A 286940-nucleotide genomic window follows, 5' to 3' on the forward strand; every position below is an offset into this window, starting at 1 on the left:
GGAGAACCCTTTGCCGCAGATCTCGCACTTGTTCGGTTGTTCACCGGTGTGGCATCGCATGTGGACGGCGAGCCTATTTGGCCGGATAAACTCTTTACCACAAATGTCACATACAAGAGGCTTTCTATCGGAGTGCACTTTTTCGTGCCGATTCAGATTATACAAATGGCAGAATGTTTTACCACAGACTCCACACTTATACGGATGGTCTTTATCGTGGGTGGAACTGTGCCTCGTAAGGAGGTTTTGACTGCGGAATGCTTTGCTACAGACAGAACACTTGAAGGGTTTCTTGCTGTCAGGGAGTGATAGTTCATGGCCGTTTGATTTAGAGTCTGTCTGCGGCATAACATCCAACTTATCCCTGCAATAAAAGAGCGTCTATCAGTTTGCGTTGTCAGTGACATAAAAAGGAAGCAGGAACCTCTGCTCGTGTTTGATTTCGATGCTATGCTGAACTAGATCTGAATGAGGAACTTCGACATCGTGGTTGGTTGATTTGATCGAATCATTGGGGTAGTCAGAATTTACTACGAGATTTTCTTCCGGCCAAAATTCCATCTTAACCGTGATCTTATATTGTTGATCTATCATTTCGTCATCAATCGATTCGGTGACTTCCTGGTTTACCAGAAACTTGAATTCTTTATATTCTGTAGGCATGTTCGTTAGATTTTTCTTAGCCAGACAATGGCTGGTGTCTGAATTAGAAATTTATTTCTCGGTTATTTGGAATCCTGACTGCATAATACAACCAACCTACCTGTATTTACATCAATCGGGCTTTCGCTGCGTTTTCAGCACTGTTCACGGTTTCTCGTCTTTGAGCTGAGCTCCGCGCTGTTCACTTGAGCAGACATCACGGAAGTAACTAGGCCTTTATCCTAATGTTTTGATTCGAGTTTTGTAAAACCATAGAATAAAACTAGCAAATCAGTACGTAAACTCGTAAAATCTGAACAAACTTTGACAGAATATCGAAGACTTGTTCATCAGATTGCTTTGATTGCCCACAACACAAAAGATGTACTCATTCAGGTGGGAGCAGTCGCTAGTGATGTCTTTTTTTACTCGATTAACGCAAATAATCGATTAATTTCTAAAATAATCGAAAAATAAATAATCGATTACAAGCTTTCGGTATAATCGAGCAAATCGAGTAGCTGATATCGATTAATCGAGAGCATAATTAATGAAGGGTGGCATTGAAAACGAAAGTCGCAGAGCAAAAAAATATGACCAGACTTCTCCAAATTTTTCAAAATGTGCCGAGCGACCTTTTTTTTTTGGTTGACAAACTAGGATTTACTAAGCAATCGATTATTGATTTTAATCGATTATTTTTGTCGATTAATCGAATGAATTAATCAATCTCAAATATTATTCGATTAACGGATAATCGTTTATTTGCAAAAATCAGACATCACTAGCAGTCGCTTTTGTCGGGTGCAGAGTTGCCATATATAGACTTATCCTGCTGGGTTGGTATTGTGGTACGTTTAAATTGGGAGGAAAACTAAACTTTTACACGGCGAATTGGGAGGCAAAAAACCGCTTGTGCGCTAGAGGTGTGCGCCGCGCTGCCGATTTCAGGTAAAAATCGGCGGCGCTGGCATTACACCGATGTGCTTACTATTTTTACATGCAATCGTTGGCGCGGCGCGGCGGCGTTGCGCACACCTCTATTCTGGGCCTGAGGGGAGCGCGGTAGTATAAAAGTGCGAGATTTCAGTGTGCATATTTTAAACGTTAGATATGATACTGCAAATTTATTTGTATTGTACAGATTTTTAAGCGTACGCTGAAAAAAATCCGAACGTAAATTCTATTTGCTTCAAGCCACTTAAAATCAGCCCCCTGAAAACTGTTTGTTGCCTGAAGCTGCCACCAAATGCCACTAGCGCTAGCTACGTCTCAAATGTTCAAGGTCCACTCACAAGAACTGTACAACACCGTTTAAAAGTTGGATTCAATACAAGTAATAAGCAATGACTGTCCCCTCGTCATTCACCGAACGTACAACCCACCCATCGTTTTGCCACTGGGTGATCTGTCAAACGTATGCATCCTGAAGGTGCAAAGAAGAGAATACCGTTACTGTTTCATTGTCGCTCGAATGTGCAAGAAGCACAAATAAATCGTTCTCGTTTTTTGTCAAACCGCGTGTTAATACTTTTCCAGCATTTCCGAAACTACCAGTTTTTCCCACTGTAATAGCGCACTCTCCCACAGGTTACGGGCCCAGATTGCGTTTCGGAAAGTGTAAAGTATTTGAGAACGTTTGTTTTTTCGGATAGTTTCGATTGGCGTCGCGAGTGATTCGGTCAAGGTTGGTTCGGGTCGTAAGAGTGAGCGAACAAAATGGCGGACTTCAAGGCTCTGGCGCTCGATAAATTGAACAATTGAAATTGGAGCACGTGGAAGTTTCGGAGCGAAATGTTGCTCACGCGGGAAGGCCTTTGGCATGTAATAGCCGAGCCGAAGCCGGAGCCAGTGAACGATCCGTGGAAAAAGGCTGATCAGAAGGCTAGAGCTACACTAGGGCTGTGTATAGAAGAAAGCCAATACAGTCGTGTGAAAAATGCTGATTCAGCGAAAAATTTCTGCGCGTGTCATGAAAAATCTACTGTTACGACGCAAGTGGCACTACTGAATAAGTTGTGGAGTATGAATCTTCCTGAAGGTGGTGACGTTGAAAACCACATACGGGAGCTGGAAGAAATTTACGACAGACTCGCTGTCGCTAAACAAGTTTTGTCCGAATGGTTCAAGATTGTTTTACTGTTCAGAAGTTTACCAGAGTCATATGGCGACCTTGTTGCAGAGCCAGCTGGATGCAGGTACGACTCTGGAAGTAGTGAAAGTAAAGATGCCCGGGGAATATGAGCGAAGAAGTGAGCGATCCGGAAGAACGATTAATAAGGCAAATGGTAAAGCTACTGCCATGAAAAGTGCAACGAAAAAGGGTAGTGCGGGGAAAGTGTGCTACCATTGTGGTAAACCGGGACATTTCCGAAGAGATTGTCATGCGTGGAAGAATTCGAAGAAGGGAGATGCTGAAAAGAAGAAACCCGAGATGAAACTAATAGCGAAGAAGGCTACCGATGATATTAGTGATGTATGCTGCATGGCTGGAAACGAAAAATGCAACTCGTGGTATGTAGATAGTGGTGCCAGCTGTCATATGACAAATGATGAACATTTGTTCGCACACCTCACTGAGAAAAGTGGCCCAAGTGTTGTTTTGGCTGCCGGAAAGGTGGTTAAAGCGACGGATTACGGTAACGGAACTCTTTGTGCAGTGAACGGTAATGGAAGCATTGTAAACGTAAATCTAACTAAAGTCTTACTCGTAAATTAACCAACAAAGGGTTCACGGCTGTTTTTAATACCACTGGTTGTGAAATTCGCGATAATACCGGTAAGGTGGTAGTTTCTGGTGAGCGATCAGGCTGTTTATATCGACTGCAGCTAAGTGAAGTGTCGAAGAAGATAGAAGAAAAAACGCACAATCCTCTATGCCAGCACCAGTGGCACCGACGTTTTGGCCATAGGCATCTAGAGTAACCATTTGCGCACCTCCCAACAACCTGGACCTCGCACTTTTAAAGTACGAGTGATCAAACTGCTACTCTGTGGTGGATGTTTATGAATCGAAAGGATGAATGCTGGAGGGGAATGTGAGCGGTACTTCCCTGATGAGGTTCCCATGGTCCTGTGCCGACGGGTATGGATTAGACATAGCCAGAACCTTGTTGCCATTGTATTTTGTGTTGTTTGTTGGCATCTCCTATCGGTGTAAAGCTAGTCCGGTATCACATAGGGTACCCGGGGAACAAAGCTTTGTGATGTTTCGGTGCCCGAGATATTCAAAGGTCCAACTAATGAAGGACGATTCTCATGTGCCCTAGCACCCACATCTAAGCTGAGTTTGCATTTACTTGCCCTATCCATCCGAATTTGCCGACAGCCATAAACGAGTTTAGACTCGAAATTACATGAACCCCGAGCTCTTAATCCAGTCTCGTGATCTGACAGAATGACCAACTCCGTACTCCCAACTAGATCACTTCTAAACAGAAACATTCTGGTCAGTTTTTCAAGCGAAGGTTGAGGCGTGCTCAACCTTCGCTTGAAAGACTGGCGGCGTAGAACCTACAATAAGGACCACGACTTCCTACTAGGGACAGAGGTCTATTAGGGTCACGACGGTCGTACCTTGGGGCTCCATACTCGGCCCAACGCTCTGTACAACGGAGTATTAACACTGGAACTGCTCAGGGGAGTCGAGGTCGTCGACTTTGCAGATGACGTTGTCCTGACCGGTGAGACCCTTGAGAAGGAGGTGGAGATGTTGACGGCAGAGACAACCTAGATGGCCAACGCCATGCTCCAGCTGTCTCACCACAAGACAGTGTCTCTTGCACGTTCACGCACTCCGGGCAAAGCCCAAACTGATAGAGACACTTCCGAAAGTATCCATGCCTGGACAAAAACTGCGTCAAACGCCAAGCTTCTTACGCATCCACAGCGAGACAATTTTTGATGAGCCGATGGGTCCACCTTCCTTTCTCCGCGTTGTCCCACTCTTGCTGCCACTTAGCCAACGAGCCCGCTCTTATCAGTCCTCTTGAATTTCGTGTATTCCTCCGTTGGTAGCACTCCACATCCTCAACCAGAGTGATGCTGATGGGAATCATTCCGGCAATGACATATATCGCCTCCGCCACGATATCGTTCTGTACGCGCTCACGACACGAACAGCCATTGGGCACAGGTCGGAACGCCATACCAAAGTATTAAGGATGAGACAGGAGAGGTCTTGTGCTGCATCTTGCTCCTCCAATATCCAACATACATAATCGACATGGCTGTTGTATTTAACCGTTCGTCGACCATCACATCCAGGTGCTTCAGCGTATGCATCGATGGGATTAAGTGTCCCCGACGCTGATCACGACGCGCTGAATATTTTTACGATTGCTGACCAGCAGCTCCTCCGTCTTATGATGAGCCAATTGCAACTTGACATCAGCCATCCAGGTTTCCATGATGCTTATTATCTCTGCTGTCAACATCACCACATCCTCGAGGGTCTCGCCGGTTATCGTCATCTGCAAAGCTCAACTCCCCTGAGCAGTTTCAGTGTTAAAACTCCGTTGTACATTATGTTCCAGAGCGTTGGGTCAAGTAGGGAGCCCTGAGGTACTCCCAATCGACCTCTGCCCCATGGTTGTTTGGAAGACCAGTACTCGATTCTGAAAGTAACTTTTCAGAACCTTGTACAGTCAGTCCGATACCCGCATTCTGTGCAGCGCTACCGCGATCGCCGCCCAGCTGATACTGTTGAACGCGTTCTTCACCTCGATCGTTACCACGACGCAGTAGTGATTCTCCTGTGCTTTCGATAACTGTACGGATAGCGTCCACCGTCGAGATCCTTTTCCGGAATTCGAACTGCTTTTGCCCGTACTTACTTTCTGCGTAGTTCGTCAGCTTGTTAAGGATGAACCTTTCCAGAAGATTACCAAGAGTTTCCAGTAGGCATAAAGGCCGATACGAAGCTGGATATCCTGGTGGCTTCGCTGGTTTTGGCACCAACACCAGCTTCTGAATCTTCCATCTGTCCGGGAAGAAGCCTTCGTCCAGGCATTACTATAGAACATGTCCGGAAACGCGGTCTTCAGTGTCACGTTGGGGATACCGTCCGGACCGAAAGCTTTCTTCGTTTTCAGTCGTCGTCGATGAAGACTTCCGTTTGTCAGAGCACATTTCGAGCACACCCTTGATCGTGGCCATAACGATGCGGTAAGCCTTGCCCTAGGGGTTAGCGTCTACTTTTCTGCACAGCTCCTTGTAGCAGGTGGACTTATTAAACACTATATCGCGTTTAAAAGCGTCGCTCGCCAACTGTCAACTTTCACTCTTCTCTGACATCCTCAGAGCTAGCGTCCTATTGCTTTCAGTCTGGCAGCACGGAAGATGCTGAGCCGTTCGTTCCACCAGTACGCCGGCAATTCATCGGTTACAATTTCCTCGTCACAGATCATCGGTATTCTAAATTGGAGCAAGGCTGTCAGCGCGAAGCGCTTCCAAAAAAGGTCGTTGTCGAAGTCCTTGCCGCTGGCCAGTCCTCACTCTCCGCGTTATAATGCAGAATGTTGAATGTTACGTCGATGATGGATTCCCGGCCGTCTTTACGGGATGTGCTAGAGGAACCTTCGTTGCACAGCCTTACATTCAGCTTCGCCAGATCTTCCAACATGTTGTAACCTCTTGCGTTGGTCTGCCTGCTACTCCACTCCACAGTCCAAACGTTGAAATATCCTCCTACTATCGACTAACGAGTCGATTAGTGCGTCCAGCATCCGATTGTACTGCTCAGGTGTCCACCGTGAGCGAGCTTAACAGCTACATACAAATATGCCGTTGATCCTGACGATCACGAAGCCTTCGTGTGTGCTACCCACAACCTCCTGGGCAGGAAAACCACCCATCATTTGGATTGCCTTCACTATCCACCACTCAGTTACCGATATCGGGAGGAACACGATACGGCTCTGCAATAATTTCAACGTCACAGTTCGTTTCTGTTGTTGACTGACACAACAGTTACTGTGCAATGTCGCAATGATTAAGATTGAGCTGCGTAATCTCCATCATCCAGCCTTCGCCTTAAGAAGCCGGCATAAGAAGTCATGTCGTCTATTCCGCCCTCATTTGTGCAGAGCAAGCCCTTCGATTGCTTTGTGCAGTCTCTAGCAATGTGTCCCTTCTCCCCACATTTTCTGCACAGATTTGATCTGTCCATGTCTCTACAGTTTCTGGCCTGAAGGGCAAAACCCAACCAAGCACTAAAACATCTCCGCTTGTTTTTTTTTATCTAGGGATCAGTCGTAACGAGCACACCGACCATCCGTCTTTGATCTTACCGGTCGACATAAGCTTGTTGGCTGCGGTTGGTGTTAAGCGTATCCCTACTGTCTATATGCCACTGTACCCCTTGCTCAACCTGATTGACATCTGTTCTTTCTCCAGGTAACATTGCTCTAATAGCGTGCTCCTCACTTCGTCTTCCGTTGTGATCTCGTCCAGATTCTTGTAATGAACCACTGCTTCCTGAACTAAAGCTCTCACATTCGCTTCTCCTTCCATCGCTTCTGCCACGAGTTCCCGATAGGCCAAGCTCTTGATCAATGAATGTTTCTTCAGCTCGAACAACATCTCGCCTTTCTGCGTGCGCCTGATTTTACGCTACGTTCTTCCCCAGCTCCTTCAGCTTGGGATCCTCTCTCACCCTTTTGAGAATCGCAACGCACTTCACGCCATCGTTTGCTTTGACGACTAGAGCGGCGCGGCCGAAAGTCTTTTTTCTTCGTTTCATACTTTTCTTTCTGTATTTTGCTCCTCTCTTCTACGGTTTCTACAGTTCGCCATTCACCCTGCATTTGTCGGCTGTTTCCCTGTCTTTAATCGACCTTCTTGAGCTTCTTCAGTTCCTCCTCCTCTTCTGGTGTTTCCCTTACTCTTGTCAATGAACGAGAACACCGGTCACCCTTCAGCGTCTCATGGGCTTGTGGTTTCGCTATATCGGTGGTCTTCAGCGTCTTTTCAACGTTTTCAGCTCTCTCTCTCTAGTAACGCCATCCGTTCGCATTCGGCTGCTGCTACGGCGGATTTGATGCTAATCACTAGATCCTTGATCTATCCATCTCCCTTGCTTTTCATGAATTCGTGGAGTTCTTCGCTTTTTTGACTCAGCTACGTCGCTTTAGGCAACACAGACCGCTAGTTTTCTTGGGTAATGCTTGGTTTCGACGTGCGAGGGTTGACGCGATCCTTCATGGGGTACTGCGTTCGGCTCTAGTCATGAGCCTTCAACTGAGCCTACCTCCAACGGCTAAGGTGCCGGGTTTCGAATGTACTTGGAGACATACCATAGATCTGATAACTGAAATGTATAGCCTGCGCGCCAAATTTGGTTTAAAACCCATTTGTTCTCTTGATATGCAGATTCCATAGTGGTGTACTATCTATTATTAGTCCAAGAAGTGTTACTTCCCTAGCAAATTCGATAGTTTTTCCATTAGGAATAGGTGGTTTGATTTTGACTTTCTTTTATCTTGTAAATGAAATCGCGGTGATGTTTTGGGGATGTCGCGTTCACAGTAGCTTGAGTACGGTCCAAGCTCGTAGATTCATCCTTGCCCCTAACAGTCATGACGTGTCCCATTACTTCAAATCTTAGACCTTCAGTCAGAGGTCCGTCTACTACCAAGGACCAAAGAAGGGGTGACAGCACTCCTCCTTGAGGACAGCCTCTACTGGTTCTCATAGTTAGTTATAGTCTCGCGTCTCTACGACGCTATCACAGTCCGGTAGCACAACATTTCAGTGATTCATTCGACAGTGAACTGGTCTATCCCCTTTGATTCAGCAGTACGCTGAATCGCACCGAGGGCAGGGTTGTCGAAGACACCCCGAACGTCATTTTAAACCGTTTGGACAAGATTGTGCAGTGCCGTGAAAGTTGATTTCCCTGGTTGATAGGCTGCTGCTGAAAATTTTATATTTTATGAGATGGTCGCAAACCGTTAAATCCTGAACCTTATCGCTGCTCAAGCCGTCATACCTGAACTTCGGGGTGTCCCCATCATTCAGAATATCTTGAAGGGGTACTCATCCGTGTCGGTTTCTCGAAGCTAGGAATCGGCAGCCAAACGTGTTCGTTTTGTCCAAGAACTTCTGGTAGCCAGAACACGTGCTCACTGCGTCCCTTCATCGGTAACGTTCTGCTTCGTCGGAAGTCAACGACACTCAGCAGCTTCCGTCGACTCTAAAATTTAACTGACGAGAAACGCAACGAAAGGGCTATATCGCCGGTGGTCCGATCTCAGCCAGCATAACACGTCTTTGGAATCTGTTCAGAAGTACCACTTGCTAACCGTGATGGACAAAATGTTGTGGTTGTTGGCGTTCTGTAACTGTAATCTCCTTGCTTACACAGATCCTACCTTCCGAAAAACGGCCTGCCACGTCAACCATTTCTCGAACTGCGTGTCTTCTATAGGAGAATTACAGCTCACTGATGTTCTCCATATTTCTTGCAAGTTGATGTTTTTGAAGAACCATCAAAAACATCAACAGGCGCATAATCAAACCCAATGGATCGTACATCATCATCAATGTGCGGGGAACTTCGCATTTGGTCGGCCGCGAGCGCCGGAGAGCAGATTTTCATCGCAACGGGAGCAAATTTCGAAAGTGAATCGATAATTGCATCGGTCACCTCTTTATGGTCCCACTCGATTCGTCTTGCGTTCATGTTCTGGACGTAACTCACGGAAGACTGGGCTTAAAGAAACACCATAGACGGTGGCAACTGCGTCCCACACTAGGTGAAACTTGCCCGGTTTATTTGCGCTCACTACAACGAATATAGGTAGGCACCAAATACGCGCACGCTTTTCTTGAAGTTCTTCCAAAGCCAGCTTCCACACGTCACCCTTCTTGACATGTTCTTGGATCTTCTGGTCAAGAACCTCGGTTAGTACTGAATCAATCCGGAAGTCGAACGTGATCGTGTTTTCAAAGCAGGCCAGATATGAAATGGTTAAGCAATGGACGCTACAGGGATTCTAACAATGACTTAACCCGTTGATTGTCCTGAGAGAGAAGCGAGTTGTTTGGTTTGATGACTCCCATGCTATCCAGCGTGAAGAAACATTTCATCGCTTTGTGAAGCTCATTATCATTTTCAAAGCCTTACATCTTCCCACACGGTGAAAGGTTACGCATTCGCCGGCGTCTCCGTTACCTTTACAATTGCACAATATATACTTATATACAATATACTTTTCCTGCTAATTGGCGGTCGTATCTGCAACGAAGAGACAATACCTGTAAGGACTTCTAGTATCCGTTTTATTCATCGATGGTATTAATTCAATAAGCTACGATATGCACGACCTTAACACATTTTAGTTCTATGCTATATTCCACCCTAAGAAGAAAAATTGGGTAAACACCAAAATTTCTCACCAGGACGAAATTTTTTTTTGGAAAACCAGTCTTTGCACTTGAAGGACACAAATCCTTACTTATTACTCGGGTGCGTTTCGACTTCGTCTCATCAGAAACCGATACTAACTTTTTGTCGGAATAGATTAGTGCCGGCTTGACGGAAATCCCTAAACTTAAAACACTTTGTGTTTGAATCCAACGTCTGGTCAAACGTGATGTTCCGTCCGAAGAGAAGCTCTGTTTATGCCAATAAGACAAAGCGAAACTGAAACTTGTGACTAAGCCTATCTTCGCTGTCTCCCTCTTGAAAGGCACGAAGGCCTCTTCCACTGCTCTACGATCAATTCCAATTACATCAATATCGTCCGCAAAACTAAGGATCATATGCGACTTTGTGATGATAGTTCCATTCCTTTGCACGCCGGCTCTCCTGATAGCTCCTTCAAGAGCAATATTGAACAGCAAATTTGGTTAAGTCCATCTAAGGTCACAAATGAGGTTGAGATATCATCTGCAATCCGAATACTTGATTTTGAACCATCCAACGTTGCACGTATCAATCTAATCAGTTTTGCCGGAAAGCCATGTTCTGACATAATCTGCTACAGCTCATTTCTTTTCACTAAGTGTCTTTTTTTAAGTGTCCAGGCAATGTCCAACTCAAAGCAGTCTCTCTTCCCCAGGTCGGTGAAGTGGTAGTTTCTGGGGTAAAATTCTCGTCGTCAAATTTTCCAGGGAAAAGGTTTTCTGCTGCATGTCTTGTAAACCTAAGTCGGTTTAAATGTGCGAACGAACTTTGCACAAACTCGTCAGGATGTAATATTCAAATACGGACCAACATTCGAAGTAGACAGCCGTGTATGCATCCAAACCCAAATCTGGAGCTTTTATTTCCCATTTATATAATGATTATCATAAAAGATTAAAATAGAGTGTACTTACCTAATCGGCCCGTAATGCATACACACACCCAGAAAAAAATCTACGTCGGTTTGAAAATTTTTGCAGCAACCGTCTCCGCCCACTGCTCCGGGTGGGCCGTCTTCTTGTGAGTGTACATGTTCGAACTAGAATTACACATTCGCGGACAGTATGGGCACCTGTACAGCACCACCCCGGTGTGATTAGCTTCATGTTCCTACAAAACAAAGGTTAAAATTATTAATTCGACCTACACCAACCGACGAAACAAAAAAACACCCAACCTTGCAACGAATCTGCTTCTTAAACTCCTTTCCGCAGTAACTACACGCATACTTCGGTTTGTTGGAATGATGCAACCGATTGTGAGTTCTCAGCGCAGCCTCATTAACCGAAACCAGCCCACAAATCTCGCACTTAACCGGTCCACTGGTATCGTAGCAGAACCGCTTATGGCGCTGATAGTTCCGAATGTTCGATAACCATCTGCCACACTTCTCACACTGTTTCCGCAGTTTAGCAATACCCTCCTCGCTATGCGTCAAACGATGTCGCTCAAGAAGCACCCGGTGGCTGAAACCTTTCGCACACACGTCGCAAACCCAATCGCTCAACGCTCCGTGCTGTCTTTGCATGTGCTTCTTTAGCTGCAACCCCGTTGTGTAAATACGACCGCACTGATCACAAGTATGCGTCTGACGTTCCTTCTCTATATGCCGCTCGACGTGCTGCTTCAGCTGGTAATCCTTAACGAACGCATCCCCGCAAATGTCACACTTGTAGGGCCGTTCCGAAGCCGGCGTATGAATCCACCAGTTGTGATGTTGCAAACCCTGACTGTCTTTGAAAACCTTACCGCACAGTTCACACTTGAAGTGATCCGGATTCAGATGACGCAAACAGTGCTCGTACAGACGCAGTCGACAGTCGAAACGACGTTCGCAGCAGTGAATCGCTCCGCCAGTCTCCTTGTGAAACTTTCGATTGTGATAGGCTAGCTTAGTGTAGGAATCACTAACAAACTCACATCGAGTACAGTTCAGCGAAACGATTTGACGAATTAGCGCTTCCTGTTCGGCGATTTGTTCCGGAGTGCTTCGTTCACGTTTCGGTAGGAAATCGGAACCTTTTTTGTTACTCTTTTTAGCTTCCTCGATCGGTTTCTCCGATGATTCCGGCTCGCTTTCGTCCTTATCGTCTGCTTCACCCGCCAGCGGCTTACTTCCGTGATGACTTTGGTTATGATTATGCAAATTTCCTATGTTCAGGAAGTATCGATTGCACAACGCACAATGATGGTTCCGTTGCTCGACCTCATCGTGCCATTTGATGTGACTGTTGAGTTGATCCTCCCCCGTGAAAGCTTTCGGGCAGCGATCGCACTTGAACCGCTTTTCCTCCTCGGGTGTATGAACCAGAGCCATGTGATCGGCAAAAGAACCCTCATCCTTGAACCATCGGCAACACTCGATGCACCTCCGTTTGTTACTTTTGGTTCTCGGATTTCCACTGTGAAAGCTGATGTGCATCTTATAGCTTCGCGACGATGTCCACTGTTTGTCGCAGCAGAACAAGTAGCAGGGCGAATCGTGCATTTGTTGGAAATGTTGTTTCAACTTATAGAAAGTGGAAAATGTTTCTCCCTTGTCCGTACCGGCAACGATGCACTTGTGACAGGTGAAATTGTCGTTGCCTTCCGTTGGCTTCTTTTGTCGGGGTCGTTTCGTTGCACCACCACGCGCCGCCCGTACATCACGCTCCGGTTCCGATTCCGACTGTTCGACTTTAACCTTTTTCTTCTTGGTCGGTGGCTTGTAATCTGCATCAAGGTCGGAATCGTCTTCTTCTTCCTCGCCGCTGTCGTCGTCGTCGTCTTCATTGTCGCCGTCTTTATTCTTGGCGTCTTTGCCTTTGTCATCGCCGCCGCCGAGTTTGGTGGATTTTTTGACTTTCGTTTCGTCCCTTGGTTCGTGTTTTTCCTCTGATTTCAGTGGCGATTTTGTGTCTTCCGGTTGGTAGACTGCTTCCACAAACATTTGACTGCAAATGGAATTTGATAGTAGAAAATTTATTAGAATGATGCAAAGGGAAAAATGTTATCAACATTGGTAATAGAGATCTTGAATTTTTTTTATCCCTTATGGAGCAGCTAGAGTCGAGGGTGGTGGCTTGAAAAGATGGACGGTTGACAGACGAATACGTGTAATTATTACGTGTGACTTTGTATGTACAAGTTGTGAATTGTACTCTTCAAGCCTTGACTCCAAATCTGTCTGAGTTGGCGTGACTATTCCATAATTGCATAATAGTGTGATCGCGAAGGACTCGAGCGTTTGTATGTTAACGTGTTTGTCGCTAGCGCTAACGTGTATGTGTATGCGCAAGGATGCAAAATGCCTACAGAAAAGCTGCGGCTGTATTTTTTCTGCCTACATTCTCATTTCTCTTTTGACGCTGCCGTCGTTTGCTATTGCAGGACGCCCAGCGCTGTACGGCAGTCTGTAAGCAAAGCAGTAACATGACAAAGAAATACTGCCCCCAGTACAGCCACCAGATGCGAGCGGTACAGCGTCTCTTTCCTTATTTTACACTTTTTAATATTTTTAATCTATTCAATATTTTCAATCACAAACTACGGCAATAAATGCGATTCGTTTACGCCACGACCTGCATCATCGCTTTCGTGTGCGGGCCTCTCCCTTTGACTACGCAGAGAAAGTGTACAAAGCGAGAGAACAAACTTTACTACGCCACACTCTCACCGAGCAGTCGGAGTATAGCAGCAAAACAAAAATGTATTCTACTGCTCTACGTGAAAATGTACTCGGTTTGGCTACCGTTCTGGCAAGAGCTGTAGTGATGCGTCGCTGTAGCGGGCTGTACGGCTTGTGCAAATTTAAATATACCTAAAAAAAATGTAGTTTACCAGTACCTTTAGCATCCCTGTGTACGCGTGTATTGAATGATCATGCACGAATCGGGAATCTGATACTTAATTTTTAGGGCATGGTACAGATGTTAGAAGAGAGTCCCCATATCACTAGAGTTTCCGGTCATGTCCCCATGGAAGGTGTTGTCTAGTGAATATAAGCGTCATTTTTTATTGGTCTAACTGAAGGCTAGGATCGAGGGTAGAGACTTCCGAACGTGATTGATTGATGATCGCGCGAGCGATGGGTTAATGCTTGAAACTGTGTTTGTGAATTTACAAGCGCTAAAACGTTTACTTAAGTGCTATTGCATGTTCGCGTTTGTGTTATCGCGAGGGTCAAGAGCATTTGTACGTTTGAAATTGGACATATTATAAGGTTATATGAGAGAATATGAACTCATTGTGTTAGTGAGTCTTAATATGACTAGTAATAAGAGGAATCATAACATGCCGAGTAAAGAAAACAAGTATAAATTGACTGATATTTGTTTATCTTTTGTATCAACACCAACAAACCCCTTGGTCCCAATGGTGGTTCTTAGCTTAGTTGCATTAAAGGATAGACAAACATTCATTTTTAATCGTATTCCTAGTCCAGGGGAAGTCGATTCCTGTGGTAACTCTATCGAAAACTTGCTGATGTCCGGGAACAGCGCTGTTAAACCCATGTTTGGTTCTCCTAAAAGGTAGACGCAGAAGAGAGTACGCAGTGTTCGAATGCGGGCTTGAAATCTCAAGCGTTCTAGAATTGTAAAGAAATCCTCTGTGGCAGAGTAACTCCGAAACGAATAGGGCTTGAGAGCAGTCCCTCCGGATGCTGAGTGTACCAAGGTGTATTATTTGGCAACGGTTTTCGTAGGCCGGTAACTGGAATCTGTTTCGCCAAGGAAGATGTCGAAGGGCAAAGTGTTGGACAGCCTCGACTCTGTCAATCCCGTTCTGGTAGTACGGATTCTGAACAGCAGAACAATATTCGAATCCATGGTGACTCCGAGATCCTTAATGTGAGTGTCTTAGAATGCTCGAGTCGAAAAAAGGTAGTTAAACTGAGTCAGATGACGTTTCCGCGTAAACGTAACGATTTAGCAGTTACACGGGTCTAAAACCATTTTGTTTAGAACACACCACGCTCTCCAGTTCACTCTGAAGCTCAGCATTAGTTTCATCCCGTATTTATCGAACAATCTTCATATCATCGGCGATGGAAAGGTGGAATCCATTAGTTTGATATTGACGTCCTTAAAGTAGAGGGGGAATATGAATGGGTCGAGGTGGCTTCCTTGCGGGATGCCGGATGTAGCAAGGAAAGCTGCAGTTAGACAGTCCTTAATGCTAATTTGGCGTTGCCTTTCATCAAGGTAAGAACGGAACCAGCCCAGAAGTTATCCATGAAGACCGAGTTTGCGTAACTTCACTATTGCCATATCATGGTTGATTTTGTCGAAGGACCCGGATAGATCCATGTAAAAGCTTCGGTTTGCTGCCCGTTGGCAAATCCGTTAAATACATACTTTGTGAATGAGAGCAAGTGTGTCGTCGTCGATCGTTTAGGCATAAATCCATGCAGGTCGCCTGCGATGTAGTAGTGCTTGCAGTGAAAGAACACAGGGTCTAAAACAACCAGCTCGGCACCTAAACACGAGATTCTCCGATAATTATCAATGTTCGATTTGTTTCCCTTTTTGTGAACTGGATACAGGGTGTTCCAGTAGCAAGAGGTAGTTTGAAGACTCGTTGAAGTCCGTGCAGCAATATGGAGCGTCATCCCGAGCGCTCCAAAGCAGCGATCCAATGTACGTCCATTCTAGTTGATGACATTATTGATTTGTCGAAGAGTGGCGCCACTGTAGCTGGCTACTATACAACTGGCGTTGTGATAACCGCAGATTGTTCGGTACCAAGTCTTAGAAATCCATTGCTTGCTGGACACCACAGCTGAAGTCGCCCAAAATAATGATATCTTCCTTCTGAGTGGTAATTGAGGTCACGAAAGAAACGGAGGAAGTTTTCTAATAGCCACACTGCTCGGAGCTCGCCCACCGATCATCGTTGATCACTTTTGTTTTCATACCACTGCGAACAGCGATAAGCACACCACCACCCGACGTCTTATGACTGTTGAGGGCGTTGCGGTCGCAGCGGTAGACATCGAATGTTGAACCAAACACATGGCGTGACAGAGTACGGTTGTCGAGCGACGTCTCGGTCAAGGTGATGACGTTATAACAGCAGCCCTTGGCCGTGAGCAAATAGCTGTCCGTTGATGTATTTAAGCCCCAACATTCTGGTAGTAAATCTCGATTTTGTTTCGAGGACAAATCAGGTTAAGCAGAGAGCGAAACCATGTTACCGTTTTGAGCGCGGAGATTGCAGGCATCCCGAATCAACTGCGTCGCACCCCAGATTACAACGATCGTCGTCAGCGAGAGAAATGGTTGAAATCTGGCCACAAGATGTCGGAGCAAAACACAAATTACTGGAAGCGAAACGCGTGAAACGGTTCAGCTGTTTTATCGTGAAAATTTATATAATACTTGCCGAGAATGGCTACTTGGGGGATTCCTTCTCCACCCATACACACACAGGCCCGGGACGACTGCTGAACACTGGCGACAAGGGCTCGACTATGGCGAGGGGATCGAGGACTTCCATAATACCAAATCCAAATGACGGTGTAGCTTAGTATAATGGCATTGCCAATCCTCGACAGGGTCTTTTTTCCTATAGGTTTATTTGACACAGCTCAATGCGTTAGCACAACTGAGCCGAAGATCTTTTAAGTTTTTACAATCAGTGAAACTAAAAAATACCAGGAATTTCTGTCAGCCAGATCTTGTTGAAGCAGTTTGCTGCTGCGTGTTGAGATCCTTTTCCTTGGTGGTTAATATCCGTCGCAGCTTGGGGGCCATTCAGTCTGCCCTCTTTCGCGTTATCGTTCAAATTCATGTCCTCATCGGTACTGCTTTTTTGCTGTTCACGGTCAGAAGTTCTCATTTGTATCTTATTCCAACGGGTCGCTGTAAATCCGTCTTTACCGATATTTGCTTGTTTATTGGCGATGCTAGTTGTTGGTTTAGGAGCGGTTGTCGTCGTCGTTGTCCCTTAATTATGGGTTAATTGGGTCGTTATGGTTTATCTGTAAGCACCAGTGGCTGTTTATTAGAATTCGCTGTAGTAGATGAGTTTGACTAGTTGCTTCGCGCATGTTTTTTCCGTAGTGGACTGTCTGGTTAGAGAATTGGCATGTAGGGGTCTGTCCGGGATATGTGATCAGCGTCGTTTGCTTATAGGTTACGCCATCCTTGGGTGATTCGCATTCGATAGTCACGTAAGAAGGTATTGGTTTAGTCACTCGCATCCTTACAATACGAACGCAGCAAGGAATACCGGTGTAAAAAAATCTCCAGGTGTCATATGTAATAGTTTCCACTACTCTGTATTGCGACATCGACCATGTGATTTTCCATATACATGGGGATCTTGATTTTGGTGTTAATAAATTCGACCTTGAGTTGCATGTTGTTCTCTGCAATGAAGTTTTCTGTCTGTGTTAAACTTCCAAACGGAATCGAAACACAGATTTTGACGTAGCTGCATATTCATAACATCCGCGAGATTTAACCTCAACTAGTAGTTCTACCTCCTGAAATGTGGGTCTAACACGAGATTTCTTAAAGTATTCTTATTCTGTAGCACGGACAGATTTGTTCCCTTTGGCAAACTGATTCCACTGCGCGGGCGGGGCAACGATACAATACTATTTGTGCACTGAATATAGAACAAAGCGCTGGCTTGTTCCGCTGGTGCCTATAGCGTAACGATTTTTTGCTTCCGCGTTGTGCGAGATCAGAAGTATACCTTGCGCCCATGTGTCGGTTAAGAGCTGCATCACGATTCTTTGGGTGAACTCCAACTTTGAAGGATATGAAGTTCAAAGTACTGACGTCTATGTCTTTTTTAACAAGCGGAATAACCTTTATCTCCTCGTTGCAATTTAGTACTTCTTTAGACATTTTTTCGACAGTCTCCTTGCTAACGCTGGGATGCAAAGGGGAAAGATACAACCAGAGGAACTCCGTGGAAGGTGGGTCCGTTACAATGTTGCTATTATCCACTAGCTTTCGACCGCCAACAAGAATATTGTTTGTATCAGGGCCATCTTCGCGACGATGCTTCTGAGGTGTTCGAGAGGTTCCTAGATTTGGCCGAGCCGTTGAACCTATAGGGCGAGACGCGAAATTTGCTGGTTATTTTGGGATAACTCGGCCTTTAGTTCAGCACAGACGTCGTGCATCCGACGTCGCAAAAACGATCAAATCGAGGAGAATGTTTCTTCTAGCCAACCGTTCCAGAAGCCATCACGCACATCCATCTAGGGAAGATGTACATGCCAATCGCGCTTCGACAGCCAGGATCCGCACAGTCGACATTCGCATCACTGCACTGGGGCGTAGGTTTCTTGGTAGTCGTAGCCCAGATCCTCAATAAAAATTTCATTCTTCCGTTTAATTTTCGTATTGCTCCAAAGGATATCTATTGGCTGCGAAACCTTGCTTTTAGCATCCCATTTAGTTCGCTTCTTTTTCGGGGCACTCTGCTTCCGAAATATCGCAGCCTACACGCAAATTTTGTGTCCAAATCAATCACATTTCGCAGAGCGTTTCGTTGTTTTTTGTTGTTTAAGCGGACGTCAAATTCCTGTTGATCAGGCGAACCGCAGCCAGCACACTGCTTTTCGCCTTCAGCATATATATCGCGGTAAAGTGTGTCTAATCGTTGATAAACGCTACCACCATCTTTTGATCACGAGCCTAGTGTAAAGCGTCCACAAACATCTGTGTGATCAAAAGATGGTGGTAGCGTTTATCAACGATTAGACACACTTTACCGCGATATATATGCTGAAGGCGAAAAGCAGTGTGCTGGCTGCGGTTCGCCTGATCAACAGGAATTTGACGTCCGCTTAAACAACAAAAAACAACGAAACGCTCTGCGAAATGTGATTGATTTGGACACAAAATTTGCTTGTGAAGATCGAGGCAAATTGGTGTATTCAAACGGCAATCTGATCTGGTCTGTCCGCTAAACACGACATGGGTCCACCTAGATACCCTCGACCTTGCCACTTCGGATTTGTTTCATCAAATTTCTATTTTCGATGTGTCCAAATCGTCAATGCCATGACACGGTAGTCCCAACTAAAAATATAACTAAAATTACTATTTTAAACTAGCGAAGAACAGTTTTCGGACTGCAAAAAGTTCCTTAAGGGAACGTAAGGTACTTAAGGTGAAAAAAGTCGAATCTAATACGAATTTGAACCATATTTTCCTAAATTTTCATCACTGAACCGAAGATTCACTGTCACTCGTTCAATTTACAATAGTTTGCAATGAAAATTAAAGATATTGATGTTCAATGGTGCATTATTATATAGAAATTTAATGAATATAACACACTCTGTATCGCCAAACCCGTGTCGTGCCTTTTATTCGCTAATAAGAAGTACTGATGCTTTGTGTAATTATGATAGTTTTTTAGCGGGCTGATAGGACTGCAGCTTAGAGCTTAGGGAATCTCGGTCCGTCCCGCAAGACAAAATTTGCAAAATCGGACGAAATGGCAACTGTCTTTCAAGTAAATTTTGCACCTGTTTGTCTTGAAGTGTGTAACGTCAAGTACTCTATTTTGTCTAGTCCAATGTATCCTGCTCCTAACAACGTGTGCTAAGTCGTACGATTAAAATTAACCCCGCTCCACTAGTACGTCTCAAAGCTTTAGTTTTTCTCTCGGTTCATGGCTCTTCCCCAACTGTCAATACGCGACATCATTGGTAATATCTTTAAGGCAGACAATCCCATCACGGTCAAGCTCACCTTTTCGCCGTATAAATCTTGGACATTGTCATTTTGATTCATCGTCACTTGTAGGAACATTTCACGTACATCCCCGGTGATGACGATCCTGAATTCGCAGAAGCCGTGAAACACGGGTAAAAGAGAAGTGAGCAAATGCGTCACGGTAAGTAAAAACTACTTAACTCCGCTAGCGAATGACGGATCTCAATAGTAGCATGTCTGTAATAACCTACGTACTTGGAACTATTGAGAACCAGAGCTACAGGTCCAAAGCCCCGGTAAAGGAGGATAGTTGTGATGATCTGGGCCGCGGTCACCACGTAAAGCAAAATAGGTCATAACCCCAAGTCCAAGGCGTGAAGCGACCCGTGCCGAGGGATGAGTGATCGAGGGGGTGAAAAACATGCTCGATCGTACACGGAGCCTGTGGGATACCTGGGAAGCATCCCTTATCACGTTACTGCGGAGCTCTGGCGTGGCGGACCTTTCTTTCTTGCGCGACTCGTGGGATCAATGGGCGACGTGAAAAATAACAAAAACCAAAAAACGGAGGTGCTAAAGGTGGTTTGACGAGGTCTCCCCCCGTGGGGAGAGTAGTGGAGCGACGAGTGCTGCATCTGATAGCACCGGTGACCCCCCAGTAGTGGTAGGAAATAGCCCTACCAACGCACTGGACGGGCCACTATCCGCGATGCGCAAAGTGGTGGAGCAGCTCAATTCAATAATCGAGTTCACTAGCGCAAAGCAAAACATAAGCAAGGAGTTAAAGCAGAGTCTCCTGGAGCTCCTGAAAACTATTCGTGTCGCAAGACAGAAACAGCAGGCTTATGCCAAGAGGGTGAAATGTCGGGAGAAGTCCGACAAAGAAACCCAGACAGTGGCCTCCAAGAGGGAGGGAAGAGGGAAGGTCGATACAGGCACACAGACAGTGGCCTTCACCTTCTATGGAGCAGCCACGTCGCTCGAAGCGGCGGCCGAGTTCCCCTCGAAGGGAAAAGGCAAGGGCAATCGTAAGACGGCGTTGAATGCGAAGCGCCCTAGGAAGTCGCCAGGCGAGGGTGCAAAAACCGACACCACACGGCGTGCAACCGTTAAGGCCAAACGCCGTCTGGCTGAGGTAAGCGAGGGCGAGAGTGACCTCGCTGAGCAGAGCGTTGGTACCAGCAACCCGGCGCGACCAGGGCAGGGGGCGTTAACCCCTGGACGCTGGTCACCAGGAAGAAGCCGGCACCGACACCGGAGGTACCGCGGCCCGCAAAGAAGGCCAAGGACAGAGGCGAGGCCTTGTGGTTAAAAACCGACAAGGACAAATACGCCGATGTCCTAAAGTCGATGAAGGCGGCCGAAAGCCTTTCGGCCCTTGGGCGAGATGTGCGTAGCGTGAGACGCACCAACACGGGAGAAATGCTTCTGGTGCTGAAGCGAGGCGCACAATCTAGTGCGGTGTACAAGGCCTTGGCCCAAGAGGTCCTTGGTGAAGGCGCCCAAGTCAGGTCGCTAGGGGCGGAAATGACTCTCCAGTGCAAGCATCTGGACGAGTTCACGACCGCAGAAGATGTCGTCGCAGCCGTTAAGGAACAATGTGACGTAGCAATTGAGCTACCTCAGGCTACTGAAAGCAGATGCAAAAAGGTTACCGTGATAGGTAAACTGAAGATCGGCTGGTCAGTATGCTCAGTTAGCCTAACCCAGCCGCCTTCAGTGGATAGGTAAAGGTACAGACAGGAGCAAACTATGTCGTCGCTGCGGCGAGGAGGCGCATAAATGCCTTATCTGCACCGCTAAGAAGCAAGTCCGTAATCATGCTATGGGCGGACCTTCGTGTCCCTTCGGTGAGGCAAATAGGAAGAAGCCGTGAACGTCACACAGCTAAATCTTAACCATTGTGCAGCAGTCCAACAGCTGTTGTGGCAGTCGGTCTCGGAGTCGAGGACAGATGTCGCCCTCCTATCAGACCCGTACCGCATCCCTGCCGGCAACGGCAATTGGGTGTCGGACGGGTCTGGAATGGTGGCAATCAGTACAACGGGACGGTTCCCGGTTCAGGAGGTAATACACTCCTCCGCCGAGGGTGTTGCGATTGCCAAGATCAATGGTATGTTCTATTGTAGCTGCTACGCCCCACCAAGGTGGCCAATAGAACAGTTCAACCAGATGATCGACAGGCTCTCGTCGGACCTAGTGGGCCGGAAACCGGTAGTCATAGCGGGAGACTTTAACGCTTGGGCAGTGGAGTGGGGCAGCCGCTGTACAAATAGCAGGGGTCAAGCTTGCGAAACTCGATCCTGTGCTAGCTAACAATGGCTTCGCTAGCACATTCCGTAGAAACGGGGTGGAGGCATGGATTGACGTAACATTTGCCAGCCCGAGTCTGGTTCCAGGCATGGAATGGAGGGTAGACGAGGGCTACACCCATAGCGATCATTTAGCAATCCGCTTTAGGATCAACTATGGTGTGCAGCATCCGAGGGCGGGAGATCCCTGTCAGGTACGCGGGTGGAAGTCCAATCACTTCGACAGCGAAGCTTTCACCGCGGCCCTGGGACTGGAAGCTAATACCGACAGTCTAAGCGGAGATGCGCTGGTAGCTGTTCTACCACGCGCGTGCGACGCCACTATGCCGAGAAAAACCCTACCAAGAAAAGGCAGATGCCCGGTATACTGGTGGAGTGCCGAGATTGCAGCTCTACGATCAGTCTGCCTCAGAGCTAGACGTAGGATGCAAAGAGCCCGCACCGAGGATGCAAGAGAGAACCGCCGTGTAGTGTTTCGAGCTGCGAAATTGGCCCTTAACAAGTTCATTCAAAGCAGCAAGAGAGCGTGTTTCGACAACCTGTGTGAGATTGCCAACGCGAATCCGTGGGGTGACGCCTACAGAATCATGATGGCCAAGACCAAAGGGGGCTCTTCACCAACAGAACGGTCTCCGGACCGGTTTTCGACGATTATCGAAGTACTCTTCCCGTCTCGAGCAACAAGCCCCTGGACACCTGCACTACGAGACAGTGCGGGCACGGCCGAAATGGTGGCTCCAGTGACGAATGAAGAACTACTCGCAGTGGCTAAATCCCTAACAATGAACAAAGCTCCAGGGCCGGATGGAGTTCCAAACAGCGCTCTCAAGGCAGCGATCATAGCAAACCCGAACCTGTTCAGGCTAGCTATGCAGAGATGCCTTGACGAGTGCCGTTTTCCCGATAGATGGAAAAGGCAAAAATTGGTGTTGTTGCCGAAGCCCGGGAACGCCTGGACGGCCTGTCAAGCAACCAGCTTGGCTTTCGGAAGGGTAAGTCCACAGTGGACGCTAGCAACTCAGTGATAAAGACTGCCGAGATAGCGATCCAACGAAAAAGGCGAGGCATTCGATACTGTGCCTTAGTGACACTTGACGTGAAAAAACACATTCAGCAGCGCAAGCTGGGATGCTATTGCGCTCTCGTTACACCGGCTTGGCCTACGAGCCGATGCCGGTCAGAAAAGAGTTCCGATTACCGCCGGAGTTCCGCAGGGCTCGATCCTAGGCCCGGTGCTATGGAACCTCATGTATGACGGGGTTCTGAGATTCCTGGGATCAAGATCGTCGGCTTTGCCGACGACGTAACCTTGGAGGTCTACGGGGAGTCAATCCCTGAGGTAGAACTATCTGCAGAACACGGTGGAGGAATGGATGAGCGCGACGTGCCTGGAGCTCGCGCAGCATAAGACGGAGGTAGTTATCGTCAACAACCGCAAGTCGGCACAACATGCAGTTATCCATGTGGGAGAAGTCGTGATCACCTCACAGCGCAGTCTGAAGTCTCTCGGAGTCATTATAGATGACAAGCTGACCTTCGGCAGCCACGTCGACTATACATGCAAGAGAGCGTCGACTGCTGTTGCGGCACTATCGAGGATGATGTCCAACTGCTCAAAGGTGTGCGCCAGTAGACGTAGGTTACTGGCAGGCGTTGCCGTATCTATCCTCCGGTACGGCGGCCCGTCATGGTCAAGAGCACCGAGGGTAACCAGTTACCTGCAGAAACTGGAGCGCACCTACCGCGTGATGTGCCTCAGAGTGATATCTGCCTACCGCACGGTATCACACGATGCATCCTGCGTGATAGCGAGCATAATGCCAGTCGGGCTGGTCATTCGGGAAGATGAGGAGTGCTTCGAGCTACGTGGAAATAGAGGAGCCCGCGAGCGCACCAGGGTGACCTCGGTCGCCAGATGGCAGTGTAAGTGGGATAACTCTTCGAAAGGTAGGTGGATCCACCGGCTGATACCTAGCATATCGAGCTGGGTGGGAAGACCCCATGGGGAAGTTCACTACCATCTGATACAATTCCTGTCAGGCCATGTCTGCTTCCGACAGTACCTCCACAGGTTCGGGCACGCGTGTCCTCGTTTCGACGTCAAAAGAAGAGCAATGCTTGCCGTCTGTGGCTAAAACGAAAATGCTATTAGTTTGCAATGCAGTGTTCGATCGATGGTGATACCAAGGGTTTTTAGATGCCTTTGTGTCGTATCCTTATGGCTTGCGTACGCTTACTGCTCGTGACTTCACCACTTCTCAGCCTTCATCGTTGACTACAATTATTGATAGAGTGTGTTCGATAGCTCTATAGGGTACCCGGATCTGGTCAGCAGATTTCCGATCCGATGTTTATCCGTTAGTTATGTACACTGTTCCAGGCAGAGTTAAAAATATTCAAATTCATTGAATGAAAATTGATCATATTCAGCCGCATTCATTTTCAATATTCAGTGACGCAGCTGAAAACGTCAAACGACCAAACCGCCCATTCATCCATGCAGATTTTTATTCGACACCGATTATTACACGAAGCGCGACCGTGCAGCAACGAATCAAACGCATCAAAGTAGGCCCTGGCACAATGTAAGCGATGATGATTGTTGTTTCATATGCTTTATCGGCATTTGAAAACATTTTCCTAGATAATTAGTGTAATGAATATATTGTACGATATTCAACTGAATGAATAAGATGGATAGTTGAATGAATATTTTTTCTATTCAACGCGAGTCGCAACAGGTTCATTTTCGGCCGCCAAAAAAGAGGCTAGGCTTCGATTATTTTTAACTCTGGTTCTAGGTGCGCTGGAAGCGGGTGTAATTTCGGCCAAGTCCAAATAATACCTCACTTGCACTTAAACGACACTTCAATAACTGACTGATTATTAATTAGACAATCTAAACTAAATACAACTAATTACAAGCTTTTCCGCAATTCACGCGGCTTGATTTGTTCGATGCCGAGTTTGTTCTGCTGCTGGCAAAGCTGTGTTGTGAAGCCAATTTTTGGCCGCGCTTCCGAGCCACCGCTGGGTAGCAATCCAATTTACACTACTTAACACAAGGGGATGACAATGCCAGTATGGTCGGTCAATGTTTGTTCTTTCTTAATTTATTCTATGTGACACATTTTAAGTCAATGTTCATAAAAAATGCAGTTAACAACAGCTTCTTTTTTCGCAAGTCTATTTTCAATCGAGACGGACGTTTTATCTTGTCGCTGCTAGTTTCGTACGTTGAGTACCGGTAGTGGAGAGTTTCAGATTTACGTTTACATACCGTGAAAGTGAAGTGAATGCGCGGAAAAAAGCCGGCTAGTGGAGAAAAATAGAAAATTAAAAAGTGAAAAATTCACCGACGAAAGAGACGCCATATTGATTTTCGCAAAAAAGAAAGTAATAACAAAGAAGAATTCCAAAAAGAAGACGAAGAGAAGAATAGGGAGATGATGGGGATGAAAGATCCCCCGGACCCGCCCTGGGAAGATGAAATACAGATTATACGGTCGGATAATGATTCAGAAGAATTACAAGAAGGCGCAAGTGGAATGCAGCAGAAAACTGACGAAACGAAAAACAAGAACGGTACAAACGCAGGAGCTACAATACGTAAAAATTTCGCTTACACATACAAAGACAATGCGCCGTACAGGGTTTACATAGAGATAAAAAACAAGGACAGCAAGATTAATAAATACACCGTGGGTTTGTTGCTTCGAAACCATGCAGAATTTAGGAAGTATGTTACAGACATGAAATACACTGGAGCCCGTCGAATCATGGTTTACCTAAGCAGTTACAAGAAGGCTAATGAAATGGTTGAAGCGTTTAACGAGAAAAATTCAACTTATCGGGCCTACGTGCCAAGACATCTTATCGCAATCACTGGCGTAATTTCCGGAATCCCTGAAAACATCACCGAAAAAGAAATATTGGAAGGCATAGATTGCGATGTCCCAATTTTAGGAGTTCGGCGGTTAACTAGAACATCAGAGAAATTACCAACGACATGGATCAGTGTGTCATTTAGAGCCAACCAGCTTCCAGACTACGTACGACTCTTTTGCTGCAAAAGCACTGTACGTCCCTTCTACCAAAACGTGATAATATGCAAAAATTGTTTGAGATTTAACCACCGAGAAAACAACTGCAAAGGTCGTCGACGGTGTGAAAAATGTACGGAACAACACGAAACAATATTGGTGGTCGGCGGAAGTTGATCTAGCGTGGAGAGACAAAACTCAAGCTCAACGGCTGTTCAACCGCATATCAAGCCAGGAAAACCTCATAACGTATAAAAAGAAGGCAGCAGCATTTCAAAGGCTCAAACGGCAAGAAATACGCAAGAAATTCGAGGCGTTACCAGGTGAGATCAGTCCCTTCTCCACGTCCAAGGAGCTTTGGCAAAAAGTGGGAATGATAACAGGCCACAAAAAAAGAAGAAAGGAAAATAACATATTGCATGACGATAGAGAAGCGGTTGAGCGGTTCTTAGATACACACTTCGAGAGACATAATGCTGTACAGAATACAAGCTACGGAAAGATAGTCGACTATCCCTTACTCACTAGTGAAAAATGGAGAAACATTGGGGCAACCAAAAAGAAAAAATCAGCTCCAGGTGTAGATCTTATCTCCTACGATACCTTGGCTCATTTAAGCCCGGCTGTTACAGATACAATCATTGAGGATCTGAACAAAATGTGGTTCAGAGGATCGATAATCGACGAGTTAAAGGTAATTAAAGTAGTACCAATACCAAAACCTGGACGAGATCAATCAACACCGGAGGGAAAACGGCCAATATCTCTTGTACCGACTATTACAAAAGTGGCAAACACAGCGGTTTTAAACATGCTTAAACTTTTTCTAGAGGAAAACAATATTCTTCCGGCGACATCATTCGGGTTCAGGCACCACATGTCCACGACCACGTGCGTGTCGTACCTGATCAACGAGATTAAGAAGGCGAAGAGAGAAGGAAAGGTCGTTGCCCTCGTGTCAATTGATCTGTCAAACGCATTCAATGCAGTAAAAACGGACAAGCTAGGCAAGATAATGTCTAAACTGAAGGTTCCAAACGAAATTCAAATTTGGGTCGACTCTTTCCTGAAAAACCGAACATTGCAATTGAGTATGAGAAGTGAAACCATCGAAAGAATTGTAAGTGATGGATTACCTCAGAGTGACGTCATGTCGCCAACCTTATTCAACGTTCACACACTCGGATTGCATAGCATTGCAATCGAGGACGTGGTGCTAGTCCAGTTTGCCGATGATTTCGTTCTTGTGAAAGCCAAGAATCTCACAGAGGTCAATAACAAGGCGCAAGTATACCTAGACCGTTTTCAGACCAGTGCTGATGATCTGAACTTCAAAATAAATACGCAAAAGACGAAGGCCATCTTGTTTCAAGCCAATAACAAACAACTAACACTCAAAATCAACGGGATTGACGTCGAAACGGTTAAAAAACTAAAGCTACTGGGAGTCCATATCGATCAAACGTTAAATTTTGGAGCCCATCTTAGACAAATGGGTGAAAAACTGAGGGACAGGCAGAACATGTTAAAAGTACTCTCGGGAATCAAGCACGGAAGCCACCCATAGGTGTCGTTAAGACTTTATGAAGCATTGATTCGGAGCGTAGCGGAATACGGCTGCACAGCACATAGCAACGCCAGCAAATCAAACCTGAGAAAACTTGAAATCGTAAACAATCAATGCTTGAGGAAAGCGACCGGACTTTCAAAATCTACCCCCATAAATGTGCTACACGCTATCAGCGGGCAAGATCCAATCAAACTAAGATTAGAATATGTCGCAGCCAGAGAAATAAGTCGAACTATGGCAAGCAAAACAATTAAAGGCAATAAAGGTACAAGATCGAGATGAAATAAGCGACGACAAATTTTCATTCATGGAGTTAATGTATCTAGAACATCAAGAAATTTTTGATTCGATATCACCGATAATCAAGTTTACAGCCTACCGAGCGGTGGGAGTCAGGCACACCTTGGATGGAATAACGGTTGCCAAGAAAGAATTGAACGATAGAGTGCTGAAACAAGCGGCACTCTGTGCCATGAATGGGAGATACCAAAATCGTGGTAAGATCTTTACGGACGCATCAAAAGAAGGAAATGAATGTCTACGTCGAGGATACCGGACAGCGATTCAGTATAAAACTAACATTGGAAACCAGTATTACATCGGCGGAGCTGCTGGCCATATTAGAAGCTACACGGATCATTGAAAGTCAACAGCTGGCGAACTATGTTATTTATACGGATTCTAAATCATCATTAATTATGATGAGCAACGTCATGTCAGAAGGCAAAGGAGAAAGCGTCATCGTGCGAATATTAGAAACGGCGCAGAACTGGAACACCGATTTTCAATGGATCCCTTCACACACAAACATACACGGAAACGAAATTGCAGATAAATTAGCCAAAAATGGGTTAACCAGACCGTTCACAGTAGCCAAGAATCCGCAGCTACTAAAAGATGCATTATACTATTTAAAAAAACGGAAATCCGAAGTGACAAACAAACGGTACCAAGAGTACTCAAGAGAAAAGGGACGAAAATTCTTTGAAATATTTCAAAAATTCGGCTACTCGCCATGGTTCACAGGACTGGATATGTGCGCTAAACAAGTCAGACTCCTAAACAGGCTTATCAGTGGCCATGATTATTCCAATTATTGGTTGCACAAAATGAAGATTGTCGAAGATCCAAACTGTGATTTATGTGATAAAGACGAAAGTGCAGAGCACTTAATACTACACTGCCCTAAATATGGAACACTGCGAAGTGAATATGAATTCGACGGATGCTATAGAAACATGACGGAGATGTTTAAACATGTGATGAGTAAGAAAAATACCAAAGCTCTGGAAGAAATAGTAGATTTTTGTAAAAGAGCCATGCTCAATTTGTAATGCTAAAAGCAAAAGTACTGCAGGGCATATAGTCGACGCAACTGGCCCTTACGAGCTATAGGACAGCTCAATCAAAAAGAAGAAGAAGAAGAATAGCTTGTCTACCAGTTCGATGGGTTTGAAAGATGTGCGCATTGATTGGTTGTTTCCAAATGGTCACTATTCCTAAGTCAGCGAGAGATTCCAACTTCTTTCTTTTGGCGGTACTTTAGTCAGTGGCGTGCTTATCAACAGTTCAGGCCGCTCGAACGAACCCTTTACGCACCTTTGTAGTACAATGCGATTTTCGGTAGGCAAGAACTGTTGTGATAGTTACTAATAAACATCGCTAAGTCCACAGATTTGCTGGAGAAGGGTTGAAGGCTAGTTGATTGCGAGGGTGACCTTTGTTGTATGTTTAGAACGTCAGCTAGCTGGACGGTCCAAGCTGTTGGACTAGAGATAGAAGAGGTTCATCTTTGCTAAGGTATACCGTCTGGATTTTTATCAGCATCGATTTCATCGGTCTTACCGTACGTGGTTTGCAATAGTTTACCAGCGGCTCGTGATGGATTCGGGGTACCTGTATGCAACGGTATATAAGCCGGCAGCTACAGCAGTGGTTGCCGAAGCCGTGGTTAAGGTCGTGGTAGTCCAAGCAACAGTGGTTTCGGTAGAGATGGATTACCATTCGACAACGGTTGTTTCACAGACGATAAGTTTGGTGTCATCAGCTCTGGAATCGGTGGCATTGATGTTGATCTCTGCTTCTCCGCTGATTCGCTGTGCCAGGTTGGATGCAATCAGTCAGAGCGGCTGCTTGTTGTTTTTTCGACCAGAAGGCTTCTGCCGTCCTTTTCGTGTACATTCTTGCAGAATATTATATATCTGCCAGATATGGGGGAGGTCCGGTAGTGATTCAAGTTCCAGGGTCCTCAGTTCCACATCCTGTATCTCTTCCAGTTTGACTAGTTGTAAGGATATAAATCGTCTTGGTTTTGCAATAGCAGTGGTTGTTTTGGATGTCACACTGGTAGCTGCTAGTAACTACGGCATGGCCAGAGGTGGTTTTCGATTGACCCTGTTAATCGATGGTTATTGTTAATTATGTCTAAAAATTGGGATCGCATAAGTACATTTAGCTTATCGTGATGTTAAAGTAATCTGCAGCGTAGTCGATCTTGATTGGAAATAAAATAGGTTCGTTCAAAACCTCCCAACCGTCAAATCTTTATCTACCTACTCTGTCTTACGCAGCCCCCTGCTAGGCAGCCATTTTGTCCTAGCCAACATCTGCCTTTGTTCAAATCAAAACAACCCAATGCTATTGCACAGGCGACATGGGCCTAGATGCGGCTAGGCCCACATATGTTGACTACTATCAAAGTCTGTATCTCCATAGAGGATGACAGGAGTGACACCCTCCTGGTCTTACGTCGATCCAATCTGCCAATTCGCTCTGATCGGAGCAATGTACCAAGTGACAACAATGGTTATAGAAACCGTCATTCTAAATGTGTGTATTCCACGCTTCCGTCGTCTCTTTATGTCCTAGCCAACCTCTTGGTATCATGGTACTCCACGTGTCCTCTCATGCAAGACCATTTTTTAATGAGCTCAATTGCCAAGACCGCGTTGTTTCCAGATGCTCGCACCACTGACTGATCCAAAAACTTCTGTACTGAATCCATTTCCCTTCGCTTTTTTTCTGCTGTTGCTAGAATGCAGGATACTCAACAAAAATCTTGAATTGCTCACTCGTATATTGAAATTGAAATTACTTCACACATCTTACGGCTAGGTACTTTTTTCGGTTTATAAATGATCGATGATAAAACAACGTTGGTAGGGTGAAAAGTAAAATAATAATGGAAAAATATTTCGTTTCTAGGATGCAGCTATATCGCGGGTTACTAGATCAAGACATCGAAAGCCACATTTACACGAAGCACTTTCACTGATATGTAAGGCGAGTAATGACAAAATTCCCTTATAATTCCAGTAACGTCATTACTAGGTAATGACACTTTTATTGCGCGTGTAAGAACCCCTAAAAGGTTTGTTTCAGTATACACTTCTTACTTCCAGTTGATTCTGAGCAACAAGAAACAAAAACAACTGACTTCTGTGTACTTTGATGTGCTACTATAGAAGAATACAGAAACAAGCTTTTGGAGCAGTTCAAATGTCTTCTAGTACTGGAATAAACCTAGTCTTGTGAGGCCAAAACCAGGAGGGCATTGGATTCAATCGTACTTCCTACCAGTGAAGTCGCAGCTTTGCATTTAATTTAGAACATCCGGAATATAAAGCGGTAAATTATGAAATGAAGACCGATGTCTATTTTAATAACGATCTGTTGCTCCAACCAACCAGGATACAGACATTTCAAAGAACGAACAAATTACTTTATTGAATATATTATCGTCATTCAGTACTTATATCCATAAATCTAAATTATAGCACACAGCTATCGCTATTCTATCTCCAACTTCATCGCACCATCCTCATAGCACTCGTCAAATCCACCCCAATCAGCCACGGCGGGTTCAACCCCCTGTGGTACCGACTCGTCACAGGAACTCAACCCTCCATCCTCCACCCGGTCCTCTTCCAACCTTCGCAACACTTTGGCCATCTTGCGCCGTCGCTTTCGCGTATGGGCAACCCGCTGTTCCAGTTTCCCAAACGCGTACCGCTTTACCTCGGTGTTCTTCTGTCGCAGAAAATCGCTAAAAGCTTTCTCGTTGTCCTCTTCGGTGTAATCGAAATCAGCCGCACTGACCACCCGCCGTACGAATCGTACAAAGTTTGGAAATGACAGCCGGAAGCTCATATTCCTAGCGGCGCCGGTTTCGGCACCCTTCTCGGTGCGACTGCCACCCTTCCATGAGTACGGCAGCAACGCAACCGGTGCAATCAGTTTCCGAATCACGGTTTTAAAGAACGGGTAACCTTCCCGTTTACCGTTCAAGATATACACTGTTTGGAAGTACCGTAGAAATTTTGCTTCGTAGGCAAGATCCTGCAGATTGTTTTCCAGTTCCGTCAGTTGTTCGCCCGTTTCAATTTTAGCCATTCGGTCAAACTCGGAAAAGTCTTCGTTTTCTATCAGTCGCTGTTTGGAATCGTTTCGACTGGGCACGGTTAGATTCGATGTGGATGCGACCGTAGATCGCGGCGGCGCGAATCTGTTAGGGTCCTCCATAAAAGATGCTATCTTTCCTAGTATGCTGGTGTGAGCGTCCATTTTTGCTTCGATGGCATCCAGTCGGGTGTGAAGTTTTCCCAATTCGATGCGATCCATGGAGACGGTACTGTTTGCTGCGTCGGCGATACACTGTGTCTCCCGATCAGTGCCCTATGAACAGTCAATCGGTTTGATTGTATTTAGAGAATGATGATTTCAGCTGAATTTACCTTGTGAGTAGTAGCGCCGGACAAATTTCCATTTTGTAATTGCTCTGCCAGTCCGGACGAACTCGACGAATCGTGTTGAACAGGTGCAGCAGAACACATTGCAAGTCCGGATGTTTCAGTTGCGTTTCTGCAACGTCTTTGAAACAAGGCAGGACTTTAGTTTGGAGCAACTCGCTGTTTGCGGTTTAACCCTATCTCTGACTAGCGGACCATTCGGAGCTTCGTATTTTATCGCGTAAACTTTAAGCTAAATTTGTCAATTAATTGTTCAATTTTAAATAATCAAATGAAGGTTGATGCAAGTCTTGGCAACTAATCCCACGCTCTCAAATCTACTATGAGCATGTTTTTAGTATTATTTTTTCGCTTTTTGAAAGCGTAAAAAAATAATGTCACCATGGAATGCGCAGTTTTCCGGTCAACGACCTTGCAATAAATTGTTTGCTATTTATATAGGTAAGTTTATACCAAAGTTACCTATAGATTTAAAATAATAACAAATTTCAGAATACAAGAGGTAGTCTGGTTACAAGGAAAAGCTCACTCCAAAATTAATTTGTAATAGTTAATTGTAGCGATCTAAACAAATACAATTATTGTACCTATTTTATTAGCCCATAATACCCCATTTCCTACATTTGTACACCTTATCATGTCGAGAAAAAAAAATCAACATACCTGCCACCAACATCGATTTCCTCCAGGGCAGCCTTCAGCCCTGACGTTTTCGTGTCGTCCTGTGCTATACAGTCAACTTCCGACAGAAACATCGCACTATCCGTTGGTGTTTCGTCGCTCGTTTCCATCTTCACCTCCAGTATCATATCCGGTGCATGGAATCGTTCAACTTCGCAGTAGAATTTGTGAAATTCGTCAATCTTTTCCCAGCAGCTAGTGCAAACTATACGATTCAGAAACTCGTCGCGCTGTAGACAGAACAAAAAAAAACAAACTTTTTAGTACAGTGCGCAGCAGGAGGAAAAAAATAACACGAAGCACCCATAAAATGTCACTTACGGTAAACCAAAAATGCTTGGCGAAAATTTCCTCCACGTTTTCTCCGCTGGCGGTGTCATTCTTGGTGATGTTGAGAAAATTTTCCGTTCTCCGGAAGCAGGTGAAGCAGCTCTTCAAACCTTGCGTGGTCATTATACGCGAGAAACCGGGGAAATTACACAAAATTGCGATTTTTCCAGCTTCTCGAAAAACAAACTATAACGGAACACCCTCCTATCGTTTCGACGGTACTTTTTCAGCTTGGCATATTTGGCTCAGAGATGCCAGGTACTTTTTTCAAATGTCTGCAATAATAATTTTAAAAGTCTGGGAAGAACAAAAAATGTCAGGAAAGCTAGTGTAACCAAAAGCCTTTATATTCAAAAATCTGCAAATATCTGCAACAAAACTAAAAAATCTGCAAATATCTGCAACCAAACTAGAAAATCTGCAAATATCTGCGTCATCGAAAAAATCTGCTGCTTAAATTAAAAGTCTGCGAATTTGCAGACTTGTCTGCAAATCTGGCATCCCTGATTTGGCTTGCTGTTTTCGTATTGGTCATGGTGCGGAGCAAAATACAGTAGAGTCCCAATATTTAGTGATGGTTGCTGGGTACGCTACCCGAATAGAAATGTACAGAAGAATTTCAGCATGTTGTTTTGAATAAATTGCAATATTTTTTAATTAGAAATGCTGAAGAATTTACAATGAAAATATAATGGATTCTGTTTTTGTAATTTCCCAATTTTATTGAGCACGATAACTTGTGAGTATAGCTCGGATAGAATTTTACAGTAGCATATACCCTACAATCAATATTATAGTTATTACAGTTTTAACACCCAACAAACAAACAAAGCTGAACAAGCCTTTATTAAGAGGGAATAAGCTGAACGATAGCTGTTATAGCCATTATCCAGCTAAATTGTTTGTTGGGCATTGTTCGACGCACTCTGCGTAATTCTTATCGCACTACACGCCACCGAAAAACTACCTAAAATTCTGTACGTTTGACTCAATCTCTAGTTTGACCTAGTCCCTGGTCAAGCCACGGTGACCGTTTGGGGTGGACTCATACGGTCTCTTCTCTGGCTAGCTCGATCATGAAAGCACGAAGGCTTTCAGGGTCGGCTACGGGATCTACTTTGGGATAGTAATTATTGAAAGGCTCTTCCTCATTTATAATCTTATGTATTACAGTCGTAATCGCTCGTTGGGCCACAGTCTCTGTCCAACTAATGAATTTCATTCCATAATTGAACAGACTGACAAAAGTTAAAAGCTCTCCAAAGAAGACGTTAGTAGTGTAAAGGATTGATAGATAGATTGTCAAAGTAAATTTGACATGAGATTTCGGCGTTCAGATGCTTTTTTTTAAGTTGGACAATGGTCGAACTAGCGGAGGTCCAACTAAAAAGCGGACCAGTTAAAGTAACCAACCAGTGAAAATTTTATGGTAAGGTTAAAAAAAGCTTCAAAAGCCTGGCCTGTAGTGTATTGGCACTGTGTGGGACTCACGACTCACGTTCGTGCCTAACCATTAAAAACATATTTTACTATTTACGCCCTTCTTCCCCACGGAACTACGTCATCGTATTACTTCGTATTACGCGCTTTCGTCGCACTTCTTTCTGCTGCTCTATCTCGGACTCTCGCTTGGTTCATTAGGTGGCACGACCTATGAGCATTGATTTAACTCTTGACTCTTCTCTTGCTTCTTGTCTCCATCTATTACGTCGCCGTTTAGTACTCGTCCCCGTGGTGAGCCGTTTAGGTGCTGATTCCCTGAGCCATTCAGCTCATGTTTCCGTGAGTCGGTCTTATCACGATCTGCTTGGATAGTGCTCAACGGTGAACTCATCCTATTCCGACCGATAGTTCCACGACGGAGGAATTTCCCCCGACACCGATACCCGCTTTCTTGAACCATTTAGCTACCAGCTTTACCGCTTATCCTACTCCGATTGAGAGTTCCCCGACAACGGAATTTCTTTCGTCACCGGTGTTTACTTCGTGAGCCAATTAGCTCCCCTTTTTGTCCCGATTCTTTGGGTTAATCCACGGCGGAGAATCTACCCTATCGTGAATTCCCCGGCGGTAGATTGCTCCCGATACCGATGTACGTTTCTGTGAGCCATTCAGCTCCCCGCTTCGTCTACTCGGTTTAGTCCCCGGCGGTGGACCTAGCCTACTCAACAGCCAGCCAGTAGGTGCTGAGGTCCATCCAGCGATTCCAGGTGGAGCGTAGCTTCCGGTTCACTGACGCCCCAACGATCCACTTCTGGCTATTCGACGCGGTCTAATCCTCGGCGGTGGATCTAGTCTACTCACGAGCTACTCGGTAGTGTCGAGGTCGGTCCGACGATTCGGGTGAAGCCTGACGTCCAGTTTGCTGGCGCCCCGACGACCCGAGCCTATATCGCGTACTACTCAACTGGTCCCTGGCGGTGGACCCAGTCTACACCGTCGGTTTCCCGGCGGCGGAATTTCTCCCGAAACCCTATTTGTGGTTCCACTACGGCGTTCTAACCAATGTCGTTACTTTGTTGGTCCCTTCGCCATTTCCTTTGCAGCTCGGAGAGTATACTCGTAACCACTCTGTTGACAGCGTCCCAGATATGCTCGTCGCGGCACATCTCTTCGACGGTATTGTCCACTGTTATATCAGGCATACCGCTTCGGACTTCTTCGAATCTGGGGCATTCGTGTGTGTGTCGTGGTCGGCCTACCTGCTGCTGCTGCTGGTGGATATTGGCGGAATAGGGTAATCATTCCTCAACTTTCGCAGCAGATGTATACACATATCCGCAAACGAACGTACGAATGTGGGCTATGCGGAAAATCCTTTCCCCGACAGCTTTATTAGGATCATCACCAACGCACTCATACCAGTGAACGTCCCTACGAATGCAGTGCTTGTGGAAAAACCTTCATTCAGTTAGCCCATCTTTACCGTCACATGCGAGTTCATGCCGGCAAGAAACCTCATTGCTGCGAAATGTGTTTCAATGTATTCACCACTCGTGTCAAGTTGGACAAACATTGGCTGCACGGCTGCGAAAGCGCGGGAAGACATTCTCTCGATCCCGTAACCTCAGCCGTCACCAGCCGGAATTGATGCACTTCGATACTAGATCGCACGAGTGTGCGGTTTGTGGGACAAGCTGGTTACGTACATGATCGCTCATACCGGACGCAGTTTACATAAGTGTGAATTTTGCGACAGAAAATTCGCCCGCAAATCGGTGCTGGTGAATGACCGTACGTGTGCGAAGTTTGCGGCGAGGCATTTGTTCAAGTTGGCCATCTGACACGGCACAAGCGGTTGCATATTGGGCCATCGACGGGAGTTCGGAGTGTGGAGATGTTAGCTGGAAATTAGAATGGAAAATAATAAAGATTTCTGTTGGTATCACGTGATTATATCGAAGGTAATTTGTAATTCGTTTCCTATTGTAATTCCTAGTTTGAAAGTTTTGAGAATCAATTTCAACATATGTATTTGGACTCGTTAAAAAAGAAAATTTAATGCCTGTCTTAACGACATTGGTATCAACTCGAGCAGGAAGCAGTAGTGTTGTGGAAAACGTAAGTTCGGCTATTGATAATTGAAAGCACAAAAATTATTTCCTCAATTTTCTTTTACTCTTCGACTTCACCATGGTATCCTGACATGTGATTCACCACATGTCGCTTGGTTTTGTACGCCCTATGTATACTATCCTAGCTGATAACTATAATACAACAAATAAAAGATAAAAAAGATGTACTGCTTTCTAAAACTACAAAATCCATTGCCTACTTTGATCAGGGAGCGTTGCCAGTTTTAATAACTCTTATCTGTCAAGGCAAAACGGGAGAATTGGGTGGCGTAATTTGTTTATTTCGAGAGCCAAAAAGTGATGAGCCTTTTGAACGGGATCTTGACGTATTTAATTTCTATTTGATACAAGTAATATCACCTGAATCATTCGAAGAATCGTCCATCGCTGGTTTTAATCTGCTAAACAGTTGCTCCAAATTAGTACCGGTGCTGGAGCTTGGATGCTGCTCATCAGCAAATTTCACCATTGGCTGTTGATAAATTAGAAACATCATTTTAAAATGTGGCCCGGTTTTCGACTAAATATTGCTTGTGGCAACAAAAACTGGATTTGACCCGCACTGCGCAATTATCAATTTCTTTCATAGACCGGTTAGCTCGGCTGGCCTGTCTAGGAGGTGACCATCTTTATAACTTGCTACGCATAGCAAAATCAAAACAAATGAAAAATTTATTGAAATTGGCTAATGTTTTTTTCCGCTTGCACACCTGTCGTTCCATCAATACAGGGATATTATGCAGTCGGCGTTGTACAGGTAACGTTTTTTTTCAATTTGTTTCACTAAAATTTCGTTGCAACCATCTCTGAATTACAGATTGGCGTTGTAAATACATTGATTTGTAAACAATGAACGGAGACGAAACCCAGACGGAACATAGTGATTACAGTATAGAGGCATTGGATGATGTCGATATTTCATCATTTTCTGGAAATGATCATGAAAACGGAGATATTGAGCCACAGTCGAAAATTCAACGAATGGATGTGATAGACATTCAGCCACTAGAAAACGAATCCGAGCGGGAATACAACTTATCTCTAAATGGAGTTGTCTTCAAAAGACCATTTGTGGGCGAAACGTCCGGAAGCCAAGTTACTGCTCGTATTATGTATGGGAATACGGTGAATTATATTCTTCACTATATTTGGGATGTAGCAATCATCTCTCGCGAAGTGATTATACGCGAAGAACAAGGGTCACAACAGGCAGCCTGGGCTAAGGCAGAGTCTAGTTTTGAAGACCTTTCAAAGTTTGTCGTGCTGCAAGACCCCCAACAGAAAAGGCGAGTGAATGTCGACAAGCTGGACAGCAAAGCATTAATTAACTGGCGTCACAAGAAGATTAGGATACACGTACACATGTATTCTACTTCAGTTGCATGTAAGTCACTGTGGGATGCTGTGGATAAGCAACTAGTGCGCCACCAGAATGCGGATCGAGCAGGAGCCCCAAGTAACCAAGCACTCACAACACATGCTGAAGAGCTACGGAACAAGCATGGTAGCTGTCTCACTGGCCACTCCAGTGCTTGGAAACTGTGGGCTAACTATATTCACACAGGACTCGCTCATGAAAGAGATCAAAGACTATCATCACTGCCACCAACCTATCTACTAAAATTTTTCCGTTCGGTTCCTGTATCAGAGGCTGTTCGGATGAATAGTATATGCAGCGGTCTCAACGTGGCCAACACGATAAACGATAGCTTTGCGGCGGAATTGGATGAATTGGATTCAGAAGTAGAACAGCTAATATCGCTGGGGAAACGTCTCAAATCACGTATCCGATGAGCGATGAGATTACGTTGTGCTACCAACTTAAGCCTCGTATCATCTATGCAGGAATCAATAAGGCCAGAAGAGGATGAATTAAGCAGAAGCTTGGTCAGTAAAATTTCGAATATTCCAGATGTAGACCACTTGTAGTTTAATAAAAGAGATGTTTTATTTTCATTGCAAGTTTTATATCTGAACTGTTAATAATAAACTATCCATGAGATGTACCGTTCCACTAGAGTGAAACAAATACCAACAATTAGCCATAAGCTGTATCCAAATCAAATCCTAGTTCTGTCATGTCTTGCGATAGACCAATTGAAGGATCGAAAATACCCCCAGGAAGATATCCACAATGTTTATAAAGCTTTGAGCAATTCAATAGTAATTCTTCAAAAGGGCGAATGAGACTTTTGTAAACAAACTTATTTCGCTCATTATTCCGCCACCGAGTTGAATTTCATGAAAAATACACATGAATCAACATCTTTACCCTTGGTAGAATCATTTTCAAATGTTTTCTGTGTTGAAATGATAACAAATTAGGAGAAATCAGCAAAACAAAAGTTTGTTTACAAATCTTATTAGCCCTATTCAAATGTTGATATGGAATTATATCTGGAATAGGCAAAAAATGTTGCTATTGCAGTATGTGACAAATTCTCATTGGAATTTTCTTCATAACGCTTTTTCATGTTTCTTTTTGTTATTCCTAAAATTATCTCAATTGGATTGTAAAAAGGGCAATATGGAGGTAGAAACACAGGTAAAACTCCAATTGATCTCAGATACATAACTATGTGTTGGTCACAATGGATTCGTGCTCCATCCATAATCCATTTTGAATTAAATCCAGGATATCGACGGACTTCTTCGTGATTCAAAGCAAAGGATTGGCAACATTCGAAGAATTTTTTTCTTGTGAAAGTACCTTCTGTTTCAAAGCTATCTAGCATACCCTCCATCCCAAGAAAACAAAGGAAAGATACCCGAGGCCGCCTTACAAATTCTCCTCGAAATATAAGTTTTTCCCCTTGATTCCATATCCACGGTTTCTAAGCATATCTCTGCAATCTAGAGAAACTTCATCTAAAAATACAGGATAGTAAATATCCCAATCGATAGCATTCATCTCTGCGCAGAAACGAAATATCTCTTCTTCCTTCACTTGAATGGCTCGGCATTCCAGAGTTTTCCAAGATAATCCTTCAGCATGCAGAATCCGGCATATACTTGATTCACTTATGGTACGATAAAAGTAGCTATAAAACAGATCTCGACATTCGCTCAAAAAAAGAACAGGGTTTTCCATGTACTGTTCCACGATCCAGTGCCTATGCTCAGATTTAAATTTGCGGAATACCTGCTCGCGTTGCTTGCGAGAAAGTATGCCTTCCGTCTCGTAATTTTGAATCCAGGTGCTTATCGTAGTTTTGGATTTCTTATAAATAATGGATAGCCTGGCCCTAGAGATTCCCAAGAAGTAATATCCATATCTGATGTTAATTTTAACTGATGTAAACAAAACCAACTGTGAAGTAATAAATAATGCATGTGTTTGACAGCTCGCAGTTTTCAGTAGCAGTTTGATGACTCGCACTTTGAAAGTGCGGAGTCCAGGTTGGTGGCAAGTGCGCAGTTTAAAGTTTGTATTTTTGTTGTGTACGGATACGAAAAATTACCTCATATTGAGTTCTTTTGACTCAATCTGGGGGTATCGTGGAATAAGGTAAAATTAGGTAAATCGTGTTGGTTTCCCTTCAACCAAGGCAAATCATAACATGTTGATAGGATTTCTATACTAACCTTGAGGTTAATATACTTAAATTTAAGTTGAATTTACCTCATTTTGAACATTCATCCAACAACTCAAAAGTACCTTATTTTACGGAAAACCTCGAATCTCTCGTTTTGTTTTTGACAACACTAATAAGTGCGAAAGCGACCCACAACTCAAAGCTACCTAAATTTAAGTTAAAAGAACTTATTCTTTGGGTGAATTACCATCAACTTAAAGCCCATAATAAACAAATTATAACCTATTCTTTGGGCACAGAGAACAGACATATAAGCTGAAACAAACTTTCCTGAAAAACATTTAAATGAAAATATGTTGAAAATCACCATCGCATATTTGTATGTCGAGTTCTCAGTGCTTTGGGTTATTTTATTTTTCCGTGTGCATTTCTATTCGGGCTCCCCCAACAGGCGAGCTTATTCACTTTTGCCGCTTACGACCTTTCGAAAACTCTGTCGAGATTTAATCTCACGCCTGTCACTTTCCAATAAGAAACGTCAGCCCCGTAAGAAGTTTGGTCCCGTCCCGGTAGTGCTGCTAAACGAAAACATTACCGTTGCATATTGTGGTGATAGATTCCGTTCGGACTCGTGAAATAAATCAAAATCCTAGTTTACACAGTAGTTTCTTAGATTTGAGACTGTTTACTATAGTACTAGTAGCTGGTTAACATGTTTAAGAAGTAAGTTTTTTAGACTTGATGGAGAGGACGAAAACATTCTCAATATTTTCTTTTGCTCCTTCAGATTCGACGAAAAGGAAAGTATTTCCGGTGTGCAGCAGCTCAAGTCCTCTGTGCAGAAAGGTATCCGAAATAAACTAATCGAACAGTTTCCACACATTGAAACGCACATCGATCAGATACTGCCGAAGAAGGATCAGTTCCGTATCGTTAAATGGTGCATGAAAATTTTTACGAATTGTTTGCCAAAATTGTTCTAAACCTTCCCCTTTCCTTTCAGTCACGACCACATCGAAATCCTAGTGAGCAGCTCCGGTGAACAGTTGTTTTTCCGGCACCGGGAGGGTTCGTGGATGCCAACGTTGCGGTTGTTTCACAAGTTTCCCTTCTTCCTACCGATGCAGCAGGTCGACAAGGGTGCTATCCGGTTCGTGCTAAGTGGAGCGAACATTATGTGTCCCGGTTTGACGTCGCCGGGGGCTTGTATGACCGAGGTTGATAAGGGGATTGTGGTAGCGATTATGGCTGAAGGCAAATCGCACGCGTTGGCGATCGGTCAGACTACGTTGTCCACCGAGGATATGTAAGTGGTTTTTGATTCGGGTTTCGGGTATTTTTTACTTTATTATTTATGTTCTGATTTGCAGTGCTAAGGTCAACAAAGGAGTGGGAGTGGAGAATTGTCACTACCTCAACGACGGTCTATGGCAGATGAAACCGGTCAAGTAAATGCCATAAACCCACTGGAGCTGTGTTCTCTTATAAATATATAAAGAATAAATTACTGTCTGAAAAGTGAGACTATTAACAATGATGTCTATTTTTAGCTGTATCGGTGTAGGAATATTGTAAGCTGGTCTTCTCTGGCGTTATCTTTGATTACTCAGAGTCGACAAATTTAGGGTAGGGTTCAAATCTTAATAAACCTTGCCTTATTCTTTGTAGGCTGATTCTAGAGTATCATTAAAATCAGCCAATGCGATTGCACTTTGTTAGTTCCCTATCTAAGGAGAAAATTGGCGAGTAAAGACGCTATAAACTAGGCTTATTAGCCAGGGTAAGGTGTAAATACCTCTGTCCCATCCCATCAAAGAACCAAAGGAGGTACATTAGCCTTCTTAGCCAATCACTCCCAACGATTTATTATATCCCCTTTAAACTGAAACGGTTTGTATGGTTGTCCTCATTTTTTCCTTATTTAAGATTCAAAACAATTCATTTATTAAATGAATTATTTAATTGCCGTAAAATTTTGAAACATCTTCAAACCCGAGTCTGTCCAGTAGTCATTTATTTTACGGCATATTGTCCGCATCCCGTTTCCCCGTGATTCTGATGCTGTAAGAGAATGGGCAGGTGAGGTGAGTAGTACACCGTCAAAACGGTCGAAGTTCTAAGTTTTAAGAAGAGTTTGAATATTGCCATAAAACCTCAATTGTTACTAGGGAAGTCGATTGATTTAATTTGGTCGAGTAGCAGGAAGTATCATCGCAATCAAAAAAGAGTAAAGACGAATACCGATTAAGATGTATATTCCTAATTGTATAACAAGGTTGAACCGAAATGGCTACGATTTCATCAAATATCTAGAAATAGTTGAAATATTCACGTATCTTTGAATATCGCCTTCCAGGATATGTAAAAAAAACCTTTCACGCCATATTTCTATATTTGAATATACAACCAATCGCACTATTTAGAAAATAACTGACGAACAATTTTGCTTTTCAACTCTTCATAAAACTTTTGCGAGAAATTTCACAACACGGAATTTATTAGCCATTAGCCTTTCCATTTTAGACTTGCATGAAGCTCATTAACAACCGACTTTTTTTAAGCTTTCACCACCCTTATAAACCACCGTTGCTTGGTTTGATGATTACTCACAAACACACCTACACGAAAATGAACGGAATGGCGCTGGTTGCAATTCAAAATGGCGGCCAACTGGCCGCAGATATTTTTGACTTCCTCTGATCTTCTAGATTTCACCTTTTTATATAAGCTTTTTTTCTTATTAGATATATTCCGCACTAGATAATATATCGACTTTTTCCTTTATTCACAAACCCCCTTTACTTCGTTTGGGGATAGTGCACAATCACACACTCGCGGATTAACGGAATTGTGCTGGTTGCGATTACGTAAAGAAAAATACCACACAATAGCCACAGGTACTTTTCACCTTCGTTGATTCCCTATATTTCCCACCTTTTCTTTGATCTTTCTCAATTTCAAATATATTCCGCACTCAACAATGATCGGCTTTTCGATTTTCGAAATCTCAATTGCTTCGGATTTGAGGATATTTCGCAGATACACACACACGAGTGAACGGAATGACGCTGATTGCGATCACGCCACTCAAAATGCTTCAAAATGGTGCTGAACAAATTGAAGATTTTTTTCACTTTCTCTTTTTTCCTATGTTCAACTCATATACTTTAGCTTTTTCTATTTTGGATACACTCCGTTCTCAATAACAAGCGATTTTTTTCACTATCTAAACCACCGTCGCTTCGCTTGATAATTATTTACAAATACACGCATCCGAATAAAATAACGCCGACTACGATCACACGATTCGAAACGCGACAAAACGGCGGCGCTTGTTGTAAATGTTTCACTTTCTCTAATGGCTCCGCAGTTTAATTCACCACACGATCCTCTTCCTGGATGGATTTCCAGATTGGATCACTTTTTTCTTCGATTTCAGAACACAATTTCAATGAAAATAGAAAAATCTTCCATTTCCATTCAATTCCGAACAAGCGCACTCGCGAAACTGTTACCGAAAGTCTAAAAGCAACGCAACCCGTGACTAGTGATGTCTTTTTTTACTCGATTAACGCAAATAATCGATTAATTTCCAAAATAATCGAAAAATAAATAATCGATTACAAGCTTTCGGTATAATCGAGCAAATCGAGTAGCTGATATCGATTAATCGAGAGCATAATTAATGAAGGGTGGCATTGAAAACGAAAGTCGCAGAGCAAAAAAATATGACCAGACTTCTCCAAATTTTTCAAAATGTGTCGAGCGACCTTTTTTTTGTTGACAAGCTAGGATTTACTAATGCCGTTTTCGCTTGAAGCAGAAACTAACTCAGTTTCGGACCTAACTGCTGTCAAACCGTTTGTTTGAAGCCAGTTTCCAACCTAGGTTATGCGCCACTGAACTGAAAACCGGGTTGGGTTCCAACCTGAAATATATTTCGGGTTCGCTCACACCATTGCTGTTTGGCGAGAACCCAACTCAGTTTCATTAAAAACGTTCGTTTGAAGCAACTAACCTGGGTTAGTTTGTAGGTTCTCAATCGAAAACGACATAAGTAATCGATTATTGATTTTAATCGATTATTTTTGTCGATTAATCGAATGAATTAATCAATCTCTCAAATATTATTCGATTAACGGATAATCGATTATTTGCAAAAATCAGACATCACTATGACGGAAACAAAAAACTACCTAAAATTGAGTTCCTTTGACTCAATCTCGTGGTATCGTGGGGGAACTTAAAATTAGGTAAACCGTGTTGAAGGTAGTTTCCATTTAACCACGGCAAAAATTACAACTCATTGATAGGTTTTTTATACTCAAATTTAAGTTGAATTTACCTAATTTTGAGTTCACCCCAAACAACTCAAAAGTACCTTCCTCCACGGAAGACCTCGACTGAGTCGAACCTCTCGTTTTGTTTTTGACAACACTAATAAGTGCGAAAGCGACGCACAACTCAAAAGTAAGTTAAAAGAACTTTTCTGCAGGTTGTTTTATTTAACCGTGTACCCGTGACAGACCGATGCCAAGTGAACGAGAGATCGTGTCGATTTGTAACGGTGCGAATGAATGCGAAATGAGTGCAGTACGCAGTTTTTCGCTCCCGTCAACTTCTTGCTAAAATATAGTGATTTTGTGAAAAAGGTTGGTTTTTCGGAAAAGGATTCAATCGTATTTGCTTTCGTCCGAGAAGAAATGGATTTTAGTCGTAGTTCCAAACCAACAGGTATACCCTTCGATCGCTTGTGTGAGGCCGGAGCCACCCGACAGTACTCTTTTTGCAGTCGTTTCGTAGTCTACACCTGTGTGAAAAATGAAATCCGCCAACGATGGTTCTACATGCAGCCCTTAGCTATAAGTATCACATCTTTTCTTTTGGTATTTTTCGTTATTTTTTGTTGCATTATTCACCTTTCTCGACAGAAAGGTATTACAGCTGCTCTGAAAATAGACTATTTAATTGTGACCCGCCGAGTCTCATAAACCACTCGATTCAGTTCGTAGAGAACGGCATATGCAAGTTGAGATCTATGGGCATACACCTCCCGTAGTTGTATCTTACCATTGCGTAAGCTGGTCCCAACATTTCGAAAGCATGAACAGCGTCTGCTTGTTTGAAACCTGAAGTAATAGATAGTGTCAAAATCCACAAAAAAAATCGACGAAGAGATTTCTCAAGAGACCGACCGTCTGCCAAATATATTGTCAAATTCGTGATCCAACGAGGCAACTGTCAATCTGAAACAAACGTTTACAGGATGATTACGAAGCTAGTTCAAACTCGGACGTTGAAGAACCTAGAAAGAGTGCTCTAGCTGTATTAAGTAAATTGATTACACTTCGTGCATAAGGTAGAAAGCTGAGATTCCTAACAAATATATGTATTAAATTCAATTGGTTTAAATTGTATGACACACTAAATACGCGTCAATTTCTTGAACACACATTCGTGGCAAAGAATCGAAAGTTAAATTATAATACTGGTATGGTGCACGTATTATAACAGAGCGGGGCTTGCCGTCGGGAAAATGGCATCGGAATGTATGTACCGCTAGGTCTCTCTCATTCTGAAATAGGTCATTGGAAAATCGGTAGAGCTAACACCTACTATATCCCGAGATTAAGTTCTTTGCATGGGGTGATTGAATCATATGCAGAAAACTTTCTCGTAATACCGCTGCCGGTCAGTGGGATTTAGAAGGTTAAAAAACACACATGTCTGTATTTTACAGACTTTTGATAGTCTCCTACAGAGGCAGCTCTACAGGCTTTTAAAAAAGTAATAATGTTGAGCAAATTTGCACTAGAATAATTGTATTTGAATACGAGTGACTCCTTCACAATATAATTCTATTTTCAATCCACTTTAAAAATAATGTTCTAGCGTACATTTATGCATCGACAACATATTTTTCTATCTGCCTCTCGTTTCTTCTGCTGCAATTTTTATGCATTGGACATATTCGGTCTATCCACTCATTGAATGCCTACTAGAAGTTTATGCATGAAAATGCATAAAAATAACAGCAGAAGAAAAGAGGATAGACGGGATTAGAAAGTATGCTATTTATGCATATTTTTGTTAAAAATAGTTTTTCTTTTAGCGTCATGGTGGAATGCTGAAAAAAAAAATAGAAATAAAAGAAGAGATGCTTTTCCTTTTGATTCCACCAGGTATTTATTAAATTGAACATACACGTATTTCGTCGACGTCTTGCCGACTTCTTCTGTACAAGCACTGAAGAAGTCTGCAAGACGTCGACGAAATACGTGTAAGTTCAATTTAATAAATACCTGGTGAAATCAAAAGGAAAAGCATCTCTTCTTTCATTTTTATATTTTTGTTTCTCAGTAGGATCTATGATTTACACAACCATGTACAGACTTTTACAGACATTTTAATTGGGTCATTAAATGAGAAAAAAAATCTTGTTTTATTACATACATCCATAAAGCTGATTTTCGTGATTGCAACAATGTTTTATTCCAACTCAGGAAACGTGAAAATAAAATTTAAATTTAAAATAAAGAAATATGTTGACAGTCTGGATTTGACACTACCAGAAGCATTTGACATATCGAATTTCACGACAAATGATGCCCTGTCAGAAAAAATTAATACATGTTTTCCCGGTTTTCCCGCAGGGTTATTTCAATTTGACATGAACATCATCCAATGCATATATTTTTTTTTACATTATGGGTGTTGTCTTGATAGGCCAGATGTAAACAACCGCAGTTTTCTTATGTATGGTTGCAAGGTTACATAAGATTTATTTTAAAAAACAAAAAATCGTTTTTACGTATCACAACGAATTTTTTTTTAAAATAATGTTATATTATGTATATTGGACATAAAATTTATCGAATGGAACGGAAAACTATGTATAGCTTAATGACCCAATTCGAATCCAACAATTTGACAGATTATTTTTGCTGCAAAAATTGGACAATTCAATCGTCATAATCATAATACAACTACAGAATTTTCAGCAATCTAATTCAGTTTTCTGAAAATATGATAATTGCGCTATCAGTTTGACAATTCAATTGTCCTTACGAGTACATTCATATTATTTTTAAACCTTAAGTATTCTTTTCTGAATTTTAAATTTAAAATATCTAAATTAAATTCAGCGAACAAACTGACAGCTGTCCTACTAAATGACGTATCTACAAATATCTCGTTCGCCTTATTGTTAACCGGGACAGCGCCCCACACATGATCAGGTACTTTTGCAATCCGCTAGCAGCCTGTCATCCCAAATTTCATCTGCAAACTATGGTAGATCTGATGAGGTAACCTATAGAGTCGTACAAGTCGCATGGGTTTGGATGTGTTATTGTCCTAAAAGGAAATTAACTAAAAAGTGTTTTTTTTCAATAATTTTGGGCTTAAAAATAGAAAAAAGATTGAGATATAAACTCACAGCACTAATCTGCACCAGAAAACGCCGTAACCCGCACACCCCTAAAGATCCCTATGCGTTTACAGTGTTTACAATTTACCATTCTTGATTTTCTATTCTATTCTAACCCTTACACAGCCAGTATTGAAAAGCATCCTGGAAAATTCTGCAGTTATTCTTTGGTGTTTTTTTTGTCATCATGAATATTTGAAGCATATTATAATATGTCGCAAATCTTAAAGCGGCCAAGCCTACTGTGCAGAGTTGGGTTTGAAGATGTTTCAATATTATTCGACAATTGAATTATTCATTTAATGAACAATTCAACCACCGAATCGTTTTGAAACTTGAATGAGGAAGAAATGAGGACAACCGTACCGACCGTTTCAGTTTATAGAGGGTATGGAAAAAAAACATTGGGAGTGACTGTGCTAAGACGGTTAATGTCATTCCTTTAGTTATTTGGAATGGAACAGAGGAATTTACACCTTGCCCTCGCTCATTAGACCTAGGTTAAAGCGCCTTTACTCGCTCTTTGCATTTCACCATTCTTGATTAGGTAAAAACTATATTCAGCATTCTGGCATTTTTAATGTTGATATAAATCATAAAAAATCCAAGAAATGTGTCAAAAATTCGTACATCAGCAAAAATGTTCTTAGAAATGCAAGCTCTTTCGATTAAAATTAAATAAAATAGGTCTATTAAAAACAAAGTTTGGAGTTTTTCGTTTATGGACGAAATTTTCGTTTTAGTACTTATATTACGGGTTTTCCATGATTGTATATTCCCAAGGTTCAGTTACTTCACACTTTTAATGAACTGCTCCTCGGTTACCGTAATCAAATTTAGAATGCCTTTTCCTCCTTCTGAAATAGAATAAATAAAAGAGTGCAAGATGTTGCACCTAAGGGGTGATAAATTGAATAAACATCAAATTACCCTTCAATATTTCCTGTGAATCGCTGGGAAATTTTAAATCTTTCCACAGCTCTTCCTTCAACTTGTCTGTTGTCGCCATATTGTTTAGTTTTTGTATATCTGAACATCACGTAACTATTGCGTAGCTTTCTCGTAGCGTGTATACGAATGAATGCGCGGTGGTAAAGAATTAAAATAAATATAGTTCTTGAGCTTTTTTTTTCAAAAAGTCATATCTACAATGAGTGACTCTCTTTGTTTACTTTCTCTTTCGATTTTTATGGCGTCGCTATAGCACATTTCACTTATTTTACAGTACAGATCGAAAGACGGTGGTTTTGATTAGCATATTATGCAGAGAATAAGGATAAATGTTAAGGCGACCGAATTATTGACAGAAGAGAAATTAAACAAATAGCCACTTATTGTAGATATGTCGTTTTGAATAAAAGCTCTAGAATTCTCATCAGATGCAAAAAAAAACAGTAAATGAAATGGCGAATAGGCGGGTTGAAATAGGTGCTGGCAAGTGGCAGGCTATTGAAATATTGTGCTAGACTACCCACCGTAACTTGCCGCTCACTGGAACAACAGTGTGGGAAGTGTTACAAAAGCACTAAATCATTCTCACCGCATAAATTCCAACGGGCATGAAAAAAAAACGTTTTAAACAGAAACAATTTTGCACTCTCCGTTTTCGCTGATCACCTTCATCTTACCGATGCCCTTCGATGGGATGCTCCGACCATTAGCCAGGCAGACAATTTCATTTGACTCCGACTGGACATTCAAATTCTCCACGTTTCCGGTCATGTGGTTGGTGCAGCCGGAATCTAGCAACCACCTCTTATCCCTCTACTACTCTTTACATACAGCTGTAAGTAGGGGGGTTAACCACTACTCGGGTTCTTATTCGCCTGGCCGACCCTATTTGTCAGGGCGGCCTAGGCGCCTCCTACAAGAATTTCGGGTTTTCATATGTAAACAAAGAAGAAAACAAGAAATTTTACCGTGTTAATTTCCCTCCAATTCTCTCCACTGTTGCTGTTGTTGGTCTGCTACTGTTGGGCGGAAAGGTCCTCCGTAGATTATTGTTTGCTGCACCAGAAATTAGCTAGAGAAGTGAGCTTGGCTCGTTTGTTGGAACCTCCCTGGCGACGAATCAGCGTATTCGTTTGCTCCCCGCAAAGAATCTCGAACGACATCTTCCTAGGCGGATCCGTTGTCCTACCTGCTTCGCCCTCCTTGACTAGTTCGGTTTATCCTTCCCAGCTAGGGCGGATCGGTGCTACTAGTAGCCGGGTAAGCGAAAGATTCTTTGCGCTTAGCTTCCCAGAAACGGCGGTCTAGCTCCACAGCAGAGCTCTCGAACCACTGGTAGACACTTTCGCGGATATTCCCGCTCGCAATAGACACACACTGCCGAGAATTTGCCAAAAATATTTCTTAATCGAGTAACAAAATGACCTGCAAATAAATGTGGTTCGAAGCTAACTGCTTTTCCCGTCCGATTAACGACGTTGAATACCTCTGGATAAAGACTCGCCATCTCCATCATTTGTTTACCTTTTATCTGTCAGTGTCATTCCAATCGAGCTGGAGACCTGTCAATGGCCCTAGTTCCAGAAGTATTCAGAGCGTTTTTCTTCGGATTGAGTGCTTTTGGCAGTTCTCATGCTCGATAGGAATGACACTGACATAAATGGTAAACAAACGATAAGACGAATTTTTTTCTACACGCCACCGAAAAACTACCTAAAATTAAGTACTTTTGACTCAATCTCGTGGTATAGTGCAGGAAGGTAAAATTGGGTAAACCGTGTGGAAGGTAGTTTCCATTTAACTACGGCAAAAATAATAACTTGCGTTTAATTTACTTAAATTTAAGTTAAATTTACCTAATTTTGAGTATATCCAAAACAACTCAAAAGTACCTTACTGCACGGAAGACCTCGATTGAGTCGAATCTCTCGTTTTGTTTTTGACAACACTAATAAGTGTGAAAGCGACGCACAGCTCAAAAGTACCTAAATTTAAGTTAAAAGAACTTATTCTGTAGGTTATTTTATGGTTGCGTATAGAGGAATTCAGCCTCTTAACGCTCGATTGAACAGCGGTTAGTTGAAGAAAATAAATACACTCTACCGAGAGATACCTAAAAAAAGGAACATTTCGGCTCAGTGCTAAATTGTTACGCTGACGAGATACACAGTGAAACAGTTATCGTAAAACGTGATTTTTTTTAGTGAGAGACGCATTCATAATAGCAAATTCTAGAAAGAGAACTGCGGAGACTCCATTTTGGATCGATTGGATTCGCGTTTAGCTGTCAAAAAACGAATCCAATCGAACATTGCCTATCCTTATAACATTGGACGTGTTGCCATACAATGCCGGGGCATACGTTGCCAAAAATGCTGTTTTTCTCTCCGCAGTTCTCTGACTAGAGTTTTTCCAATTCATAATAGCACTTCGATGTTCGCCATATTTCAATCGTGGACGCCGCATTTATGACGTTCATTCGTTTCTACCGCTAGACCCTAGGGGCAGATCACTTGCGATGCATTTTTAAAAATCAGCGAAATTAAATGCATTTATTTCCATCAAAATAGAAATTCATAATGTATTTTGCGTTGCGTGCAATGTTGTTTGCGTTGCGTGTAAGACGTCAAAACCCTACAGAAAAACTAGCTCTACATTTAACAAAACGTCGAACAAAGTGGATCAGCGTAGGACGTTTGTTAAACAAACTTTTCTGCGAGGCAGTGCAAAGCTGATGCAAAAATGGAAATTAAATTTGTTATACATTCTTAGAGTGATCTGCCCCTAGGCCAGACCAGTAATTGCACAAGCCTTACCGGTTTCGGCTGTATCACAGTATCATGAATCCTCTATTTAACCAACAGCAGTTGTAAGTAGCGGTTTACTCACTACTCGGGTTCTTGTTAGCGGCGGCTTAGGTGCTTCTACTAAGAGTTTTGGATTTTAGTAATAACCCAACAAATAACAAAAGTAAACAAACAAATAAACTAAATTTTACCGCGTTTCTTTTCCTATGTTTCACTCTCCTCCGCTGTCCGTAGAACTGCTACTGCCACTGGCGGGTTCCCTCCGGCCGGGAAAACAACGACCGCGTATTCTATTTTGGTTCCGTTGGCTGCTCCGGCAGCGGTCCTTGTGTTTAGCTAGGGAGGTGAGCTTTGCTCCTCTGTTGGAACCTCCCTAGCGACGGTGGTGACGAATCACCGGATTCTTTACTTCCCGCAAAGAATCCCAAAAGACACCGCGATGTTCTTTCCAGGCAAGGCCGTTGCCCTACCTGCTTTCCTCTCCTTGGCTTTTAGCTGTAGACCAGAGCAAAGCTCATTCGGCTTGTCTTCTACAGCGAGGATCCTTTGCTTTTAGCCGAGAAAGCGAAAACTCCTTTGCAACTACCTTCCCCCGACGGCGATCCTGCACCACTAAAACTTTTGATTGAATCACGGGCCGGCACTTACGACGGGAATCTCTTCCGTCACACACGCGCAATCCACTCATAAGCTATTGTGGCGGTAAGGGTTTACGAAATAAACAACTTCTGTCTTCAACCGTGGTTCGTCACTTTGATTTTATGCGATGGCCGCCTGCTGCACGACCAAAACCAAAAAAGAACAACAAACCGCCTCCGCATAGCTGTCATCGAAGAGCAGCACAACCAGCACATACGTATTTTTGCAAGAGGAGAGTGGTATCCTAACTAAACCGTATGTTAATTATGCACAAATGTCAAACAAAAATTACTACACCTAACTGCACAAACAAAACCGTTCACAAACGCGAAAATTTTGCAACTAAATGTGAACGATACATAACAGCGGTGAGCATAATATTGCCAAAACAAATATACTCTACGGAGTGTATAGTCAAAAACAGGTATATTTCCACCCATTGCTAAATTGTTATCTTGACGGGTTACACAGTTCGAGCCTGAACTTCCAGATTGCCCAGTCAAAATCTGTTGATCCTTTCCATGACGATTCATGTTTCCGCCATTTTGTTGTCGAGAAAAAGTCACACTTTTGGGCCCATAACCTGTGGAACGGGGTGAACCAAACAGGAACTGGTGACCGGGAGGGAAATAAGGGGTTTATTTTATATGATCGTAGCTCTCAATAGTTTGATTGGATGTGAAAAAGACGCGTTGTACTCGCGGTCGGTATGCTTGGTATGCTGTCACTAATCATCATAAACAAGGGGCGCACTGATTATTACAACACTGGTTTGATGCCGAGAAAGCGAAAATTAATTCTTGTTTTCTTAGGTTGGAAACCTGGCACTATTTAAAAGTTACGTAATAGCATAGCACCTAACTTAGATAACGTTACATTTGGTGGTTTGGATTGAAGAACCGTCCCGAGAACACTGTTAGATTCCAGGATCACAATGTTAAAATTCGCATCAAAATGCCTCGTTTGGCAGGCAATCTGTACCTGTGGAAAGTGAAATGAATTTTCCGTCACAGAAACCACAATTAATGGTAAAGTTTACCAAACTGAATGCCAGTATCAAAATAGTAAAAAAAAACTCACAGTAACCTTCGACTGTCATCAAACTAGCTTTTGTGCGCTAATCGCACCACTATAGTAAAACACAAGGCAACGCAACGGATTTATTTTAAAATATCTTTACTCTTCAATCCGAATGGTTTAATTAATCTCTCCGCACAATTGATTGCTTCACTCGGTTTCTCTTCGTTTTATTTCAAACAACACTTATGTCACATAGTTTTTGTATCGTTTTTTTCTCCAACTTTATCTGCTTCGCTCTGTTCAGCATGTTTACATTTAACTTATCTATAAATGTTCTCTTTTATTCGCAATCATAAAATGTACTCTCTTTAATCTCTATCTCTCTCGCGACGATCTCTCCAGGCATCATATTTAGCAATATTAGAATTTAATTGGAATTAACTTCATTCTCTTTGTGATTAGTTTCATTATTGGTTTCCTTTCTCTGTAATCGGTACGAATTTTACGATCCTTATTTATTATCCTCTTGTATCAGTTTTATTTCATGGCTAATGTAGAGGAGGATCCGGTTTGCGCCTTTCCGAAGACGACCATCAGTGAAGACATGTTGGAATTTTTCGAGCGGCATCTTGAGAATAGAAGCTAAGTTCAAAATGGTCTAGTTACTCTACATAGTACCTGCATGACACTGAGGTTAAACCTCACTTTGCTATCAGTTCAGGATTCAGGGTTTTGGCTTCGAATATAGGGACAGATCACTCTACGAATGAATAACAGACTTCCATGCAATTAAAAAAATGCATTTGATTGCCATGTTTTTGCATCAACTTTTAACTCTCTCGCAAAAAAGTTCGTCCAACAAATGCCTTTCGTTTTTTTTCTTCTTTTTGTTGGAATAGAGCAAGTTTCTTGTAGAACAACTCATAGAAAGGAAACTTCGGAGAATTCATTTTCGATCTTCAATGTTTCGTGTTCCACTCGTCAGTAACTGATACTAACTTGCTGCCAGTTAGATATTGCGTCAGTTTCAGCTTCAAACAAAAGCGACATTAATTTCACATTTGGCGAAAAAGAGTAGGCGTTGCCGTAGCTAATATTGAAAGTGTTGATGTTTTCGATATTTTGGTTCGACCTTGAAAAATAGAAGGGACCTTTCACATTATTCTTCCTATCCATCCTGTTTGTTTCCTATCTACAACTACCAACAATGTCTATTTCATTCTTTTTTTTCTCCTGACTTCCAAAATTTTCTTTAATCGTTATTGATTCCTGCTTACGACTAAAACAGTGTTACATAAAAACAACTGCACCTCCGATTCCAACCACTTCCCCGCATCACACATTCACAGACAAAAAAAAACATCATTCCATTGCACCGACGCCTAAGCACTATATATCGTTTTGTTACGTTTGTTGTTCTCTGCTAAATATAACTTTAAACATCAAGAGTTATTTGATTTCTCTATTTTGTAACAATGAAACTACACTTCTGTGACTGTTTTTTACTGACTGATTGAACTCTGACTGATTTTTCTTTTGCGGCATCATTAACTCCTGTCTATACATACTAAATTACAAGAGAGGATTTGCCGGAAGGCTTCTGATTCTATTCTCTTCGAATTTGTTACCGCCTACTAGTTTACACAGCTGAACATTTACACATTTTATCCGATTGCTTTGCTACAGTCAATGGTAAATCGATTGTAATTTTTTTTTTGTTTTTCATAGACTCAGACTCAGAAAAAATAATAAACGTTTCTTTTTTTTCTGCTGTTTGTTATTTATTTTTGTTTGTTACAACTAGACATGTAAATATAATTTATTTTCTATCGAACTTGTACAACGGAGAACGCAGGAACTAAGCTGAGAAAATATGGAGTTTGGTTTCGCTATAACCTATAGATCTAAAAACGGGTTTTGCTCTCAGCTTTCCGAAAGGCGTAGTAATAGCTTAATCCTTTTTGTTTTTCTTTAATTTTTAATTATTGATTTCTTGAGTACCTAGAGAGGATGCAGTAAAAAGGACACAGCACAGCTTCGGTGCACACCCCTGTGTTCGGGTGCACTCCAGCAGCTCTCGAACCAGTTCACACATCCAGTGGGATGATGGCGGTGTAGCACAACAAATCACCCGGCAGGCAGGAGCTGGGCTACGCTGAGCTTGTAGTGATGGTGGTGGTGGTGATGATTGTGATGGAGAGGTGGTCATCGGGGGCACACCTTCGGGGCTAATATTAAACGGCCGTCTCGTGGTCCGTTTCGTCGATTCGGCCTAGACGCCACGCGTTCGGATCCGCTGCTGCTGGTGGGAAGGGAGAAAGGTGTGAATGGTTTACAGTGTTTGTTCGGCTAAGTTTTTGTTTTTGGAGTGCGATTGTGGTTCTATTGTGCTTCTATATGAGATTTAGTGAGGATGCTGGGTGAAACGATAACACTCATGCAGACACAACAGGGTAGTAAGAGAACGCAATACACAGCACACTATGTAGGAAAGGGAACAGTTATGTACACGCATAACAAAAGTTAATGCATAAATATCACAGAAAAACTAGAACACTCCGTTTCTTAATCGTTTAAATCAAAACCCATTTAGTTAGTTTGTGGGATTCTCACGCATAAGGGTAATGTTTGGTTTTTTTCTATGTTAGAATTACTCGATAAGTTAGTAGGGGATTAGATTAGCAGCAGAGATATCATGTTCATAATATACTAAATATGGAAAGAAAATTTTCCTCAGTTTTTCAGGTTTCTCAGGGAAATTGAAAGACACTTGATGAATGTATCTTGATTGACGAACGCCGATTTCAAATAAGTCCCGGGGTTCAAATTTGATAATAATCCTGCTCACAGCAAAGTTACTGGCATAGTAAATTTGTTTTCACGAACAAGTTCGTCAAAGCGTCTAGCGACCAGCAACTCAGACCTTGATGACACCACGATTACTTCTCCCGGTAGATTTCCCCCGAAGCTACGCTCGATGCAGCTCCCCCTCAAAGAAATCTCCGCCTCCAGCTAACCGATGGACCATACAGCTCCAGTTCCGCTACCACCCCTCGTTTAGCGATTAACAGCTCAAACCCTGATGACATCATAACTGTGACGGCTGCCCGACCGTCCGATGGAATATACTACCCGAATGTGAGAGGACTGCGCACGAAGATCGACGAGCTGTTTGTGGCTACATCTGATGTGGATCAGGATATTATTGTGCTGACATAAACATGGCTGAAAGACGATATAAACTTGCTACAGTTATTCGGTCTTAGGTACACAGTATATTGAAACGATCGTGATAAAATTGCTTCCGGCAAAACAAAGGGTGGTGGCGTTCTGATCGCTGTTTCAAATCAGCTATAGTCTAAACGTCTACGACAGCACCGGTAGAAACCAGCCTTCGTGATATCCGCTGTGACGTTATAAACCTAGGTATTTTTCGTTTCTCTGATGAAGACATTATTGCTGCCATCGAAAAGTTGAAGTTCTCGACATCAGCTGGTCCAGATGTGATCCCTGCTATCATCTTGAAAAGGTGTGCCTTATGCGCTCCTCTAAAACTAATCTTCACCCAATCGTTATTGCAAGCGACGCTTCCTGTGTTAAAAAAAGTCGGTTATGTTTACCGTCTTTAAGAAAGGAGAAACGTAAGACAGCAAATTATCGAGGGATAACTTCCCTTTGTGCTGGGTCCAAACTGTTCGAAATTCTTGTAAGCGATGTGCTATTTCGCGAAGTCAAAACATATATAGCCGCTGCTCAACATGGGGTTAACCCAGGTAGATCAGCAGCCACGAATTTAGCACAATTCTCTTCGCATTGCATTAAAAGTATAGAAACTGGAGCCCAAGGGGATACAATCTATACCGATCTTAAAGCAGCGTTCGATAGTGTCGATCACTCCCTTCTACTGGCAAAGATAGAGCGGCTTGGTGCCTCGCACAGCTTTCCTGAGCGGCTCAAATCATATCTTGTTGGCCTATCTGTTAAACTAGCAAATATCGAATCACACAACTTCATAAATTTATCAGGTGTGCCCCAAGGTGGCAATCTCGGACCCTTACTGTTCTCCTTGTTTTTCAATGACGTTTGTAATGTTCTTCTGCCTCCATGCAAACTTATCTATACAGATAAACTTAAACTGTTTCTCATTGTGCGATCTGAATTGGACTGCATTAAACTACAGCGTCAACTTGATGAATGTTGTAACTGGTGTGCTCGAAATCGGTTGGCTCTCAGTGTATTAATGCTAAGTTATAGCTTTCACACGCAGAAAAAACCCAATTTTCTGGTGCTATACTATCTCGGGGAAATCACTCGAAAGACTGTCAGTTGTCAGGGACCTTCGTGTACAGCTGGATTGCAAATTGTCGTTTGGAGATCATTATTCCCACATGATGATGAGAATTTTTAAGACTTGACTATCAAAGTACTGAACATGGACAGAACGAACCCACTAGGGCGATGTGTAGTGTTTTTAATAGCGTGTACGAATTTTTTGACTTCTTTGTATCCTGTGATGGTTTTAGAAATAGGCTTAAATAATTAACTTATTGCATAAGATGTGATACAGATAATTGTTTTGATTTGTTAGATGTATAATTAAGTTCAACCCAATGTAATGTGAAATATTGTCTAATATATATATGCGAAAAGATAATAAGGTTTTTGCACGCATTTGGAGAGTGTTTTGACACGAACTTTAAATGAGCTTTTCCTCATTCTGTTTCACGTTGTCAATGTCGGCCAGATTAAAAATATGATAAATAAATAAATAAAAACGTATGATTTGGCAAGCGATCTGTTCCTGAGGTAAGAAGAGTAGTGCTTTTGTTCTAGATAAGCCTATGAATTCAGAAGTATACAGAAGGGTCTCAACCAACGGAATTTAGTTTTGAAGCGGAAACTAAAAATGAAGAGAGCAGTCACCAGCGACATTGGAAGGACGAAGAATTATTAAATAAATATTTTAATTTTTTTTGCAGTAGAATGTGCAAATGAGGCATAAGACACGTGTATATACTCTGCCCGATTGGTCCGTTATATGTTATATGATTGTTTTACTATTTCTCCGTTGTAAATAAATAAATAAAGGACGCACGGCTCCGTTAAGCTAATGCTTCGAGTCATGTCAAACAAAAGAATCTAAAAATAATGTTCAACGGTTCCTCGAAGAAACTTTGAAATTCTGTTTCCAGTGATTTGCATTTTTTAAATTCGTTTACTCAACACGAGCGTACATGTAAGCTTAATGGAGCCATAGATCTATTACTTTTACAGTGAATAAATAAAGCAAAACTGTACCTACCCGAGCAAATGAAAAGCCCATAATACCCCCATGTACATGGGGTTTGACATGGGTTGAACCCATGAAAAAACCATCACCATGGTCCGGTAGATCCCATATAAAATACCATATGTTGGTGTATTTATGGGTTATTGAAACCATTTTATGGTGCCTAGATGGTTGTGAATGTTGGCACGGACCATGTTCAAGGTCTTATCAAGGGGCTATGTGGTGTTTGAATCCATGAGTATTTGCTCGGGATGGCGGTACTTTCCTTCTAATCTGTTGTTCAGCATAGCACTCGAAAGTGCGATACGAAAATTGGGTATGCAAAAGAACGGAACTATAATCAAGAGATCTCAACATCATTGGAGTTGAGCGCAGAGCTGTGGAAGAGACGTGTGAGTCATTTAAAACAAAGGCAAATGACTATCAATTAGTAAAAGACAAAATACACGGACCTTGGTAAAAAAGTATTGGTTCTGATGTGGAGATGAAGTACGGTACGTAGTTATTTCATGTATCTTGAAACACTAGTGACGATAACGATATTAACCACGAGGTGAAAAGGCGTGATTAGAATAGAAAATTTTATAGTTTGCGTAGCCATCTAAAGTGATTTGACGCATTTTTTTAGTCGTGTAATTCTAGAACCTTCATGTTGTAGGTGTGTGCGTCGTGCACGCGCAAATAAACCAAACAAAAGGCCAAAAACACGATCTTGAATGCTGTACATGACGATGCTGATGAAGTTGGATTCCTTGCTAATGGACGACGAAACCTATGTCAAGGCAAATTGGAAACAGCTTCCTCGGAAGAAGTTGAATATTGCTATCGGAAAGGTCAGATATTTTCAAGAAAATGAAATTGCCAAAAAGAGTTCAAAAATCTCTGGTTTAGCAGGCTATCTGTACCTATGGCTTGAAAAGCGACATTTTCATCGCAACAATCAGGAAAATTCTGGTATAGAGTACCTGGTAAAACGAATGACTGCCTTTCCTGGAAAAAAAACACGATTTGGATTTGGCATCCTGCCATGACGGCAAAAAAGGTCAGAAGACTCACAGGTGCGTTGAGGACCATGTCCTTGGGTATGAAAGTAACCCCAATGGCTTCGTACCACTCCACGACAACATTTGAATAGTGGCACGAAGCTAGAAACGGCCAGAAGATCGTAGGGCCCTCATGGTGCTTCAGCAGAGGAAGCAGACGCTTCTGTAGATACTCCTTGAGGTAGATCTCCACGTTTACAGTCAACCATCTTTCTTTCGATATCAGCAAAATATTGAACGTAATCTTAAGTCGCACCCGAAACGTTTCTGGGAGAACGTGAACGAGCAGCAGCAAGGAATCTGGACTGCCGTCGTCTATGACTTTCATTGAGTATACAGCCACCACATCTCGAGACATATGTGCACTTTTTCGGAAAAATTCGTGAATGTATTCACAGATGAGGCACTAACTATTGAGCCAATCGAACTCGCTGCTACCAGAGCTCCACTTGTAGGTCAAGCTTTGGGTGCTAAAGATATCGAGGCACCGCTGATTACCAGAGCTTCCTCGCGGCTTAAGTCATCTTTCAATCCGGGACCCGGCGGGTTCCCCTCCGTTATTCTAAAAAGGCATATCGAAGCTTTGATTACTCCGCTTCTTTATATCGTTCGAGCATCTATTGCTAGAAGCGTTTTTCCATCTTGCTGTAAATTCGCGAACATGTTCCCAGTCCACAAAAAGGGTAATAAGCGTGACGTCAATAATTACCGTGGAATAACTTTGATGTATTAAACAAATACCGTCCCGGTAGTCACGAACGGCGCACTCCGTTTCGTCATATAAGCAGATCACTTGCCAAATCAAGTATTTTTTGGCAAACTTTGAAAGTTTCTGCTTCTTTACTTCCTCCGGAACATCAAACTTGTGCTGGGAGGTGAAAACCAGTAACCCCGGAAGCTCCTGGAAGTACGCCTTGACGTCTCATCATCCATAATAAAACAATGAGGCTTCGTCAGCATCTGGGTGAACAGTTTCCGGGCCCGTGACTTTCCCACCGTATTTTGCTGTCGTCACGGTTTGAAACCTTCTTCACTTTGTACGTATGCTGTCCCTCCCGGTCCTTCGCTCTCTGAACGGAAAACTTGGACAAATTCAACTTTTTGGTCACATCCCTGACCGAAGCATTTGGATTCCGCTTAATCGCTTTCGCTACACGCTTGTGAGCTTGATCACTAGTAGAACATCCATTATGACCACATTTCTTCTTCCGTTCGATGCTCAGAGTTTGGCACTTACGTTTAATCACACGACTTACGGTTGACTGCAAAATTCCGAGTTGTTTTTCCGATGTCCCGATGAGAGTTGAGGATTTTTCAGGTGCTAGCGCAAAATGGAATTGGAACTTTGCTTTTCGGGTGACGAAAAACTGATAAAAATACAGTGTAAACTACTTCTAACCATATTTGCAAGAGAAAATAACCAATGGGTTATTTTCTACAGCGTTTTTTCCGTGATGCAACTTGATGTGCGACACCCTGTAAATTGACGGTACTTGTTTTAAAAATGTTCTGCTACTTTTGATTTGAATCAGTGTGGTGTTCCTTTTGACAAATTTTTTTTCGATATTTGTTGTGTTCAATCTGATTCCTTTGTGTTTGTCTGATATATTTTGGCATGTTATTTTATAGATTCCTGATTTGTTTAATTCTTCGATCGAGCCTTTCGTGAATCCTGATCTGACAGAGAGCAGACATCCAAGTTGAATATTGAAGATGGACGTCTGTTCTCTGTGCTAATCTTGTTATGAGTTGGTTATTTCTACTGCTGAAGGCGAGGTCTACACCAAATTTTTCTTTTTTTCGGGCGATGTGTTCTTGTTATAATCCTGTCATATTCTATTGATATCCTCCTTAGTTCTTCCTTGATGGGACTCAATGTGGTCAGGGATTTTTTACGTTGGATTTTGGCCTTCTTGTCGATGATTCTTTGGATGCAGTTCTCGTTGTAAGCATTTAGTCTCGCCGTTTCGAAGATATATCCTAACTCTTTCGGCTTTCTTTGATCACTAAGCCGGAAAAAATTCATTCTGTGAATCATGTGATGAAATGCTGCGATTTTGTGACGGTGAGAATGATTTGAAGTCCTGAGTATATCTGAGATATCTTGACTTTCTGTAGATTTCAAATTCTAAATTGTTTCGCTTATAACGATAACGTCACTAACCGGGAGATTTCCTGGTTGTTCCTGTTCACATGTTAAACGAATACGAAAATGGATGTGATTGTTGTGGATAAATTCTAATAGTTCCGGTAGTTTTTCACATTTGATGATGCAGAGTACATCGTAAACGTATCTCCACCAGCGTTCTGGCAGCAAATGTTTTTCGTCCTTTTTTCGATGTTTTGCATAGAGTTTGCCTAAAAATGACGACAGTGGGTTCCCATCGGTGCTCCATTAGCTTGTTTATAGAAGTTGTTTCTAAACTTGAAGCAGTTCTCCTTCATGCACAGTATCATGTTTAGGTAACACCGTGCGTTGTTCTTCCATCCGTTGTTGTTACTTTGTTGAAGCAACCATTCTTCCAGAAGATTCCTGGATTCTCTTACTGAAAAGCTTGGAAATAATGCTGACATCGAAGAAAACCATGATTTCGTCGTCTTTAATGTGGTTTGAAGACTGATGCTTATCTAATGCTGATTTCGGGTGTAGATTAGTCGCTCTAAGTTCGTTCTAATATTTACGAAATCCATACAAATGTGACAGCTCGGAACGAACCTAGAGCGACTCGATTCTTCGAAATCAGTTCATATAAGAAATCCTGCGGGTTTTTTATTGTTCGACTCGGGAATATTGTTGGTATGGTTTGGAATTTATCTACTACGTCCATTTGGCTAGTTTCTCATCTGGTGCTCCGGCGGCTGAAACATTATCTCATTTCCTGGTTAAGGTACTTTCGGAAGTGCTTTCATTATGAGGAGTGTAGGATTTGGTACTCGATGATTACTGATTTATACTATTACGACTGGTTCACATTCCTTATTGGTTTCATCTACTCATTTCACAATAACTGGGAGCGGGTTCGTTCGTTGTGGTTTGTAAGATCCGTTGCTAATATTTTGCAATATTTGTGCGTCGTAGTCTTCATTGTATAATACAGTCGTGATTCGCTGGTTGGACATTTTTTAACTGGACCGTTTTTAGTTGGACCATTGTCCAACTAAAAAGCATCTGTACGTCACAATCTCGTGTCAAATTAACTATAACAATCAATCTGACAATATTTAGAGATGTGAATAGATGCATTTACACTGCCAACATCTCCTTTGGCGAGTTTTTGACACTACTACTACTACTACTCATTTCACCATTTCTGGCAGCGGGTTCGTACTCTGTGGTTTGTAAGGTCTGTTACTTAGTTTTTGCAGAATTTGTGCGTTGTAGTCTTCTTTGTCTAATAGCACTGTTTTATTTCCTTTGTTCGCCTTCACAAAATAAGCGGGGTTTTCATTCAATTACCTGAGCTTCTTGATGCACGCGTCGTTTATTTTCAGGAAACTTTTCTTAATAGTTTCTGCCGTCATCGATCGAGCCTACTTGATTTGTGCTGGTGTCATGTCTACGTCGATGATGATCTGTGTGATGCCTGACTGCCCGAGCAAACGATAAGCCCTTAATACCCCCTTGCTCATGGTCCAAATTCACCCCATTATATGGTATTTTGATAGTACTTGTAATGGGATCAACCCATGAAAACACCATCGCCATGGTTCGGTAGATCCCATGTAAAAACAATGTTTTGGTGTATCTATTAGTTATTGAGACCATTTTATGGTGTATTGATGGTTGTAAAATTTATAACTGACCATATTCACGTGATTTTTAAGGGGTTGTATGATGGCTGAGTCCACGAGAATTTGCTCGGGTGGGGTGTAATGACGTAATTCAGGCTGTTGTTGAGTAACCTCAGCTGCTGCTCCGAAAATTGTTGGGAGGACCGGTTGACCGCTAAATTCTTCAATAGATGCACCATGAGTTTCGATGGACTTTGTTTGATTTGTAGTGAGTGGAGATGGTTAAACTTCTTTTCCTTTCCGCTTCGCAGTGTTCATTAATTGTTACTTTAGTTAAGTAAATCCTTTGCTAACTTTAGATGTAACGAGTAGCATTCTAACGTTTTTTTGATTTGCCTTTCCGTAGAGGGACCGGATGCTACTTTTGATACATTCTCCTTCCATGAGGTTGATGATTTCAATTGGTGTTGCCGATCTGGTTTTAGTTTTGCGGCTTTCGGTAGTTGCTTTTTTCTGCACTTCTTTACGCTTCAACTTTCCTCCGAAGGATTGAACTCTTTTTACGTTTGATAGTCTCCAAAGCCGTCTCTGAGATTCCACGACTACATTGCAGCCCCTTCGATCGTCGAAAAATAGTTGATATATCGTGAATTGAATGTAGAAAAGAATGTACACCCATAGCAAATGATCCAATATCGTCAGATTAAACTTCTCAGTTTTTGGTTTTTGTTGCCATCCTGTACAATACTCTGGAGTTGCGCTGCATCTAGAATAAAACAAAGTTTTTACCTAGTGTACCATTAAATTTGATTTAAGTAATGTACTTGTAAGCATTGAGTACCTGAGACTTACAATAGAAGTTGCTGACGAGCTATTTCTAACTCCACTTGTGGATTTTGAATTTGCAGTTTGTACCGCTTCTCCGTGTTTTCTTTCTTTGTTCTATTGCATTTTTTTCTATGCCACTTCGAAACACTTCTTTGATCGGTGATCAGGATTGTAGAAGTCAGCTTCCTGCACATCGCCTAGATTTCGATTTTTTGAGTTCTGGTTCGACGAACCCACGTTTTGGTGTCGATTATCGTCCTTAGTAGACCCTCTCGCCGTGTTATAGGCCTTTATTTTCGAACTCCGCTTTCCGCACCTCCCAAACTTGAACTGTTTTTATATCCTTCACATGCACGTAATTTTCGGTACTAGTTGTCTCGACCCCTCAAAAGTTAGCTTGCTGGTAAACTAGATAGATTCTGGACTCGCTGCGAGATTGCTTGATGATTTCTGTCTCCGTTAGACATTTTTATTTTTACTTATTTTAGAACACAAAATCTGCGATCATAACCTATTGGAATAAACAATAAAAATGGCAGTAATAAAATGGGAAGTGACATATTTTATAATCATGTTTTTGTGTTGCTATGTTACTTCTAAGACTAGACCGCCTACTTTTCTTTCAACACAAAGAGTGGTCTATTTGGACCTAGGGGCAGATCACTTGTGATGCATTTTTAAAAATCGCCTAAATTAAATGCATTTCTTTCCATCAAAATAGAAATTAATAATGTTTTTTGCCTTGCGTGCAATGTATTTTGTGTTGCGTGTAAGACGTCAAAACCCTACAAAAAACTAGCCATACATTCAACAAAACGTCAAACAAAGTGAATCAACGTAGGACGTTTGTTAAACAAACTTTTCTGCGAGGGACTGCAAAGTTGATGCAAAAATGGAAATTAAATGCATTTTTTCTAATTTGATGCAAATTTGTTATACATTTCTAGAGTGATCTGCCCCTAGATTTGGTCTGATAATTCTCAACAGATGGCGTTGCGATGTGTTGAGGTGACCAATTTCGGGAGACAAAATGTGGGCCTTATACATTCCGAAAATTATAAAACAAGCCACACCACACGTTATATTGCGACTCTTTGATTGAATAGAGAGCATCCGGACGTCAACCGGTGATAGACAAATCTGTCAACTGGGAGCCCAGCGGTTGATTCTATTAGATTAGCCAACAAATGGTTTCCTGTACTTTCATTCCAGAAGGTGCATTGTGTGCAAACAATAAACGTTAAATTAGGTGCTCCTAGTGTTCAAGCTTTTTCCGTATAGGGATTTACGAATATCTTTGGTAAACATTTGAGTGTAGATATATGGTGGGTTAAAAACACGAGCACAAATGAGTGATGAGAAAATTTTGAGCAGGCATCGACTCGGGTGAAACACTGTCGTCATGAAAAAATGAAAGGTGCAGCGAAGTCCGTTTCGTTTCGGTGAACGACGGATTCCACAGAAACTTACCACAATAGTAGTATTTGGATATCCTAGGCAGAGCTAGGGTTGTTCAGTTCGTAACAAGGTTCGAATGGGAAATGGTTCGATTCGATGAGTTCGACGTGTGGATCAGGGAACGAAATGTTTTTTCGTTGTTCGTAAAGAAAATAAACGAGAGAAGACAAAGATGTTTGAATTAGGATTGGTAGATATTAGTTTCAATCGTTTAGTATGTTGTATCTGAGAAAGCATACATTCGGGCGCATTGCTATCGAAGGAGCTAATTTAGTTTACGGCAAAATCACACAAAAACTAACTTACAAACCCAAAGCAAAAAGGATCAAAACGAAAATAAAAACTTACCAAAAGAACTGATGTTTAAAACAGGTTACAAAAATAAAACAAAGAACTATGTTACAAAATAGTCGTTGCACGTTGCACGTTGCACTGGGATCCATCGTTGGTTCGTTGTTCGATGAGGTCTATCCAACTCCGTTCGCTTCTATCTCGCACACTCAAAATATATTAATTAAACTCGTACAGAAGAAAACATCCATTCCATGAAAACGTGTGAAAAACTCAAACTGAACTAGCAAATTTGAGGGACTAGACAAATACGATTTGGGTGTGTTGTTTCTTCCGGTTGTTGTTTTTGTTATTGCTGATGTGCTCTGTCTCTCTTCGCTGTCATACGTCGTAGATCTTTTTGATGAACTTGTTTTCGACGGAGTGCAGCAGACGCATATGTAGCGACATCAGTGGCGTTGGGTTGGCACTGTTCAGCAGCAGCGGAAGGCTCTCTTCTACGTGATAGCGCGGCGGTCGGGTACGGAGCCACATATTCGGGGTCGTCGATTGATATGTGGGATGTTCGATGAAAATGAATGAAATTAAAAGAAAAGAAAAGCGTGTGGCGACGCAAAACGGGAAATAAAATTAGAGTGGTTTGGTGGCGGGGCAAAAAAAAATATATTTTATATAAATCAAATAAAAAGGGACAATTTAAAAATCGTCGAGTTTTTTTTTTAAAGCGCTCTGTTGATTTGGGGCAACGTTTTCCTTCTTTAACAAATTATTTCTGATGCACCAGTAAGTGTCTTTAGCATAAAATTTTTTAAAGCAGAAAGCTAATTAAATTTAAAGTATACAGACAATCAATTTATTATTTAACCACTGTATTTATTGTAATATTGATAAGGGTTTCATTAATTCTAAACATATAAGTAACAAAACATTAACTGAAACATTCAATTGAACTGTCTAGTACTATAATTTAACGGTTTTATACCAATGGCAACTGTCGACGTAAATACTATCATCGAAATGCAAATGCCATAAAAAATAAAAACAGCTATCGACACGCGCTTTGCGTTTGAATCACCTTCTCGAATTAAAAAAAAAAGAAAGAACGAAGCTAAGCAATAGGGCGCAAAAGGAGATTCCTAACCTTTCCTAAAAATGCTTCAACTTACCCTGCAGCTGCCGATTAATGAGGGCTGTGATACCATGTCCTCCTCCGCCACCACCAATACCGGCTCCACCGATACCATTGCTGTCTCCGGATTTACCCTTCATCATCAGCATCGGTTTGTCCTCGGCGTCATCACCGTAACCGGACGAAATGTACCCGTTGCTCTGGGCCATCGTTTCGCTGACCTTTTTTTACCGGGAGATAGGAAAACGGGTTGTTATTTATTGAACCTAATAACATTTTGATTCGTATCTTGAAACATCGGATTCTCGTTCGATTTCGAAAGGGTGACCCCTAGTTTTAGTACAATCATTAAATTGCGTAGCATTGTTAGTGTTTAATATTTCCCTGTCCCACCTGCGTGACCTGCATCAGCTTTTTCACTACATCCCGACCCAGGATGTGATCGAACACGGCCTGCAGGAAGGGTTCCGCCATAATTGACAGTTTCAGTTTGTCCCGATGCCAGATCAGGACCCGGGACTCCTCCATCGCCATAATTGAGACCTAGAAAAAAATACAATTTAAATCAAAAATATCAACCCTCTCGTAAATAAATGCCAGCTACCCACCTGGAAGTAATCATCCGTGGACACACCAAACCACTCCGGCGAATCCAGGAACTGATGGGGGAAGACTATGTGCAGGGCTTTCTGATTCTGGGACACTACCAGTCTGAAATGATAAAAAAGTACGAAAGAAACTGGTTAGGATGCAGTTTTCAGCGGTTATCATCAATCAATTTGTAGCCTTGAAGCAGTGTCATGGTCTGGCGAGAGAGGTTAGTGACTTTATAAAAGCGAGGAGAAACGGATCGTTGTGAAACGGCTCGTGCGCCGTTGGGTAAATGAACTTTGACTTTAGAAGCGCGCTGAAGAACACTAACAACTCGATTTGAGTGGGATAACCGTAATTAATTGTTTCTAATGCTGGAAATAAATAGCTGCTAATTAGCATCCCACGATGATATTTAAAGATATAAGGTATGGGATCCGCATTCCTGCTAATGATAAAGTTTTGCTCTTTTTGGGGAAGGCATCGCAGTAGTCTGCTCAAATGGTAGGTGTCAAATGGAAAATTAGCTTGAAATGAGTACCATACGCTTGACTAGTAGTTTACTCATGAAGACAAATTGTGTCTCTGCTTTTGGAGCTAGCGTCAATCCGGCGCTAGCTTAGTCCTGTCACTAAGTTAGTGTCAGATTCTGATGAGACGAAGTCGAAACGCAAATTCCATAACTAATTTAACTAAAATGGATTTTTTTTTTGGAAAATGAATGACAATTAACATCGAATTTATTATCGATCTTAATACTCCAAATTAAATGTACCAGAAAATTGTTCGACAACCACATCAATCACTGCTTCGCACGTTTTCTAATGGTCTGTCAAAAAAATATCACACACATGGGAGGTGTGTCACAAACCGCGTAATGAGCGCTAAATGATTCATGCTCTGCAGACATAGATAATCCGGTAGAGCTTCAAAATACCGAGAAAAGACATCGACGTCATCAACTTGTTTTTTTTTTCTTGTTTCGTTTTCACAGCACATGCCGTCAATGGTTGCTTTGATTTCAAAAATAAATTCTATGCGTGACAACAGCTGATAGTGCGACATACGGCACATGGGCGGTAAAGTGTGATGCAACAATCATGCGAGTTGCATCATAAGGGAATGCGTAAGAGGGGTGGAAAAAGTTTTAGTTTAGTATTTTATTTGTATTTTGGGAGTCAGTAGGGTTTTTCCTGTTTTTTCGTTATGTTCTTTAACGAAAACCAATTAATATAGGAACCCACCATCAGTGCATGGAATACCATTGTGGCGGCAGTTGCTTTTGACAGTGAAGATAAAATTATATTATCCAGTGACATTCACAATAGCGCTGTATGAAGGGCCAAAATGGAACGGATCCATAAATAGAGTCATTTATGCGCAAACCGAAGAAACTCGCGCAATCTCCTTCCAATGATAAGATTCAGTCATTTTACTCAAATGTCAATTTCCATTACTTTTATAGACACTGCCTGATGGTTTGTGTCGGCTCGTTGTGGAAGCTAGCTCAACCGCCGAGGACTGTAACGAGTAGATCGTGGCGAAGCGAGGAGCTGGGAGCTTATTGGTTCACGAAACGGATATCGGTACCGAGAGAAATTTCGCCACATTCTGTAGTCCTGGACTGACGGCGCGAACATGGACTGAAGAGTGTGCGAGAAGTATCCCAAAGGGACCACCAGGCGATTCGCTACCGCATCGTCCAATGGAACCCTGCTGCAGCACGGAGAAGGACGGGCGGTAAGCTAAAGTGGAAGGCGAAAACCTTTAACGAAAACCTCTTTGTAGAGTTACTTCAGCGAACAACGGAATCAAGTACATTGATGCGGATGATCTAACAAGAAGGATTGTGACGGCTAGTGACGTTACAATGTAACGAAAACTAGGGCCATGTAGTAGACGGCGTGCAGTTTACTGGTTAAATGAGTAGCTCAGTACGCTACACGCTGCTTGTCTTAGAGCCAGAAGGCGGTCTGAGAGCGCAAGATCGGAGAGTGAGAGAGGAGCGCAAGCGACGTTTCGAGAAAGTAGAGACTCTTTAAAACGGGAGATCAAGCTTAGCAAGCCAATTGCCATAAGTAGCTGTGCTGAGAAATAAACGCCAATCCCTGGGGGACGCGTACAGAGTCGTCATGACGAAGACGAGGGTCCGTCGACACCAGCTGAAATATGCCTAGGTAAGCTAAATTATAATCGTTGAGGGTCTCTTCCCGAATCACGATTCAACTAACTGGTCACCGACACCGTACGGTGAAAAGAAGGAGGTAACACAGCCGAGTGGCAAGCGACTAACGACGAGCTCAAAGAAGCTTCGATATGACTAAAATCAAAGAAAACCCACGGTCCGCATGGAATACCAACCGTGGCGCTGAAAGCTGCGATCCTGGCATATCCGGACATGTTCAGGATGCTACTGCTGAAGTCTTTAGACGATGGTAATCCTCGAAATGAGGAAGGTGCAGAAACTGATGTTGCTGCCAAAGTCAGGGAAGTCACCGGGCCATCCAGCCTCGTATAGACCAATGCCGAAGCGTGGCATAAAAGAATGAGCCAGATCCTGAAGAGCTACTTTCAGAGTAGAGCACTGCTGTATCAGACGAACAAAGGGCAGAAGGCAATGCGAGTCGCAGCCGGTGTTCCTCAGGGCTCTATTCTCTAACCAACTCTTTGGAATGGGATGTACGGTGGGGTATCAACACTGCGGCTGCACAGGAAAAATTGTGGGTTTCGTGGACGGCGTGTTACTAACGGTGATGAGTGAGACACTTGAAGAAATGGAGGTGTCGGTGATGGAGACAATAGATACGATCACGAGCTGGATGAACGGGTGAAGCTGCAAATAGCTCACCACAAGACGGATTTGTTGTTGGCCAGCAACTGCAAAGCGGTTCAGCGTCAGAAACGTGAGGAAGATGATGAGAATCGATTCGATGATGACGTGGCAGCAGAAATGGGACAATACGGAGAAAGGAAAGCGGACCTACCGGCTCATCCAAACCTGCCGACGTGGATCAATAGAAAGCACGGAGAGATGACCTTCCACCTGTAACAGCTCCTACCGAGCCACGGCTGCTTAAGGAGTATCTTCTTCGGTGTGGCAACGTCAACACTGTGCCCGGAGTGTGAGAACGTCGAGGGGACGCCGGAGTGTCTTTGAATGTCCGAGGTTTGAAGTGAAGTGCAGGGAGCTATATAAGGAGGACCGGATATCAACCCGGATAATGTAGCCTACTGAACGACAAGCGACGTAAAGATGTGGAACGCAGTGAACAGTTTCGGGAGAGCAATCACCGCCAGGGAACTCTCCGCAGGAATAAGCTAGATCCACCGCCAAGGACTGCAACAGAGCACCGAGTATGAGTCGTCGAAACGCCAGCGAACAGGACATCACGCTCCATGCGGATTCGCCAGACCGACTACGGCACCTCACCGGTTGTTCCTGTAGAAAAATAGCGAAAACCAAGGAAGAATCGATATTGGGAAAACGTCAAGGAACTCTCCGTCAGCGTAAGCTAGATTCACCGCTGGTGACTAGACTGAGTAGACAGCGACGAGACACCACTAGCCGCGGGTCATCGGCGCACCAGTGCACCGGACACCCTGCTTCACCAGAATCGCCGAACTAACCTCGGCACCGATCTCCGCCGGGGAATCCTCTGTCGGAGTAGGTCAGGTCCATCGTCGGGGACTAGACCGAGTTGTTCGTGAACAAGTCGAGGAGCTGAATGGATCATCAAGGAAGTAGTGCTGAATGGCCCAAGAAGGGAACTAAAGGGCTTAAAGGAGTTGCGGTGCTAAATGGCACCGGTAACGGAGCCAAAGGGCCCAAGAAGTTGTGGTACTGAAACCAAATAAGAATCGGTATCGGGAGAACTTCTTTCGTCTGGGACCTCTCCGTCAGTGTACAGTCCGATTCACCGCCGGGAACTGGACTTCGTAGACCGCGACGACACACCACCAGTCGCGCTGGGGCTCCAGCAAACCGGACACTCTACTCTATCGGAATCGCCTAACTGACCTCAGCACCTGGCTGGTTGACTCGCTTTCGAACTTCTCTCGCCGGGGAACTTTTCGTCGGAGTAGGCTAGATCTATCGTCGGGGACTAGACCGAGTAGTTCGCGAACCAGTCGGAAGCTCAACGAGGAAGTGGTACTGAATGGCACAAGGGAACTGAAGGGCTCAGTAAATTAGACAGTCTGAAGTTTGCCGCCCAGATTGTCCTCGTACGGGAAGAGCATTAATTCTAGACCCACTGCTAGCTTTCCTACCTTGACTACTCAAACCCGTTCCCTGAGTTGTTGGTTTTTGAACATTTTTTTCCTGCTCAGAATGTTTTTGAACATTTTTTCATATATATACAAAAAAGCTTCATATCCCCCCCCCCCCCGAAAATTTTTTTACTACGCCGCTGTAGTGAGAATATTTTTATCTTGTGGATAGAAGTTGGCGACCCACGATATCTGCTCCAAGTTTATCCTACTCGGTGTGAAAAAAGGCCTCAATCATTTTATTTAGGTATATCCGAAAACTTTCATTAATTTTCCTATTCCTATTTTTTACGACATTGGATTTTTTATATCACTATTTAATTTTTTGATAACATAATTTTGCTTTAATTTCTTCTATGGGTTCTACTGTTTCCTTATTTTTCCCTTGTACTGTGTCTTTCTTATTTTTCTTTCGTTATTATTACCAATCACTTTCACCAACCCAAATCTGCTATTATTATTGTTAGCAAATGTTCTTATGTTTTTCCCAAGGATTTTTCCTACGAATTTAATGTTATTCTCTACTTATTTCCTTTTTTGTACATTTAGTACGTTAGGTTAGGTTTGGTTTCAACTTAGTCTCATCAGTATATGGAAAAAGACTTGGCCATCAAATAGATATTACGTATAAAAAAGAGCACTTTCTTAATTTTAATTAATGTGACCTTCAAAACTATTTCATTCGTAACGTTTTCAATGTTCACAAGCAAACTACTGTCCACAAGCGATGTTTTATAAGTGTAGAAGTTCACACTCAATTCAGACAATTTGGAAACTGACTTCTCTTTTTTTTACTGATTTTTGACGAAACACCTCCAGTTACCAAATACCAGCTTTACGGAGATATCAGCAAAAAATAATGTTCGCTGAAATCTCAGTTGTTGGGATTTCGGCAAAAAATATAAAAAAGCAGAGACTTTTTTCTGATTTGATCCTACTTGTGCTAGCTCGGATATGCTGATGGAATACGCATTGTTGTATCTGAGTGGATTTAAAAAGGACAAGTTGTAACTCAATAGTATGAACAAACAGAAACCATTACCTTTTTCAGTAACAACGAACAGAACTAGGATTCTGTAGGAGTAAGGGCGGTAGAGTTGGGTTGAGTGGGGTAAAATGGCACTTCCCGGGAAAACTAGCAAAGTACAGTTGTCATGTGTTACTGGGATCTGTTAGTTACCATCGTAAGCGAATCATTAATGTGCAAAAATGTTTTTGTGCTCTCTGACGATTGTCAAAATATTCAAGTGATTTCACAATTTACTTCTTGCACAAGTCTTCACATCGATTTTTTACTGTTCTTGGAAAAAAACCGATCGTAAGACTCAAAGAATTCGTTATGGTCTTAATTTTAATAATGCATACGAATTTCGTGTCATCTATACATTGCAAAAAATTACGCTCACATTTTTGCAAAATGTGGTAATTGGGGTAAAGTGGGAAATGTCTAAACTCGCTAATGAGGTGTCATTTTGCAACAAAATGTAGTTAATTAAGTTGTTCATGTCATTTCTGCTCACTTACTAGGTACCGCCACTATCGACGGGTTCAGAAGCCTCGCGAAAGTATCCGTGTTCCGAATTAATGCCACTTCATTTTTTCGTAGATGATTTAACCGATTTGACCAAACCTAGTCTCAAATGAAAGGTGTTACATCCCCGCTGCTATTCAATTTTACCTCGATCCGACTTTCGGTTCCGGAGTTACGCAAACTTAACCCCACGGCTTTGAATTTTGTACAAGATCATTCCGGAGCTTGGTAACTCTTAGGAAAATCAATATTTTCGGTTAGTTTCTGTGAAAAAAGATGACTTCTTTGATTTTCTTCACTATAGGAAGTTTAAACACGAAAAATTAATTGGTTATGTTCACTTAAAGGAGCTCCAAAAAAAGTTTCCCACTTTACTTGAAGACCACCCCTGACTTCTACTACGTAATCGATCTGGATCAGCTGAAGTTGCACAGGGACTCAGTAGATAATTATGCTTGGAGTGGCGAAACAAACTCCTGGTAATCGTAGTGTTTATTGATCAATACCGACACCGGCCAGGCCCGAACGTAGATCGCGGAAGGAAAGGGAAGCAATGTTAGTCCGATACTTGCTTTTGCTAGAGGCCGTATATACTACTGCGCACTCCACAAGTATAACAGGAGGAGGACATTTGTTAGTAAGTGTATAGAAGTTGGATTCTACTTTTTCATGACCGACGCCAGAGAGATAACTTCACTATCTGGACTAGCTATCGATCCATCAACTCATGGACCGGGAACCTCTTTTCCGAAGCAAGACGTGACCACAGACGTGATTGAACCCAGACCCACCCAGCGGTGCCGTCATATAAACGCGGTTTCAAGCTCGAACATATAAACGCTCGTTCCCTCGCGATCATGAAACTTCCACGTACCCACATCTGACTAAATCGTACACTCAATATCACAATCAGCTTCACGGCCCGCTACATTGGCCTTAAACAGTTTTAGTAGGTGACATTACCCTATGACTATATACGATACTTTAGCCTCCGGTGAATTAGGTTCACGTTTTTGGCGTTTCCGACCACTGTGCAGGGGTGGGGTCATGTAAGAGTTGCAGAGTAGTTTAAAAATTACAAATATCAGAAAAGTTCAAACGAATTCTGGTAAATTCTACTAAATTGAAAGCATGCATTCGAAAAAAACAGTTAAGAAATTTGCCACTAATTCGTACTAGATTTGACGAGTGGTGAGTGTTCGTTTTGTAACAAACCACAAATCGCCTGCCAGATCAGATATTATTTCATGGATTTTTTTCTCCAAAACCAGACATATTCTCATCAGGAATAAACTCAGAAATAAGGGACTTAAAGCGGCAACGAAATATCCCGCCACGGTTTCCACACACGAGTTTTGGCATGTTTTTGGTTCCATCGAGTTTCGAACCCTGGAACTGCGACTGCTCAAATCGACAATTTCGACTTCTGATCATGTCCATCAATGGTTCCATCCCTTAGTTTGATATTTTAGTCGCTGTTGTTAGAGAATAAATGAATTGTTTTGCACGTGCCCCAGAAGCTCGGTACAGTTTCATCATAAATTCTAACTGATTCTCATTACTTAAACAGCAATAATATTTGTTTATCAAATTTGCACCTCGTGACGCACAGTCGTAATAGAAATTTTACCAAGTAATAAATTGTATTGTTGACGGTTCCATATAGCCGCTGCAGAACTAGACAATTGATGATCCTATATAGCACGCGGGTTCATCCTACGGTGACGCATTCGGCTGTTTTTGCTATCGTCGCCAACAACCTTTGAGTTCCAACATGTCTCTGAACGTGGGTTAGATTACAGCACCAATAAGCAAATTTGATCGTTTCGTCAGCCATTTTTTTTTCGGGTTTATCGCCAGCCAGCAGGATGACTCGCGAGCTTCGCCAGGTTCATAAATCATTCGATTAAAAAGCTGATTGTGCCAATAGAAGTTTATGACCGCTCACTCTCTCTCTCATGACTGGGCTAGACTGACTGTAGAAGGTACCTTTTGACCTTCGGTCCCGCGTTGTCAGCAGCGACCGACAAAATTTATCAGCCCCTGATAGAACGAATCGTTGCTGGCTGGCTTATCTCGAAAACGAAAGACCCCGGAGAGGATTCACTACCATAATAGGTGATTTTTTGTTGTTGTTTTCGGTACTCTTTCTGACACACATACACCTCGATAGCAGCGGGCACAACTAAACGGAACCGGTTCGTCGTCGCCGTGATTGTCCACCGTCTGTCCGTACCGGGGGGTGGTGGTGATGAAACTCTGTGCGAAGGCAATCACTGATAGTATTATTTATTTACTTTTACTGCTGCTGGTTGGGGTAGGTTAGTGTCTTTTTATTGCGGTTTACTGATTTGTGGTTTTCGACTTCGTGCCGTGAGTGTGTGTGTCTGTCTGGTGACTTGTGTGCGCGACCGCCCGACCGTCTTGTTCGCTTGCTGCGATGGTGGCGGCGGGTTTGTTTATTACATTTGCAACTTGCTAAATGATCTAGTGGCGGATAGCTGTGGCCAAACGGTATCGAGTTAGTGGAGGAGGGGAGTGGTTGTTTGATGAAGACGGTAGAGATTTGTTTAAAGTAAGATAAACGCTCGATCACCGTGTGTCTCCGTTAGATGTTGTGTCAGGTTTTGTGTTACTGCGCACACGCACCTTAACCTCTCCTGATTCCAAGAGCAAAATATGTCGCCCTAATTATACCGCACTGAAAGTGCGTGCAAAATATTAAGCTGGCATACCACAAATTGACCCAACAGATAAACAGTTATCGTTTTCGGTATCAATACGCATTTACTATCAATTTTTCATATGAAGCTGATAAAATCGGGGGCCGATAAAACCGGGTGCTGATAAAATCGGGTCTTCACTGTATTGCTATATTTTGGGCTTTCCAATAGTCATCTGCTATAAGCATGTAACCTAGTCTGATCAAAGCTACACGCATTGTGTTCTCAGTATACCGTTCTTAATGTACAGTTCAGCAGTAGAAGCTCCGTCGCGATCAAACAACTAGCAGCGAATGGTGTATAAAAACCGACGTTTTAGGTCACTGCACGATATGCCGATAAAATTACTGATCTCGTAAGCCACACCCATGCTCAATTCGTTGCTAAAAAGGGAATTCATAATTTGATTTTTCTTGGCAACTCTGGTGCTATCGATACATGAATATTTCAAATGCTCTAAGAAAATCGAATTGCAGACGTCTTATTGGCAACGAGTCGAATATAGGTGTAGATTACGTGACCAATTAATTTAATCGGCAAATAAAAATAACATTTTCTAATAATGAAATTTTGAAACGGAGACCTTCTATTGAATCCTAAGAACAATTATACTTATGAGCATTCTTGAATTATGGGGAATCCATACTGAAATATGCCGAACACAAGCAGAACAGACTTGTGCTGCTAGTTTTAGTAGCTTGCTACAAAGCAACAAAATATTTTAAATATTAAGCTAACTTATGGGCCAAGGCTTTCGCACTAGCCTGTATTCTATACCGTACATTACAGATTGAGTTGTACCACCTATATTTATAGATTCGAACAATTTTAGCGTTTTGCTACGAAAGCAACTTTAAACGAAATACGGGAGAGTATCTAGTCGCCGGCATTGAGGATCGTTACGCCTCGATACCACTCGAGTTTTAGGCCCTTCCTGATATATGAGACCCTTCAACCAATCTGAAGACATTTGCTTCATCCACCTAGATCATCTCAATCACGCAGTGGACTGCTTCGTACAGCCAGTCACTCCTGACTTTTAAACTCTTGTACGAACGGTCAACAGATTGCAGTCCCGGTCGTTCATCATGACCGTTGTTGGGGTGCTTTTATTCCTCATGTTTCATACGCCGATGGAGATTTTTTTTCTCAGTTGTCCTCAGCTTGCGTTAGCGTTCCCTGTTTTGACGTTTAGCCGCTGCAAGCATTAAGCTTCTAGCGTGGTTTCTCTTGTTTGTTGCCCTCTGGCACCAGCCATTGAACCAGCCGTTTCGTTGGTTTCCCCGTTTGGTACCCAACAATTCTGTGGCTATTGTACTGATCGCCTCGTGGATATTTGTTGCCAGACTGAGTTCAGGTTATCACTTGTTGGCCAATCTTCGATTCGTTCGTCGAGCTTTCGGACATAACCCTCGACAAGGATCTCAGGCGACAGTCGCTGTATGTTCAACTGCATCGTTCTTTCATGCTTGGAACTGGAAATGCCGGACAGTCGTGCGCGAGTTGTATGGTACATACCATCACAAAAGGGTCAGGCGTTTGGTCCTCGGTAGGTTCTGACATCAATGAAATAAGAGAAATGTCGGCCATTCATAAAAAAAGGTCGATTTGCAAGCAAGTGTCGCTATTCGGGTGTCTTCAGGTGTGCTACAAAGAATTTCTGATTTTTTCAACACGACTTGTACATGTATTCAATTTTTTCCGTAACTAGAAAAGTAAATCTTTTATAAATTAATAATACTATAGAGTAACATGTCGGTGCTTCTAAGAAATTTTTAATTATTTTTTGGAAAATATTGATTCTTTCAGAAATTGTAGCTGACATCTCTTAAATATTATTGGTGTGTAATGTAACTTTGAAGAACTAAAAATTTGTTGAAGGCAATGTCTCTGGATGATCGCATAATCGAGTCTTTTTTGGCGGATAATCGAACCTGGCCTGTAGTCGTTTACGCCATCCTTTGCTAGACCTACTTCTATGATCTTTTCTATAGTCCTTCTGTAATACTTTCATGATATTTCGATGGTACTTCAATGGTGTTTAAAAGGGGTTTATATGGTGTTTTGATGATATTTGTAGGGTCACCATCATTACGACATTTCACATGCTTCATGGCTTCGCGAGCGACATCGACATCAATCAAGTCGCGGAGCAGTAAAAGAGGAATGTTGCGAGAATCGGCGACTGAGATCTTTCAACGGTGCACGTACACAGCTAAAGTCACGTAGGTTTCGGAAGCGCACAAAACTTGCTTCATACAAATCGCTGATACTCCCTGTTGCTATCAACGGTCAAGAGTCGTACAAATTGACAGACAATAGAAAATGCAGAGTAGCGCAAACGCGTGATCCACGAGCTGTATTAAATATTCAAACAGGCTGATATCTGAAGATTGATAAAGCACGGCAGAGTACAGTGGGCTAGGCATGTAGCGCGAGTACCGGAAAAGCCCGAAAATCGAAAAGTTTATCAAAAAATTAAATCAATTCAAAATCAATTCAAAACCTGTTATCAAAATCAGTGCCGTAGTAGCGTAGTTCGGGAAGGCACCAATACAATTGGTAAAATCTATAAAGCGGTATCGGGACAAAAATGAAAAAAAAACTAAATTGAAACAGAAATGGAAATTTGTGAAAACAAAAATTTCCACTCCACTGGCTGGGATTTGAACTTAGAAGCGACACCGACACACTCTGAATACAGAACTGTAACTACACATAAGTAGTGTGGCAATCTCCGTCATCCACCTGCTCGAAGGCCGTCGATCTATTTGCCACACTGGTACTGGTGACTTAAAAAATACGATAAATTCAATAAATAGAATACAAAAATCATCTATACAGTGAGTAAAAGATTTTAAAAATATAATAGAAAAAAATAAATGAAGGTATGAAGATATAAGGAATAAATATAAAAAATAAATATCAAATAACTTAAAAATAAAATACATACATAAAATAAGTAAAATAAGGAAAAAAATTAACATATATGAATATGAATACAGCGTAGTCCCGGTTGTGTCAGCCTCACATGAAAAGAACCAAGTTAAATTCGAGTAGCTGCTTTAAAATTTTGAGTAAAAACTATTATTTTCTCCACTAAGCAGAAAATTGTTTAAAATCACATTTGTACATTTTCTTGCGGGACACTAGACACTTGACTAGGGGTTTGTTCAGGAACACAATTAGTCTCTCCGTTTTTTTGGAGCAAGCGTCAATCCGGCGTTAGCTTAGTCCTGTCACTAAGTTAGTGTCGAATTCTGATGAGACGAATTCGAAACGCAAATTCCACAAGTAATATTTTTCTTATCCTAAAGATATAAAAATATGGACAAAAAAACTTTTTTTTTTAATTTTGCGCTGAAACATTCCTTTAAAATTATACTAAATAATCAGAAAGCTTCATGAGACTAAATAAGAATAATTCAACAGATTAGGTTTATTAAATCGAAAGAAAAAATATGTCACATTTTGTCAGCTTAAAATACACCAAGGCACTACCAAAATTCCAAAATCGTTCCATCTATAAATAACGTCTAAATCGTTAAATTTGGGGTAATGCCGTCTTCGGAGAAATTTGTTATGATTTTAATGATTAATCTCCTTAAAAGTGAGATATATTCATCCACTTTCATGCAGGTATATATATTGAGATTGTCTTCAGAAAAGTTATGGAGCAATCTTTTGCCAACAATTTTGCTGAAGACACAAGACAAGATCTTCAATAAGTTCATCATTATTGCTTGCTGTTTGTAGATGATCCCCTAAAAGCCAAAGCCCTCATATGACGTTTTTAATATCATCCTAACAAGTTGAGTATGTTCCGAAAAAAGATTTAAATTATCAAAATGGACAACCCTCTATATTACAACATTGCGTGATCTCGTGTATATTCGAGGTAATTCAGCAATTTTTGAAAAATATACTGTTTCAAATAGTGATTGGTTGTTTATGTTGAGAAGACTGAGTTAACGTCAGTAGTGTTCTCGGGATACTTATCAAAAATAGTATGCTATGACTTTAGTAATTAATCCTCCTAAAGGGAGATTTTTCAATTTAATTTTTTTATGTAGTAAAAATGATCTGAGACGTCTATGAAAAAGTTGTTGACATTGCTTTTACAAATACCTTTGCTGGACATATTATGTATTTTCATTAAAAGCTTTAGAAGTTATAGCTCGTTACATTTGGATGACTCCGAAAAATTGTGTTTTTTTTTAAATATCCTTTCATTTATCATTCCAACGAATTTTATACATGCTATATTTTTCTGGTCGTCAAATACACACACCACTGTGCAAGAAGCTTATAAAAATAGGTCTTTACTGAAAATGAATTAAAATAATAAAACAAAAAGGATAGAAGAAATACATTAAATAACTTAAAAATAGAATGAATGAAAGGAGAATTGATGTATAAAAAATTAGGATATAGAATTAAAAAGACAATATTAATCAATAAATTCAAATAAATAAAAAAAATAAATATGTAGAAGAAATGAGAAACAAATGAAATAAAATTATCGATAAACAAGAGTAAGAACAACAAATCGAACGATGTGAATAATATGAGTGAAACTGAAAGAAGGAAAAAAAGAGTAGAGTGAAATGCATCAAATAAAAGAATAAAAACAACCAAATGATTTGAACAAATGATATAAAGCCAAGGAATAAAGGGCATTAAAGAATATAAAAATGTTCTAAATTGCATAAAAAATACAAAAAATATGAAAAACAGGTACAAAAAGTAGCTAAAATATTAGCAAAACTAATAGCAGAAATTAGCCTTTAAACTAAATACTATTTCTGACAATATTTCTAGAACTATTTTTAAAAACAGTAGTCACATTGATATATTATTGTAAGCACCAATATAGAATTAACAATAATAGGAGAACTAGAATAAACACACGCATAACAAATTGTTGAAAATAGTGGGAAATATCAATCAGAAAATAAAGAGAAAAAAATTGCTGGAAAAAACCAAGAAAAATGTTTAGAAAATTTGATTGGAAAAGAATGCAAATATAGTTTAAAAAAGCAAAAAAATAGGAACGGAAAGTCATACAAAAATAGCTAAACTAGAATAGTAGACAAGAAGTACAAAAAATGAAATGAACAATCGTAAGTAAATTAATAGAAAACATAATGATAAATGCAATAAAAAAATCAGTTTAAAAAACAGTAAGGGCAAAAAAGAAATGATGATAGAAAAATAAACGCGGAATAAAGCATTTAAAATTGGTAATCGTTAATAAAAATTGTAAGAAAATAGTAGGACAAAAATGTAGGACGAATAATAACTAACATAGTAGAAAAAATACAAATAGTACAAAAGTAAGAAATTTTGTGGGGACAATATAAGAAAAGAATATAGCAAAATAATAAGAAAATTGGAAAAAAATTGGAAAATTGGAAGCAAACCGAAAAATTTATATTAAAATAGTTAAATTAATTGTAAAACTCAGCAAAAATCGGAAAAAATAGTATAAAAAGTGGAACCGAAACAATAGCAAACAAATTAAATAATAGAAATAATGATAAATAAGAAAAGAAAAAATAATCACAGTAAAGGCAATCAAAATGGTAACAAACATGGAGAAAAAAGCAAAAGTAGCTAGTAGAAAAAATCAAAACCGTCAGACCTGGTAAAATAAAACGACTTAAACTAATGCATGTACGAAGAGTAGGGCATTGCAAAAAATATTTTTTTTTGAATTCTCAAAGGCCCCCCTCTCATATTGTGACAAATGTCAAAGTAAGCTCAGATGCCAAATTTCACATCATTTGGACAATTTTAGACCCCCGCCCACTTCGCTTGAAATTTTTTGAAATTGGTACTATGGGAAAATATGGAGGAAAAATACATTAAATGCTATAACTTTTGAAGTAGCAATCAGAAAATTAAAATTTATACCTCTTTTGGAAGAAAATAATCTGAGTATTTGAATGGAGATATATTTGTTTCTAGAAAAATACGGGAAAGTGGGGTACTGGGTCATTTTGGCCCCAAAATCCCCTATTTTTAATGATTTTTCTGCTCCGTGATGCAATGCACATATTTTGTAGTTTTTCTAATGTAAAAAAATCTCAGAAATCGAACGGAACCCTTTTGAACTTTGTCCGAATACGAGAAGTTGGGGTTAAATGGCCTTTTGACATTCATATTAGACTTCATCATTTTCTCGTGAATATATCTCTATTATTCTTCACTCAATTTTCATAAACTATACCTTGTTGAACGTGGAAAATCCTTAGGATTATAACAAAAATAGATTCGTTACCGGTAAAATTCAGGAACATCAAATTATCTGACATATAGTGTCGATTTCACATTTTTATCATGAAATCGCACATATTAACTCCATTTAACAACAAAATTCTTATTTTATTTACTACTTTTAGTGTAAAATATGCTTAGGGATCACATGAGAAAAGTTTCATTCTTGGAAAAATAGGGGAAGTTGAGGTATTAGGACAAATAATGAAAAAAATGAGATTTGTAGAGTAAATATCAAAAAGATGTTTCTGAATTTTACATTTAACGTTTTTATTTTTGTTTTATTCCTCAGAATTTTACACGTTCAATAAGTTACATTTTATGAAAATTGATTGAAGAATAATGGTGATATATGCATGAGAAAATGATAAAATTTAATATGACTGACAAAAAGCCCTATAACCCCAACTTCTCGTATTCGAGCTAAGGTCAAAAGGATTCCGTTCGATTTCTGAGATTTTTTCACATTAGAAAAACTACAAAATATGTATGATTTGCCCCACGGAGCAGAAAAATCATTAAAAATAGGGGATTTTGGGGCCAAAATGACCCAGTACCCCACTTTCCCGTATTTTTCAAGAAACAAGTATATCTTCATTCAAATACTTAGATTATTTTCTTTCAAAAGAGGTATAAATTGTAATTTTCTGATTGCTACTTCAAAAGTTATAGCATTTAATGTATTTTTCCTCCATATTTTCCCATAGTACCAATTTCAAAAAAATTCAAGCGAAGTGGGCGGGGGTCTAAAATTGTCCAAATGATGTGAAATTTGGCATCTGAGCTTACTTTGACATTTGTCACAATATGAGAGGGGGGCCTTTGAGAATTCAAAAATTATTTTTTTTTGCGATGCCCTAACGAAGAGTGTCTGTTTGCCATTAAAAAAAATCAACTCTACTCACTTCCCCGACAGCACCAGCGACAGGCTGTCCACCTTGGTGACCTTCTCCTGGGCGTAGATCTCCTGGTACTTGAGCGACCGGACCAGTTTCATGCAGTTCAGAACCTTCTTGAACTGATGCCGGGACACCCGCAGTGGTTTGAACAGTGCCCCATATACCTGCAAAGGTTTGAGAGAGAGAAAAAAAAATCGTTTTAGTTGTTTATTCAGTGTTATTGCTTGGAGATGAAAAGATTACAAGACGAAGACAGGAATATCATTTGTCTGAAGGTATGAGAACCGTGCCGAAGGAATCGGCGAAAACATGTTTTGATAACATTTTGAGGACTGTTTCTATGTGCATATGAAGACTCACTTCTGTGCGGTATCCGATGCCGCAACTATAGGGTAAACGTGCTGTTTATTGACATTGTCAATTATTTCAAATACGTTATGACATTAATGAATTTGAGTAATGTATTTTTTAACCTAAAAACATGCTACAAAGAAGTCCGTGTTTACTTCTGTTAATTGTAAAAACTACCTATGTGGAATGGTATTTTAGAAGTTTCTTGTTTGATTTTCATTCGCCTCTTTGTCGGATTAGAGAAGTCTCTTTAAAAAAAAATGTCTAACCCTATGAGCAGGGTTGCGAATCGAATCCAGGTGAGCTGCGTACAAGACAATCGATTTACCAACTACGCTATGTCTGCCGTTCGCAGAACAAAGCCTACTTCAATGCTTTATTTCTTTGCAACATTTGATAGCGTCGCGTTAGGTGTGATCCTAACAACAAACATGTATGGCAAAAAACAACAACAAAACATCGAATCCGGAGCAGTTTGCTTCTTACCACAACGCTCCCTCAACATTTAACGACTTGATGTTTATTGTTCCGCATTTTTTTTTAAATTTTATTTACTTTTCTCGGTCAGCGCATGTGGTTCACATGACCGACGGTGTCGCTATCGACATCATCAGACTCTAGCCACAGCTGATTCATCTACTTTTCCTACTCAATATTGTAGTGCAAAACACCGACTAGTTTCATCACTCATCTTGGTACTTAAATTTTAAAACCGACTCGTGCTGGTATGACGATATAAGACTCACAGCCTAGCAGTTTCATGTCGGTCGGTCCGAAGGACACCCACCGGTTGGGGATTCGAGGACGAAACCGGGATCCCGGACTGGAGTTCGAGAGAAAGGAGAATATAAAATTGTTTTTATTTTTCATCCCTACCCCATAGATGGACCCCTTCCCCCGTGAACGGACCATGGAAACGAGTGTCCCGCTGTGCCGGGATGATAAAGAGTATGTCCGAATCGTTGGCTAAGTAGTTTATGAGGAGTGGAAAGTTTTTTTTGTTGCTGCGGGAGACTCTTCTCTCAGCTTGGTTGTTGTTTTTTCACGTAATGGAGCAGAAGCTTATTAATTATGCTAATGAAAAATGGATAAAATATGTATATCGAGTAGAATATGGCACGTCTGTTCCGGCTGTGCTCTGGTTTTAGCTTAAATCATGAGCAGAAGAATGCATAAATATTTAAAAAGTAACATCGAATAAATAATCTGCTAGGATTTGATACGACACGTGCCATAGCAGAATAACAATGGTATCGCTACTGATTATTATTTAAGCCAGATGTGATAAAATCTCCCTCATTCGTTTCGTCGATTTCCATTGTTGCGTCCTGCAGACAACGAACTGTCTTTTGAAACATGCACGGAAAGGCGTTACATTAGAAAATTTACAAAATCAATTTATGTTAACTTCCGTAGAAAAATCAAAATCTAACTCAATTTTAAAATAATTTTGGGATTTTCGTTTACAACAGATTTATTTTAGTTTTTATTCAAAATATTCAATATTTTGAAAATATCATTTTAACTGCACTTTTTTGGGGAACTTAGTCATTGCTTTAGATGAAATTTCAGAACAAAAGGACGAAATAGTTTTACTGTTTCCAGTTTCAGTATTAGGAATGATTATTTAGAAGAATTATTAATTTAATAAAATGGTTCAATGTTATAATTTTCATCTGATTTGAACTTGGCAAGAACTGCAAAAATATTTGACTTTTTTTTATTCATGCCTAGGTTAGGAGTTTTTATTAGTTGTTTAGTTGTTAAAAAATGTTCGTCCAAATCAGAGTTTAAAAAAATAACCAAGTTTTAAGACAAACTATTGATGAATACTTTTTCCGTGTCTTCATTGCGTACCTATTATGCGTACATATCTACAGAGTTCAACTCGGAAAAAATCCCAAGAGCTTCACCCCTATCTTATCGGATATGGACGGGAATCAACACCTGCTGCTGGTGTGACCGACATTCCTTTGTCGTTGCGCATTATAGTCGATAGGGGACCAAAAGAAAAGAATAAAATTGCTATTAGCAAACTTCAAAAAGTCGGAAGTGGTTATACGAGTCAATTCGCTTAGTAATTGGGATTATCTGCACGAAAGAAAAAATGGTTTCGATTTGACTGGATTTTCTCATTTTCGAGCTTAAAAACTTTCAAGGCATACTCTTCCATGTTCTGTTTAGCAAACTGTGCCAATTAATTAGATTCTTAGTCGATACATACCAATTTTTTTAAGACAAGAAACCCAGCCGACCAAACAAATTTCAAATCTATAAGTAAAAATCACTCTGGACAATCGAATAAAAAACCACCAATTCGAACCAATTACCGGAAACCATTAACAAATATTACGAGTTTTACACAATTTGAAACTCATCGTAGTACTGTCGGGATAAATATTATGTTTGATTAATATTGTCTCAATTTGGATAGGAGTTCCTTCTCCTATGTTGAGGGGTTTAACGGTATTGCAAACATCATCAAGCATATTGCGTACATCAATGCTAAAGAACCTCTGAGAGACAACTGATTTAAAATGGTTATTACATTACGGCTCGATAGTGGTGCATCGAAGAAACCGAAAGGGCTTATGGGCCTTGGATCGACGTGTATTGACTTTTGCTGTGGGCCGTGTTTGCAGACATTGTTCCACAGTTTAATGGCAGTGTTTGTGGGTACGGTTCGCAGTGAGCGTCATTGTGTGTCGATTGATCGGTCGACTTCGTCATCGTGCACAGGTTAATTCATTAAAGAAATGTAAAAGTAAAACCATATTAGTGTTTCTGATAATTGTAGTTTTTAGTACTAGCGTACAATTGTTTATGAGCTAGTCGTATGTCTATCTGTGTATGTGTTCGTCTGAGTATTTGTGGCTGGCTGAGTTAGGAAATTAATGCCGAACTGGCGTATATGATAGAATAGTGGGTAATCCTTCCTAGAAGTCGTTGATCACTTTTTTCCGGTACTCAATTTGTACATTCGATTCGATTCATTCGGGAAGATCGGATTGGATAAATTAAGGTACGATCGATTTACCGACGCACGGGAATCATCCATTCCCGGTCAGCATAGCATGAAAAGATTCTAACATAATGCAATTTCAGACAAGACAAGTAGTTTGATGGCATGGTACATGTGTTATTTTTTTCTACTATACATATTAACCTGCTTACTTCCAGTAGTTTGCTTTTCCACTACCCATGTACAGGGTTACCACATTCACAGATTTTTCTGTAATGTCACAGATTTGTTTCATAATTTTTCATCACAGATTCTTTTTTACAGATGACAGATTTTTGACATTTTGATAAAAAAAAATCACAGATTTTTGGAAATATTGGGATTTTTCACAGATTTTTTTTCGAAATTTGTCACAGATATTTTGCTTGTTTTAGTCATCACAGATGGTAAAAAGATTTTTTTGACCGAAACACAGATTTCAATGTGGCATCCCTGCCCATGTATACTAGAGTGGGACATGGTTATATGAAAAAAATAAAATTTCGCTCCGAGTAACTTTTTGGGTCCCATTTAGCTCCCAGAACAACTCTGCAAATTTTTAGTTCGATCGGTGAAACTATATTTTTGCGCCCACGGTTTAAAGTTTACATGGGATTTCGTATGGGGAAAACGTCTTTTGCAAATTAATTCTTCCAAGAGTCACCCGTTACCTCCTAAAAATAAATGGATATCTGATTTTTATAGGAAATTTATCATGGAAATAAAGTCTAGAAGACTGCAAAACAATCTGATGCTTGTGGAAAAAGTTATTAAGCAAAAACCGATTGATGCCCTGAAGAATGATGAAAATTTTACTTTTCATAGCATCACTGCTGCTGAAGGTCGAATTATATACAAAATTTTTAATTTTCTCTTTTTATATACAAAAGAAGACTCAATTTATCCATCAAAACTCTTGCGAAGTGGCCAAACAGTATGGGAAAATGATTTAGACATATTAAGAGAATATTAAAACACAATTGCATACAATTGGACAGCCAACTACAGTGGTGCTAGAAAAAATGAATATTTTATCAATCGTCAGAGCATCAATTGGTTTCAGCTTAATAACTTTTTTCTTAAGCGTCAGATCGTTTCGTAGTTTTCGAGGCTTTGTTTCTGTGTGAAATTTCCTACAAAAGCCACATAATGGTTTATTTTTAGGAAGCAATGGGCGACTCCTGGAGGAATTATTTTGTGAAAGTTAATTTTCCCATATAAAATCCCATGTAAACTTTGAACAGTGGGCGCAAAAATATAGTTTCAGGGATCAAGCTAAGAATTTGCACAGCTGCTCTGCGACCCAAATGGCACCTAAAAATTTGCTCGGAGCTAGAATCTAATTTTTGTCCCACCCTAATGTATACGCTTCTACTTAGCTTTGTTTTGACGTAGGACTACGTCTTTGTTTTCGATATGGGGGTGCACGTTGCAAATTCGACAAAAATGGTATGTAACGAAAAGTGGTTCAATTTTAAACGCTTATAATTCAGCCATCTTACGGTAAATTTTCAATTTTTTTTTTGCGCGTATCGCTCAGAAACACTTCTAAGAATAGATTCCAATAGATAAACCCAAAGATTTTTGAAATCATGGCATTAAAATTTTAAATAATGTTCAACATAGTTAAAATACCACGCATTTGCACACAGAAGGCTGCGCTTCCCTAGTCTGGCACGACAGATTTATGTACCTATGTACCTAACGCGCAACGCTTCTATGAATGACGTCATCATCGACTATTTAAAGAGCAGATTTGGTCGGGCAAGCTCAGTTGCCTCTTGGATAGCAGGCAGAGCAGAGCACTGCGCTGCATGCTCCCACAGCCAGTGTAGCAGACTCATTTTGCTTGCTGCGTATCTTCCATTCGTGTAAGGACACGATGTACTGGCACAGCTTTTTGATTCAAGCACGATACACCGTTCGCTTGGGTTTATTGTTTGAGGCGAATGTGTAGGTATATCCAAGTTTTGCGTGTATGATAGAAATCTGTGCTTTCGGTTTTTCTTTGCGTTGTCGTCTCCATGACAGGCTAAGGAGACGAAAACTTTCTTAGCAACAAATTCACGCGAATGGATAGAAGAAAGTGCAACGAAGGTTTATTATTTACGTTTCATCAATTTGTTGATTTCACGAGATTCATTTCCACTCAACCTACCCCACTTTGATTCTACCAATACATAGGTACTACAAAGCCTATTTATGAATGGATGCACTGTTACTCAAAAAATCGCTGCAAAAAATGCATCTAAGTCCATAAAACTATTTTCGATTCTTGTATATGTTTTGCTTCGATATATGATTAAGACCACTGCATTCGCTACATTTATGTGTACTTTAGGAAAATTACAATAACGGCAAAATAAAACTATAAAGCTTGTCCTATACAAGAACTGACTGTATTGTCTAAAACATGATTTTTAAGCATCGGTCTGGTTGTTTACCGCACACAATAGAAAACTTTTTAAAATTTTAAAGCAGTTCCAGATATTAGTTCGGTTTTCCATCGCAGTTTTCTGTCTGCTTTCTTTAATCGGATTCGATCGCCCATTATAAATAAAATGACCTGATGAGCAAGACTGTTTGATTCATGAAGTGAACTGTAGAAAGAAATGTTTGATTAATTATTAATCCAAATGTAATAAGAAATTAAATATTTCACGTATTGCAGTCCTACGTCTGCAATTCGTACAACCCCATAGGGCTGTCCCTTGTAGTTTTTTATTCGGCATGCTACTTTTTATTTCATTACATAATATCCCCCATCACAAGCGTAAAAACGCTCGTGGCCTTCGCGATAACACAGACCTAGTCAAAAAAGCGAACATGCAATTGAAACATGAAATAGAATACAATCAAAACACTCGGTAAGCAAAACGAACGTTTTAGCACTTATAAATTCACAAACGAAATCTCAAACATTAATCCACCGCTCGCGCGATCATGAATAGGTCACATCCTGAAGTCTCTACCCTCGATCCTAGCAGCCTAGACTCATGCCTTCAGTTGGGCCAATCAAAAAATGACGCTCATATTCACTAGACAACACGTTCCATGGCGAGAAATGTCACCCACTAAAACACTGCTTGGCGACATGACCGATAACTCTAGTGGAATGAAAGAATTCACTCTCTTTTAGCATTTGAACCATGCACTAAAAATTAAGTAGCAGATTCACGCACGATCATTCAAGAACCTGCGAATGGCCACACGGTTATAGAAAATAATTTATAGAAACGAAGTTACATACACGCTAGCACACACGACAAAAACGTGAACATACAAACGCTCGAGCCCTTCGCGATCATCCACGCACACCTCATAAATTGGTTACGTCCAAACAAAAAAAATGACGCTCATATCAATTAAACAACACGTTCCATGGCACCATGACCTGGAACTTTGATGAAATGGACTTTCTTCTAGGGTCTGTATCGTACACCGAAAATTAAGTATCAGATTCACGGTCTGCGCACGATCATCCAAGAGCACACGCGAATATGAGAAAAGCACACGGTTATAAACTAGAATATGTACACGCGAAGCTATATACACGCAAGCATACGCGACGTACAAACGCTAGGGCATTGCAAAATTTTTTTTTTGAATTCTCAAAGGTCCCCCCCCTCTCATATTGTGACAAATATCAAAGTAAGCTCAGATGCCAAATTTCACATCATTTGGACAATTTTAGACCCCCGCCCACCTCGCTTGAAATTTTTTGAAATTGGTGGTATGGGAAAATATGGAGGAAAAATACATTGAATGCTATAACTTTTGAAGTAGCAATCAGAAAATTACAATTTATACCTCTTTTGAAAGGAAATAATCTTAGTATTTGAATGGAAGTATTTGTGTTTCTGGAAAAATAAGGGAAAGTGGAGTGCTGGGTCATTTTGGCCCCGAAATCCCATATTTTTAATGATTTTTTTGCTCCGTGATGCAAATCATACATATTTTGTAGTTTTTCTAATGTGAAAAAGCCTCGGAAATCGATCGGAGCCTTTTTGACCTTTGTCCAAATACGAGAAGTTGGGGTTAAATGGCCTTTTGTCATTGATATTAAACTTCATCATTTTCTCGTGCATATATCTCTATTATTCGTTACTCAATTTTCATGAACTATACCTTGTTGAACGTGGAAAATCCTTAGGATTATAACAAAAAGAGATTCGTTACCGGTAAAATTCAGGAACATAAAAATATCTGACATATAGTGTCGATTTCACATTTTTATCATAAAATAGCACATATTAACTCCATTTAACAACAAAATTCTCATTTGATTTACTACTTTTAGTGTAAAATATGCTGAGAAAAGTTTCATTCCTGGAAAAATAGGGGAAGTTGAGGCATTAGGACAAATAATGAAAAAATGAGATTTGTAGAGTAAATATCAAAAAGTTTGATGTTTTTGAATTTTAACTCTACCGTTTTTATTTTTGTTTTGTTCCTCAGAATTTTACACGTTCAACAAGTTACATTTTATGAGAATTGATTGAAGAATAATAGAGATATATGAGAAAATGATAAAATTTAATATGAATGACAAAAAGCCCTATAACCCCAACTTCTCGTATTCGGACTAAGGTCAAAAGAGTTCCATTCGATTTCCGAGATTTTTTCACATTGGAAAAACTACAAAATATATATGATTTGCATCACGGAGCAGAAAAATCATTGAAAATATTGGATTTTGGGGCCAAAATGACCCAGTACCCTACTTTCCCGTATTTTCCCAGAAACAAAAATATCTCCATTCAAATAGTAAAAATTATTTCCTTTCAAAAGAGCTATAAATTGTAATTTTCTGATTGCTACTTCAAAAGTTATAGCATTTAATGTATTTTTCCTCCATATTTTCCCATACCACCAATTTCAAAAAATTTCAAGCGAAGTGGGCGGGGCTCTAAAATTGTCTAAAAATCTGAGCTTACTTTGACATTTGTCACAATATGAGAGGGGGCGTTTGAAAATTCAAAAAAAAAATTTTTTTGCAATGCCCTAACAAACGCACACGCGATCAAACACGTTCACGTACAAACGCTTGAGCCCTTCGCGATAGTACACGCGATCAAGAAGTCCCTACGATCGCACATATCTGAACCGTACAATACACATTCAGAATCACGGTCCTGCAGCGACAGTGGCCTTAAGCAGTGTTTTACTGGGTGACATTTCTCGTCTCGTCTGCAATTGTAGTGAGTGATTCTTTCGAGAACCTAGCTCTACAGCTCCAGTAGGACCAATCTCAAAAAAAAATTAAATAGGAGTTCCTTCTCCTCTCACACATGATCACATCGAACATTTTAGCAATCGGAGGAATGTTAAAAATCAACTTCTCCGTTGGTAGTTGAATAGAAACCAAATTGTACCCAGAATTAATTGTTGTTTATTTTTCAGGGCATAAAAGCAATTGATAATTTTGGCTAAAATATCTGACCCCAGTTACAGCTGTGTGCGTCATTGTTAATTCACTGGAAATAAAATGGTAAAATTAGTGTAGCTTACAAACGACCAAATCAACGATGACAGATTAAGTTCAAACTGAATTTATTCCCCGAGCTCGAAAAGGTCGTCCTCATTGCGGCGTCTAAATTCAGGCATAACCAAATGTTTCCGTGATTCGGAAAAAAACGCCCTGTGACTTTCGCAGCCTGGAAACCCCGCTGCACCGGTTCCATCTGTAATCGAAGAAAAAAGGAGATGATTCCTCTCTGCGCAATGCTGGAAAACACAAACGCCGCAGGAATCACCTGAAGTTTCCAAATATGTACGTCGTTCGTGAACCACTCCATAATGCGTTCAATCGAGGATCAAGCTCACTGCCTTTCGCGAATGGTTATGTGATGTGTTCGGCAGTAGAAGTAGTTTGCATAATGCGTCAACTCCTCCGAAATGTGTGTCCATGAGTAAGATGAAAGGACGTGCTACCAGTCAGATGCATTCGCCACCTTTACCGAATTCAGGTGAACGAACTCATTTCTGCGACCTCATCTAGCCATTGTTTTGTTGTTGTTTGCATTTCACTCTCACTTCCAGGCTAGGAGTAGTGTAGAGTAAAATCCACATCAGAGGCCCAAACTACGATTTTTTACTGGTTTAATATTTTTTCTCTATCGAGTATGATTGTACATTTTTGTATTCAAAATTAATCAAAAATTGCTTTGATTCGTAGTAATTTGGTAGTACCACAAGGAAGTCACCTAGGCCATTTTATTAACACCTTATTCATCACGGATCTATTTTCCTTGAATCTAGTATAAAAGGCTACTGAAACACTCAAGCTAATTGGTTTATTTAAAGATTTTAAAATGCAAAAAAACACAAAAGGCATTGCGTGCCAAATATCCAACGACTTTTAATTTTTTTTAGAATTTTGTTTTTTTTATTTCATATCCAAAAAGAAATACCATGAAATTACTAACCAAAACACATTTTACACATCTCCACTCCACCAAATAGGTAAAGATGAATCCCGTTGAATTCGCTGACATGACGCAATGATAATTTTGGCAGAGCATGTTCGTGGATTTATCTGGTCGCTTCAGTACGCAAATATGTGAATAACCACCAATTTGGGAAATCCCCCGGTTGTGGAGCTGGCCGATTATCATTGGCTCACGCATCTCAACCCCTCCAGCAAAGGAATAAAAGGTTAACCCGATTTTTCAAGTACATAGCACGAGTAGGAATCAAAGGTTATGTTTTGTATTTTCACTTGATTCATCATGACTAAACGTAAAAGCTGACTATCGCGTATCTGTAGCAGCACCTGTAGCCGTACCGCACCGCAACCGGGCCAAAGGCTTAAATTGAGATTAAATGGACTTAATGGTTTGCAGCTTGCGCTGATAGATAGGGAGTAGAACCGTTTTCGAAGTATATTGGCAACTTAAATCTAGTTGACACGGGTGACTTCCTGATTGGCTGCTTTCAACTTTGGTGGCCTATGATCTATGAGATATGTTTTATACCTTTTCGTGGTGTGACTTAAACGCTTATCGGAACCGAAGACAGTCAAAATGTTTCCGACTGAAATTGGGTGATATTTTTGCATGTACTAAACTACCCATGGTCGCATATTTGTATTTGTAGCTTTGTCTTGTCACTAAGTTAGTGCCGGATACTGATGAGACGAAGTCGAAACGCAACATCCGTTTTTTGTGCTCTCAATGCTCAAAGATGGTTTTAAGCAATTTTCTACTTATTCTATTCTAACCCTTACACAGCCAGTATTGAAAAGCATCCTGGAAAACACTGCAGTTATACTGAAATGTTTTTCTTGTCAAGATTAATATTTGAAGCAGATTTTCATAAGTCGCAAATATTAAAACGGCCAGGCCTACTGTGCAGAGTTGGGTTTGAAGATGTTTCAAAATTAAACGGCAATTAAATTATGCATTTAATAGATAATTTAATTAACGAATTATTTTACGTCGTGAAGTAGGAAGAAACGAGGACAACCGTACCGACAATTGAAAGGGGATATAATAAATCGTTGGGAGTGACTTTGCTAAGAAGGTTAATGTCACTCCTTTGGTCCTTTGGGATGGGACAGAGGTATTTACACCTTGCCCTGGCTAATAAGCCTGGATTAAAGCGCCTTTACTCGCTCTAGGTTTTAAACAATTTTCTGCTTAACTGAAAAAATAGTCTTTACCAAAATTGTTCTCCATTAAGGAGAAATATAGCATAGGGCGAGGGATTTGTTTTTAATCCATTGTTGGTTTAAATATACTTAAAAGGGCTTATATCCATTAGAAGGTTTATATTGTTATTACCTTGCTCCGGACAAACCCAGCCTAGAGGTCATGTGGCATCTGGCGACAGAAGTATAGTCCAAGTTTGTTTTCAACTCCTAATTTTTTTTTTTGAAATATTTTCCTTTTTTTCTCTGTTATTCCAGTGCACTCCAGTTTATAGTATTCCGGATCAGTAATAGGGACAAGAAGATCAGATAAAATAACCTGACATCTGTCCAGTCATCTTATCATACAATTAGTACCTTTTGTTGTTTGATACCGGATCAGATGAGAAGATGACGTGCGGATGGTTCTATTTTTGGCCACTCGCTAAAAGACGATTGTAATAAAGAGTTCAGTTATCATTTAATTTGACTCCTTATCATCGCGTGTGGATGCTGGAATTTTTTTGGGTTAAAGTGAGTGTCGATAAAATATGTAAATCCGCGCAGGAATGGGAGACCTTAAAATTCTCACAAAAATGCTTTCATCAAAGTTAATCCGAGAATATGTTCAAGGATTCACGACCAGTTTATTTCAATTTACTCGCTAAGATTATTGACTAGAGACATTTTTTTATAGTTGTCCTACTGGAGCTGTAGGGCAGGGGTTCTCAGAAGGGCCCCCTGTCAGAATCACTTACCACAATTGCAGACGAGACAGGAAATGTTACCCACTAAAGCACTGCTTAAGACCAATTGATACTGATTGCGATATTGAGTGTACGGTTCAGATGTGCGGGCGTAGGAACATCACGATCGCGTGGGAATGAATCTTTTTTCGTTCGTGCTTCTGGCCGCGGTAATCAGATTGTAGGTGCTATAGGCGTTCACTAAATCATCGGGGCGAAAACTTGAGCGTAGATGTGCGTGCGTGATCACGATTTGATGTTCGACTTTGTGTATCATCGCGATAGGCTCGAGCGTTTGTATGTTAACGAGTTCGATCACGTGGGCGACTTCCGGACGTAATCGATTCATGAACGCGTGCTCAAGGGCGTTCATAAGTTCACATTTGGGACCATATTTGTACATTTATAAGTGCTAAAACGTTCACTTAATTACCGGGGTGTTTTCATACTTGCGAGGAACCGTTGATGATCGCGAAACGGAAACGTGTTTGTCGCGTGTGCTAGCGTGTATGTAACTTCGGGACTTATAAATTCGATTTTACAACCATGTGTCCATTCGCATATTCGCGTGTGTTCTAGGATGATCGCACAGCTCGTTAATCTGATGGTCAATTTGGGTGTACGGTTCAGATACTAGAAGAGAGTATTTTTCAATGGACCGTAATTCCGGTGCGTTTGGAGGGTTCATGCCTTTGGGTACGAAAGTGACCCCGTTGGATTCGTATCACTCCAGGACAACATTTGAATAGTGGCACGAAACTAGATCGGGCCAGAAGATTGTAGGGCACTCTGTTTGCCACATGAGCAGATCGCTTGCTAAATCAAGTATTCATTGGTATACTTTGAAGGTTTCTGCTTCCTCACTACCTCCGGAACATCAAACTTGTGCTGGGCGGTGAAGAACAGTAGCCCCGTATAAAAATACAGTGTAAACAATACACTCTAAACTACTTCTACCTAATAGGTTATTTTCTGCAGTGTTTTTCCGTGATACAATTTGATGTGGGACACCCTTTAAGCGATTTTTTTTACGAATGGTCCTATTGAAAGCATGAAGCAAGGCTGCATGCACCGGCGCTAGCGGCTTCCGAAGGTGACGGATTGGCGATTGCGTGGGAAGCTACGTTTGCCCAATCGTATATGAGTGTTGATTTGCGTTTGTGACCAATGTTGTATTATCGAGCAGAGCTCAAGCGTTTGTATGTTAACCCTGTGCTGGCATATTCGCGTGTGATTTTGAATGTTCGCGAAATCCACGATTTTGAGTGTATGGTTTAAATCTAGAAGAGAGTGAGTTTCCATAACTCATTACAGTATCCTGTCATGGTGCCCTGAGGCATCTAGTGTATATGAGTTATTTTTTTTATTTTGAGACGGGACTCAAGGCTTCCCGAACGTGAACGATTAATGATCACGTGGCAACGGGCGTTGATATAATCGCACTTGAGACCATGTTAATGAATTCGTGATTGCTAATATATTGACTTCAACAGCGAGGCGTTTTATGTATAGGATATCGAGGGTTTAGATGTGTGCGAATGATACGCGATAATGTTGGCATGCGTGACCAGATTTGTATTATCGCGAAAGGCACAAGCGATTCTAGGTTAACGTGTTTGATTGCGTGGAAATCTTTATGCCGAAGATGCTAGAATGTGAATAACTTATCGTGTTCAATTTCGTTTATATAACCGTGAAGTTGTTTGCATATTCTCGTGGGTTTTTAAATGGTTCGTACCGGCCGTCGTTCTGAGAAGGTGAGCTACCCATTCTCACTGGAGTCCCCAGTTATTACGCTCTGAAACTTGCTATATAGTGGACGAGCACGATTCAAGAAATCGTGAAAGCGAGCTTTTGTATGTTAGCGCTTGAGACTGCGTTTATAGCTTCGTAAGCGCTAGGGGACTATTCACAAATTACTTAACGCAAAAATAGCCCAAAATTGACTCCTTCCTCCCCCTTGTAACAAATTGTCACAAATTTCTTTACCCCTTCCTCCCCTATTACGCAACATTCACTAAAAAACATTTCTTCGCAATATATCAAATTTTGTTGTACGCCCTCCCCCCTAAAAGCGTTACATAATTTATGAATGGTCCCTTATACGTTGACTTAATCATCGGAAGGGATTTATGATTGCGAGATTATGTGCGTGGATATGCGTGATTGTTCACTAGAGTGACAGGAAAAAATGACCCCTATTAGCCCATCCAATGACTCCAATCGATTCATAGTCCCACCAGGAGTACTTGGACCAAATTTGAAGAGAATCGGACAAGTCTACCTACCGGACCAACGTGCCTGAAGTTTGCAGGAACAATTTACATAGAGAAAACGCACTAGCTCGCATTTTTGCCGTTAGGTTGTACAGCATGCATCGTATTATCACTCTAAGTGAAAATAAGAAAGATAATTTAATTGTCTACAACTTTGCCAAAGACTGCTAGTGAATTCGGCTTTGTTAAAAGAAGTTATCATACTTTAAGTGCAGTGATATAACCGTTAGATTTAGCTCTATAGCATGTTCAGAAGAATTGAAATAAATAGTACGAGTCATGTTATGGTTTGAACATTTTAGTTCCACATTTTACCGCATAGAGGGCGCCAACACTAACTTTTCAACGGAAAGAGATAGGAATTAAGTGTCTTCCACAAAGTTGTAGAACAAGTGTTTTGGAATAATTCTTCCGAACATCTCGATATTCTATCTCTCTTCTATGAAAAGTTAGTGTTGGCACCCTCTATGCGGTCACAGTTGGAACTAAAATTTACCAACCAAAACATAACTCGTAGTATGTGCTATAATTCTTCTGAATATGCTTTTTTTATTTCAATTATAGAGGTTTTAACCATAAGGTCATTCGCCTCTTCGGGTTAGAAAAATCTCTTGTGAAAAATTTCTAACCCTATGTGCGGGGTCGGGACTCGAACCCAGGTGCGCTGCGTACAAGGCAATCGATTTACCAACTACGCTACGCCCACCACTGAATATGCTATTGAGCTAAATCGAACGATTGTTTCACGAAAATGTATAGTTCGTGGGAATCGAGTACTGATACACAACAATGCACTGCTAGGCCCCATGCAAAACTGACTGAGACATCACTTCGCTAAAAGTTTAATAAATTCTTTCAACAAAGCCGGATTGGCTAGCAGTCTTCGACAAAGTTGTGGACAATTAAATTATCTTTCTTACAGTGAAAATACGATGCATACAGTGACACCTAGCGGCAAAATGTGAGCTAGTAGGTTTTCTCCATGTAAATTGTCGAAAAATTCCATACAAACTTCAGGCACGTTGGTCCGGTAGCTAGACTTGTCCGATTTGCTTCAAACTTGGTGCAAGTACTCCTGGTGGGACCAGGAATCGAATTAGGGGTGGGCCGATTGAGTTTTCAAAAATTCTTAATTTTTCTGGGCAGTCTATTGTTCACATTTACGTTCGGATTTGTACTATCTCGAAGAACTCGAGCGTCTGTATGTTATAGTGCGAGCGTTTTTATCACGAAGATGTTTACATGTCGCGTATGCTAGCACATTTCCGATTTTGCGTAAGCTATTGAGTGTTGCCAAGAAAGAAACAACAAAGGAATAATCAACACAATAATTAGACATACGTGAAATAAAGGTTAGATAGCGGTACCACTCGTGTACTACAATTTTATTAGAGCGAAGATATTAGATTTTATGACAACCAAGAGCAGAAGGGCAAAAAATAATTTAAATGAAAAATGAGAAAGGCAAAAACAGACAGCTCATGGAGAAAAGAATGTTAGTATTCCGAATACCATAGAGATAGCACGGTGTTACGGTGATTTTGTACTTTTCAAGTAACCTAGTGTGGGTTGTAAATCTCATCAAATGCAATACAAAATAATGTTTGAAAAATGCTGTATACCCTCAAAATCTTGTTTTATAGCAAAATACGATTTTTCGGAATTTTCGGCTATAAAAAAAATGCGGGGTCATTTTTCAACCGTTCTTCAATTTTTTAAGTGTTGTGGCAAGAAGAAGAAATAGAAGAACCTTTCCAACGGTATGCTTTGTTATGTTCTTTTTCTAAAATTACTACGCGGTTTTGGGTAAATAAAATGAAAGTAATTCTTTTTTTGCGATTTGTTCGTTTTAAATATGAAAGTTGTTCAAAATTTAGAGAGAACATTTAATTCTGCATCCGACGACCTATTTATGATCAAAATCGGTTGAAAGATGGCAGAGTTATGTATTGTTTTCCAAATTAGAAACTTGCTCGCATGAGCTCTTAAGGGGTTAGTGAAGTATTGTCTCGCACTATAGGATTCTTATAATTATATCTTCCGTTATTTTTTCCAATTCCAAGTTCAAAGTTCATACACATACTTTTGAATGTGTACATAATTCAGCAAAAAATCTATTTTTTCGCAAATTTTGTATGGGACCGTCCCCTTAATAGTTCATGTGAGCAAGTTTCTAATTTGGAAAAAAAAATAAATAACTCAGCCATTTTTCAACGGATGTGGACCACCATAAATAGGTCGTTGGTTACGGAATTAAATTTTAATAAAAAATTAAGATAGAATTTTTTTATTAAAATGAAGATGCTTTCTAATGAAAATGTTGAACTGTTTTTCATATTTTGAATGAAAAAATCGCAAAATTATGAGTACTTTCATATTATTGACCCAAAACCGCATAGGAATTATAACAAAAGAACATAACATAGCTACCGTTGGAAAGGTCATTTCTTCTTCTTTCTACAACACTCAAAAATTTAAGCTGGGTTGAAAGATGACGGCGTAAAAAAATTTAGAGCCGACTGTTCCGAAAAATCTCTTTTTCCTATGAATCAAGATTTTGAAGGTATACCAAATTTTGAAATTGTGGTTTTGTGTTGTATTTGACCGGATCTACAACCTTTAACAAATCACTTTAAAAGTACATTAAATTTATGTTTTATTTTGTGGCACCGGGTAGTTTAAACTAATGACAGAACTTTAATTGTGGCTCCAATAAGCTTCCCGGCCACCTCGATGCACCACTAACGAGGCGTATTGCAATCCACATCTTCAAGCAACTTTCTGATAGACGGCAATATGAAAGGCTAATGGTAATTTTCTTAGTTGACACCTTAAATTTCTAAATCTCAGAAATAACCTAGTAGAAATTATTGGTATTTGCTGCACTAAGTTTATTTAAACTGATATAAGTAAAATCCTTGAATATGTTTGCAATACCGTCAATCCTATCCACCTAAAAATTCACGTAATACGGAATTATTAAACATTTAATATATTTATTTTTCGGTTACCATTTTCCAACGAATTTTTGGGCAAAAGTTGGTGTCGATAAAAAATATATCCCCGCAGGTATCTCGGAAATCTCAAAATTCCTACAAAAATGTTTTCATTAAAATCAATGTGAGAATGTTCCAGGATTCACGACCAGTTTATTTGAAATTATTGGCTAGAAACATATTGTGTCATAACGACTTTCTAAAGACAATTAATGCGTCAAGTCAAGGAATTTTTGTTTCGACTTCAACTCATCAGTATCGTGGCAGACCTACTTGGTCGTGAGATAGATTGCAAATCCAAAAATGAAAAGAACTACTTTGGCAGTACGGTACAGAAAGTACAGAAGTTCTGTCAGCCATCTGAAAATCAGGTTTTAATTTAAAAGGATATTTTTTAGTTTTCCAAAAAAAAATCCGATCTGGCAGGCGATTTGATGATGTAGTGAAATTAGCGCTCCTGACATCACATTTGCGGGAAAAGGCATCTTCAGAAATGACTCTTGCTATTTTGATAGGAATTTCATGACCCGGAACAGTGTAAAGGTTAACAGCCCCCGAATGCTCCAAGCTATAGCAGAATGTCCCGGGCAAAAGATTCGCCATTGTTATGAATGGGATACACTGTAGCAAAAAAACGCTTATTACCTCGACCGACTGTACAACACGTGCCCAGCACTGATAACGCCTGCGATGCCGATTGTGCAGTGGAAAAGCACTACCTACCTAGCCTGTTATCACCATTATTATGAGCCCATTACCCACTACCGACGTTCGATGTCCGATGAATTGGCAGGTGGGCGCCGCGTGGACACACAAACACATACGGGCCATCCGTTGCCATCTACCGACCGAACGGACGCCACCACAGGAACGACAAGCGACGGTCGATAAATCAAATTCGAGTGGTTGCGAAAGCGGGTACTTTGACCACGTAGCTATACTTGCCAAAAGAGGTACATCACTGAGCGAGGTGATGAAATGGAATGCAATATTTGTTGTGGATTAAAAATTTCGCCGATCGTGACTCAACCACGGAACTTTTGTGGCTTGGATCGGTTGTCGATTGCATTGAAATCAATGCGGGTCGATGATGGTAGATCTCATTTGGATAGTATTACAACGATTCGGGAGAAAACAGCTGGATATGAACAAATTCGAAAATAACTTGAATTGAAAAAGAACATGTCTTATATGCCCTTTTCTTCCTCGACCAAAACATATAGGAGTTCTTCATTACAAAAAAAACTGAAGCGACGATTCCTAACCTAAAAATTGAACAGAAAGAAGTGATTTATTTTTTGTCCAACGTTTCGGTGCAGTTTGGCAACATCTTTAGGGTGAGAGATGTAAATTCTATCAAATAACAAGAAAACGTGAATAGAAAAATTTGATTATTGTGCTAAATAGCTCATAAAAGTTGGTATGAACACATTCCACCGCATAGAGGGCGCCAGCACGAACTTTTCAAATAAGAGAGTTAAAAATGTCTGTTCTACGACTTTGAAGAATACACCTAATTTTAATCTATATTTATAGAAAAAAATTCGCTGTCAAGCCACAGCTCCACGGTAGGCTTAGTGTACCTGTCTTGATGTACAACCCCAGAACAGAAACTCCATATTGATGGCACTACCCGAAATATTAGATATTGACACGTGCGAGATGTTACATTACCGCATACACATCACAATCTTGCCGCAGAGTTTAAAATTTTACAACCTTACGGGCTCTGTCACAACTCGCTAACACCGAGTCTCGTGTGACATAGAAATAAGCGTATGCACGATTCAACGAACCTACACCTGTCGAACCGAAGTCGCATGTCCACGTGCGTCAAACGACCGACGGCTGATGGTTTCCTGGTTTGTTTTAGCATTTGCTTATCGGCTCATTCCCTATTCTACCCTGCGTTATATGGCGCCCCCTGTTACAGTTATTGGAGCTGTTCGACGCGCTGCGTCGAATACCCAACGCGGCTATTCTCTTTCTACAGAAAAAAAGTGTATCAATTCGCCACTAACCCGAAGCCACCGATAAAATTGCGAAGCGAACCGAAAAAGAAGCGTGACGACTCTATACGTAATTGAATGATGAGAAAATTGGACACTCGGCCGACGGAAACATGATAAGTGGATCTGAACGGTTGCCGTCTATGGTTGCTTGGATAGTGGTGGCTTCGTTCGTCCTATTCCTGTCAACCATCTAGACTTCAATTTCTGTCATATGTGATCGTCGATCGGGATTGTTTTTTCTTTCTTTCGGTGACACCCTCGAACTGCCTACCGACCAACCGACCGTCCAACCACTACCTTCGACAGCCGGGCCGAGAATGCACAGAAGTGCACTATTGGCAAAGGAGCGTGCAAAACTGTCTACTTGAGACCGGTCACGTAGACACTTTTTCGCGCTACATTAAGCTACTACGGTACGGTAAATGCAGTATTCAAATGCCAACGATATGTATAGTAAGCGATTTCCCGGGTGCTAAATCTGCGCGATACCGCCGGCTACTGGGACCCGAGTCCGCCACATAAAAACGGCACACTTTGGCAGAGGAATTATGTCTGCTAATGCACGAGGGAGCATTGGACATTGCCGCAGAGTGTGACTGAATCCGATTGACTCCTGGGGGACGGGGTACAGGTAACAGAGGATCCTTGCGACGAAGATGAAAACAATAACTGGCCGGTCGCCAACAATAAGAACAGCTGAGCTGGGCTCAATTTAGCCTCCAGCCGTCGTCGTCGTCGTCGTCAAGCGATTTATTTATTGCATGCCGCATTAGATTGCCGATGCAACACAATGGATGGATGCTATTTTTGTTTGCGGTTTCTTTTGTGTTTTTTGCAGGTTTTCCACGTGAAGCTCGCGGCGAGTATAAGAGTGATAAAGAATTGAAGTGAGTTTTTCTCCACTTTGACTGGAACTCGTCGTCGTAGGAATAGCATCAGAAGGGATGCATTTGTGACTTTTTTAATTTCGGATATCGTGAAAGTATTTTCAAATGATACTTCTGGGTAGGAATAGGATTCTGTTTTAGGATTCACTGACGCCGATTAGAATGTATATACATTTTAACAAACTCCATGTAAAATTCTTAGAGTTCACTTATATATCTGGTAACAAATGTCAACTAAAATGTCATAGCTTCAGGGAACTGAATCGCAACCAGAGCTTCAAAGAGTTATAATAAAGTATAAACTCCATCTGTGGCATTCCGTCTGTCGGAAATACGTAGCTGATCGGCGGTTCTTTTTAGGACGACAGAGTATACTAAAAAGAGTAGCCTACTTTGATTTTCTTAAATTAATTTCCTATTGTAGGTTCTTAGTAATTATAGTAAGCAAAGATCTTTTTTTTCTTTTGAACCTTTTATTCTTTTTCTTAGCGGACTCATAATATTTTTGTGAATTTTAATGCAGCGTACGATTCAGTGAAACGAGACGAGTGGTGGCAGATATTTGAAAATGACAAAACCAATTACGACACGGGGTAGACCAAAATCAAGCGTCAAAATAGCTGGAGAGACATTATTTCCCTAGTTGTTTAACATATCGCTCGACGAAGCGATACGGAGATCTGATGTGCAACGAAACGGAACCATCATTACGAGATGTTTGTTGGCTGCGCGGACGACATCGACATCATTAGCGTTGATCGCAGAGCAATCGAGGTGGCATTGGAACACTACTACTGATTACTGGAATTTTAGGTATAAAATAATCACATTAATTACTATAATGTTAACCGCGAGATGAAAAGGCCTGTGAGTAGAACTTTCTACGGATTGCATAGTCAGCTAAAGTCATGCAGCATACACATTCCCACAAAACTTGCTCCAATCGCTGACACTCCCTGTTGCTCTTGGCTGATACAGCACGTCAGCCTACAGTGACTACGGAACGCTCGTATTGTTCGCTTTCGCCTTTTTTCATTTCATCACCGATTTAATTGATTTGATTTTATTTTAATGTTGTCCCATTTTATCTCTTTTCTAATTTTAATTTTAAAATTTTCATTTCTGGTCTAGCGCTGCAAAGGCTAAGGCACTGCACAGTGGCACGACTTAGAACAAAAGGTAGACTAAAGTCCAAACATTTCCGTATCGGTTCATATAGGACGTTTTTATGTAATTTTGGTACGCTGAATTCGTTTTCGATATTAAAACATTTCAAAAATAAACATTTACTATTCATTAGGATGTCTCAAAAATATTTTTTTTCTAAATCGTTCTTAAAATTTGTGTATATTAATTTTCGTGTGCTAAATTGTTTTTGATATTAACATTTGCAAAAAAAAAATCATACATTAGGGTGGCTCAAAAATAATTATTTTGTTTTAAAGGTTCAAGATTTTTTTAAAGACATTTTTGCGCGGTGAATTCCTATGTCGGTTATAGAAAATAGAAATTAATTTTACTGCTTGTTAGAGTGGCTCAAAAGTATATATTTTGTCTTTTATAAAGATTTCTTTCAATTGTAATTTTGAAATTTATTTTCCGTATTGAAACGAATTGATTGACATCTCATTATGGGGCTTTAGAAACGACTATATTATTTTTTAGAATCAAATAAGATGTGATTGTCTAATTTTGGAACGTTTAATTCATTAGTGGGTTACTTGGTATGAAAACTACATTTTTTTTCATTTTCAAAACAAACATTTTGAGCGTCTTAGTGGAATATTGATTTACATTCACTAATCAACAAGATGGTTAACGATTTTGCTTTCGCAGGTGTGTTTTAAGTTGCTTAGATTGCTTATTTCATACCTTAAATTAAAATAAATCCAAAATCCTTTTTTCGCGTATATGGTTCATTTAAAAATTGTCTTATTTTATTTGGATAATATCGCATACCCTTAAGCTATATCAGTGCTATGCAAACTCGGAAAAAATAGTCTCACCAAATTACTAGAACTCAACTGTGTTTACACAATTTGACAGTCATTGCGTAATTTAGCAAAAATAGTTCATGAAACATTTTGTGACACATTTCAGATGGTTGAAAATATGTACTGAATATTTTAAACATTCATAATTCCTTTACCACTTAAAAACCATACTTCCCACTCGGCTCCTTACTCATGATCATTAGTGAAACCCTTGTAGATCATGCTCTAATTGCTATTTGAAAGTTGTGCATAAATTAGTGTCATTATTCTAGTCATAAAGTGAATATTCAAATTAAATATCAGTAATAACCATGCGTCTCCATTCACAGTTTTTTCAAATTTTGACTGCTTATCGCAAGTTTTCGCAAAACTAGCATAGGCTAATTTTAAAGAGAAAATGAAAAGCTTTCGAATGAGTATAGTGTCATCGCGGGCATTCACGGGCGTCGTTGTTGTTATCGCTTTAGAAGTTCGAATTCAATAAAAATTCATGACAAACAGTTATCTAAACACTAACTAAACCAACTAGTGACTTATTTTTGGCGATAACACGATGTAATTTTATCACACGGATAATTTTGGTGAAGTAATGCAATTCATAAAATCAACCGTTTCTTTGAAAAACGAGAATAACCGTATGTAGTTCCTCTAGTCAAATAATGCAAAAAACACTTGAGTTATGCCCATCAAAAAGCTGTCAAAAATTCATTTTGCATTCAAATCACCGAAAATCTCGCGAAAATGTCTCTGATAGCTCAGCTGATACGAGAAAAATACTAGTGAGAATATCGCATAACCTTCATATATGGACTTAAGTCCGGTCTCGTCCCACTGTGCACTGGTCTCATAACCTACTCGTCGCTTTTTTTTTAAATTCGATTATAAATGTTTTAACCTTAAGGTCATTAGTCTGTTTTTGCGGACTGCAAAAAATTCTATGTGCGGGGATCGGGAATCGAACTCAGGTACGTTGTGTACAAGGCAACCGGTTTACCAACTATGCTAATCCCGCTCCCCTCGAGCTCGCATGTTCGAGCTCCAGCCAGAAAAAAATCCTGGTGATCAGTAGGATTACCATCCTGCCTATTGATACGGTCCTGGCCATTGTACACCAAGACACGGTTGCGACGTCAGTCGAAATAAAAGGTTTAGTTTCGCAACAGATCCTGGAACCAAGGCTTCGCTTTTTTATTTCATAGCGTCTATTGTTATTTTCCCCAATTTTAACAAAAAAAAAAATTATTTTAATTTTTTATGGTGTCTTTATTTCATTTGTTTACGTTAATGGCTTTTCAATTTTAAACATCTTTCATTTTTTCCTTTACCTTTGGTTATTATATCCTTATTTAAAAGTTTTCAATTCTGTAATTTTGTTATATTCTATTTTATTTTTGATTTAATTTCCATATTTTTTAATCATTTTTATTTTTTTACATATTTTTCATTCAAGTCCCTTTGTTTTTAATTTTTTATGCTTTTTTATTTTAACACTGCTTCTATTGTTTTATTTTTCCATACTTACCTTTATTTTTTCATATTTTACATATTTTTTCAATTTTTTGACATTTTTTAAATTTGCTTAGCTTTTTTCAGTTTCTATTTTTACATTCTATCATTTATACATTTTGCTTTATTGTTTTATCCTTTTGGTTGCATTTCCATTATTTCTTTTATGTACTTTCATTTACTACTCTAATATGTTTCTTTCATGTACTTATTCTTTTATAATTTTTCTTCAATTGTTTCATTTCCTTTTTTGTTTTTCTATATTTTCCCACATAACCCGTCAATCCTTTTCAATGTTTCCTATTTTTTATCTTTTTCCTATTGTTACTTATTTGTTTTCAAACATTATAGAAACATGTGAGCCAATACTTAAACATATAGGATAATAGTTTGGTAATAACTCATTCTTGGTTTGTTTTTTGCATGTTTATTCTCTTTTACATTTGCGCAGTTAATCTTAACATTTTCATCGATATCATCTTTTTTTAAATGTTGTTGTTTTTAAACAAATTTAACATTTTTCTATCATCCATCGTCAGTTTCCTTATTATTTTTCTTTTTTCAATATTTTTTCTGTCTCTATACTTTTGTTTCGAAATTTTTTGGAATTATTTGTATTTTTTGTCATTCGTCTTTCACATTTAATTTAAATTGTTAATTATTATTAAGTTCATTAAGTTAATTTCTTTGCAAATTAGAAAAGTTCGTCGTTTTCTGGTTTTTCTTGTGATTCGTCTTTTCTTTTCGCATTTATTTCCTGTCTTCTTTCTCTTTTTACATAAAATCGACTAAAACTTTTTCGATTTTTTTATTTGTCCACTAATGTATTTTTGTTTTAACTTTAAATCCTCTTTTATATATAGTCTTCAAATCTTTTTCTATATTTACGTGTTTGTCATTTCTTTGAAGTTTTCATTATTTTAACCTTTCAGACTAGTTTGTTTTTTTTTTAATTTTAGCTTTTCCGCAATGTTCTCATTATCTCTTTTTTTAATTCAACATATATTTCTGATATGATTTGTTTTTGTCTTTACTTATCTCAATTTATAATACTTCTCTTTCATTATTTTTTTATTCAAATGTTGTACCTTTTCCCATTGATTTTCATCATTTTCCAATTATACCAGTATTAATTGTTGTAGTTACACATATGTTTTCTATTTTTTCATTGGCTATTTTTTTGCTATTTGATTTGTTTTTCCAATTACACAGTTTCTTATTATGTTTTGTCCCATTTCCAATATTTATCAAAATATGTTTAACTATTTTAATTCTTCCATCATTTGACAAATTAAATCTTTTTCTGTTTTTAAGATTTACCCTGTTTTTGGCGGGTGTACCCCATTAGGCATAAATACATTTTTCGGCGGTGATGGCGTCGGGTGCTTTCGTGTTTTTGCTTGCTTTTTTAAGTCAAAGCAACAGGCTGGGTAGGGTCACAATAGAAGCATTACTAAATAAAGGCTTAACATCCTCGTTTCAAATCAATTTCATTTGTATTTAGGTATTATTAACAAACATGCATGTTGAAATTGTTCAAAAAGAAAATATTTTTCTTAAAAGAACAGCTCATGAAATAAAGAATGGAAAATTTTCTAATTTTTCATTCAACGAATATGTAAATATTGTTGCTTCTAGAATGACTTCTTCCCATATTATTCAGTACAATGATTATATATTTGATGTCTTCAAAGTTAAAACTTCTCAAAGTTTGCCGAGGGAATGGCATAGCAGAGCATAGATTTTTCTTGCCAAAAAATACAGGCTTAAGTTTAAAATCTCTTTTTTTTTTAAATTAAGCCTATCGTCTATTATGTCTAACGTACATTATGCCAATCATCATCAACAGTACAGGTATTTACGCCTACTTTCATTAGTTTATTTAAAAAAAGGAACACTTGGGGTTTTTAATGTCCCTGGAAGAGTGGGATACTACTTTTTTTTGGTTTCAAATTACAAAGTCCAGGAGCAACTAGCTTCGGCTTAAAGGAAGCATGTCCCACGTCGTCGTCACACTCGTAAAGGAGGAAATATTTTTCATCTTCCGGGACGAGATCGCAAAAACTCTACATGTTCCCTCTTGTGGGCCGTCAGAATACGGCTCGTTTGTTTGCAGTTGAGTGAGAGATTTTTTTAACAACAAACTAATGGCCTTTGTGCGTTCCTCACAGGAGCGCTTGAGTTTCTTCCCGCGCAGGTTGTACGCAGCATATGATGTTCTTTCATGAGTGTATGTCCCAGCTGTTTGCAGTTAAGGCAATTCAGGCCATTTCAATTTCCGTAGAGAGTAGGGCAAGGAAAGCCTTTGCGGAAGCCAAATTGTGTATCTGCTATTTTCTTTGACCTAATTGTCGCGTCGAAATAGGATTTTTTTTCTGAAACAGCTTCTGGATACAGATCGGACGGTGGTTTTCCTTCTCGATCCTCGCAATCGACGCCTATTTCGGCAACTACGCCATCTATTACCACGTAGCATGCTGGGACATAGATATGGAACCAGTGCGCAATGGTCACTAATCGCAAACTTTCATTCTGCCTGCTGTGTCAACACTCTACCAGTAGTTATAATATTTTCATGATTTGTAGTAAATCATGTATTTACGGTCTATCGTGAGTGCTTGTAATAATTATAAGATAATCATTTTCACTTTCATGCAATTCTGAAGCTGCTACAAATTTCACCTAAGCTATTTCACTAATTTAGAATATTATTAACGCAATCAGTTTTGTTCCATGAACTGTTTCGTTAAATATAACATAGTTGTGTCCAGCTGCTGAGCGACCCAGGTATAAGAAAAGTATTAGGACCTGGAACATTGTTATTCATTTAATAAAGTTCAGTGTGATTTCCGGAAAGCCAAAAACTGCACCAAAAATACATTATGGAGCCACAAATCGTATTCGTTATATAACTTACAAAATAGGATCCCGCGAATCAGTCACAATTTTATGATCCAGTTCATATTGTTACGTTACTCTGAGTAAAAAATCCGATGGTAACCAAAAGATAACATATTACGATAAGGTGGAGAGAAATTAGGAATGAGTAAGTAAGCTCATGACTAAAATTCCACGATAACGTGCATGAGTTACGAAAATTGTGATTGAGATCCTGAAACCATGAACATAAATTACATTACTCGTGACTAAAATTTCACGAAAACGTGAATAAACTTAGGAAAATCGTGAATAAAATTCAGAAATCTTGAACATAATTCCAGCTAATCAGCTTCAGATCCGATAATAAACTCACAAATAAAATATCTCGGTAACGTGATGAGAAATTACGAAACCACGACTAAGGACCTAAAATCGCGAACATCTTTTAACTGTCGGCTCTTTTAGTTAACATTGTTTATACAAAGAAATGTTGGCGCGAATTAGTTTTTTTAAACACAAATAGTTTTATAAATACGCAATTTATTAGTCATAATTACATGAACTTGCTCACAATTTCCGCAAATCGTTCAGTTCATGAAATAGTGTTTTATTTTTCCGGCATTTATGAACCGGTTTTTTTCGTGCAGTCTGTGTTATCATAATAATGTTGTTTGTCGCAATGTTTAATACTGTTTCAACCTGAATTGCGTCTGCAAGTCTACGGTTTAGCAGTTCGTAACAACTAACCTTCGGGCGTATTCCTATTCTAATGCTTTATAAAAACTTTCCAGCGATCTCTGAGCTCAAGTGTATGTTTATGCTTGGCATATTTTGAATAACAAACTAGGCAAGCGCAACAATAATAACAACCAATTCTTCAATATTCGTCGTTATCTGATGTTTTCTATTTACTAATAACTGAATAAACCGAGATTTGTACATTGACTTACTTGATTGCATTTCAAGATAACCTGGACGAATTTGCGAGTTTGTACAAGTACAGCAAACGATACTCACCTGTGGAATAGAAACAAAGGAAAAATCCTTTTAGTTTTATTTGAATAAATAGCAATGTAACTAACAAACAAATAAATTTTCATTTAAATCTAAGCTCCAATATCAAAAGATACAACCCTGTCCTCCCCCCAAAATTCTCCATTTATCACCCTGAACATTTTTCCCTTTTTTGTTTTATGGGTTCTACATTGAGAATGCATGAAAAATGTGTTTGCAACCCTTTTGGACACGTTTTGATAATTTTTATTTCGGCCAATTTACTTTCGGTACATGCCTTCGCTCGGACAAAGAAATGACCGCTGGCTGGTGATGAATTCATGCAGCAGTGTATAAATAAGTTGGATTTGAATGTTTCCTGTTCCACTCGTCAGTAACTGACACCAACTTGCTGTCAGTTAGACGATATATCTAAATTAACAGCAAATTAGCGTCAGTTAAGAGAGCTCGTTAATTCACTGCTGTTTTCGTGATATTCACTTGAAAACTTGAAATTTGTTCGAGAGCAAGGATCTTAAAAATGGAACAAGATACTGTTTTAGATTCAAAGCATACACTCATTCTCGGTGATTACAATCGTTTATCGCGATAACTGTTTTTAAAATGTAAGTTAAAAAAAACAGAAGAGCCTGTCGAAAAACATCAGGATCACGTTCCATTATTCGTTTCGTGTACAGGAACAACAACAACAACCGGATACGGTACGGCTTCGATGCTCTGAAGAAACTTAAACTGGGACGTTTGTCGTTTTGCTTTTGGAAGGAAACTAGTCAAATAATGGATTGAAAAACACCAAGAGACATGGTAATCAATACTGGATTGACAGATCTCTGTCACAATTCGACTAGGCTCTACAGAGAATCCCCGAAACGTTTAATCTCCACTGGAAACATGGCCATATAGCTCCTGGAAGAACCTAACAATTTTGGAACCATTTCCGTAGGTTCAAAATCATCCTTCTGCGACCACCACCATCGACATTGAAAAATCGACTAGAAAACAAAGAGACAAACAACTGCTAGCAATTTTCCGCACCGTCATGCTGGGATGGCAATAAATATGCACTTTTATCTAGCGCTACTCCAAGGACGGCAGCTCTGTCGGATTAACGGTGGACTGAAAAAAAATCATGTACTAGCAAACCTACAAAATAAGTGAATCCCCGAAACGTTTAATCCTTCCGTGATTTAATGGTTTTTGTAACCAAATGTATTAGCCACATCAGATGATCGATTTCAACCTGCCAACGAGTGAAGAAAAAGAAACTCGCTCCACGGTGCGATCGTCCGTGCAATCCCCATGCAGCAGCGCAGCAGCAGCATCCATGCATTCAGTCTCGAAGTCCTTTACGCAACAGGTTAATTGAAAGGAAAAAGCTCGTTCTCGCAGCGTGTCGCGCGGCAGGCGGGCTTATCTCTTATGCAGTCAGAGATGAAATACACACACACAGCAGACCAGTTCGGAGTCCTTGAGTGTGACCTCTGGTAATCAGGGATACGTGCCGGTCGACAGAGGACCAATGGCTGCCGGAAGAACCCAGTGAGTCCGAAAACTGGCTAAACTAGCCCACGAAAACCATAAATAAATAAGGCAAAACAGAGCACATTGGATGATCTCTTAATTTGTGAAATTCCGAAATTCCAGTTTGAAGCAGATTTTCCCTCTCTGTTTTTTTCTGGTGGTGGGGAAACAAAAAAAGAAGCAATCGTGTGTCTGCCATCTTCGAAAACGAGTCCCACGAATTCCACCTAAAATCGGTTGGTTGGTTAATCCAGATCGGGTGTCGGCATCATGGCATTACAAATCGATTACCCGTCCTACTTTGGTGTAAATCATTCGAAACAATGGGCTTAGCTCTTAATCGGGGGAAAGAACCGAGACAGCACGAATTGGATTTCACACGCGTACCTACAGCAAAAAAAAAAACGATTGCGATGGGATCTCCACTCCGACAAGGGTCTTAGCTGGTTGCAGCGAATATCTAAGTCACGTCCGTCTTAAACGAGATAAAAACCGATGCGGAAAAGTGCAGGAACCGGCGAGCGTAAGTTTTAATCCTAATTGGAGGGATTGGAAAGTACCTCAATCGCAGTCATGCCGACACGTGCCGTCAATGAAGGAGAACTGGGATAAAGATTCCTTTTGAGAATAAATCCCGCGAAGAAGGCGTTTACAATGTTTTCGAAATAATCTTGACAATTATGATCTATTGTTTAAAAAATAAAAAAAACTAATCCATTCATTTAAAAAAATCCCAAATTTACTGTCGTGTCGAAATCTTGTTTAAAATATTTTTCAGGTTTATGCCAAATTCGGTCTAAAAATTTCTAATTCTCCTCGTCAGTAACTAACACCAACTTAATGCTAGTTAGATAAATCCAAACCAGCACGAAATTAGTGCTAACTAAACACTAAAATCCAAAACCTATATCGAGTGATGACTCGATAGTAAGCACATAGGTTCTGTGTGCTTACCATCGAGACATCACTCGGTATAAGCCAGTTGTTTAGTGTTTACGCAAGATGTAGGACTTTTTGGATTTTAGTGTATAACTAGCGCCAATTTGGTGCTGATTTGGACTTCTATCTAGCATTAAGTTGGTGTTAGTTACTGACGAGGATAATCCAACACACTAAAAAAACATACTCTTAAAGTTGTTACTCGAATTTATCCCTCAGGTTCTCACTCTTGCATATCAAATTTTGTAAAAATTTGATAAAACTTTTCACGAATTTGCGCGAAATGTGTATCAAATTTGTCTTGTCTACATTAGATTGCCTTGAATTTGCCCCAAATTTATTTCGAACATGTCAATTCGTATTTGAAACTTCCCTCAAACATTTACTCTGCATTTTTCATTTATTTATCCAATAATTTGTTTTGAATTCACCACAAATTGGAGTTTAATCCCAAAATTTGAATTAAATTTATCTAACGCTCTTTCAAATTTGTCTAACTTTTCCCTCAAAATAGTTTAAAATGTAACTCACAAATATGTCTCAACTTTTAAAAATGTCTAACATTTATTTCTACTAACTATCGAAATTGCTAGCCGAGACCGGGCTTCGATTTCGTTATGTTTTTCATCCAGCAATGAAAATTTCACTAGTGACCAGATTTTTTTCTTTTTGAAACACAAGTTTCTATGTTTGAACTTAGCGGCTATCTGGTAACCAAGCCGACGTGAATGATACTGATGAGACCATTTTTTTTGTTGAGAGTTGTCCAGCTGCAGCTCTAGAGTTTGATTCTCGGAAGGGCTCCCTGTCAGAACCACTCACTACAATTGCAGACGGGACAGAAAAAGTCACCAACTAAAATACGGCTTAAGACCAATTGCATTGAGTGTACGGTTCAAATGTACGGGCGTAAAAACTTCATGACCGCGTTTGAGACCACGTTTACGTGGTAAAACGTTCAACCACGTTTAAAAATCTTTTTGGCGTGTAAACATTCATATAATAACAGAAGCGTTTTCATGATTATGAGATCGCGACCGAATGTTCACATTTGTGACTAGGGTTGTTCTATCGCGCAGAGCTCGAGCGTCTGTATGTTAACAGGTTGGATCTCGTGGGCGTATGTGTGTCACGTGTAAGCAGCCTCACGTTTATAAATTCATTTGTCTAACCGTGTAACCACGTGCACAATTAAGTGTGCTTTTGGATACATTTATGTGCGAGACACAATATTTTTCAGAAAAAACGCCCAAAAACTGAAAAATGGAAAATAGAAGGACATAGTATAAGGAAACGTGGTAAAATATTAAAAATATAAAGTTGAAAGCTAAACATAGAAGATCGGATATTGTAAATAAGAATTAGGGAACAGTGTGAAGAAAAAACGATATTCGAAATGGGAAATTGAAAAAATAAAAGGGAATAAGGGAGAAAAAAGAAAAGGGAAACATTATAAAAGGAAGCTTAGCGTGGGTAGACCGCCCGTGGTTGCACTTAGTGATTGACTTAATGCGTGAAAATGAAGAAAAATGCTTGCGGAGGATTCTCAATGGGTATGTTTTACTGACCCAATATTTTCATAACATTGTCAATAACGACGCCGGCCACGTCCAATGCTGTTCTACCGGAGAAGGAAAGGAATGTTGGTTCGGCAGTCGGGGAAGGAAAGAGAAAAGATCAGGATCATGTCTTGGAAGACACTACGATCTTAGCTATATGCACGAAAGTCCTTCGGGATCACTCTCCCAAAAAAAATTTTCGAGTAGCTTGAATTTCGAACAGCTGGCCATCGGGGGTGTTGCTTCTCATTTCTTGTTCAATGATCATTTCATGATCATTTCCAGATTTCTAGGTTTTCCAAATATTTTTACAGAAGGAAAACTAGTAAAGGAAAGGAATGAAATGGTCTCGAAAACTTAATCGGTAGTAAACAAACCGCTGCTACAACGGAAAACTTGATTTTATTTGTGAAGAGAATATGAAATAATTTTGAGCGGCCCAAAATGAGCATTATCTGTACCTTTAGCTTCACTAATGCAGCTCCTGCTCGAAGCGAAACTGAGTCTGCCTCCAACCCGAACCGCTGCCAAAATGTATGAGGAAACAGCGGTTGAAGGCATAAGGTGGCTCGTACTCCGGTTAGCACTTCGGGGAGGTAAGGGATAGTTGCGTATCAGAGCTGAATAGCGACATAGCTTGGCCTAGTATTGCACAATAAAACAGCTTTACCAACTATGGAATACGTTACAAAAGGAAGAATAAACATCTAGAATAAAAAACGAAAATAGGAGTAAACAGGCAAAAAATGAAATTAAAAGAGCAAAGGTAAAATAAAGTCAAAAATAGAATAAGGAAACAAGATACAAAAACAAGTAAAATGGAAAAAAACTGCGAATAATGTAAAAAGGGAAAATGATTAAAGCAAAAAGAAATAATAAAAAGAAGGAAAATAGCGAAAAGAAAAATTGAAAATGAATGGGTAAGATTGAAAAATAAAATGTGGAGAACAGGTAAAATAAAAAAGAAAGAAAAAAGTGATACGAAAAATAGGAAGCAGGAAACCAAAAAAAGAAACAAATAAAAAAACATAAAATGGAAAATAGAAAAGAAAAAGATAATTGGAAATAAGAAATAGGAAGTAAGAAATAGGAAATCAAAAACAGGTAATAAGAAATTGGAGATAACAAATAGGAACTAAGAAGAACGAGAAAGGAAATAGATGATAGGAAAATGAAACAACAAGACAAGAATAGTAAATAGTAGACAAGTAATAGGAAATAAGAAGACCGAGCAATTGGAAGAAGAAAATAGAATGCAGAAATAGCATAAGGGACATAAGAAAGCTGAAATGTTAAACTGGGAATTAGAAAATATATAAAGAATGAAGTAATATAAAAAAGTGAAAGGCCAAAAATATAAAAAGAGATGTGGAAAAAACGGTTAAAAGAGAAGGGGAATGGAAAAAGTTGAAAGAAGAGGAAAGGGAACAGAATAAGGAAAATGATAAAAAAATAAAATGGAAATGTTGTATTGAGCAAAATAGAAAAAAGCACAAAATGCAAAAGAATTGAAAACTACAACAAAAAATAGCAGTGATAAAAGAAATAAAGCACGAGAACAAAAATTATACGAAGAGAAATAAAGGAATAAACGAGAAAAAGAGACAAAGAATAATAGTTTCATTCGAAAGAAGAAATATTAGAGAAGAATGCCAAAAAGAAAGAGAAAAAATAAAGATGCAAAACATACAAAATAAAGTACGAGAAGAATGGAAATAAAGTAAAATGGACAAGAAAGAGATTAAAACAAAAAGTAAGAAATAGGAAAACAAAGAAGCGAGAAAAAGGCAAATGGATATCGGTAAAATGGAATAAAAGTACAAAAAACAGTTGTAAAATATAAAATTGAGAACGGTGAAACAAAACTGGTTTAAGTAAAAAGAAAATTAAAAGTTAAAATTAAAAAAGCTAATAGAAATTGAAAACTAGAAGAAAGCAAAATAAGGCAGGTAAAAAGAAAAAGAAAGAAGGAAACAGCAATAAGAAAAATGAAGATGAAGGAAAACAGGAAGTGGGCTAAAACAAGAAGTAGAAAGAAAATACAGGTAGTAGGAAATCAGCAAAAGGAATTAGAAAATAGGTCATCCGAAATATGATATTAGAAAAAATGATAAATCAAGACAAAGAAGTGGAAAGTAGATTTAAAAAAGTAAAAAGGCGAAGAAAAATTGAAAATAAATGGTGAAAAGAAAAAAAGTTAACAGTAAAACGGTAAAAGGGGTACAGGAAAAGGAGACAACTGAAAGAAAAAAAAGGAGAGAGGCGGAAAAGAGAAACAGCAGACAACGAGGGAGTATGGAGAACTAAAATTGAAAATAAGTACATAATAAGGACGCTAGCAAAAACAACAAAAAACAAGAAAAAGAAAAATACGAAAAAAATCTAAACAGAAATAAAAAATTAGAATTAAAAACAGAAAAAATGAGAAAGAAAAAATGTTGACGAAGAAAAGTAAAAAGAAGAAGGGGAAAACTACAAAAAATGGGAAAGAACTGACGATAGCTATAGCTTGAAAAAAATTAAGAAAGTTTAAATTCAACACAAATAAAAGTTGAAAAAAGTGAAAGTATTGAATTAAAACAAAAAGAAGGTAAGCCAAAATAGAAAAAATGGAAAATAAGACAAATTGAAACAAAATTACAATAAAAGAATGGATAGGAAATAATTTACAAAAGGTGAACAGTATAAAAAATGGGAGAAAATATTGATAATAATTTAAGCAAACGGAAAAATGCTAATTATATAAAAGATGTAAAAATATGGCAAAAGAAATCAACTCATTTTATGAAAAATCTCATAAAAAACAACTAATAGAAAAATAAAAAATTAAACCGTTTAAAAAGAAATAGATTAAAAAAACAAAAATAAAAAATAGGAATTGAAAAAATTAACACAAGGGAAAAATAGAAAATGTAATATAAAAATAAAATGGAATAATCCTAAATTATATAAAAAGAGAAAATTCAAATAGGGTAAAAAATAATAAAAATAAATTAAAAAATAACAATGCTGGAAGAGAAAAAAGTGAAGAAGTAAAAATAAAACCACATTGTTTTGAAACGCATTGAAAAATTAAAAAAAGGAAAAATATGATCAAAAAAATTATGAAAATGAGAAAAACTGCTCTAAGGAAGAAATAAACACATTTGGAAAACAAACATGGAGAAAAAGATAGATAAGATTAACTAAATGGAACAAAGTGAGCATAAAAAACTAATTGAATTGTGAAACAAGTGAAAAAAAAATAAAAGAATTGAAAAAATGAGTGAAATGTGCAAATACAGAAATAATGTAAAAACGAAAAAAAAAATCAATTAAATTAATGCAAAAATTAAAAATTAATACAGTTGCATAAACCTTTTCCAGTTTGATGTTATAAATTGCTTCGAGTGTTTAAAATTTGACGAAAATAGTTACAAATCAATCTCGAAAATCTCAAAATGTATATAACTATTAAACTATATAAAATAATAAAATCATATCAGATATATATCAGATCTCCTAGATTATCAAGTTTGATTTTGGCGTTTCGCATTATTTTCATCAGTAACAAGCAATAACTTGGAGCCATTTAGACGCTAAATCCAAAAAGTCAGAAACGACTTGCCTGAACGCCTAAAAAACAGACTGGTTCCGAGTGATGTCCATGCACAGAAGTTCAGATTTGCGGTATTCGAACCACTTTGAGAAACAAACGCATCGTACGAAGCAAACAATTTTTTTTCGATTTTCGAATTCTGCTCATCAGTAACAAGCGTTAACACGAGACTAGTTGGATGATAAATTTAAACTAGCATCAAAATTACACTAGTTAGTTGGATGCAGTTTTTTTTTTAATTTTTAAGAATTAAAAAAATCTAGATTTTAAATTCTTTTAAATTATATAGAATTCCTGTTTTTCAATATTATAGATTGAATAAATTTTCTAGACATTTTCTAATTTTTTCTCCATCAGAAAATGCATATACCATAAATCAACTATGACATTTTGATGCACAAAATATTATTTAATTGAATTTGGGAAACAAATCTGGGATAATTACGAAACTGTTATGAGGCTTTTGCGATTATTTTTTATTAGTTTTAGATATTTTTGAGACACTTCGGAGGCAATGTTACTAATTCGAATCAAGTTTTTTTAATATGCAAACATTAAAAGAAATATTTTTGCTGTCTTTATTTTTGTGTTTTCCTTATTTTCCAATTTTATTCATTTTATTTTTTATAATTTTTATTTTTTGTTTTCAATTTTACCAGGTTTTCTAATTTTTGTTTCCATTCTTTTTATTTGTTTGACTACTTTATTTTTTTCATCATATTTAAAGAAGGAAAAATCAGTTAAAAATGTATTCACCCGAAATATAACCTTATGGGTCATTCACCCGATAAACTACATTTTCGTCTGTTGTGCCAAATGACCTTCAGTGAGATCAAAATTATGCCAAATGTCTGTTATGGCAAATGACCTTCAGTGTGATCAATTCTCGAAATTATGCCAAATGACCATTACGCCAAATAATCGTTATGCCAAATGTCCGTTATGCTAAATGACCTTACGCCAAATAAATTTATGTCAATTGACCCAGACCCGAATCCCTGCATGCTGATTAATATCGCCTCATATAGATACTTTTGGGGAGAGAAAAAATGTTAGTCCGACACATTTTGCCGCTAGAGACTGAGGAATCCTGCCCATCTTCACGTGTTTCACGGGATGAATAAATTCGTATAGTAAGACAGCCACTTACGAAAAAAAATAAGAAAAGAACTTGCTTTGTATATATTAGAATATTTAAAATATTATATTTTGTCGGTACTCAAGGGTAAAGATGGACAAGTCTGTCTTTGCCAAGGGACTTGCTGGTGAACTCGAGTGATTCGTAGTTATGCTGCCTAAGCTCGACCCTCATCAGCAGAAGACAAAAGTTAAGCCCGTAAGATATTAAGCCTGTTCTAATGACCCTACCACTTCTAGTTTTCCGATCTGTATACTTCATATCCTCTAAATTTTCATAACTTTCCCTACCCAGTAATCTCTAGCTAATTGAAGGTTGTTAAAATATAATTAAAGATTAGAATTTCTAAAATCGAATATAAAATTCAAGCGTTGAGATTGAACTGGGGCTCTTGAATGTATAAAACGTTTAAAAGAACCTTCAGTATAAAAACCGGAAAAGAATATATCCGATTCTTAGGAAGTAGTTATCTTTAAACGATTTTACGAATTTTCCTGCGTACGAATTATATATTTTGATACCGGTTTTTGTACTAAATCTTGCCGACTTTTTCGTGGGGAATTCGTTTTATCATGTGTTGTGAATGCTCTGGGCAGCCGGCTGCCGGGACAATTTTGATTTAAAATTGGTTTTATTAATTCGAAAAGCCTCGTTTTGCAAAATATGGAGCTTGAAATACGGACCATTACGGAAGGCCAAGGACTCCAAGACATGAACTTAAAATATGAGTCAAATACTGTTCTTTCAAGACAAGATTTGATGAGTGAGCTGACGATGCCTGACAAATACTGAATAAAACTATATTTATTTGTATGGTCTCCATACGGTACTGACCATGGTTTTCAAGAATCAGCTGAAGAAAATGCTCCTCCTCGATCAACAAAATTCGAATGTTTCATCATTAACCACTATTTGATAGGAAACCTAAAACTATTTCGCAATCTCTTTTTCACATCATCATTCGCAGTCTGTGCCTCTTCCTCTCACACTACGCATACACCTGCTGTCATAATTTCGGTAAATCCGCCTCAACAGGTCAAAATCCCAAACCAGTGCAAATACTCCATGCTCAATTCATCGACGAACGTCACGCCCCGATCAAGGTCAGTAAGTCAATTGAAAAAAACCAAACTGAATAATTCTACTCTACCCGTACAACGCCATTGATCGACTTTCGCAGATCCCGTGCTACATCATAAAGCACCGTTCCATTAGGTAAACACATTTGCGTAGCACATCTGATCGTTGTCTGTTTTTCAACTGTTCCCTCGACCCGACCCGATCCGACCGGACCCGCACTTCCATCAATCCAAATATGAACCATCTTCGACCGAGCCAGTGAGAAAGAGAAAGAGAGAGCAAACGGAACTCCGATCGCATCCATTCACAAAACACCGAATGACGATCGCGATCGTGACGCCGTCGTTCACTCGTGATCGAGTTCGGTTACGTCGCAAAGCTGCTACCGCCACCGATTGGGCGATACTCTTTGACGACGTCACCCTCCCTCCAGCCAGAGAGCCCAGCAGCAGCAGTTCCGAGCAGTTATTCGTCGATTTTCACCAAAAGAAGAAAAAAAATCGATGACGAAATCGGTACTTTGACAAAACGCCGCCGCACTACCCGTGGGAATCGTGTTCCGCCCTGACTGCCACACCTCCGTCAGTCAGTCACACACGCGGCGTTTCTTTCACCATCAGCTGAGAGACGTCGGTCGGTGAGAAATGAATGATGACGGAGAGAGCGAACGAGCGTGGGCTTATCTGGTCCCCGTTCGCACATCGATACGTGTGGTTTGCTTTGAATGTGGTGGTAGAAACACGATGTTATATATACGATGGTCCCAGTAGGTGAGGGCTCAGAACCAAATTGTGCAGCCAAGTGGAAAGTAGCGCGAGAGCAGAAGCGAAGCGAACGAACGAAAGTGTATTCGCGAGAAAAAAAAAGGAAGGAACCTCGCTGTGTGCAATTAAATTATTGGTGAATAAAATAGAACAAGTGCCCGTAAGGAACTAATATGTGTCTACAAGAGATGGAGAATCGTCGAGTAGATGGCTTGAGTGAACAGCTGTTGAGCGAGCGCATTATGGGTGAATTTAGTGTGCCAAGTGAAGAAATGAGCAAGTTGAAGGACACACGTAGTGCTGCTCCGGTGGAGGAGGAACTTTACCGTGACATGCTTGCCGGAGGCACCGAAGCCACCCGGAAGTTGTTCGAGGACATCAAACGCTTGGGGGACATGCTTTGTCACAGTACCCCGTACAAGTAAGTTCACAGTTTGCAATCCACACAATCATCTCGTTGTCATGCATTGATCCCGCGTGCGCTCTTCTTCATAATCATCGTTATCACCTTGGAACAAAAGCTTGGCTGCGGAAGGGGGCGACGTGTGGAAAAAGCCACGAGCGCCGTGCGAAAATCACGTACGCCATTCGGCGAGAGTTCGAGGACAGTACAGTAGTGCTATCCCGTTCGCGCACCCCATTCCGTTCGCTCATCGGTCAAGCTTTTCTTTCGACCCCTTTCGGAGGTCCGCGTGTCGATGACCTGAAGCGCAGAAAGGGCTTTTGTTGAATCCTAAAAAATACATGTTCTAATATATTTTTTTTATTCTCTTCTCCCTTTCAGAATCCTCACTCGAACCACGCAACCATCGCATGCCATCTCGATGCTGTTCGTGTCCTTTATGCTGCTGGTGCTGTGGCCGAACATAGTAGGCCAACAGTCGGCATCCGGTAGCGATTGTGTCCGACCGCAAACCCGTGCCAACGTGTTGGTTTCGCTGGCCTACTTCGGTTCTTTTGCGATGCACTTCGGGGCGCAGATGTGGATGACTTTTGTGTCGGGTCTAGCGCTATACTTTAACCTGCCACGTCACACGTTCGGTCGAATCCAGGAGATCCTGTTTCCGAAGTATTTTTCCATGGGAACGGGACTCAGTGTGGTAACGCTGCTGGCGTTCATTAAGTTGCAGCAAACGGCTCATCCGGAACTGATTACGGCGTCACTTAACAGCTGGGAACCGATGCTACTGGTTCAGCTGGCTTCGCTGGCTCTGTGTGCCGTGCTGGAGTTGATCGTGTGGCTCTATCTGGCACCTCCGATGCTACGTTTGATGCATCTCAAGTATAACTTTGAAGAACGGGAAACCGTCGGTCAGGAGGTGGGACAATTCAGCGGAACAGAAAATGCTCAGCTCCGTCGGTCAAGTCCGTATCAGAATGTGCACAAACGCTTCCGACAGATCCATATGGCGACGGCTTCGGTCAATATGGGATCACTGCTGTGCACCTTTATCCATCTGCACTATCTGGCGTCGCGGGTCGAACTGCACTGAAAAATGTAAGCCGTTTTTTTGCCCCGTTTCGTTGCGGCCGCCATTTTGTAGACTGAGACGTGAGGTTTATTAGCCAAAGTATTAGCGATGGAAAAATTCCAGCTGTATAAGCAGTATTAATTTCAGAAGGGAGTTGCAAAAAGGTTAGAATCAAAATTTCTCCCAGAATCTAGTCGATTTGAGTTTAGGAACAAAAAGAGCGTAGCTCATAACCGGAGAAGGAAAAAAAAACTGAGACTGAGTTGGACACGCGTTTAAGGTCTAGTTGGAAGCACTATTTTCTACTTCAGATCCGCCATCAGGTTAGAGGTTTCTGTTCACTGTGAGCACTGAATTTAGGTGACTATTGCAAGATGAGATTAAATAGTTCCGATAGTTTAAAACTATTACTAGTAGCCGTAAGTTCGATTTAGTAGCCTATTTATTGCAATATTCGAACATTTCTGTGTGTTAGGAGAGAAAACCAAATAATGAAAAAGCGAGAATAAAGATCTGAAGTAGTGTTCTTAGTTTGTAGACTATAGGAAACAACAAGTAATCAGTAGTCTTAAGTAGCTAAAATTATCGATCGTTTAGTGCTTTTAATTGTCGTGTAGCGACAGCTAAATATTTATTGTTCCACACCCTACTAGAAGCTTATATGAACTGAAGCTAATATTTAATGGTTAGAATATGAAAATTTAGTTACACGAATTTAAATCAATTCCTAAAGAAGGAAAAAATAATAAAGAAAATGATATATCCATAAAAGGTATGATACTTTCAGCGAGAACGTGTCAAAGAAATTTCCTCCACTCTTGGTCGAAGTCCACTGTATGAACTAAGCCTTCTCTCTCGCTCTCTCTCTCACTCACCACCAAATTGCGTACGAACCTCCTAATCACACTTTATGATATGATTGTACCCCACTGACGAGTGTTTTTGCTGCTGCTACTCCTGTTATCGTCGTCAATGCTCTGGTTGAATTACCGCAAAAAAAAAACAACTCGTGATAGATAGACGTCATGCGTTACCTATCACCTCGAACAATCTCCCTGTGCCACACAGCCTGTCGCCCACTCGCATTCCGGTCGTTACCGATTTCGTCCGACAGATCGATCGTACCTTTGACTTGACTGACTGACTGACTTCAAAGAAAAGAAGGCGTGTGTGCGTAAAACGGACTTGTCGGTTGTCGCGCGTGTTGCGGTATTTCGTGGATGCGAAATCGAGATTTGTTTATTGGCGACCACAGCCTCCCAAGTTGGCATATTTGTGTTGCGGTGGAAAGCAGTTGTTATTAGAAATTTGTTACCTCATCACAAATACGAGTTCTTTCTATATTACTTACAAAGGAGCGTTTAATTGAGTGACCAAATTAGCTGCCAGATACTGATGAAACGAAAATCACACAATTTTTCATTCTTTATTTCATGAGCTGTTCTTTGCGGCTAAAATGTCCTACTTTCTACTAAATCGTATCCAATAAAAATGTGCTCTCCATAATTTCCAAATACAATTGGTATCGAATTCAAATCACAAGACTGTTGAACCTGCTTTCTATTGTTTAAATCCATTTTGTCCTTTGGGATAAATAGCTTAGCTTAGCTGACCGCCCGTGAGTTTTCCGTGATTGATCAAAGCCTGTTAAAATCGCATATTGAACCAATTGTATGATACTTGGGAGTATCACAGCATACTCAACGTGGAACCTTAAGAGACTAAGATTATAGTATGATCAATAACGTAGATAGCCGTAGTCCATGCAGGTCAATTTTGGGATGGGAAGGAATGTTAGTGCAACACTTGTGACTATTATGACCGAGAAATTTTCTGCATCATTCACAAGTGTCACAGGAGAGGATTGGTGTTAGTAGGTAGGGAAACGAATCAGGATATATCTTGGTAGATACTGTGATTTAGCTAAGTACTCACGCCGCTTTGTCTTCTCATTTTAGATCAATGTTTTCAGGTGTGCGACCTCCAGTAGAAATATGAATGCCGTTCGAATAGGCATTTTAATCATCATTCTTCCGTGGGGCGTTACATAAAAGGAGAAAGTGGAATATAATATAGGTCTATTCATCTATAGACAATACGATCCTAGCAATATGTACGAAGTCGGTCGCGATCAATTTCCGAGAATTCAAAACGAACCATTTAAACTCCGAATAGCCGGCCATCGGGATTGCTTCTTATTAACACTTTAATAATCATTTCCAAAGTTTGCAGCACAAAGAAAGCGTACAAAAAATATAAAAGATATCCCAAATTAATGTGAAGAAATTCACTGTGAAATGTTAATAACAAGATGGCATCTCCACTCTCCCTATCAGACACGTTTCCATAATTGGGTTAAATGCCAAATTGCAAACGACATGCTTATTATGCGTTATAGTTATTACGCATAATAAGCATGTCGTTTGCAATTTGGCATTTAACCCAATTATAACTATAATAAACACAACGACTGCTCGACATCGCTGCAGTTAGATTGCAGGTGGAAGGTGATCCCTGATCCCCACGGTAGCGATCATTTGCCTATCTTGATTTCAATTGCTAACGGTTCAGAACCCTCAGAAACAATCAATGTCTCGTATGACCTCACACGGAACATTGATTGGAAGAGTTACGCGACCGCGATATCCGTTAAAATCGAATCCACTCAATCCACTTCCTCCGGAGGAAGAGTACAGGTTTTTGGCTGGCTTGATTCTCGACAGCGCGAATCAAGCTCCGACTAAACCAGTATACCCAAGGACGGTCTCCCACACTGTGGTGGGACAAAGACAGTGCTCAGAGCTGTACGCGGAAAAGTCCACTACCTATAAGGCCTTCCGGGAAAGACGGGTTACCCGCTAGCTATCAACAGTACGCGTCTTTAGAAAGGCGAATGAAGAGTCTAATGAAAGCCAAAAAACGCAGTTATTGGCGCCGGTTCGTCGACGGGTTAACGAGAGAAACAGTTTCTCGTTTTTTTGACAAGAATATTACAGTGTCTGTTGCTGTTGCTGCATTGGAATAGGTAGAACAAAATCCATAGTGAAAATTTTTGTGGCGTGCGTCTTGTCGCCTCGTGTGCGTACAGCTTTATTGTGATTTGTGTTGTCATTACTGATCTACTAACCAAAAAATTAAACTTAACTATTGATGATACGCATTATGATCACTAAGTCAGTGTGATGTAATTATTAGTTACAAGTATGAAACTCCTTTCATTCGTTCAATGTGCTTTCATTGGAAAACCATCTCTTCAAATCTGCCCACGTCTGTCTGTCTGTCTGAATGCAACAGTTAGCTTGCCGTTCACCAGAGTAACTTACTGATACAAATAGTCACAAAAAATACCAGCGCCGTCGAATAGTCGTATCACCCTCGCGGTAATATATCAGCCATTAATCATAAATATTATACGAACCGTTAAAAGTAGACGCTAAGGCAATCGTTTAATATAGCTGATAAAGAGAATTGGGTGCTCATCGTGTTGGTGCAGGCGGTATAAAAAAAAACGTTTTCAAAAATCGTAACAAAGCTCCTGAAATCATGAATAATGAACCTCGTATCCGTGAAACTATTTATGTTTCCACAAAACTAATGAATGCTATATGTTTTGTTGGGATAATGGCTCTGAATGAGAAATCCATTTTTTCTACCATTCCAATTGTATATATCCCCTTAATGATACCGCTTCTGTGTGTCTCGCATGACCAACCAGCTAATTCAATGGGTAGGCAAAGTAAGATGCAAACATGAAAATAGGGGTCAAATGCTGAGTAGAAACCATTACAGTTAGATAAACAGCAAACGGGTGCGCACGTGATTGGTTTCGCGGCGCGTATCGAACACCCATTTATCCAGTTACTTCTCCTGTGCCATTCAGTGCTAATATCATTCAATATGTAAGCTCATGCAGAGAGTTTCATTTAACACGACATCCTAAAATACTTGAGTGAAATTAAGACTTCCATGTACATAGAAGATGACAAAATAGAAGTACGTCTACACGATCTGGCATTCCCCCATTCATGGAAAATTCCATGTTGCAGTACGGACAACTGGACACCTGATACTTGGAGAAACTCCTCACTCAGGTAGTCCTAACGGCGTTTTTGTGGTAAGGATGCCAGTCGAAATATCTATTCAATCATACATAGCAATTACATTACAATTCAAAACACAAGAAACCAAAATAACACGAGTCACGCTATGTACCCATCAAGTGCAGATTGCTACGCGACAGAATTAAAATCGGGTAGCACACCATGAAAAAACTTTTACGGAAGATGCTGAGAAGAATGCGTTTCGACAAGTCCAAAACGCTAACGGTTGCCGAAATTATCGCTACTGCTCAGACCGTGCGGAGAACTGTAAAAGTAGCGTTCAGCACCTCCAAATCAACAGCCTGCGACCGCAAAGGAAAGTTGGTCACAAACAACGAGCTTTAACTTCAAATATACTGAAAAGAAAGTAAGTGAATCTGATACTCAATTTGGCCCAACTGAAATCATGGACCTAGACTGCTATGACCGAAGGTCGAGATTTTCGACCGTGACCGATGCATTATCGCGCGAACATGAGCGTTTGTAGGTTCCCGCTTGAAACCGCGTTTATAAGTTTATTAGTGCTAAAACATTCACTTAATCATCGGGTTATTCTCATGTTTGCGAGACAACGGGTTTTGCTGTACGTGGATGATCACGAAAATCTTAAGCGTTTTTATGTAAACGTGCTGAGTGGGGGGTTCCCGGTTATGTCGCCATGGGACGCGTTATTTAGAGGATATGAGCGTTATTTTTTGGTTCGTTCAACTGAAGTCATGGAGTTTCTCCAAATGCCATTTGTAATCAATTCGACTTCTCCTTCAAGGAGATCCGAGTTGGTGTACGGTGCAAAATCGAGTAGACGTACCTCAATTTCATCGTTCATATATACGGGAATCTTTGCTCAAACGTTGTTGTATTCGATGTTGTGTTGCATACCTTTCTTCACAATTGTGCTTCCTGTCTCGGCTAAACTTCTAAACGTTGTCAGTACCACATTACGCACATGATGTAGCCATTTCCGTGAGGGTAAGCTCCGTTTTCACCTCTATCAACTGTTCTACATAGAGCACAGTTGATCTAATACGAGTTTTTTTTAAAGTGACTTGTTATGGTGATTCTCGTAGTATAGGCACTTTTCACCGTGCAGGTGGGGGAACGGTTTGTGTAGTGAATAAGCAACAAAGTAATAGAAATTGATTGCTTGTTTTAACAGAGCAATTTTTTGCTTCGGCTAAGGGCGAGATCAGACGGTAAACTGAAACAGGTGAAAACTTACAAATAAAAGCACATTTTTGAACGTTTTCTTTCAATACGAAAGGTTTTTCAGTTTTTTTGACCAGTACTACCGGCACTGAAGGCTTTAGTGCCACAGACTCGGTTCTCGCAAAAAGGGTCGGTACTACCCTACCACTACCCACTATTTAAATTAATAGAAAAATCTTGAACAATGTATTTTTTTCGCGAGAATGAGAGTATATCTTATATTGTCCATCGTAAAATTAATTTAAATTGATTATCAAGTGGCAATTGAAGAAAAATGAAATTTTCAACATTACTTTCTCAGTTTGCATTTTAACCAGCATGAATTTTAGATGATTTTCAGAGTTTTCGAAGACGCACATTTTTTTCTAACACTTCCAAACTCTAGATTTTATAGTTGAAAAGCACTTTCAATTTCAAAAATCAAAAATTAGTTTTTGTATTTAAAAAAATATCGCTTTCGCAATTTTTTTCCTCAATTATAGCTCGAAGTATGACCTCATATGCAGTTGAAACAGAATTATCTTTGGTTTGCTGGTCGATGATCTTATTAGTAATCAGCACTTCTGCGCTTGTGGGACATCAGTCTACATCCAGGTTCCGTTTTTGATTATAACGTCTATCTGAGTGACCAAGTCGTACTGCCAGATACTTATGAGACTCATACGAGATGTTATAGAAATTCTCCTATTCAAACCTTCTTTTGTAATCTTGCCAGATTTGCTTTCACACAAATCAAACTTGACTATCAATGTGATTTAATTATTAGTTACAAGTATGAAATTCCTTTAGAAGCGGCTCTAAAGGTAAGCATAAGAAGTTAGGCGCTTTTGGCTATGAAAACACTCGTAAAACCGTTAGTGCTTGAGAAGATTGCCAAGATTATCAAAATCCTATTTGTCTTAGGGACCATTCATAAATTACGTAACGCTTTTAGGGAGGAGGGGATACAACAAGTTGTGACATAGAGGGAGGGGGAGTTAGCTAGATCGTTACGTAACATGTTTTCACCGAAGAAAAAAAAAATTCTAGGAATTGGTTACGTAATAGGGGAGGGGGAGGGGATGGATAAATTTGCGACAATTTGTTACATGGGGGAGGGGGGAGTCAATTTTAGTAAATTTTTGCGTTACGTAATTTATGAATGGTCTCTTATGCAACCAGTCGCAACATTTTAGTGACCCCCCCCACTGTGATTGCCTATTAATGGCTCTTCGTTTGAGAGCAACTAAAATGTTGCTGCTGGTTGCAAGATTAAGCTCAACTAACTGTTAGCTTAACCTAAGACCGGAATTTGGAAGCAAACATCAGGGGATACTTATATGATTAATTGACAAATAGTGATGAACCGTAATAGGCAACCGATTGCAAGGATACGTCCTATCTCTATTGTATACGATACTTCATATCAGCAAAGTTAAAAATACAGAAGGTGTATATTAAACTCGTGGTTAACTGATCCAGCGTCTCAGTGAAGCTACTGTTTCACCATTGCCTTCTCGAAAGCCATATCTGATAACAAACCGTTCGCCTTAACCCCATTACGATTGTAGGATTATTTTCTCTATCAATTTTCAGATACAGGATAGCATTGATAGCGGCCGATACGAATTGTGGTTGGAGACTGGTTTTTTTGGTTTATGGTTAGCAATTACTCTCACTTACCTCCGATCGAGTGGAACAATTTTCGGCACAGAAAACCTCTTGAATTAAATTCAACACACGTTTCTTCACATGATCAGAAAGCTTCTTGAATAAGTTGTATTTTATTCTGCATGGCCCAGGAACATTAATTTTGCATTTCAGAAGTACAACTGAGAATTGCAACTTCAAACACGGACTGGGCATACCTTTCTTGCAAAGTCAAAACCAAATATTCCACGTTTTTAATTCGTGATACTTGAAATGTGCATTTTTTTAGTAATATTTCAAAGAGAGAGCGCCGATGTTTATCTCGACAAATCGTCGACAAACTGGCACCAAAAGCCGTTTTTTTTGCGCAGAGCAACTTGCTTTTCAAAAGCGTGCACCACTAGAAAACTTCAGTGTTCCATTGCCACGCTTTCGAAATTCTTTATCTCCTGAGTACTTTTTCACGTGAGCATTCTACATTCTGAGGAACTCCTGTACCGCGACTATAATATCTGTGAACTCACTCTCACATATGGCAGGTCATACGAAACATTGATCGAATCTAAGCGACTCGTACCATTATTAATTGACACACAAACAATAGAGACACTTTCCAGCTTCGAATGTGCAACCATTTTCCTCGTGAAACTATCGTCACCACGCTTTTTAGTCACAGTAGGTGGCCGTATGACCAAACTTTTTGCATTTGCTCGTACAAAAAGGTAAACTGGCCGACTAACCTTGTCAATGTCATTGCTCGCATTCAAGTATATTGGCTGGCTGAATTAAAGAATCCGCAAATTTTCGACAGTCAAACTCGATCTGGTGAGCACACCGTCAATCTCTACATCTCTGGAAGGGTCATATACGAGGTACTCTAACGTAAAGAGCTGATCGCAAGCAGTTAGGTCTGCTTGCTTCAGACCAGACAAAATTACACGAATCTTGTTTGGTATAACCTTTGCAATTCCGGTTACGGTAGATTTTTTCTGTTTTGTCAGATCTTTCGTGATTTGTATTACATCAGGTAGTTTAATTTTTAGGGCGGAATAAGATCAACCAATTGCTATCTGATCCTTTCCGGTGAGCCTTGACACGGCACTGGATGGAGAGCAGGGAAATTGGTGATTTAAGTTAACGCGCTTTCCCTGTTGGGAAATTCAGATACAAAAATTCAACGTCATTCAAACCCCTAGAAATTTGATGTAGCTGAGAACTTGGTAATGTCCAAACAATCTCCTTCGATTTTACTCAACCGATATCAAAATATTGGATCTTTATGACTTTGTAAAATATTCATCATCATCATTATTGTTGCCGAGCAATTCGGGTGCTCCGTACTCATGACCAAATGTCTTTCAAATTTCCAAATTATTTGAGCTTGGGCCGGCATTCTCCAGTCTACTTGACATCTTCCTCAAAACACACAACCAGCGAATCCGAACTCGGTCGCGAAGACAACAACCTCTTCTAGGTACATTAGGATACATGTCTAACTCTCTGAAGTCGGCTGTATTTTATCAAACTTTCGTTGTCAGCATGTTTGGATACTTGGGTACAGCTTGTGGTTCATGCGTCTGCACCCACTGCATTTTCCACCGAACCACTGAGTGTTGCACGTAGATTTTTTCTCTCTAACACACTGAGTACTCGATAATCTGCTTCCTTCAACGCCCATGCCTCGTACAGAGGAACCAGGAGTATCAGCGATTTGTTAAGAGCAAGTTCTGTGTGTGTCTGTAGACTACGCAGTCCTTGGAAAGTTCTATTCGGTGCGGTAACACACCTTTGAACCACGTCACTAGTGTTCCATAGTATATGAAGTGGGCGAGAACCTTGATCAATTTCCACATCAAAACCAACTTCGTTCTAACTGTCGTGTTCACTAACAGCTATCCCGTATTTTACCTTATCAGAGTTTATAGCCAGTGCGACTGTCAAAACCTTCCTTTCAAAAGGCACAAATGCCTCTTCCGCTACTCTACGATCGTTTTGAAAAGGTCTAAGTCGCACGACGCGAAGTTAAGAAGCATGCGATATCCTGTAATGCGTTTCTTTGCACACCAGATCTTCGTATCGCACCTTCGAGTTTGAAAATAGATTAGAGAATAAATAGCCCTACTTCAATCCATCGAACGTCATAAAAGCGTCGGATGTCTCTCCGGTAGGCTTGACGCTTGATTTTAAAACCCATTCAGCGTCATACGAATTAACTCAATTAGTTTTGTACGAGTGCTATGTTTTGACATTACCTTCCATAGTTGGTCTCGTTTCACTGAATCGCACGGTGTCTTAAAATCCACGAAAAGAGTATTCTCAGGATTTATCCAGGATTAAATGTAGGACAAACATGTGATCCACCCTTGGTCGTTCTAGAAATTTAAATCTTGAAAACAGCATTTAGAATCAGCCAGTCCTAAATCATGTCTCGATATTGCTCGCAAGTGATGTTAACATTAGTATTGTAAAACAATTGAACAGTTGATAGGTCAACACAGTCATAAGATTAAAATATTATAATTGCTCTTTTCCATAAAAAATGTAATATATTAGCTGTTAGTGGGAAGAAACGATCAAACAGAACATATCGGAATTTCCACAGTATCGAAATAACTTTTGCTGTCTGTCGACCCACCCACATATCGGATCTTTTTTCGGGCTGCCAATACAGTAAATAAAATGATTTTTATGATATCTTACCGACGCCGTTTTACAATTCAAGCTCGCTAAAAATCTCTGTCAATTTGTTCTCTTCAACAAAAATTAAACGTATATAATCTGTGCGAATAAAATAAGGGAAAATACAAGAAGAAGCATTAAACGAAAAAAAGGGATTTACGAGAATGTCATTTTTGAAAGAATTAAAAATATAAAAAGAAAATTTTCGAAAAAAAAATATCTAAAAAATTTTAACAGTTCCTGTTTAGCCGAAAGAATCTCTAACTGGAAACATGTGCAAAGTTTCATCAAAATCAAAGAGGCTCGAATATAGTCCAGTTGTTAACAGATTTGGTATCGGTTTTTATTACGGGCCAAGCTAGTTAAAATTTACGAATGCTCATTAAATCCGATCCGGACCCAAAAGCGTCATTTTCCTTCCATCTTATGATAACGAAACGTGGAGTCAGCACACTCGATACAGTTCTCTTTCGGTGTCACATTTCTCGTGCCGAAATTCGCACAGCTGACTCCGGTTTGGAACGAGGATTGGGGAAAAGTGGTCTGAAATGCACCTCAACGAAAAGAAGGATCCTATGCTATATTTCTCCTTAGTGAAGAAAAATTTAGGGAAAAATTACTTTTTTCTTCATTTACGAGAAAATTTTGTTTAAAACCTTCTTTTCGCGTGAAGAGCACAAAACCTATAACTAACTTAGATATGGAATTTGCGTTTCGACTTAGTCTCATCAGAATCCGACACTAACTTAGTGGCTCCTTTTCTTGCGGGACATCATGTAGGACTAGGAGTTGGTTCGGAAACACAAATAGTGTTTTCGTTTTTTTCTGGAGCTAGCGTCAATCCGGCACTAGCTTAGTCCTGTCACTAAGTTAGTGTCGGATTCTGATGAGACGAAGTCGAAACGCAAACTCCGTAACTAATTTAGAAAAGAAGGAAGGAGAGGCATACACGTGATGTTTTACTTAATCTTGGTTCAAAGTGGCTGGTTTATGTATAAGGGAATGTTTGTCTACGGAGATAGTACCTACTAAGTTATGGTTGATTTTAACCTTTTTTCCAACTTGAACGATTAAAAAAATTTCTAGCCCAAAAAGAGACTTATGACCTCTATAACATTTCCTATAAATTAAAAACATCATTTTGTTTAATAAAAATGAAAAGGTTCCTTTTACCCCATCTCGCCGAAGTGTGTACGTGACCGAGCCTGCGCTGGTCGATTACCTTCGGAGCATCTCTTCCTTTCCTTTTTTTGAAGCGTCATTTTGGATGGTTTGCTGTACCGAACGGCAGGACTGGGATTTTATTCCCCCTTATATACTGGACCGAACTGGCCAGATGATATGATGGTTTGACTGTAGGTTGGCAGGTACTGCTCGCAGTCATAAAAACGTCACTCTTGTGGCTTGGTAGCGTTGACCAATACTCCACAAGTGTGCGACGACTTCTGTCGTTCTTATAAAAAATTTCAGGCTAATCAAGAGCAAGATTTTCCTCGTCGACATCGCTGACCGGTTCTATCGGTGACGCCATCCTCAATCGACGATGTTGGAAACGTGAGGGAGATGCTCCCTCGGGAAACTGACCGGAAAGGGGCATACCTAAGCTGACTAACTCTGACGAAAAAATCCGTACACTGTGCAGACTATTTGCCTGAGCGTGGTGAACGATTTCGTTTCGTTGCGGTAGGTGCACGGATTTTTTCGTTAGAGTTGGTCAGCTTAGGCTGGGTTTGTTTTTGACAGTTGACAGAATTGACAGATTTGACAGAGTTCACTTTCGCACATCACTTTATTCTCACTTGGCACAATCACTGTAAATTGATAATTTTTCATCAGGCCTTCAAGCGGCACAATACTTTTGATGTCCCGTTAGAAAACATTTATTCTAATTTGAGTCGATCACTTCAAAGTGATGGTCATAAATCTTTTTACTAGGACGGACGGAGGTGTGGTTAATGAAAAACAAATCGATTAGTTTATTTGCGGAAATAATCAACCGCGGAAGTTAATCAAACGAATCGTTGCGAAATGTACGTGAAATCCCCCAAAGATATGCAGATATATTCAACCTATATTTAGTGGTACATGAGAACCACGTGAAACCACACGCTGAAGCCGATTCTATTTCCAAACTCACTACCACACACACATCCACCGAACGAAGTTGACAACACAATTGTCGCCAGTTTGAGTGCGTGCTTCGCTGGTGCTGGTGAAGAACCACGTTACCAATTGAACTAATTTTGCACAGCAGCACCAGGAGGCGTGGGATTTGCGTCCCTCTAGTTGACGCTTGTTTGTTTTGGAGCAAGAAGAATAACAAGGGGTTACTATGCTTTGCATGGCAACAACCATTTCGGCGGACTCACGAACAAAAAAAACGGGTACCGCCGCTTGGCTTTTGTACTTCATTGATAACTCGGGAGAAGCAGAAGTTTCGGTTTTCGGTAGAATTATGTAAATGTGTGTATAGGGGGGAAAGAACTGGAGCCTGGTAGGTAGAATGGGTGACACGTGTTTGGCCCAACCATTGTGACCATTGATCGCTGACCGGTTTCGTTCGTATAGGTTGAGAATAGAGTTCCTATATATAGAGTTAGGCGGACACAAAAGCCGGAAAACTGGCAGCTCTTATTCCAGGAAGAAAACACTGGCAACCCATGCCAATGTTCAAGCTCTAGCTTAATGATTTCATTGTCGTCGTGAGTAAGAACTTCACATGTACGAATGGAAAACCAATTCGTAGCTCTGATGATATGATTTCATACTTGTGCGAATATCTCTTTGTGTTACAAAAAAAAATCTTGTTCTTTTCGTTTCTCTGCACTCGATTACACAAGAAAAGAGTAAAATAATTATGACCATAATCACAATACCTTTTCCATATACATCCAAAGAGAACATATTATGTGACGTCATGCTCGATTGGCTCCGCCATTTGACATGTTCAATTGGCTCCGCTCAGTGTCTCCGCCTAACTATGAATATAGTAACTATAGTTGAGAATCGTTGACCGTGCCGGCGGAGCCGAATCCCTTTTAATTAATGCTTGGAGCCACGCATCGAATGGGGAATTGTGATTAATGGCCCTGTTATTAAACGACTCGCACCGCAGGCGTGAGATCGCAATAAAAGTACTTGCTGTGCAGTGTACTTCGCGTACATCCACGGTCGTAACAGCCGCTTGAAAGTGGGATTCTTGCGGCAACTATTTTATTGTAGAAAAAAAAGTGTTGGGAACCAATATGAAATCAAGTGAGCCATGACATTCCTGTCGTAAATAAGTTTTCAAGCGTCACGGAAATAGGTCCTCTATTTCAAGGTCATTTGTATCATTTTTCTGGATAATTTTTTTTTCAAATTTTGTATACTATCCGTATGAAGAATTTTTTTCTGTCAAATTTCAGGCAATTTTCCAAAAGCTATTTTGAAATTTTGTCGCACTTCTGTAGATCTAGCTATTCATCAGCTACATTTATTTACAAAAATCATCCTGGAAAAATTAAACGTTTTTCATCTGACAGTCTGTGACTGTAACTGCAACCGAGAGCGACAAGAAAATTAGCTCTCCTCATCCCCCAAATAGTAGGCGACGTCAACAAACTTTACGAGACTCCATTCCTTCCTCTAGTTTACAATTTGTTTCGTTTAAAATTACAATTTCCAGCGGACAATCGTCGCGTAGCGACATTCGAACATCAATCACTGCGCATTTTTCACCGTCGCACGCGTCAACCAGTTCTGTGTTATGTTAGCTAGGAAAAACCGGATTTCCTTATCATAAATACTGTGTCGATTTCTGTAGGTAAGATAAACTGGAGCACGTCGTCATTTGTTAGCCGGTGCCGCCAATCTACATACCCATACTGTGCCCCACGAGAGAGAGAGAATGGGGAACGTTTTATTTTGGGTTTTTGGTTTAGTTGCGAATCTTCGTTCAGTCGCCGCCTGCTGTGCTGTGACCGCGGTGAAACGTGCCGCCGTCATAATTTGCGTATAGAGCTTGGCGCTGCGATGTGCTTGCTTTTTCTGGAATGCATACACTTAGGCGTTTACCTTCATGTGGTTTTGCTTTGGAGTAGAATAGGGAGGGAGAAAATGTTGCATTTTGATGTCATAATTGGATGAGGTTAGGATGTTTTAAATTAAACGTGAATAGACGAACACTATATCGATGTTCATAATTTAAAATAATAAATGAAGATGGCAAAATCAAATGAGATTGTTTTCAACCAAGAAACTATATTTGTGTGTCCGATTGGCATGAGCCCAATTGTCGTTCGCATTTAATTGAAATTGTTGTCGGTTCCGGCCGTTGGACAGTTTCTTATTTCAAAAACGAAATCGGAAAAAGTTTCAAAAAAATTGAACAACGATAGACAGACGTAGGTGCTCGGAGCACTGGATCCCATCTCTTTCCTGCTTATTGTTAGGGTATATATTCGCTCCTTGACAAACTTTCCACAAGTGCCTGAACGTCGAACCGGGTTCGACATTTCAAATTGTTTGCGCCCCGTCAACTCTAGAACATTCAAAAAGTACAATATAAACAAAAAGAAAAGAGGACTATCACTTTTTCTTTTTTCTCTGCCTTCCAACTTTTCAAATTGTATCAAATTGAAGGATAGCCTACACAGACTGTGGAACAAAAAAGCGGCTGAATGTCTTTTACTATTTGCAATCGTGCCAAACGGAACAAGTCACGAAGTTTGCCGATGTGAAAATTGCTCGAACGTGAGTCGCATATTGCCACCTCGTGCCTGTTGTCTGACTGACAGGTATGTCATTGTTTGATTATATTCCCTCACTCTCCCTCTTGTTCAGTTTTTCTTGGTAGAGTCGGACGGTAAAAAATTGAAATAAATATTGCGCGCTTCCCACTAACCTGGACTCCGCACTTTCCAAGCGCGAGTGATCAAACTGCTACTTGAAACTGCGAGCTGTCAAAACACATGTATTTTAGGTGGTATAGATGGTATTCTCATAGACACGGCAAATCGAACTAACCAGTCGATGAGAAGAATTTATTATAAAAATGTTCGAGTCCAGTTTTTAGTGCAACATGCAATAGGATAAAACGATAGTTTTACCCATGGGACTATCATCCAATTATTCCAAATTTTTGTTCGTTCGCTTCGACCACGAAAAATAAGGTAACGAAGTGCAGGAAGGTAGTGAAACAACGCCAACATAAGGATGTTATTGCAACCGTAGATTGACAGCGCTGCCGTTCTATTTTATGACAAACGCGATTTTGAGGTAAACCGAGATATACCACGTATCTTGTATGGAATCATATGTAATTGTGGCAAAAGTCCCTGACATGTGACTTTTGATCATGACATAGACATGTGCGCTATTCTGCAAAATGTTTGTTAAGGTTTCATCTACAAAATAAAAATTTTCAGGTGTAAGGCGTCAAAAATAGCAGCCTTCTCGGAACAAGATTTTTCGAATATGCAGGCATTCTCATTTTTTAACCATTCAACCAATCCACCTCGGGTTTCGCCCGCCTAAAAGAAGATAACATTCTCGGGCGCTGTAACCTACAAAACCGCAATATTTTGATCATTAACGATTTTTTACAGCAGGCCAAAATGGAAAAATTATGCGAAAAACGATACTTTATTTTCAACTGGCCGCCATTTTGTTGCTATATCGAATTTTTTCATGTTTTTTTAGGTTGGGCGCCTCTACGGAATGTAACCTTCAAGATCGTTTTGGTTTGCTGCTTGAAGACGACGAATTACGACCTGTATCGTGCCCGCAGATGAGGACGGTTTTCAAAAAACCTTTCGCTGAAGACGCCATTTTGGACTCCATTTTTGACACCACACGCTCGAAAAATTTTATTTTATAGATGAAACCTTAATAAACATTTTGCAGAATAGCGCACATGTCTAAGTTATTTTACTTGTTCAAAAAAAATTATCAAGCATTAGGTACTTTTTGCACAATTATATAAAAGGACCCCATTAACATTGCTGTATATCGGAATTGGTTCAAATTCTATTGAAGTTTTAGATTCTTGGAGTGAAAAAGTTTGAGGAACAACATGGTATAGAAACTTTCAAAATTAAAATTTCTTTATAACATAGATTAGCATAGCAAAAACGACCGTGTGGCTGATACAGCGAAATCCTTTTATACAAAAGTATAGTTCACAGCACACCTGGCCATTTCCTTACGAAGGAAATGTTACTTAAAAAGATGACGGGAACCCACGCAATGTCCATAGGTATTACGGATGTTAGATTTGGTTAGTAGGGACGAAAAATGGGATACCGCAGAACCAAGTTAGAAAAATTCGTAATTCTCCAACGAACTCCGACGCTAAATCTGAATCAAATCTGTTGGAGCATGTTTTAGCACAAATAATTAAAACTTTGCATTGAGTTTACTTTGAGAAAATAATACATTTTCATTACATTCATAAATATGCCGCCTGGTGCCTCTGAAAAATATATTGTATGCTACACTCTATAGATTCAGTCAAGTAGAACAACTTCTCTAAAGACAGTTCATTGCTATGACAACTGGTTCGTTAGTTATTGCAAAATTAAACTTTCGTTGCCCTGAAAATTATGAAAATAGTGCAGTTTCTGACTACCTGGCGAGCTGAACCTTTCAATTCAAATGAACCATGACATATTTGTTGTGGTCACTGTTGGTGTAAAGCGGAAATATAGTCCAGATGATATCATCCGAAACGTGATCTAAAGGACTTGCGATAGAATTGAACAGAATTATTTATATGTATTTTTTGTGTACAATAATATACATTGAGCAAATTAAAATTGAAACGAGACTGAAGTGGGAAAGATTCCCGTTATTTTGAAGTTCACCACCATCCCTGTGGAGCTGGAACTGGAACTGCTATAGAGTGCCCCGTAGACTGAAGATAGGTTAATTGAGTAAGGAGGGCACTATCTGTCACTATCTCACCAGCAGGAGTGTCTCCGGCTATGAAGCACGATTTGCTTTTAACCAAAACTTTTGAACGAATCATCCAGGGATTAAGATAACACGTCAGAAATAACGGTTATGAACTCCCTTATTACTTTATTTGAAACTAACAATTCTACATAATAACGCCCCGCTTTACAGGCAGCAAAAAAGTTAAAATGTAAAAAATTAAGAACCGAACTCATGTCCTTCAGATTGTCTGTTTATGACGACCGCATCTTAACTATAAAACCGTCTATGTTGATAGCTGGCCAATTTGGTTTATGGCTAGCATATCACGATTAACTTGATTGAAGTATCAGCCAGAGTATCCAGATAAATTCAACTTTCAACAACGATGTAGACACTTGCATTGTATAAAGAATAACTTTTGAACCAGAAGTCGTAGCCTATTACACTCTTCGGGGAAGTTGTACACGGTACTCGTATCTACCGAAATAAGTATAGCATATATTTTTAGAATACATAGAAACGTGTCCACGAAATATTAAATTATGTAGATCGTTTATCCATATTAAATCACATACAACCTTTAAACCATTTATGCCAAAATATAGTGCAACCTATCAAATCAAAATTTTGCATGGTTGAATGAGGTCGTATAGCGAACAGTTTTAGCTCGGTTCTACTGAATTCCAAAATTTGTGCCACCCTAATGTGGATCTGTAGTCATTTATATAATGCTCAACTAAATGGATAATAAAATAAATTACAAATTAGATTGATCTCACCAAATTTACCTGGCTGGTCTGTAACAGGTGAAGGCTTCAAGCACCATCGTTATACCACTTTTCCCGAGCATTCAGCTTAGGGGCCGTTCAAATAACACGTGAACAAAAAACATTCGGTTTTGACCCTCTCTGTGAGCAATCCCTACAACCCTACTCACCTCCCTACGATGTCCACGAGGACTTTCTGTATTTTATTTAGGTAGTTTCATAAAAATGAGCTTTGCTGTATGACTTAATGAAAATAATTCAATCGTCAACCACAGAATGTCATGCACTTCTTTAGTCTTTAGTGAAATTTCCATGCACATATCTCATTTCTGAATGACATTATGATAGTTTATATTTACGTTTTAAACATTCATCATAACACAAAGTTGAAGTTGTTACCTATTAATTGTTGAATTGGCTCGTAATTTTAACCGCACACTTTAAATTCCAGTAGTGGGAGGCCCGTGCGCAAGGGGAGGGTTTTGGGGTTTAAATCCCTCCCATGAGGGTTTTGAATTACTTTTGAAAAATTAATTAACTTCCTGTTCAGGAAAAAATATACTATGAGACGTTTTGACACATGAAATGTTATTTGAATTTGATCACACGTCGTTGTAGAAACCAATGAAGAAACCTTGCGAGGGTGGCTGGAAAGGGATGTAAGTCGAGTTGGTCGGCTTCTTTGGATCGGTTCACGTTTCGAATTGTTTCGATATTAGCTACGGTTGTGAAGTCGGAGAAAATCGAGATAGCGTAGTCTGGAGAAATTTCACCACCGATGATCTCTTCGTCAGAGTGGCTCACAGCTAAATGACTCGCGAGAATAGGCTACAGTATCGGGAGAAATACCGTCGCCGAGGAACTCTCAGCGCCAGCTAGCAGACAAATATAAACGAGTAGCGCCAAGAAGAATAAGATACCCTGCGAAGGTGGTTGTAAAGAGATGTAAATCATTATGGTCGACACCGCCGGATCAGTTTGACTATAAGCAAGAAAAAACAGCAATAGGAAAATATGAACGATTTCTAGTCTAGTCTACACAGCCAATACATGTAGGGATCCTAGAAAATTGCAGACGTTCGTCCACAATTTTTCTTGTCATTATTAATGTTTGTGGCACATATTGAATATGACACAAGCATTAAAGCGGCCAGGCCAACTGTGCAGCGTACAAAATAAAGATGATTCAAAATTATACGGCAATCAAACTATTCATTCAATGAATAATTTAATCAACGGTTCATTTTGAACCTTGAATAAGGAAGAAACGTCGACAACCGTACACAACCGTTTCAATTTGATGGGGGTTTGATAAATTGTTGGGAATGATTTTGCTAAGCGAGTTAATGCCACTCCTTTGGTCCTGAGTTCCTGGGATGGGACAGAATTATTTAGCCCTGCCCTGGCTAATGAGCCAGGATTATAGCGCCCTTACTCGCTCTGCAATGGGAAAACATGAACGACTGACAAAAAATAAAAAAGCTATAGAACAATCTCTACTGAAGTAGTACCTAACATTGCCCCCCCCCGGTAAGCTTAACTACTAGAAACCAATCCGACACTACCACGAGCAAGCAGGCAGCGGTGTCTGCGGAAGATTCTTTTTCGATAACAGATATTTACTCAATTTGTTGAGCTGAGTCGATCGGTACTCAAGATTTGGCCCTCTAGGCCTCGGAAAAATCTCAAGTTTTAAGGTTTCTATATCTTTTATAAGAAAGGTAAAAAATCAAAATCCTCCCCTTGAGAATTTTCTGCGCACGGGCCTTTGTGATTTGACCAAGTTACAGAAGATCGAATCAGGTGATTCAGACAGAATTTTTTTTCAGACAGAAGATGTTTTAAAAGTGGACGGCAATCAAATAATTCATTTAATGAATAATTTAATGAACGAATTGTTTTGAATCTTAAAGGAGGAAGAAACGAGAACAACCATACCAACCGTTTCAGGGGTATAATCAATCGTTTAGAGTGATTTGGCTAAGGAGGTTAATGTCAGTCCTATAATCCTTTGGGATGAGACAGAGGTATTTACATGTTGCCCTGGCTAATAAGCCTAGATTAAAGCGGCTTTACTCGCTCTCAAACTGTGAAATACCAGAACAAATGTTGGTAAGTGAGATGTTAATTCTTTTAACTCTTATGCCATTTTCATTTTTGACAGTGCTTTACACCGGTGTAGTCTGAACTACATTCATTCAAACTTGGGTGTAATCAGTCTATCGCTTATTTTCCCAGGTAAAAACGGAAATGCCATTATTAGAAGCAGCCGGGCGGTGAGCTAATATCCAGTCCACCAAACAATTGTCATTTACAATGTACGAAAATGCCTCTTTGCAACCAACGACTAGAAAAACAACCCGTGCATCGCTGTGCGCGAAATTGTATCCGAGAAGACTGGAAATGTTATCCAGAAACGAAACAACCCTGACAAAACACAAAGGAACGGCAATTAAACCCTTGCGAAAGCCGATTTCAAACAATTTAATCCCGAAAATTCTACAAGGCTTCGTAGCTGAAGATGTGCGCCGGTTGACGAGCGGCATCGACGGAAAGAGCCACGACCTCTTCGAAATAGCGATGAATAATTTGCTCTCAAGAACCAAAATGTTATTACCTTTGTTTCATCCTTAAAAAGTTTTCTCATTTTCTAAAAACTGACGGCCATCGGATTGCTTACACAGTTAACATGTGTTAGTCATTGCCAATTCATGTCTCGTGTTGGTTGGAAGCTTATCCCATTGGCGGACTTACATAATTCCGGCCTCCATAGTCTGATGCCACAGATGGAAATCGCTTCAGATTTCATTAATGCATCCTCCCTTTAGAGCGGGTCCAGGAGCGAATAAGCAGCAGGATCGAAACTTTTGTTTGTTTGATACAAACATCCCCACTCTGACCTAATTTTAATTACTAAACCATATGAACCCATGTAGAAAATCTGTCTCAAAATGGAGATTGCAACCGATGAAAACTTGGCACATTAATCCACTCACAAAGAGCAATAGAAAACTACAAAAAAAAAACTAATTTGGAATTGAAAAAATATGCGAACTACCATGTTCCAGCCTACTATTTAACAAAACAAAAATCTTTCTCTTTTCAAATCTCAAAATTACATTAATAATTTTTTTAAGTCAACGAAACACAATTTGAAACTGTTTTGTAGAACCCGGCCATACTTGTTGATCTCTATTCGACTTCGTTTTGACGATATGTAAGTCATGCTTAAATAATTTAAGTGCTGGACTTGCCTAACCAAATTATCAAAACTCGAGATGCAGTAATGAGCTAGTAATTTAGCCCTTTTAGGGAGGGTCCCGCGCTATTTCGTTGATTACACCGAAGCTCGATTAATATCACTATCTTTTCTTCGTTTCTAAGAACCAGCTTAATGACACAAATTGACTCAAAATAGTAAAATATTCGTGTGTGAGTTAAACGAAAACTCGAATTGAGCGCTCAATGTGACGAACACAGATTACGGATGCTGCTCTTACTCACAGCTTCAAATGCGTAAGTTAATTACCCTGTTACTTTTAAAATTTATGAACAACCAAGAAAATAAAATAAAAAAATACTGCAGAACGATAAAATAATATAATCTACGGGGTGGGCGTGGCGTAGTTGGTAAATCGATTGCCTTGTACGCAGCGCACCTGGGTTCGAGTCCCGACCCTGCACATAGGGTTAGCAATTTTTCATAAGAGATTTTTCTAACCCGAAGAGGCGAATGACCTTAAGGTTGAAGCCTCTATAATCGAAATAAAAAAAATAAAATAATCTACTCCGATTTTAGGGAAAACCATAACAAGAAATTAAAAGTTTTCATTTCTGTAAACCAATACAATAAATGTTCGCAACAATTAAATATTAAATGTTGTTTTATTTGTTCGAGAATAATTCTGATAAAAAATATTGAGCTCAGACACACCGTGTAATTCTCGCTAAAACCGGTTTCATTTATTGCCTAAATGTAGGCAAACCGCTCAGAGGTAATTACCCAAAAGGCAGACAATTTTGACACTCGTATTTCCAACCCCCAAAGGAATGGATGCATTATTTACATCCTTCCACACCCCCCTCAGTACCAAACAGCGCACTGAATTGCACCAGCGGGAAAAATACGATTTTGATGGACGCAGACATCCCGCTGACTTGATGAACAGAAACCATATCGCTTCGGGTAGGCGAAGAAAAAAAACAAGTTCCAGCTGATGCGATGAACAAACCAATAAAAATTGTATTAATTTTGCTGCAGAGCTTTCAACGCGATCGGCTCCACCACCGGCACAGCTCGGTGGTGGGCGATTTGAAAAGTGAACCATTGTACCGGGCGCGGGCGGCGGTAACTGGTTGCATTGCATGTCGCTATTTAGTTACGCGATAAAAATGAACTTCACAATTGGGCGGCGCGATCAATTGCCGTGCTGTTCTCACTAGTAGGTAGGTGAGCCAACAAACAGGTGCAGCAGGCGCTGCCAAATAGAATTTGATTTGGAGAAGGTGCTGTTTGTTGTTGTTGGCTTGAATAGAGGGGGTGGCGAGCGCTGTGACGGAATTCACGTGTTTGATTCGTGCTGGGGAATACCGGGCTGGCATCGACTCTTGTGCGGTAGGAGAAACTGTAATTGGCAACCTGCATGCTGACGGTAATCGATTTTTCACGTCAATTTAATTAGACTTGAATGATTGCCGGGATGATTGGTGTTTCATCGCTTCAATAGACGGTCATTGGCTATCAAACGAACTCGTTGGATTCGAAGAATCCGAAACCATTTAAGGTCTGAATGATTTCAAATGATATTTGAGGGTAATAAAAAAGTGAATGACTCCCTTTAACAACGTCAAGTTTTTCCGTATTAACCACGAATGACTGGAACTGTAGAGTACTACTACCACCTTTGAACTACAGACACTGAGTAGCGCCGACTTTGCACGTCAAAGAATTTTATCCTCGCTCCTCTTACACGCAGAAAAATAATTTTTAATATCAAATAATATGAGGGTTGAAATAATAAATTTACCAAGTTGTTCTGTGTTCAATAAAAAATACATGTTTATATAAATAAAACAATTGTTGAAATAATTCTGAAGAATTTATTGGATCAAACATGGAAAATAGTTGGACCAACAAAATTTTTTATTGATTTTATCATAGCAACAATCGAAACAACAAACAACTTTGTTGAATCAATGAGCTCATTTTGTTGAATAAAACTAATAAAATATTTGGATCAATGCGTGTCAAATGTTCAATACAAAAAACAATTTTGTTAAATCAAATAATATCTTTTATTGTTTTAAACATAACAAATATTTGAATCAATGCATAGCAAATATTGAATCAAAACCAATTTTATTGTATATAAAATATGCCTATTCTTTAATAGGAACCAAAGGCCAACTGTCATGGTGACAAATTTAGAACAAACCATTACTCGCTGACAACAGATAACATCAGTACAAATGAACCTCACAAAGTTAATACTTGCCATTGACTTATTGGCCTTTCTCTAAAAACAGGCTACAAACGCATTAATTTTACGCAGTCAAATCATTCTGGAACCGCTTCGGAATCCTGAATGGATGCAGTATGGCCCAGTCAAACCCATTCCGGGATCGGTTAGGAATCCTGAATGGATTCATTATGAGCTTAAAGGCAACAACCGATTCCGACTCAATCGTTTGTTGCATTTGAGCGAGAATCCATAAGGGATTCCAAACCTGTTCCGGAGTAGGTTTGCTTGGAACGAAATGAAATTTTATTACATGCAGCGCATACGATTCCAATCACCGTCCCTTTATGTAGTACCTTTGGCCGTGCGCGTGGTTTATTCCAGATATGCGCTATAATGTAGTGCTTCAGAGTGTCTCGGCTTTTCCAAAAAGATTGCAGAAGGCGCACGAATACGCTGTCTTCCTGTTGGACCAGAGATGGTGAAGTACAGGAAACTGCTCTCTCAAACGGGTATTATTTATCTCTGGTGCGGTGATGTGTTTTCAGTTCTGCGATTGTCGTTTTTAAGCCACATAGGGTGTTTTGTTTGAGTCCTGGAATAGAGGAAGGCACCATAAAACGCACCATGTGCATTCGACTTAATTTATTCACTAACCTTTGTGCGACATCATGATTATTTTCAAGCTGCACTTGCGCCCTTTGAGTCCGGAAAATCTGAGCACTATGAGAATTTACCGAAATCTGAATTCCCTAATTTAAAAATAGCGAATTTCTCCAGCATTGACGCACGTGGAAAAAATTTTCTTCTTCGTAGCAACTTTTATTTTTTATTTGTTTCAATTCAACAAGGACTGTTGATGTAATGCATTCAGTCCTTTTGAATCAATTAGCTGCATGCTTTTGTTAGAATCACTGATTTGTTTGGAACAAACAATAATTTTGTCGATCTTCGAAAAGCACAGATAACAAAACTTGTAAGATTGATTCAAAAGATATTTTGGTTGATCTAACCAAAAAAATAAGTTTGGTTTAATAAATTCCTTGGTTCACAATAAAGAATTTTTATCGATTAAAAATGAAGAAATAATTTATAGAATCAAACATGCACAATTCTTTTGCGTGTACTCACAAAGAGCATCATCATTCGCGTACGTACACTTCTGCCTCCGTCAAGTGTGTACCGTCTTCAGCGGCTCTACTAATGATAGCCATGGGAGGTGGTATAACGAACGACCGGATGGTCTTATCTTGGTAAAGCAATGTGTACTCACACGGACTTAGCTATGTAATGAGAAGAAAATTTCTCTCTCGAAGCGCATCTTGTGGATGAGTCATTCACTTACCTGGAAATAGAAGAAAGAATAAGGGTTATTAGTGGGTGGAATGATTAGATAAGCTGATTATTATGACGAGTTAATGAAAAGGAATTCAATATGTTGGTCCTACATTCCGGTGCGGAGCATGACCTGCTTTTAGGGTAGACTTTACAGGCGATTCTTATAATGGAAATGAAAGTTCTAGTGTAACGTTTCGACCGACGTTAAGAGTGCTTCCTATGCATCAGAGCACACCACAGTACTAAGATAAAGTTTTTCGCCAGATCGTCTATGCTCGCTTCCTGGGACATCATTTAGTTTACATTTACTGTCCAACTGGTGCCAATTTTAGTGCCAGTTACTGACGAGACGAATTCGAAACACTCTAACTTAATATATGAGGCCATCGACACATACTTCCCCAACAAACAATTTAGCTAGACAATGACTTCTACGGTTCTTGTTCAGCTTATTCTCTCGTATCAAAACCTTGTTCAGCTTTCGATGTTTGTTGGATCGGTTCTATGAGATGAGGGCAATACACATTTAATTACAAACTTGAACTCTTTAGTGCTTGGATACTTCGATTCTAGAACTCTACTTTAACATTCCTAAACTCGTGTACACTTGCAACTTTTGGACTATTGAACTCATGGGCCCTTAGTCGCTTGGACTTCTGGACTTTTGCAGTCTTGGACTCAACGACATATGGACGCGAGTATTTTTAAAATTTCAGATTTTTGGTGTCTTCAACTCGAGACTCAGTGTGAAAGGTACAACTTTCCATCGGCTGATATTGAATTTTTTAGTGATTGGACTTCCGGTTCCGGAGTTATGACACCAACTGTAGGACTCTTGGAAGCTTTGACACGCGGATTCGTGTTATTACACTCTGAGTTTCATGGATACGTGGGATTCAAGACTTTTAATCTTCGGTTATTTGAACTCGGGTCTTCTGAACTATTGGATTCTTGGGTTCTGACGCCCGTGTGTACTTAGATTCTTGGACTCTGGGATGTATGGACTCTAGCAAACTTGAGATGATAGACTCTTGAAATCTTCTCTTCTTAGATATTTGAACTTTGATTCATTGGATTCTAGGGCTCCTGGACTATAGGGTTCTTAAACTCCTCTATTCTTAGACACATCCATTTTTGGACTCTGGACACTATGGAATCTTGAAATATTGAGATTGCAGATTCTTGAAGCATTGAACTTGTGGAAACCCTGGCGACTTCAGAAATCATACCCATTTGAAATCTTGTACTATTCGATTCTTCAAACCTTGAACACATCGATTCAAGGACCTTAAGAGGTATAGCCTATTATATTATTGAAGTTGTGGACAGACGCGATTTCTGAACTCTTGGGTTCATGAAATCTCCGAGGCTTACTTCTCTGGACCGTTGAACTCTTGTACTATAGGACTCTTGAATTTTCTAAATCTTAGGCTCTCGGTATCTGTAATATCAAGGCCTCGTGAATTATTCCAACTGCAGTACTTTTGGATTCTTCATTTTTTGAACTCTGAGAATCTTTTGGATACTCGGGCTTTCGGTTCCAGGATACTTGGACTGGAACTATACCCTTGGACTGTTGGATTCTTGTTTACTAGGATTCCTGGACATCTGGGCAAGTGGGTTTTTGACCTATTCGATTCTTGGAAACTTCGATGCTTGGACTCTTGAACCAAGTATTCTTAGATTTTTGAAACCGTAGAAATTTGGATTCGTAAACTTGGGAACTCGTGAGCTTAGGACTCCTGGAATCCTGAAATCTGGATCCATGGGTTCTTGGACTCTTGTTCTTTGAGCTCGTGTACTTCTAAAGTCTTCGACGCTAGATACTTCATATCTAGGACGTTACGGTTTGTGACTTCTTAGATTTTTGGACTGGTTTCTTGAAGTTCATGGACTCATGGATGTGCCACGACGAGCTTATCTTGGATGCTGCAAACAGAATGGTTACGAGTATACTCTCCGAGCTGCAAAGAAATTGGCGAAGCAACCACAAATCGGGTTTCGGAAGAAATTCCGCCACCGGGGAACTCTCCGTTGATGTAAACTAGGTCCACCGCCGTGGACGAAGTGAGTAGTACGCGACGTAGCACCTGGTTCGATTCGTCGGTACATCAGTGAACCGGACGTCAGGCTTTATCGGAATCGCCGGACCGACCTACCGGGTAGCTCGTAGGTAGACCGCTTCGAATAGCTAGCAGTGGGTCGTTGGGGCGCCAGTGCACCGGAAGCTACACTCCACCCGGAATCGCTGGACAGATCTCAGCACCTCTACTGGCTGACCCGTTGAGTAGGCTAGGCCCACCGCCGGGACTAGATGGAGTAGATCGGGACGAAGTGGTGAGCTGGATGGTTCACTGAAACGAGCATCGGTAACGGATAGATCCACCACCGTGAATTAGCCGACTATATCGTGACAAAAATGGGAGCTTACGAAACGGACATCCCAACCGAGAGAAATTTTGCTGCATGGGAACTCTCAGTCGGAGTAGGGTAGTTCATCGCCAGATAATGCCCGAGTAAATTTCGATAAAGCTGGGAGCTAAATGGCTCAAGGAAGTGGGCATCGGTGTCGGGAGAAATTCCTCCGTTGGGGAACTCTCAGCCGGAGTAGAGAGCTGGGACGAGAGCTAAATGGCGACGCAAGAGATATAGACAAGAAGGAGCAGAAGAGTCGAGAGTTAAGTCAAAGCTCAAAGTTCGAGCCATTTAATGGACAAAGTGAGGCTTCTAAATAGAGCACAACGGTCCGTGGGGAAGAAGAGTGAAAAAAGAGTACGGAGTGTTTTTAGTGGTTAAGCGCGAAAGTGAGTTGTGAGACCCACACAGGTCAAACTTTTGAAGCCTTTTAAACCTTACCATAAACAAAAAAATGCTCATAGACTCAGGATGTCTTGCGACTTTAGGATTCCCAAAATCTTTGGTTTTTTGGCTCTCGAAGTTCTTAACTTTCGAACTCTGGGATTCTTGAGATCGTGAACTTATTATCGTGTTAAGTCTTGAGCATTTAGTATTCAGGTTTTTCAAATTCTTGGGCACTTAGAATCAAGGAGTCAGAACATTTTGGCTCTTTCTCGGATTCTGGAAATTTTGGTTTTTATTTACTTTTAACTCTTGGATTTTTGGAACCATAGGTTTTTGAATTATTAGAATCTTTGACTCTTGAGCTCGGGGACTCTTGGGCTCTGAGACTGTTGGGTTCTATGACCTTTGAATTCTTAGGCTCTTGGATTCTTGGGATCTTATGCTCTTGGATTCTTACAGTCTTGGCGTCTTCAGCAAAATGAGCTCTTGAAATTTTCAACTCGTGAATTTTGACTCTTGGATTCTGGGACTTTTGGATTTTGAGGCTCCTGGACTCTGAGACTTTTGGACTTCTGGATACTTGAACTTTCGCGACTGCTGGACTCTTAAACTCTTTGGTTCTTTAGTTTTTATAGTTTTGGAGTCTTCAGTTCTTGAATTCTTGGCCCTCTGGAGCTTTGACTGTTGGACTCTTTAACCCTGGAACTCTTGGATTATGGAAATCTTGGACTCTGGGGCTCCTGGACTCTGGGGCTTTTGGACTCTGGAGCTCCTAGACTCTGGGGCTCCTGGACTCTGACGCTCCTGGACTCTGGGGCTCCTGGACTCTGGGGCTCCTAGACTCTAGGGCTCCTAGATTCTGGGCCTCCTAGACTCTGGGCCTCCTGGACTCTGGGCCTCCTGGACTCTGGGGCTCCTGGACTCTGGGCCTCCTGGACTCTGGGCCTCCTGAACTCTGGGCCTCCTGGACTCTGGGCCTCCTGGACTCTGGGCCTCCTGGACTCTGGGCCTCCTGGACTCTGGGCCTCCTGGACTCTGGGCCTCCTGGACTCTGGGCCTCCTGGACTCTGGGCCTCCTGGACTCTGGGCCTCCTGGACTCTGGGCCTCCTGGACTCTGGACCTCCTGGACTCAGGGCCTCCTGGACTCTGGGCCTCCTGGACTCTGGGGCTCCTGGACTCTGGGGCTCCTGGACTCTGGTGCTCCTGGACTCTGGTGCTCCTGGACTCTGGGCCTCCTGGACTCTGGGCCTCCTGGACTCTGGGCCTCCTGGACTCTGGGCCTCCTGGACTCTGGGCCTCCTGGACTCTGGGCCTCCTGGACTCTGGGCCTCCTGGACTCTGGGCCTCCTGGACTCTGGGCCTCCTGGACTCTGGGCCTCCTGGACTCTGGGCCTCCTGGACTCTGGGCCTCCTGGACTCTGGGCCTCCTGGACTCTGGGCCTCCTGGACTCTGGGCCTCCTGGACTCTGGGCCTCCTGGACTCTGGGCCTCCTGGACTCTGGGCCTCCTGGACTCTGGGCCTCCTGGACTCTGGACCTCCTGGACTCAGGGCCTCCTGGACTCTGGGCCTCCTGGACTCTGGGGCTCCTGGACTCTGGTGCTCCTGGGCCCTGGGGCTCCTGGACTCTGGGGCTCCTGGACTCTGGGGCTCTTGGACCCTGGGGCTCCTGGACTCTGGGGTTCCTGGACTCTGAGGCTCCTGGACTCTGGGCCTCCTGGACTCTGGGCCTCCTGGACTCTGGGCCTCCTGGACTCTGGACCTCCTGGACTCTGGGGCTCCTGGACTCTGGGGCTCCTGGGCCCTGGGGCTCCTGGACTCTGGGGCTCCTGGACTCTGGGGCTCTTGGACCCTGGGGCTCTTGGACTCTGGGGCTCCTGGACTCTGGGGTTCCTGGACTCTGAGGCTCCTGGACTCAGGGGCTCTTGGACTCTGGGGTTCCTTGACTCTGGGGCTCCTGGACTCTGGGGCTCTTGGACTCTGGGGCTCTTCGACTCTAGGGCACTTGGACTCATGGACTCTGGGGCTCTTGGACCCTGGCTTTTTGGACTGCGTGATTTTCGGACTTCTGAACACTGGGACTCTTGGATTCTGGGAATTTTAGAATTTGGATTCTTCGGTCTTTTTATTCTTGAACTCTCTGTTTTTTTGATTCTATGACTTAGAACATTCACGAGAATCTATGGAAGTCCAGGAATCCACGAGTTCAACAATTCAAGAGTCCAAGCCGTTAGTCCCTTAATTTATGGAATCATGTAAAATTTGAATTTTAGACCCCGAATTTTATAACAGTTCGGCTTTTGAACTCTTGGTAAGGGACATGTGGACTCTTGAATACTTTGGTTGGTCAATTCGTGAGTTCTTACGACTTCTAGATTCCTAGCCTAACTTAGGCATCCCAGACTTCATGAGTGTCGAACTCTTGAAATTCTGGGCTATTGGGATTTATCATTTGTGACTAGTGGACCCTGGGACCCTCCCGAAATTTTCGCATTCAAAACCTTTTTGAACACTAATTAACAACAGTTTTGCATAGAGGATGCTAGTATACTGAAAGAAGCACCTGAAATGCAAATGATATACTATTTTAGAGCATATCCCAAGGCTTAAAAGTAACCTTGGTAAGAGCGAATAGAAACATTAATAATTAATTATAATTAATAATAGGTTTCTGACAGATACACAGAGAAAGTGAAAATTAATTCTACGTGGAGCTTATTCGGCGCTGAAGCCCATTCTTCTCCAGAATTAAAACTCATTCCAATTTGCGTACGCCGAGCACTAGTAGCAAATTTGTTTTCGGCAAACGATTTATGGTTTAAGTCATAAAAAAGTCTCGAGAGCGCAGAAACTATAGCTGAGATACCGGCAATGCTTATAGCTACTACAGGTATAAATCACTATACATGCTCCCATTCCCAACTGGAATCCGAAAGCCAGTCTTCGCAGCTTTCCAATAGAAAGATAGTTTTATCGTAGGATCCTCACCGATTCGGCAGGAAATAACTTTTGCCAACAATCCGAACGAACGGATTCTTAGTGCACTTTGTAGATAATGAACAAACAGGAAAGTTTCTTTCCTGCTGTTTGTTTTTCCGCTCAGCTATCAACTTCTTTCGATCTTTGCGAGCAGCAGTAGCAGATAGTGAGTGAGAGGGAGGTGAGCCCTTAAGTCTCTTAGATTTAAAATATTTCATTCAGATCGGATCTAATAGTTTTTATTGGGGGGATTCTGCAGCCATTACAAAATGATATGGGTAGGTGATATTGGAAAAGTATTTTTCTCCTACTGGGCACAGTGATCTTAAACTGTGAGAAGCTGGTCAATAATAAAGAATTTTACATTTTAGACATGTGGTGTCTTCGAGGAAGTTTCAGTGAGGTTTGAAATCCATTTTTTTCGAGAACTTCATATTCAGAATCAATGTCTTCAGTAAAGTTTTCGAAAAGAATGTACCATGTCATCACTTTAGCTTTAATAAATTAAATGTAAAGTTTTCATCGCATGCAACACATCCCTGCATATTGATTGAAATTTGGGCGAAACGGCTGTTAACAAAATCGTGTACACCACACAGGCGCCACCGAATCGAAGATTCTGTTTTCAATTGCCAGCACGTGAGCGCACACACCGCCCATACACAGATACAGACCCGGGCACGCACAGCTCCATCGTTGCGAACATTTACAGCCTACTGTCGCCATTCGAGGCCGATTTCGCTTTCGTCTATACGGTGTATGTACTGGGAAAGGTGTTCACATTTTTCTGTGTGTCAGTTCAGTTGTCATATTTGTTTCACTAATGAACGGGAAAATATAAGCATAAGCTTTGATTTGGATAAAGACGCAAAAAAGGATGCAGCCATTTTTTTTTCAGTGCGTGTTTGTAACCTTCGTTAAAAGTTCCCACCTTTTTATTTCTACATCTTGACTTTCGTCGTTCTCATTTGGGAAGGAACCGAGCTAGCGTGTTTTTGTTCACCGGCTTCTGCAGCTATTGTATGATTTTTCTCGCAAATGTCAGTATTTTTTTAGAGGAAAATAGTACAGTTCTGAATTGCTGCTTTTGTGTTTCTAGGAAGAAATTCGTTAGGTTGCTTTATGAGTGGCTCTTATTTATATTGAGGATCAATTGGCTTGGATTGTTAACGAATAAATATAATACATATTGTCCTTGAAGGAGGAATTGTATATCGATTACCTTGTTTCCTATTTTGCCAAAAAATATATATTGAAGAGCTCGAGATTGTCATCAAGTCGAACTATCAATTTGAGTTCTGGCAACACAGTTTTAGTTGACGGTTTCAATCTGCACGCTTATACTATAGTCCCTTTATTCATAGTTAGACGGAGACACTGACCGAAGCCAATTAAACATTGCAAATTTCGGAGCCAATAGAGCAGTTTTGGATGTATATGAAGTATTGTACTAATTGACCAAGACAATACCAACAATTGCCTTGTTAAATTTTTTTACCAATCGATAGAACAGCGCCAGTTTCCGCATGCTAATATTGGGCAAAAACCTACCACTTCTTCTCCTTTCCCCATGCAAGAAACCCGGTAAATATGTAGTCAAACCCACATAGAGAGATCCAATTATTGGCTAGTGCTCCCCATTCACATCGTACACTAGCGATACCAGAAAGGTACTACCGAAAGAAGCCGAAGCCAAGGCTACGTGGAAGCCTCACTAATCAAAATAAATGGGACTTGGTCGGAGAAGGAATTACCATTTTTCGACTGCGTTGGCGCATCCCTTTTCGGATATTTGTTCCGGGTATAAAAACGTCCTTGAATAAAGCTTGCCATATAACTAATTTAGTTAACGAGTGTTGCAGTGTTGTTACAGATTTTAGGAATAGAAAAAATCTGTATGTGGAATGCTTCCAATCTTTCAGTATTGGGGTACCCAACGCAAAATTTAAGCGTACAAATAGTATAAGATTTGCGTTACCGTTGTTTATGTGTTTGGTGGATGAGTTTGACTGAATTGACAGCTGATCACATGGAGATTTCAAAATGGCTGGCATAATTTTACCAGATATCCGTTCAAATGTTTATACAACTATTAAAATAATTTAAAATAATTATAATTTTTTTTTTGAATACGGACATCTGTTGTCTGTGATCAAAGGGTCCAATATTCTACAAATCAAAGAGTCTAAGATTATAATAGTGCAATGGCACGAGAATTCAAGGGCCAAAGGCGACTGCCGAACATCACAGAATACCAAATCGAAACTTGAAGGAATGTCCCTTTCCACAGAAACAAACGAGAACATACATGGCGACCGTGACAGGCCTCGAACCCATCCCGATCAATATCAGGGAAAAGGTTCACTTAAAATATTAACAGATTTCTATTAAAACGGTCATCCAAAACACCACCAACTTCTTCTTCTTCTTCTAGACTGATAACGCGTATTACGTCACTACTCACCCAACCATTCTCATAATTGAAAATCCACTCGAAACTTTTCAATGCGGGTACACAAAACAGTTGGGAGCTTAACATCATAAGACATAGAACTATATTGAAATGCCAGCGGCAGCACTACCTCCTCTTCCTTTCACATCAAACGGTGGCTGCTTCTGCTTTCGACGTCGATTCGTCGTCGTTCATCCGTTGCAGAGTTGAATCATTGATGAGAGTTCTATATTTTTTTTCTTCTTGTTTTAAAAGGATAGGTGGTACCCGAAGCAACATTAAACAGCAGCGCGTCGCTCAAGAGCAGTTGCAGCGTCCCAGCAGCATACTCAGAAACCATCATCGCTAAAGTCATCTCATAGTCACGGCCCCCTCTAGTCGATCAGAGTGTACCGTTCCCTACCAGGGATCCATGTTACATGCCAGCCGGATCGGAGTCGGCAGAACCACTGGAAAATGGACGCAAGGGGATAAGTTGTAAGTGGCAGTGGTAAAAGTGTTTTTTCCGATATCCTCTGACTGGTCGTGCGGAAAAGCTTTCACTGGTAGGGATTATTAAGAGCGGGTTGTACTTTTTTTTTTCGCTGTACGGACTTGTTGCTGCCCTCTGTTCTGGGTGGGGATATTTCGAGAGGATTTCTAGAGACCCTTTTTGATGGGCTCGCGGGGAAATGAGTAAATAATGGTTTACCCTCGTTTACGATTGTATGAACTGTCGGAGAGAATCAGATGACGAGTTTACGAGTTTTGTAACATGTCATTACAGTGGTCAAAATGTAAGATTTTTTTTCTAAAAATATTGATAGAATGATGTGGAACTTGGGATAATTGATTTTCTGAATCTATATTTCACATTCAAATTAATGCAAATTGTACGTTTTATGACTTCATACTAAATGCATTTGAACAGATTGGATTAATTGACTTTATTCAACTAAATTTTGTTTGTATTATCGTGAACGACCCGAGCGTTTGTATGTGTACATAGCGTTTGTATCATTTTCGCATGTGCCTTTAAACTTTCACACCGACCATTTTTAAGTTTGACTGCACGGCTCAGACGCTAGAAGTGAGTTCCCATATATCACTCAAGTGTCTGACTACGGCATCCTAAAGCTTGTTGTCTAGTGAGTTTGTTTGTTTTTGTGAGAACGGCCCATCCGAAGACATGGAGCTACCTCGCTCCGGACCGCTACTCAGGCTGCCAATGATCTGTTCTAGTTTATTGTGGTCAAGATCCCTGTCTTGGGACACGCTAAGTTTAAAGAGTCCCAATACTAGAGATCATCGTCAAAAGCCCAGTGAAAAATTTTTTAAAATTGAAATAATATTTAAAAATATATTATAAATAGCAGAAAATCATAAAAATTAAAAGCTGTCAAAAACTAAAAAAAAATAAATAATATTTCAAAATAAAAAATGACATGAGTTGCGAAGCACGGTGCTACTCGTATATTGCATAATAACGATTATCATGTTGCCTATAGATAGTCCAACTCATTTTGCTTGTAAGCTTAATGTTCGGGAATGAGCATAATATCTTTCGAGTCCAAAAAACCATGAGAATGGTCATTGCCGATCACGACCATCTTCACCGGTACTTATGGCAGGATAGGAAATGTTACTGTGATACGTACTTAAAGGCAGCCCACCGACTCAGCAACGCTTCCATATGTATCACGGAGTTGGATTGAAGGACGGGGGCATTGGTCTAGGATTCGCCACAATCAAATTTTAACCGAGTTTAAACAGGAAATTCTTGAAAATTTTAAGGTAAATAAGAATTATATTTTTCGGCGATTTGGAAGGCGTAAAATTTCTAGTAGATGGGGTGCATGAAGAAACCGACAAGAAGTCAAATAAATTCAGGAAGTGCGACTAGATTTATCGGCAGTGCATGAAATATGAGGACCCGGAAAACATTCGAATGAGTTCCAGTTCAAACAGGATTTAAAAGATAGGCCCGAAATTAGATACGGCCTTGATGATGTAGGAGAAATATTGAACATATCAGCAATAAAGGAGACTACTGTTCCATTGAAATATAGATTTGCTCATTTTGTGCACCAGTTATACCTGAGCGAAGATGCTACAAAGTTTTTGTTGAGTATCTTTCGAGATGAAAGATTGGACCTTTCAAAATGTTCTACTTTACTGGAAGCTCCAAAAGATGAATTCGTCCCGAAAAAAGTTGCTGTCAATTGACTAAACCCTCATACATAATTCGACAGTCATCATTCTACTCAGACAAGACCATGCGTATTCCCCACGTACAGCCCTGTGACCAATCCACAGCCCGAGTTGGTCAAAGAAACACTAAATAAACGAATAAAGTGGTTTTGCTCAGTCCAAAAAAATGACAGCCCGGCGGATACGTGTTCTCGTAGAATGCCATCAAATCAACGAACATTTGAAATTACAAACGACAAAATATGTGCAATTTGAAAAGTAGTAAAATGAAAATTACTACTTATTTGCAATGAGATAAGTTCGAAAAAGGAATTAGTCGCATAATAAAGGTAACTTATTTTAAAAGATAGCACCTTATGAAAATAGGTGATAGAGAATAGCTCACTACTGTCTATTTGAAAACAAAAAAATGAGATGCGATAAAAAATAGGAAATAGATCTATATGCCACAAAACAAATGGAAAGAACAAAAAAAAATGCAACAAACTGGAGAAATCAGAAAAAAATTTAAAAAAATGTGAAAAGGAAAAACGAGCAAAATTTAAAAATAATTCTTAGGGACGGGCATAGCATAGTTGGTAAATCGATTGTTTTGTATGCCGTTCATCTGGGTTCGATTCTCAACCCCGCATATTGGATTAAAGATTTTTTCAAAAGAGATTTCTGTAACCCGAAAAGAGGCGAATGACCCTAAGATTAAAACCTCAATAATGAAAATAACAAAATAGTCTTAGAACGATTATGAAAAGCAAAAAAATAGAGCACAAACGAATAAAGGGGAAACACGAAAAAAGTGTAGCGGATCTAATCGAAGAAGAAACGACAAACAATGGAAAGAACGACATACTACAAATAAAATGAAAATTTAAGGGATATGAGTAAAATAGAAAAAATACAATTTGTATGGAAAATATATAATTATTAAGAAAAGGAATAAAAAACTAAATTAAAAAAATTAAAATAATCCAAAAACCAACAAAAATATAGAAAGAGAGAAATAAAAAAAAATTGAGTGGGTTGACTATATCGAAAAACTAAAAATGAAAAAAAAACAATTCACACTAAACTAAAAACACTGAAAGAATGGCAAGGAAATGCAATCATAAAAAAATGGAATCATATCAACAAAAATTGTAAAAATCAAAAAAAAATATGACGAAAATCACGAAAAAAGTACTATAAAAGTTAAAAAAGTGTGAGGAGTAAAAAATAAAGGATAAAAGGAAAAAAAATAAAGGATAAAAGGAAAAAATAAAGCAGATTTAAAAAAAAAACTAAACAGAAACTTGGCAAACACATACATTACTATTACAATAAGATCGAAAAATTGAAAGGAAATGAAAAATAAAAAAATAGAAGAATTAGACAAACGCGAATGGATTAACATACAAATGGGATATTAATAAAATGATAATAAACTATTGCAAATGGGGAAAATGGAAAAATTGGCATATAAAACTATGGAAAACAGAACTAAATACTAGAGTAAAAAGCAGTGTTAAAGTGATCAGCATAAAGGCATTTAATAAAATTAAAGAACAGTATCGGAAAATAAATTTAAAAGTATTTAAAAAAAAGAAGAAACCAAACGAAAATAGAAACGAAAAATATGTGAAAAATTAAACAGCGATAAAAAAGTAAAAGTAGAACTATAAGTATTAAAAAAATAAACTTCAAACGTCATAAATGAATTAAAATTGAAGAAACACGGTAAGGCGGAAAGGTACAATTTAAAGGACAAGGTTTTTTTTTGCGCGGTATTTTTTACGCGGTTTTTTTTACGCGGATTTTGAAATTTACGCGGTTTTCATTTACGCGGTTTTCATTTACGCGGCTCGTATCCCCCGCGTAAAAAAAACCTGAGTGTATAAAAAATATAGAAGCAATTAAGAACTTTAAAAATAAAAGAATATAAATATTGGAAAGAAGGAAAAAAATAAAAAATGAGCAATATAAATTTAAAAAAATTATTACACTAATAGATCAAATTATCATTATCAAATAAATTAAGCAAGTAAAATTGAAATAAAAAATATGAAAAATATGACTAAATGAAAAAAAAATCTAGCGTTCAAAAATATAAAAAATCAGACAAATATTGAAAAATAAAGCAGGAATTGAAAATTGGGAAAATTATACGGACAAGGCATACGATTACATTAAAAAACAGGAAAAATAAAGAACCGAAAAGAGAAAGACAGCAGGAAATGAACCAACAAAAAACAAAATGAGAAAAAAAACTCTACGTTAAAGCCCTAATAGTACAATGCAAACAGAAAATGAAACCAAAACAAAGAGAAATTTACTAAAATGGCCGATGGTCGACCTTGAGATAATGTATCATTTCGTCAGGCAAAAAAACAACGGATGCAAAAAATAAAATGGATGAAAACAAAAATAAAACTATAGAAATAATAAAAACAGTTCGATCAAAAATAGAGAAATACGAACAGAAAAAAGACCGAAAATTCAAATAATGGGAACGAATTGAAAATGGCAAATATGCAAATGAATGTAAAAAGTGAATGGCAAAATATTAAAAGTCAATAAACAAGAAAAATAATAGCAAAACGAATGAAAATTAGAACAAAAAGACAAGGGCATGTATAAAAAGATAAAAATAATCGTGCAAAACTAAAAGATGGTAAAAATTATGTCGAAAGAAAGGTAAGAACAAAAAAAAATTAAAAGCAAAAAACATCGAACAAAAAATTTGAAAAATGGTAAAAGAAAAATCAGATGAAAAATCTATCCGTCAAAAAAATTCCTGGCTGGGGCTCGAACATACGAGTGGTTAATGAAATGAGCGGATTACCCTTTGGACCGTTGTACAGTGGTTCAACAAATGGCGAACGAAGGTAAATATTTTGTCGAATCGGTTCATAGAGAATGGTTTAATGTAATTTCGGTTTTTGATATTAGAACATACCCAAAAAGGAAACATTCACTAATCATTAGGGTGGCTCAAAAATATTTATTTTGACGTGTGAAAGTGTAGGATTTTTTTTTTTGGGAATGTGTGTGCGCTAGATTCGTTTTTGATATTTAAATATACTGGAAATTAACATTACGACTTATTAGGGTGGCTCAAAAATAAGCTTTTTGTCTGTACGGGTCAAGCGATTTTTCTAGTAGTGTGGAATGGGGTACAATGGTTATGGGGCATTATCTTTGCTATGCTGTTGCAGAAGTCGCTCATGTTGTGTGAATTAGATACACGATAGAGAACATCGTTCATGACTGTCATTTCAGCTGTTACTGTGGAGTCAAGTAAGATTTGTGAAAATTAATGCTGAACACGAGTTTTGTGTTGTTTTTTTTTGATATTTTTGTTTTTGAAAAAAATGCGGACAGCCGTTTGGGGACACTATAGGTCACTACTATAATGTAAATAGAATTATTTGGACAGAAAAATTGTGCGTAATCTCAGGCGAAAAACGCAAAAATAAGTGAAGAGGACATAAAGAGCACAATTGCATCTGTTCAAGATGGCACTAGTATTCGATCAGCCTCTAACCTATTCAAGGATCCGTTCAAAACATTACGTACTCGTGTGATAGGAAAATTCTCTTCATGAATGAAAGCGCGTCAGATATTTCGCGCAAGTTAACAATATAATAATTAAAGGTGTTGTTGCTGTAGATTATCGAAAAAACATGTTCGAAAAAGAGAAGACAAAAGCAAACGCAAACGTGATCGTCGCACAGGTAAGCAACCACGTGAGCCGGAATGCACAACTTCAATTCTACACTCTGGTGACGATGAGGACACCGAAGAAGTCATTCGCATTTGTAAAGGCAGACGCAGTTGCTGAAAAAACATATTTTTTCAACATTTCCTTCTGCGGCTTCATGATTTTTCACATCATTTGTTACTTCCTCATTAACTTATCCGAATGACGTCCATTTGTGTTATTTGTTTTTGAATAAACTGCAGTATTCATACTCAAATAAAGTTTGATTTTTTGGGCGTGTACATTGTTTTATTCAACTTTAGGAACCCCTTAAACTTTAAAAACATAAAAAAGTACCTTTATTGGATTTAGCTGAAAAAATATTTAGCAAGGTATAAAATCATTATTGTCAAAACGTTGCCAGATGTGTAACCTTTTCAACGAATGCTTGTTTGTCAAAATCGGTGCAAAAATACCATCGCACGAGCTCACCAAACAAACTGACCACATTCTACTCTAGTATTAACGGTATGCTGGTAATGTTAGATTATGTGCGTGAATTTTTGTCATTATTCTAGGTATAAAGAAATTATTAAAAATTCATATCACTAACAACCGTGCGTCTCCATTGGCATTTTTTCTGCTACTAATCGCAAGTTTTTGCAGTACTAGCTTGCTCATTTTTTTTCGAGAGTTGTCCTACTGGAGCTGTAGAGCTAGGTTCTCGGAAGGGCTCCCCGTCAGAATCACATACTACAATTTGCAGACGAGACAGGCAATGTCGCCCAATAAAACACTGCATTAGGCCAATTGTAGCGGGCCGTGATTCTGAATGTGATATTCATTGTACGGTTCAGGTATGTGCGGGCGTAGGGACTCGCGATCGCGAAGGGCTCGAACATTTGTACGTTAATGTGCTCGATCGCGTATGTCACGGCGTTTGTATGTCGCGTGTGCTAACGTGTATGAACTTCGCGTGTATAAATTCTATTTGATAACCGTGTGCCTTTCGCATATTCGCGTGTGGTCTAGAATGATCGCGCGCGGACCGTGAATCTGATACTTAATTTTTGATTTTTGGTGTACGGTTCAGATTCCAGAAGAAAGTGGGTTCTTACATATCATTAGAATTCCCATTCATGTCGCCGTAGAACGCTAGCTATAGTACTAGCTTAGACTCATTTTAAAGCGAAAATTAAAAACTTTGGAATGAGTATAAAGCGATCGCAGGTATTTGTCGGGAAAGTAAAAAAACAAATTTAAAAAATGCAAAAGCATAGAAAATCGAGAATTTAAAAAAGTTGAAACAATTGTGGCGTTTGAAAATAAAAAAAACAAAAATATGATAAAATGGATGAATGATAAAGATAGAAAAATTAACAAAAGGATGACAAAAATAAAAATAAAAGAAATGTGACCAATTGAATTTAATAGAAACAAGGAGGAAAAAGAAAAAACAAGGAATTAAAAAATTATAGAAGTAAAACAAACACTGACTAACAAGCAAAAGACACAGACAGATCAACTAAAAAATAGTAAAACAAAAAAATAAAAAAACTGAAATCGGTTGCAAAAATGAAAAAGGGCAAAAAGTGTACAAATTACAAACAAAATAATTGATTCAATGAAAAGGAAGCATTGAAATGTGTAAAACGAAATGTAAAATATTAGGAAGCATGTAAAATGCTGTGGAAATGCAGTGAATGCAATAATAAGAGAATGTAGAAGTTTAAAAGAACACAGTATTAATGAGTAGAAGACGAACTGCGGCCAGTATCTAGATCTAATGATATTATATAAAGAAACAGGTAATAAAATAGCAAAATGAAAAAAATTAAAATAACCAAAAAATGCGCGGAAAAATGTAAATCTTCGGTAGAAATAACACATAATAGAAATAGAAAAAAGTCAAAACGGCTAAAGTAATAATATAAAAAAGTAATTAAAAAATTGAAGGTAAAATGGTAAACCAAAAGATATGAAAAGAAAGCAAAAATTGACAAAAGGAACAAAATGGGAAAATTGATAAATAATTAAAACGATGAATATAAAAAGAAGAATATTGGTAGAAAAAGAACAAATTAATAAAGGAAGGAGAGCAGCAAAACATTTAAAATTTAATAACAGGAAAAAAAGCTGAAATTTTAAGTTCAACTGGAACACATTTTAGCACAAATAATAGTAGTTTTACAAATTCCTAGTATTCAATTTTAGTACAACTGGAACATATTCTAGCACCAATATGTATCGAAATGCGAACAATTTGTGGCAAAATTTGTCAATTCCCAAATTTGTCCGTAATAATGTACTGAATTGAGTTAACATTTGTAGAGAAAAGTGGTAATATTTTTAAATCGCAGGAAATTTGTTGTCGCAAATTTTCGCTAAAATTTGTTTTGAGTGATAATAAAATCGTTATTAAAATTTGTTCTAAACTCGGTATTAAAGTTTGTCCTAAAGTTCACACTAAAAATTGTAAAATTTGTTCTAATATGCATACATTCTGTTATATGTTCGAAAAAATTGAACTAGATTGTTGTTAAATTTGTATCAATTCTCTCACTCAAAATTTTAGAATAAGTGCCAAAACATAAAAATTTAGTAAAATTAGCGAAATTTGCAAAAAGAATTGTCTTGATGACCAAATTAGGATAAAAATAGAACTGGTATGTGTGAGACTACCATCAAAATTAGCAATATTCCCACCTTGGTACAAAAATTTGTTCCGCCAGGTTGTATCAAAAATCGTTCAATTTCGTAGTACAGATTGTAAAAAAAATTTGCGTGTGCCAAATTTAGTTGTATTAATATTTTGACTTAAAATTTGAAGATTTGTACTAAATTTACACTCTGAAAAATATGCTAGTGCAAATTTACGCTAAAATTCATTTTGAGCCTATTTTAAAATTGGTTTTAATAATTCGAAATTTTGGCCCCAAATATGTTATATTTTGTACTAAAGCTGTAAAATTTAATGTCGATATTGTAATGCTTGTCGAACTTTTCTGTAAAATTTTTACTAAAATTAGAAAAAAAATTCGTTTTATTTTATGAAAAAATTTACATTGGCGAAATGTTCAAACATTAATACTGAAATTTGTTCCAAAATGCAGTCTAATTGTGTCAAAAAATTGTACTAAATTGTCAAAAATTTGTACTAAATTATCAAAAATTTGTACTAAAATTTGCGTTAAAGCTGTACCGAATTCGGTGTTAACATTTGTACCAACAGTAATTCTAAAATTTGAGCTAAACTTGCTGAAAGTTGAAATATTTAATAATTATTTTTTTAGTTTGAGATTATGGGATTTTTACGCACATTTGGAGGGTGTTTTTAAGATGAAGTTTAAATAGGCTTTTGCTTATTCTTTTTCATAAGGACCATGTCGTTCAGATGAAAATAATAAATAAATAAATAAGTTTTGTTCTAAAAATAGTGTTGAAATTTGTTCTAAACTTGCTATTTAGGTTTAGTTTTAGTTTTGCTTTAAATTTTAGATTCTGTACTAAATTTGACAAATTTGAACTAGACATTGTAAAATTTGTGCCAAAATCGATAAAAAAACGTAACGAAGGTTATAAAATTCATGCCAAATTTTGTACTAAAATTTTTTGTTCGCGAAATTTAAACCAAAAGTTGGCTAAATTCTTGACTACATTTTCACTGACTGATGTACTAAAATATATTATGTCCTCGATTATAAAAAATGTGCCAAAATATGTTCCATGGGTTGGATTTGCACTAATATTCGCATTACATGCTTTGAAATTGCTTTTTTTAATGGTACTAAAGCTTGTTCTCAATTTGTTAGTAAAATTTATTCTAAAATCAACCAAATTTGAAACAAATCGAGGAAAAAAGAACAATGAAAAATGGAAAACATGCAGAGCAAAAAAATAAGGAATGAAAAAAATATTAAAAGAAATTCCAAATATGCAGCTAATTTTTTTTCAAAAAAATAATGCTAATATCTAAAAGGCATAAATTAAACAAATGGGAGCAATGATTAAACAATGAAAAATAGAATATTAAAATAAATAAAAAATGGCAAATGGTAGAAATAAAAGAATCCTAAAAAAGGAATAAATGGCAATTTGAAAATGAAAAATAAAAAATAAAGTGTGAGGTATGAAATATATAACAAGTCGTAAATAAATCGAAATGGAAACAATCAATAGAATGAAATAGAAAAAAATTAATTAATGAAAAATGGGGAGATTAAAAATCGGTTTGTAAAACAAAAATATTGAATTAAAATGTATATAAACTCCATATTAATTTTTCCAAAACGACTAGTAGATTAGTTTTGTAATTTGACTAATTAACCATTTTGAAGAATTAAAATCTTCAAAACAAATAGGAGGCCTAAATTAAAAAAACGCGCGTGTCCAAATGAACGATTCAAATAAACAGGAAAAACCACTAGTGGTATAACAAAGAAATAATAATTCAATACACGAAAAACAAGAACAAACGCAAAGTGAATAGAAAAATAGAAATAATTATGCAAAACTAAAATTTAATACAAATAAATTAAAAAAGAAATGAAAAAATAACATCTAAAAAATTTAAAAATATAAAATAATTAACGAAAAAATTAAATAAATCGAAGCAATTGTCGGCAAATTGGAAGCAATATAGATAAAATATACGATAAAACAGAAGAATGAACAAAGTGGGCCAATTGACAAAAAGAGTATAAGAAGAAAATAAAAGAAAAGTGTCAAATGGAACAAATAGAAACAAGAAAGAAAAAAATTTAAAGTCATGGAAAAAACGAGAAACAGAAGGGATTTGAAAGATACACCAAAATTAAAGCAGAAAGAACGAAAAAATAAGATTATCATATTATCTTGTGGGAAATGAACAACTATAACTACTGTAAGTCAGATCTATTGTAGTGCGATGTCATATAACGAAACTCTGTATAAAAATATGAAAAGGGAAAATAAATTGACAAAAAAAAACAAATCAAATCCTCTGGAAGAAGCAAAATAATATACACATGGGAAAAATTCCAAACAGCAGCTAATGAATAATGGAATAAAAACAAGACAAAGTAGAATAGTTATGAAAAAATAGAAATAAACAAGAAAACAAATAAGTATACTAAAGAGGTAAACCTCCGATAGGAACAATATTATACAAATACAAAATTCCAGTAAGTAATGTAATAATATAAAAAATGTGAAAAAAAGAATAAGGTAAAATGGAAAAATTGAAAGAAATGCAAAAAATGGGACAGAAGTACAAAATTCATAATTAAACAAATTAATAAATAGGAAAAAATAATGATAGAATTAAAGCAAATGGAGAATAAAGAAAATACTAAATAATACGGGCATGAAAATATTAACAAATGAATGTAAGGCAAAAATGAACTAAATTAAGACGTAATGTAAATAATTCAATAAACAATACAAAAAGCAATTTTACAGATTAACAGCAATTCTAAATGAATAATAGAAAAAGAGAATGAATTAAATTGACAAAAAATCGAATATAGATATAAAAATAGGAATACCAAAAGCAGGAAAATAAAAAAATTACTGTAAATTAGGAAAAATCGTAAAATTGCGCCATTTTTGAACAGTAAAAACAATACATGTTCCTAGTTACTACCTTGTGTGACACCGGCCCTGTACGATGAAGATGCCAATATCTGTAGCCTATGTACTAAGAAATCTTTCTATTGGATGGATAGTAATTTTGCTAATTCTTTCACGAATCAATTGAGAGAGAAACTCCAAATGTTCAGTTAAAAATAAAACTACATTATGAACAAGAATACTCTTACTATTGACATATAATTTTAAGTTCGGAACAATTTCGGCTTCTCTGGTGCCGATAGACCTTCTTGTCTGTCTGTCTACGCCCAAACCGATTCCCACAGTCTCATATTCTACTTCAGTCAGCTACAGATAGCAATCAAAAGCTCACGGGGACCAATTCCAGTCACGTCAGGAAGATTATCTGCTTCCGTAATTCACTTACGAATCTGATCCTGGCCCCAACATTCATTTATATATATACATATGGAAGGCAAACGACCTGAACCCTGTACGAAGAAGGCGCACAAATCCGACCGAAATTATTAATTCCGTTCACGGGCCCAAACCAAACACTCACTTCTGGCAGTGTTGTGTTTTGAGTTTGAGTTTCAATTTTGTTGTTGTTGTTGTTATTCGCGGTACCACTACCAACCATAATCCGACGGGAACTATTTTCCCGGGCTTGTTTGTTTGTATATTCCATTTCGGGCACCCTTTCCAGTATGCAATATAAACCCGAAAGTACGAACCAACAACTTGAATTTTGGCATGGAATCATGGAATCCGCGCAGTTATATCATAACCTTCGAGAATGGGCCCCCGCCGTCTCGTACAAGCGCACAGTCATCGCGTCATACTGCAATTCGGTGGGAACGAGATTTCAGATTTGAAGTGGGGAACGGTTGTTGAAATTGCGCCATTCTGCGAATGGGACTGAAGGAGACGTGTTCAGGGATGCCATTCAAACTATGAAAAATTTGGTAAAAATATGGTTTCAGGATCCCTAAGAAGATTTTCGGTTTGCACCTAACACAAGGTAGCACACTTACACCTTTGCTTTTATTGATTGATTTGAACACTTTGCAACTAACCCTGAAGAGGTACCATAATTGAAGCGAAAAAATTCAAAATGTTGACAGAACAGTTTGGACATCAACCGACTTTCGCTACATCACTGGAGGGAAAGTTGAAAAACTTTTGTTCCGGTAGAGCCCGAGGAAATGTGAGAAGGTAGCTGAAAGTATGGATTGTTTTATTTTCTACATGCGATTATGACATATTCGTTAAAAATTTATAAAAATGAAAAATGCCTCCAGCGCTTGCCGATGCAAATGCGCCATAGAATTTAAGAAGTGTCAAAGGGTTTCCTATGCCATTAATAATGAACTCCTAAAGATTGTTGGTTTTTGTAAATAATGAGTTCAGCTCAAACTGAGAGTGCAGTTTTCTGTTTTATTTACGGCCTTTGTTTACAAAAGCGAAAATTTACAACATTGCTGATATTCGAAGAAATTGATAAAAAAAACTTCTGATTTGGCAAGCGATTTGATCATTCGACAAAATACCGTAAAAACTAGCATTTAAGTGGTCGAATGTTTCGTTTTTGTTTCTGATAAATCTGGATTCCGCTAACTGAGAAAAAATAAACCCAGGAATGAACTAATTTAAAATATATTCCCATGATGCCGAATTTCTCAGGAAATTATCATCAACGAGAAAATAGTACAAAACTCAACAATTTAACCAACAACTGCAATTTATTCCTTTATCTTGCTCTGCATAAATAAAACAAATGACCTACCGAAATCACAAACATCATCATCCCGTTCCTCGTAATGAGACATTTGACCCGAAAATGCAAACGCCAAAGTCTCAGCGCAAAAATAAAAATTATTATACACCGCACACAGCACGGTTCTCTGGTGAGTGCTGAACCATGCACCATTTTTCCCCCATTACACATTTTCACAATCCCGAAGCCCTCAGCAGAACGGCAGCAAATCCCTGCGTGTGGAGGTTGTGGTGGTGGCCTGCAGGAAAAAAAGTGCAACAATCAACCATTATGACCAACCCAAGCAACCTCGCTACGGGTTTTCTCTACGACTTTGACCTATGACTGGGTTTGGTGCGGTTTGCATTGGTAACGATCAAAGCAACCAACGACGACGGCGGCGGCTTACAGAACAAGGAGTGCACCCCTTCTGGAGGCATTCCAGTGCCAGTGCGCCTAGTGCTACGAATAAGTGAGAAGTATTAACTACTTCCTTTTTTTATTCGCATAGGCTGCTTGGTTTGCTGTTGGTGTTACGGTGGGAAACGACTGCACATTAGAGTGGCCACACAGGGTGGTAGTTTTTGCTGCTGACTTGAATGGAGAAAATGTCCTTCAACCTGGATCGGACTAGGAAAAGAGCGCAAATAATTAAAAGGACCGTTAAAAGAATTCCAACCAACCCGACCCAAAGCCCAATCAGGTGAAAACTAGGACATTCTAATGAAGAACATTCCGAGCGATGCAGGTTCAACTTTTTTCTGATTGTGAGTGTGTCTGTGTATGGGTTTTTTCTACCATTATGTCAGGATGGACTTTTTCCTTGTCCTGCTTCGGCTGATGGGTAGCGGAAATTGCAGTGCATGTTCTTATACATACGGGCCGTTTTTTTATTAGAGGGGGGGGGGGGGGCTCTCAATGGGTGTTCTGAACAGAATGGGGTCGTCCCTGTGTATGAGTGTGCATGTATGTGTTCCAGCAGCGGTATCAGATTAATGCTGGTAGCATCCGGAAGCGACTGGACTAGCTCGTGTAGTGGCAGGAAGTTTCCAATTTAAAACTACAGCTGAAGAGGGGAATGAAAATGTAAAAAGAAAACTAATGGAATGTAGAAAAGTAGAGCAGCGGGAAATAGAATAAAAGAGCAAATTATAACAACATTAAAAAGTAAAAAAAAACAAATAGAAAACGAGCAAAAGAATAATAAAAAAATTCGAACAAAAACGATATAAGACCAGAACAATAAATACGAAAAGAGCAAAAGTAAAGGATTAAAAATAGTAAAAAGATTTAAGGCTAACGATGCTAAAGAGCTGAAGACAGAAAGAGCTTTAAAATAAAAGAATAGACGGTTAAAATATGCAAAGAGCCAATATATAAAAATCATAAGAGCAAAAGAACAAAAACAAAAATGTTAGAGAAAAAAAGCATAGACAAACGTAGAAAAGTAACAAAAAAATGATTGGGAAAAATAATAAAAGAGCAAGAGAATGAACAAGCTAAAGCGCACCGACATTGAAAGGGGAAATGAACAAAAAAGCAGAAAAAATGCAATATTTCTCCCTGAGGAGAAAATTGGTGTATTGGCTTGCTGGCTAAAACCATGGTTCGATTTCAATCGATGTCTCATCAGTAAACAGAACTTCTTCTCTTTCGAGACATCAAAAGTTGAAAGTCGTTTAAATGTGTTCCCCATTTTGGACTGACGTCAGCCTGGTGTCTCGGTCCAGTGCCAGATTCTGAGAAGACGAAGTCAAAAGACCAACCCCTGAACTTATAAAAGATGGAAGGCAAGTGCAATGCAGCAGCGGATTGCAGTACAAAATAGTGAAAAGCCAATAAGCATAATAGCCCAAAATATCGAAGAGATAAATATCCAAAGAGTAAAAATCTAAGAACTAAAGATATACTATTTTAACGGTCCAATAACTACAGAGTCACAGAGAAAAATAGCTGAAGAGCTAAACGCTGAAGTACTAACAGCTAAAAAACTAGTAGGCCAGAGCTAAAAATTTAAATGCTAGATCATCAAGAGGCCACCGAGCTTAACCATTGAAGAGCTAAGATGCTAAATAAACTAATAGCTGAAGAGCTGAAGTCATACAGGCAAGTAGCAAATGAGTCAAAGAGCTAAAGAGTAACTGTGCCAGGGCCCTAAATAAATGAAGAGCTAAAAAACTGAAGAGTGAAAAAGGCACATAGACAAAAAGCCAAATGAAAGAAACCAAAAAGATAAATGGCCAAAATGCAAACAGTCAAACAGCTACGAAAAACAATTGTAGAGTTATGGAACTGAACAACTGAAAAGATAAAAGGCAAAACAAGCAAGTAGAAGAAGCTTGAAAACCAAACAGCCAAAAAGCCAAGTAAATGATGAGACAAAAAACCAAAAAAAAATCTTAGAGCTAAAGTACTGATGATCTAATTAACAGAATAGCTAAAAACCTAACAGCTAAAAAAATAAAAAAAATCTTACAGCTAAACTGCAAAAGTTAAAGCGACAGAAAGTGAATGGATGAGCAAAAAAATAGCTAAAGAGCAGAAGCAAAACAATGGAATGCAATGTGAGAGTAATGTGCAAGAGTCAAAAAGTGAAATAGCCGAAGAGCCAAAGAATCGAAAAAGCTACACAGTGCAGAAGAAATAACCGAAGAGTTTAAGAGCTAAAATGTTAAAGAGCCGAAAGACCAGAAAGACAAATGGCCAAAATCGAAATAGTCGTCGAACAGCTACAAACATTAAAGCGCCATAGAAATAATCCTTCGTAGAGCTAAAATGCTAACGAAATAGAAAGTGAAGTGGTCAACGAGTAAAACTGACAAAAAGAAGGCCGACCATATAACTAAATAGATGAAGAGCTAAAGGGCTGATGACCCGGCTAAAGAGTTAAAAGACAAATTAGCCTAACAAGAACAGACATATAGTCAAAAACCCAAAGAGCAAAAAAAACGAAAGGGTGAGAAAGCTAAATAGTCAAAGAGCTAATAGCTAAAAAGTCAAATAATCGAAGTGTCAAAGAGCTATTGAGCTAAACAGCTGAAAATTTACTGATTATCTAATTAGCTAAAGAGCTAGAAGACGCAATGATTCAAAAGACGGGATAGCCAAAAGGCCAAAAAAAAGCTACTGTGCAAAACAAATCAAGAGCTAAAATACTGAAGAACTAAAGCGCTAACGAGCTGAAAAGTGAAAGACCAAAAGGCTTGAGCTAAACAACTGAAGAGCTAATGTACCCATAATAAGCTCAGGAGCTAAAAATTCGGAAATCTATACAGCTAGATAGCCAAAAATCCGGAAAGAGAGAAGGTTAAAGAGCTAAACGGCTAAAAGGGTAAAATCATAGATATTCAAACAGCTAAAGTGCTAAATAATTGAAGGACCAAACAGTCAAGTCAAAAAGAATACCTTTTCGTAGAGCTAAACACGTAAAGAACCACAGTGGTAAAGGACTTAACAACTACTGAGCAAAAGAGTAATAGAGCCAGAAAAAACAGAGAGAAATTTAAAGATAAATAACTAAAAATCCAAATAACCAAGCAGCTAAAAATAATAAAGAGCTAAAGACCAAAACACTGAGGACTCGTTGAGCAAACAGGCCAATGCTCTGAGTCATATAACCAAAAAATCGAAGACAAAAAATCAAAAAGGTTTTATTGCAAAAGAGCCTAATAGCGAAAGGACAAGAAAGATAAAACAAAAAGTCGAAAAAACGGGAACTAAAAAACAAAAGCAATTAAATAATTGTAACTCAAAAACAAACAATCGCTGAAGAGCTGAAAATCGCTGAATATTAAGATCTGAAGAGATAAATATCCAGAGTGCTGGGGGTAGGCGTAGCGTAGTTGGTAAATCGATTGCCTTGTAAGCAGCGCACCTGGGTTCGAGCCTCGACCCCACACATAGGGTTAGAAATTTTCATAAGAGATTTTTCTAACCCGCAGAGGCGAATGACCTTAAGGTTAAAACCTCTATAATCGAAATAAAAAAAACCAGAGTGCTAAAGAGCACACAAAATGGAAGATTCGAGTAAAAAATAGCTCAAAAACCAGAGAGTAGAGAAATCAAGGAACGATAACGCTAGAAACACAGCATCACTAGAGTTGAAAAGTTAAATATTCGAAAGACCATAGAGCTAAAAAGTTAGAATATGTCGAAACCAAAGAGCCAAATAGCTTAAGATGACTTTGCGTATTTGGTTTTTTGATTCCGGAACCAAAAAATAAAACGAAAAAATTATGTAACCAAGCCCAACAGCAAAAGAGCTAAAAAACTAGCTCTTGAGCAAAGGGACCAAATTACCTAAGAAACTCAAAAAGTAAAAAACTAGAAAACCTACCTGTCAAAAAGCTAAGGAACCGAAGAAAGCGTCAGAAAAGTAGGGAGCTAAAAATCAGGAAGCAGAAGAGCCAAATCATAAAAAGGCTAACGAGTTAAATAGTGATTGGAACTAAGCGTCAAAGTGCAAAAACACGACAACAAAGGGCCAAAGTGACTAATAACTGAATGACCAAATAGAGCTATAAAAACTAAAAAAAACCGAAAAGCGAAATATTCCAGAAGTCAACATTTTAAGGTGCCAAAAAAGCTGATCATCCGATGTGGGAAAACTTGGAAAAGACCGATAGAACTAAATTTGCCTTGAAAAAGTTAGGAAGCCAAACGCGAGCGAAACGTCGGACGATCTGAAAATAAATCGGTTTTCCTACAACCTGAAAAAAAGCCGAAAATGGTCAAATGTTTTTGGAAATTTCGACAATTGAGCAAAATATCGTTTAAAGTAGGTGAAAGATGCCGAACCAATTGTCGAAGCGAAACATGATAATTTTCTCGAACAACTTCCGTATGCAGCACAGCATCTAAATCGGCCGATAAGAGCTGTGATCGGAGGCTGATTTTCCTGGTTCATAGATGGCGATCACACTCACACTCTCTCCAACCGAGTGGGACAATGTTAAATAAAATCAACAAGCACCTTTTAGCGGAGTTTGGAAGATTCTTTCGTCAGCTAAATTCGATTTTGTCTGGTTCCGGGGACTGTATTGTTACATTGTTACGAGAGCAAGTGAGAGCTCCCCCATCAAAACCGGTGCTTCATTCGTGGTATCGTGAGGAGACGCGGAAGGGTCTGCTTCGAAGCTGATTCCGGACAAAGCTTCCTGGTGAAATCGACGATTTCGCATTCGCCGGGCGGTTCCCTAAATAGAGCTCATTGATGTTTTTTTTTGTTAACCTGTCACCAGGTCTGCGCCAATTATCGCGTTTTTTTTTCGTTTTCGTCAACGGAAACGAAAAAGGATAATTTTATTGAACAACTCGGCGCATTTTATCGTGCATTTAGCACCTCGCAATTTTTTTTTTTTTTTTAATTATCTATTGGGGGACTTTTATCGGAAAAATTTTGTAGTTTGATTTTTATTACACTATTTTTAACTATTTTTAACGCGTCATTTTTATAGGACATTTTCATTGCGCCATTTTTATCACCAGCATAATACCGACCATTATTTGGGTAGTTTTCACCGCGAAATTGTTTCGGACGATTTTTATAGCGCAATGTTTCTTGAGTGAACAACTTCCGTATACAGGACAGCATCGCAATCGACCGATAAGAGTTGTCATCGGAGGCTGATTGGTTTTATTGTTATAATGTGATAAAAATCAAACTACAAAATTTGTCCGATAGAAGTCCCATAATAGAAAATGTGCGATAAAATTCGCGAGGTGCTAAATTGACGATAAATTGCGCCGAGTAAACATCGCGCGATGAAAATCACCCGTCAAAAATCTTGCTATAATAATCACCTGATAAAAATCGCGTTGATGAAATCGCGATGAAATTGCGTGATCGATAAAAACGCGTAGGACTTCGATCATACCGTAAAAATCGCAAATAGATATCGCGCGTTGACAATTGTTCGATAGAAATCATCCGATAAAAATGACGCTCTAAAATTCGCCCGATAGGAAATTGCCCTGTAAAATCGCCCAATAAGCATTAATGTAGGACAAATAACGCGTATTCAAAGTCGCGTGATGGAAATCCTTCAGTAAAAAATACCCGATAAAAATAGTCTAAACAATATTGGACGATAAAAGTCGTTCGATCAAAAACGCTTGGTTAAATTCGTCCTAAACAAATTGCAATACAAAAATCCACCCAGCCAAAATCTAAGTAAAAAGGCGCGACAAAAATCATAAGCTGGAAAACGCTCGATAAAAGCGCTCAAAAATTGCGCTATGATAATCTCCTTATAAAAATGTTTGCAAATATATCACGTGATAAAAATCGCCCTATAAAAATAAATCAAAATGAAAATCGAGCGAAAAAAATCGCTCGACAGAATTTGCGCGATAAAAATCAGTACAATTTCGCGGGAAAAACTTACCCAAAAAATGCGCGGTGTAATCCGGGTGCTACAAATTCGAACGATAAAAATATTATATAAAAATGGCACAATAAAAAATATTCCGGTTAAAATAGGGTGATAAAAATCGCACTCTAAAATTTGTTCGATGAAAATAGCCCGATGAAAAAAAAGGTACGATAAAATTCGCGACGTGCGAAATGAACGATAAAAAAGTGGCGAATAAAAATCACGCGATAAAAATCGCCCGTTAAAAATTTCGCTATAACGATCACCGGATAATAATCGCGTTGTGGAAATCGTGCGATAAAATTTCGCGACCAAAACCGCGTGAGACTTTGATCCTACGATTGGAATCACCAACAACTATCGTGCGTTGACCATTGTCCGATAAGAATCATCCAATAAAAGTAACGCGTTAATATTCGTCCGATAGAAAGGGCCCTATAAAAATCGCGCAATAAGTTTTACCTCTCCGTAATTTCTTTCATTTTGTATTCCTTGTTTTCATTTTTCCATTCAATGATTTTTTTTCTATTGTTTGAATTTGATAAGCTTATTCTATTTTTTTGCATATTTTCCTCCAAATATTACTTTATGCTTATGATATGATCGGGAAACCTTAGTGGTATGAGGAATTTCGCTCTCTTCGAGCATTAAGCACGTGAACATACAAACGCTCAAGACTTTCGCGATCATCCACGCACACCAAAGCCTGCGGTCTCGCAAACATGAAAATACATAGATGATTAATTGAATGTTTTAGAACTAATAAACTTATAAACGTGCTCTCAAGAGGAAATCATCGATCGTGTCCGGAAATCTCTACCTTCGGTCTTCGCAGCCTAGCTTCATTCCTTCAATTTAGACTAGACACTAGACAATGACCGAGAACTATACAGATTTACGGTCCGCGCACGATCATTCAAGAATACACGCGAATATGCGAATGGCCACACGGTTATAAAATCGAATTCATAAACGTGAAGTTACATACACGCTAACACACGTGACATACAAACACGTTAGTGTGCAATCGCCCGAGCCTTTCGCGATAATACACGCGATCGTGAAGTCCCTACACTCGCATGTATCGATACCGTATAATGAATATAACATTCATTTATTACTGTATTCCATTGTGCCTTTTGTGCCAGTTCTTCAATTCAATTGGTACAATGTTATATTTCTCCCCAAAGTGGCAACCCTGATCACACCGTAATCCACTAAATAATGAAGAAGTCCGTGGAAGATCCATTCAGTTCCCTTCCGACGATGTCAAGCGCCCTATTCCTTCGTCACGCCAAAGTGTCTGTGCTTAATGATCCATCAAACTGACACAATTTATGCTTCTGATTGGTAGCCGTCGTGTGGCGACTTCACCATCTTCCGTCGACGAGTTACGACAGGATTGCCATTTTCGTTAATAATAGTCCTCCTCCGCTAAAGGTCATGTGCTGTGTTTAGTAGTAGTAGGTTGTCAATATTCCCAAAGAATCCATTTCATTATTATGACCGTCACGTGGCTGCGTCGGGCAAGTTGTTATTGGTCGCTTAAATCATAATCATACTCCCATCCATCATCGACGACCGATCGAACGCCGGGCCTGGCGCGGAGGTGCGTGGTTGCAAATTTATGCAGATTACGTGACTGCAGCAGGCGAAGACTATCGCTGTTGCGAACAGTAATACCATCCGTGTCGTGATTTGTATTCAATAGTTAAATAAATGTCATCATTCAATACTGATCCACCGTAAAAACCGGGGACTTCCTACCGGTAAATGGGAAGCTCAAATAGCCCCTCTCGCGACGAGTTACTTAGCGAGTGGGTGTTAATTGGAGCAAGTGTCGATGTTAAGGTGTTAGCCGTGTTTCGCTTTTCAATAATTGATTTTATTGAAACGCCGCAAGAACACGGGATAGATTTATCATCATACCGCTGTGTTTATTTTTATTGATTGCTGGCGACGATTATTTAAATTTCGAGTAATGATAACCCGCAGTCAGTCCAGAAATTAAAATTATTTACCTGACGATGTTTTATAAGAATTAGCAAAATTTTTCCTGTGACACAAACTGGGTTGGCACTAAAGATGTGATGGAAGTATTAATATTCAATCCGCAGGTACAAATTCCTTGTAGAAAAGATTTTTTTACTTCTTTAATCTCGTTTAATAACTTTGCTATCATTTGCCGTGTAAATCTAGAGACTCTTTTTCCAATCTTTCACTGAAAATAGTCACATATTTTGGTCTGTTTATGGTTTTAAAGGCTTTTTGTCACTCCGCAGGTACAGACAGCTTGCCAAACGAGATTTTCTTGTGGAAATTTCGTTTGATAATTCGTCTTTACTATCTGCCTCGCCAGATTCAGTTTAACCTTTCAACAATGCATTGCAACTAATGAAATTCCACTAGAGAAAAGGGCTAGATTCAAAATTTTAGTGTTACGTTTACCTTAATTAATCTCTGGTGATAACTATCGCGATTTTGAGTAATGAGAACTCGTCCAAAAATTGCAATTACTATTTTTAATGGTGCTTCTTAAGAAACGAACATGGAACATTCTGATGTTGAACAATAGATGTGATAAAAACTTTAATTTTCAGTTGGCGCGGTCACAAACTTCTTGTCGAACAAGATGTTTTTTAAAATTGAATTTTTCATTTAAAGGTGATGATTTTAAATTAAAAATCACGATTTTCCTACGATTAGCCATATGAAATTCTGCACTCTTTACCTCACTTTCACAGGAAAAAGTAATAACTTATTATCTATTTGTAGTTCAATATGTCATCTAGGTACAAATTGCTTGCCGAATGAGATTTTCTTGCAGTTACTTTGTTTGATCATTTTTTGATATTGGCATTTTTTCCTTACTTCCATCGAAAAAAATTCGAACTTTCGCCTCATTTTAGGTTCAGTCAGCTTTCCTAACATGTCGATTTCACAGAATTCCGTTTGACCTTTCCACAAAACTTGTTCTGTCGGACAATCAGAATACCAATCGATCAAATGCTCAAACCTTACCCCACATCCGAAGCTGACCGGCTGGCACCACCGGCATAGTTATCGATTCCATCTTAATTAATTTATGACACCCCCACTCAGGCGGAAAGCATCAAACTGAACATCGTAGATCACCAGCGCCCCCGGTGGACCGCAGTCTGTCACCGCCTTTCCCCGGGGGCCGCCCCCAGGGGAGCCAAAACCACATCTCGACCACTTGTGGCTGTCAGTTGTGTGGTGATAGCCTACTACTACTACTACCACCACCACCATCACCACCTTCCGACCGACATCTCGTATCGAGCGTCACATGCCCGCACAGGTTTGTGGTTTTGTAGCTCAAGGTTTTGCTCGTATGGCGTCGTCCTACGCTGTGCCATATTAACACTGCGCTACATCGGATCGGAAGCTGGTGCTGTTCAGTTTAATCATTTCATCCTAGTAGGCGGTAATGGTGTTGATTAAAGCAGACCTATCCCGGCCTTTGCGGCTTTTCGCAAGTTTTCGAACGGGAGTGACAGAAATGATTCGATGGTGATAGTAGAGTTGCTTTTTACACTTTTAAGTAGCATGTTACATGTCTGTAAAATAGTTTTTCGCATTCTCTTATACATAATATGAGCATTTTAAAAACTCTACTACAGATTGAAGTCTAGGAAAAAAATAAAGTAATGAAAATAGTAGAACTAGATGTGATAAAATAGAGATTAAGTAAAAACAGACATTGGATTTAAAAAATGAAAAATTTAGTAGAATAGGAGTATAAGAAAGACAGAAATAAGTAAAAACAAAAACGAGAATGAAAAAAAATAATAAAATGAAAGAAATTGAGGAGGCAAAGAGAAAATTATTTGAAAAACACATAAATGAAAAAAATAAAAACAGCGAAAAGACTTGTTAATGTCAATACGCGTAAGGTCTTCAAATGGAGTTAAAATGTTGAAATAATATAAACTGAAACAATTAAGATAATATAAATACTAGAAAAAAATATCGAAATACCACAAAATGTAATCAGTAGCAGAATAGAATTGTGAAGAAATAGTAGCGTACGCACACGCCTAGAAAATCAGCGGTTCAACTTTTATTTGAAAAGTATGAATACTGTAGATTATATAAAAAATAACACAAATAATAAATTAAATTCATTGACGTCATTCAAGTAAGAAAATGAGGAAGTGTCAAATGATGTGTCAAATCAAGAAACCGCGAAAGGAAATATTTTAAAAAACATGTTTTTTTCAACAGCTGCGTCTGGTTTTATACTTTCAAATGACTTCTTCGGTGTCTTCGTCGTCGTCGTCAGAGTGTGGAATTGAAGTTGTACATTGCGACTTACATTGCTGTGCGACGATCACGTTTGCGCTTCGGAGCATTTTTTTTTATTCCTTTTTCTTCTCTTTCTCGATTGTCGTAATGTTTCGACCGGAACTTTGAATTGTTTAGAGGCTGATAGAATTCTGGCGCTATTTATAACAGATGCATTTGTGTTCTTTATGTCATCTTTAATTCGTTCTGGCGTTTTTCGCAAGAAATTAGTGCCTTTGAATTTTCTCGTTTCCAAATTTACATTTCACATATGTAATTTTATATTTTCTTGCTTTGCCTGTTTTAAATGGGAAAAACATGAACTATATGAGAAGCCAGTGATACAATATAAATTGGCATTTAAAATCTTTGCTAAAAAGGAACAAAAGTTATGAAAAATGAAAGCAAGGGAAAAATTATTGAACGAGATAAAGGATAAAAAATAATGAATTTAAAAAAATATAGCAAAAATTTAATAAAATATGTTTCAAATAAAAAAAATTAAAAAAGTATGAATATATCGAATAAAACAAAAAAAAAATAAAAAGCGTAAGAATGGAGTTAAATTGATGAAACATAATATAGATAGAAAAAATAGAACAATGTAAATAATAGAAAAAATTAAATCGGATGGGACTGTTGTACAGAAGTTCTGATTTTGCGCCGATGAGGACCTTGCTGAAAGGAAACGCAAATTGATGCTGTTTAAATTGACCGCTAATTGATGCTGTTTACAGTGCCTTTGATAAAGTGCCACATTTGCCTACTTCTAACGAATGGGATGTCCTGAATGGCCGACACGATGAATATTGTCATATCGCAACGTTTGTAAAGCAAGCCTCAGGGAAGCAATCTACGTCCGCAATTCTTTACTTTATTCGTAAATGCTTTGTGGTTTTTTAGTATCTTAAAGTGCTTTATCCTAAAAGCAAAACTTTTTTTATTGTGATGCATTCCTCCTAAAAGGGTCATACACAAATGACGTAGTTTTTTTTTGGCGACTTCTCCGTCATAGCATTTTGTCACAGAAATGTTAACCTCCCCCTCAGAAACAACGTATCTTTTTCCAAGAATTTCATCAGGTCGATAACAAAATGTCAAATATTTTGTGAATGCCGGGCACAAGTCGAGCAAGTTACGTTCCCACTTCGTCTCGTCAGTATCGTGGCAGACCGACTTGGCCGGCAGACACTAAATCAATAAAAAAAATTGCAGTTACTACTTGTGTTCACAGTTGAATCACTAGTCAAAAGTGATGTCCCGAAAGTGCAAAAGTTCTGTTTTCCGATAAGCCACATGGTTTCGGCTAGCATGGTAATGCGTTGTACTGCACTGTATTTTTCCCAAAGGGTTAAGATTGGCTTTAGGGTCCATTTGGCGATCAGGACACGGTCTACCTCGATACTGATGAGACGAAGTCGAAACGCAAATTCTTCGACTATTTTTATTTTCGTCTTTTTGCTCAGTGTATAAAGTTAAGCTATATTTCTCCTTAGTGGAGAACAATTTAGGTAAAAATGATTTTTTCTCCATTAGGGAGAAAATTGTTTAAAACCATCTTTGCGCGTGAAGATATTTGTGTTTCGACTTCGTCTCATCAGTATCTGACACTAACTTAGTGACAAAACTAAGCTAGCGCCAGATTGGGCGTACATCTAAAAAAACGGAGACACAATTTATGTTCCTGATCAAAACCCCTAGCCGAGCGTGATATCCCGCTTAAAATGAGCTCATTTTCTTGCGGGACATCACGCTTCACTAGGGGTTTTCTGAGTTAGCGTCAATCCGGTGGTAACTTAGTCCTGTCGCTAAGTTAGTGTCGGATTCTGATGAGACGAAGTCGAAACGCAAATATTACAACTAATTTAGCATGAAGGAATTTCAAAGAAGTTTTTCCTTCTAATAATAGCGAATGAATAAAAAAAAATTCAAATTTGTTGGACTTATAAATGAGTCAAGCATTTATAAGTCAAACGATTATCTTTCTTTTTCTATCCAAAAGATTCTGAAGAATAAAGGAATATAAAGGTTAACGTTCCACATGAAAAGCAAATAAAATTCAACTAATTATTTTCACACTTACTACCTCTAACTTATGATAATGTGTAGTGTTTAAATTTCAGAACCCGGTCATAAAACGTAACTAACTCTAGCTCCCAGATCGTAACAGTAAAAACCTAAACAGAACGTTCACTAATTACCTGGTAGAAATTTCCTTACCTCCTCCTCCTCCTCTTCCTTAAGAAAGCTATGCATATATTAAACACAGCAGTCGCAGCAGGACTCTTTCTTCCTATTTCCGTCTCCATTTCGTTCGGTTCGTGAAAGTTCTTAATTGTTGTTAAGGTTGTTGGGTCGGGTGGCGGCACCTTCAAGCCGAAAGCCGAAATGATGTCGCGTGTGTTTTAACCCGGATAGATTGCACGTGCCGGTGCCAACCTTACTGTTTTTACCGTACAGTAGCAGCGGCAGCTTTAATGGCATTCACGAAAGTTGCACCGAAAGTAGTCCGGATCAGTGAAACCGGTGGAAAGTAATTAAAATTTATGATACAGTTTTCTGACAGGAGTAAATTCGGGGTTTACTTGTAGTTTTGAAATTTTTAAATTATGTGCAGTGGAAACGGGGCCCCCAGAAAGCGGTGGAAAACTGGAGCTGGAAGTTTTTAATTGGGTTCTGGATTTCTCTCTGGGGGAAGAATGCTCCTGTATGCATGCAATTCTACAGCGAACAGGTCAAAGTTTTGTTTCAATTCTTGATGAACTATTAGAAAACAAACTACTGGCACAATGCTTCTCAAGCCAGTAGAAACCTAGGAGACTAAACGATAATAAATTGAAATGAATTTATTGCGTTTTGGATTCTCATCAGTAACTGGCACCGACTTAGTGCCAGTTACGTGATACTTAGCACTAAAATTGGACGCTTAATCTGAAAAGTAATATGTCTTCCTTGAACACCCAAACAACTGGATGTTCTGGTCTCGGTTTCTCCTGATTCTTTGGAAGCTGCAGGGTTCGTACCTCCAAACGACAAAAAAACTGTGGATTCGAGATACCTAATACAAAATTCCAACTTCAAGGCAGTATCAGTAGGACTGTTCTGTCGCAAAAGCAACCTTCCCTGGGTCACACCAGAGAAGGCTCAATTAGAATAGCAAATTGAGCACCCCGCCCCCCCCCCCCCCCCCCCTTTACCAGCACACTTCGCCACTATACGCGATAAGTAACAAATTCATGTGCAAAACAATGCCGAGGTAGACCCGGTCGTGTAAACACTCCCACGGTCGGTCGTAAACTGTTGTGCCCCGCTCTCCCCCCAGTATTCGCTATCATTATTATTGGTGGCGGTACTGAATAAATAAGACATTTGGATCATTTCCACCTACTTACACCAAAAGTTTAAGACTGAGGTGTCAAGGGAAGGCAAGAACAGTCTCGAGAAGAAGGAAGGTACACATCCGGCAAGGGTTCGCTGAACTTGCTCGTTTGGGCTCGGTCCTAGGATGGAGGGGGTTGGATCCATTTTTATTATGTATGAAGTCCGTTGGAGTTTTGCAAGAAATTCAATTCATGTTTTCCGGGAAATATTGTCGAATCACAGAGTCCGTCGACCTTTATGATGAACTTCTAGTCCGTCTGCTTTGGAACTGGAAAACTTGATCTGTTTTCAAATTTGAGGCAAATATGGTAATTCTTCCGGAATGAAATGTAGAAGCGGATGTGACTGTGTCGTGTTACCGTAGGTAGTTCACAAAAAGCGGCTATTGGTATCTTCCCGAGTCCCATATGGCGAAGAAAATAGCCACCGCCACCGAATCGATGATCGAAGCATTGCGGCTCGGAACGAAAAATTTGCATTTGCAATAAAGGGATGTTTCCGAATCGACAACAAATAAATGTAACTAGGTCAATCTAGATTTGAGTGGCTTTTTCCAGTTCGGTTAGTTTTCAGATTGGATTCTTTATCCGGGACTTCCGTTTAGACCTGGATTTGAATGTTTACTCGCGGCTTTGGGTGTCCAGAGAAGCGAGCGAGAAAACAACGTGCGCCAACTTAGGTAAAATATTGTCCTGATGGGCTTTACGCAAACTCGAACCAGACTTACAGTGCGCGAGGTGAAACGGTGTCCCACATTCAACTACATCACACAAGGAATGTGGTACTGATGACGTTCAATAGGCTATTTGAGACAGAACACGAATACGACAATATTAAAACCAAGACCTCCGTTTATATGGACAATGATGTTACTGAAATTCGACTACATGATTTGGAATCCGTTACGAGTGACACCTGGAGAAACTTTTTTCCTGGCTGTTTGTGCTAGAATGCAGCTGAATCAACCTATTCATGGGATTGACGACCAGGTGAAAGAAGTCAATATTTGACGATGTTCCCAAACCCTAGACAGCGACTACCTATTAAGCAGTATGTTGCGTCATTGGCACGGGCTTCACCGTCATTGGCACCTTCGCATTAATGCAGATTCCGCCGAACCGGTTATTCGCGATGTTACAAAACAGAAAAAGGAAGCGAGTTCGTCCGCTAGCCGGGACCACCTAAGGGATGACAGCAATCCTCCTTGAGAAAAGCACCTAGTGGTTTTTGTGCTTAAGAACTCGCCTCTCAGTGACGCAATCTCAAATGGTCTGCTCTATCGCGATTAATTCTGACTATACCACATTGTAGTACCACGTTACTGAGAGGTGTACAATCAGCGGAATTCGTACCCTCGAGTCTGGTATTTGGTACTTCGATGGGTAACATTGGACCATACCATGGACCCGAATCTTTGGTAGTTATCGCTTTTTAATAGGCCGATTCATGCGTTGATACCATTTCAAACGTGCCCATCGTAATGGAAGCAATTTTTGGGATATTATAAAGGCTAACCTCCATCACGAACCACGTAATGGTGCTTTTACGGGTGATTCATTTCCTTGGGCTGCCCCTTAGCAGTTTCTCCAAGATTCACGAATTTTTTGATACGCAAATTCCCAGAATTCCGGTCTCCGAGATACTCAGAAATCCAAGGTAACCTCCGTTTCTGCACAATGCTAATGCTATGTATACTTTTGGGATAGGATTGACAACTAGATGACGGAAATCGATATTTGACGCCATTTAAAAGTCCAAAATTGCGTCATTCTGGTTGAGCAACATTTTTTGTAACTCGGTTGCTTTCAGTCTCTTCTCAACCACCGAAGACATCGGTCTCTCGATAATCAGTGTTCGTTCTGCTACTACCCCAACGAAGTACAAAGCGAACAACAAAACAGTTTGCTTTTTTTGAGACGAACCACTGCGACCAGTATTCAGATCTATTGTCGTACAAAACAGTTACTTTTATCATGTGTGCGTTGTCTACCGAACAAAGGGAATCGTTTGGTCTACCTTCTACTTCTGCCAACTCAGTGCTAGAAAGGAGCTAATTGAACGACAACTGGTATATCCTAGCGTACACTGCAGCGCAGCTTCGATCCCACGCCGCGGCCGTTAACTTCAATTTTTTTTTCAAAGGTCCGAGTCTTTTCTGAAGCCAAAAAAGGAGCTAGATTTACGGTAGTCGCCTATCATCATGTTTTCTAGTTAGTATTGTTATCGTTCAACCGTCAGCCTAAACCGAAAATTTCATTTTTTCCAACTACTTAAAACACATGGCTGAAAGTGACAGCGTGGACTTAAGAATCACGGGTGTATGGAACATGACAATAGAGAAGTAAGGTTACAATGCCCTATCACCGCGATCCACCAGTGAACTAATTATAAAATTCATTCATTTGCCATTCGGAGAAATGGAATCCGTTACACCTAATACCCGAAGAAAGTTCTTCCTGGGTATTCCTAATGGTGTTCTTGTGGTGAAGATGAGAGTCGAAAGTCCCATTCACTCCAACTTCACTATACAATACAAACGTAGCAGAGCTAACATTTAACAAACAACTCTAAACATCCACGAAGAGCAGAGTACTGTAACCAGACGACATACCCTGGAAGACCTTGCGCGAAGATGTTTGCATCACAGCCGATTGCCCACTCATCTACGGCAAACCTATCGGAGACACTGTCTTCAACACCATCCACCTGAACCATAAACGGTTGCCAATTTTTTTTTTTTGGTAGCTGTTCAGGCCATAATAACAACTGCGCAACATGCAACATCCAGTACCCCAAAGTCAACAGCCAGCACGTTCAGAGAGGAAATTACTACCAATCATGTAGATTTATCGAATATGAAGGTTTCAGCGTATTATTTTTCTGGTTCCAGCAGGTTTTAAACTAGATTAGAGCCCAGTGTTGCAAAGAAATGCAGAGTTCACAACTCACAGTTAAGAGTTAAGTACAGTGTCGAGAGTCTAATGTTTAGAGTACACGGTACATGTACATGTACAGATGTACATGTACGTCCAAGGAATCAAAAGTGCGACATGAAGGCGAAGCGGCGCTCCATTGTAACACCGGGAACCTTCGGTACCTGGCGGAAGGGACTCAGTGTTCCACCTATTTTGTGTCTGGTCGAGTAGTGGCAACGTGATCGAATTTGGCGGCTGCCAAATTAAACTCTGCTATTACAGCCTATCGACCGACTGCGTTTACAACAATCATTCCGTTCATTGACAGACGGCACCCATCACTCACGGATGAATACCGGGTCCAATTTTTACACAATTTCACTGTTCCAAGATATGTTACATTTGATGGGTTTATTTTGCTAAGGAGTATGCACTATTGTATAAAAGTCGTACACAGAGAGGTATATTTGAAATTTGAATTCAAAACGACTTTTTTAGTGTTTCGGATCTTCCTCTTCAGTAACTAACACCAACTTAATGTTAGTTCGATAAGCGCAAACCAGGACCAAATTGGCACTAGGCACTAGTACTAAGCGTTTGGGTCTCATCGCAGAAGACGGTTTCGGTTCAATATTCCTCATCAGCAAACATGAACCTCAGCGCTTACAACCGAGACATCACTCAGCCAGTTGTTAAGTTTAGCATTCACGTAAAATGTTTAACTTTTTGGATTTTAGTGTCTAACCAGCGCCAATTTGGCGCCGGCGGTATCTACCTAAAATTAAGTTGCTGTTAATTACTGACGAGCAGAATTGAATTTCTCCTTTGTTTCTTTGATTTCCCTTTATTCTTTGATCCTTTTTCCTTTTTTGTATTCCTTTTTTTCTCTTTTTCCCGTTATAAAATTCTTTCATATTTTTCCCGATTTCTTTTTTTCTCTGTTTCCTTTTTTCCTTCTACTTTTTCTCTATTTTTTAATTTTATTTTCTTTTTCTTTACTATCTTCCTTTATCCACTTGTGTTTTATTTCTATTCCTCTTTACCTTTTTCTCTTATACATTCAATATTTTTTCACTTCTTTATCAACTTTTTTACCTATTTTCTTTTTTATTTTCTCTTGTTTATACTTTTTCATTTTTTCTTCAATTTTTCTTGTTTTTACTTGCTTGCTTTCATTTCCCGATATCCCCATTCTTATTATATTTTGCTTTTTCTTCTTTCATTAATGTGTTTTGCCTTGTTTTTCACTTCTCTTTTTCCTTTCCGTCCTCATTTTCTCTTGTTTTCCTTGTTCTTTTCCTTTTCATTTTTCCCTCTTCCATTTTTTCAGTTTTTTCGTTCCTTTTTCTATTTTTGTCCTTTTCTTAGCTTTGACTATTTTTTTATTTTGTTTGTTTTTCTTTCCCGATTTTCTTTTTACTTTTCGTAGATTCGCTTTTTTGCTAATCTTCTTATCCTTTTTCCTACTACCTCTTTTATTTCTCCTTTTTCCCTATTATCTTTTCTCGATTGTTCTTTTCTTCCGAATTTAATGATTCTTCTGATTTCCTTTTTTTCCTATTTCCTTGATCTTATCTGTCTTTCTTTTAACTCTTTTTTATTATTTTTTTACGTTTTTTGCCTTTTCTCTGTTATTCTTTTTTAACTTGTTATCATTTGTGTTCTATACCTATTCTACTTTCCACCTTTCCCTTTTTCAATTCGCTTTTTTATTTTTTCATTTACACTATCCTTTTGTTTACTTTATTCTTAACCTTTTTCCTCATTACCTATTTCACTTTTTAGTTTTTAATGCCCTTTTCCCCTTCTTTATTCCTCTTCCGTTCTTTTTTCCTATTTTTTTGATTATTTTATCTTTCCATTTGTTCCTTTTCAGGAAGTTTTTACATTTTTATTTTATTTTTATTTTCTTTCCTGTGTCTATTTTCTATTACTTTTGTTTCTTCTTTCCTTTTCGTTTTTTATTGTTTTTTCTCTTTTCCATGTTTTTTGTTTCGTTGTTCCTTTCATTGTTTTTTTCCTTTTCCATACATCCCATTCTCCTTTTCTTTTTTTCCTTTATTATTTTGACTGCTTCTATAGAGGCTTTTAAAAATTATTTTACCTTTTACCTAAACCTTCTTTTCGTTTTCCTTTTCCTTGCTATTTTTTCCTATATCCTTGTTTTTCTTATTCCTTTGTCTGTGTCGTTTCCTTTCTACCTGATGGCTCCAACAGAGGCTGGGCTGGAAATTTCTTTGATTGGCTGTCTACCAGAATTTTCCCCCAAGGAGCGGGCATAGCGTAGTTGGTAAATCTATTGCCTGGTACGCAGCTCACCTGCGTTCGATTCCCAACCACGCGCATGGTGTTAGATTTTTCAATACCGAAAAAAGATGTGAATTACTCAAAGGTTAAAATATCCACAAAAAATGCCCCCGAATCTCATTTGTTTTTAACAACAATTTTATAGCACCTCGTAAAAGTAAAAACAAAACATACAAATGGCAACACTGCCCATACCTTCCGACAGTCTGAGCGTGCCGCCGCAAATTAAAATCTTCTTTTGGTTCCATTCAATCAATGTCTATACGGCCGAGCGCTCGCACAAGGCAACAGACATACGTAAAATAACTTATGATAGGTCAGTACCATGAATCAACAGCGGAAACACTCGATTGGACATTCGATTGCTCAGCAGCAAAACGGTGTGACGACGGTTTCGATAACCGGGACACCGGGTGCAGGAAGCGAAGCAACTTTATCAATTAAGCATGCCATCATCACCATCACTATCATCATCGGTCGTCGTCGTAGTCGTAGTCGTCGTCGGAAAGCATATAATCAATTGGCGCGAGCGCGGGCCGCCGTCTGGTAACCTTGATCAGCAACCGGCTGGAACCATGGTGGTTTATTTTCTTCTACCTTCACCATGACGGAATGCGGGGCAAAATAGCGGTTAAATTGGCTGCGCGGAAAGTGGAAAACGACTGACTGCCGGTAGCCTGATTGATTACGTTCACCTAAAATGAGGTCAGTTACTGCCAAGTTCAAGTTACCGATTCTGGCGAAGTGCAATTTGAAAATAAAACTTCGTGGGAACGAATTCTGCTACGTTCCCTATCTCCCCGTCAAGATCAAATTTATGAAGCACCAAAAAGCAGATCAAATCAGAAAAAAAATCTTTTAACTCACCGCTTCAATCTCCTTCTCGAACCTCACCGGCCGCAGCTTGCACAGCAACGCTCCCACGTAGATCGCGTTGATGATGAGGAACAGGCTGGCCCACACGACCGCATCCATGGTGCACTCCACCTGCCAGCCCCAGATGATCATCAGCACACATCCGGCGATCACCAGACAGCGCAGCCACAGCATCCCGAAGGGAACGTTCGGGGCCAGAAAGGCCAACAGAAACAACCCATTCCCGATCTGATAGTACAAATGGTGCGATCGTCGCAGCGAAAAGCACTCCATCAGTGTCCACTCGTTCCCGCTGAAAAACGTGGTCCAAGCGAAAAGGCTGGAGGATCCGCTTCCACCGCCACCGCCTGCCCCTGGGACAACGGAATAACGGAAAGTATCGTTACGATCGGGAACCAGTGGGGATCGACGGGGATCATCGCTAGGGCTACTACTACCACTACTACTGGAAGAAGAAGAAGAATCACTAGAGGATGATGACTGTGAGGGGGACTGATTGTGGTTGTGGTGGTGATGATTATGATAGTTGCTACCACCTCCTCCTCCTCCTCCCGCAACGCCACCTGCTCCCCCGCTCCACACATCCTTCTGGACGATGTACTGCGAGGAGGGAGCGATCGGGGAATCCTCGATGATCAACCCATTGGGACTGCCGATCCCCGAGGGAATCGCCGCCGACTGTTCCTTGGTTCCGTCCGGCAGAGGATGCTGCAGTGGCTGCTGCAGCTGTTGCTGCGTTTGAGGTGGAATCACACTTAGCGGACTGGTTGTGCCAACCAAGCCCAACGTCAGGACCCATCCCAGCAGGAACATTAGGCGCTGTGGTCGATCCAGTAGTTTAAATGCTGTCAGCAGCTGCGATTTGGTTCGTATCTAGTAGTGAGTTGCTGCTGGTGGAGGTGGTGATGCTGCAGCAGAAGGCACCAACAGCAGTCGTTGCGATCGCTTCTTGCGCTTACGCTTCCGTTTGGAGTGCATTCACGCGGAAGTCACACCGATCCGGGGCGGCATGCGGGCGTGATCATTACCGGGGATGGTGGTGCGAAATCGCAAATGGGTTTTGGCGCTAGGAAATCACCTGTAGGCTTGAGGGACACTTTATCGAAAATATCGATTCTTTTTTCAGATCACTGTCACTGTATGCACTTCACTCAACTTTCAGTTGGAATTTTTGGTTGGGATTATAGCGAAGTAACCTGTGAATAAAAACAAGACAAAGAAATTGTTTAGTAAAATATCGGTTTCAGTGAATTGGTTATTGAGATATCTTTGTTTCGAGAGATAGTTGTGCTACTGAAGCTGTAGAGCTGCCGAGAGGCTCGTCAGAATCACTCACTACAATTGCAGACGAGACGGGAAATGTCACCCACTAAAACACTGCTTATGGTCAATTCCAGCGGGTCGTGATTCTGAATGTGATATTAATTGTACGGTTCAGATATGTGCGGGTGGAGGAACTTCGAGATCGCGTGTATCATCGCGAGGGACTCGAGCGTTTGTGCGTAAGCGTGTTCGATCGCGTGGACGTTTGTATGTCGCTTACGCTAGTGTATATGTAACTTCGCGTGCATAAGTTTGATTTTATAACCGCATGGCCATTCGCATATTCGCTTGTGTTCTTAAATCATCGAGCGGACCATCAATTTGATGCTTAATTTTTAGTGTGCGGTTCAGATAATTCTCTCGTATCACACGAGTTTCCGGTCATGTCGCCATGGAACGGGTAGTCAAATTCACCTGAAGGTATGAGTCTAGGCTGCTAGGATCGAGGGTAGAATCTTCCGGACGTAACCTATTCATGATCGCGCGAGCGCTGGGTTAATGATTGAGACCCCGTTTTTATATTTATGAGTGCTACAACGTTCTCTTAATTACCGGGGTGTTTTAATGTTAGCGAGTACGCTGGCGTAAGTATGTGTGAATGATTGCAATTGCATGTTCGCGTTTGTGACCAGGTTCGTGTTATCGCGAAGGCCACGAGCGTTTGTACGTTTGGAATGGAAAAGGTTGTGAGTGTTTATGAGATAATATGCAATTCAATGTGTTAGTGAGTGTTAGTATGAATCTAATATGAAATATAGTTACAAAAGGAAAAATAACATGCCGAAGAAAGAAAAATAGACGCAAAGAAATTAGAAGCGTCTAAATTGATCGATATTATTTTTGGTACACATGAGTAGTGGAAAAGCAAGCTACTAAAAGAAGAACAAAAACAGATTAATGAAGTAGAAGAAAAGAACACATGTAACATGTAATCAAACTACTTTAACCCGTCTAAATGCCAGCAAATGTTTATTTACAATTAACGACAATTGCATTCTGTTAGATTTTTTTTATGCTATGCTAACCGTGAATGGATGATTCACGTAGGTCGGGAAATTAATCGTACCATAATTTATTTGATTCGATCTTCCCGTATGAATCGAATTCAATGCACGGATTGACCACCGGAAAAAGTGACTAACGAATCCGAAGAAGGATTACACTTGATGAACTCGGATACGATGCGAGATACCGAGAGGACACATACAAATTATTTGGGATTCTCGGTTTTGAGTGCGGTATTAACATTGGATTCCCAGGTAGAACTCCGTTATAATTTGGGGGACACGGGACTTCAGAAGGAACAGGGTGATTCTTAAGAACGACATATCAAAATCAAAGTAATCAGAATGGCCAGCTGGAACGAACCGGATGCGGCCGAAACCAGATACTGTTGCAGATGTCTACAAGAAGTGCTGGAAACGCACGGCATCGCCGGAAGCCTCTTTGCTACGCTCGAAAGTATGATGGTTGCTCCCGGATACGATCAAACCGATGCTAGAGCAGGACTACCAAGAGGATTTTGAACAGTTGGTAGTGTAACTTTAGAAATTGTCAACTGAGGGCGTGATTATCGATCGTGATTGTCGGCGCGTGGTAGACCGACGCGACGATGCCTTCCACCATCTGCGATCCCTGTTATTTCTTGAACTGTAGAAATCGCTTGTAAATTTATATTAGCTCTTCCTGGCATCGATACGGACGGCGACGCCGGTGGTTGAATGATAAGCGTGACCATCGCTCATTCCAGTTGGTCTGGGTTCAATCCCAGCTGAGGCCGTTGGGATTTTTCCGCAGTACAAAAAATCTGTTATCACGTCTTCCTTCGGAAGGGAAGTAAAGCCGTTGGTCCCCGGTCCATGAGTAGTTGATGGATCGATATCTAGCCCAGATAGTGGAGTCACCTCTCTGGCGTCGATAAAGAAGATGTATCAAATTCTTTCCCCATTCAGCATGTCCAAAGCTTCTTCTTTATTAAACCCAATAAATTTTAAACAACTGGTTTAACCATTTTTGTTGCATTCAAATTATCTTCGTCTTCAGCTCACTGCCCATAAATTTGGGATGCTTGTCTCCGTAATAAGTTAAAAATTTTCAATTGGACACAGCTCTGACGTATTTGATAGCTTCATCTTTCTCAGAACGTGGCAGACCGACTCATGAATAACAAAATACCAGAATCGTTCCTGCAGACCCTAACCGGTTAACTGCTCTAGAAATCACGTAATTTCATCACATCTGCAAATTGCCTACCAGATCAGATTTTTTTGCCAAATTTCAATTTTTTTTGCGAGCTTTAGTCTAGTGATTCAAAAGGGTAAGGTGCATGTACAGTCAGCAATGATTCTTTCTTTGCTCAGCAGAATCGAAACACTAGCCATGCAACTGTCCTGTATCTTCAGAATGAGCTGCGAAGCAGGGTCGCCACATTCATAGATTTTTCAGCAATATCACAGATTTATTGAACAATTTTTGGTCACAGATTCTTTTTCACAGATGGGTAATTTTTTACTATTTTATTAAAATTTTCACAGATTTCTACAGATTTTTAAAAATATTTCGATATTCCATAGTTTTCCGCAAAATTTGACACACATTTTCACAAATTTTTTCCTGTTTGGGACATCACAGATAACAAAAAAATTTTTTTGGCAGAAACACATATTTCAATGTGGCACCCCTATCGCTATGGAATGTAATAACAAGACTGTCAAATTTGAAAGCTAGTTATAGGCACTACTCATGTTTTTAGAAAAATTTAATAGGATTGCTATGGTTTTGCAACGCTTTCTTATGTACTTACGGTACGATGAACACAATGGAAGGAATATTAAAATACTGTCTAGACCAGTATTTTACTCCGTTCCTATGATATGTAATGATAGTTTTAACCTTAACGGAATTATCTCTAGTGAGTCTTGAATGGAGGTCCTGGCTTTATATTTACTGAAATAGGGTTATTACGCAACAATAGCGCAAATATGTAGACAACATTGCTTAATATCTTAATGATTATGGTTAGTTGCGTGGCAATTATATAAAACAATGAAGTGCTGGGTCGGCTAGATACACATAGGTGGTTGTGGGTGATCGCGAATGGTTCGAGCGTTTGTATGTTAACGTTGCCTCGTGTAGTAAGGTGAATTTATGAAAGCTTTTACTCCAGCGTAGGGTAATAAATTCACATAAAAATAAGTATACGGAAATGCATGCGATTAGATGAAGGACTTACTTTTAATGTTTGAGCTATCTGAAGGCAAATATGCGCAAGAATTTTCTGAATCTTGTTCCGTACAATCCACGATGTATTTATTTTGTGATGATATGAGACGAAAAGGTTTTTAAAATATTTTTTAAAACTTCGAGACAAATGCAATCAATCATTCATTCACGATCTACTTTTCCACTTTGCACTGTGTACAGAAGCAAAGCTAAGAAAAAAATCTACCTATCCACTTTGTTGCTTATCCACTGCACCAGCAATATAGTATTGTTACCAACGGCTACGTAGTCAAATAAGCATGCCATAGATTTAGTCTATTTAGATTTACTCGTAGTAGACCTACTGTCCACAAGGTACAACATTGAAAATTGAAAATGGAGCTGAATCACAACGCTACACACAGCTGCACCACGTCCGTAATTGTACACTGATAACGTTGAGAAGTTTAGCCAAGGGCAGATCAGGCCTAGAAACTTGACTACAAAATATTGCCATTCAGGATTGTTGGTGGAAGTCAGCCTTAGCTAAGCTTTCGTCATCTACGATACAATAGGAGTTTGTTAGGAGTTGGGCAAAGTTTACGGACACGACACACTTTTTTTCTGTTTTTTGGTGTTGGTTGGGGTAGGTTACGAACTTTTAGTTCAGTACGTTTCATGGTGTTCTGGACCAAAATGGGTTGTCACCTTGGATTTTCTGGCTGCTTTTCAAACGTGATGTCCCGCAAGAAAAGGATCAATCCGAAGCTAGCTTAGTTCTGTCACTAAGTTAGTGTCGGATTCTGATGAGATGAAAAGTTTTGTGCTCTTCACACGCAAAGATGGTTTTAAACAAATTTCTCCTTTGTAGAGAATAAGTATAGTTTTTATCTAAATTGTTATCCACCAGGTAGAAATATAGCATAGTGCATCTTACGTTGCCTTGGTAAGCCAAACCAAGTGTTTCGATTTAAATTAGTTCTCATCAGCTTAAAATGAGCTCATTTTCTTGCGGGACATCACGCTTGACTAGGGACTTGCTCAGGAACACAAATTGTGCCTCCGTTTTTTTGGAGCTAGAGTCAATCCGACGCTAGCTTAGTCCTGTCACTAAGTTAGTGTCGGATTCTGATGAGACGAAGTCGAAACACAAATTCCATAACTAATTTAATGAAAACAGTGTTTCACATAGATGTTAATTGGAACATATAGAAAAAGGTGCTTTCTTCTGCATTGAACAACTTACCTGTACCTGTCCACAGTGATTATTTAAAAAAATACTCCCACGTTATCTGAGTTTTTTCAACATATGAGCTCCCTACTGGGACAGAAAGCTGCATGAAGTGCGATCAACCGATAAGAAGTTTTGTTTATCTATTGCTCGCCCACCTCACGTTACTATATCTGTCAACAAATCTTAACTAGAAGTTTCGACACACTAACCTCCTTCTGCGACTATTGACTCTACTGCCTTCTATGGTTTGATAATAACCTTACAACAATTACTATATACATTTAGATAAGGTCGACAGCGGCGACAGGAAAATAGACGGACGCAAACTTGCAGCGCTATGGCAAACAGAGGATCAACGACATCAATTATAGCCTGGGACCTCAAAAAAAGGAGCCAGACCTTCAGGCCGCACCTAGTTGTGTTGTGCTGTATTGGATTCGGTCCGTTTTGCAATAATGCGTAGGATATTTGGAACTGACTCCAGAACGGCTCGTGATTTTTAAAACAAACTTGTGATAGAAACTTTTGTGAGCGCTTTCAAAATTCACCAATTTAGTTATAAGCTAGTATTTCTGAAACTGACCCTAGCATATGACCCAAAAAAAAAAAACTTGGAACGAAAATTTATTTGTTTGTCTCTGAAATAATTCATCTTGAGGGCAATATATTAGCAATTCATCGATTTTAAATAAAAAATCGGACCTACATGATTACCATGAATTGAAGCAAATATTTAAAAAAATAGAGATGACAATACACGAAAAAAATTTCAGTGCTCAAAAAAGGACAACTGCAAGCTGAATAATGTAAGAAAAAATATCCTGATTGGCAAGCAATTTGTAGCTGCGGAATCAAAAGATGAATTTTCATCATTTCTGAATTGTTATCAGAAGAATGTGTCGAAAAGAGTTTCTCAAGCAGTATAAAAATATCTTTCCTTCTTTCCTGTCCGTCTTCGACGGAATATATTTTAAATCAATTGACTAGGTTATGCACTGAACAAAATCTGAATTTTTTCGTGTCCTTCTCTCAAAAAACATTTATCAACCCTTTTTTTCTGTCTAGACCACCCAAACCCGTACTCGGGCGGCTCGAAAATAAGTCACCTCAGTACGGGGCCGCGGGTCAAATTTTACCCCACCAGTCGTCAGTCCGTACGGGTTTTTGGCATGGAACGTGACGCAACGAAGCTGAACAAATTGAGCGAAAACGATTAAATAAATGATAGTTTATGCGCGAGTCGAGTTTCCAGTAAACTCAGCCGATGAAAGAATTGCGGGCTCATGCCACGAACAAAGGCGACGAAGGCGACAGATATCTACAACCGGAATGGAGGCTGTTGTCAGTCAGGGTTACCAGGGTGGAGAGGTTGGTGATACGATCTTCGATCAAGGGTTGGGGAGATTGACGTCATCATCATACTGATGGATGGATGGCAGTTTTGTTTACAAATGTTACTGAATATTCGAGGTGAGCTTTAAATACTGGGGTCCGATGGACTGTTAATTCAAACTATGTCAATAATTCTGAAAGGAATTGTTGAGTGTAAAAATAATCAAATTTATCACATATAATTTAAACAAAAATTCGAAATTTCTAATGTCAAACGTTCTCAAAAAAGTTATAACAACAGTCATGAAAACTAGCACCACGTTCAGATAAAGGTAGGATCCCAGTGGAAATCTAATGGCAAACAATTGAAGTGGACCTAGCAAACTCACCGGGCAATTAACCAAACAAATGAGTTGGAAGATTGGTTTTATGAACCGCATCCAGAGTGAAAATCCACATACACACTGACACACACACACACATCACGTCACATGTGCTGTGAGCTGTGGCTGTTGCAGTTCTTATACTTTTTTCGGTGACGCTTTGTTACACCCTTCCACGAATTCCCGGGGCTGCGATAGCATCGGTAAAAGTTAGCCGAGAGATCATGTACGTCTTCATAATGGACTGGGGTGGCGATCATTTTTATTTCAATTTTAATTTTTCCTTGCTACACGGAAATGAAAAATAATCTAAAATTGAGTTATTTTGGCTCTAAATTGGAGCATCGCTCAATACGATAGATAGTTTCCATTCGACCACCTAACATCATCAATCATTGCGAGGGCAATTCGAGGAATTTGGGTTTCGGTTTCGTCTCATCAGTATCACAGCTGACCGACTTGACGGCTAGATAAATGTAAAAGTTATAAAAAAGGAACACTTGTTGTTTTCAAGAACATAAAATTGGGTAATATGCAATCCCGTAAGCAAAGAAGATCTAATTACCGAGTAACCAATGCACCATTGACAAACTATGCGAAAATCAAAGGTGAAAGGTTACTTCCCTGAGGTGCACATTTGAAACTAATAAACTTCGCTTATCGAACCACCCCAACGTGTGAGTGCCAATATCAACTCGAATCGGTATCTGCGGCTTGCTTGCTTGGGATGAGTCAGCCTAACCCTAGATCGGTGGTATTTCGCTACAGGCGGCGGCTGATAAATAACTTATATAAATAAAACACGGGAGGAAACTTTTTGGATGACTGTCAGTCAGACTGTCGGTGCCCTTTTGGACGGTGATTCTGCTATTGCCTCCTCCCCCGAAGATTAGAAACGAAACGGGATACTAAACCAGAACACTGCTGATGACGAATTGCTCGGTAACTGCCGGCTTCGGGGCTGGTGAGAAATATGAACATGGTAGTTTTGTTTACGTTTCCTCTCTCTCTCTCTCATATCGAACGGTTATTTTTCTACCACTTAAAAATTGAACCTTGGCTACTGCAATTACCGATTCATTCCAGTCCAACGCTCCTACCGATATGATTCAGACGAAACTCTTTCTCACCCAAGCCACGGTAGTACGTACATGGTGGCGTCAATCCTCCACCGAAACCCAACACTCCCCCCCAAAGCAAGATGCGCGCGAACATTAAATTTAATTAGATTTTCAATTTTCATTTTCTCCACTCTCATCGAAACAGAAACAGAGCCCGGGCCATGTGTCGGATCGGATTTTTACTTTTACTGGGCGAGACGAAAAGTGAAAACCTTGCGTATTTGTAGCCGAAAGTGACAGTTTTATTTAAAAGCGAAATAAAAACGCTTTTGGAAATCATTGGCTTTGAATCGAATTTTAGACGATACATTGTAATATGACATAACGATTTGCGGTAGCAAACAAAGCAATTGTCTAAGCTGTATCTCTTCCTAAGAAGAAAATTGGTTGAAATTATTTTGCACAGAAAATTGCTTTAGCAAGCTGGGATTATCGTTTCGATTTCATCTCATCAGTACGTGGCAACTGACTTGACTACACACATGTACGTTATGTCGTAAAAAAGAGACGCTACTGCCACATGCTGTCGCGAATCAGAACTCTCTGTACTAACGGGACATCAGCCGTTACCAGTTATTTTAAAGTGAAAACAGGTAATGTTTCTCATTAACGTCCATGTGAGTGATCAAGTCGGCTACCACATACTGATGAGATGAAATTATGTATTTTTGCTGCTGGAATTCCGACATTATTGTTTGAATTTTCTCTCTTTCGCAGCGCCCTCACATCAATATTTTAATCAACAAATTGACAATATTTCTACTTGCATGTGGCTCGCTTGAAAGTACTCCAAAAACAGGTGACGACAGCTGGTGCCAGACACTCGCAAATAGAAACGTCCAACCTCCACAAATTCGAAACGACCCAACACTAGGTTACGCCTTTCGCTCTTAATGTCTTATCAACCCTCCCGGAATCTACAAACACAGCGAACCGAAACCGAAATTTGTTCCACCGAGTCGCCTCCGGCAGCCCGAAGAAAAAAAAAAGAAGCTAATTGTAGGTGACACTTGCGCTTGGAGATTTTTCCTTTCGCTTCCCCCCATCCAGGCATGTTTTCCGGCTCGCCGCGTGTCTCAGCAAACAACAACAACAATAACAAGCGACGGCAGCCGTAGATATTGGTCCACGACACGCCAGCTACGGCTTTCCGTTGGCATTGGGCCAGCCAAGCGATTTTTCCATGTTCTTTATTGGGACGACGACGGTACCGACGGAAATGGGAAAAATATTATCAGTATGTCAACCAGCCGTTGGAGATTGGCTGTAGGGGGTGGTGCTTTTCCTTATTAATAATTTCCATTACGTGCTAAAATGTTGTGACAACTTAATCTTTTCCCCCTTGGGGACTATCGGTTTCGAGACGATGGCTGGCTTCGAAAGGGTTAAATCTCCAGCACTGAAATGGCAACCAGAACCGGAATTCAGCACTAAAAGAATAACAACAAAATTTGGAACTTTTGAGGTAGATTACCTTCCAATGAACATTTCAAAATTTCGACAGAAGAGTGTGGCGTTAAATTTTTACCGCTAATAATTCTTTTTATACAGACCGAACCCGAAGTGACCGAAAACATTAAGCTATAGCATTATATTGGTTATAAATTGGCACTAATATGGCGAAAAAAACTTTTGAGAATGCGAGAAGAGTAAAGGACACTAAACTTGAATATTAAGTTTTCAAAAAAGTATAAATAAGACTTACTTCCCTGAGATGCACATACGGCCGATACGAGTTGTGATCGGAGGTTGGTTTTGTCTTGTTTTTGGAATGGCGATGATCCTCATTTGCCTTTAGTCGTGAGAGGCCATGTTATTCTTAAGTCTACAAGTGTCTTTTCGCTGACTTAAACAGATTTTTAAGCAAGATGAATTTAATTTTGGTGGTATCCAACGAAGAGAGAACAAATCGAAATGGTGGGTTAAGCGAAAGCAATTATGCGAAAAAAATCCTCCCAGACGCAGGATTCGAACCCGCAACCCTTTGGGACTCCGGCTCAGTGGTCACAGAAAGAACACATGACACGGATAGCATAATGGTTTCTGCATTGGGCCGGAGTCCCAAGGGTTGCAGGTTCGAATCCTGCCTCTGGGGGCTTTTTTTATTTAATTGGTATCGCCCCATTTCGATCTGCTTTCTTTGTTGGATACCACCGAAAAGTCTTAAATAAGATATTGACACGTCAAAAACCAAAAAAGTTTATAAACAAGAATTATGTTTCCGGGTGTCCTCTGACGAGAGATACTGAAAAATTCGTTGAAGCAAATTGGTACTAATACGGCCACCATTGCTAAAAAGTCCACCTTCTCAATGCCCTAGATAGACCAATATGCTGGAACCGAAGCCAAACTAAGCCGGTAAGATTGTCCATATAATACATGATTCCCGTAAGTAGTTCCCTGGCTTCTCCGTATAAAAAGAGTCTCAATGGAGCTGAGGTTGTCCGAACCGATGAATGTGTCGTCTACCAGTAAAAAGTTAATGATCCAAAGGATATGCAGAAAAGCAACTCGTTCTGCGACGTAAATTGAAGCAGGTTCGCAGAGTGTAAATGTGGCGGTAAAATTTTTGGTTGAAGCTGCCGAAGTCAGTGGATCCGCCTCGATTTGATCCGAAAGGGTAGAACATTTAGCGTTGATATTTTTATCGTAAAAGATATTTGGGATCACTTGAGGGCGCATGTGATCTGGGATTCCATAATGGTGGCCTTCATAGATGGACGTTAACAATCCGGATACAGAACAGCACCTCAATCGGCCGATACGAGCTGTGATCGGAGGTTGGCTTTTCTTGTTTTGGAATGACGATGATCCTCACTTGCCGTGAGGAGCAATGCTATTCTCAAATCTACAAGTGTTTTTTCGCTGACCCAGGCAGATTTTTAAGTAGAATGAATTTGATTTTGTCTGGCCCAGAGGCGTTGTTGTTGGGTGATTAGAGAGCAAGTGAGAACAACATCATAGACAACGGTGTATCGTTTGCGGAATCGTTAAGAAGCGCGTCGTGGTAAATTTTCTTTACCGCTTTGAGCAACAAAATACATTCTTTTCAGCTAGAGTAACGTTCAATTTGAAAAATGGCTGACAAATTAGGTTGCGTAGTGAAACGCGGCGGAAAAGCCGAGAAAGGTGTTTATCAAAATAAGTGCAATTTGGGTGTAATTGGGAGCGGGCCTAATAAATCTGGGGAGAAAGAACTCGACCTTCAAAGAAGACGGATAAGTATTTTGAGAGTAGCAAGATTCGGCTAGAAGATTTGGTAAAACGTGTGGAAGTTAGGTGACGATTCCAATTGACGAGCGTCGAAGAGAAAACCGTCCATCTGGCGAGCTCTGTGCCACTCGTCAACCACCACCTAGTGGAAAACCACTACCGGATCGAGGTTCCTTCGGCCATCCCGGGAAAACTTCAGCTGAACACCAGAAGCGGCGTGTCGCACACCATTCGTGGGATGTTCGAAAGCATCTTACTGCAAGGCTCATAATCATCTCCTCACCAATGTCGATCACAATCCCGTACGGTTTTGCACACCAAGACGATCATAATTCGCCGTGTTCTCAGAATCGCACGAATGCCGCACCCCAAAACCTACTCTAACCACGTCACGGTTCAACTTATCACCTGACCCCGTCGTCGCTCCGTGGTTACCATCCCAAGATCCCACCATCGTCGTTGTGATCACTGCCGCCGCCACCAGCATTTGTTAACTTCAACCGCCACCGTATTCAATAAATTAGAAAAGGTATTTATTCTTGCATTTTCAAGCTTAGGTCAGCCACACATCCGAAATTTCTCCCGCATCCGCAACGCCCTAGGAGCTTCGGCGAGTCCTCATCTGGGATTTTGCATATTCCCGAGGCGAGAGCCTTATAGTTTGAGTTCCGTAATGAACGGAAACAAATATCCAACGGCTTGAATATTTCGCATCTTCGAGTCGTGCTTCAGAGTACTGATCGATGTTTCTCTCGTAAGATCGTTAACGAACCGGCGCCAGTAACCCCGTTTTATTTCACGTAGTTTTTCCTTCCTAATGTTCCGTGTAAGGACATGAGACATTGATTGATCTTGAGCCAGTGATGATAGCAACCGCCATCGGCAGGTGCTGACTACCATTGAAGATCAGATATTACATTCCATTTGCAATTTTAACTGTACCGAGGTCGAGCTGTCACTTTGCTTACGCCGGTTGTCTAGCAATCCATGTCATTTCTCCTATGTTCAAATTAAAGTCGTAACAGAGATTTTGAATTTCCGAAGCTGGATTACTATCGTAAAGGGCAAAGACCAACCACGTCGAACAAACGAATTCAATCACGCTGCAGAGACTTCGGTTCCTCATCATTGAGATTAAAATTAGAAGCTTGCTATGTTCCATTCAATGAAAATGCATCACAACTGCGATAATCTAGGACATCAGATCGGATCCGTGATTACGTTAAATAAATTAGTTGTCGAAGGATACGATCGCCGCAATCAAGGGACATTGCTCAGTTAACTGCGGAGCGACTTTAAAGATGATCGGTAACGTGGAAAGTGGTGAATCAACTGCACGATGTCAGAAAATACAAGAAATCCAATTTACACTGATATTCTGTCCTCATGCCGGGAACTACAGATTGTATTTCAATTTCCTAAGCCCGGGAGGTACTATCTTCGGATTTGTAGCCGCCAAAACCCGTCCTTCATCAGAAAATTAACAGTCAAAACCGCGTCGCTAGCCACGCCGTCAATTTCCACGTTGCGAGAAGGCATGTAGATGCGATACTCAATTGTATTTAGTACTTATTACTAGCGATACCGTCGGCTTGATTCAGGTCAGCCACGAATACTTGCAGTCCTAAGCGAGTAAGGGATCATCCATAAATGACGTAGCATTATTTAAGTGATTTTTAACACCCCCTTCCCCATCGTAGCATTTCGTCACAAACCCCTAAATACCCCCTAGTAATTACGTAGCTTGACGGTTAACCTCCCCCCCCCCCCCTTGACCCCGTAAAAAATTCAAAATAAAGAAAAACGATGTTAGTTAGATGAAACGGGTAAAGCTACGTAGCATGACATGACCCCCTACCCCCTGTCGTCACACATCATCACAAAATACAAAACTCCCCCCTCCCCCATATAATGCTACGTCATTTATGGATGATCCCTAAGTACGGATTGTATTTGAATTTGCCAAACCCAGGAGGTACAATCTTCGGGTTTGTAGCAGCTAAACCCGCCCTTACTTAGAACATCAACAGTCAAACCCCAATCGTGAGGAATTTACTGAATTTATGATATTGTTCGCTTGATTCAAGTCAGTCGCGAATACGTGCAGTTCTGGGCGAGTAAGTAGATGTATTATTCCTCACCATCTACTGTGTGTTTGCTGTGAGATGTGGGCGAAGTTGGATTATTATTAGACGAGACAACCTTAGAAAGGGGATGCCGGTATCTTTTTAGCGATGCAGCTGATTATACAGAAAAGACGCTTAGATCAAGCGACAAGACTTGCAATCACGGTAATAAACACTTTCAGAGATCCACCATAGCTGTTACCACAATAGATCTTAGTCCTGGTCGCAGGGGTTCGATTTCTACAAAAAAGTCTAAAGCAAACACCATCGCACAACTGAGAAAAACAAACCGCACTGGGGAGAACAAAATGCACTTGTTACCTGATACTAAGCTCGGTTATGAATCGACCAGTTAGATTATATCCGGGAGAGGGTCCAGAAAAAAACCAATTGAAAAAAATGGGCCAGGCGTCCAGAATAGCAAAACCCAGAATTGGAATACCCAACATGAAGGAATTTGGCTTAGGTATAGTTTTCTCCAGTTACCTCGTGGTTTCAGAAGCAACCGGAAGTGGTCAGTGAGGCCGAAGACTTGTAATTCGTTGAAATGTGATACACATATTGATGCATGAACCAATCAGAATGTTGCTAGTTTGCAACTCAAGTACTCAAACACACTGCTGAAACGAATTTCCCTAATAAAACATTCAGTTCTCTTAAAGGGCCAACTAGTCTTTAAATCGTGACCTGGTCCTAGCTTGTTCGAGGGACTCTAGTAGTTCACTAGTGGGATGGGTACAGTCCAGTGTTACTGTCGACTCTAAAGCTAGCTAAATACTGTATTAAATTTCAAACTCTTTGTGGAACTTACCGCTGATTTGAAGTAAATTTTTTGGAGGATACATTTTATGAAAAAAAAACCCACAAGTACGTTAGGTATCATTTTGAAATATTGGGAGTATCGGCTAGGCGACCTGTCGGACCTCAAGGAAAATTTGAGGTAATGCACCATAAGTAACATCTACTTGGTGTAAATCGAATGTGTAATATTTGTTACACCTTGTCACACAAGCAAATGATTGGATCCTAGAAAATCGTGGCAACGCCTTCTGAAATTAATTGAAGCTTACCCAAACTCGAAGTTTAATTAGAAACCGGCTCACCAGAGAATCCCACGCCCAATATCTTCTCCAAGCACTCAATCCAACAAAATCGAAAAAATCGCGTGACATCCGGCTTTAGCGCAGACTGTCAGCACTGCGTCCAAAGCTGTATCTCGCGCTCATATTAACTCGTATGAAGTAACCATTAAACGTGTGCCTCGTTTAGACGGCTGACTGCGCACGACCGACAAAGCACCGAGAACGTAAAGATCTGGATTAGCTAAGCCGACTTTCAGTAGTTAGTAAGATACAGGACGGGGGCACGATGAACGCCTACACGAAATGTGGCTCCATCATCTTCATAGCCGACAACGGCTGCACACCAAATACGGAGAAAGCTTCAAGATGGAACTGCGGTCTTTCCGCGGCGTTTTGATATTTTGTTGCTTTATACTGATTGATGACAGGGTGCTGAAGTCAAACCCACGCACTTATTTAAAGCCTTTTTTGAGCTTGCGCGCGCAGTTTCTAGTCAGGTAATTACGATCTGTTCGTCGTGTATCTGTAAATAAGAGTGCTCGCTAGAGCTAGCAGCTACTAAGGAAATTCAAAATATTGGTCGCAAGGTGATAAATAAAATTAAATGGGAAATTTGACTTACGTTGACATCGTCTCATTCTTTTCGTACGAACTGTGCCTATAATTGTGAATTTTTCTTTTCAAGTGTATTTCTATCATTTTTGGAGTTTTAATGTGCCTTTGCACATTAAAGTTCTATTTTTTAGTCTTTGTATTTGTCAAATTTTTATTTAGCATCTCATTGGAACTTCATCTGGCATAAATTTTCATTTTGTTTTTCATCCTGATTGTTCCTTCACCAAGTAAGGCGCTGACTTCATGAACCAGTCGCTGTATGTTCAAATGTCCATTAATAAGTTGAAGGTAAGAGATGAGATCGAAAAGTTGAACCCAGCGTAATGATGTACTTATCGTGACCTTCAGTACCACTGGTTTGCACTTAATTGTCTCCATCCGGGGAGATACAACAAAGTCCCAAAGTTACCAAAACGTGGATCAAAATTTCACTAGAGGATTTCATACATAGTTTCACTTTTGTATAGACTAATTACCTAAATTATTATAATCCCGTACGGATAAACAACCACGAGCTGAAAGCCTAGATTCTAAGCGTGAATGCAAAAATCATGTCACTTTTTTGATACCATCAACACTTTCGGAATGACGATTATCAAATGTCATACTCACAATCGTTGGATGACTTGTCAGCCGAATCTCACTTCCACTTTTTTCCCAGAGTGACAAAATGCAACACTGCCGTTTGTGAATTATGTAAGACTGAATTGTTTCACTAGCACTGTTGAACATTGAGAAGAACACTAAACAAATTCATTAATTAGAACCAACAAAATTCAGTTTTATTATTTCTTCGCCCAGCTAAAATAATAAACAAAGTCAACCGATCGCCAACTCGTCCGAAACTGCGTTGTTGTTATTATTCCCCATTCGAAAACTCCCTTCGCGTTTTATTCCATTCCGATCCGAGCATTAATTCAGCAGCGCACCAATAAGCGAGCACATCTGTGTCTGTTCCGCTCGTTCCACGTTTGTTTACTTCTTGTGTCGTCGAATAACAAAACACCACATGGCTGGAGCAGCCAGCAGTACTAGCCTGAACTCTTTCGCAACACAAAACACGCTCCGTTGCCGTGCGGTTCCCGGTTTGCTTTAGTGGCAAAGTGGAAGCACCCCTTTCTCCAGCTTACATACGTACGTACGTATGAGCGTGCGTGTGTGTGTTTAGTTTGTAACTACACACTCTATTGTTGGAATAGCATGTACGTAAACAGAAAGGGCGCAGCCCCTTTTGCAATCTAATAACAAACAGTTGGAACAGTAGGAACAGCAGCAACAACATCAACGACATTCACTTCCGTACAAGTCAAACTAGGCACACACAAAACGCAGGGCTACAGACAGCAAATTGATCTGTCTATTCCGATGACGGAATATATGCGGGCTTAGATCAATCCGTGTTGAGTGATTATTATTCGGTTCGATTATTCAATTTCAATCCTCTGGAACTGGACGAATAAATTTCAAACAAGCACAGAGTTCAGACTTCTTGAATGGGAGAACCGACGTCGAGCGTTCACGATTATCGATTTTCTCCTGCGTGAGGAGCAAAAACGGGTGATTTCCCCTTCTCGAAAAAACTATGGTGTTTCGATAAGTTCTCGCCTCTTTTACGCAAATTTGGATGGGAACGGAACGATTACTGCCTTAACCCATTCGCATCGTAGCAGGCGAGGTCTGGAAAAAAACCTGGTGGATTAATTGAAACTCACGGTTTTTAATGAGAGCGAATCAGGCCTATTACGATGGCTAGCCGATTAGGAAATGCATCATTCACTTTTCCTAGCATTCTATTTTATTTTCTTATCAGAAAAAACACATTCAAGGAACTACACTTACACACTGGGGGAAAACAGGCGATAAGTAATCTTCCGATGGTACACTGGAAGTGCACTGAACGCACTTTTTTCTCGCTTCTTCAAGGCAACGCTGTAAGCACACACATCCAAGAATGCACACCTTCTACAAAATTCGCATAGCGTCGATTACCATGGCTAAAGTAACGCACCACCGAATGACACCTTTTCCTTCCTAGGTACAATGCAGGAATTGCACGGGAGTCGAGCACACTTGCAATTATCATACGGTACTCGAACACTTTACATCACGCGAAACCACCGAGAAAAAAAAAGCAACACCACCGAAAGACGCGCACTGCAATCGACGACCGCGCGGGGTCCGGCCCGAACGATGAATCGAAGGAAGAAGAAAAAACGCATAAACTCAAACCGCGCCGCGGAGCACCGTACAGCACGCGAGCAGGTCTCCACACAGAATGAAAAAGCAAAACATGGGTGGTTGCTTTGATGTGTACTGTATCTACTTTTACACACACAAACACAGCCGCAGTTACTATCTCCGCTCGCGCGCGCTCACCTACACTGTTCGAAAGTTGCAATATTGTGTATACGTGTACACGATTCGCGATGCCGCTAAACGACGCCGTCCGTCCATGCGATGAGTAATAACAGCTGGCTCTACGCATTCGATCGAAATGGAAGCAAAAGTTGTTTTGCGTGTGTGTTCGATGTGAGCGCGAGAAATGAGCTCACTATAGTCGCGGCTTCTCTCCAGTGAGAGCGTGAAGGTGATAACGGAGGGTTTCGCTCCGTTGTGCTGGTGATCAGTGATGCCGTTATATTCCTTTTTCTAGAGTTGAAAATTTCTAAAATCGGTAAATTATGTTATCTAGCTGATCTTTAGTTTGCTGATATACCCCTCAGTTACACAGCTATATGCCTTCCTACAACTAATTTTCAATAAATATAATGGCTATTTATGTTTCTACATCGTCTCACGCAGTTCTTCCAGCAGATTTAAAATAAAAATAGGTAATAATTAATTTAACAGTTGAACAAATAAATTATACAGTAAATTAACTGTGGAGTTATGTTGCACCAACTCTTGACAAAAAAAATCGGTTTTTGTGTAGAATTAAAGCTTATCACTGATAATTGCATATGAGATATTATAAAGAGTATGCTTATAAGTTTGACGATCGCACGAAATATGTCGTCACCGTTCCCCACGTGGTGGATTTGATTTATGATTTATAATAAATAATCTATCAAGAACCTAACTGATTAAGCCTATTCTAAAATTAGTGAGTATTGGCGACACAAGGTAGTCTGTCGGCAGATACTCCCGTTCGTAAACCTGTATGTATGCATGTTTATTTCAGCTTTAACCACTTAGGCCAAGAGAACAGACATCCATAATCAAACAAAAATATTTAAAAAAACGTGTGTTAACATTTGAATTAATGTACGATAAACACTAGCGCCGCCACACCAGCCTATCCCAACTATCCGTCAAATCCATTCCGGAACCGGTTCGAAATCCTGAATGGATTCAGTATGGAATCTTGCTCAAAGAAAACAACCGATTCCGACTCTATCGGTTGATGCATTTGAGCTGGAATGCTGGAAATCCGAACCGGTTCCGGACTAGTTTGACTGGGTAGAGAAATAACCGCTGTCAATTCTGTCGAACTCAGCCACAAAAAAATATGACGACAGTAGCGCACCTGGTTTGGATATCCCAACTACCTTCGAAACCGTTGGAGATTTTTACACAAGTTGAATGCTGAAGATGGACGTCCGTTCTCTGTGACTTAGGTCATTCGCTGGTTTCACCTGTTCGTATATGTACATGTCATTTAGTTGTGCTTGGAATTGTTTAGTTCTTCTTGTAGTTTTAATCGTTTCCGTTTCCTGATCGTCATGTTCCCGGTCCTCTTGTCTTCCTTCCTAGTAGTATTTGACGTTTTCAGGTTGTTTCCTTTTAGTTCTCAGTTGATGAGGCTCCGGACTGGTTTAGTTTCATCAATGGCGTCTATAATTGCCAAATTCACGGCTGGTCTTCGAATTATTGCTATATCTACCAACTTTCTTATAAATACACAAAAATTAATATTATGTCTTACGCAAAGTTTTAGAGCAGATTAGGTTTTGGCCTACAACTTTACTGAAGACACAACATCCTTAACATTAATATCTTAAACATTACTGCTTGTTGTTTTTGGATGACCCCTGAAAGGCCAATTCATTAATATAAGTTTTCAAATATCAACAACAATTTGGTATCCAATTTAGCAGAATGGCCAATTACTAAAAATAACGGATGTAATGGATTATATGAAAGCAGTAATTGTCTAATATATGATCGGTCGGTACAATTCGATCAAGCAGCGAGCATTGTCCCTTTGTTCATCGAGTTGTTCACGAGTATAATAAGGGAACATAAGAAAAAAATCGTTAGTTTGTGTTCTGACGTTGTCAGCTGTTGTAGTAGCTGCTGCGCTTCATGTCAGCTCGCATTCTTCAGTGGTAGGCTATACATCCCATGACTGCCGCCAGGCGCTGAGTTTCATGCATACACAGAAGATACAATGATGACACACCACAGAAACAGCAGAAAGCTCTTTCTTTTGAAGCTGAATAAATGGATTGGTGGTGGAATGGTTTGGTGCGAGAGCACCGCGCTCGCTTGCTCTTTCAAAAATATGTGGTCAGTTGCGTGTACAGATAAATTCACCACGGTGCGATGCGCGTTCTAGAGTGGACTGAAGTGTGAACTGGCGTGTGCTTTCTGGTTCGCTTTTTCCTCTGGCAAGCGGTAGTGCGGATGTGATTGACGATAAGATAAGCACAGGCTTTTTGTTGACGAAATGAGCGAGCGTGTTTGGCAAAGTTGTGGAGATTGCTTTGGCGAAATCTTTGTTAAATATACAACAAACAGTAACAGCACGTTATATTGGATGACCCCCAAATATATACTTTTTAGTATATCTTTTCAAATGTCACTCCTCCTAGTTTCCTGTATTCTATGAAGTTATTTTAATCGTTAAAATACACAATTTTCATTAATGCATAATTTTTCATATCTCGAGTATTTTCGAAGATATTAGACATTTTTGAAAAAAAAGCTTTTTTTCTTCAAATCATCTATAACTGAATGGCTTGCGTCCAAAAGGGGCTAACTCACTTTTTCCGAAATCGACATTTTTGCATTTTTTGATAGTTCTAAGTAATCCACGTGTACTGCGATTTAAGAAATTTGTAAACAATTTTTAGATTATTTGCTATTAGCAGTCAAAGTTAAACTTGGAGGTAACCCCAGTACTAGCTGGCGTACAAAAGGGGCTAGCCCTACATTGAGTCTTATGGAAATTCGAGCTTTCTCGTTCATTTTCCGAGGTTTTAAGAAACAAGTAGTCTATCGATTCGCCACCAGTAAATTTTATGTTGTAGCTCATATATCATCTCATCTCCGACGTTTGGGGTAAATAAACATTGTTGGTTGTGTTACATACTCGTTTTTATTCAGTGTTTTTTTCTGTGTTTTAAATCCGTTTCACTACATTGAACGGTTCTATAATAATCTCCAAACTGTGCCACGTCCGTAACATCTGGAGTATAACCGACCCGAACATTAATTTCAAGGATTTCAACGAATAATATGAATATATTGCATATAATGCATATGAACATATATATGTATGTATAGATTTCTCGAAAGCTTTCGATCGTGTTCCTCATCAACTTGCTGCAGAAAGACTAAGACGCAATTGATTTCCGGACTGGCTGACAAGTTGGATCTCATCGTACCTTTCAAATCGCAGTGCTTTTGTGTGACATGGAACTACACTCTCAGATCCATTCCATACTATATCGGGCGTTCCCCAGGGAAGTCATCTTGGTCCTTTTTGTACTTTTCGTGCAGTGAATTGTCGTCGTCTAAAGTCATGTATGCAGATGATTTGAACATGTACCGTGTTATAACAACTATGGTGGACTGTAGAGCTTTGCAAATGACCTCGAAAGGGTTATGGATTGGTGTGACAGAAACGGTATGAATATAAACATTCAGAAATGCAACATAATCACTTTCGTGCGAGTACAATCGACCATTGTTTTCGAATACTTGATTTGTTCTGCTTCTATACAACGAGTCGCATCCGTCAAGGATCTAGGTATCACTCTCGACTGTAAACTACGGTTCACTGCACATGTTTCTTCTGTCATAGCTAAATCCTACGTTATACTTGGACTTATCAAGCTCAACACTCGTGATTTCAATGATGTTTACTGTCTAAAATCTCTATACATCGCACTGGTACGCAGTATTCTGCAATTCGGAGTTACCATTTGGGCCCCGTATCACATCGTTCACATCAATCGTCTCGAACGGGTACAGAAGAATTTCATCGGGTTTGCCCTTCGTCAGGTGTCTACCTGACATACAACTTTGCCGTAGAGACCATCTTTCTATCTTGTTCCATATAAAAGTTGGTGACAGCGCCGCCCTAGCGACTGAATTCCAAACTGATATGAAATGATCAAATAAAGAACTAGATGTCACGCAACAACTTTGCCAAAGACACCATAACAAAAAAAAACGAGAGATAAGGAAAGGACGTGAGAATTGTTGGTTAGCCCCTTTTGGACGCCAGCCATTGAACTCTACTGCATACAACGACAGACAAGTGAATTTCATTAAGTTTTATAGAGTTGATATGGCACTTTTAGTTACAACTAGAGCGGGCTATCCGTTGCTAATTTTATAAAAAAATATACAATAACTTCTAAGTCGCAAGAGATAGATCGATATTCTCTTCCGAAAAGATATGTATCTTGGAAAGGCAAATAACTTTCTGGAACATGCTGATAATGCATAAAATTCTTTTTAGGAATCATTCACAAACAACGAATGTGCTATAATTAAGAGTTTTGGTCTTCGGTAAAGATGTTCGCAGGAACAAGCTCTTTAAATTTCTGAAAACTTCATCCTGTTTTTCTTATTTAAAAAAAATCTAGCAAATATCTCCCTTCAAGGAGGATTAATCACTATAAATATTTAACCCCACCATATAGGTCTTGAATCATCACATAACAGTCCAGAAGACGTCATTGCTCTACGCTTTATCGTTTTCGCGCGAATAATTTATCGCACGTTTTTGGCCAAAAAAAACCACTGTGCAACGCTTGCACTCTCATCCTGGGATGATCCTTTCGATCCGTCCCTGAATCCACTGAACGGGTCGCCGATTTTCTAATCTTTTACGCTACAAAGTTAAAATAACAAACAGTAAATCAATTGGTGCTTGAGAAATCATTTTTCATCTAAAAGCTTCATTGAGTGTCAGGTTGTACCATTGACAATAGTCTCCACAAAAATGTTAGGAAAATTGAAGCTCGAACTCCATAAAATGCTCTCTTCTCAACATTTCACAACTGCCGATTTAATACTCATGTAATACTTGAATGCAAATAACATTCCCAAGCTGCAAAGAAATTTCAGAATGTCGTTCGACACAATTTCCATACTGCTTTATAAGAACGAAAAAGTTGTTTTTTATTGCTTGCTTCGATAAACCCACTATATAAGAATATATCAACAATTTCAGAACCCGAAATGAAAAGAAACAGAATAATTCTTCCTCCTAAAGGCTAGTTTACAATTTGAGAAACGTGTCACGAGATTTGGAAACCTGTTTATTTTAAATGGAGCCCGGGATTTCTAGTCTCGTGGAGGAAAATAAGTCTACGCGAAAATGACAGTTTTCATGAAGTCAAAGCCGCCGAAAACGTCATGGATTTTAACAATTCTCAACACACAAAATGCGGCCGAAACCAATATAACATGAATTGTTTACGGCAGGGAAAATAATGTTTTATGAATTATAATATTCGGTGCAATTTGAAACTTATTTGTTTGTAAGAAACAGCAGAACCCGTGCGACATCGCATGACCTATTAACCAATTTGTAAATTAGCCTTAAAGTGTAAAAAAAACAATCCATAAAACTGGCACCCCGTCAGTTGTAAATGAGTATTGCCACTCTGATTTCTCTCGCCACACAAGCGAGATATGCGGACACCGCGTGATCTTGTAGAAAGACTCCGTTAACTCTTCGGCTTTCATAACCACGCGGGTATAGTACAAGAAGATAGAAGGTACTCTCACAGCCACAACAACAGTCAGTTACTGACTCTTTTGTCTCGCTAAATGCAAAAGGAGGAAAAAGCGCGCATGCCTCAATTATGTGGCCGGCGAAGAGACCGGCGGAAATAACGGCTCTCTTTCGATCTGTGAAGGCGGGGGATTGGGATCCGCTCACGCAAGATAGAGAGAAAGAGAAACATTGATAGCATACTCGATCGAGGGTTGGTTTCGTAAAGAGACATCTGTTGGTCTCTGGCGAATACTGCGTTGCGTGCAATTGTTGAATGAAATAGAAAAATTCGAAATCCTAGGACCGGAAATTCTAGAAACAAACAAATACTATTTAACAGGAGAAGAAAGGGTTTTGATAAAAGTTATCCAAGCAAGCTTGATGTCACAATTCAAAAGAATCTCAGCCAAACAAAGCTACCCATCAATTCTAAAAAGTCAAATGTAAACAAACGAACCGAAAAAGGCTTCAAAGGGTTTCGGACGACAGAACAAAAAAAAAGAAAACTAATATTTACTTCCAAAATTTGAACGAATCGAGGTGAGAAAACGACTCTTTCAAGGCAAATCAAACATCACATTATTGTTTAAACATTATGACCAAGTCGTTCAAAGGGAAAAAACCCGTACCTGCTAATGTTACCAAGGAATGTTTAATCCAATAATCACTTCCGCGGTCGGCTAACATATCCGTCAGAAAAAAGCCAGACATCGGAAAAAATCAAAGCCGAAACGATGGTATAATCACGTCGGAAGTAAATACTCGTACGATTGTTCTTCTAACCCTCTCACTGACTAGCTAGGTTAGAATCATACTCCAGAATGGATTTTCCAGGATCTCGTAAAAAACATCTGTCAAGTAGGCCGCGCGCACTTATGCCACAAACCTCCCACTTTCGACGAGGAAAAAAAAAGACAATAAAGATAATTATTACATTAGTTTGGTTATGTTCTCTATGCGGTAGGGGTGTATATCGCGACTCACAATCGTTCCTTGTCAGCAGCCGCCGCTAATGAACATATCAGTTTCCTCTACTATAGATAACCCTTTTTATCTCTCTCCAGGGCGGTTTCTCCGCCGTTCGTCCTTTTAAGCCGATGATGGAATAAGCCTATTCCGGGAACATAATCTGAGAGATAAACGGCACGTTTCGGCTTTGGTATTTGTTTTACGTCATATGAACATGGTTTTGATAAATTCCGATACTCGTTTTCAATTCATGATCATTGTTTTGCATCGGTTGAAGTTGGAAAGGGCGGAGTGATTGAAAAGTAGATCATATTTTTACCCAGAAATTCAGTAGCGACAGCTCAGTATGTTGTTATTTCAACTTGAAAAGGTTGGAAGAGAATTCAGACTGTTGGGTTTTTGCCGGAAATTACGTAAGGTTAGTTTGGTTAGCAATCACGGGGGAATCGTCGGATAAAGGATTTTCTCCTGAAAATATTGATTCTAGACGATAAAATTGAACATCTCTAGATAAATTAATAAAGGAACAAATTCACAATACGGAACTGATTCCGCCATTCATCTATCAATCAAAAAATCTTTTACTGCCGCGATCTCATCATCCCCGTCCATAAAATCACAATCGCAGTCAAAAAAAAACCTAATCAAATTGACCGCAAAGCCCCCTTCTTTCGGTCGTTCCCCTGGACGCGGTTCCTGTACTGTAATAGTAGAACAAGCTATGGTGACTGTATCGCCACTAATTCCGCATATTTATTTCGCGAATCCGACTCGTCCGGCGTCCCGCATTTCGGAACCGTGTTTCACCGCCCCTATGTACAGACAAACTAACTAACACACTGTTAGTGAAGTCTCTTTCTCTCCGTGTTTCACCGTTTGTCGAAATAGCATTGCGTTATGGATCCGAATTTGCATCCAGCATCCATCATCATTTCAGTATGGTCGGAGCGGGCTGCTACTCGAAAAAAAAAACAAATTGTAGAATGGGGTTCGCAAAACATGAAATATGATCAAATTTAATTCGACTCCACTTGTTTTCATTCACTTCAATAAAAAAAATCTACTGGAATCGGATAGTAAAGAATGATAGCTGGCTGCAGCCGAGATCAGCAGTATCCGTGTTTTGAGGTTGTTATACGGATTAGTCTGTGCTAGGGTTTTGTTATGACAAATTCTCTGTAATTTTTGTGTTTGGATACGACAAAAATACTTTCACTCTATTCTACGCGTTCCTCCTTTCCGGCTCTGGCTCTGTTGTAAGCCGTTCCATGGGATTATCAAATGAGTGAACTAGGGAACATTTTTAAAAATCAACGAAATTAAATGCATTTTTTTTCCATCAAAATAGAAATTCGTAATGCATTTTGCGTTGCGAGTAAGACGTCAAAATCCTACAAAAAACCAGCCCTACATTCAACAAAATATCGAACAAAGTGGATCAGCGTAGGACGATTGTTAAACAATCTTTTCTGCGAGGGAGTGCAAAATTGATTCAAAAATGGAAATTAAATGCATTTTTTCTAATTTGATGCAAATTTGTTATACATTCCTAGAGTGATCTGCCCCTAGGTCTGAACATAGTAAGTAATATCAGAGAGACAGAATAGCAAGCACCAAACTCAATTTTTTCATCACCAAATTAATTTTTTTTACCACCATATGTCATATTTAACGACATTAAGCTTAGAAACGTTTCTTAATGAGGAACAATCAAGTAGATTATAAGCGTAGTCGTTGTTTATTTTAGTTATAAAATTTGTATTGTAATTGTTTGATTCGTGTAATTGTTTTTAATATATAGTGTCCCCTGAAGATGATGCAAATCCTGAATCGAAACGTCGGAATAATCGCAACTTAAGTTGTTTCAATAACGCAAAGACTGCTTAGCCGAAATAATTCCAGCAATTGCATGGTATCGGAGTAGTTCAATCTCAGTGTTAGGTGAATTAAATCGGTTGGTCTCAATTGCCTTTATGTATTTCAGAAAATTATTCTGAAAAAATCTTTCAAAGATTACAAGCCTCTGCGATGAACAGCTTCTGAGATATTTAGGATTGAGTTCTACAAGATGACGACACGAATGAACTCATGGTGAATAAAGTTCATGTTTGACAATTCTCGGTGGTTTGTTTACCTTGTCAGTTGCTTGAGTGCGAGTCTAGGGGCAGATCACTCTAGGAATGTATAACAAATTTGCATCAAATTAGAAAAAATGCATTTAATTTCCATGTTTGAATCAACTTTGCACTCCCTCGCAGAAAAGATTGTTTAACAATCGTCCTACGCTGATCCACTTTGTTCGATATTTTGTTGAATGTAGGGCTGGTTTTTTGTAGGATTTTGACGTCTTACACGCAACGCAAAATGCATTACGAATTTCTATTTTGATGGAAAGAAATGCATTTAATTTCGTTGATTTTAAAAAATGCATCACAAGTGATCTGCCCCTAGGTTCAGACCCAACCACCGATGCAGATGGAAGACTCACCTTTTTGTACAATAAACAAAAATATTTTCATCCTGGTTTTCGCGTTGTGACAGGGTTGCCACATTCACTTATTTTCTTGAAGATATGTGAAAATTTCGGGTTTGTAGATTATTAATAATTTGATGAATATTTATTTGCTTTTAATATAAGAGGGACGTGAGCCAATTCTCAGCTATGGTAATATTATGAAAAGTGTATATATCATTTTCATGGCTATCATGTAGCTCTGTTCTATCTCACAAAATTTTGCGGTTCTCAGTCTTCGCGTGCGTGTGCTAGAGGTGAATGTTGTTTCCGAGTACTTTTTTGGAAAATGTGTTAGGTGAAAAACAAAATTTTTGTTGGCAACAACAATTAATTAAATCAAGTGCATTATGGTAATTTTGGATCTGCCGGATAATATCTTTTATTTTATATCTTGTTTTGGGCGAGACTATCGGGACTATCAACTGTTTTCGTTTAATCGGTGTTTGAATAATAGAATATGGGTTGGTCTAATGCGGAACTTTGGCCGAATATACGATCTAATATACGATAGCGAAAAACCGTTTGAGAGGAAAGTGTGCGCAGCCGGTCGAGCTTTCAGAAAAACATAAGGTTTCGCAAATCGGATTTCGACGTTATAGCTCATAACCTATTTTTAGGTAATTTGGCCCAGCTTTTACTTTTTATTGTGTATTTACTGCATAGTTTTTTTATGTCGAAGCATTTCACAATTCTAAATTTAGTTAAAATCAAATTGGAATAACTTAGGCCAAAATAGGAATTCATTTCTATTGTAAAAATCTATAAAAAATAAGTGGTCCGAATTGTAACAGGGACCTTTCATATACTTTTGCGCAGAACCGTTTATACGGTAAAAGATCGGAAAAGTCGCCTTAGAAAAAAAATGTGCGCGATTGATCAGGCTTTCAGGAAAAAAATATTTATTTGTGAATCGGTTGACACGTTCCTGTTTTATGGCTCATAAACCCTTACTAGGTCCGAATTTTCCCAGTTCCTCCTATTATTCACCGGTAAAGGCAGATAATTGACCATTACCAAGCGCAAAGACAAAAAACAAGTTAATAGAATGATATTTCTAATTGAATTATTTTTCCATTGTGTGTTCCAAGGACGGTTTGCTGAATCCAATGAATCGGCTCGCACCTTGCCGGTACGGCTCATACGAACGGTATAAACCAGCAATGCGCCGTTTTGCTTCTGTTGCACCATCATCCCTTGGACCTACGAACAGTAAAATCCTTCTAGTACGAACGTTCCCCTCCGTGGCTTATGTCAAATAAGAAATAGAACAACAATCCTACCACCACCACCAGCAGCAGCAATAATCTTTGTCATTCTGCCAACAGAGTAGGCCTAGCAATGAAGGAATTCGGTCAGAAAGATTCCTTTTATATCAAGCGAAGAAATCAGCGTTGCCATTATTTATTTTGGGAAATCCGCAAATGTATCCCTGGCTGACGTAAAAATCCGCAAGCAATAAAAGCCCCATTTATAATTTTTCTCCACCATTAAGGGCTTTTCGAGCTTTTTAACAATCTATTATCATAACACATGAATAACTTTAATTTTTTAATTTTTAAATCCTTGGCTGAAAACTCTTCCCACACTCGCCGCTGAATGTGGGAGAATATCTACTTTCTTATGTGGTTTTCGTTTGAGGCGAAACTGAGTCAGTTCCTAACCCCAACTGCTGTCAAAATGTATGAACTGACAGCGGTTGGGGTTAGAATCTGACTCAGTTTCAGGTTCAAGCGAAATCGCCATTAATGAACTAAAGGAGCTGCGGAAATTCAACCAGACGCAAATTTTGTTTTGCGCTTTTGAACTTTTCAATAAGGAAAATTTAAAAAAATCATGAATTGAAAATATAAAAATTGAAAATTAAATGATCGAAAAATCACCAAAAAAACCTAATAAATTCCAAAATAAACTGAAAAAATGACGAAAAACATAAAAATTTAAGGATGCATCAATCAAATTCAAAGGGGCGGGCATAGCGTAGTTGATAAATCGTTTGCCTCGTTCGCAGCTCACTTGAGTTCAATCATCAATCTCGCACATAGAGTTAAAGAGTTTTCTAAAGAGATTTTTCTATCCTGAAAAAGGAGGCAAATGACCGTAAGGCTAAAACGTCTATAATCGAAATAAAAAATATCTAACTCAGGAACATACGAATTTATAAATTAAAATGCTTCAAAATTTCAAATTTAATGATTTAAAATTTTAGAAATTAAATACTTTGAAATCTAAAAGCTATGAAATTAAAAAAAAAAAAGTTCTTCAAAACTTCAAAAATAAAATCATTTCAAGATTTAAAAGATTAAAGGTATGAAAAATTGAAAATTGAAAGATATACATTTTTTTAAAAGATATTAAAATCTAAAAATTCGAAAATTTTAAAAGTTAAAAATTTGGAATACAAAAATTGAAGATACAAAAATCTAATAAACAATTGAGATATAAAAAAATGTGTATGTTTAATTGGAAATTTAAAAAATTACAGGCCAAAACGTTCAATTTTAAATTCTGATTTTTTTTATTTTAAAAATTAAAATGCATAAAAATTTGAAAATTGCAAGATAAATATATTTGAGAATTCAAGAAGTTATACATCTAAAGGTTCATAAATTTTAAAATTTGAAGATTGGAAATATTTAATTTTATGATATAAAAATTATATCAGAATTTGGGAATTAAGAAGTTTAAAAGGTTTAAAGGATTAAACATTAAAAACTTTAAAATTCAAAGATTTTAAAGTTAGATTTCTTCTCAAAATTTAAAAATCGGAAATATAAAAGTTTAAGAATCCAAGAATTTTGAAATTTAATGAATTCAAAATAAAAAAAAATTTTGCCGGACTTCAACACTTAATGTATTTTTATTGAGTTCTCAATGGTTGCTGAAACTCGGAAACTATTTCGCTGGAATTCAGCAACCAAAATTTACTTTGCCGTTTCGAAACCAATTGTTTACTCGTTCCGGAAATTTCCTAGCTGAGTTAAGTGAGTAGGGGAACATGGGGAGACTTGACCAAGCGCAGAATTCTATTATTGGCTATGACGTATTCTATTAGGTTCTTAAAAAAATTTCAAAAATACTTTCATGCTTGGTAATTTTAAAAGTTTGGAATCCTTATTTCCTTATAGAAATCAATTAATTAAGAAATTTAAGTTAAATTATGTAATTTTTCATTAAACTTTGTATGGGCATATCTACTCGACTAATAATTACTTTCAAAGTACTTACATATATCACATCTTATTCCTTATGAAATAGCAAAACGATTTTACATTAATCGGAACATTGGAATTATTATTACTAAAATTTGCACGACATTGAACGACAATGTTGGAGAGACTTGACCAAGTGGCAATAAGCTGAAGAAAGATACCAAATTTCTGATATTTACTATACTGTGGTTCCTACTATAAATGTTATCACATCACACAAAAATCTCACCTAAAATATCAGTCTATATCTTTTAGTATTAGTAATCAAAGTTAGCAGCAATATGGAAAATTTCGTAAAACATGCAATGTAAGCAGTACAGATAATCTTTAAAAGGAAATACATTTAAAAATCGAAATTTATGAAACGCAACCCTTTTATAATTTTTACTGCTACCTAAGGATTTGAACAATATGGAAAAAAAGGATTACAGTATGTTTCATGTCTTTATTTTTTCCTGATTTTTCAATATTTTCTTGGTCAAGTCTCCCCAGGCCTTGGTCAAGCCTCTCCGGAGTTGACCAGAAAAATCGTTCACAGAAAAACTTTTATAACTTTTGCAAAAATAATTTAAAAATTCTGCAAAAAATCATGAACACGCACAATACCTTAGTGCATCATATCTCAATGAGATTTGAAGGAATGAAAACCTTTTAGAGAGCTGTACAGGTTTAGAGAAAAACCTGGTCAAGTCTCCTCATGTTCCCCTATATGTGAAAGTCGGTTACATCCCTGTACACCACTTATTGCATAATTTAATTTATTTTAATAATATAATGTATGTATTGTGAGTAAACATGCAATTTAAAATTCAAAAATTAAGGCCAACCATTTGATTCATTCATGAAAAATCCGCAAAAAATCCGCAAATTCAGAAAATCCGCAGAAAAATCCGCCACTCTATTTCAAATTGCGGAAAATCCGCAACTATGGTAACGCTGTGATGAAATTTGTATGACGCTTATGAAAATAACGGTGAGATCTGTGTTAGGGAAAGTTTTGGGGAAGCTTGCGAAAATAGTAGGGGAGACCGAGGAGGGTTGAAACATTTTTTTGTTTTTTTTAGATAAATCGACAAAAACTGTCATTCTATGATTGCTTATTTTTAAATTTCTTACTTCTGTTTATGCTTTATCAAATTACATTAGAATAACTGGTACAAATCAATAACAAAGCATCAATATATTGATTTTTGTAACAGTGTTCTCTTTGTTTCAACTCTCCTCATACCGAGGTAAGTTGAAACAACAATCAATGTGAGTTGAAACAAGTAACCAATTATTTTAAATATTATCAAAACGTTTTCTAAAGCATCAAATGTTGCAATTGTGTCATTTTTATTCGTTCACACTAAGATAATTCCTTAAAATGACATGCATTATTGTCATTATTTTTCACAGTGTATATCTACGTATAAACTAACACTTGTTTTGGAAATTTGTTAGATTTTGGTTACAAATGCAGGAATTTCTACACTGATATCAGCAGTAATAATAGATACTTTTCCTAACCACTAATTAACTATAACTGTAAAATCAAGAAATTTGTTATCCATTATTCGTATATATTTAGCTTTGTATTATTGTCCAACCAGATAATTTGATATCCATATCGGTAGTATTTGGTATATTTTGAATTATGGTTACTTCGCTCCAAGCTTCAGAAAATGATAGGAGTAAACAATTAGAACAAATGCATATTCCGTGGTTATAAATGATCTAGAACTAATAAATTAAGAATGTTGATCACTGTTATCAATTCAGGAAAGAAGAATCTTGATTATTATTATTTATTCAGGATGTTAATGTGATTATAACATTACCATAAGACTAGAAGTTCATCATCGAGGAGAGTTGAAACAAGGTGTTTCAACTCTCCTAGGTCGAGAAGTAAGGTTTGTTCCACAATTTACAATCTATACATGAAAAAGATAGAAAAAACGCATACAATTCATAAATGTTAACTGTAAGACTACATAATAATGATATTTTCTCGCTAAAACATCACTTAATATTCTATTTATACCGATTTGAAGAATATAACGAAAACTTACTTTTGCTCGTTTTTCGTAGTTTGTTTAACATAAATACTCAACCACTCATTTAACGTAGCGTGTATTGGAGGATTTGTGGGCACCATATAAATAAAATAAATGCATTAGTGTTGAATCCCTAACGGTACTGTTTCGCTAATAATGGGCACTGTTTCAACTCTCCTCTGTTTCAAATCTCCTCGGTTTCCCCTATTTGTTTTGACTCTTTTTTGCAGATTTGCGGATTTTTCAATAGATAGTACACTACACACAAATAAATTTGATAACAACCTATTCGTAGCAAATTGATGAATATATTCGTTCAGCGATATGAATTTTTGTGCACTATTTTTTCGGGGATTCCTCGAAAAAAAACGTTCATATTACAAAAGATGCTCGTAAAGATTAGAAATATTCGCATATTTTATCGACAAATTCGATTGATTACTAAAACAGGTTTGTAATATGCCTACGTTTAATGGTTTTTATGAAAAACTTGCAATAAAAAAAATCCATAGAACTACGAATGATTCATCATATGTGCGAAAAACTCGAAATATTTCACTATTGTTTTTTGTAAGAAACGGATGACTTCTCGTTGGAATAGAAGTTCATAGTGTATTTTGTAAAGATCATTTTCCACTTTTGAATCGTTGTATATGCAAAGGTGTATTTCCAATAAAAAATGGCAAGCATTTTCAGAAGAAATCTAATCTCATATCATTCGAACCAATTTTCATGACCTAAAGAATTACGATCGAATTTTGCACGGGCGCGATCCACACAGTAGAAGAAAGATAACAACACCTAAAAACTTCAGTCTCAAAACTAACCTGTTTCTGCATTGGATGCCCATCCATTTCCACGCGACTGTGCAATATAATTTCACGCACGGCCACTTGTAGCCCCCGCCGCGCACTCGCCTCCTAGCATAAATCTATCTCAAACGATCGTTATTTTTTTTACTTGTGTCATTTTCATTCTATACATCGCCACACACACCGATTCCACCCCATTCATATTTTCTACGCTCCGGAAAGCAGAACAACAACAAGAACAGGCACTAACAAAAAAGGCTTCCGAAACACGATCGGGCAGCATCGACCGACCGACAACGGTGGCAGCGGCGGCGGCTTATATTGACTCGCTTAAGTCAGTCAGTCAGTCGTGTATCGGCACTTGCTCGACGCGGACGTTTTGTTACGTGTATAAATTTTACTTTGCGTCAATCGATCGAAAAGCGCCATCTAGCTGTCAGTTTCACGATTCTGTCTGTGTCTGGTTCGAGGCTGTGAGTGAGTGATTCGAATGCGCGGGCCTGGCAGAGCTTCGACGATTAGCCGATCATCTCAGTCAGTCGTTAGTTGACCACCGTCGGATTAAGTCGTCTAGTTTAGTGTTTGACCGTGGACAGATCCATGCGAGGAAAGGTCCAGTTAGATCGTGAGTGAGATAAGCAGGAAGCAGCGAAGTGAAATCGAAAAGAAGAATCGGGATAATCGGTGAGAAAATTCGACGTTCGACATTGAAAGGTCGCAGGGTTGAAAGGATTCGATTACACACAGGGTTGTGGTTTCGCGCGGCTTAACTGGTCGAGCTGCGGACCGGAAGTATGAAGTGTCGTGGGGATTCGAAGTGGTTCCCAGGTTCCAGCGAGACGATCATTGCCGTTAGTGCTTCGAGACGGTGAGAAAAGATTCATTCCGGTGCGGTTACTTTGAACGAAACGAAACCAAGGTGCGATGTCCGCCGATCCGTGCTAAAGAAGAAGTGATTTGTGAACGAAGTGATTGATAAAAGAAAGGATCTGTGAGACAAGGATCAGGTTGTGGTGTGAAAAAGGGGTGGCCACTAGAAATGCAACGGATTTTGACCGCTCGCAGCACGGGCTTGTGGGCAGCGTTGTTGATATTGGCGATAGTTTCCGAGTCCTGGACGGTGGGACACTTGGCAGCAGCGTCATCTCTGACGGAGGTTGAACTCGAGGACGATTACCTGGTTGCGACCGCGGAGCTAGAGCAGCACTGTATTCATCGCTGTCCGGATCAGGTTAGTTGCGCGAGCAGAGTTGAACTCGAAACGATGATAAGTTTTGAACTGTGTGTTTTTTTTAAGAAGCTCAGCAAGATTATTTTTTCCGCTGAAATGACTCGCATGGGCAGACAATCTCCAGCAGTTCTCGTCGTAGCAGCGATAAAGCAACGGACTAAATATAAGTACACGTTCGATTGCCAGTTGGAACGTTACAAAAACATGAAAACAAAACGGATTTTTTTTCTGTTCTGATCAAGTGCTGTCTTCTCTACGACCCAACTCAACTATCGTCAGTGTACAGCGAAAAGAGCGATAAGGATGAGTTGAAGATTTGGGCTGGCGCTTGGCGAAGCGAAGCACGCGCGTTGTTCAAGGAATTCATCGCGGGGCTGACGTGATCACGCTCGTTGCCGTGAAAGGGGTTTGGGAGAATCTACTAGATTCGGGTGGTTTCGAGTCCGGTAGTTAAATTAGTAGATTATCTTTTTGTTAATATTGGGATAGCGTTTTTTGCACGTCTTAACGATGGTAATGAATGAAATGTGGTAAAAAAAGTACATATAGTGCAGATCGCTTGCCAAATCAGAAACTTTTTTACAAAAATGACTGAGAGTGTAAATTTTGATTAATCTTTTCCAAGACCATTTTAAAGTGAGATTTTCCTCTGATTTCTCTGATCAACAAATTTGCCACACTTCATGTAATTTTATTTCTCAAAAGTGTCTGCTGTCATAATCATCAAATTTAATTTCGGATGCCCATTTTAGTTCCAATTCGACATTTCCCAGCATGCTAAATGGTCCGTTTCCAGATAAAGATAAACCCTAAACCTAAAGTGACGAAATGACGACGCTCGAACGAATTAAAAAAAACCGTCTTCACTAAGTTATGACATCTTTTGTTTGCAGTAGTGAACGGGGTGGCCAACATGTGTGGTACGCAAAAAGTCGAGCAGACCATTAATCCACGACCATCCTTAATGTGACAAATCCATAACGAACAAGTGTTAGAAATTAGAGTGCGCGCGGTTGGACTATCGCCACCGGACCGCCGGATCTCGAATTGAAAGATTACGCATTTGTCGTCTGGTTTTTTGTTGTTGTTGTTTTGGGTTGACTTCGTTGCAGTTGGAGTCAGCTGTGGACCATTTCGGGGAAATTGGTGAATTGCGACTGTCCTCGGGATGAGTGCCGATAAAGATGTTCGGGACGGTTCGCTTTTCTTGATTCATTGGTCCAGCGGGAAAAAATGACAAAGATCTGAACAGCGACGACTGATTTTATTCATCTTTGGTCCCTTACTTGTTATTGCTAACAATCATGCTTAGAAGCCATGTGGCATCCGTCGGCAGTAGCCAAGAGTTGATCCACTGGGTTCCTGCTACTTGTCGTAAGTAGCGATAAAAATAGGACTCTCTTCTTCATTTCGTTTAATATTTTCTAATTTATTCTATTAAATTCGTAAATTAATTTCTTATAATTCTTTTCTATTCGTAATAGCTTGCTATAAAGAGGTTCTAGTAGTTAGAATAATAACAAATGCGCATTAAATTACTAGCATACCCGTTGTTCGGAGTAAAATTTTCGGTACAGTAACGCTCATTTTGGGCCACTCAAAATTATTTCATATTTTCGTCGCACATGTAATCGATAGTTTTTCAGTTGAAGCCCAGGTTTATTTACCACACTCAATTTTTTTCGAGACTATTTGGAGTTTCTCCTTTACTAGGTTGTCTTCTGTTAAATCTTATTTGAATTGAGTATGTTTCGAGATAATTTCTGTTACGATATGCCAAAAACGTACTTTTAGGCATCTAATGAGTCTCATGCAGGTCGGATGCCCGGAAATTCTACAACATCTTAAATCACGCGAATTTCAGCAGTTTTTCATTGAAGTCCTACCCCTACTAACAATTTTTCAATTCGTCCCGTGACATTCGTAAAGTGTGCACTAGTATTTGCGGCCTCTAGCAATAACAAGCGTCGTACTAACATTCGATCTGTGCAATTTCAGTTAGTTCCCTTTATTGATTGTGATTCTTGCTCAGTAAAACCCACAATTCGATAGTGAAAATTGGCTAAAAAACTACACAGAAGAACGCAGATATTTTAATCGTTTTATTACATTTCCAAAATAGTTTTTGAATGTTCAATGGGCCGAAGCTGAGTGTGATTTGGTGAATCTTTTCCAACGAAATATATACCCTTTTTCGTGAGCCTGTTGAGAGTTGTTTTGGCGCAGTGCACCGATCCTAAATTCGTTCAAAACGGTGGAAGTACTAAGTTTCTCATATAAAGCCTCTTCTGCAGACCCTTGGAACGACAGATTTCCGCACTTATAGTTCCGGTAGTGATAAGATAGTAAACTGCAGCAACATATTGCTTGCCATACCAACACTTGTCGACCAAACTTTTCCACTTGAACCGAGCTGTCCGCATCGTTTATATCCTCTTCTATGACGGCAGTATAATATTGTGGATCTTGAGGTTTTTGGAGTCATCTTTCACATAGATCTCGTCGTCCTTCAAAACACATGCCACTGGTCGCTATAAAAGTTGCGAATACAATCTTCGGCTCACTGTTGTAGCACGTTACTTTTGTTCTGCACTTTGGTTGGCGAATTTTTCCTTTTTATAGCACGTCAAGTTGTTTCGTTTTCTCATACGTTGCATCATTCGGTTGCTCGTTCCCGCTTTATTGGTCAAACCAACGTTTCGAAATTGATTTGATCTACCCAATTAGAAACACCCTCTATCTGGCCCAATTACGATTTCCCGTTTTTCTTCCTCTTCCTGGTAGTTCAACCAAAGAATTGAGTGTTCCCCGAACTAATTTATGATGGATGTTACACTCGCTTGATGAATTCCGAAGCACTTCGCTAATTTTCGCATCGGTACACCCCATTTTCACTTTGCCATGTATTCAAAAACTTAATTTTCCTTTCCTTTTTATTGCGCGAAATTTTGGAAACCGAAGAACTTGAACCGGTCAAAAGAGTAAACAATTGAAAGATGACACACGGACGAACGCACAGCATGCTGTGATGAGTAAGTTTACACTAAAGAAGCTGAATTTCGCTGGATAAAGACTCGCCGTCTCTATCATTTGATTACCATTTATTTGTCAGTGTCATTTCAATCAAATACGAGACCTGTCAAAAGCACTCAGTCCGTAAGAAATAACTTCGAGTAATTCACGAAGAAAGTAAACAAAGAAAGGCTCTAATTTACTTCAAGGAAAATTTGACGTTTGTCTAGAAATATGTGCGTGCAACGGAAAATGTATGCGGATAACTTATTTTCAATAAAGTCTTTACTGGTGCGTTTAGACTAGAAAAACTCTAGAAAGAGAACTGCGGAGAGAAAAACAGCATTTTTGGTAACGTATGCCCCGGCAGTGTATGGCAACACGTCCAATGTTACAAGGATAGGCAATGTTCGATTGGATTCGTTTTTTGACAGCGAAACACGAATCCAATCGATCCAAAATGGAATCTCCGCAGTTACTAGTTACTCTTACTAGAGTTTTTCTGGTTTAGAACTTTTCTCAGTTTTATAAAAATGCGTATTTCACATATTTGCCATGTAGCTTGTTTTCAATTTACTTTTTCTCGTGCTCATCATATTTGACATCTTTTCATTATTAATTGTGTTGAAGTTTCCCTCTGATTGTTATTTTTTATATTTCTTTGATTTTTTTTTAATTTTATGTGTTCATTACATATCCAGCTTTTTACCTGCCATAATGGCGGTCTAAATTGTTCAGTTCGTAATACGTTTAATTACCCTTTTTTGACAATAATCGTTTACGCCAGCTTGACAGCAACGCCCAGTTGAAGATGTCGGGCGTTCATTGAATAAACATCCAACGCATTGGACTATCGTAGGATGACTTAATCTCACTAGGCGGTTGACATAAACGATTATTGTCAAAAAAGGACCATTAAACGTATTACGAACTGAACAATTTAGACCGCCATTATGGCACGCAAAAAGCTGGATAGGGTTATATCACAGACTAACAGACATAACGCTATGAGGGAATTCCCTCAAAAAAACATCGATCCGACAATTTTCCCAGAACACTAGCTCCACCTTTTATTCACAGTCCCAAACACTCATTTACTGGTGGCTTACCCCTCAGGTTTGCGAACAATTTTTCACTAGTGGTCTATCCCCCATATGCTAGTTTATATGTCAGTGGCGCCATAATTTCAAATGTGGCCACAGTCCCAACTACAAATATATTTAAAATGACCGTTAAAGCGGGCGAAGCATTGTTTTCGAGTGTTATGTCTGTTAGTCTGTGGTTATATATCCATATGCCTCTTGGTTTCCCAGGACGCGTCCTGGTTTTTAACAGGCTATCCTGGGATCCTGGGAGGACTAGAAAAACACTAGAAAGAGAACTGCGAAAGGTTCCATTTTGGATCGATTGGCTGTCAAAACACGAATCCAATCGAACATTGCCTAACCTTATAACATTGGACGTGTTGCCATACAATGCCGGGGCATACGTTGCCAAAAATGCTGTTTTTCTCTCCGCAGCTCTCTTTCTAGAGTTTTTCTAGGGAGGACGAGGAAAAACGCATGATTCAAGTCGCAGTTTCAGTAACCACAACTGCAACGTAAACTCACTGTCAAACAGCGCACGAGAAACAAAGCCACTAGTACACTCAAATCTCCCAATTGTATCCTCTGATGTCTCTTTTTTATCTCTCAATAGTACCTCCTGCTTTCTCCTTTCAACTTATTTTTCTTACATAAAAATTGAAAAGAGAAGCCACTCATAAATCTGTAGTCAGCTTGCAAGAAAGTCTGGTAGCCCGCAGATATCCATCAAGATTTCGACAGCTGTCAAAATTTTCAAAATGGGGCTGTCACAGTTCTGCTATAATTATATCAACTATGGCGAGCAGTTTTGCGGTATCGCTTCACCTTTTTGTTCTTTGTATGAGAGCCGGCTGTTCGGCCATCTATGGGAGCTGTCCATCAATGTCAGCTTCTTTCTCCGAACAGCCTAGATAAGCCGTGTAGTGTCGGTAGTGGTTGTTTCAACCGGCTAAGAATTACACTACGGACTACCTGTTCCGGTGGTAACACCAAACAGGGAACCCCAATTCCATAGTGTCATGCGACCCGTGCTATGGGTAAAATTGTTGAGGGGGTTTAAAATATTCTCAATGGCGAACGGAGCCTGGGAAGAGCCGGGCGAACTCCCCAGTAACTGGCTGTGGTCCACTAGGAGGTTGATAACTCTATTATCTTTCTCCGGACAAAACCAGCCTAGAGGCCGCGTGGCATCCGGCGGGTTGAAGTATGTCAGTTATGGAAATAACTGTCAAATTCATTCCCAAAGGTGGCCGCGTCACTTATGAGGAGGCAAAGAGCTTTAGACCGATCAGTCTGACCTCCTTCCTTCTCAAATCAGTGGAACGTTTAATCGACCACTACATTCGGGATGGTAGCTTGGGCGAGCACCCGCTGCATGCAATGCAACATGCATATCAGCGGGGGAAGTCTACTACCACCCTGTTACACAATGTTGTCTACAACATTGAAAAAGCTTTTTCACAAAAGCAATCAAGTTTAGAAGTTTTTCTCGATATTGAAGGTGCTTTTGACAACGTGTCTTTCGAATCCATTTTGGAAGCAGCACGAGATCATGGAGTACCTTCATATATCACGAACTAGATACACGCAATGCTTAGCAACCGACATCTGTGCTCATCGTTAAGACAAGTAGAGCTGAGGAAACTGAGTGTCTGCGGATGTCCTCAAGGTGGGGTGCTGTCACCACTTCTATGGAACCTTGTCGCCGATAGCTTGTTGAGAAAACTAAATGAGCTTGGGTTTCCGACGTATGGTTTCGCCGATGATTATCATATAATGATCACCGGTATTTGCATTAACACACTTTTTGATTTGATGCAACAAGCCTTATGTGTTGTTGAGCGGTGGTGTCTTCATGTTGGACTATCAGTTAATCCAAATAAAACCTCAATGGTGCTTTTCACGCAACGAAGGATTACAATCGGAGCTCGTCCATTGCAGTTTTTTGACTCTGAAATTATTGTCGAAGATCCAGTTAAGTACGTTGGGGTAATTCTCGACTCAAAACTTAATTGGACAGCTCACATCGATTTCAGGATCAAGAAAGCTTGCATGGCCTTTGGCCAATGTAGACGGGCTTTCGGCAAATCCTGGGGACTCAAACCCAAGTACATTCAGTGGATCTACACAACAATTGTTAGACCAATACTGCCATACGGGTGCCTTGTTTGGTGGCAGAAGGGAGGAGTCACGACAATCCAATCAAAGTTAAACCATCTTCAGAGGATGGTCTTGATGGCGATGACTGGTGCGTTCTCGACAACACCTACTGCTGCTCTCGAGGCACTCTTGAACATAAAACCACTACATGTGTTTCTGAAACAAGAAGCACTTTCTTGTGCATACCATCTAAAGGTTACTGGGCTCTGGAACAGTAATCCAATAGATCGTGTAACTAGCCACACAAGACTGTGGCCCCAAATGGTTACTTGGGATGAATATACACTTGCTCCCAGTGACCTTACACTCACATGTAGTTTTCCTACTAAAACTTTCAATGTGAGAATTCCTCTTCGTGAGGAATGGCTGTCTGGCTGGATGGAGCGACAACTTGAAGAATACGTAGTTTGTTATACGGACGGTTCTTTGTTGGAGGGCCGAGCCGGTGCTGGTGTCTATTGTCATGAGATGAGATTAAACCAATCTCATTCGCTTGGTAGATACTGTACCGTATTCCAAGCAGAAATCTTTGCGATTCTGTGTGGCGTACAATCCGCACTTCAACAGGGAATTTGCGGTAAAAGAATCTATTTTTGCTCTGACAGTCAGGCTGCCCTGAAAGCACTTAGTTCGGCAGATTCGAGATCGAAATTAGTAATCGCATGTCGAACTCAAATCAAAGAACTTAGCATTTCAAATGCTATCTACCTTCTATGGGTACCCGGTCATTCCGGTTTTTACTGGAAATGAATGGGCGGACTAATTGGCTAGAGCTAGCGTTGCGACTGATTTCGTTGGTCCAGTACCAGTTCTACCATCGTCAATAAGTTAGATAAAGCACAAGATTCGCTCTTGGGCTGCATTCGAACATGCCAAACATTGGCGTAGCTTGCAGACTTGCGTTCAAACAAAGGCTTTTCTGCCGGATGTGAGTCCGAAAATGTCAAGAAATTTGTTGCATTTTTCCAAGCACAACTGCAGTATTTTGGTCAGGGCACTGACTGGACATTGCAAACTCAATTATCACATGGCTACTATTCAGCGCGCTGAGTATTATTCATGTGATTTTTGTGAATCCGATTACGGAACATCATATCATTTGATATGCAATTGCCCTGTATTAATGCAATTGCGCATCCGGTTTTTTGGTTCTCCATACATAGATGAACCTATGTACAGAGAGCTGAAATTTAAGGATATGCTTTTGTTCCTAACCCAGTGTGGTAAAGGGCTATAGTTTTTTTAGCCGTATTTGAATGACAATATCTCTTCGGGGGTGTTGTCGTTCTGTTATCTCAATATCCCCTCGGGGGTGTTGATATATCCGCTCACTGTTTGGGTAGAGGTTCTAAATCCCTCCGGGGGTTGGAAGTTTTATTCCTGCTGTTGTAACACCTGCAGATCGTTCAGCATCACTCCGGGGGTGCAGAATGCTCTGTTTTAATTGTTATGTCATTGTTTTCCTTACCCCTAACCTTACCACTTCCCCAATCCTTCCCATCAGGAAAATGATGAAAAGACGATTCTTGGCAAGGCACAAATCTCCGATCAACATGGGGAACGTGCCATTTGAGCCAGACGCTACTGATTCCTGATTCCTGATTCCACTCATAAATCTGTAGTCAGCTTGCAAGAAAGTCTGGTAGCCCGCAGATATCCATCAAGATTTCGACAGCTGTCAAAATTTTCAAAATGGGGCTGTCACAGTTCTGCTATAATTATATCAACTATGGCGAGTAGTTTCGCGGTATCGCTTCACCTTTTTGTTCTTTGTATGAAATTCTTCATGTTTACGGTTTTAGTTGCTAAATTTCAGATACAAAGTTACTATAGAGTTTAGTATCAAATATGGAAAGACATTTACATTTCTAGTTACTAACGTCATGTTTCTAAAACATTAAAAAACTAATCGAACGGGTTCCAGTTGTGGGCCAAACTTTTGGCGGTATCGATGTCGATGAAGCGATGATTTCCCGAGTATCTTCTCAGTTTAAATCATTTTACAATTGATCTCTTCGATGATTCTGAAAAGGCTCATCGACGTTCTGCAGACTCTTCTTTCGAATATCGCTTCTCACTGAGACGTCCAAAAAATTGTTTCAAAATCGTTCAACACGGGTCCAACGATGGACGTTCGTTGAACGGTTATTTGGACGTTGTCCAAATTGGTCCAACGAACGTCCTTCATTGAACGATTTTGAAACCAACCATTCTTAGAGGGTTGCCAGTGGCATTTTTCCATCCTGCTGGAAATCCGTGAACATTTTTTTTCCGGTTCATGAAAAGAGAAATAAGCGATGTATTAATAACTATCGTGGACTGCTTCACTGAGCGTTGTCCCGAGTTGGTGATTATTGAGCCACTTCGGGCTGAATGCAGGTGGTTACGGATGTTAAATAACGACTAAATTGCCATGTCCAACATACTACATAACAAGGAGTGTGGAACGCCGCACTCAACCGACCTATCTTCCGCTTTTGGTAAAGTGGACTACAATATAATAATCCTTAAAATGGAGAGTTTTGGGATCGAATGAATACATAAAATAAACTTTTTCCCTTTATTTAGACTAGGATCTGAGACTGAGCACTGAGAGATAATGTTTCTTATTGGAAATTTCCAGGCACCCACATTCACTTCCACGTCAGGAATAGCCCAGGAAAGTTACTTGGGCCCGTTGATATTTCTGCTTTACTTCAATGACATGTATTTAGTGCTAAAGACTCGTTGTCGTCAGTCCGTCGCCGACAATTTCAAAACATATCGTCTCATCCACAGCTTAAAACCTTCGTTGATTGTGGTACGGCAAGAAACGCGTGTCCGTAAATCCGAAGATGTGCTCAGTGATCAAATGCTCACGAGAGACATTCTGACAAAGCTCTACCTTCGAGACTAGAAAATTCGTCCGATAAATGAAGGGTCGAGGGGGGGGGGGGCGGTGAGGTCTCCGTTCGACTGTTCTGGGTTTTTACTCGCTTGATATGGTCGCACCGGATCATAACCGGGAAAGTAAAGGGCAAACACGAAATTATTGCGACACCGAAAATGTCATGCCAATTTTCTTATAAAGTTTAAAATCAAACCAAAATTTTAGGGTAGTTTTATACATATATTTACTTCAAAAATCACAAGAAAAGTTAATTGATGGAGCCTTGAGTGTAAAATTGAACGCATTTTCGCTTAATGCCCTCCATCAAAGTCTTTACAGTGTCATCCGGTACCAGTTTCTCAGTTTTTTTTTCATTTTCTTAACAAGTCCTTCTCGTCTTTGACTGTCTTCTTGCTCTTCCGAAGTTCCCACTTCATCATTGCCCAGTACTGCTCTACCGGGCGCAGCTCCGGACAATTTGGCGGATTCATGTCCTTTGGAACAAAATGGACAGAATTGACCTCATACCACTCCAGGACACTTTTAGAATAGTGGCATGATGCTAAATCTGGCCAAAATAGCGGAGCTTCGTCGTGCTTCTGCAAGAACGGCAAAAGGCGCTTCTCGAGGCACTCAGATTTGTAGATCTCGCCATTTACTGTGCCCTTTGTCACGAAAGGCTCACTCATCAGTCCGCAAGAGCAGATGGCCTGCCAAATGAGATATTTGGAGGCGAACTTCGACATTTTCTTCTTCTTAAGTTTATCGTCCACATAGAACTTGCTTTTGCCGGTAAAAAACTCCAACCCCGGAATTTGCTTAAAATCGGCTTTTATATACGTTTCGTCGTCCATCACACAGCAGCCATATTTTGTCAGCATCTTCTCGTAGAGCTTCCGTGCCCGAGTTTTAGCCGTCGATTGTTGCCGCTCATTGCGGTTTGGGAAGTGTATGTATGTAGTCCAGCTCTCAGATCTTTTTAGCCAAATCACGGCTTGAGACGTTGGGATTTGCTTTAATCATCCGCTTCACCTTTCCCTCCGTCTTTTTGTTCTCCGGTCCCGGTTTTCTTCCAGCTCCTTTGCCGTGGTCCAACATCAACCGCTCCTGGAACCGCTTCAACACTCTGGAGACGGTTGAATGGTGAATGTTCAACATTTTTCCCAACTGCCGATGCGACAGGTCAGGAAATTCCTGGTGTTTGGAAAGAATTTGTTCTCTCGACTCGCGTTGGTTCACCTTCATTTTCGTTGAATCGAAAAACACGACTTCGAGTTTGACAGCATGTAAACAATACACGTCAATGAGAAAGTGTGCAAAATTTGGTTGATTTTTACCCAATGGTAAAAAAGTTATGCCCTGTTGAATGTGTCGCAATAATTTCGTGTTCGCCCTTTAGTCCTGTCACGGTGTGTCTTGTGTTGGATTCTGATGAGACGAAGTCGAAACGCAAATTCCATTACTAATTTAAGTTTGTACTCACTGACCAGCTCAGTTGCATGCTTAGTCAGTCGTTCTTTGAGATATATTTATTCGCTGTCTTGTCCTTTCTCGCTGATTTTGTTCGGGAACGATGGTGCTCTTTGGATGTTCTGCTAGAATCGCCGATGCGTGTGCCTCGTAAGCCTCGTCCTTCGTACTCGTCCGATCTTCCCTTGAGATCTTCAGTGAGACTATGTTATAGATTCATGTAAAAAAGTTCCAACGAATCGATTTCAACAAATTAGCTTACATAACATGGTCGAGGGTCGAATGCGGCTAACCAAAACTTTTCTGGAAAAATAACAAAATGAGGTTAGCTCTACTTCCCGCAGTATTCGGTTTTCACAATACCGCACATGCACCGATTTAGTCACCGCGACATTGACGATCCATTCAATTAGTTCTAATTCAATTGCAGTCCACGCCTAGAAATAGAGAAACATCATTAGCTGGATGGACACCAACTGAGCTGGTGAGGTTCAGTAGGCAAATTAGCGACCGAAACAATTCGATTGTATCGACACCGGTTTGCTTGCGATCGGAAATTAAAATGCTACCCTTGCTACGCAGTAAAAGCAACATGCAACAACTGATTGAGTTGGAATATTGCTAGAATTTTGAACAAATTCCGGATAGTTTAACCTACATACTCCGACTTTGATCGGGTAGACCGTGAACACGGTCGGTTGGAGACTTTTCAACTGGTCCACTTTTTAACTCCGCTAATTTGACCATAACTAAAAAAATTCATGTTAAATTCACTTTGATGATCAAACTGACAACAGAGATGTGAACAGATCCATTTAAACTACTAACATCCCTTTTCACCTGTTTTTTTTTCAATTAGCGAATCCAAGCTCAATAAGTATCAAAAGATCAGTCATACCGGTATCAAAATAAGCTGTAGAGCTCTGTCCTCGGTTTTCACCAAGCGCCTTTCAAATTAGCTAATCCTTTCAAAATACAAAACTTACTTCTTTTTCAATATTTTTAAAACGAAAACTAAATTAATTGCAATCGGACGAAGGGCACAGCACTCTTCGACTGCCTGTGATGTTCGATTCAATTGTTATGATGACATTCGTTAACACAGAGGCGCAGGTCAATCGCGGGGGCTAATTGGATCGGTTCCGAACCGGGTGGGAAAATCGCTTCCTATAAATAAAAAAATGACCCGCAAGTTCGACGAAAACGTTCACAATAAGCGATTCAGTTCGAAAAATAAAACAACCAGTGTGACGCGGTCCCAATGCCGGTTTGCACGCGACAAATTCGCTCTAGTACCATGTACAATGCGGCTTCACATCACCGCCGCCGGTGACACCAGCACCGTTTGGACTATTTTGATCGCGCATTTTAATGGATAATAATAGCAATCATAACAAATGTGAAATGACATAGTTTAGCCCTCTCGGGCAAGTAAATAGCGAATAACATCGCACATAACTCAAGCTGCTGGACGGAACAAACGCCCCGGCATTCCTATGATGGAATATGATAGCGAAACTGCAGCTTTATAAAAAGGCCTTCCTACCTAATTTACCGTTACGTACATATATTTGCGTGTGTGTTCGTGTACGCTTTGGAAGAGTTACCGTATTGAAAAAGAAATTTGTGGCGAGTAGGAACTTTGATATTTGCGAAATGGTTTTGGCTTGCAGTAGGCCGAGTAAATAAATCAAGTAACCCGAAATCAGCGTGTATGTCAGAAGAGTGACTCCATATGTCAAAACAAATGGTACAATAATTATCTATCGGTGTTATTGCAAACCAATAAATTATCCCGCTAATTAGTGTGCGTGAGAGGCCTTTTCTTCATTTGGAATGACACTAACTGCTCTAATTTTGACAGTATCGCCACATTCCTCACATACACGCAAACGAAAAACTACTTAAAATTGAGTACTTTTGACACAATCTAGGAGCATCGTGCAGGAAGGTAAAATTAGGTAAACCATGCTGAAGGTAGTTTCCATTTAACTACGGCAAAGATCATAACTCAACCTTGAGTTCAATTTACTTAAATTTACTTAAAGTTAGATTTACCTAATTTTGAGTGCACCCCAAACAACTCAAAAGTAACTTACTGCACGGAAGACCTCGACTGAGTCGAATCTCTCTCGTTCTGTTTTTGACAACACTAATAAGTACGAAAGCGACGCACAACTCAGAAGTACCTAAATTTAAGGTAAAAGAACTTATTCTGTGGGTTGTTTTATTTTTGCGTGTACATTCCGCTCGAAACAATAAAGCTGACACTGTCAGTCGATCCGATTATGATCTAGTTCGGGGTTTGCCGTCGTCGTTCAGTCAGTCAGTCTACTTGACGACCCCGGATAGTGGTAGTGTTAGTGAGTGCAACTATGATGGCACGATTAAATAAATAACTACCGGATACATCCTTCCTGTCCACCGGGTCAACGAGGGACGGTAGTAGAGGAATAATGTGGCAGCTTATGACAGTTTAATCCGCGATTGGGTTTGTTGACAAGTTTGTTTTTCTTTTAAAGCTATTTATTCTCAAAACGAAAAGATTTCTAGTTGATTCCAGCTGATGCAAAAGCCGATTCTGACTCAATCGATGATTGCGTTTGGGCTAGAATCCAGACAGAAACAATTCAGAATTTCGAAGGAAATTGTGGATGGTTGTTAAAGTAGAAAAATATGCTTCTAAATTTTGAACACGTATCGGTTTCTTCCCAGATTTAAAACGCGAATAATTTTCGTTCTACTGAATAGAATCGCAATATTTTTGCACTATCTGATTGGAAATATATGCACGTATTTTGTATTTAATTTCGTAAAATGTGCGACTACTATAAATAAAGCAAAAACAATTTTTTAGAAGATCCTTGGAAAACGGCGCAAAAAAGAACCATCTAAGCGTTTCATCACATGCGGGAAAGTAATTTATAAAGGTCACGCGTGCTCATTTTGTATCAGTCGATGCTCACTTGCCAAACGAGCAACATGTTGACTGTTTTGTCCACACGGTACAATAAGCGACGCTGCAACGTTGAAATATGCCCACACTCGCGCCTAAGTGACTTGTTGGCGGTAATTTTTCGTAGTTTGTTTAGAAGTACAGCTCGCTAGTTGCGGTATTATCTGCTCGAAGCTGAAACACAAATTTTCATTTCATGTCCAATTGCTCTTCCTATCTTAATACTACTTACAATTTAGTAGCCGAAATACCACGGACCACTAAGAGAAACTTTTCCTTCACCTCAATTAATTCAATATGTAAATTCAACGTTTATCAATTCTGCCTTCAATTAATCAAACAAATCTACCTGTCCGATCTATACTCTACTCCACGTTCTTCTCTGCTTCACTTCCGATAATTCTACAAATTATATATTTTTTACACCTTCAAACTTTTCTTCATTCGCCGGATATTTTCTATTTCATCATTCTGACACTTCACTTTGTTTTGGTTATTTCCTCGTCTACTCTCTCTCTCTCTCTCTCTCTCTCTCTCTCTCTCTCACTATAACCCATTTTAGGTTAAATTCAAATGTGGGCTGACTTGCCGCACCACGCAACGGGGGGTTTCTGGGTGAACTTTACACTCAACATGACTCAATCACATACGGGTAAACGGTACCACGTGTCCGTTTTAATAATTCGTCGCTCGAATATTAAACGAGCAACATCATGGCTCTATTTCCCCCATTTTTTATTAACGACTATTGAGTCAATTTTTAACTGTTGTAACGACATTTAATTAGCAAGGGACTACAAGGTGTAAGTGGTGGCCAACCCCAGCCGTGAGCACTGCTGAGACTCGGCACGGTCGGCACGCTTATCCTAGAGTTTCGCGGGTAGCGAGAAAATACCTGGTTTGCCGTTGTTAACTCTACTTTAATTCCGCTCACTTTCACAAACTATTAGTCTACCTCTTCCACTTCTTAATTCTATCTGACCTTCTTTCGGGGTCCCTTCGTTGCTCTACCACGTCTGGTTGTCAACCTACTGTCGAACTTCCGTTCTTCGTCTACGGCCTTTGCCGTCCGCCGGACTGGAACTGATGAAGGGGTGGCTATCTCCGGTTTTGTTGCGGCCAATCAAGGATGGTCCACGGCTAAGTGTCGCGGGCAAGCCGGAATACCCGTACGTATTGCGCGGTCTATAAATTTTCAAACAAAATTGCGGGGTCCTGTGGGTAACAGAACACAACTCAGAGTTTATTGGTCTGACGGGCCAGACGTGGTTTTTATAACCTTATCTTAGGACTTTACCTGTGTTCACTTGTGCTTCTCTGCTGCTATTTCAATCAACTTCACTGTTTGGCGCTTTCCGGGTAAGTGATCGACCTTTCCCGTGATAAGTTGGTCGAAGCGAGCCAGCGCCAAATCGGATAATCTTGAAGGGAGAGACTTCCGACGCTTGCAAAGGTGTGAAGTATATTTTTCAATATTAGGTGCCATAGTACTTAAGGGTGAACAAGAAGTTGAAGGAAGAAAGTTTAGAAAAGTGTGGAATATGAGCAAGCTTAGCGTTTCCCGAGGACTTAAAATGCGAATCATCTGCGTCTGCGGCTTATGCGGACAAGCGTAAATTGACGTAGTACTTTATGCTGTCGGAATCCGCGCGGATTGTGTAGTCAGATTATTTTCAGTGTAGTTTGATTTTGGTCGGCGAGAAGATTGAGCTGTTTTAGAGCAGCTTCAGTTTTATTTTACGGCACAAGTTAGAAGGGAAAAACTTAAGTGTATTCTATTTCATTGCGGTTATGTCTCTGACATTACCCAGCCATCTTTTTTCGCTCGTTTTTTCCGTTTCATTTCAATACAAGTGGGACATATATGTAGTCATGGGCGGTAAAGTGAACCACCTGGTGTAAGCTAGAGCAATTTCATCGAGAAGACAACTTCTTATCTTACCATAAGAATTGTAGTCTCCTCGATTCCGTAATATTACAAAGTTGCTGGTGCCCAACCCAGACCTAAACAGTCCTGCCCTAGGTTAAATCTCTGGTTCGAAAGTCACAAAAAAAAGTTTGACGGCCTTGGAAGCGCTGGAAACACATTTTGTGGGATTTCCAGCTGTTTTTAGCTTTTAGGACCAGTAAAAGATGTCCCACATAGAGAACACACTCTTCATGAGCCAAGAGAGCATAATAGATTGTCGTGATGAGTAGAGAAGCACCTTTTAGTATTTCTACAAAAAAAATAGAGCTTCGGATGCTTTTGGTACATGCAGATTTTCCCCACAATATGCACACTTTTCAGCATTCTCTATGCAAGAGTCATTCTCATAATTCTCTGCGCAATTATCACTCCGAGCCTTATCCACATTCAATGCTCTGTGTTACCATTTCTCTAATCCCTCCCATCAAGAAAATGGGGGAAAACCAAATCACGGCAAGGTACAAATCTCCGTCCAATATGGGTAACGTGCCATTTGAGTCAGTCGCTACTGATTCCTGATTCCCGTCTAGTGCAATAGCTATTCAGCATCTTCGCTCATTGAAGGAAAAAGTCGACCCCTTGCTTCACTAGATCTACCCACGATAAAAAAACACTCCAATCGGTGACTACACCGTCGATCTCAACTTTACGAACGGGCATGTAGACGCGGTAAGTCCTTCATAAAAGGCTTGCCGGTAACGTCATTCGCTTGATTTAGACAAAATATCACAATTTCAAGCTTATCTGGGCGAACTTTCGAGCAATATGCCATGGTTGAATATGTGCGTGTTAGTTCTTTTAAGATCTATTGGAACAGTCCAAAATGGAGTCTTCATTGTGCTCTTACGATGAGTTTTTCTCAACATTATTGAAGGAAAAAAAATTGAGTGAGCCTCTGAAAAAATCAAAACAAATTAGTGCACTAACGCGTCGAAAACGGATTGTTTATTTATGGGTTGCAGCGTCTAACTCCTTGCCATACGATGACAACTGTCAAAATCTGTACATCGCCATATTCTTGCGGCCAGGTCAATTGTTCAATATTTCCCCCCAGACCCATTTTAGATCGTGAAAAAAGATGCAAGATGCGCAACAGTTAAATAATAAACCGAAACGCAAATTGTGCATCCTTCTCGTCATCTCTCTCCCTTCCCGCTTGCTCTGCTTAAATTACCCCTTTCGGACGCAACCAAAACCGTAATTGTTTTGAAATTATCTTCTCGATGCGAATAGCAGGCTGAGCATTTATAAAAAAAGTATTATCTTGCACTTTTCATAGGTCATTTATCACTGACCGGTTAACGGCGACATTTTTTTCGGACGTCATTTTTTATGCAGTGCTGCGGCTTCGCCATCCCACAGTTCCGAGTCTAATTATTATTTATAGAACAATCGAAGCGCATTCTTTCGACCCCCGTTTTTTAATTGTCTTCGTTCGCGAGTTGACGTGACGTCTTCCTTAACGTAATTCGATTTGGGTCAGATGCGCTATTTGTTTTCGGTGAGAAGTAATATCTGTTATTTCTGGTCGGTGCACAAAATTAAAATTATCTTGTTTTACTCGGTCTAAATTGTTCGAGTGCTGAAATGTGCACCTCAAAATTGTTTATGATAGATTCAATTTTTTTTGACAGCTAACAAGCTGAAATGTGACAAAACACGAGGAAACAGTTGTTTTTCGATAATTTTCATTCAAACTTATTGCTATTTTTCGTTTTCATCTGAACTTCTCTTCTTTCTAAGATCATTACCGCAAGAGCAAACTTTTTAGCTGATTAAGTTAGGGTTACCAACTGCACTTATTTTAAAGTCCGATTCACTTAGAATTCGGGCAAATTTAATGTTGCCACATCGTTTCTATAAGCAAGTTCTCCAAGCATTTACCTATAGAGCGTCGAGTCCATCGTTTTTTATGGGTGAAAAGTTTGGTTTTGAAGTCGCAGCTGCAAATTCCTTGCTAGATGATAAATTTTTGTGTCAATTTATGGACTAAAACTGGCTCCGGGGCACCTCGTACTGTAACCAGATAAATCTTTTTTTTTCGGGAGCAGGCAGAAACTGGTTTTCAACGTGGGTGTGCACTTTTTGTGTTGGTGGTGGCTACTGCTCACTGATCGTATCACGACTAAACTCGTCTCACTGAAACACGTGCATTTTCCAAACAAATCGCTTTTAGAACATTTCAAATACGACCACTAGAGGTGGTGCTACAAAATTATCCGAATACTAAGTGCAACAAGCTTTAACGTTTGACGCAATGTGTCATTAATTTGGTAAGCTAGTAACCCTATAAGTGATTTTTTAGATGGTTAAAATTTAAATTAATGTCAACCCGTACTGAGAGAAATTCCGCTATCGAAGAATTCTCAGTCGGAATAGGGTAATTTCACCGCCGGGAAATATTCGACTAATTCTCGATAAAGCTGGTAGCTAAATGGTTCAAGAAAACGGGTATCGGTATCGGGAGAAATTCCGCCGCTGGGAAACTCTCAGTCTGAGTAGAGTGAATCTACCAAGTAGATCGCGACAAATCTAGGAGCTGAATGGTTACGATAGTATCATCTTGTTCAAAAAGAATAGAAGATGGCGAATTAAGCCTCATTTTAACAGTTGAGAACATTTTACTCCAACAACGGTACGAAATTGGGTTTTATTAGATCTTGAATGCCAACTCCTTGTTAACAAATTCGGTGAACTAGCATTTTTCCTTTGACGTTATCATCAGTATGCAAAATTTTTTGTTGAAGGAATTCCACCGCCGAGTAATTCACAGCCGAACTTGAATAGATTCGTGACAAAGCTGGCTAATTGGCTCACGAAACGGATATCGGTACTGAGAGAAATTCCGCTGTCGGAGAATTCTCAGTCGGAGTAGGATAATTTCACTGCCGGGAAATACCTGACTAGATCTCGATAAAGCTGGGAGCTAAATGGCCCAAGGAAACGGGTATCGGTATCGGGAGAAATTCCGCCGCTGGGAAACTCTCAGTCAGACCAAGTAGATCGCGACAAATCTAGGAACTGAATGGTTAACGGAAATCGGCGCATAATGGCTTGCGTAAATTTACCGCTTAGAAATATCCGAGTGGAGTTCGAAGCTAAACGGTTCAAGTGCGCAGTGCACATGGTCTAGACCATCTTCCGGATACAATTCTGGATCCTGGTGGTCAACTGCTTCGTATCCTTGACCCGCCAATTAGTTTTGTACACTCGTCGCGTACGGTATCTTTCTCTGCTCAAGATACACCAGCGTCTTCTTGGCGTAATGGGAAGACGCCTTGTCCGGTCAGAAGACGTACTTACCATTCGCATACACTTGATAGCCAGATCGCTTGTCTTGAATCACGGCTTTGAAATCCCTCTGTCCGATATCTACAGCATAACTTTTTTTCAAATTTAACTTGTTACTGGAATAGTAGCTGTCAGTTACTGGAATGTGGATCTTCGAGAGCGGGAAGTTACTTTCGTCGTCCAGCACGAACAACTTCCCGCGGTAGTTCTTCGTCATCCACCGGCACGCGATTTCACGATCGCTATCTGCTCGTCCATGTACTCGGGGGACCGAGTCTTCTTCCGACAGATGATGTCTTCCATCTTGAGAGTTCGGTGAATCAAGGTATGGAAGCAGTGATATTTTCGGCCGGCATCACGCTAACTCGTTCCGTTCTTGTTGACGAACAGCTTTTACAACGCTTCTCTCTTCTTCTTCGCATCATTATCTTCGCCGGACGACCGTTACCGACCTTCCGCTGCACGCTCAGGGACGCCAGAATCCGGTAAACTATACTCACGGGCACGTTTTTGTCTCGAAAGTGGTCTACCGTAAACTTTTTTCCACGATGACCATGCGTTTCGTAAAACCGTACAACACGCTCGCCGCCGGAGTGCTTTCTGTTTCGACGCCATCTTCGATTGAGCTGACAGCACCCGAGCGAAAAGAAACATGCCATCCATTTCCAGGGAGTCCAGAGAGCAATTCTCTTGGAGAGAAAAAACTTGATGCTCTTTACTTTATTTACTGAAAGGTATTGAAATATATTCTCATTTTTTATTGAACACTTGGTCGTGCAGGCCTCGAAAGGAAAGCCAATTTTTGTGGTGGTTGCGTTGGTTTCTTTGTTGGTTGTGCTGGTTGCTGAGTGAGTGATTATTATTTTCTGATCGGCAATATTGGTTTTCATATTTCGTTTATTTGACACGGCTCATAGCGGTAGCTTAACGGAGCCGTTGACCTTTCATATCTTTTCAATATGTAAAAATGAAACTACAAATAAATATTATTGGACAAATAAAGGATCTCGTTCGCGAAATTTTTTATTGAGAGCGGAGACCTTCTTTCGCGGGGGCGAAACATTTGTCTGCTGATGTACTGCGTCAGGGGAGTTTTTTGGTTTAGCAATTGTTGAATTTTTCTTAACTGATGTGCATAGTTTTCCAAGATATTGCGTGTGACTACAGAATTGGCAGCAAGGGATCTATCTTGGATGCGTAATCAACGTTTTATGAATATATAGATCTTCAATGGCTTTGATTCAAGGATTAATGTAGGAGGGAATTGGTTTCATCGGACGGAATCTCACCCCATGAACGCAGTCGGCAATACCTGGGAAGGAGTTCCTTCAAATTTATTTCCTAACAGAGACTACCTCTCCGTATTTTGATAAAACAAATTTAATACAACGCAGCATGATGTTTCAGCATATAGAACGACGCACCTTGCAGATCATCAGCCTTATTATTTCCTCACACAATGTGCACAGCTTTCCTGAACAAACCTAGCTGATGGTAAATTGGATGTCGACCAAGATTCGTCATCAAAGACTCTGACTTCCCGCACAAACTATTACACGTTGTACTCAGTCGGAGCACACCTTATCTTCTTTCGAATCAAAGATAATGCATTAAGTATTCTAAAATTTTTAAAAGAGCGCTGAAATATTTAGTGGTGACAGATATCTCGAAAATTCACCCCGATAAGCTCAGAATTGTGAAATCCTGTCTACATGCCCACACATAGTGTTGAGATCGACAGCGCAGTCATCGACTCGAGTGTTTCATGCGCGGATTTTCGCAATTTTTTTTTTATTTGAAGGTGAAGAAGCGCAATTTTGGTGTCGTCCAATTCAAGCAAGTTCGTTATTTATTTTTTATCTATTTTGCATTTAAGAACATTTATTGTGATTACATCTGAATGGGACTGAAGGGGCCGTGACGTGGTTTTCTGACGCCTTTGGTGGAATCTCAGTTTTACGCCATTTTCGATGTTTGCATCGGCAAGGGTATTCGACATAAAATGTGACAAAAGGCCTTTAAAAAATAACCCGATCGTCAAACGTCACCGACCGGTCCTCCATCACATCACTAAAAAGTTGCAGTTTTTCGACAACCTCATCCCCGGAGATAATCATCAATCACTCATAACAATGATAATAAACCCTCGGACCGCCGATGAATAACCGGAGGGGAAGGGTTTGTACAACCATCATCTTCTGGCCGTCGGTCGGTCCGGTCCGGTTCGGTCGTCGTCACTGCCTGATGATGAGCTACAATTGCAAATTGCAGAATCCGTGCGGTGTTCAAACTGCTGCCACTGCTGCTGCTGTTGTAAATTTGTACTTCCTGTCTGGGTGTGCACACAATTTCGACTATCTTGGCTTTTGATGAAGCAAAAGCAGGCGAATCCGGCGTTCGATTGGGAAGCGATGTTTTGGTTTTCATTTGTGGTTAGTGTTTTGTTTTTTGATTGGACCCGTATATTCGATGGAAATATATACAGGATTTCACAATTTTGAGCATTGTTTGAAGTGGTCCTAATTCTTTTTTGACTAATTTCTAAAAAATAGCTTAATTTTCAATAAAATTCTGATATTGGCTTCCTTTACTACATATTATGTTGCATGAAACGACTAGCGGTCAGATTTTGTCTTCCGACTTTCGACGTCTCATCAGTAACATAGCAGACTGTGGTTTCCGTTAGCCAGACCCCATATTCCAAAAGTTACAAAACCTGTATGGACGCCTAAAAATCTGAAATGTACAAAATTATGTTAAATGTTGTGTATTAATTTCCAAATAAATGTTGTGCCACTCGGGGAAGCAATCTGCGACCTTATATCTCCGCACATTTCATCAACACCTTTCTTCGTTTAAATTATTCGATTTACTAGCTTGTTGACCCCAAAATCCCGCTCATCATCGGTCACATTTGCCATACGGGGTACGTCAAATCGCAAATGGATGACAACAAAATGGTTTTTTGTATTTTGGTGGAATCTAGATCCGAACTGTCAAAAAAGTGAGGTTAAGCAGTTTCGTGCAAAATTCATTAGAATTCACCGTCACCGGACCACCTCTAGCCTAAAAACTATTCCAATTGTCGGCGGAATCAAACCAACCAAAATCCACCGACAAACTAACTACTCCGATCTCTCACACAAATGCCGAACCGGCCACATTCCGCCGCGGCCTGATTGAAATTTCCTTTCAATTTTTGCGCTTTTTTTTCGCCTGAACTAACTTGCTTTTCCTACCCGCCTGCCTGCTCCGCGATCTGATCCAGGAATCTTATTGTTGTTTTGTTTGGCGGTCGCGCAACCGCCGGCTGACGACGGAACCGAGCGAACCGAAGCGCACTGATAGTAGTAGTGTGATAAAAAAGATGAGCTCCAGCCGCCTCGGTACCTATACACAGGGTCTTACAGGGGCAGCGCAGCCGCGGCTAAGTCGCTACCGACCGACCGCCGTAATCTGTGCGCAGTTGTCGGGAGTCTTTCGAGTGAAGCTTGGACGCCGCGGCTGCCGCCGCCGCCGCCCTCGTCACTTAATAGTTGCCGTCATCGACAGAGAGAGAGGTTAGATTTGAATCACAAATGATCTATTGTGGTTAGATGCGGTGTGATGTAGCGATGTACTCTTGTGAGTTTTTCTTTTTCGGTCTGTTGTTATTCCTAACAGCTGTCAGTGGACTTTTTTTTTTCTAATAACAGTCTTCTAACGTTGCAGCAGCACTGGAATTTCGAATATCCGTTTATGAAGTTTTCCAATAATCAACTTAAATGCCATCCGCCAGTTGTTTACGTCATGTCACGCTGCTACGCCAGTGGAATCGCGTGGCTTACTACGATTCCTGCCACTCACTCGTCGTAAAAAAATATGTTAATCGTTTGCAACTTTTCCGCATCATAAAGATTTGCCAACTGTGCGAAGCGAAGCTTAGTTACGGAACGAGCATTTTCTTAAATTTTTCCTTTGCTTACACACTCGTCGTGTAGCGGCTGAGATTCAAAATATTGCGGTTCACGGTAGCGAACAATCCATGGACTGCAGTTGTCAAAAACAAAGAAATCAAGCAAACGTATTGAAAAGGTCCTATGTGCAAATGAGAACCTCTCTTTGTTTACTTTCTCTTCCGCTAATTAGGTTCTTTACTGGCACAGTTAACCTCACTTTTCATGACAGTTCGCTTGTACTGTTTACATGGACTTAGAAAACGGACGACTAGATTCGCTCGAAGAAAATCGCAAAGAATGTTTCTAAATCCATGTAAACAGTACAAGCGAACTGTCAAAAATGAACACTCATGTGACGTCATCGTAAAGTATTCAATAACAAGGTCTTATTTGCGTTTGCTGCTTAACTCTTTGCATAACATGCTAGTCGAAATCATACTCTACCATTATGTACTGGAATATTATTGGAAAAATTAACGGTGAAGCCGTGATAATCGGAAGAGAAAGTAAACAAAGAGAGGCTCTCTTTTTCACATAGATCCATTTCAAAAAGTACGCGAGAAATATTCATGTGAAATGTCACTATGAATACTAGTAAACGTTTGTTTTTTTCCTTTTCACAAAAAAGACATTACCCGGATCGTAAGAACCATCCTACCACAAAGGCATGTGACAATCCTTATCTAGAATTCTATTCCTACTAGTCAGTCCGTCATCGTTTCTCCTTAAACATCAGACTCTGTCCGTCCGCTTTTTCGAACTAGCTTCAAAAAGGATTATCAACAGCCCAAGTTCCTATCAGAGCACGAAACTCCACTAACGGAATCGGCTGTGTTAATTTTTTCCCCGACTCGGTCATAACAAATCCGTGGACTTTCCTATCATCGCACACTCTATAAAGATTTGTTTACTATATGTATTTATGTACGTGTACAGCGGTCAGCCAACCAACCAACCATCAGCCAGTGATGTTCTGGAACGTGTGTTTGGTTCAAAGTTGGAAATAAAAAGTGTGGCAGCAGCAGCAGCTGATACGCTGGCAACCGTAAGACCGTAGCTGGTGAAGCTGCCTGACATATCAGCATCAAACCTTCCGATGACCCTCGCTGGTATAGATAGAGAGCTCCAGCTTTATATATGTAGGTACCTACAAACCAAGCGGTTTTTGGTATGAGACGGGGAAAAGATTCTTCCAACAACGGTACCAATATCTCGTTCACCCAAAGCTGATTAGTTGTCAGTGTTATGTTGTTTTTTTTTTAATTTTTTTTTTAAACCCGACGCCTTTCAAAGGTCGATAAGAGGTACATGACCTCGTCCCGCGTCTGATGCGCAGTATCTGTACACTGAAGCTGTTCACGAAGCTGTGACGTTAAGGACATTACACATGCGAGCCACAACATAGCTCCTACACCGCACGCACCCCTCTCCCCTGCCTAACCATGTATCTGACATGAGCAAATATAAAAATACGTTTTTCAATACACTAACCTTGCCGGTGTACCACGAAACTGCTACTTGAGGAAGCTAGAACATTTTCCTATACAATCAACCTGAGTTTTTGACGGAATTCCATTTTGTGCCAAAATATCACCCCTCTTCACTTGGGGTTTCTTTTCGAAACACTTATTTTTCATCTTTTCATTTTCAGAACACTGCACTTTAATCACGCACCACTGAAAAAACACCCGCGAAACTTTATTCGTTTACTAACTAAACTTCAAATTTTCTGTCAATGTGCAGATGGCCGAAGGAAAGTTCCGAATTCCATTTTTTCTCAATGTAAACAAACGCGTCGGTGCCTAGCAACAAGCGTGCGTTCCTGGCTTCCACATATCTTCACCTTGACCGAGCAGTCGTAAAATAGACCAGCCCGTATAGAAAACGGCAGCATTGCGAACAGCCTTAGTATTTTCTCAAAATGTATTCGACTAAACTAATTTCAATCCATAATGAACAGTTTAACTGCAACAAATTTATAGACTTGAGTTATAAACTCTTAAAAATAGGTTTGTTCCAGTAAACGATTCTTGCTCCCAGTTGCTCCGGAGCAAACTAGAGTAAAATAACTTGATTCTTTTTACTTCGGTTTGCTACAAGAAGAAAAAAAAGAAAAAGAGAATACGGGAACGGTTTTCTCCATGTTTGCTCTAGAGTACTTCCAGTTACTCCCAGTACTGGAACAAACGTGGTTCTGGAACAAACGTAGTACTAGAACAAACCTAACCAATTTAACTAGGCCCAGTACTAACGATGAACTAGGAGTAGAAACTTCTTGAACAGAAGAGAATTTTGGCATCACTTACTTGTGTCCCGTAATATATTTAAAGTTAGACAAAGTACTGAAAATTTTTCGTTCTGATGATTGTAATAAGAGCAACACATTTTTACTGTAAATCCGACAGTATTAGATTAGAAGTGGTGCGTGTAAAAATCTGACCGGGAAAACACTAGATTTCAAATGATTTTCAAAAATTTGTAAAAAATATTTACTTACTTGGGGTAACAGGTACTGATTTATTCAGCTCATTTGAATACCTACACATTCTTTATATCTACAAGAAAGCCAACACTGACTCATTCTGTGCTCGAAAAAAAAAATAACTACTTTAACATTCACATACATTTTTGGGCTTTTTTCAGCCAACACCTTCAAAATCACAATGCACAGCCAAAAATGGCAAACACTATTAATCTTCTCCACCTTGCTCACCACAGCCCACTGCGATGAAACCTCCAGCTGCGGCGTTTCACCCAAACACTGAATAAAGCCGTCGTGCTCTCATCGACAGAGCGAAAATCACTAGCCTGCTGAGCACGATCAAACATGTTGCGCGTCCAAAAATGGCTGTCGACTGAACAAAACACTTTACTCTGCTTTTGCGCACTATTATTTTGCATCTTCTGGAGGGCTTTTTTCCCACAGTGAATAATGCACTCCAGAATAAGTCCCCAACTTTCTTTTTTTACCGCACTACGGTATTGGTGGGGACGCCAGAACCACCGCCAGTAGAAAACGCACAAAACAGAGTTCGATCGAGCAATTTTTTTTCGATTTGGAAAACAAAACACATAAAGCTTTAAACCATAGCTTCAAACTTCCGAAAAGTGATACATTTCCTACGAAATCCTTTCTGAAATCCCGACGTGAAGGCAAACAATATCCATTACAGCCGTGTTGAATCCATTAAACCGAACCGTACCGTGCGCGATCGTCGATGAACTGAACGAAAAAAACGTCGCTGATGGTGAGGGTGAGAGGCGTGCGCGACTGTTCTCTGCGCTGGCGCGCAGATATTGCGAGCGAAGTGAGAGCAAGCGCAAAGCCCGTGTTCGGTTGATGAGCAGGGTGCCCAGATTTTAGTTTTTTGTATTACAGTTGTAGTTGTATTACAGATCAGATCAGATTTTGAAGTTTGTGGGGCGGGAAGGAATGCTAGTGTGAGGTGATTTGAAAGTACTAATAGTGAACTTTTCCTCAATTTTCGCGGTAAGTAGGTTATAGCGTTACGATGCTTTTAACGCTTTTGGAAGACTGCCTTACTATACCAGCGCAAAGTGATTGAACTGTTCTAAAATCCATTAACTAAATTAATAAAATTGTGTAGTCTAATAGTGAGGTAATGCAGCACAATCGACGTACTACATTATTACCCGAGTAGCTGAACTAGGAAAGACATAAAGTAATATTATTTTGGTTATCACTGGAAATTAACAAAAATGGCAAAAAAAAACTATATAGCGAAACTGCCATATTTAAAATTCAACCTTTTCAATTCCACGATGTTACAAAAATATAATTTGAATTGATCTTTCTATGAACACTCTTCGAACGACTATTGATCTTCAACCAAAAAATAACTTTAGATGCAAGAGAATCGAGTGGGGAATAATAAAAGCACACCAATTGGATATCAATGATTTTTTTTTTCGATTATAGAATTTTTAACCTTATGGTCATTCGCCTCTTTTCGGGTTAGAAAAATCCCTTTAGAGAAATCTCTAACCCTTATACAAAACAATGGATTTACCAACTAGGCTATCCCGGGCAAATTCTCATGGGTCCAAACACCATACAACATCTTAAAAAGTTCATGAATATGGTCCGTTTCGAATTTGACAACCATCAAAACACCATAAAATGGTCCCAATAACCCATAGATACGCTAAAATTTGTTTATTCAACGGATCTACCGGACCATGGCGATGGTGTTTTTTCATGGGTTGCTCCCATCACAAACACTATCAAACTCATACTTAGTTGCGTTTCGGCTTCGCCTCATCAGAAACCGACACTAACTTATTGTCGGAATAGATTCGCGCCGGCTTGACGCAAATCTATCAAAATGCCATATAGTGGAGGTGAATCTGAACTATGAGAATGGGTGTATTATGGGCTTCCCGTTTGCTCGGGATGCCCACCCCTGAAGAAACTCCTTGTTTCTCTTGCGTTTTTGATTTTGATCTGTAAATTGGACAATTTCAATTGCTTTTTCTATTTTTTTCGGCTTGTGATTATTTTCTAAAGTTTCAGCGTTTCCGCCTTTAGTTTTCAGATATTTTTTTATTTAATTTTGACTGTACTTTTGGATTTAAAATATTGTTTTCCAGTTTTTTTCCTCACCTTTGATTTTTATTTTTCATGGCTTCTTTCTCCGTTTTAAGTGTTAACCTTTTCATACCTATCTTGTTAATAAGCAATGTCGTTTTGAACAGCTATAACTTCTGATTTAGGCCAGACTTATTCACAAAAATAAGTAAGGGTTACAACTGGGACAACAACAGTTATTAATATTATTATTAGAACTAAAGTTATTAAAATTTGTTTGATTGGATTCCGCTGAAGCAGTGCTGCCAGGAACAGTTTCATTCAACAGCGAAAAACAAAATTTCGAAAGAAATTTCAATATATATTCGGTATCTTGAAATATTTTTGAAAACTGGTAAAACTTATAGATTTAGGTCTTTTCTAAATATTGTAGGATAATTGTATTGGGTATCACAAGGTAAAAATTTAGCTTCCAGCACTGCGCGAGTAGATTCAATCTAAATCAAAATAGGTTTCTCATGCTTCGGGATGCCAACAGTGTTAGAGAAAAATAGTTTTTGAACACTAGTCTGTGTGCGCTAGAAATGATTTTCATGTTTTCATGTTATTCATGTTTTCATGTTGATCATGTTTTCATATTGATCATGTTTTCATGTTGATCATGTTTTCATGTTGATCATGTTTTCATGTTGATCATGTTTTCATGTTGGTCATGTTTTCATGTTGATCATGTTTTCATGTTGATCATGTTTTCATGTTGATCATGTTTTCATGTTGATCATGTTTTCATGTTGATCATGTTTTCATGTTGGTCATGTTTTCATGTTGATCATGTTTTCATGTTGATCATGTTTTCATGTTGATCATGTTTTCATGTTTTTATGTGTTCATGTGTTCATGTGTTCATGTTTTCATGTGTTCATGTGTTCATGTGTTCATGTGTTCATGTGTTCATGTGTTCATGTTGATCATGTGTTCATGTTGATCATGTTTTCATGTTGATCATGTTTTCATGTGGATCATGTTTTCATGTGGATCATGTTTTCATGTTGATCATGTTTTCATGTTGATCATGTTTTCATGTTGATCATGTTTTCATATTGATCATGTTTTCATGTTGATCATGTTTTCATGTTGATCATGTTTTCATGTTGATCATGTTTTCATGTTGATCATGTTTTCATGTTGATCATGTTTTCATGTTGATCATGTTTTCATGTTGATCATGTTTTCATGTTGATCATGTTTTCATGTTGATCATGTTTTCATGTTGATCATGTTTTCATGTTGATCATGTTTTCATGTTGATCATGTTTTCATGTTGATCATGTTTTCATGTTGATCATGTTTTCATGTTGATCATGTTTTCATGTTGATCATGTTTTCATGTTGATCATGTTTTCATGTTTTCATGTTTTCATGTTTTACGTTTTATGTTTCATGATTCGATTTTTTTTCTAAAATATTGATTGTTGGTTCTTGATTCTCGATTCTCTATGGTCGATTTACGGATCGACTCTCAAATTTCGTTTCTTAAATTTAGATTTTTGACTTTTTGTTCTTTTCTCTTTTTATTCTCGAATCTTGATTATGGATTTTTGACTCATGATTCTTAATTCCTCCTCATCAGAACTGCCCTTGTCAGAGTACAAGCAAGAAAAGAAGTTCGTTGGAGATGATGACGCAGTTTTCTGTAGCATTTCCGCAAAAAAAAACGCTTGGAATGTTTCAGTTTATCTCACCGTAGTTTGCACGCGGGGCATGTTGGAAGATCGAGCAGATTCTCTCCACAGTAAGGGCACTTTTCAGGATTCCTACTGCAAAAATCATCCACATGATTCTCATCGCACTGTCCACAGCGAGCCTTATTGCAATCCAGTATTTTATCCGGGTCATTAAAACAGCAAATCTTCGCATGCGAAACTTTCATTATTGACCACGCCATCTATTTCTACTTTCTGTGCTGGGATATAAAAACAATATTCCTTCTTAAAACGTTCGGAAGAACCAATCTCATTTGGTTGCTTTGAGGTGACTAAAACGACCCTGATTTTGTCCTTAGTTGTCCCAGACAAATTTTCTGGCCTATGACTGGTTTAAAAATGTCGTTTAGTGATACTTTTATAGAATGTCCTTAATATTACTCTTTACTTTAGATCTATTTAGATAATCACGGCATATCGATTACTGTAATCTGATTCTGTTCAATTAACCTGACTATAAATTGGAACAAATTCAGAAAAACTCAATACACCACTCAACAAAAAATCGGAAGTTCTCTCCCTGATGAACCAGCAAACCGCATTTTCCCACAATATCCCGAACTTTCCGATCCCAGCCTTTGACCTGCTATCGATTGTTAGTCACGCAATTAATTCAAATTAAATCATTATGCAAAGTGGGGAATCAGGAACCGCAACCCGGCAGTAACACAACAGGAAAAAAAAAAGTTTACCACACGGAAACTTACCCTACCGCAAATTTCACCGAGAAAAAAAAAAATCTACCCAGAGCCACACAACAACAACAACGACAAAAAACATCGAGAAGAATAAATTGTTCTGAAACCTGGGAAACAAGTGCATAATGAAAACAAATCGACAGAATTAAACCGAAAGCGAAAAAGAACATGACTTTACGCATGCGGGAGACGAAACAGGGGAAAACAACAACAACAACAAAACAAGTGGAAGAAGGAAGCCCCGCTTTTCCAGAGTACAGACAATGACCACCGACCGACGACTGGCAGGACAGGACGTAATAAGCGTGCGAAATGGAAGGACCCTTTCCCAGTTTTTTAAGTTTGTTTTGACTGATGATGGCCCTCCGCGCCGTGGCAAAAGGTTTTTTTTGCGCTGCGAAAAAAGGAAATTATGAAACAAAGCAAACGTGCGCTGAAACAAGTGACTTTTGCCTTCCGTTCGGGTTTGATGTTTATCTCGTTGTTATGCTATTTGAGTTTGAAAAGTTTGGGTTGCTTCGATTGAGCGGCTACGGGGTAGATGTTTTGTCGAAAATTGTATTGGTATAAAAATATCTGCTGGTTAAATAAACTATAATTTGGGTAAACAACCCTATTTGACATTCATCACGGATTTATGACAGTAAATAAACATCGCGCGGATGAGGAAAAAAATGGAAACGAGCATAAATTTTGACGAACACAGTGAGGCAGATTCCCCCCGAACAACAAACCATATATCTGAAAGCGTATTCCAGCAAGTACAAATGTACAATGGCACGCCAGGCCCGTCCGTTATAAATTCTAATTGACCCTTAACTAAATCTTCCGGTCCGGATCAACGCAACTGCAGTTCGCCTGTTCGACGTGGTGGTTGGACGGTGTTCGAGCTTTGTTTTTGAATGACGGCCAGTGACAGCAACATTGTTTCCAACGGGTCTGTAACCTATTTATTCAACATCGCGCTATAAAATTATAGCACCTGAACGATTATTATAGCAAATGAATATTTTAAGTCCATTCCGATGCAGCTGCATTCGGACTCTCTCTCGCGCTCCTAATTAGATCCCATTAAGTGCTTGATTCGCCTGACTGAGAATGCTTCCGATTCCGAAAGGAAAGCTAATATTGTACCAAGTGGCCACCGCTCGTACTGAAAGATGGAGGGGGGAGAATCAACATGGGAAGCGCTCCGGCGTCGCGCAACAATGCCTTCGTCCGAGCGTTGCGCTGGAAGACGCTGCTACTAACGGAACGGCTGTGTACGGTGTACCGAGCTGATGACGGACGCCCGCAAGCAAGTGTAGCTCAACGACTTTCCACACTTTTGATTCTGAACCTGGGTGAGATATGGTCAGTTGGTTTCCTGGAACGTGGGGTCCAACGATGAATTTTCAATTATTTCAGTTCCTGTCACAATCTCAAATCATAGCAAGCCGAGTTCGTTGTTCAACGTTTTCTAGGCGAAGATGTCACCGCACGAAGACTGACACCTGTACGTTCGATTTCGGCTGACTTCGGCCTAACAACACACCCCTCGTGTGTCTTATTGTTTTACTTGCGCGGCGCGTTACTGCGCAAAGGCGAGACGGAGACCGGCGAGATGTAACGAGCGTGTACAGTACATACAGTAACGAGCGGTTTGGCACGCGAGTCTTCCGACTTTGGGACTGCACTTGCACTTGGGCGCAGCAGGCCGTGGCAGAAAAGACGCGCAGTCGCGCGTGCCTTCTCCGTTTCTCTCCGCATCTGGTTGTTGTTTTTGTTTTTGCTGTTGATCGATGTAATAACGCGAAGGTTAACCGGAGAAAACGGTGTGTGTGTGCGAGTGAGTGTGTTCCAATCCGGACGAGAATAAGATTGCCTTTCACTGGTTCCCTGGCTTGTCAACAACGGCTTTAGAATTACGTTCAACAAAAAACAAAATAAAGGGAATCAATTTTAATCTCCGCTTTTGTTTTCATCACTCTTCTCCTTTCAGAACCGAACCGGCTTCAATGAGCATATCGACGTCAGCTGCGGCAGTGATTGCTACCTTACGCAGGTAATTTTGTGGCTTCCTCTCTACTCTAAAAATTCAACTTTTCAGCTAGCTTCCAATCTGGTGCCTTTTTTGTCGTTTTTTTTTTTGGGAGCGGATCTTCCGGAGCTTTGGCTTCCATCCGATCACCGGGATTTAATTGATTGTCATCCGGGTAAAAAACAAGAGCGAGTCGGCGATTTCGATGACATTTGGTATTCGAGAAACGAGGTTGAATTGGGTTGTTTATAAACACCCTAATCGGGTCAATAAATAAAGATACATATCTTGTTACATACATCGATAGAGCTTAACTTTGAATATGCACCTCTTAAAAATTCAAAACGATTTTTTTTGACTTTCTAAGAAAATTTATACAGGCACTTGTTTGCAACTAACGGCTTTACTTGACAATTCTTTCTGCCACAATCCCTCTGGATAAAGACTCGATACGTCTATCGTTTGTTTGCCATTTATCTGTCAGTGTCATTACAATCGAGCACGAGACCTGTCAATGGTCCTCGTTCCAGAAGGGTTCGAAGCGATTTTCTTCGGATTGAGTGTTTTTGGCAGGTCTCGTGCTCGATTGGAATGACACTTACAGAAAACTAATAAGAAAAAGAAAGAGATGGCGAGTCTTTATCCAGAGGGACTCAGCGTCTTTACTTTTACAGTAAACAGCAAGTTACGGTGAGACGCTTAGCACAAAGTTTCAATAGCCTACCGATTAACCCGCCTAGCCGCCTTTTCGTTTACTGGGTAGCATCTTTGACAGTTTACCCAGTAAAACGGTGCGGTTGAATGAAACGTGTTGTCATGTTATTTCAATTTCGATCTACTATTTTACCTCTTTTTGTGACAGATTTGAAGTTTGACGGTGATTCAACAGTAACTTTTCAAGTTGCTAACATTATCTGAATCCAACGAACACATAACCTCACTTTTCGTCTAGTAGAGGAGCTACAAGTGCTGGGGCAATACTTTGCGCACAAAAAAATTTCGTCCCTCGCGACCACTCCAAAAACGGTCTTCCCCTCGACAACATGCATAAGTTAATAGCAATGATGGTGATGGCCAGCGATTCGAAACCATGAATGGCCAACCAACCGAATGGATGATGACTTATAAAATCACTCGACCGTAAGTCCGGACCGGAAGGTTTGTTCTCGCTGTTCTGTACGATTCTGGTTGGGTTTGTTTCTATTCGTTGCCGCCGTTTCGCCGGATGAGCCGCTGATCGGGGAAAAGAGTGTCCCCCTTTATTATGGTGTTGTTTTTTTGTTTGTCGTTCAGATTACGCTATAATTGACTGACGTTTCGGAATGGTCTTGCACCTGATCATCACCACCACCACCCCCAGTCAGTTACGGGCACGCTCGGACCATGTGAGTGTTAATGGAAAGAATTGGATGTTCGGGAATTTTTGGTTCAATTATTCGGTTAAAAACGACGATTCTAGCCCGATATCATTTCACACGGAAATGAAAACTAACTAAAATTGAGTGTAAAGAATCTCTCAATTGAGTTGTTTCATTTTGCTGTGTACATCTTAATTGTATTGATACGACACGTTGATTAATTTCTACTACCAAATGTCTCTATCGGTTGGCTTTTTAAGACAGCCAACCTTAATAAATGCAGACACTAAAAGCCGAAACGTCGCATTGTAAACCATCTGTGGATAGGTAAAAACTACTTGGCTAATCGTTTCAAAATTTTAAACTGAGCTCGTAAAGACTGTCGCAGAAAGTATGGACGCAGCCAGAATCTGCTGCCAGTTCGCCATAATTGAAGATTTGACATCGCGTTTACTTCAAAATAACATCCAACAATGAGATCATTGTTTACTTTCTGTTCTGTTAATTCCATACCAACTTTGTAAACAAACTTTTGTTTTGCTGATTTCTCTAAGTTGGCTATAATTTCAACGCAGAAAACATGAAATCGCCTCTACAAAGAGTGAATATGTTGATTAACGTGTATTTTCAATAAAATTTCACTCAGGAGCGGAATAATGAGCGAAACAAGTTTGTTTACAAAAACCTATTTAGCCCTTTTGAAGAATAAATATTGATTTTTTCGGTCCTCCTCAACTCTTTGCATAATATGCTAGTAAAAATCACCGTCTTTCAATCTGTAAACTGTAAAATTTGCAAAAAGTGCTATAGTGACGCCGTAAAAATTGAAAGAGAAAGTAAACAAAGTGAGTCTGTCATTATTAAATATGACGTTTTGTATAAAAGCTCTAGATTTTTTTATGGCTGCGTCCTGTTGTTTACCCTTATCTCTTAGTATATGTGTCCTCGGTTTATTCATTTCCAAAAGTTTGTTTCCAGATGAAGTCGAAATATTGGGCACAATAGTGTGTAGAAGCCGGAATGACACCGAGAAAGTTTGTAAAAATTGAAGGAGTAAGTTGGAAAACCGTGGCCGAACAGTGATCGGGTAGTTCGTTTAAAGATAAACCGAAAGCGGGTCGAGAAAAAGGGCCCTGGTAACCTTCGTTTGAATCAACGTACACTTAAGGCGTTCGTGGAAAAGAAAGAGGATTCAGTGCGGGAGAAGGACAAAAAAATTGGCACTTCTAGGACAAATGTGGAATTCGTAAGAAGCAGAAGCAACCGAAACGCAGTTCGAAAAAAGAAGCATGACAAGCTGGAAACAAGTATTCAGTTTGGCTTGCCGAAGCAAAATTTTCTCGATCACTTCAGAGCGGCAGTCCAACAAGATCAACTGTCGAATCCAACCCGGATGCAGTCGAGAAGCTGCCAGGATCAAGGCGAATGAATTGGGCTTTGTACAAAACCCAGAACGCCCTCGAAACATTCGGCAAGTTTATGGCTGAATTGGTAACTGCTGTGAGCGAAATATTTTTTGAACTTCCTGGAGTGGGCAACGCAACGTCGAGAAACGACTGGCGAAATCGAAGAACACCGTCGCTTTTCACGCACTCTTCGGAACGAGCATCACCTACGTTTCCAAGTCGAAGTGCATCAAACAATTTCAAACAAGGTAAACCATGCTATACATGTGGTCGTGATGGCATAAACCTGAAGCCTGGATGAACGCTGGAAGCTTGTTCAGCAGAAGGGGTTGTGTCGGACTTGCCTCAACAGTCACGGAAAATGAAGGTGTCGTTCTTGAAATGGATGTGCAATTCTCCACACTTCCAACACACCTCTGGATAACCTAGCCATATCTGCAAGACGCGTTTCCTCCGGTGCTCTAAAGTGGCAACTCTTTCAAATTGTAGTCAGTTCTCTACAGCAGCAACATTTGCCATATTTGTTTCTTCGCCATTATTCATTCTATTTATACGGTTACGCGTCTGGTTCTGCCTCCACAAACGCTCAGGTATGGCTGGCACAGCTTAACCCTCATCTTCCAGGTCTTCCTAGGGACTATTATGAGATAGTTGAAGCTTAATTTAGAATTGGTCTGGACAACATTACATTTGTACGTTCCGCAGAAACTGCGTGAAGAAGGTCCGAGCGATCCAATCGGTGCAAAATACCGGCTAGGTCGGAGTATCTATGGGTGTATTCCTGACCAACTGACACGGGCAGTGACTGCTAGCTTTTACGCCTTGGCGGTCTCCAATCCTGATCGTGAGCGACTACTTCACTCTAGAAAACGATAGAGTCCTAGGCGATTCTGGAATTCGATGACTATAAGGCTGCAAGAAAGTTGACAGGAAATAACCAAGCGGCTGTCTTTCGAGTAGACGGGGCTCCTATGGAGAGTAGACAACCAACACTTCCCTGTCAGTTATCCAGATGTATAAAAGGAATTGAGCGGAAACTTCAAAGGGCTATAAAGCAGCGTGTTCGTGAGTAAAAATTTGAAATTGAACGCTCACAAGCCAATTTCGACTGAATCGGTCTCTGGATCTTAATCAAGCCGGGTCCGCTATATTCCCCTTAGTTTAGTTTTTAATCTACGGAAATCAAAAAAGCTTCACCTGATATGGGATGCGGCGGTAAAGGTGCGCGACGGATCGTTCAGCTCCAAACTACTGAAGTGAACGGACATGCTGACCCTCTTCCCACGAGCTCCGTACCAGCCGTCGACGACATTATGGAGATGTTCCATCAGATGCTGAGTTAGGTGATGTGATGGATGTGCCCACAATCGGGACCCCGCTTGTTCCCCGACGTCCGTATAGCATACGAAGAAGCTAAGAGCAGAGGAGTTCGCCGACGAGTATACCCGAGCCGCTATAATCATCCAGAACAATCATTATGTGGACGACTACTGGGACAGCTTCGGGACAATTCAGTAGGCAATCACGATTTTGAACGCGGTAAAGTTCGTGTATTCAAAGGGAGGTTCCACTATGGGGAACTTCTTATCGAACGAAGCGCCTAGGGTTCCTGGAGGGAGTTGAAGACGTAGCCAAGCAGTCGTCGAAGTATCTAGCAGCGAGGTGTCCCAATCAGTGCTAGGGATTAAAAGGATGCCGGCGAAAGATTGGACAAACTAAGGACCTCAGTAATCTCACCCGCGATCAGTTACGACAACCGGAAGAAGAGCTGTGGAAAACCGGCGCAAGGCAAAGTTTATCCCGATGAAATCGCTGATCTCGCCCAAACTCAAGGCCTCCATGATCGATGCCTCGTGGATAAAGTCAGCGACATTTACGCCCAGGTGTCGTTCCTCGATCGGAATGGAGTTCGGCGGAGTCGTCACCGAATCGGTGCTGCACCCTACAAACCGATCGAAATTAAGTTCCCCGTCATCGACCCCAAACAACATTTAATCTCATTCTTACTTGTAGACTGGTTCCATCGCTGCATTCATCACTTGTTCTAAATAGAACATGGAGATGGTTTGTGGCAAGAGGTAGTGACATTCGATTCAAGCCTTTTCCTCATTTTCTTGACAGCCAATATTCGCGTTCTTCATTTACCTGTCCGACAGACCCTAAATGACAGGGCGGCCAAGATGCTTCTATCAAGAATTTTGGAGTTTACTTATTATTTGGATTTATTTATTTTCCTTCTCCCCTCGCTCGCCAGAAACTGCTGTTGCTCGCTGGAGGCCATCCAAGATGGATAGACGGGTGGCTTTTTCCCTCCGATACGGACAGTAATGACCGCGTTCGCTTTCTCTGACTGCCGTCCTTTCCGTTTAGCTAGGGAGGTGAGCTTGGCTCCTTCGTTGGATGACGAATTATCGCAGGAACTACTCGCTCTGCGTGGCAAGCAGAAAGTTAGCAAAAGTTGAGCAAAGCGAAATTGGTGCTGGCAGAGTTTCTGCGAGCATTTTGCGCGATTTGTGCGAGAATTCTGGCAACGAATTCGCTCAAATGCAACAACCGTTTCTGACAGAAGCGGTTAAACCAACCGATGCTGTTCACTTTTATCCAGAATCCAGTCAGAAATGTACGGCCAAGATCTCTGCACGCTTCCTGCCACATCTTTGTCAGATGTTTTGCTCGATTCGTGCTAAATTGTACCAGGTAGGAATTGCCACAATCTTTGCACATTTTATGTCCGAGTTATGCCAGGGTTTTGCTCGGTTCCTGTCAAAATTTGCCAGAAAACGCAAGCGAAACCGAGTTCGCCCTAGCTTAACTAACCCGACAGGATACGCGCAGAAATCTGGCAGGGCTGCCAAACCAAGACTTACAGAAATCTAGCAGAGCGGTCTCTGCCAGAAAATTTGCTCACTGGGTCTACTCGCCTGCGCTAATTGCCCCTAGGAACAAGCGCAATTTGCGAATGCGGCTTAAAGGCAATATCAATACTGGGACGAATTTTCTGGCGGCTGAAATGGACTTGGTTGTTTTAGGTGTTTCTCTAACATGGCGGTTCATGTTTGACATAAGCTTAAAATTATTTTCTAAGCAATCCGCGTGGTCTCTCTTGTACTTTGTTTATCTAATGCACTTTATATGACCAACGGATATCGGAAATTTGATGGTAATTTAAGGAATGACGGCGCCCAAATGTTGTGTTTGAAATAGCCCTTAATTTGCTGGAAAATTGAAGGGCGCATCCGAGTCAACAAATAGCCCTCGTTCCTGACTGAGCTTTGACTGCCAATCCCGTCCCAGCGTAGAAGTTACTAAATGTCTGTCCGCACTGAGGAGCTTATTCAGCGTACTTTGGAAATTTTTTGACGACTCAATTCTAAACTTTAAGAAAAGAAGAGATGTTAAATTGAAACTCTTTATGACTGAAACAAATTTCAATTCTGTCTGAAGCTAGCGCCCAGAAGTGATTATTTCCAATCAGTATATGAAAGTGTCAAACGGGATAACCTAAGGTTCAAACAGTTGTAGCAAAGACACCTTGCCTACATTCGCGGAACGACTAAAGTAGTCGACTTATCATCAGTTAACTCTGGCACAGATTAGACACATGCCTGCGAGGGGTGAGGCTGAAGCTGCTCAGCCAGTTAACACGCATATCTCTGGCAGCCCACGCCTTCCGGTCCGGTTGTCATCGTTGCCGTCTCGAGAGACTGTTGAGACGACCGCGCGCGTAATCAGCGCTCGGACCTCGGACCATTAGGTCTATTAACGGGAATGATTTAGATACAGTTCTCGCTCCACTTGTCCGGCGTGTTCGCGTATGCCATTCCCGAAGGGGGCCGCCGATGGTGGATCGAGAGGACTCGTGCCATACCCAGTGATTACGCGGGTAAAGATTTATACGAAAATACAACGCTCGAGCGAACCGGAGCTGTGTAGAACAGACAACAACAGATTGACAAGGCAGGTAGGTACGTTGTTGATACGAACCGGTCGGTGGTGTACGCGAGGTTATCTCTTGCCGAATTTCGACGAACGCGAGACTCCGTGCGCGTGCGTGGCGCTACAGTGACTGACAGAAGGACGCTTACGATTAGAATTAATCGTATCAAGCTACTGTGGCGTAGAACATGTATTAAATTTCTAAAAATAGAGATTTTTTAGAATTTGGAAGGTTAAAATTTTGGCAGGGCATAAAATATCACATAGTCAGGAAAAAGCTCATTAAAATATTGTTTTTAACAGTCATCTTGGCGGTAATTGTGCAACAAAAAACAACATAAAAGACACTGAAATCAGACATATAAATTTGGTCACAGAGAACAGATATCCATGATCGAACAAATATATTAATAAAACTTGTGTAAACATTTGAACGAAATACATTAAAACACAAGCACCGCCACTCCAGCTTATCCTAACTACCCGTCAAACCCATTCCGGAGCCGGTTTGGATTTCTGAATAAATTCCAGCTCAAAGAAATCAACCGATTCCGTCTCTATCGGTTTGGACGACGTCCAACTAATCGTTCAACAGACGTCCATGGTTCGACCCGCGTTGAACGATTTTGAATATTTTTTTGAGTGTGGCCATATTGACATAGACTAACAGACATAACACTATGAGGGAATTCCCTAAAAAAAAATCGTCCGACAATGTTCCCAGAACACTAGCTCCACCTTTTATTCACGGTCCCAAACACTCATTTACTGGTGGGTAACCCCTCAGGTTTGGGAAAAAATTTCATTAGTGGTATATCCCCCATATGCATGTTCATATGTCAGTGGCGCCATAATTTCAAATGTGGTCACAATCCCAACTACAAATATATTTAAAATGACCGTTATAGCGGGCGAAGCTTTGTTTTTGAGTGTTATGTCTGTTAGTCTGTGATATTAATTTAATATCATAAAACAATTGCTTTGAAGCCGTTGCAAGCTAAATCGGATCTCGTCCGTCCCGATCAAAACACTTGACCTCCTAGAATATAGGCGCTCATACATTGTGCACGATTTTTTGGAGATAGAAATACTTGAACGGACTCCAATCAGCAACGCTTCGCGAAGGGTGGTCGGACTTCCTTGGAAACATGAAACCCACTTCCAGCGAATCGCATATCAATGACAAGAACCAAAACAATAACAACCAACAACCGAAAACAAACAGAAGCAAAATTAAGCGAAAACAAATGCCCCGAAGAAAAATAACTTAATTTATTTTCTTTCGTTCGCAACGTCTCTCTTTGAAGCGTTTTCTTGGTCAAAAAGTCATAAACCAAAGAACAATGACGAAAGTCGAAAAGAGAAGGATGCGAGGTCCCGGACTATAACTCTGATGTCCGGGCTGATTTAGTGCAGATCTTTTATGACGTTTCGAGAGAGAGCGTATTTATTTATTGTATGGGCAAGGCAGCGTATACGGATGGCACACGCATAGTCCGCGTGACTCGACCTGTACTGTACCCTGCGGATCTCGGGGTCGTGCGTTTCGAAACATTTTCGAAGGATGCAGCTAATTCAGCCTAAATTGAGTATAATTAATATGCAATTAAACAGACACATATAAACACAGACGGAGAAAAGGAGGCGGCTGTGCGCCGAATGACATCTGTCAGATAGTTGTGAGTTTTGTTTACGGGTTAGAATTATGATAGAACTCTCAGTTACATCGAGGAGATTTTTTTTATTGTCCGATCAAATTCATAGCATTCGTAACTGCAATAAAAAAACGAGTTACAAACAGTTGAAGCGACGACGATTTAATCGGAAGCACCGGCCATTTGCATGCAGCCCTCAATTTCATTGTTATATGCATCGCTGTACAAACTGAGCACTATTCACTGGAAAAAGATTAAAAGCACATCATTGCCCATCATAAATGCAAGTTGTGCATTCAAATATGAATGAATATGCACAAATGTGTAACCCCGTCCGATCAGTAATAACCAGCAGTAGTGAACAGAACAGTGAGGGGCGGCTGTTGGCTGATGTCTGCGGTATGCAGATGTCGGTCGGGCGGCTGGATGATGCACTTAAAGCGCATCGCAGTTCAATTGCATTTTTTCGCTGTTCCTATACATGATCAAAATGAAAGGAAGGAAACGGGAGGCGGATTGGACTTGGACGCATCATCATCATCATCATCATCGACGCCACTGCAGTTCTCCAGACCAGACTGTGGCGTCACCGAATTCCGCGCACTTAAGTTCCGTTATCGCCGTCGATGGCCGCGCGAATTTATACTGCGAATGTATTGTTTATGGGTTTTATTTTTTATTGTAACAAGCATGAACAGAAAAAAAGAACTGTTTTGACAGTTTTTGATTTGATCCAAGCAAGCCGCGACACGAATTTAATTGAGGTGTAAACTATTGGTGTTTTTTGCTTGGAATGAAACTGAGTCGGATACTCGTCGTGATTTTCTATCTGCAACGATATATTTTCCCTAAAGAGCGCAAAGTTTCAGACAACTGTCTTTTTGCATAGAACCTCCCCGGAGGGAAGATGGTGCTAGTTACTGATGAGATGAATTCGAAACGCAAAATTCACCTTGATCTAATTAAGTTAGGAATTGTATCCTTCATGCACCAATTTAGTTTAATCCAAATTTCTCCCTTTAGGGTTTTTCTTTGCATAGTGCCAGGAATTTGGAGCTTCAGGCTGGTATTTCTGGTATCTATAATATGAGTAGTGTCAACTTTTCAAGTCTAGCCAAGGTATGACAATTGCTCGGTCGTTGATACAGAGAAAGCCGCACACGCTCAACAAACTCTAACCAAAGGTTAAAACAGCCATTACCCAGAGAAATGAGTAATGCAATTAACATTTTCGTGGTATACCTGCTAGCTGAATGTTGAGTAACATCGAATCCAAATATGGGAAGAATGAGAATGATATTTTTCTGAAAGGTGTAAGCCCATTTTTGGATTGGGATAACTTTTTGCAAGCTAGGGTAGATATTATTCGTTTTGAGAAGTTTTTACCCATTTTGAGTACTCAATACTCAAAATTGAATAATATCTACACAAACTTCTAAAAGGTACATTCTACAACTCCCTCACTCTTCCCTTAGCTATTAGCTGCTCAAATTACACAAAACAGGAAGCCTTTGAGAGTAACGTTCGGCAATGCTTTCAAGCTAACTTCGACTGCGGAACTCCAGTAGATGGATTAGAAGATCTTAGTAGGTTTCAATCAGATATTACGCAAATTTCTAAGAAGTTTTAAAAGTTTTTTACACAATTTCATCTTAGTTTTAACTGCTCTACTTTTGAATACAGAGACGAGAATCTCCCGATTTTTACAAAACGGAATAGGAATAGTGGTTTTTCGATTTGGTTTCTATCGATCTTTCGTTCAGAAGCTTGTTGCAATAGAAATATCTTCTCTTTGTTTATTTTTCACTGTGCACTCGCTGTACTTGTCGGCAAAATGAGTGACGCTCCCCAGTCAAAAAGGGCAAGTTGCTGGCTAACGGGGGGCTATTTGCCAACTCGGATGCGCTAATTGCCCTTCAATTTGCCAGCAAATTGCTGGCAATTAGGGGGGCTATTTCAAATGCAACATTTGGGCGATTTGCCGCCGTCATTTTTTAGCCGCTCTACCCGCCCTTAAATCGCCCCCAAATCGCCCAGGGAATGCGAAATTTGACAGGTAATAAGTTAAATCCAGACTAACAAGATGATTTTATAGTCTCAATGCGTGAGCAATGGAATTGGAGAGTATGTGAGTAATAGATAAAGATATAACAGAAAAAAAACTCTGCGAGTCAAGTCTCAGCTTCTACTCGCTCCAATTTAAAATTTCCATGCAAAAATCCAAATAGTTTTTCTAGGCCCGGGGAGAACTGTGCGCCAGCCACCGACGCCGCCGCTACAAACATGTGCCAAATTTGCAACGCGACAATTTTGTTGCGTAACACAAAACGAAAAAAAAACAGCCTACTGCGTTTAACCCCACTTTCGGCGTACAGGAATGCTGAACCTAACAGTATGCGAAGTGTGCAAAGCATGTGATCGGACACCGGAATAGATAATGGCATCTGCTAGCTCTATTGTAATTTCATGGGAATTTCGCTCTCGGACCTAGCAGTGACCGAGCCCCGAAGCATTACGTACAAAGATCTCGATCGGTTGTTGGTCTGTAGCTGTGTGATTCCCATTCATTATATATGTCACATAACTGCGACTGTCGGGGTGGCGAAGCTCCGTAGAATTGAATATTAATTGTAGAAAAGTGTTAGATATTTTTTTAATCAAACTACAGACTGGAATTTCCTGAAAAATATTATTCCACATCGTTATCCTTCGTAATAGTAATTGTGCCAGTTTTTTCGGGCTAAAATGATCGCAATTCAGGAGAAATCAACAAAACAAAAGTTTGTTTACAAATTCTATCAGATAAAACCGAAAACAATCTTCGGTAGAATGTAGAATCGTTTTACCAAAGCAACCGGTTGGGATTGAAACTGAACCGGTTCAAATAATTTGAACTGATAATGTAATGCAAATGCATTTAAATCATTCTCCTCGTGCAGTTTCCATGTGTAAAATTCAAAAAAAAGAGCTTTGAATCGCAGCCCCCCAACTGCAAGATTGTCAACCCAAAACTCGCACATGTCAACACATTATGCGATTTTGATGCACGTATCAAAAAAGTGCCCTCCAAAGAAAAAAAACTGGCCATCGCAATTTGACTCGCCTTTTCTTCGCCAACAGAAACCTAATCTCGTGCACAAAAGATACACATATCTAACAAAATGTATATTTAGGGTAAGGTGGGGCAAATCCGACCGTTGGGTAAACCCGACCCCCCTCTGTTACCGAAAATCAGAAGCACTACGCGAACTAATATCAATGTTGTCGTGTAGAGCATCGAAAATAATCATAATGGTGGTATGACAGCATTTCATCAGTCTACATTGAGATGCTCAAACGGCAAAAGGTGTGTTTTTAGAACTTTTGATTTGACTTTTGTGCATCATTGACTACAGGATATTTCTGATTGTTAAAATGATTGCATAATAAATGTAAGTGGATTTAAATTCTTTGATTAAAGTCCTACAAAGTGCACAGAAGAATTTAGTTCAACCTTTTTCATATTTTTTTTAATTGCATCGTAATGAAAGATGACGCGGTGGGGCAAATCCGACCACTAAATAGTGGGGTAAATCCGACCGCTTTTTTACTAAGAAAATTTTTATTTTTCAGATTGGAATATATTTTTATTGTTATTATTTATTATTTTTATGTAAAATGGTTCATAATTACAAACAAAAGACACAAAAACATAATGATTGTAGTATTCGTCGAGCGATTGCTCCGATGCATATGGGAATATCATTACGTGCTAATGCTCGTGATTTCCGCATTCCAAGATTGAAATTGAACTCCATTTTCTTCATGTTCCAATTTAATAACACAACATTCATTGATTTATCATTGAAAAACCATAAATTTTGGATAATAGCTGCACTAAATCAACCAAAAACATAGGGGGTCGGGTTTACCCCACCATTTTTGAAAACAGCAAAAATGAGCATTTTTGTAAAAAGCTTGTATCACAAGATATTCCCAAGATCCAAAGAAAATGCTATATATAGAAAGTTGCCCAGGAGTCTAACCTTTAATTTGATATATAAAATGACTTGATCCGATGTAAAATGAGCGTTTTACAGCCAAAACCATTTACTAGGTCGGATTTGCCCCACCTTACCCTATGCAAGAACAACCGAAAGCAGAAACATGTGTTCGATAATTCGAAACGTTCGACTGGCAGTGGCGCTGAGAAGCCACTTGTCAAGTGGAGTTTGATCTCTGCTTTCGTTCGCTTTTCTTTGTCACTCACGCATTATAGAATGTAAACAGCTAATCGCAGTAAGCTACTGCGCTCTCTAACCTCAAAAGTTGAAACAAAGAAGAAAAAAAAACATTTTTCTTATCTTCCTCTGTGGAATGTCGCATTAAAAAAATTCAAAACATTACGAAACACATTTTCCCGCGCGTACACGCGCGCTTGTTGACATTCTTGTGCGGCGCGGTTACCCGCAGAGGGAATTTCCTACCGCGACTCAATATGCCACATAAGATAATCCAGTACGAGATCTCAAGAAGTCAAGAGAAAGTTCTGCGCGGGTTGATGAAAAACAGATATCAGACGTTTGGTATACGGCACCAATTGAGAGTCGATTATCGTCGGTACTGCGGTAATTAGCGGTGGTTGGTCGTGACAGTGATGTGGGAATTAAAAAACATCAGGACTTCGACAAGTTGTAAACAATACCGTTGTGGTGGTGGTGAGACGTTTAGGTTCACCTCTTTAGTTGACAGTGTACTGAACAAACGCCGATAGTTTATGAGTTTGTTTATTTTATTGGACTGGTAATTGTTTACGTGAAGTTGTATCGAAGGAACGTTTGACTGGTTGCACTTGTTGAAAGCGTATACATAGTTGTTTATGCTGAAAATGATCGGCTTGTTGAAATTTGTGGTGACTGGTTATGAGGGGTCTGCTACATTTTGAAGTTTTTCTTTAATTTTTGTGTTTCACCTGATGCAGCCCCAAGAAATGCACAATAACAAAACCATGATTTTTACAGTAATAAACCAGTAATTTCACAATTATTTAAAATAAATCAACCACCTTGATCGTTATCATTTTTTTCTGTATTAACACTGAGAACTGACATACAAGTAAAGTTTTCAACTTGTGTAAGAAATTAAACTGTCGCTTTGCAAGACAACAGCAAGTAGCTACTTGCTACTGGTCGGCGCTTCGATCGGCCAGCAATCGCTATACGGGACTTGTATGCAAACTTGGATACTATGGTGACTCATGCATGCGAACCTGTATGCGATGGTGATTTTCAACGTATTTTCATTTAAATGTTTACACAGGTTTTTCGGCAAAGTTTGTTTTAGCTTATATGTCTGTTCTCTGTGGTATTAACTGTCAAAAATGCGTTCAAGTGCTACAACCGGTTCCGGAAAAAAAACCGATTCAGACTTTTGACAACCCCCAGTTGGAACAGTTGGTTTCAAAATCGTCCAATGAATGACATTTCTTTGGACCAACGTTGGAACCATGGAACGTATGGAACGATTTTGAAACATTTTTTTGCCTTCTCAGTGGGACTGCACGGCGAGATCCGGTCAAACCATTCGCAATTTGTTTTGGAATCCTGAATGGATTCTGTTTGGATTCCTAGAAAGATCAGCCAGAAAATGAGCCTGAAATTAATTGGAATCAGTTCCAGCATTCCAGCTCATTTTTCGGCTGAACTTTACTGGGTTCCAGTACAAATTGTAAAAAGCGGCTTTCTCCACTACTTGGTTTCTTGTTTGCCCGGTAGACCCTTTTTGACAGGGCGGCCAAGATACCTCTACCGGTAATTTCAAAACAAACAAATTGTAACTACCCTCTAAGAACGGTTGGTTTCAAAATCGTCCAATGAAGGACGTTCGTTGGACCAATTTGGACAACGTCCAAATAACCGTTCAACGAACGTCCATCATTGGACCCGTGTTGAACGATTTTGAAACAATTTTTTGGACGTCTCAGTGGGTAACCTTGTTCCAACCCTTTGCTAAGCCGCTGCTACTGACTGAGAGGTGAAGCGGGTTCTTTAACTTCTTCGGCCAGACCTTACGCGGGAATGAAATATAACTCATCCGCACACTCGAGTCGTTTCGCAGTATCTAATCGTCACTTGCGGGCTAGTGTCTTCCAGCAAAAAAAAACATTTTCCAGCAGAGCTAACTTGGTACCACGACGTCGCACTTCGAGGTTAGGAATCTTCTACTGATTTTTCTCGTTTTCTCACTGTCGCCACCAAAACAAATCTCGCCTTCTCCCACCGCCTCCGCCGTTCCTTTATGGATCACGAATTGAGCACTACTTTTTCGCAGCAAACGGATAATTGAAACCTAACTAAATCCTAACATTTATACACAAATATGTCACAAAATTTTCTACATCCTACCGAAACGTTCACAAGAGCAAAAATAAATAGAACAATGTGAACGATCATTTAAGACAGTAGTGAGCATAAACAAATACACTCTACGAGGAGAGTAACCAAAACTGGTAGACTTCCACCCATGTCAAATTGTTATCCTGACGGGTTACAAAATGCAACAACCGATTGAGTCGGATAAGGTGGTTCATTGCGTTCCCAGTCAGCGTGGAAAGCAGAAAGTTAGCAAAAGTTGAGCAAAGCGAAATTGATGCTGGCAGAGTTTCTGCCAACGTTGGAAGCTCAACTAACCCCGCTCGGACGTGCCTGGCAGAACTCCCCCCAGATAGCCGGCAGCGAAATAAAGTCTGGCAGAATTTCTGGGGGTCTGGCTGGCAGAGCGCTGACCAGCCGGCCGGCTCAAATGCAACAACCGTTTCTGGCAGAATTTTTCGCCTTACGGTTATTAACGGTTTTTTCTGCCGGATTTCTGCCAGGCACGCACCGGCAGGACCGGTTTTGTACCGCTTCAGGTTTTGCTTGTATTTTTTCTTATTTTTTTTTAAATTTTATGTAAATTTATAATAAAAACATGTTTGGAGACATGAAATCCATATTACTTACCATGTTTGAAGCCAAAATCTTTGTTTCTTCCCATTTTTTTAATCTGCCAAAACTATCCTTCTTGTAAAAATGTAAATATGGCGAAAATGAAGCAACGATAAACAAAACAGAACTGGTGAGGCGAATCTGCCTGCCATAACTGGGAGGAGCATAGCTGAATTCTGGCAGCGCCATTTTGATAATTTTGACAGCTGCCGGAATCCTGACGGATTTTTGCTGGCTGCCCGTTTTTCTTCCAAGCGGGACCCGACAGGATACGCGCAGAAATCTGACAGGGCTGCCAAACCATGACTTACAGAAATCTACCCAGTTAAACTCATTCCGGAACCGGTTCGGATTTCTGAATGGAGTCATTATGGATTCCAAATCAAATGCAACAACCGATTCTGACTCAGAATCGGTTGTTGCATTTGATTTGGAATCCATACTGACTCTATTCAGGATTCCGAATCAAATTCCGAATGGTTTGACCGGGTAGCAGAGCGGTCTCTGCCAGAAAATTTGCTTACTGGGTTTGAGCTGGAATCCATACTGAAACGCTTCAGAATTCCGAACCGGTTCAGGGTTTAACTGGGAAACATTTTGTTTTGGCTTTTGCACTGCTACAGTATACAAGTAATTCGTTTTTATTGGATCTTTCTGTACGCAGCCTACTTCGATTCACTTATGTGTAGGTAACTTTCTGACGAAAGAAGCGGTCACAAATAAAAATAATCATCCCCAGTCTGGGTTTAATTCTGCCGCTTGGTATAAACAAACGCTATATGATCCGGCTATCTTCTGTGCGAATGCAAAACGCAAGCTGCGGTCCGGCTGTTGAGCAGTAAAAATTAATTCACGGAGGATAGTGGTCTTAAATGCAACTTCTGTAAATTGATATTAACATTTTGTTGTGTATTATTGGTCAGTATGTTAAGGACGTATAAGCTAGCTGTCAAAATCAATTTTGATGGCAATTTTCTCAGACAAACCGTTGCCGACTTCAGTTGTTGATCGTAAACAAAGAGTTTTCACTTTCATTGACGGCTGTGGACCATGTTCGGTCGATAACGGTTTGTCCAGAATTTCCCTTCAAAGTGAATTTTGGCAGTTAGCTTATACGTACGTATTAATGGTTTATTGCGTGTTTATCTTTTTCTCGTAGTTTGTCTACACTTCTTACACCACATCCCTCTACGGATCGGTCGCCACATACATCACAAGACTACTCAAGAAAACGATCAATTAATTTACGATCGTTCGAAACTAAATGCTTGATAAAGCTTCTCTATATATATATGTCTCGTCTGTCTGAGCTCAACAAGCTTCAATCGACGACGGCCTGCTTTCAAAGGGCAGTTCTTTCCTTATTATCCGATCCAAGATCCGATCTTTACCTCCCGCCGAAACAATTAGTCAAACATCGACATCCCACCACCGGATCTGGCTAATTAAGCACGTGTCCGCCAAACTCAACTACCCGAAACGGTTACCGCACCCCCGTCAAACCCAAAATCAACCGCAATAGTTGTTTAAATCTATTTTGAATTTAACAAATCTAGCTTCCTCCTCCTCCGCGGCTTTGTTTTTTTTTTTAAATTTTCATCATAATCCCGAAACGGGTTTAACTTAGGCCTACTAACTATAGACGCGCGGAGATTCAATTAGGTAACGGCTTGATTCGGTTCGGAACCAAACACATGCGGTTAATTGAACTTAATTTGTTCCACAACTAATCTGGCCCCCTTTCGGATGTGGAATGACATTTACCGAAAAATAAATCGTTTCTTTCTCTTGTTGTTTTTTTTTCTCCAGAACAGAAGAAGGGGGCAAATACAAACGAAAACAGCATTCCCACCTTCGAGGTTGCGGGACGTGATTGATGGGATTGACGCGGCCGGGTCCGCGTATCGTAGGTTTATTGTTATGACAACCTGCCAAGATTGACGTGCGTTCCTTTGTTTGTTTGGTTTGGCTTGCTGTCACTGTGTGAACCTTTTTTTTTGACTATCATCGGTGATATTGTCAATACTGATGGATATTTGAGATCTCGCCCACTCCGGATGTAATGAACCTACTTCCTAATTAACAGTGTACAATTTGTATGGGATTACACTGTTTAAGGTTAGGTTTGTATTGCAGGGGAAGGGTTTCCGACTGCGCTTCAGGAACTGAGCGGGATCGTGACCTACCAAATTGGTAATATTTTTACCTCTTTTCGATGAAAAGATTTAGACTTTGTTGTGTATTTTTGAGGCGCGAATTTGTTTTTCTACTAAAGGGTGCTACGATCAAAAATTGGTCAAACAAGAATGTGTGTAAATCGGTCTAACTTCTTATTAAAACGTCAAACTCGTTTCTTTTGTAAGTTCAGTTTATACAGAAAAAGTAAAAATATTCACTCAAGCTTCTGTTTTAGCGAATGCTAATTGCCGGGCCTTTCATTTGACTCCTTACATCAAGTTTTGCACAGCCTCCTTGGTCACTTTCCTCGCCGTAGAACGCCAGTTTGCCTGGAACTGCAACTGGCTGACAACTATTTTTTGCGTTTTCTTGAGGTTCTCCTTGACACTTGTTCAATATTTTTTCATTGGACGGAGATCTAGCGTGTTGGGAGGGTTCATGTCCTTGGGTAAACGTAATCTGACAAATCTGGCCAAAACCGAATGGAGCAGTTGTGTTGCTTAAGGAAAGGTAAACAAACGTTTTTCTAGGACTTCCGCACATAAATTTGCTGGTTGATGGTCCCTGTTGCGATGTAAATGTCGCTCTTAAAGCCACAGAAACAGATGGCCTGCCACACGAGATATTTCGTCTAGGGCGAAGAACCGCTTTAACCTGTTGCGAGAAGAGGAAATCGGACGGACATAACCAATTTCATTACTCGGAGGAGAGCGACGGGTTGCCAGGAGAATCGAGCTGCCAGCTCCTTCAGCCGACATGAGGAGAGTCGAGAACAGGAAAAGAATAGCTCCGGATACTACACCCTCAACACATATTGCCCTAAAAACCCATTCAGTGCTACCAAGTTCGAACGGCTTATTTCCTGGCTGCGACAGGAATTTATAGCTGAAACCCGGGCGTTGTGATGGCTGGTAGCCCTCAAAGACCTTTACAACAAAACTTTAGTGAGGATCCAAACAGCAAAGAACGAACTATACAGAGACTAGTTGCTGATCGAGATTGATCAAGACATCCAGGACGAATAGTCAGAAGAATCCAACATTTACCAGTAAAGTGAAGTGTAAGAAGCTTAAAATATTGCAGCCTCCGCCCAGACCAGACAGTTGAGAAGAGCTTGTTTACCTTCTCAATAAGAAGTCCGGCTCTGTTACAGGAAATGTGGCTCAAAAAAGAAGAACCGCACACGACAGAATCAATTAGGAAGAACCATGATTATAGTGGAGGCATACTCGTCGACCAGCACCTCGACTACGAGGAGCTGATCTTCGACGACCTTCTACCAATCGAAGTTGTCAGAATAAAAATAACTAAACTCCCTCAGCATAGGACATTCGCTAGGAGATAAACTGCTAGCTGAAAACTTAGAAGACACTAATCGGTGAAGACTTCAATGGATATTGCCGTTCTTGCCGGATTCGCTATCTTCAAACTGCCCAAAGGGGGAAACACGGCCAACGTGGTACTCGAAGCTTCTAAATTCATCCTACTAAATGATGGATCGGTTACCTAACCGTGGCCATAGTCGGTTTAATCACCAAAACCATAGAGGAAGTAGTCTATCACAAGTTTGGAAGTAATCTTCATGGTCAAAGGAATGACAACCTGCATCAGTACTACAGTGGAGTCACCAAGGAATTCTGGGGAACGAAAGAGCTGATGAAGCGGTTCGAGAAACGCTAGGACCACAGATAAGGTTCAAACCCCCAACTCTTACAGACTAGGACTGCAAAATTCTGGTACCAAGGGCTAGACCTCAATGCAGAAGAAAAGATTATTAGAACAGGACACACAAATCCCTTTAAAACTATCGATCCTCTTAATTTCCCAGAACACTAGCTCCACATTTTATACACGGTCTCAACTGTGACCACTTCCCAATTCGCCAATGCAAAGATTGCTAGAGATTCGGCCATGGAGCCATGTTTTACACAGCCCAAGGTGTGCGGATTGCACCACAGACACTACATGTACGAGCCTCCAAGCTCCAACACGAAGCAAATGACTTCAAGTGCCCGGTGAGGTAAACAATGAGGGGAACGAATGCCACTCATCCAGGCTGAAACTTATTTTCTGAAGTTGCAAAACCTGTTCAATCTCCAGGGGCCGATAGGAGTTGAAGAAGAGGAAGGTGCATTCCCTAGGGTTGGGACCTTGGGAATGAACCTTCGAGGGTAGATAGCTGAGCCGCAGATACGGGTAGACAACCTGTGAAAGATTAGAACCATCCATATCCTAGTAACCTTAGTAACCTACAGCAAAAGGTCACACCAATCCAGATCCCACCTGTTGTATGGTGGAATCTGAATTGGACAGGGATCACCTACTAGTGGAGATAGGCCGAAACATTCAAGCGATCATTGCATGACACCCGCATTCCGAAGAAGAATCCACGAGAACCAACACACAGCACCACAGTGGCGTGTAGAAGGCTGAAAATTCTGCAGCACTACGTCCAAATCATTCGCCTAAGCGAAATATGCGTAGAGTTAACTTACGTCCTCGGTTCGATAAGCGTGTTATTGCTGCAGAAAATTTGGCTGACGAAAAGAGGCACACTTCAGACTGAAATCCATGGCAACGAAGCAATTCAGTTTGAGGACTTCTTGCCTATTGAAGCGGTAAAGGTCAAACTAACGAAAGGCTTTGCTAAACTCATACTGATCTTGGTATACGTCCTGCCGGTGTAAAACCTTTTCGGAGAAACCAGAAGAGAAATTCTGAAGGTCTTTGAAACGCTCGAGAACACGTAAGGAGAAATTCTCATCGGAGGCGACTTCAACAGCTATTACCAAAGTTGGGACCCCGGGTCGCCAAAACACTTCGAATATCTTGGAATCCTTGAAATTCGTTCTTCTCAATGATGATACGCCAACGTGTATATCCACGATCAACAAGAACAGTACGGCAAACGGCCTCACACTAGCATCAAAAACATCCTGTGAAGTGGCTCTACAATAACTCGACGGCAATCATCTGTTAATTGTACAAGAAATCGGGAGATTCCGCTGGCACCAGGAACGGTGAAATAGGTAAACAAGATCAAGCGGTACCGATTCAAGTACCTGCCTCTTCTGGTTGCGTTCAGATCCCAAAAAATATCGACAGTTCGTGGTCTTCAGAATGTTTCAAGATATTCCATCTAACTCACGCTGATGAATGGCGTTGGTTCACAACCCGTTTGAACGTGATAGCCGAAGCTACGAAGTGTGGAAAAGGATCAAATTGCAAGTATGTTCCAAGTTCCGACCTTGCAAGATCAACGTACCAAACCTCCCTCAGTAGATAGTAAAAGCTGAGGATATGGCGGGGTAGATGCGCCTACTTTGGAAGATTTTTGGAGTGGGAGTATCTGATCCGAGCTGTGGTATACGTTCATAAGATATTGCAATGTCTCCGGTACTTCCCATTTCGGGGATTTTTTGATCTACGGCTAGCAGGTTTTGTTGTAGCCGGATTGGGAACTGCTGTTTTCTTTGATGGCGCAGAGGTTTGGCGTTGATGCGGCAGATTTTGTACCGTGGGACCTTACAGGGAGGAAGTGTGTGATAGATGGGTACAGTCAGGTTACGAAGTTGGTAGAACTTATCCGAGAAGGACCCGGGTTCCCCGCGCCGGCAACCGTCGGAAGCTCATGGGATGACTCCGGAACCTCTCGAATCGGAGGCGACACGAGGAAGAGGGCTTGTTTAATGTACGGTATGTAGATTTTATGGTTATTACTAACCCAGTGTGAATCCGGACAAATGGCTTCTGTCGACGAGCTTGTGGAACAAGTTGCCTTGCGGGGCATTCACATCGCTGCTCTTATAGTGAAACTGTACTGGATGTCAGGAGCAACCGACGATAGGGCTTGGGTAGCGAGGATAACGGTTGATATTGCTGTGGTCTAGGCGATTGAGGGTCGATTCAATAGTGCGGGGTGCCACCTGGCGCGTATTGACTGGAAGAATTTAGGGGTACTCGGTTGTCTGCTGTTGCATTTGGCTAGAAGTACTTGCCTGGGCACAACCCGGCCCCTCACGCCAACTGCCGCCGGGAGTGCATCGGGAGGACCAGGAACGTCTCCGGTCGGAGTCGACGCGGGAGGGTTGTTTGTATTGTAATGCTGATGAGCTGGAGCGGGACCAGGTCATGGTGGAGTCAGAGTCATGTCGGCGGAAGCTTTGCTCTTGGGGCATCTGGATCTGCCCGCGCCACTTTTCCGGTTGTCTTTTTCTGTTCGACAATTGGATTTTCGAGACTTTTAGCCAAACGAGAATCACGTCTTGAGTACGAGCGCATCGGATTTTCTGCTCGTTGGCGCCTAATTCTACGAGTTCCGGATTTGTCTTCATAATTTACAACTCTTTGGTCTACGAGTCCATAACTTCCACAATGAGTATTTCAATCTTCTTGCTGTTGATCTTCCAGGTTATGAACCTACTATTTACCTTGTTTTTCCTATTTCTGACCACCTGCCATGATAGGCTATAACCGTCAGCGACCTCGTCGCTCTTCAGTCCTGCATCAGTACACCTATCAAGGGTCTGCTGATGTTTCTCGGATCCACCTGGTCTTGCATTTACGGGGTAAAATCTTATTCTCGTTGGCATGAAAACTAGCGTATTTTCCACGTCTGCTGGCGTTACTTGCCTCTTCCGGAACACCGTTGGTTCCTATTTGCGGCGCCACTTGAGTGTTGTTCTACACGATGCTATGAAGATCCACGAAGCCATACGGACACATACAGTAACTAGGGTCATCGTCTAAATCTTAGTTGATGCTGTAGTGCACGAAGACTTGAATTTTTGAACTCTGCCTTCGCCTAAGAAAGTTCCGTTAAAGGATATATCCTGCAAAATGTTAAGCAGTTCTATTAATATATGCGGATCCACACAGAGGTTCAGGGGATCTTATAGTTCTCCATGGCCTCTTGTTTAGAACAAGTTGGAAAATACAAACTACAAACCTTAGTTGGGGCATTGTAACCTCAAGATCTGAGCTTCCGAACAGTTTGGAGAATTGTACGATTGTTAGTCCATGCAACTATACGTTGTACATGTTCTTATGGCACAGTACAATGAATTTCCACGAAGTTCTACAGCCATACATAGTATCTAGTCTTAGTTGAGACAGTGAAGCCTGAAGAACAGAATTTCAGAACAATTTGGAAATGGTTAATTTCTTTGCACTAACGTCACTTCTCTCTTCCTTTCAGTGCGCCGTCGGTTGTCGCCTGTGGGAGCTAGCGCTGGAATCATCCTGCCAGAATGTTTGCGTAAGTATCCGTAACAAGAAACTGCAACCCATAACCATAACCACTCCTGATCTCAAACCCACAGAACAAAACCGACCAGGAGCTACTGGAACCCAAGGAACTGTATTGCGTGATGGGCTGCAACGATGCTCTCAATCGGTACTTCAAATGGCTCAAGGCCGAAATCGGAACACCCTCGGCTCCGGCCCTGGTCGCCGACAGCCTGACGGCAACTTCCCTATCCCTAGAATGGGAGGTTCCGGAGCGGCTGGTTCAACTGTCACAGCACAAGAGCCACGGCCCACGTAGCTATCTGGTTCAGTGGCGCTACGAGGAAGTGGCCGGAGACTGGAAGTTCTGTCGGAACCAAAGCATGGGTGATAATTCTACGATACGGGTGGATAATCTGCAACCGTACACGAAGTATCGGGTTAGTTTGTGAACTTATATTGAGGAATGTCTCAGTTAATGATTTTGTCTGTTTTTAGTTCCGCGTAGCTCTTCTGCTGTCACCACACCACGACGAGGTGCTCATCTCGGAGCAGAGCGTTATCATTCTAACCCTGGCCAAGGGCCCACCGATATCCGAACCGAAAATTGTACGCGCCGTTGCGGTAGATCATTCACGAATATCCATCTCATGGGAGCCCGGTCCGTTCCCGAACGGTCCCGTCCTGTCATACGTGCTCCAGATCAAAGATCTCGACCCCATAGGCTACAGTGCCCTCAAGGTTCCCACCCCGTTAATTGCCACACTAGTTTGCTCTTTTCTGCAAGATTTTTCTCTTTTCTTTGCTCTGCTTCTGCAATGCCCACCGTGTAAAATAAAGCACATTCCTAAGCTATCGCACCCGCTCATGCATGCCCTTCCATCTATGTGTCACATCTGCTAACCCGCGAACGTTTGCTCTGACTCAATCGATTAACCTCCAACCTCTACCCTTTCAGGACATCCCGGAGTCAAACTTCTCCCGGTACTACATCTTCGAGAAGCTAACCGGCGAACGGAACTACTCCGTATCGGTAACCATGCGTAATCCGGAGGGGGAAGGTCCACCCTCGGTAACGTACGTGCAAACTCCTGCTCAACCGCTCGATCTGGAAGAGGACATCCAGCCGACGTTGATTCTCGGTGCTGAACACTCTGTTCTGTCGCAGGGATCGGATCTCCTTTCGGATCCACCGACGAATTTTTATCGTAGTCCTAGTCATCGGATTCGAGGAACTGCTATCCATATTCGAAAAAGTTTGATCTTCGTTTCGGATGAGGCCGGGTTCGTGTACAAAGCTCCTCTTCGGTCCGGGGCGGAAAAGGGTCGGATTGCAATTTTGACGCCGGAGGCAGGTCATAACTTTAGACCGACGTTGCTTTCCGTGGATTGGCTGAACGATCACCTGTACATTTTGGGGCAGGCTAAGATCACCGGTTTATGGCAGATCTCCCGGTGCGATTTCAGCGGGGAACGAATGACGGTGGCGATTGCTGGGCTTCAGCGGCAGCCGGAACATTTTGAGGTGGATCCCTTCAACGGATACTTGTTTTGGGTGATCAGCAGTCGAACGCCGGATGCGGGACTATTTCGGCTTGACTTAGGGGATATTTCCAACGGGGTGAAGCATGAAATCAAGCCGCTTCAGCTGAACAACCACCATAACTTGGGGGCATTCTCCATTGATCACACCAGCTTTCGGGTGTTGGTTCCCGATCAGGACGCTAACACCGTTCTAGCCATTTCGTTGGACGGTAAAACGACTGAAAATATTCGCAGCAATACGCAGCGACCCCGTTTCGAGAAGGTTAACTCCATAGCCCTGGCGAATGGGTTGTTCTACTGGACGAACGGAAAGGAGGTCCTCGCTGAGGACTACCACAAAAAGCAGGATAGCTACTACCACAACGCGTTCCCGATCGCGTCAAACAATACGTACTTCAGTATATGCGTGAACCTGTCATCAGCCCAACCGGTTCCGATCCCCGTTAATCCACCGAGAAACGTTCAGGCACTGCTGACCAACAACAAGATCAAGATTTTCTGGAACGAGCCGCACCTGTTGGGAATTAAGGGCAAAGGTGCTTGGCAGGAGTGGATGTACGAGTTGGCGCTGAGTGAGGAAAGTAGCGGGAAGGTGATAGCTTTTCCGGAGATTAGCGGAACTTTATTCACTTCCATAGATGGGGAGTTGCTGGCACCGGGTCGGGAATACGTGATAAAGGCTGCTGCGTATACGAATGCGGGGCGTGGTCCGTGGAGTACGGAGTTCCATGCGCGTACGTTGAAGGATACTCACGAACGGCATCTGCTTTGGTCCGGCAGTGAAGGTATCATGCGAAGTGATGTGATTGGGGATAGCGTTGAGACGTTGATAACGAAGGCTGATCTGGAGGACGGAGTGGTGACGGATATTACCTGGTTCGAGAGTGTTCTGTATGTGGTTAGCAATTCGACGCTGATGTTCTACAATCAGACCGGGGAAGGGCAGATCAGTAAGCTGCGGGAGCTGGAGTCGGTGGAGTGTGTGACGGTTGATTGGATCGGACGGAGACTGTACTTTTATAACCCCTCGCAGCAGATGATCGTGAGGAGTAGCTTGCACGGGGAGCAGCACGAACCGATACACAATGTGAAGAATGTTCGGGAGATAAAGTTTGATGGTCTGCGGGGGTATATCTACTATACTTCGGAGTTTGCGATGGAGGCGTTTCGGTTGAATGGGAAGGATAAACATAGTTACTATCTGGAGAATGATCGGTTTACGGGGAAGGGAGTGATCGGTTTGACGCTGGATATGAACAGCGAAAAGGTTTACTGGATCGTGCGGAGTATTAGCAATTCGGAGCTGTTCAGTGCGCACATGGCCGGAACGGGTTCGGTTAAGGTCACTTCCCTGGTGACTAGGCTATCGGAGCAATCGCCTCGTGGACCTCTGTCGCATTTCAGCGATCGATTGCTATGGCTTCAGCAGGACGAGGTGGTGGTCGGTGATTTACGAGGGGAGAATCTGGCTCACATCAGAAACCAGAAGCTAAATGGGACCCGAGCTTTCACAATAATCGATCCAGCGCATCACGTCTACCCGGAAGACAATCCGAATGTGAATGTCCTCCCGATGCAGGTCAACGATACCACAATCCGTATCCAGGGAACCTGGAAGAAGTTCAGCATCGTTTGGGACCCGGTCACTAACGTCAACTACGGCAAGGTATTCTACAAACTCACCATCAAAGTGAAAGGGAAAAAGGACGAAATCCACGAACTGTCCAAAGCCATCCATCCGTACAATAGCTCTGGAGCGAACCTGCTTCCCCCGCACACCGAAATCAACATCACCATCAACGCCTTCACCTACTGGAGATCGTCCGCCTTCTCCAGCGCTCGACTCTTCAGCCCCTCCGGCAAACCATCACAACCGACGCGCCCTCGAGTGTTCGTTAAACACACCAAAGACCCAATTCAAGACACGCACGCCATCGAAGCTACCTTCCGCTGGTCAGCACCGAAGACCCCGAATGGACCGATCATCGGTTACAAAGTTCACTGCTGGTACGAAGAAGACGGCATTACCAACCACGTCCTGCAGAACGAACTGATCAACCGAACCGAACGCGTCATTCCGAATATGGTTCACAACGTGAGCTACTCGTTCCGGGTGCAGGCACTTACGAAGGCTCGCGAGGGTGACATGACGCCGGTGCTAACCGTCAACACCGCCGAAGATCATCCGATTCCGCAGGCGTTGATCGCTACGGCGGATCACATTATCAAGGTGGACTTTGATTCCGGGGAGACCCAGCAGGTCGTGGGTACGTCAACGCCGGTTAGTTTCATGGTTCGACTGGCCAGGGAGCGGAAGCTGATTTGGGTTGATGAAAACAATGAACTGTTTCAGTTTGATGGCTCGATGAAGACGAAGCTTTACTCGATCGGGGGTCCGGTGCTGTCTTTGACGGTTGATTGGATCCGAAGGATCGTTTACTGGTCCCAGCACGAGGTGATAGGGAGTGCGATCTATTCGTTTGATTTGAACCGGTTCGATGATGAGGGAGTTCATTTGGAGAAGCTCGTGTACAGTGCGCACAACATAACGAACCTGGTGGTGGCGCCGTTCAATCGGAAGCTATTCTGGACGGAGAAGTTACCGGAGGATGTGATCTACGTGCATGATTTTGACGAGAATCGTACCGAGGAGTTTTTCGATGATAGCTTCGAGGAATGTCCGAACCGGACGGCGGGGATTACGGTGTATCCGATCTTGGCCTTACAAACATCGGTCAGCGAGGAGGCGAGGCTGTTTTGGGCCGAAACCGGGTTCAGAAGTGTTGGGTTGAGCAGTAATACCTGTATGAATTTTGGGTTCGAGTATTATCCGAAGATGAAGAGTATTGCGAAAGACAGTGACCACTTCTACTGGTTGGAGGATGGGGATGCAATCGTGAGGACGGATGAAAAGGGGGAGATTATTTCGAAGACGGTTCCTGGAGCGAGACTCCTGTTGCCGCTACAGCTGCAGTACTATCCGGAGAGACGCTGTTTGATTCCGCTGCAGAAGAATCAGAACTACCAGGCGAAGCTGCTGCAGAGAACGGAGAATTCATTGACTCTGCTGTTGCCGAAGTCGGAGGTTTACCCGAACTGTTCGGCGGAACCGAGTGGAATCCGGTACGTAATCTACTACGACGTGCTTGATGAGACGGATGCGAATGCTACCGCAGACTGCGACGCTAGCAGCTGTAGTTACGTGACTTCCTACGACCGGAGTAGAACTATTCGAGGGTTGAAGCCGTTCACGAAGTACCGCTTCCAGGTGCTGCTGACTAACTACTATCAGGAACAGTTCGGAGTGGCTAGCGAACTGGCGGACAGTCCTCGGGTAGGTTCGGTAACCGTGTTTTCGACGGCTGCCGGAGCACCTTCGAAACCTCGCAACATTAGTGTGCTGGCGATTAGCCCAACGGAAGCCGTGGTTCATTGGACTCCGCCGTCGGTGAAAAACAGTGATCGCGTGTGGTACGAGATCCATTGGCAGACGGAGTACATCCACGATGGGTCCAAGAATCGGCAGCAGCAGTTGGTTACTGGTACGTGAGTGTTAAATAGTCTATTCGTTTCGAAATAACCCGTTTCTTTCACAGACTTCGACGAAGATTTGAACAACCTATCAATCAATCTAACAAAACTACAGCCGAACCAAGCTTACGCCATCTGGATCATGGCATATTCCACGGATACCACGTTCAGCGAAAGCGATCACGTCAATATCGTAACCTTTCCGGAACCGGAAGACATTCGACTGGTGTCCAATTCGTCGGACGAATTGGGCGTCAGCTGGAGACCTCACCTGAACATCACAACGTAAGCGATCTATTTCAGTTAACCCCGTTCATCAACTAACCTTTTCTTCCACCCTCACAGCTACAAACTACAGTACTCCGCCGTAGGCAGCAAAACATGGACAACCGTCTTCGAAACTGGCATCAACAGCACCGCTCCCGAAAACGGCATCTTCCAGGTGACTGGACTACAGCCCAAGACGCAGTACCGTTTCATCGTCCTTCTATTCTACCCGAACCGCCGAAATCCGTACGTGTGGCCTCCGGATGCCCGTTTCATCTACGAAACCGAAGCGGATCGACCGAGTGCTCCGGGCCGCCCTCTGGTAACTCAGATCCGCCAGGACGTCTACAAGGTATCCTGGGAACCGTCCAAAGACAACGGAGCTCCCATCATGGAATATGCGCTGGAAGCACTGGTCAGATCACCACGAAGTACAAATCGCGTCGAACGATCCGCCACAGCGTCAAGCGGTGAAGAGCTGGAAGATCCGGACAGTTCGGAGGAAATGAACAACACGATCCCTAACCGTGCCGACGTCGGTTCCACCGATAGTCAAGAGTACGTTACCTTCGACGAACACTGGGACCTGGTGTACAACGGAACGGACGTCTACTGGATCATACCGGAGAAGCAACCGATCCACAAGCACACCTTCCGGGTTCGGGCACGGAACGCCTGCGGCTGGGGACCGTTCAGCGGCGAAAGCGAACCAATCAGTCAACCGCTGCTATCCGGTCAAACGGGAAACTACGTCATCATCGCTGTCATGTCCGGTTCGGCCATCTTTTTCATCTTCCTCGTCCTGATCTTCGTCTGCGGTAAGTGTCTTGAACTCTTTATGCCTACCTTTTGAAATCACCTCTCACCAAAACCGATCATCATACGCAGCCCGATATCAGCGCATCATTTGTGTTATTCCATTGTGTCTTTTTGCAGCGTGCCGTCGAGCAGAGATAGAAAAGAAAATTTTTATTGATGCAACCACTACTCGCATTCCAGATGTGGAGCTAGCGAACCTCCGCGAGCTGCCCCGGCGTGGCAATTTCATTCACAGCAATAACATCCTGTACATTTCGGGGCCGCTCACGGATTCCGAGATAGCACTGCTGCCGCAGATTCGCCGAGAACAGGTAACTACTAACTCCGGGGGCCTTGGGGTTGTTGCGGGGTTCATAGAAACAGTCGAACTGAATTTTTCCTTTTTCCCTTCCGCAGATCACAATGACCAGTTCGCCCTTCCTGGGTAGCGGGGCGTTCGGTGAGGTCTACGAAGGAATCGTCAAGGGAGTTGGAGCTGAAGCTGAGACTAGAGTGGCTATTAAGGTGAGTTAATGAGTCTGATTACGAATAGAATTTCATGACTTCGATTTCTGCAGACCCTCCGGAAAGGAGCTACCGAACAGGAGAAAGCTGAATTCCTCCAGGAGGCTCATCTCATGAGCAACTTCAAGCACAAACACATTCTCAAACTGATCGGCATCTGTCTAGATCTGGACTCACTATACATCATCATGGAGCTGATGCGAGGTGGCGACCTGTTGAGTTATCTACGCTCGAATCGACCATCACCGGGCAATCCTTCGCCGTTAACCCTTCTGGATCTGATTACGATGTGCGTGGATGTCGCCACAGGCTGCCGCTATCTGGAGGAGATGCATTTCGTTCATCGTGATTTGGCCTGTCGAAACTGTCTGGTTTCATCGCCCGATCCAAGGGAGCGGGTCGTCAAAATTGGTGATTTCGGTTTAGCTAGGGACATCTACAATAACGACTACTACCGGAAGGAGGGCGAAGGTTTACTCCCCGTCCGCTGGATGTCCCCGGAAAGTTTGGTGGATGGAGTGTTTACCTCTCAGTCGGATATCTGGGCTTTTGGAGTGTTGCTGTGGGAAATTATGACACTTGGACAGCAGCCGTATCCGGCCAGGAATAACTTGGAAGTACTGCACTACGTGCGGGACGGTGGCCGGCTTACTCGACCGCAGGATTGTCCCGAAGAACTGTAAGTTCTGTCCAGTTACGAAGTAGATATTGTAATAACCGAAACCCCGCTTCTTTCAGTTACCAACTAATGCTAAAATGCTGGAGTTACTCGCCGGAAGATCGACCGACCTTCCGATATTGTCTAGAAGAACTAAAATCTCTACAGGAGCGAACCAGTGATTCGATACAGATCACCTCGCAGTTCCCGTGCAAAGTTCAGAACGGTAAGTAGCCTCCAAACCGATTCGGTTCAATCCATCATCTAACCAATCACTCATTCCGCTTACCCCGCATCACTAAAAAACCGATTCGCTTTGTTCTGCATTCTTCTAGGTGCGGTATTTAACCGATCCTATCTGCTTTCCGACATCAATCACAACCCGTTCATGGCAGGTACATATCAAGCTTCATTTCATTTGCACTTACTTGGCCAACTTCCGGCGTTCGCATCGATTAACCAAGCGTCATTTCTTCTTCAAAACAGACATCAAGTTCGGCAGCAGCGGCAGCGGTGGAGCCTTCATAATTACCCCGGCAACCTCGTCCGGCAGTAGCGGAGCTACCGTGATGACCACGACGATACCCAAGTATCTGGAACTTGTGTACGACGACAGCAACAGTAACAACAGCAAGTGTTCGACCGGCGAGGATGTTCCGCTGACGATTGGCTTAACGAACGGGTTTTCCGGTCCATCCGGACCAACCGATAACGGGTACGAGATCCCGATCAACGAGATCATTCTTCGGCAGCAGGCTACCGCCGGCGGCAGCAACATCAAGGGCCGCACCTTTTCCAGTTCGTCGACGGTCAGCAATGTTAGTACACTGCCGTCAGTAGCGATCGCTTCCGGATCGGGAGCTGGTCACCACCATCAACAGAAGCAACAACAACGGTTAGATGACTGCTCCAGTCTGGAAGCTCTGCTGCCGATGAGTTCGATCCTTACCGTTAAACTGCCGGATGAACTCGAGGCGGACTGCGGGACTTTGTCGCAGCAGTGTGAGGACAGTATTACCAGGGAGCAGCAGCAGCTTGCTGCGGTGGCCGACGAATGTAAGACGATGATGTGAGAGCCGACCGATTTTTTTTCCGATAACAGTCGACACAAATTAGAAACATTCCAAAGAACAGTAGCAATACAGCGGTGTAAGATGCTCAACCCAAGGCAGTTAACGAACGACTTTTTCAGTAGCTAGAGAGAGAGAGTGTTAGTCCTAAGCACAATTGTACATAGTTAGACCAAATTTGCAACAAACCGCAACAACAAACAACAAAAGTTATAGGTTAAGGTATAACCCATGTTCCAAATGTCAGTGTTCTCGTCGCCAAAAACTAATGCTTCCGTATGCGATTCCCAAGAGTTTAGAGCCCGCCTGCTTTGTTTACCCGCCATCAATCAAGATGTGTTGCATCCGCCGGACAATGGGCGTAACCTTAGGGATGCTCGAAATGGAAGCTTTTGTAAAATTTTCCTACTAAGATTAATGGCTAACAGTGTTTTCCTGTAAATATTATGAGTTATAGATTTTTTTATAGAAGTAAATTCAATCGCCGAAGCGAATCAGAACCAACTGTAAATAGTTTGGACCGGTTGAGTGTTTGTATGTATGTGTGTGTGCGTTAGGTTTCCGGGTGCAGTTAGATAAAAGTACAATCAGAAAATTGCTTTCACCCTTATATTAAAGGTGACTTTGACTGAAACTGATGGATGTGTGGAATAGCTGGGGTGTTTTAACTATTAAAAAGTGTCGTGGCAAAAGACACAAAATACTACTTTTAACGAACAATAAGTTATTGTTTTCTTTCAGTTAACTGTAATCAAGCACAGTCAGTTGTATTTTGAACAAGAGTTTAAAAAGACGAACAAACCAAAAAGAAACATGCGATAATCTATAGAAATATATTTTAGTATGATATTAAAAACTTGCAACTATTACGAGGTTATGTATTGTTTATTTATTAGAAACCCCTGTTGACCGCACTGATTGAAGATACACGGTCTACGGAATGTATCTTGCCACGCTATAGGCCTCCTCTCAGCTTCCAGGATGCTTTCTTCGTAGTTGCGTCGATTCCGGCTGCAGGATACTGTCCAGGAGTGGTGCGCTGTAAAGATAAAACATCTGTACGCGAACTTGGTTGGTTTGAAACTAAGAATTGGACACATAACTTGAGTCAAATCCCAGCAGGGGGTTCTAGGAACCCATACGGCGATGCTTGGTTCTTTACAGGTGAACCACGAACCGCTCGATTCCCCCGGAGCTTGGGCCAGGATCTCGTTTGGCGACTC

At 40.3% G+C, this 286940-nt stretch overlaps 6 protein-coding genes and 1 pseudogene across 14 annotated transcripts in view; 4 read left to right on the forward strand and 3 right to left on the reverse strand.

The window, feature by feature from the left end:
- LOC131676152 (mucin-5AC-like) overlaps positions 1 to 3361 on the forward strand; it is a 14188-nt gene extending 10827 nt beyond the window's left edge. Inside the window, exon 2 of the mRNA XM_058955274.1 lies at positions 2825 to 3361. Coding sequence (XP_058811257.1) covers positions 2825 to 3361 — 537 coding nt within the window. The remainder of the gene's footprint in view (positions 1 to 2824) is intronic.
- Positions 3362 to 10887: 7526 nt separating this feature from the next.
- Positions 10888 to 33601, reverse strand: LOC131687585 (zinc finger protein 58-like). Its single transcript, XM_058971677.1, has 4 exons — positions 33392 to 33601; positions 33053 to 33300; positions 11229 to 12984; positions 10888 to 11161 (listed from the first exon to the last, which is right to left on the reverse strand). Exons 1-4 carry the CDS (start codon positions 33521 to 33523, stop codon positions 11006 to 11008), a joined length of 2292 nt encoding a protein of 763 aa, XP_058827660.1. The 5' UTR covers positions 33524 to 33601; the 3' UTR covers positions 10888 to 11005.
- A 5743-nt stretch (positions 33602 to 39344) lies between these two features.
- LOC131676153 (uncharacterized) lies at positions 39345 to 40441 on the reverse strand (annotated as a pseudogene).
- Positions 40442 to 41047: 606 nt separating this feature from the next.
- On the forward strand, positions 41048 to 42045 carry LOC131676472 (malignant T-cell-amplified sequence 1 homolog). The gene is made up of 4 exons (XM_058955536.1): positions 41048 to 41234; positions 41299 to 41451; positions 41515 to 41817; positions 41882 to 42045. The coding sequence occupies exons 1-4, from the start codon at positions 41224 to 41226 to the stop codon at positions 41961 to 41963; spliced, it is 549 nt and encodes a 182-aa protein (XP_058811519.1). The 5' UTR covers positions 41048 to 41223; the 3' UTR covers positions 41964 to 42045.
- Positions 42046 to 53480: 11435 nt separating this feature from the next.
- LOC131687593 (uncharacterized) lies at positions 53481 to 206394 on the reverse strand. Of its 7 annotated transcripts, none has more exons than XR_009305211.1 (10): positions 205930 to 206394; positions 188898 to 189656; positions 188452 to 188813; positions 83427 to 83584; positions 67737 to 67839; positions 67522 to 67671; positions 67166 to 67349; positions 66057 to 66496; positions 65721 to 65753; positions 53481 to 55656 (listed from the first exon to the last, which is right to left on the reverse strand). XR_009305211.1 is itself a non-coding variant. In XM_058971690.1 (8 exons), the coding sequence occupies exons 2-8, from the start codon at positions 189271 to 189273 to the stop codon at positions 55592 to 55594; spliced, it is 1515 nt and encodes a 504-aa protein (XP_058827673.1). In that variant the 5' UTR covers positions 189274 to 189656; positions 205930 to 206394; the 3' UTR covers positions 53481 to 55591. The 7 variants fall into 7 exon arrangements, 2 of the variants coding, with proteins under 2 accessions (XP_058827673.1, XP_058827678.1); XR_009305208.1 differs by adding an exon at positions 204703 to 204833 and having other exon boundaries at positions 188452 to 189656; XR_009305207.1 differs by having other exon boundaries at positions 188452 to 189656.
- On the forward strand, positions 121321 to 123543 carry LOC131687617 (transmembrane protein 205). Its single transcript, XM_058971707.1, has 2 exons — positions 121321 to 121733; positions 122097 to 123543. Exons 1-2 carry the CDS (start codon positions 121486 to 121488, stop codon positions 122803 to 122805), a joined length of 957 nt encoding a protein of 318 aa, XP_058827690.1. The 5' UTR covers positions 121321 to 121485; the 3' UTR covers positions 122806 to 123543.
- A 15530-nt stretch (positions 206395 to 221924) lies between the features above and the next one.
- On the forward strand, positions 221925 to 286586 carry LOC131687623 (protein sevenless). 3 transcript variants are annotated; one of them, XM_058971711.1, is made up of 14 exons: positions 221925 to 222819; positions 254561 to 254623; positions 277295 to 277354; positions 277419 to 277763; positions 277822 to 278064; positions 278282 to 282410; positions 282465 to 282684; positions 282745 to 283484; positions 283603 to 283796; positions 283882 to 283989; positions 284043 to 284668; positions 284728 to 284873; positions 284983 to 285042; positions 285134 to 286586. In XM_058971711.1, the coding sequence occupies exons 1-14, from the start codon at positions 222628 to 222630 to the stop codon at positions 285718 to 285720; spliced, it is 7713 nt and encodes a 2570-aa protein (XP_058827694.1). In that variant the 5' UTR covers positions 221925 to 222627; the 3' UTR covers positions 285721 to 286586. The 3 variants fall into 3 exon arrangements, with proteins under 3 accessions (XP_058827694.1, XP_058827704.1, XP_058827699.1); XM_058971721.1 differs by having other exon boundaries at positions 283666 to 283796; XM_058971716.1 differs by lacking the exon at positions 284983 to 285042.
- Positions 286587 to 286940: the final 354 nt, after the last annotated feature.

This window comes from Topomyia yanbarensis, chromosome 1 (genome assembly GCF_030247195.1).
Source record: "Topomyia yanbarensis strain Yona2022 chromosome 1, ASM3024719v1, whole genome shotgun sequence".
In the NCBI taxonomy this organism is placed as follows: Eukaryota; Metazoa; Arthropoda; class Insecta; order Diptera; family Culicidae; genus Topomyia; species Topomyia yanbarensis.

Coding starts and splice junctions, on each gene's coding strand:
- LOC131687585 (XM_058971677.1), bottom strand. CDS start 33,523: ATGACCACGCAAGGTTTGAAGAGCTGCTTCACCTGCTTCCGGAGAACG. Junction 12,985..33,052: donor GAAATCGATGTTGGTGGCAG/GTATGTTGATTT, acceptor TTCCATTTGCAG/TCAAATGTTTGTGGAAGCAG. Junction 11,162..11,228: donor AGAAGCAGATTCGTTGCAAG/GTTGGGTGTTTT, acceptor TTTGTTTTGTAG/GAACATGAAGCTAATCACAC.
- LOC131676472 (XM_058955536.1), top strand. Junction 41,452..41,514: donor CAGTTCCGTATCGTTAAATG/GTGCATGAAAAT, acceptor CTTTCCTTTCAG/TCACGACCACATCGAAATCC. Junction 41,818..41,881: donor ACGTTGTCCACCGAGGATAT/GTAAGTGGTTTT, acceptor TCTGATTTGCAG/TGCTAAGGTCAACAAAGGAG.
- LOC131687617 (XM_058971707.1), top strand. CDS start 121,486: ATGTGTCTACAAGAGATGGAGAATCGTCGAGTAGATGGCTTGAGTGAA. Junction 121,734..122,096: donor TGTCACAGTACCCCGTACAA/GTAAGTTCACAG, acceptor TCTCCCTTTCAG/AATCCTCACTCGAACCACGC.
- LOC131687593 (XM_058971690.1), bottom strand. CDS start 189,273: ATGTTCCTGCTGGGATGGGTCCTGACGTTGGGCTTGGTTGGCACAACC. Junction 67,840..83,426: donor TCGCTGGTGCTGTCGGGGAA/GTGAGTAGAGTT, acceptor TTATCATTTCAG/ACTGGTAGTGTCCCAGAATC. Junction 65,754..67,165: donor CATTAATCGGCAGCTGCAGG/GTAAGTTGAAGC, acceptor GAACAACCCTAG/CTCTGCCTAGGATATCCAAA.
- LOC131687623 (XM_058971711.1), top strand. CDS start 222,628: ATGCAACGGATTTTGACCGCTCGCAGCACGGGCTTGTGGGCAGCGTTG. Junction 283,485..283,602: donor CGTCCTGATCTTCGTCTGCG/GTAAGTGTCTTG, acceptor GTCTTTTTGCAG/CGTGCCGTCGAGCAGAGATA. Junction 283,990..284,042: donor AGACTAGAGTGGCTATTAAG/GTGAGTTAATGA, acceptor CGATTTCTGCAG/ACCCTCCGGAAAGGAGCTAC.